At 37.2% G+C, this 288,358-nt stretch overlaps 17 protein-coding genes, 2 long non-coding RNA genes and 1 pseudogene across 35 annotated transcripts in view; 7 read left to right on the plus strand and 13 right to left on the minus strand.

The window, feature by feature from the left end:
* Nucleotides 1–3,843: 3,843 nt before the first annotated feature.
* On the minus strand, nt 3,844–34,289 carry LOC127425601 (cingulin-like). Of its 6 annotated transcripts, XM_051671752.1 has the most exons (22): nt 34,181–34,230; nt 27,503–28,534; nt 26,946–27,046; nt 26,233–26,302; nt 18,319–18,446; nt 18,034–18,166; nt 17,668–17,880; nt 17,207–17,334; nt 16,541–16,567; nt 15,610–15,706; nt 15,259–15,471; nt 15,090–15,179; nt 14,701–14,946; nt 12,337–12,507; nt 12,059–12,220; nt 11,805–11,894; nt 10,948–11,031; nt 8,025–8,143; nt 7,496–7,604; nt 6,592–6,749; nt 4,882–5,053; nt 3,844–4,735 (listed from the first exon to the last, which is right to left on the minus strand). In XM_051671752.1, the coding sequence occupies exons 2-21, from the start codon at nt 28,526–28,528 to the stop codon at nt 4,921–4,923; spliced, it is 3,498 nt and encodes a 1,165-aa protein (XP_051527712.1). In that variant the 5' UTR covers nt 28,529–28,534; nt 34,181–34,230; the 3' UTR covers nt 3,844–4,735; nt 4,882–4,920. The 6 variants fall into 6 exon arrangements, with proteins under 6 accessions (XP_051527712.1, XP_051527711.1, XP_051527713.1 ...); XM_051671751.1 differs by having other exon boundaries at nt 3,844–5,053; nt 27,503–28,537; nt 34,181–34,289; XM_051671753.1 differs by having other exon boundaries at nt 3,844–5,053; nt 18,319–18,443; nt 34,181–34,229.
* Nucleotides 34,290–35,751: 1,462 nt separating this feature from the next.
* Nucleotides 35,752–46,577, minus strand: LOC127425612 (pygopus homolog 2-like). Of its 2 annotated transcripts, none has more exons than XM_051671783.1 (3): nt 46,485–46,577; nt 42,553–42,602; nt 35,752–38,981 (listed from the first exon to the last, which is right to left on the minus strand). In XM_051671783.1, exons 2-3 carry the CDS (start codon nt 42,592–42,594, stop codon nt 37,365–37,367), a joined length of 1,659 nt encoding a protein of 552 aa, XP_051527743.1. In that variant the 5' UTR covers nt 42,595–42,602; nt 46,485–46,577; the 3' UTR covers nt 35,752–37,364. The 2 variants fall into 2 exon arrangements, with proteins under 2 accessions (XP_051527743.1, XP_051527742.1); XM_051671782.1 differs by having other exon boundaries at nt 45,679–46,557.
* Nucleotides 46,578–47,213: 636 nt separating this feature from the next.
* LOC127425658 (uncharacterized) lies at nt 47,214–60,271 on the plus strand. The gene is made up of 4 exons (XR_007894647.1): nt 47,214–47,352; nt 53,268–53,346; nt 59,186–59,353; nt 59,624–60,271. It is a non-coding gene; the product is annotated as an uncharacterized LOC127425658 (long non-coding RNA).
* Nucleotides 56,206–62,665, minus strand: LOC127425646 (protein S100-A1-like). The gene is made up of 4 exons (XM_051671841.1): nt 62,459–62,665; nt 59,581–59,636; nt 59,180–59,333; nt 56,206–57,429 (listed from the first exon to the last, which is right to left on the minus strand). The coding sequence occupies exons 2-4, from the start codon at nt 59,601–59,603 to the stop codon at nt 57,229–57,231; spliced, it is 378 nt and encodes a 125-aa protein (XP_051527801.1). The 5' UTR covers nt 59,604–59,636; nt 62,459–62,665; the 3' UTR covers nt 56,206–57,228.
* A 78-nt stretch (nt 62,666–62,743) lies between these two features.
* Nucleotides 62,744–75,789, minus strand: LOC127425644 (uncharacterized abhydrolase domain-containing protein DDB_G0269086-like). Its single transcript, XM_051671839.1, has 3 exons — nt 75,636–75,789; nt 68,513–68,645; nt 62,744–67,643 (listed from the first exon to the last, which is right to left on the minus strand). Exons 2-3 carry the CDS (start codon nt 68,630–68,632, stop codon nt 67,257–67,259), a joined length of 507 nt encoding a protein of 168 aa, XP_051527799.1. The 5' UTR covers nt 68,633–68,645; nt 75,636–75,789; the 3' UTR covers nt 62,744–67,256.
* Nucleotides 75,790–77,478: 1,689 nt separating this feature from the next.
* On the minus strand, nt 77,479–80,550 carry LOC127425650 (protein S100-A11-like). The gene is made up of 3 exons (XM_051671848.1): nt 80,447–80,550; nt 79,944–80,100; nt 77,479–77,791 (listed from the first exon to the last, which is right to left on the minus strand). Exons 2-3 carry the CDS (start codon nt 80,070–80,072, stop codon nt 77,663–77,665), a joined length of 258 nt encoding a protein of 85 aa, XP_051527808.1. The 5' UTR covers nt 80,073–80,100; nt 80,447–80,550; the 3' UTR covers nt 77,479–77,662.
* A 2,172-nt stretch (nt 80,551–82,722) lies between these two features.
* On the minus strand, nt 82,723–100,684 carry LOC127425605 (pre-B-cell leukemia transcription factor-interacting protein 1-like). 3 transcript variants are annotated; one of them, XM_051671767.1, is made up of 11 exons: nt 99,876–100,684; nt 99,078–99,171; nt 98,192–98,276; nt 96,652–96,728; nt 92,284–92,896; nt 90,904–91,131; nt 90,669–90,692; nt 89,932–89,963; nt 89,757–89,819; nt 88,527–88,704; nt 82,723–84,154 (listed from the first exon to the last, which is right to left on the minus strand). In XM_051671767.1, exons 2-11 carry the CDS (start codon nt 99,141–99,143, stop codon nt 83,232–83,234), a joined length of 2,289 nt encoding a protein of 762 aa, XP_051527727.1. In that variant the 5' UTR covers nt 99,144–99,171; nt 99,876–100,684; the 3' UTR covers nt 82,723–83,231. The 3 variants fall into 3 exon arrangements, with proteins under 3 accessions (XP_051527727.1, XP_051527726.1, XP_051527728.1); XM_051671766.1 differs by having other exon boundaries at nt 96,634–96,728; nt 99,876–100,682; XM_051671768.1 differs by lacking the exon at nt 90,669–90,692 and having other exon boundaries at nt 96,634–96,728; nt 99,876–100,681.
* LOC127425654 (uncharacterized) lies at nt 84,168–88,448 on the minus strand. Its single transcript, XR_007894642.1, has 4 exons — nt 86,403–88,448; nt 85,887–86,012; nt 85,733–85,800; nt 84,168–85,647 (listed from the first exon to the last, which is right to left on the minus strand). It is a non-coding gene; the product is annotated as an uncharacterized LOC127425654 (long non-coding RNA).
* A 2,978-nt stretch (nt 100,685–103,662) lies between the features above and the next one.
* LOC127425625 (LIX1-like protein) lies at nt 103,663–114,142 on the plus strand. Its single transcript, XM_051671815.1, has 6 exons — nt 103,663–104,206; nt 108,140–108,303; nt 108,532–108,672; nt 108,851–108,946; nt 109,042–109,119; nt 111,094–114,142. Exons 1-6 carry the CDS (start codon nt 103,864–103,866, stop codon nt 111,346–111,348), a joined length of 1,077 nt encoding a protein of 358 aa, XP_051527775.1. The 5' UTR covers nt 103,663–103,863; the 3' UTR covers nt 111,349–114,142.
* A 910-nt stretch (nt 114,143–115,052) lies between these two features.
* Nucleotides 115,053–120,367, plus strand: LOC127425638 (39S ribosomal protein L9, mitochondrial-like). Its single transcript, XM_051671833.1, has 7 exons — nt 115,053–115,332; nt 115,430–115,592; nt 115,702–115,826; nt 115,907–115,960; nt 116,125–116,226; nt 119,714–119,797; nt 119,978–120,367. The coding sequence occupies exons 1-7, from the start codon at nt 115,225–115,227 to the stop codon at nt 120,089–120,091; spliced, it is 750 nt and encodes a 249-aa protein (XP_051527793.1). The 5' UTR covers nt 115,053–115,224; the 3' UTR covers nt 120,092–120,367.
* A 150-nt stretch (nt 120,368–120,517) lies between these two features.
* Nucleotides 120,518–125,202, minus strand: LOC127425622 (proline-rich protein PRCC-like). The gene is made up of 6 exons (XM_051671811.1): nt 124,572–125,202; nt 124,440–124,487; nt 122,879–123,373; nt 122,682–122,774; nt 122,010–122,156; nt 120,518–121,917 (listed from the first exon to the last, which is right to left on the minus strand). Exons 1-6 carry the CDS (start codon nt 124,818–124,820, stop codon nt 121,765–121,767), a joined length of 1,185 nt encoding a protein of 394 aa, XP_051527771.1. The 5' UTR covers nt 124,821–125,202; the 3' UTR covers nt 120,518–121,764.
* A 936-nt stretch (nt 125,203–126,138) lies between these two features.
* Nucleotides 126,139–128,393, minus strand: LOC127425642 (probable 39S ribosomal protein L24, mitochondrial). The gene is made up of 6 exons (XM_051671836.1): nt 128,257–128,393; nt 127,477–127,679; nt 127,258–127,353; nt 127,073–127,176; nt 126,666–126,796; nt 126,139–126,399 (listed from the first exon to the last, which is right to left on the minus strand). The coding sequence occupies exons 2-6, from the start codon at nt 127,657–127,659 to the stop codon at nt 126,263–126,265; spliced, it is 651 nt and encodes a 216-aa protein (XP_051527796.1). The 5' UTR covers nt 127,660–127,679; nt 128,257–128,393; the 3' UTR covers nt 126,139–126,262.
* Nucleotides 128,394–132,943: 4,550 nt separating this feature from the next.
* On the plus strand, nt 132,944–147,145 carry LOC127425611 (DNA-binding protein RFX5-like). Of its 4 annotated transcripts, none has more exons than XM_051671775.1 (10): nt 132,944–132,987; nt 134,283–134,427; nt 134,653–134,686; nt 135,754–135,836; nt 136,026–136,145; nt 136,338–136,454; nt 137,060–137,138; nt 137,298–137,496; nt 137,587–137,681; nt 142,043–147,145. In XM_051671775.1, the coding sequence occupies exons 2-10, from the start codon at nt 134,336–134,338 to the stop codon at nt 143,042–143,044; spliced, it is 1,821 nt and encodes a 606-aa protein (XP_051527735.1). In that variant the 5' UTR covers nt 132,944–132,987; nt 134,283–134,335; the 3' UTR covers nt 143,045–147,145. The 4 variants fall into 4 exon arrangements, with proteins under 4 accessions (XP_051527735.1, XP_051527740.1, XP_051527741.1 ...); XM_051671780.1 differs by having other exon boundaries at nt 142,046–147,145; XM_051671781.1 differs by having other exon boundaries at nt 136,029–136,145.
* A 1,712-nt stretch (nt 147,146–148,857) lies between these two features.
* Nucleotides 148,858–164,100, minus strand: LOC127425614 (ubiquitin carboxyl-terminal hydrolase MINDY-1-like). 3 transcript variants are annotated; one of them, XM_051671786.1, is made up of 10 exons: nt 163,919–164,100; nt 162,175–163,510; nt 161,581–161,638; nt 159,149–159,213; nt 157,468–157,626; nt 155,366–155,468; nt 153,155–153,297; nt 152,539–152,730; nt 152,020–152,169; nt 148,858–149,473 (listed from the first exon to the last, which is right to left on the minus strand). In XM_051671786.1, exons 2-10 carry the CDS (start codon nt 162,847–162,849, stop codon nt 149,393–149,395), a joined length of 1,626 nt encoding a protein of 541 aa, XP_051527746.1. In that variant the 5' UTR covers nt 162,850–163,510; nt 163,919–164,100; the 3' UTR covers nt 148,858–149,392. The 3 variants fall into 3 exon arrangements, with proteins under 3 accessions (XP_051527746.1, XP_051527745.1, XP_051527748.1); XM_051671785.1 differs by having other exon boundaries at nt 163,894–164,100; XM_051671788.1 differs by having other exon boundaries at nt 163,986–164,096.
* An 8,491-nt stretch (nt 164,101–172,591) lies between these two features.
* Nucleotides 172,592–182,389, plus strand: LOC127425620 (GA-binding protein subunit beta-1-like). The gene is made up of 8 exons (XM_051671805.1): nt 172,592–172,746; nt 176,076–176,183; nt 176,548–176,715; nt 176,840–177,034; nt 178,788–178,929; nt 179,050–179,217; nt 179,323–179,435; nt 180,915–182,389. The coding sequence occupies exons 2-8, from the start codon at nt 176,076–176,078 to the stop codon at nt 181,233–181,235; spliced, it is 1,215 nt and encodes a 404-aa protein (XP_051527765.1). The 5' UTR covers nt 172,592–172,746; the 3' UTR covers nt 181,236–182,389.
* Nucleotides 182,390–182,407: 18 nt separating this feature from the next.
* On the minus strand, nt 182,408–189,515 carry LOC127424987 (splicing factor 3B subunit 4-like; annotated as a pseudogene).
* Nucleotides 189,516–190,386: 871 nt separating this feature from the next.
* LOC127425619 (uncharacterized) lies at nt 190,387–192,198 on the minus strand. Its single transcript, XM_051671804.1, has 2 exons — nt 192,020–192,198; nt 190,387–191,741 (listed from the first exon to the last, which is right to left on the minus strand). Exons 1-2 carry the CDS (start codon nt 192,195–192,197, stop codon nt 190,486–190,488), a joined length of 1,434 nt encoding a protein of 477 aa, XP_051527764.1. The 5' UTR covers nt 192,198; the 3' UTR covers nt 190,387–190,485.
* Nucleotides 192,199–194,165: 1,967 nt separating this feature from the next.
* Nucleotides 194,166–203,536, plus strand: LOC127425643 (ras-related protein Rab-25-like). The gene is made up of 5 exons (XM_051671837.1): nt 194,166–194,344; nt 198,949–199,144; nt 201,526–201,719; nt 202,018–202,098; nt 202,276–203,536. The coding sequence occupies exons 1-5, from the start codon at nt 194,308–194,310 to the stop codon at nt 202,389–202,391; spliced, it is 624 nt and encodes a 207-aa protein (XP_051527797.1). The 5' UTR covers nt 194,166–194,307; the 3' UTR covers nt 202,392–203,536.
* Nucleotides 203,537–203,736: 200 nt separating this feature from the next.
* Nucleotides 203,737–210,037, minus strand: LOC127425635 (NAD(P)H-hydrate epimerase-like). 2 transcript variants are annotated; one of them, XM_051671827.1, is made up of 7 exons: nt 209,858–210,017; nt 208,804–208,981; nt 207,030–207,138; nt 206,820–206,930; nt 206,513–206,623; nt 206,090–206,237; nt 203,737–204,215 (listed from the first exon to the last, which is right to left on the minus strand). In XM_051671827.1, exons 2-7 carry the CDS (start codon nt 208,962–208,964, stop codon nt 204,013–204,015), a joined length of 843 nt encoding a protein of 280 aa, XP_051527787.1. In that variant the 5' UTR covers nt 208,965–208,981; nt 209,858–210,017; the 3' UTR covers nt 203,737–204,012. The 2 variants fall into 2 exon arrangements, with proteins under 2 accessions (XP_051527787.1, XP_051527788.1); XM_051671828.1 differs by having other exon boundaries at nt 203,738–204,215; nt 209,917–210,037.
* Nucleotides 210,038–218,511: 8,474 nt separating this feature from the next.
* LOC127425603 (oxidation resistance protein 1-like) overlaps nt 218,512–288,358 on the plus strand; it is a 71,806-nt gene continuing 1,959 nt past the window's right edge. Inside the window, exons 1-15 of one of the 3 annotated variants that reach the window (XM_051671759.1) lie at nt 218,512–218,590; nt 225,231–225,316; nt 241,354–241,550; nt 254,401–254,486; nt 263,137–263,244; nt 264,060–264,176; nt 271,532–271,678; nt 271,946–272,130; nt 273,967–274,643; nt 275,804–275,966; nt 278,819–278,987; nt 284,946–285,026; nt 287,099–287,218; nt 287,530–287,682; nt 288,032–288,127. In XM_051671759.1, the coding sequence (XP_051527719.1) occupies nt 225,300–225,316; nt 241,354–241,550; nt 254,401–254,486; nt 263,137–263,244; nt 264,060–264,176; nt 271,532–271,678; nt 271,946–272,130; nt 273,967–274,643; nt 275,804–275,966; nt 278,819–278,987; nt 284,946–285,026; nt 287,099–287,218; nt 287,530–287,682; nt 288,032–288,127 (2,316 nt within the window). In that variant the 5' untranslated portion in view covers nt 218,512–218,590; nt 225,231–225,299. Of the gene's footprint in view, nt 218,591–225,230; nt 225,317–241,353; nt 241,551–254,400; nt 254,487–263,136; nt 263,245–264,059; nt 264,177–271,531; nt 271,679–271,945; nt 272,131–273,966; nt 274,644–275,803; nt 275,967–278,818; nt 278,988–279,046; nt 281,893–284,945; nt 285,027–287,098; nt 287,219–287,529; nt 287,683–288,031; nt 288,128–288,358 lie in introns of those variants that run through there. The other 2 variants (XM_051671760.1, XM_051671761.1) reach the window with 2 other exon arrangements.

The raw sequence follows: 288,358 nt of genomic DNA on the forward strand, positions 1-288,358 counted from the left end.
TTGGACAAAGAGGAGAAAGTCATTTTTGATAAGATCCTGCAATATTTTGAAAGTGGGTAGGAACACGTGTACCTTGTCGAAAATCACAGTTAGGACTTTTTTAATTGTGCACGGGGCCTTAGAAGGGAGACAAAGCAGGATATAAAGAAAAAACTGGACAATGCGGTTTTGATACAGAAGGGAATTGCAGAAGTGCAACACATAGGGCAAAAACAGAGGGACACCATGAAAGGAAAAGTGCTCAATTTGGTTGATCTCTGCGGCAGTATTCCTTTAAGCCTCTACCAAGACAAGATTTAGTGAAGGAAACTTATCGACTTTTGCGCAATAACTTGGAAATGAAAGGTGAAGCAGTACGTGAGATGCTCTTAAATAGCATCCAATTAGATCAATGTGGCATAGGACGCTTTTTGACAAAGGCTGAAACCGAGATTAGCCTACTGCAAAAACTTGCACAATATTGTCTGTCTGATTCAGAGGAATAGAAGAAATAAGTTAATACAATTGATATGTGAAGAAATAATAAACAGAAGCAAAGAGTTCATTGCAATTAAAACAAAAGCAAAATCCAACTACAGCAACGCTGACATACACAAGCTCTTGTGTATCATTGACAAGAATCTGGAATTCTATGACAATCTACAGATAAGCCCTGAAAATGAAGCATATGTAAAGATCTATATTTGTGCTGATGAGGCGAGAGCGTTCCAACAAATGCACGATAATTACACAGAGTAATGACCCTTGGAAATCTCTTGAAAGCTACAAGCTGGAATGGCTTGCTGACTTAAAGATCTCTACTACCAACGAGACCAATGTCAGAACAAGGCAGAGATCTGTGTAAAGCAATGCCTCACACCTGCCGTGAAGGAACACATCAAAAAACGTCTTGGGCCTGAAATTGTGGATGAAATGTTGTTAAGCATTGATTTCAGCACACGATAAATTTTCCAGTTTTCACTTTTAAAAGAGCTGTTTTGGGAAGATGATTTCAGTAAAATTTTTGAGAACATTGACAACTATAAGAAGTTTGCGACCCTGTGGATTTCAGAGAGGATCATTGAACATTTCTCAAAGGAAGGTTGCTTTCTGAGCTTAGAGATGAAGCATTTGAAAATAGTCACCAAGAAACTCAAGGAAGCTGTTGAAAGCACACAGAGAGTGGCAAACAGTTGGGAAGGCAATGGAGAGGATGCAAACATCTGCAGTTTTGTGACCAATGTTTTCAAAAATCTTAAGAGAGTGTTGGTCATACCAACTGATGCCCTCAATGCAACTGTTCTGAACAACTCTAACCCTGCTGAGTTTGCAGATTGCCTTAAATCATAAACAGACAAAATATTTGTCAGTTTAGCAGATGAATTATGGAGGTATGGAGATGTGAGGGAGAAGGTAGCGAGTCTTCCAGTGAACATGCCTCAGGTAGAACTCTTCAACAGAGTGTTTGACTGTGGGAAAAGGTGTCCATTCAGCAGTGCACCTTGTGAAGCTGGAGGAATAAGACATAGTGAGCATTTTGCCTCTGTCCATCAACCACAAGATATAGATAGATTGATACTGAAAAGCTCATTCCTGACGTGCTCATCTCTTGTTGCTAGTGAACGGGATTTCCGCTGTAAAGACACAGGATATCAGTTTGATCAGTTTAAGGAAACAGAAACACCATGCTAATCCAGCAAATGTACCTGGTAGTTGGTATAGAATCTCGGCAAGTCAGGCAAAAAACAAAAAAAAGCTTTAAAGATACATTCACACTGAAATCACATTCAAAACATTAATGATCCAATGATGGAGGATGTAAATAAATTACATAAAAAAAGTGTAGAATCCCAAGTAGAGGTGACCTGGAGAAAGACTAGGACCACATTCTTGCAATATCACCATGGAGCCTGTGAGCAAAGAAACTGACCCTGGCCTACTCCATGGGGGATGTAAAATATGGTACAGCATTTACTTTGGATAACTAGTGTTTGCCAAATGGCAATCAATGATAAAATTATTATTTTGTGGTTATTATGGTTTTACTACAAATACCATTTAGTAGAACCATAGTAACCACAAAAATTACAATGGTTAATCTATGGTAAAACCATGGTTTCTATATGGATACAGTATACTGTATTAAAACCATGGTTTCAACCAAAAACTATGGTTACTACCTTCTAAAATATTACTATAGTAAAAACCATAGTATTTGTATAGTAAAACCCAGTATTGGGTGTAATCCAATTACAAACTAATTAGTTACTGTAATCTAATGACCTATTAGTAAAACTTAGGGTTTTCAAGATGACAAAAGTCCCAACACAGAAATTCGTGAAATTTGAAGAGTGGATCCAAAGTCTTTGGAAGGTCGTGAAATTTGAGAACTTTATTTTCAGTTTTCGCAACAGCCTCGTTGCCGAAGCATACTCAAAACTTTGCGCAGAGTTTAACACATGGGAATAGACATTCAAGAAGCACATGATTGCCTGGTACACAAGATCTGAATCTGCATTACATTTTAAAATCTTGTAATCAGATTACAGTTACTGACTTTCAATTAATTTAATTACTTTTAAGTACATTATAGGGTTATGCTTATTTCTAATATATTATTTGTGTAGAATACATGAACTATGGCCCATGTGAGGTGATGAGGGTATGACTTGTGTGTAACAATGAACAAAGAATTAGAATATAGAAATTATTTTGAATTTGTTATATAAAATGTGAAGTGTTTTAGAAAGTAACTTAAATGTAAAGTAATTAGTAATGTGATTACTTTCCCCATCAAGTAATTAGTAATCTGATTACAATTTTTAGAGAAATATTTAGTCATTTGTAGTGGATTACCATTTTTAAGTAATTTAACACTGGTAAAAACATTATATACAACAAAATTATGATTTTTATTACCATAGTTTTAGTTTTCCTGTATTATTGTTTCACTACGAATATCATGGTTAAAATATGGTTTACTGTAGTAAAACCATGGTAAATGTATTGCGAGGGCACACAAATCCATTTCAGAAAAAATCCAGCTCCGTAGTGGTCTTATAAAGCATTCAACCACAACTTCGTTTTTCAGCTTCAGCCAAATATTTTTGAGATGAAAAATGACTTTCTGTAGCATAACAGCTCTAACAAATCTCTTACTCTGTTTATTAGAATGTGAACATATTTAGTATATATTTATCTTATTGTAAAACATTTAATTGATGACAGAACTGGTTGTAAAATTAAAACAACAAAATAAATATGGATGTGGATGGAAATTAAAGACATTTCATGTGTATTTACTAAAGTAAAGACAAGGAAAGGTATTTGTGACACACACACTAAAAATGTTTAAGATTCAGGAGGAAAAAAAATAAGCAGTTTTAATGGAAATAACACAAGTACTTGAGCAGAGGACGAAAGTTTGGACAGACGACCTCAGTTGAATTCAACACACTTTTCATCTTTTCTTTTTCTTAATATTTTGGTTCCTGCAGTCTGATCTTATCCAAAGAGTGCATGTATACCCCCAGTATATGCTTTATTCTCCTGTACTAAAAAAAAAAACTTCAGCAGTATGTTCCCTCCATTTAAGCATAAATTGGAGAAAAAAAAATTATTCCCCCAAAACTGAATTCCAGGTGTAAAAACAAACATGGTTGGCAGACACCCTAAGATTGTAAACCCATGTTTTGTGTACAGTCTCAATACTGATGACTAAATATGTTTGCAGTTCATGGAATCTGCCAGCACTGACAGAAATAAATCAATAAAAAAAAAAGACAAGAAGATATAAATTACTGATACTGAAATAAAGACACTTCTTTATTGTAACATTAAATTACAGTATGATAACATAAAAAAAAAAAAAAACAGAACATGGTGAAGTAACATTGCAAAAGATAAAGTAAATTATAACTTTTACTTTGAAGTAGATGCATAAACTTTAAACATAGGAAAGTATTTACATATCTAATATTGTACAATGTAAAATGAAACAATTCCAAATCAGTTCTATAAAGAGTTGAAAATGATGATCAATAATTCTGATCAATCTGAATATACATACTGTATGTGTCTCAGAAAACTTATCAAAAAGCATTTTACTGCAAAAAGATTGCTATTAACTGTCTGAAAATTGAAGGCAACCATTTTTATTATTTATTTCAAAGCCATTACATCAAAACAACTTGGCACAAAAGTTGTCATTCATATATTGCAAGTTTATTTTTAAATCTTGCATTAAAGCTTAACAAGTAGGAAAGAAGTCATTTCTTAGATCCTTCATTATAGTTTGTATTAGACCATGAAACTGCTGGCAGTGTGTCATATGAAATTAAGTCTTTTATTTTGAGACTTCCAAAAAGCTGTATAAATTTACAGTTAAAGCACAGTTTGTAAATCTGCACTGTTTAAAACTGACCTCGTATGTTCATATGTTCCTTCATGTATAAAAAATTCAATTCAATTCATTCATAATTTTCACTACAAACCACTGGGAAATTTGGTAATACAAAAGAGATTCAAGAATGTAAAAATCCTTAAACTAACTCACATTTTACTTAAGTACAATTTACTTAATATCACACTCAGAGTATTTCAAAACAAAACTTCTTACAGGAAAAACAACATTTCTGAATTGCCCGTTTTGGCACGAACAATATTAAAGGTGCTTTTGGTTGACGAATCTTAGCGTTTAATTCTGGGACCAAGCAGTCAAACGGCTGTCAATGTCAAAAACAATTGACATCACTTCCTGTTGAAAAGACTATTGTGCCATTACAGCGTTTACTGTTCACTTTCAGAATGTGCTGAATTCACTTCAGTTGCATCCTACTTAAATATTCTTAATATTAATGATCAAGGCCAGCAATCATTCAGGTCTCTACTAGATGAGAATACCTTCCAGTATATATGCAAGAAGACCGTCATTTTCTGTTTTTAACAGTTGGTGGTCTGAAGAGGGGTCTCGGTCAGTATGGACGTGATACTTTTAGAATCAGAGTAATCTTCCTCTTCCTCAGAACTCAGGGGGGATCCTAGAGTCGGGCGCCGTGATTGCTTGACCTTTCTCCTAAAAAACAGACGCAACATTTCAGTGTCACTAGAGAACATAAGTTAGTTGAGCAATGCACTAGCAACTTCATTCCCAAGGTTCAATTCCCAGAGAACACACTTGATGATAAAATGCATAACTTAAAATGAACCCATGCACATAAAAATGCTAGAAAAGTCTGCATCTGCCAGAAAGATTAATGGGTCAGAATTGTAAGGGCACCCCCTAATGGCCAAATTGGTATTACAAACCACCTATAAAATCATAATTAATTCAACAAACATTTAAACATAAACATCATTGACAGAGCACTGGTTACAAAAAACAAACAAACCCCAAAAGCACTTAATGGAGCTACACCGATATGCAGTAGTGTTTTTTTTGCATTTTGGGTGAGTAGTTCACCCAAAAATGATTTCTGTCATACTTTACTCACTCTCATGTCGTTCCAAACCCATATGGCTTTCTTTCTTATGTGGAACACAAAAAGAGACATTTTTATGAATATTTTTATCTGCCTTTCCAATACAATGACAGTTAAAAAGAGGCTTAATTCAAAGCTTAAAAATGGACCCAAAAGTATCATGAAAGTAGTCTTTGTGACTCTTTTTAGTGTGTTGTTTAGCACTAAAAACAACTAAAGTTCTTGCGTGAACACGTGAGCCACAGTGAATGAGCTTCTCTCATGTAATCATTTTTTTTTATTTCAGGTTGTTTCTCACCTAAACCTATTGTTTGCCTTCAGAAAACTTGGAATATGATGCACGAGTTGCATTGACTACTTTTATATACTTTTTGGGTCCTTTAAGACTTAATGAGTTACTAATGCCACTAGAGACAGATCAGAATATTCATAAATGTTTTTCCTTTTTGCATAAGAAAGTCATATCGGTTTGGAACGACAGAATTTTCATTTTTGGGTGAACTATCCCTTAAAGAACAACAGGACCCATGTTATATTAGGTGTCTTTAACTACTATGTAATTAAGCATTGAATTACTTATGTACATGTGTTGTAGCATTGTACTTACATTTAAAGTACCTTTATTTAATTACATCTGTAGTTACACTGTTTACCTTAACACCTAATCCTAAATTTACCCCAACCCTAAACCCTACCCCTAAACCTATACCCCTACCTCAGTAGCAGCAAATGTGAATCTTGTGAGAATTTTGAGGAAGAACATATAGTAATACAATAAGTACATTGTATTGTATGTATTTTAAATGTAAGTAAATAGTAGTTAAAAACACCTAATATAAAGTGGGACTGAACATCACAGAAAATGGACCCTTTTTCGTAAATACAGACGAGCAAAAGTTTACTTCCTTCTTCTAAAGCCGGAAATGTGAAAAGGTCATTCCAAGTCACTTACAAATACTATTTGTACCCTTTTAAAAAAAAAAAAAAAAAAGGGATCAGTATGGATAATTGAGGGACGCTTATTTTTACAATATCTGTAAAATTCAAATAAAAATCAGTAAAGGCTTGTGCCTTTAACTACTCAATATCATACAGTAGAACTCTCAGATGACTGTTAGTTGGATGTACAAACTTGTTCTCCAGTGTGTTGACTTTGGCCTGCAGCGCCTCCTGCAGCTCCCTCTGCTCCTCCAGCTCCCGCAGAACCTTCCGTCTGACTCCCTCCAGACGCTCCACCTCCCCCTCGCTCTCATCCAGCTGACGCTTCAGAGCCTTCACACGCAGAGATAGCTGCAGACACACACACACAGCTCAGTTATGCGCATGCAGTCACACAGCTTTACTTGTCCAGCTGTGTCTACACATTGTTTACAGAAAGGACAAACCTAATTAAAAAGTAGCTTTTCATTCTGAAATACCATTAGGCGGATAGTTGATGCATAATGTGTCAATTGCTTTTTTTTTTTTTTTTTAAATCAACAAGATTTTAGGTTTAAATGTATACATTTATAAAAGGAAAGTGTACAACTTAGGTCCTGTAACTGGTATTAAACAGTACTCCTGTGTGACAAATTATGTTTTAAAAGTGCTAATATTCCATGCAGTTTCTCAGTTAATATTTAAAATCAGCATACATAATAATGATAAAATAATTAGAATTTGAAATGGTTTTTAAATGGAGTATAGCACACCTATGGTGGTCGAAGGGTGCACAACAACCAAATTAGCAACTGAATAAGCCACAACACAATGGAAAATGCATGGGCTTCTTTCTACTTCGATTACTGACTTCAGGACAAATAAGTATTTTTCATAAATATTTATTTTCTGATGATTCTGTTGTGTTGTGGCTTAATTTCATTGTGTTTTCAGCTTTTATTTCCTTTGCTAATTTGGTTGTGCTGTGCACCCCTTGGTCAACGTACACATCACAAGACAAGTCAAAGTTCCAAATGTTTTTCCATGTCAACTACTCAAGCAAATTTTTGAAACCCAAAGTACATGAAAAATATTTCATTTCATTTGTGTGCGCTTGCCTGATCTCTTTGTTCAGCGTGCTGGTTTCGCTCCTGGTCCAGGGTGGCCATCACATCTTTCAGCTTCCTGTCCAATCTCCTCTGAGCTGCCAGGATGGTGTTTTTCTCTCTAAATGCACAAACAACAGTAGAGGGTACATAACAGTTAGTTTACAATGTAAAAAATGCAAATAATTAAACCGGTAGTTAACCCAAAAATGAGAATAACTCTCCCTCGTTGCTCAAACGCGTATGACTTTTATTCTATCGAGGAACACAAAAGGAGATGTTAGGCAGAATGTTAGCCTAAGTCGGCATTTACTTTCATTGTATGGAAAAAATGACCGGTGGTGTGGTGACCGAGGCTGTCAGTCCCTAACATTCTGCTTAACATCTCCTTTTTTGTTATACGTAATAAATAAAAATAATTCAGATTTGAACTATCCCTTAAAGGAAAAGGAACTGAATTATGACTGAAAGATTGACTCCCAACAGGAGGTTTTGTTTGTATGCTATGACATGTTATGAGTGTGTTCGTATAGTTGTGTACCTCTCTTCACTGCGTAATCGGTCCTCCAGCTCATGGATTTTGTTTTCTAGCAGTGTAACTCCCGCAGAAGGACGAGTCTGAGTGCCCAGATCAGCTAAACGAGACTTCAACTCCTTGATCTGAAAAAGACAAAGAGAGAAAGCAAAAGATGTATAAATATGGAGTGATAATTCAAAAAGGGTTATGAAAGCATTTGGACAACATTGTATATACAGAGTATCTGCAGGTATCAGCTCATACAATTTAATACTTGCTCCTTACTTCAATCACAAATCGGGGTTGATGCATATATGACCACTACTAGATGCAACATGAAGTCACATATTAAAATGACACGTTGCTAATGCGAGAGTAAAGGGCTGGATTGATTCTGTATGCATACTGTGTGTATTTTTATGCAGACATCTACAGCAGTTATTGAAGTTAATTACTATACACAAGGTACCTTGACTGGATGTCACTCCAAAAATCTTACATAAACATCCGTTTGTTTTTTTCAGTGCACCCACTGAGGCTCTCATAAAACATGAGCACAAATGGCCCTGCATTACTGACACTACCAACAAGCTTCTCGTTGAACTAGACCAAATCAAATGATATATCCTGTCATGCCACATGTGAAGCTTTCTGCTTTATCTGAGCTATATCGGGGAACATTGTTTGAAAAAGCTGGCAAATATCTTCGTTCAACCTGAATGAGTGGTGCTTTACCACTGTTCTGAGACACCACATAACTTCAGCCTGCAATGAATCAGTTGCTGTTTATTTATTTGCATCAATACAGCAATTCGGTTGGCTTACTAAAAAGTAGTATTTACCAACATATATTTTTACTAAAACATTGTGAATTAACAGTATGTGCAAAAATTACTGTACAATTCACTCACATTTTTTGGAACCCATTAATTAAGAATATTATTTTATTGTATAATTAATAATCATTGTGGGTTGGGGGCCTGGGTAGCTCAGTGGTAAAGATGCTGGCTACCACCCCTGGAGTTCGCTAGTTTGAATCCCAGGGCGTGCTCCTAAGCAACCAAATTGGCCCGGTTGCTAGGGAGGGTAGAGTCACATGGGGTAACCTCCTCATGATCGCTATAATGTGGTTAGTTCTCGGTGGGGTGCGTGGCGAGTTGAGCGTGGATGCCGCGGTGGGTGGCGTGAAGCCTCCACACACGCTATGTCTCCGTGGCAATGCGCTCAACAAGTCACGTGATAAGATGCGCAGGTTGACGATCTCAGACGCGGAGGCAACTGGGATTTGTCCTCCGCCACCCGGACTGAGGCGAATCACTACGTGACCACGAGGACTTAAAAAAAAAAAAAAGCACATTGGGAATTGGCCATTCCAAATTGGGAGAAAAAGGGGAAAAAAAAAAAAATCAAAAAACAAACAAAAAAAAAAAGGAACCATTGTGGGTTCCTTTCAAGTTTTTTTTATTATAATATATAAAATTGAATTATTATAATTTTAAGGATTAGATTTGTTTTTATATAATAGTAATATATTTCTGTAGTATTTACTTCACCTTCACGTGGAGCTTTTATTTTGGTGGAAAGGGCCGTGTTTATTTAACAGTTTACATGGTTCCTCATTTTAAATCTGGTTAAACACTGTCATCTCCTTTTCTGTGATACCGTGTCACGTTTTTAGATTTGTATAATAACTTGGCTTTGACTCTGTCCTTCAGGACAGCCGATGGAATAGCACCCTCTTTAATTCATTCCTCCAGGTCTATATCCCCTCTCGCTAATAAGTATAATGCATTTAAAATATGAATTCATATGTACATCTGTTAACGTTTCTGTGACAGCTGAAGGGTGTGCGACAATGAATGAGGAGAAAATATAGACTTTTTAATTTCAGAGGCAAAACCAAAAACTTGAAGGAAATATTTTAGAAAGTAACTTAAAAGTATGAGCGATGGTTGGTGGTTCCATTGCAACGTGTCACAAAGTCGCTCTTCAGATCATTCATATTCGCTGTTTCTCAGTGGTGGAAAGCGCTTCCACCAGCTATCAGATATATTCTCCAGATATCAAAAACATAGCTGTCTTTTGTTCCAAATTACATATAGACTGCGTTTAACATGTACAGTTTTACAATTATTTATGTAACAGATTAATACTCATGTACACTGAACCAGAGAGAATTTAGCAGAGATGGGCCACTTCTTTCAAAATGAATGGGAGAAACTGGAACGCTCAACCAAGGAGCTCCGAGCGCCCAATGGTCAACGGATGTAGAAAGGAAGTCCCGCCTTAGTTAAAAGAGCCAAACACCTTTTAGATACAGATGTCACCCGTAAAACGCACATGCGCATTAGCTAAACAAGCTGGGAAATTAGCGTTTTTAGCGTAATATGGAGGTAAAGAATCACACTTTATGATACCAGTATTGTCAGATTTTTTTGCCGATTTGGAATATGTTCTTTGATCGTAATCTTGACCGACCGCTTTTGAGATTTTGGTCTTTCTCCATTCAAGTGGATGGGAGCTGCACTGTTATGACTGGAAATAGCCTCCCGAGAGTGTTCCAAAGATGGCCGATAGTGGACAGACTTGCTAGAAAGACTTTGGCACTGAACATACACCTGAAAACCGCGCCCACTCTGTTCTCTGCTATCTTCGAGGCGTGAAAGGTTTTCATTCGTAAGGTTTTCACTCAACCTTACGACCCAAAGAGGGAAATGCTCAAACAAACAAAAAAATAAATAAAAATAATAATACCTCGGGTATTGTAATTTAAGACTTTTTAATGGCCTTATTTTTCATCAAATTGATTAAACACCTTTTAATACTTTTTAATGATCTGCAGATACCCTGATATAATATCCTTATATACCAAATAAGTACCTACAATTTCAAAACTCATCCCTCTGCATATTTTTGCCATTTTTAAAGTATATAAGTTTGTGTGTACCTGTCTTTCCAAGGCACTCTTATCCATCTCAAGGTCATGTCTGGCAGAGCGCTCCTGCATCAGTTCAGAGCGAAGTTGATCCACCTGAGAAACAAAACAAAAAGATATTGTTTAAATTTATATATTCCCTTAAAACTTAAATAAATAATTTTAGTCACTCTGACCCAGAAACACATTGAGTTTTATGCACTAAAGTAAAAAACCTGTCTAATATAATCATTCCGTTTCTACTCCCAAATTTTTGCCAAAATATAATAATTTCAAATGTTGACAGACTTTTTTTTACTTAGGGTGCATATAACTCAAATGTATGACATTAAGTAGACATGGTGTGTACTGTGTGTGTATACACTCACTAAGCACTTTATTAGGAACACCTGTACACCTTATTCATGCGATTATCTAATCAGCCAATCGTAATCAATGCAATGCATCAAATCATGCAGATACAGGTCAGGAGCTTCAGTTAATGTTCAAATCAACCAAATGTGATCTCAACGATTTCGACCATGGCATGATTGTTGGTGCCAGACAGGCTAGTTTGAGTATTTCTGTAACTGCTGATCTTCCTAGAGTTTACTCAGAATGGTGTCAAAAACAAAAAACATCCAGTGAGCGGCAGTTGTGGACGGGAACACCTTGTTGATGAGAGAGGTCAATGGAGAATGGCCAGACTGTTTCGAGCTGACAGAAAGGCTACGGTAACCGCTCTGTATAGCATCTCAGAATGCACAACACGCCAAACCTCAAGGTGGATGGGCTACAACAGCAGAAGACAATGTTGGGCACTTTATTAGGAACACTATGATCCTATTAAAGTACTCAGTGAGTGAACATTTGCCTGTGTGTGTGTGTACCTGCTCTCGGCTGCGAGTGATGCGTTCATTCAGTAACTCTGCCCCACTCTTCTCCTCATCCAGCTCGATGTCTAACGTCTTCAGTTTATCCTAAAATTGAGATTAGCTCTTTTACAAAAAAAGTCTCTATAAGCATCTCCCGGTTCTCTCTTCCTGTCATTCTTGTTCACATGAAACCTATAAAGCAATCTTTAGACGGATGGACCTTCTTACTGAGAACACATCCATCTTACATTTTATACACTCATATGCACCTCTAGCTGTCGTATCTCTCTGCCACGGTCCGTCTGTGAGCTTCTCTCTGTCTCCAGCTCACTCTCCAGATGCTTAAGACGGCTGCTCAATAGTTCTTTATCCAGCTGAGCACTGTCCCTCTCCTCTGAACATGATAAAAGATCTTTCTTCAGACGAGATACCTGAGATAAAGGCACCCACAGATATTAGCAATGAGTCATGATGGTAGTCATTATTTTCAATGAATAAATGTATGAAGGAGCTCATTTACAAACTAAAAATTCTGAAAGTGTCTCACCTCCTCTTGTGTGGTCTTGAGGAGGGTCTGTGCTCTCTGTAGCTCAGTTAGTCTGTCTTTACTGAGTCTCTGAGCATCCTGCAGCTCTCTACGAGTGCGATCTTTGAACTCATCTAACTGAGACTGAAGAACCTGCACAGACTGACGTGAATCTCCCATCATAGTCTCCATCTGGCAGAAAGAGAGACAGAGACAAAAAGCAAAATGAAAGAAAAATGTGAGATAAAATTAGCAAAAAGGCTGATCAAGACCTGACATTATAAGGTAACACTGAGCACTGGGAAGGAAAATAACAAAAGGACAACTGTTAATGTATCAAAAAGTAAACAACACATTATGAGGTCTAATTTAATGAAAGCTCATGCAGAATAATAAACATTAGTGATAATATCAGCCAATATATGACATTTTGAGAGAAGCGAGATTGATAAGAAAAACCAAAAAAATGTCTTGGCCAGTTAACAAGATTAGAAAGACTGATTCACAAAATTGACATTTTAACCGGCCAATTGACAAGATTCATTCGCGAAATTTACATTTTGCTTGGCCAATTAGCGAGACTAATGAAATTCATGAAATTAAAAATGTACTTGGCTAATTAACTAGATTAGAGAGACTGATTAGTGCAAATGAAATTTTACTTGGCCAATTAAAAAGATTATCGAGATTGATTAGCAAAACTGAAATTTTGCTTGGCAAATAACGAGATCAGAGAGACTGATCAGTGCAAACTACATTTTAATTGGCCAATTAACGATATAAGCAAGATTGATTAGAGAAACTGACATTTTGCTTGACCAATTATCTAGATAAGAGAGATTAATTAGTGCAATTGAAATTTTACTTGGCCAATTAACAAGATTGATTAGCGAAATTTACATTTTGCTTGGCAAATTAACGAGATTAGAGGGATTGATTCGTTCAACTGACATTTTACTCGTCAATTAATGAGATTAGCCAGACTGATTATCAAAATAGAAATTTTGCTTTGCCAGTTAACAAGTGTTTGCTTCCCCCTTTATGTTGGATCGAAAATCTACCAACAGCTCTGTCAAAAAAAATTTAGTTTATTTTTTCAAATATTTTTCAATGGATCGGAGTAAATATTAAAATAAATGCCATTTCAATTTTATATTTGTATTAGATTACATATATCTGCATTATATCAGACATTTACCACCCTGCTCTCAAGCACATAAGTCATTATGAAAAACACATATAGAGCTGTTAAGGTTATAGTCCAAAAACCCAGAAAATACACCATGGGTTCCCTCTGGATTTTCCTATGGGCTTTTGTAATTTTGTAATTTTTTTTACTTTGAGTAAAATAAGGTCTGTGGTAATAATTACTTGACGATACGTGGACTTTTGTTCTACAATATACAGTTGTGCTCAAAAGTTTGCATACCCTGGCAGAAATTGTGACATTTTGGCATTGATTTTGAAAATATGACTGATCATGCAAAAAAAAAAAAACACACTGTCTTTTATTTAAGGATAGTGATCATATGAAGCCGTTTATCATCACATAGTTGTTTGGCTCCTTTTTAAAATCATAATCATAACAGAAATCACCCAAATGGCCCTGATCAAAAGTTTACATACCCTTGAATGTTTGGCCTTGTTACAGACACACAAGGTGACACACACAGGTTTAAATGGCAATTAAAGGTTAATTTCCCACACCTGTGGCTTTTTAAATTGCAATTAGTGTCTGTGTATAAATAGTCAATGAGTTTGTTAGCTCTCACGTGGATGCACTGAGCAGGCTAGATACTGAGCCATGGGGAGCAGAAAAGAACTGTCAAAAGACCTGCGTAACAAGGTAATGGAACTTTATAAAGATGGAAAAGGATATAAAAAGATATCCAAAGCCTTGAAAATGCCAGTCAGTACTGTTCAATCACTTATTAAGAAGTGGAAAATTCGGGGATCTCTTGGTACCAAGCCAAGGTCAGGTAGACCAAGAAAGATTTCAGCCACAACTGTCAGAAGAATTGTTCAGGATACAAAGAAAAACCCACAGGTAAGCTCAGGAGAAATACAGGCTGCTCTGGAAAAAGATGGTGTGTTTGTTTCAAAGAGCACTCTCATACATCAAACGTGAATTTTAAAAAGTATAGAATTGCAAAATACATGAGACTTTTCAAAAACATGGCTGCTTCAAAATTCACGTTTGAGATATGAAAGTCTGTAATTTGTTACAATGTCCACATATCATGTAATGTTTACCATAGACATTATTTTACTCAAAGTAAAAAAAAAATACAAAAACCCATAGGAAAATCCAGAGGGAACCCATGGCGAATTAGACTTCTAGTTCACTAGTTACACGTGGTAATGGAACCCCCCCTTAACGCACACCTCTTTATTGATCTTCTCCAGCGCTCGGTCCAGCAGTCTCTTCTGCTCCTCCAGTTCACTCTTGCCTTTTCTCAGGTATTCTCTCTCCCTCTCCCTCTCCTCCAGACGTCTGCTGAACTCGTCTTTTTCCTGTCCCAGCCGAGACGCTGTGCGTCGTGACTCCTCCAACTGGTTCCTCAAGCTCCGGTTCTCCTCCTCCAGAACATCTGAGGAGCTGCTGTCTGGAACGCTGGACTGTAGTCGTGTCTTAAGGACAGACAGTGTTGAAACAGTACGAGAATCTATTAATTTACTGTATGTGTTATGCTTCTAATTGCATGTAAAACAATACTGTTGAGCACTATTCTGGATTAATTAATATTTGTGTGTGTACTGCATTTATGTTTTACCATGCGTGCTATTCTCTCTCTCAAGCGAGCGTTCGCCTCTTGAAGTTCCAGGTTGCTCCCAGCATCCTGAGATTGCTCCAACACGGAGGACTACACAAAAAGAAAATGAATAAATTAGAAACAAATTGAGTATGACTGCAAAGTTCGTCCCACCCTTGTTTGATCCTACCTGTTGTGTCTTCTCCAGTGCTTTTGAAAGTTCCACTTTGTCTTTCTTTAATTGGTCTTCAAGTCTGTCAATCTCTACCTTCAGTTCTTTCTCTCGCTTCTCATTGGCTCTCATCACTGATTTAAGCTCCTCCTCCTTTTTAGCTGCCTCTGATTTCTGTTTGTGCAATTCTGATTGTGCTCTCTTTAAATCATCTCGGCAACGCTGCAACTCCTGTAAATGCAAAATAATTTTAAGTCCATTGTCAGGCAATTATCTAGATCCATGCCATAGTACTCTGATCTGATCTATAGAAGTTTTTAACTGTGGAACACAGAGAAATAGATTACAGCTCTTTTTTATGTATATTACCTGTGTTAATGGGTGTGAATCTGTTTCATCTGATTGTTTCTTAATTGTGAACAGCTTCTCTTCAAGCTGCTTCTTTTCCTGCTGAGCCTGAAGCAGTCTATACACAATATTATGGAAGTACATTAATGACAAATGTCTTGGGGAAAAAAAAAACACTGAATTGCACTAACTGAAAAATAAACGCATTGCATTAACAGTGCTTGCACTTTTGGGGATTCAGTTTAATATAGTTGTATATTTTAATTGAGAAGATTTTGCACAAATGATTAAAAATCCAATAATAAATATTCACCTTTCAAAGTTTACATACAAAATATTTCATCTTTTTTTATTCGACAGGTGATATTCAGTTCATTATATTTTTAGTAGTGCACTGTTAATGCAATGCGTTTATTTTTCAATTAGTGCAATTCAGTGTGCTTCCTCCCCCCCAAAGACATTTGTCATTAATATACTTCCATACAATATCACATTTACCAATGTTAGTGCAGATATCTGCATATGAAGAATGACTTCAAAAAACAGATGACAACCTGTAGAAGAATCAACATCCTTTAGAAGACTATGTATTATTTCAGAACTAAAATAGTATTTAAATGATTTACGACATGAGGAAAGACTTAAGCATCCATTTGGATCACCTGCACAAGAAATATTGCCGTATTAGTGAAAATCAAATATTGTTTGGTTAGATTTGATGATCCAGCGTGGACAGTGAAAATGAAGGATTTAATTTTGATTAGTTGTAATCATGTTGAAGTTTTTAAGCCAAATTCTTAAGGTTAATAGACTAGTAAAGTGTGTCAGTGGACCAGATTTTTTGAAAGATTACTGATTTAAATTAAGATACTTTGATCAATCACAGAAAATTAGTTTGGATGATTAATTTATGCCTGTGGCGTCTGTGTATATTCGCCAACAAAACTCTCACTTTTGAAATGCGCTGTGCTGCCCCCGCCTGGCAAACAAGAACCAAAATTGAAGGCATGCATCAGAAAGAGAACAAACAAAAAGACAAAGACAAAGACACATATCTGACGCAAACACAAAGCATAAAGCTCATTTAAAAAAAAAAAAAACACTGAAAATAAAGACAACATATAATACAATAAATACAACAAATGGTGTGGGACAAGAAAATAACATTTCTGGCCAAATCCTACTTTAAAAAGTATAATATCCTTTAAACATCACTTATCTTATTATATATCCTTAAAATAGTGTATTTCTGTAACCTCATGACTAAGTATTGATTAAGGATAATAACAATCTAAAAGAAATGTAGATTGGATGTACTGAAGTCCTTAAGATTACACTGAATGTTAATAATGGGTGTTGGTCACAAGATTGTTTGTATATGGTTACAGTTCAGTCATTAGACTCATTTGACAAATATGGACTTGAACCTTGATGCAACACCTTTGGATCTTACAAGAAACACAATGTTTTGTAACAAATGAGTTTGTACATCTACAAAAATGTCCATGTCAGGGCAATCTTTTTGAGTCAGTGGACCTTTTGAGGGTTCTACACTAGGCCTTCCAGTACCAATGCTAATGAAATGTTTAAGGTTTTTTTATGGAATTTTTGCGCTTACTCTTGGTTGGCAGAGTTAAACTTCTCCTTCCATTGGTCACTTTGATCTTTGTAGCTCTCCAGCTCCTCCTCCAGAGCCAAGATAGAAGCGTTCACTTTCTGACGCTCGTCCTCGATTTCAAGCTGAGACTGCAGAGAAGGTCAGAGACACAGAGTGAGGGCAGGGGGCAACAGTTCTTGAATGGTCTTAAAAGTTCTTACTACTGTCAGGATAGAGCAGAATGGATAGAAATACTGATAGATCTGGCCAAAATAATTGGCAATAAAAATGGTCTCAGCAACCAAATGCTAAAAGTATTAAGGGGTATCCACACTAACAGAGATTTCCAGCAACCAGAAGTCATTCAGATTCAATGAGAGTCAGTGACTTGAGACAACATGGAGTGTGATGACAAGTTTTACATTTTAGGTGAATTACAGTATCCCTTCCTTTAAGAAACAAGTACTCTTCACCCAGTATACCTGTGAGACAGTCTCCATGCTGTGACGCAGGGCCTCCATGTCTTGACTGTACTGCTCTCTCAGGGCATCCATTTCTTTATCATGAGACTCAACCTCGTCCTTCAGGGCCCCTTTGAGAGCGGTAAGCTCTCGCTCTCTCTGCCTTAAAGTGTCCTCCAGCTTCTGCCGCAGCATCAGAGACTCCGACAGATCCGCCTGTACCGTCATCAAGTCCTGGGGAGATAGAAAGACAGACAGATAGACAGATGCAGTGAATAATACATTTATAACACATATATTAAGTATTTTTTTTCAAAAAGCCTGATCAAGAACCATAAATACTAGACACCACAATTATTCAACATTTCCACATGTTTTTGTGCGTACTAGCTGAATGGTGTCAGACTGTGGTGAATTTTCCGACATTCGTCGAAGCTCTTCCTGGAGTTGAGCCAGCTGATCTTCCTGGTGCTGTAAGCGAGACTCCGCCCCCTCTCTATCCATCCGTAACTCCACCATTCTGAAGGCAGAAACAACAAATGTGCCAAAACTAATCAGGACGTCACAAAGCAACATCCAATCAAATGTCTATTCATGACAGGGGCATATACTGTATTCCATTGGAAATGCACACTTGCTTCACGAAGTGCTGATAAGAAAAGGCACACTTACTGGTCCTGGTTTTCCTGCAGTTCTCTCTTGGTCTTGTCCAGGAGTTGCTGCAATTGTGTGTTCTTGTTGAAAGCCTGCTCCAGTTCAGTCTTCAGATTGCTGTCAGTAACTAGGATCTGAGGACTCTGCTGAACACCAAACATCAACGTTACTTCAACGATTAACCAACAATACACTTAAATTACAGAACAAACCAAAAAAAAAAAAATCACTTGCTTGCTTAAATGCTTCTAGTTCACCAATAGAGCTGTTAGAGGCAATTTGAGTAAAATAAAGTCTGTGGTTACCATTAAAGGCCTTTGCTCACCAAACGTGAATTAACATTTTAAATAGAAACAATGGATTCCTATAAAGCCATTCACACATGGAGCGAACTTTCACACTCTGACAAAGAGGTTTTTTTTTTTTTTTTTTTTTTTTTTTTATTAACGGTGAGTGTTGCGGGGTTTTTTTCCGCCAGCTGATGAAATGCGCTGGCCAATAAATTATGAGCTTTGGATCACGTGGATCAGACGTGGTCTTCTGCTGTTGTAGCCCATCCGCCTCAAGGTTCGACGTGTTGTACATTCTGAGATGCTATTCTGCTCACTACAATACTACAGAGTGGTTATCTGAGTTACCGTAGCCTTTCTGTCAGCTTGAACCAGTCTGGCCATTCTCCGTTGACCTCTCTCATCAACAAGGCGTTTCCATCCGCAGAACTGCCGCTCACTGGTTGTTTTTTGTACCATTCTGAATAAACTCGAGACTGTGGTGCGTGAAAATCCCAGTAGATCAGCAGTTACAGAAATACTCAAAACAGCCCATCTGTCTCCAACAATCATGCCACAATCGAAATCACTGAGATCAAATTTCTTTCCCATTCTGATGATTGCTGTGAACATAAACTGAAGTTCCTGACCCATATCTGCATGATTTTATGCATTGCACTGCTGCTACATGGGTCGGACTGAACATGGGTTTTGTGTTGTAGACACGTTTAATCAGTATGCTCATGCTGTTTCAAAAGTACAAAACAAGACGTAATCATTCTACTGGTTTACATGAATTAAGTGTGATAAAAATCAGGGATTTACCGGCATTACAGCGTTTACCAGATTACAGGGTTTTCCGGCGTCATGTCAACAGAGTTATAATACTGGATATTACTTTACCCAGATAAGGTTAGCAAGTGATTTTATCACAATAAAATCATGCTAACATGTATAATGTTTACGTCTTGTTTTGTACTTTTGAAACAATGTGTATTTGAATTTTTATGTACCGGTCCCATTCACTTTCATTGTAAGTGCTTTATTGTAACCACAATTTTTGCTGTTTTTAAATGAATGATGGATGAGTGGAAATAATTTGTGATTATCAACATTATGCCACAAATGCTTTTGATTGAGTTTCTTGTATTGAATCCAGAACATTACTTTAACCACATACCTTATTGTGCTAATAAATTGAAAACCTACCGGTTATTGTCAAAATGCTAATTCTCAATTTGATTAGGAGGAAAAATCCATCCTCTGCACCATACAAGGATTTGTTTCCCTATTTTTTTTTTTTTTTTTTTTTTTTTTAAGGATGAATATTAAACAAAAGGATTTTCTGTTTGCTTCCAATGGCCCTTATCCAAGCTGAACACATTTTGCTTTGTGCATAAACACAAAAACATACACATTTCTAAAATAACATGAACTGACTATTACAAGTGTCCTCTTGCTTGTGTGGGTGTCCTGAATTTACCCTCAGGAATCAATAAATCATGACTATCTACACTATACCCGTTAAGTCAATCATCTTGTCCTTAGTAATTTTTCACAAACATGCATGGAGATTCTGAGCAACTCCTGATGATACATGCTTTAACCTAATCAACTTTCAACAAATATCATGTGACTGCAATGTAGATCTTGGTGTGTCTCCACCTTCAGATCCCAAAGACAAGGCAGGAACCAAAAACACAAATTATTCTGTCCTGATACTAAAATATTATTTTACAAACATATGACACACACAGCAAGCAGCCAGCTGTCTCCTCATTGCATCTCACTCCTCTAGTATCTCTCTTTATTCAGAATGAGGAACCCCACACCAGAGCTTCATTTAACTGCTGTTGCCATCATTATAATGACCACACATGGCTACTACGTGGTCATTTGAACTGACCTCTTGGGTTGTGGTTTCTCAAGTTACTGCTTGAATATAATAAATCATTAAATACCCATCGTAGTCTTTCTCTTTTAACTGATTACAAAAACTGCAGGGCAGTATTCTCTGAAGAAACATTTGAGCATCTTCTAGCTATGTAAATTAAAAACAATTAGGCATTATCATGGTATTTTAATAAAGCACTCAATTAAGACAATTACAATCAATTATCTTAAGCCCAAGCAGTTGCAAATGTATCACCACATCAACTCAGCTCATATAGCATTATACAGGTGCATCTCAATAAATTAGAATGTCGTGGAAAAGTTCATTTATTTCAGTAATTCAACTCAAATTGTGAAACTCGTGTATTAAATAAATTCAATGCACACAGACTGAAGTAGTTTAAGTCTTTGGTTCTTTTAATTGTGATGATTTTGGCTCACATTTAACAAAAACCCACCAATTCACTATCTCAAAAAATTAGAATACATCATAAGACCAATAAAAAAAACATTTTTAGTGAATTGTTGGCCTTCTGGAAAGTATGTTCATTTACTGTATATGTACTCAATACTTGGTAGGGGCTCCTTTTGCTTTAATTACTGCCTCAATTCGGCGTGGCATGGAGGTGATCAGTTTGTGGCACTGCTGAGGTGGTATGGAAGCCCAGGTTTCTTTGACAGTGGCCTTCAGCTCATCTGCATTTTTTGGTCTCTTGTTTCTCATTTTCCTCTTGACAATACCCCATAGATTCTCTATGGGGTTCAGGTCTGGTGAGTTTGCTGGCCATTCAAGCACACCAACACCATGGTCATTTAACCAACTTTTGGTGCTTTTGGCAGTGTGGGCAGGTGCCAAATCCTGCTGGAAAATGAAATCAGCATCTTTAAAAAGCTGGTCAGCAGAAGGAAGCCTTCTTGGTAAATGGGTGCAGTGACTTTTGTGTTTTCTGAAAACCATGGACCAACACCAGCAGATGACATTGCACCCCAAATCATCACAGACTGTGGAAACTTAACACTGGACTTCAAGCAACTTGGGCTATGAGCTTCTCCACCCTTCCTCCAGACTCTAGGACCTTGGTTTCCAAATGAAATACAAAACTGCTCTCATCTGAAAAGAGGACTTTGGACCACTGGGCAACAGTCCAGTTCTTCTTCTCCTTAGCCCAGGTAAGACGCCTCTGACGTTGTCTGTGGTTCAGGAGTGGCTTAACAAGAGGAATACGACAACTGTAGCCAAATTCCTTGACATGTCTGTGTGTGGTGGCTCTTGATGCCTTGACCCCAGCCTCAGTCCATTCCTTGTGAAGTTCACCCAAATTCTTGAATCGATTTTGCTTGACAATCATAAGGCTGCGGTTCTCTCGGTTGGTTGTGCATCTTTTTCTTCCACACTTTTTCCTTCCACTCAACTTTCTGTTAGCATGCTTGGATACAGCACTCTGTGAACAGCCAGCTTCTTTGGCAATGAATGTTTGTGGCTTACCCTGCTTGTGAAGGGTGTCAATGATTGTCTTCTGGACAACTGTCAGATCAGCAGTCTTCCCCATGATTGTGTAGCCTAGTGAACCAAACTGAGAGACCATTTTGAAGGCTCAGGAATCCTTTGCAGGTGTTTTGAGTTGATTAGCTGATTGGCATGTCACCATATTCTAATTTTTTGAGATAGTGAATTGGTGGGTTTTTGTTAAATGTGAGCCAAAATCATCACAATTAAAAGAACCAAAGACTTAAACTACTTCAGTCTGTGTGCACTGAATTTATTTAATACACGAGTTTCACAATTTGAGTTGAATTACTGAAATAAATGAACTTTTCCACAACATTCTAATTTATTGAGATGCACCTGTAGTTATTGCAACAAGATCACACAGGAAATCGACATGTTGCTAGCAAATGTTCCGATACCATGAAATTGACCTCATTCTGCTGAATTAGTGACAAGCGCCATCTCCCATCAGACATCTTTGCATCAATTCAAATGTGTTTACCGTTAATGTGTTAACGAGGAAGTAATTGTTTTCCCATAATGATGAGTGCGATTCGGAGCTTGCGTTTTCCCTCCACTGATGGTTAGGTTTAGGGTTGGGGTGTGGGTTGGTGGGGGATGATGTAATACTGTCAAATTCCTTTCAATGGGCCACTGGGAGAATTTTAGTAAGAACAGACCGTTTATGATCGTGTCTAGAAGGGATGCCTCTTTCGTCAACTTCTCACACATGCGCAGTCTGTTATGTAAATAAGTATGAGTAACTACATTCATCAGTTAACTATGTTTATCAAAAGAATGACTGTGGTGATGGGGGCATGGCTGAGAGAGAGACGGAATGGTAAGGATCTCTAACAGCGGTTTTGTGTTTGGAGTGAGAGTGGAGAGGGATAAAAGGGCAATCCAGAACGCCAGGAGAGGGAGAGAGAGATGCACGAAGCCGTGTGTGTGTGTGTGTGTGTGTGTGCGTGTGTGTGTTTGTGTGCGCGCAGTCATAAAAAGTACTAAAAAGTGTGATAAAACTTACGTTGGACTGTTCACCTGGCCCCCGCTTCCTCCTTCAAAGAGAGTTAAAGAACCTTGTCACAACGACATATAAAGTTAAAGATCAGTTCAAGATGGCAAGCAAAATAACAACGACATGCTCATGAACTGCTTTTAATTTTAAACATCATATGCGTTAATACAGTATTAAGAAGACAGCAATATATGTGCAGCAGTGATGTACTTGAGGAATCAAGAATGGGTGGCGAGTGCTCCTCATTGCTGCGAGTTCCGCAGCTCGCGCTCTTTTCCAGTGGAATGCCATAGAAAAATGCAAACAAATGTGTCCCCACTCAAGATATACATCCACTGAGGTGCGGATGCAATCTTTGTGTGACGAGGAGGGTGGCGTGGCCAGGCCGTGAGGGTGCACGCCAGGTGCCGAGTTGCCCCAATCAGCGGGAGAGAGAGATAAGGAGGAGACGGGGACGCCAGAGAGAGAGAGAGAGAGAGACACACACACGGAGCGGTGTTTGTGTGCGTGTCAGTGTTCTAATGAAAAGCAAAGTTTTTGTTGCATTTAAGATGAACATTAAAGTCTATGTGTATTGTTCAAGCCAATCCTAGCTTCCTCCTTTCCACCTAACAACGAACCTTGTTACACTTTGTTAATTCAAATATAAAAGTTAGATATGGCCGGATTAGAACCATAAGCTTGATTAATATCAGCTGCGTTTAAACGCGCAACCTTGTAAAGTGTCGCAGGTAATGAGTCATAAGTGCCCCAATGTTCATTGGATCAACACCCTTGCCAGTGCCCGAATTTATGTTCACAATATAGTGACCACGTTCACATTCACTTAAGAAAACGGTTTATTCAAGGGTTTTTGCAGTAAGTGGCATTCTGAAACGTCATGTAAACAAGAACACAGATTTCCTGACACCATTTAAGGGATTAAGATAAAGCGGTTTCACACACCTAGGTTTCTCCTGGAGAACGCGGCTTAATGTGGTCATGTTAACGCATAAGCGCGTTGTCACAGGTTTTTGAAGAATGTGCATGCGCATGTACAGACCAGATAACAAACGTCATAGGATGGAGCCAACACAGCGGAAAGATTTCAACATTTCTGGGAGTATAGTGGGAAAAGCTCATACACTATAAACTATTCTCATTTATAGACACCAATGTAAAATATCGACTGTCTCTCACGTTCGCGAATATGCGCTCGTACATTCGTTTTATGTAAGAGGGAAACCATTACTGCAGCGCAAAACTGCTGCAGGTCGCGATAGAAAGTTAAGGAAACAAGTACAGCAAAACAAGAAGTCTTCCTTGGATACTATGTTTGCCATTTACACAACTGTTGCGGGGAAATTACGTTTATGTGGAGAAAACTGCTTTCTGGCCGAGCCACATGTATATGTGAGTAAGGAGCACTGATTCACGACATCGGGAGTTAAGGAGTGAGTTGAGACGCACCCAGTGTTATTAATCTCTAAAATCACCTGACCATTCAGGTTCCATTTACTCAAAGTCATGATGTCTTAGAGGCTGCATGCATAAAACTTAATGATATATAGGATGAAGTTGGATCTGCTCTATTTTAACCAATTGGTCTCATTCAAAAATATTGGAAAGCTGATAACTGAACAATACTTAGATTAGTTAATTTATTCTAAAACTTTTTACACATCTGATGACTGATGAGGGTGTTCTGGGTGGTTACTAGGGCGTTGCTAGGGTGCACTAGGTGGTTGCTTGCTGGTGCAAATCAAAAAAGTCTCTATAAATTTCAAGTCCATCCTTCAAAGTAAGTCTATGCATTTTTTAGCCCTTAGTAACCACATTAGTATTAGAATAGCAATAAAAATATGATGTCACAGCCATGGTTTTTCATTTAGCGCACACACTCGTAGCACACATTGAGGGCGCAAGTTTTCATTAAAAAGATAAATGTTGTTCATTCTTTATTTCTCATTATTTACTAATGAAAACACTGTAACATGATCACTAATATCCCTCACACATAATCCATCAAACAATCAGCAACATTTCTTTGTCTTCTAGTTAAAGGAATATTTCGGGTTCAATACAAGTAAAGCTCAATTGACAGCATTTGTGGCATAATGTTGATTACCATTATTTAAAATAATTGACTCGTCCATCCTTTTCTTTAAAAAAAATAAATAAAAAATGAGGCACTTACAATGGAAGTTAATGGGGCCAATTTTTAGAGGGTTTAAAAGGCAGAAATGTGAAGCTTATAAAAGCACACATTAATTCTTCTGTTAGAACATGTCTATTATTTGAGCTGTAAAGTTGTTAAAAATCACCATTTTTACAGCCGATGAATAAAAAAAACAAAACAAGTGTTACTACACAGCCATTGTGAAACATTAAAAATCTCCAAGCGTTGGGTGAACGAGGTTTACCCCATACTCATGAGCTTAATTAAGAACTGTCACAACGTCTCCCAGCGATACTGCCCACAACAGCGGAGTTTATCATGCTTGGACGAGCGCTCAGTGGTATATGACGGCGAGAGAGGTCATTCAACGATTGTCCGTTAATACAGAAACCTAAATAGACACATCATCAAGGGCTCTCCGACTGAGGGGAAACCCCCCCTCACAGGTATCCATTTCCAGTGTAACTTAATTATTGATGGATCACAAAGAGCGAGCTCTCGACCATGTGCCCTAATCAGCTTTCCTTGTTGAGGCTTCGGTTGCCAAGAGACCAGAGGAGGATATTTCACACACAGGGAAGCTTATGCAAACACGTAGGCTAACAATATTATACACACAAAAGCCCACACATGCATTTATATACAAGACAAGAAGAATAAATATTTGGTCATTCACTGACTTTCAGACAGTTAATAAAAATGTCAAAATATTAATTGTCTTTTTAATGGCATACCTATAATGCAAAACCTTGTGAAGTATGTCTATAAAAGGGTATACCAGACTTTTAGAAATTTCCACTAATCAAGCTCAGGAACTTAATTTTCTTGCTATAGTGTACATAATGAAGTTAGAATGAACATAATTTTGAACAGATGATATAGGCATTTGCTTCTGTTATCTTCCTCTTTTATGCTCGCTCTCTCTCAAGACATGCAAAACAAGGACCGATACGCAAACTATGGGTTCACACACACACACACACACACACACACACACACACACACACACCCTATGTGGATGTAACTTCCTCATTTAACAAATACCACAAAGCATCATTCGGTGCTGGGAAACACAAACTGATTTATTGAACCTGAGCAATCTTACCTTCACCCCACCGAACCTCTCATGAATGAGACTCGCTTTACGTTTGATGGCCATCTCGCTCTCAATAGACCTAGTGTTTGAAAAAAAAAAAGGAAGAATATTGAATGAACAAAGAAAGAATTTATTTTTTTCTTTTCATGAAGAGAATGGGAGTGTTAAATACCCGATGTTATGGTTGCTTTGGGGCATTACTAGGGCATTGTTTTGCAGTTGCTAGGGTGTTCAGACTGGTTGCTTACTTGCCTAAGTCAAAAGAGCACAGCCCTATATCTCTATGATATTTTGGTCCCTAAATAGTAGTATGGGATTTGTTCGCCCATTTTATCATCTGCCAGGTGAAAACCATAAGTCTGATCACTAGCACACCTCTCCTCAACAACCTGCATGATTTGAAGTACAATTCACATCTCTAACACAAATAACAAGTAATGTACCAAACTTGTTTAAACTTTGTTCAAACCCCTAAATCCAAGTACTGTATAAACAATAGTAATCACCATAGCAAACTTAAATATTTCCTCAAGTAATTAACAATTTTACAGCTCTTTTCAGTAATATTGTTGCATTTATCAGTAATACATGCTGTTGTATGTGTAATTAGGAGAGACTCAACTGATATCCTGAGGTCTGTCTTTATGCATTTACTGATATGACTGTATTTATAGGGAAGTACATTCATTGTATGTATATATATATTTAAAGCATTATTGTACCCTTCTTTAAGAATGTTGTAAATGGCTTGTTTGGCCTGGGCATCCTCTCCGTTTTCAAATTCTCTACTCGGGGTCTGGCTCTTTATGAGGTCAGGGGTCACCTGGAAATAAGACATTTTTAAAGGTCTAAGATTATAACGTAAAAACGTTGCAGAGCATTGTTAAAGCTATTGTAAGAAAGCGAATTGATTAAGTTGTTTCTTCCTTAAACACAAAGGATAAGTTTAGCAGGTCTTTTCCATCCACTGAAAGTGAATGGGGACTGGAGGCTTTCAAGCTCTAAAACTGACAAGAGTAACAACATAAAAGTACCAGCCCATATAACTCATTCACTGTATTCCAAATCTTCTAAAGCCATAAGATAGCTTTGTGTGAGGAACAGACCTTGACAGCCCAAGTCCACGTTCACTTTTATTGTATGGAAAAGCGCTGTTATAGTTTGAAACTTCTCTTTTTGTATTCCACAGAAGAAAGAAAGTCATTTGGTTTGAGAACAATATGAGGTTGACAAAATTACAGAATTTTCATTTTGGAAGAACAAGAGCTTAAGGACTCACTGGTTTCTTTGGTACAAAAGGCGGTGCCTCCTTGGGAGCAAACAGCTTTGGTGATTGGTTGAAAGTGAGGGGTTTAGAATTGGGGACCGTGGCAACTTTAGTAACAAAGGTGGAGTCCCGTCCTAGACTGCCAGTTGATGGTTTAGGTGAGCTGAGTTTGGGCACTGTGGCTGGTGTAACAGAAGCATAAGGGTTAATAGTTGGCGAAGTCGGAGGGGGCTCATCGTTAGGTTTGTTCAGGGCATCAACGCTTTGGGATCGTACTTTGTTATCAAAGTGAGGCCGAGTTCGGGGTTCTAAATTGGGAACATCACTACCGCCAAACCGGCTGATAAGTTTATTAATGGGAGCCAATGACTTGGTATCTATTGCTGGGGCTTGCTCTTCATCCAATGAGCCTGTGGAAGGAGGAGGGAAAGATCCATTTACTCCTGTTCCATTCATACTACCACCAATTCCATTCTGCCTGACCTTCCTAAGCCCTGCTTCGTTAAAATCATCATTGTCCTTGTTGTCCACCCTGGGAGCCAGATTAGAAGGGGTAAGGCATTCTGTAGGCCTGCCCTCGTCCTCTCCTTGGCTTCCCGCTTGTCCGTCACCAGGTGGCCTCTTTAAATGGCTCCCATATTCCTCCTCTGGAGTGCTAGGTTGACCAACTGGGGTATAAGAGTCCTGGGGAGTCCGAGCCCCTTCCCTTTGTACCGGCAGAAGACTTCTGTAAGGGGAAGACCGAGAGATACCTGGGGCTGAGCTTTGGGTTTGTGGTTGAGTCTTCAGCTGTACCCCATAAGAGTCTCCTTTTTCTCCATCTTTGAGCACCACATATGGTTGTCCTGAAATTCCTTGCACCCGCACAGCTACTCCATATTTAGAGGGTGAAGGACTTCCATTGCTAACACCACCAACTCCGCCGGCCAGTCGAGTCCTGTCTGGGAACCCTCCGCCGGTGTCATCCAGATCTTTGATGAAGCGGATCTGGACACCATAGTCCAGAGGGGGCTTCCTTTCTGCTGAGAGGGAACTCATTGTGGCCTGCTGTGGAACCAAGACAAAGAATATAATAAATCTGTGAACCCATAAAGAGACAAAAATAAAAAGGTGTTGTCCACACTAATATATTTTCGTTTGAAAATACATCGATTTACATTGTCATTTAGCAGATGCCTTTATCCAAATCGACTTACAAATGAGGAACATAAGCAGTTTGTTATACAAAAGTCAACAATATCTTCAGTATCACACTGCAAAGTTCTCACAGTGACTGGAGGTGGTTACAGCAATGACAACAAGTCAAAATTTTTAGTATGAAAAACAATGTCATCTAAAAGAAATTTTACTGCAATGATCCCTTGTGTTTTACTAGCAGGCCATGTTCGGAAGCAGGACAATTAATTTAGCTAATGTATCTGACAATTTTGCAAAGAATGGTAAAAATTCAGCATCTGACTTGGTAAATGGTTTTGGCTTGCAAATATTTAATATTTTCATGCTATTTAGCTTCACTGGACATTATTTGGGCAGGCTTTTTACTGTTTTTACCCAAGCCGGCTTTGCTACTGCCATTTTGGATCATGTTAAAATTTACATGTAAATATTATTAACACTTTTAAACAAATATCTCTATTTATACTTAAAATTCTCAATACAGCTTCACACTTAGAGAAATATAAGGCAATTTTGTGCATAACACAGTTATCATATATCAGCACAGGCATTGAGAGTGCTCTACATTTCATAGAAAAGAGAGAGATATTGTTTGTGTGTGACAAACAGGTGTGCCTGCTGGTAAGAGCAGGTTCTAGCACATTCCACTCTACTTCCTGTCTTCCCATTTTCCTGCAACACAGTTCCAGAATGCAGGAGGACAACATCAAATCAAACATAGCTTTTTACTGTAAAGGCAACATTCCTCAGTTATATCAAAGTGCTAGTATGCAGCACACATAACATACACTTGAGTGTTGGATTAAAGTTACTAAGAGTTTAATCTAGACCAAGGGTTTTCAACCTTTAGAGACTCAGAGACCGCCCAACCCGGTCTCATGACAAGTCGTAGATGGTGATATTGCAAGAAATCGTCCGAGTTAGCATTTACTCCCACTACTTACTAGGTTCTCGTGGTGGCGTGGTTACTCACCTCAATCCGGGTGGCGGAGGACAAGTCTCAGTTGCTTCCGCTTCCGAGACAGGCAATCCGCGTATCTTAGCACATGGCTTGCGGTGCGTGACACCGCGGAGACTCACAGCATGTGGAGGCTCATGCAATTCTCCGCGATCTATGCACAACTTACCAAGCGCCCCATTGAGAGCAAGAACCACTAATCGCGACCACAAGGAGGTTACCCCATGTGACTCTACCCTCCCTAGCAACCGGGCCAATTTGGTTGCTTAGGAGACCTGGTTGGAGTCACTCAGCACACCCTGGATTCGAACTCACGACTCCAGGGGTGGTAGTCAGCATCAATACTCGCTGAGCTACCCAGGCCCAACAACAAACGATGTTATTATGATTTTTCCAAAATTACAGTTTTTCCAAACCCCTAAACCTAACAAAGTCTTCTAATAGAAGAAAGAAAACATTGGGGTTTGGAATAAGACGAGGGAAGCATATCATAGGTCACTTACATTTGTCAGTCAAGTTTTGCATAAATAAATATACATTCACTTAGCACTTTATTCGGAACACAAGACATTAGTGAATATCTAGAAATGTCATGAAAAGGACAGAAAATTCTAATTGTTTTAAATATTTTATAAGCATGCCTGCTAATGCCTTCTGCACAAAACATCTGCAGCTCTGGAAGGCATCTTCTTAAGCTCTCTTTTTCCCCCACTCACTTAGACTGTGTGAGTGTAAGTGTGTGCTGCTTAAGGCCTTGAAGCCATTTTTATCTGCAATCTCTGTACAAATGAAGAATCATACAAGCACTGTTGGGCATGTTATTAGTATGTTGTTTCCTGTGTTAAACACCACCTTAAAATGCTCTAGTATAGCTCTAGGGGACAAATCCTGAAAACATTGAAAACTAAAACAACAGTCCATAAACTCTGGGCTATCAATGAATAACTTAATGTAATGGGGTGCTCTAGTTACATTACAACTGTCGGCGCTCCTGTTGAAGCATTAGGTGTGATTAGCTACATAAAGTCAGCCATTGTCTACCTCACATAAGTGGGATTCCAAGCATTCCTACAAAACAGAACCCACCGTGTAATTTCTCATTGGTTAAAGAAATGGAACAAAGTATGGGGAAACTGTACAATTTTTCATTTAAGATGGGTAAGTCAAGTGTACTTATGGGTTGGTTTGAGTTTCTTGGTAAGAAAGTGCAAGGCATTGCCAAGATGTTTCTCAAATAGACCAACTAAAGATCAGCTAGCCGATGCTTTTCACTCATGTTTGCCATTTAATCAAGGCTGCAGATTTTATGGGGTCCAGTTTTTGGTCAGAATTGATCTGTGTACATCTGCCAATCATTAGGAGCTACAAACCCATGCAAACAGGTCTGGACAGTTTGTGTGGCTGTGAATCTCACCTTTCGCTGAGCACTGGGTCTGACCTGGCATCAGAAAAGACTGTCTGTTCTGAGAGGAATGTTACTAGACAGGATCGATACACTCTGTGCCATCTCTCTCTCTTGTTGTGCACATGAACTTGTATTATTGGGAGTTCAAAGTTGCAAGACAAAGCTGCATTGCACATACTCTTAATTAGCTATAGAAAAGCATGTGACATTTGATTTCTTTGTATTTTCTAAGCTATTTACTGCCACATTTACCACACTGCCAAGCCTGGTTTATCCCACTGCTTTTTTCTCAACTAACATCTTATGGAGTTTTGTTCCTTGCAACAGTCACCTTTGACTTACTTGGGGCCTAAAGACAAAAAACACTAAGGCATGATTTTCAAGTTTTTCAGTGATGATGCTCACTGGGGACTTTAAGACATTTAAGGCATAACAGACATTACACTGATTTTCTGTAAAGCTGCTTTGAAATTATGTGTGTTGTGAAAAGCACTATATAAAAATAAAAATGGCTTGACATTTAACCTAATTAATGCCATTTGAATTAAATACATTTTATCTGATGGACACTACATATTCATTATTATCTATATACATAATCATCCATTAGTCTACAAATCAAGTCTTTGATTTATTTCTTATAACAGAACTCCTTAACACAAACCCCACTGCTTGTTAATTTGTTTAGTATTTCATAAGTTAATTCTGACACAAAATAAAACCTTTGTACTGATTAGCATATTTTTTCTGCATTTTTCTAAGTGTAATTATTATTTTATTTTACATTTTCAATTCAGCAGTGCTGTGTAAATATTGTTTAACATTGTTTACCATGTTACTTAATTCTATAATGTGTCAACTTCATATTCATATTTTTCATGTTTAAATTATTGTTTTTTAAATCCCCTTTTCTCCCAGATTGGAATGCCCAATTCCCACTACTTAGTAGGTCCTCGTGGTGGCGCGGTTACTCACCTCAATCCGGGGTGGCAGAGGACAAGTCTCAGTTGCCTCCACTTCTGAGACAGTCAATCTGCGCATCTTATCTCATGGCTTGCTGTACATGACACCATGGAGACTCCCAGCATGTGGAGGCTCGTGCTACTCTCCGCGATCCACGCAAAACTTACAACGCGCCCCATTGAGAGCAAGAACCACTAATCGCGACCGCGAGGAGGTTACCCCATGTGACTCTACCCTCCCTAGCAACCGGGCCGATTTGGTTGCTTAGGAGACCTGGCTGGAGTCACTCAGCACGCCCTGGATTCAAACTCGCGACTCCATGGGTGGTAGTCAGCGTCAGTTTAAATCGTTTTTTTAAAACATTTTAGTACTGATAGAAATTTCTGTAGACTCCACTAATGCCTATAGTTATATAGCCTACAGACTACATACATTTTTAATGTATTACCCTTTATGACTCTGAACATGTAAACAAGCATGTCAACCACACAGATACAGTGGTCACACCATCACAGATTAATGATTATTACAGCAGATCCTGTAAGATTATAAAATATACACTAACATGACTCACCTCAGCTGCATGTTTGATATGGAAATAAGAAGTGACAACTGACACTAAATATATATAAAAAAATTATTAAAAAGAAATAGCCAAATGTTCCATGAGTACTTAAGTACTTGTGACAGAAGTCTTATAACTTATCAATACAATACAGTACAGTACAGTACAGGCCTATAACATATTTCATAGTTTGTGTTTTTATACGGGTTGACAGCTTTTTGTTACAAAAAAATAAAAAAAATTCATCTGGCTTATGTTTCACTCTTCTTGAATATATTGATACCCTTAGGGTACTAGTGTTTTTAAATTACTCCCTTTAATCCTGTTGTTGTCTTGGCTGATGCTAGTATGGTGAAAACAGTTTTCCCAGAATATTCCTTTAATTCAGAATTCAACCCTAATATTGACTAATTAAATACTATTAACTAAAAATACCAAAAACGTACCATGGTACTACCATGTTTAAGTTGTACCATCACAATTTCATGCTTCATGTGGTCTTGTATCATGGCAATAACATGTCTTTAGGAGTTGTATTATAGTAGTTCCAGGGTATTCTTTGCAGTACCATGTAAATACCACAGTCAATTAATATGATTATCATTCAGTAGTACCATAATAGTTTTACCATCTGATAACCATTACTGCACATGATGCTATCACAGTACTTTTTGTGTAAGGCTACTGTGCAAATTACACTGCACAAAGATGACATTTTGCTATGGTAGTTCAGAAATGGAAAAGCATATTTTACTGTAAATAAGCAATACTCTCTGGATATTCTATTCATGAATGCTCGAGTTGATGTCCAAGATGTTCTAGTTACAGTGTTGGAAATAACCAAGAGCTAAATATTAAGTTACACGTTCAACTGAGACACAAGCTTTTTTAGAGGAGCTCTCATTGTCCTTTAGTTTCCCTATATACACATGATGTTGGTGTCTTGTGGAAGCAGATGTAGAATGAAACGTTTTCTCCCAGACAAGCCATGAGATTCCATGTTTAATTTGCGTCACACCCACCCAGCAAGTTAGTCAGTATCGACGGGTTCGAAACCAAATGAGTGTTTATATTAATACACGAGATAAAGATACATTTACGTTCAAATGAAGACTGTTTGAACTACTTTTTCATCAGGGGTGTTCGACTGGCTTCATTGAAAATATCTATAGGAGACCGAAACCATGTTTCAGTCATGTGGGATATTTAAAAAAAGCAACTTTGCATACGTTATATAGGAGAAATATGTTTATAATATCACAACTTGCCACATGCTGATTGCGCCTATTTTTTATTTTTAAAGAGAAGGTCAGATATTTTTTTCCAAGCGGCGAGATCAAACAGATTCTCGAGCCATAATGACTTTATTATATTACAGATGAGGAGAGATGTCAGCTTGGATCAGCTCATCTTCTCTACTGTAATCCAGCCATCGGACACAAAGCAACTGGTTTTTCCTCTTCTTCGCCCAGAACACTGGTGTAAATGTGAAGCCATATGATTATGGATTATACGAACCCAAAGGTTAGACACAAACAGTGACATAAAAAACAAAAAAAACAAAAAAGAAAGCCCAAAGCAAATATACACCGCCGAGTAAACTATTGGATTCCTTTTGCCTACCTGTTTTCCCGGGAGCTTCACGAGGCACAGTCAATGAAGGTCTCTCTAGGTTTGGTATAATTAAGAAACTCCGTGTTGACCTTGTTGAAGATGGACGGTCCAAGTCCATGCAAAACTGTCAGTGCATTTATTCTGAAACAACCTGTTGCCTATACGTCATCGTCCCGCCCCTCCCGAGCGCTGATTGGCCCGAGAGTTGTTCCAAGGCAGTCTGATGGGACTAAATCATTGGCTGAAATCCAACGTCAATCTCATCCGAATAATTCAGGACGCCGTTTAAAGAAAATCAGACGAGTGCGAAATGGCATACTATCCATACTACTTCTGCCATATGTGTCTATGGCAGAAATAGTATGAGTAGTATACATTTTCGACCTCAGCCCTCGATTTAAACTGTTCAGGTTGTAGTCCAAAAACATGGAACAAAATAAGCATTTTAGAATCCCTCAGGATTTTCCTACAAGTTTTTATAATGTAATGTTTGGATTTATGAGTAAAATACGTTCAGTGGTAAACATTTATTTGAGATACCTGGACGTTTTGTTCTACGACATAAATTACAGTCATACCCCAAACGTGAAAAAGCATGTTGCTAATGTTCACTCACATGCTTGTGTTTGTAGTCCTTATTTAGCAACTAATTAGCAACATACTTTTTTTTAATTGTTATTCACGTTTGATATATGACTGTGTGTACTATATGTTGTAGAACAAAACCAAGTATCTTCAAGTAATGTTTATCACATAACTTATTTTGCTCATAAAAAAAAAAAAAAAAAGATAACCTGTGGCAAATGGTGCGTTCAAGTCATGTCGGACTGATCGTATTTATGAGTTGAATACACATTAATGCCACAACTAAGTTGTAATTACAAGTGGGAAAGTCTGGATTTTCTTAGATCCCGACTTTCCGAGTTGGGTGTGTGTCGATTTAACGTTCAAGCCAGAAGCAAATTGTTATTGGTAATATTTCAGTTTTTCTTGTGGATTTTGACTGTGCAGAAAATAAGACTCATTTAGCTGGTTAATGCACAAGCGGTTGCAACAAAACTACATTTCCCAGCATTAAATGTGGCCGCAAAAGAATGATAGACAGATGAAGCATCAATTACACCCCAATGCATGGCTTTGCTCTTCATTTTGTTGCATTGTTGCTTAAAAAAAGGTTCCTGCCTTCGCCAGTATGTGAAAAAGAGAGAAAGAAATTTTTAATTGCAAAACGGGTCCGTTCTTTCCGACTAAAGTCACTTGAACGCACATCACGTGTTTATAATTTCCAGCCTCGCAAGTACGAACTTCCCAGGAGGACTTGAACGAACTATACTATAGTTTTGCATTTCGTCAAGCATGTTCACTTTTTCACGTGGTATTTGTAGTCCTTATTTAGCAACTCGTTAGAAAAAAAAAAAGGATGTTGCTTTCTTTTTTACGGGGACTTCAAAATTTACATTTGAGGAATGACTGTGTCCTATATGTTGTAGAACAAAATGACCAAGTATCTTCAAGTAATTTTTACCACAGACCTTATTTTACTCATAAATTAAAAAAAAAATCATAGAGAGAACCCTATTCTTTATTGCTAATACCCCCCACCCCCAAAACACAAATTTTTCATTTGTGAATGTCCACTTTAATTATAAACATTTTATATGCCACTAAAGTGATAACATATAGCATGGTTTAAGGTAGGACAATTATAACCTAATGTTTGTAAGCTAAAAATAAGTTTTAATGTTCTCAATAAAACATTTTATAGAGGGATTAGTTAGCTTAATTATCAGTTTATCAAAAAAAAAATGTTTTTCTTTTTTTTTTAAATACAGATGTCTAAGATTTCATGGCCTGGTTTAAAGGGTTGTCAAAGACAAATTTAATAGAATAAAAAGGTCACAAAGACAGGCACTCGTTAAAAAAAAAAAAAAAAAAAAAAACAACTATTCAGTTTACTTCTTTCAGTAGAGCCTGAGCACCAAACACCCCCATATTACTGCACAATGCTGGCCAATGGAGGGTACCAGAACAAGCACACAGAACAGCATACACACAGGTACATACAAAATAAAATAAGAAAAGGCAACTTGGACAGAAATGTAGAAATCAGAAAAAGAAATAAATTGCAAACATCTTACTCTGCGACAACATCTGATTTTGTCTGTTATTTGGTCTACTTCATAGCCCAGGATGAGGCCTAATCAGAACAGTAAAGATTCAAAACAGATCTGACAAAGTACTGCATTGGCTCACATGCAATCCAAAGACTACATACATACACTGATAAAGTTATGGATTACCACTATTCGCTATGCCATCAGCCACCAATGTCCACTTTTGTATGGAAAAAACAGTGAGAAGCTGTACATAAAGAAAAACAATCAAGAGTTTTATTGACAGAGAATTGCAGGACCCTTATTTCTCTCTTTTGAAGATCTCACCTTTATTCCACAATGGACATAGTGAATGTTCATTATCTACATGTCTTTATATGCCTTTTGTCATAGTCAAAGGTGCAGAATGCTGCCAGTTCCCTTTGGATACACTGAAACAGAGTTACTGAGAGAGAGGAGAGGTTGAGTGGTGACTATAGGCTCCTGCCTTAACATTAGTTAATGCCAAAGCGTTCTTTGCCAGACTTTTGTCAAATTGAGGTAGCAGTTGGCATCAGTGCTTTTGCAGATCAACAAAATTGATTTTTGAAACAGAAAAAACAAGGCTGGACAGCTTTTTGGAGGCTGATTTAGGGTCACACAAAAGCATTAATTCCTGTACATGAATATTAAATATGAACATTATAGACTTTTCATTGTGGCCAGAATGAAAATGCTAATCCAATCCTCCACATTTTTGTGACAAATGAAGACCAATGAGTGCAATCTCAAAACTAAAGGAACCTGGAATTTTGAAAGTGTGTCATGGTATGCTATATATAAAGCTTTCAAAGTTCTGGTTTTAGGGCTTTATTTAGAAACAGGGACCCCAAAAGTGCATATGAGGTCTGTGAAGAAAACTTATTGTTAGTACAATGAGATTAAGAGACTGTTCAAATTCAGTTCAATCAGTATCCCCCTCTCCTCTGGTTCTCAGTCTAACTCTTCAGTTTCAATTAACCTTTGCCATTTCTTACCGTGAAACAACACTTGAAGCACCAAGAAATACATTTTCCCCTTCTGCTCTTTACAGCAGTCCCTCAGCCATCATTGGCAGCCACAAGCTGTCCCAGTCCCTGGCGCACATAAACTGCTTGAATTTCCTTTGTCTTGAGGCAGAAGTCGCAGGCCCACACAGCAGCACTTTCTCTTGTTAGCAGGCCATATGCTGGCTCAGTTAGGCCTGTGCAGTCTCTATGAAACCAGCGTTGGCATGATGCCTCACATAAGATGGCCTCTTGGTCGTCATGAACTTCTGACATGCAAAGGCCACAAGGGAAAACCATACCTCCACCTAGCTTTGGGGGACCGGAGCCTGGGCCAGCAGTTGGTGGAGCAGGCCCACTGGGAAGTGGGGACTGGGTGTTGGGTGTGGAGTTGGAATTGGATGGAGGATTGGGGTTACTACCTGGAGTGTTGCCACCACTGCTGTTAAGGTTGTTCTGGTTGGAGTTGGGTTGGTTCGGCATTGGCCCACCTGGAGTGTTGTTCTGCTGGCTGTATGGTCCAGACCCTGGGGTAGAGTTTGGTGGTGTTGGTTGCTGTTGATTTGATGGGGTGTTGGGGCCAGGGCCACCACTGGAGTTGGGAGGAGGATGCTGATTGGTTGGCGTTTGTTGTGGCTGTGGACCATTAAGTGGGCCCGTAGGGGAAGAGTTGGGATTTGGGGGTGGAGGAGCCGACTGGGGTTGCCCTGGTGTGTTGGGGTTTGGTTGTGGGACGTCTGGATGACCTGGGAAACCTCCTCCAGTCTGTGGAGGTCCAGGGGCTGGGGATGGACCAGGGGTGGCATTGTTGGATGGCGGACCGGAGGGATTAAGGTTGGGTGGTTGCTGTTGAGAAGGGACTGTTGAACCACCACCTGGACCACCAAAGTTCTTGCCCTCTTCACCTACAGGGGGACTTGATCCAGGGTATGGGCTGTCTTGCGCAGGAGGGAACTGTCCTTGTGGAGGCATACCTGGGTGTCCACCCACCATATTACCCCCTCCACCTGGACCACCCATGCCCATCAAGTTCATTCCTCCTCCTATTCCTCCCATAGGGTTCATGGGGCCATGCGGGGGCCCACGAGGGCCAGGGCCCCCGGGTAAAGGTGGGCTATTGAAGGGATGCCCCCCCTGTCCATGGGGAGGCTGTTGTTGAGGCATCCCAAACCGCGGGTGAGGCGGACCTCCTCCGCCTCCTGGACCACCACCCATTCCTCCAGGTGACAGCATCGGGTTGAAGCCCTGCCCGGGGTGCATGGGAGGGCTAAAATTGGGTGGCATGTTAAACTGCGATGGCCCTCCAGGTGGAAAACCTCCTCCACCACCTCCTCCACCTCCAAAGCCAGGCATGCCTCCAAATCCAAGAGGGTGGTGTGGTCCAGCGTTTGGTGTCGGGGGACCAAAAGTTGGTCTTCGGCCGGGTTGGCCACCTCCAGGTCCTCCAGGTCCACCCATGAATCCCATTCCTCCTCCCATTCGACCGGGCCCACCGTAGCCTCCTCCGCCTGCCCCTGGGCTGGGCATGAATGAGGCACCACCTGGACCACCTCCTCCACCAGAGCGTGATGGCGGACCAAAGTCATCATCAAAAGGGTTAGAAGCCACCAGGTGATCCACCATTGGAGTGGGAGGGGGAGCAAACTCAGAGAGATGGGAGAACGCTGCCCCCTTAAAGGAAACACAATGGGTGAGAGAAAAGGTGATGACTCTGACACTGAATGCATTTGTTTAAGCAGACATTTAGCATGAGAAGAGAGGCTATTCCACTATAAGACTTTGCAACTGTTACAACAAAAGAAAACTACAATGTCTATTGAGAAGCATTAAGAAATTGTGATGTTCATCACAAAAATTCTGTCATTACTTGAAAAACATTCTTCAAAATTCTCCTTTTGTTTTCTATAGGGAAAAATAACAGCATATGGGCTTGGAACGAGAGTAAATTATGACTTTTTTCTCTCCATGGAATTCAAAAGGAGATGTAAGGCAGTATGTCTCAGTCATCATTCACTTTCATTCCATCCTTTTTTCCTATAATAAATGTGAATTGTGAATGATGCTAAAATTCTGCCTTACATCTCCTTTTGTGTTCCACAGAAGAAATAAAGTCATATGGGTTTAAAATAAGCCTGGGCAACGGCAGCCACCTCGCAATACCATACGATATGTACCACGATACATGATTCAATATATTGTAATATATTACAATTTAATAAATGGATTTCGACTTAAACTATGCCAAACGAGTGAGAGGCCCAGCATGTCCGTGAGAGAAACAGAAAATCACGCGGGCTTAGTTTTAATCTCTCTCGTGCCTCATAGAAGCTGTTCTGGCCACTTTCACAGCCGGTGAAACGCCATTTTCACATGTTTGCACTTATTTAGATGACCTGCTTCATAGTGATTCAACTATTGGGACCTGATGTGAATACACACACACACACACACACACACACACACACACACACACACACACACACACACACACACACACACTATATATATATATATATATATCTGGAAATATTAAGAGACCACTGCAAAATTATCAGTTTCTCTGGATTTACCATTTATACACTGGTGGCCAAAAGTTTGGAATAATGTAAAGATTTTGCTGTTTTGGAAGGAAATCGGTACTTTAATTCACCAAAGTGGCATTCAACTGATCAAAGTATATTCAGAACATTACTGATGTAAAAAAACAGCACCATCACTATTTGAAAAAAAGTCATTTTTGATCAAATCTAGACAGGCCCCATTTCCAGCAGCCATCACTCCAACACCTTATCCTTGAGTAATCATGCTAAATTGCTAATTTGGTACTAGAAAATCACTTGCCACTATATCAAACACAGTTGAAAGCTATTTGGTTCGTTAAATGAAGTTTAACATTGTGTTTGTTTTTGAGTTGCCACAGTATGCAATAGACTAGCATGTCTTAAGGTCAATATTAGGTCAAAAATGGCAAAAAAGAAAAAGAATTGCAAGGAAAAAGCCATTTTTGAAACAGAAAAACAAAAAGAAAAGGTTAGAGTGGGCAAAGAAACACAGACATTGGACAACAGATAATTGGAAAAGAGTGTTATGGATCTTAACCCCATTGAGCTTTTGTGGGATCAGCTAGATTGTAAGGTGTGTGAGAAGTGCCCGACAAGACAGCCACATCTATGGCAAGTGCTACAGGAAGCATGGGGTGAAATGTCACCTGAGTATCTGGACAAACTGACAGAATGCCAAGGATCTGCAAAGCTGTCATTGCTGCATGTGGAAACTTTTTTGATGAGAACTCTTTGAAGTAGTTTAAGAAGTTCTGAAAAATTTTTTCAAATTGTAATAGTAATTTTTCACATTATTAATGTCCTGACTATACTTTGTGATCAGTTGAATGACACTTTGGTGAATAAAAGTACCAATTTCTTTCCATAAGAGCAAAATCTGTAAATTATTCCAAACTTTTGGCAACCAGTGTAGGTATGTGTTTGAGTAAAATGAACATTTTTGTTATATTCTATAAAAGGTAAGGACAACATTTCTCCCAAATTACAAATAAAAATATTGTCATTTAGAGCATTTATTTGCAGAAAATGACAACTGGTCAAAATAACAAAAAAGATGCCGTGTTTTCAGACCTCGAATAATGCAAAGAAAACAAGTTCATATTCATTTTTAAAAAACACAAAACTAATGTTATAACTTAGGAAGAGTTTAGAAATCACTATTTGGTGGAATAACCTTAATTTTCAATCACAGCTTTCATGCGTCTTGGCATGCTCCCTACCAGTCTTTCACATTGCTGTTGGGTGAATTTATGCCACTCCTGGCACAAAAATTCAAGCAGCTCGGCTTTATTTGATGGCTTGTGGTCATCCATCTTCCTCTTGATCACATTCCAGAGGTTTTCAATGGGGTTCAGGTCTGGAGATTGGGCTGGCCATGACAGGGTCTTGATCCGGCAGTCCTCCATCCACATCTTGATTGACCTGGTTGTGTGGCATGGAGCATTGTCCTGCTGGAAAAACCAATCCTCAGGGTTGGGGAACATTGTCAGAGTAGAAGGAAGCTAGTTTTCTTCCAGGATAACCTTGTACATGGCTTGATTCATGCATCCTTCACAATGACAAATCTGCCCGACTCCAGCCTTGCTGAAGCACCCCCAGACCATCACCGATCCTGCACTTGGTCGTCTAATGGTTAGACAGAGACCTGGGAGACCTACAAGCCACAGTGTCTCACAACCCACTGTGAAATTTGGTGGAGGATCGGTGATGATCTGAGGGTGCAAGGCTGGAATTCGGCAGATTTATCTTTGTGAAGAACGCGTGAATCGAGCCACTTACAAGGTTATCCTGGAAGAAAACTTGCTTCCTTCTGCTCTGACAATGTTCCCCAACTCTGAGGATTTATTTTTCCAGCAAGACAACGCTCCATGCCACACAGCCAGGTCAATCAAGGTGTGGATGGAGGACCACCGGATCAAGACCTTGTCATGTCCAGCCCAATATCCAGACCTGAACCCCATTGAAAACCTCTGGAATGTGATCAAGAGGAAGATGGATGGACACAAGCCATCAAACAAAGCCGAGCTGCTTAATTTTTAGCACCAGGAGTGGCATAAAGTCACCCAGCAGCAATGTGAAAGACTGGTAGAGAGCATGCCAAGACGCATGAAAGCTGAGATTGAAAATCAGGGTTATTCCACCAGATATTGATTTCTGAACTCTTCCGAAGTTAAAACATTAGTATTATGTTGTTTAAAAATGAATATGAACTTGTTTTCTTTGCATTATTTGAGGTCTGAAAACACAGCATCTTTATTTGTTATTTTGACCAGTTGTCATTTTCTGCAAATAAATGCTCTAAATGACAATGTTTTTTTTTTTTTTTTTTTGTAATTTGGGAGAAATGTTGTCAGAACTTTATAAAATAAAACAAAAATGTTAATTTTACTCAAACACATACCTATAAATAGCAAATCCAGAGAAACTGATAATTTTGCAGTGGTCTATTAATTTTTTCCAGAGCTGTGTGTGTGTGTGTGTGTGTGTGTGTGTGTGTATATATATATATATATATATATAAATAATATATTGGTACAGGAATCTAAAGTATCGATACAATATCACGTGAAAAATTATCATGATATATGATTTTATCGGCATTAGAGTGAGTACATAATGACCGAATATGACAGTTCATATTTGGATGAAATACTCATTTAAGACCATTCAGTTAAATTTACCTGAGAGTTGGATTTCCTCTTCTTTTTCTCTGGGCTCTTCATCTGGGAACCTATAAAGGGGGAAACATGGAATGGCAGGAAAATGACGCGAGAGGACATTTTATTATAAACTTCTGAGCCGTATTAAAACCACATTAAAACATAACTTTCACTACTAGTCTTAGCGTTGTAGTGCTGGTTGTGTGGCATCTAAACAGACTGAAATTTACAATTTTCTTTACCTTTACTTACAGGCCCATTCTGTCAAAAACAATCCCTGATTTTAACTTTTAAACTATATGTTACCATCTGTAAATCACTAGAGGATTTGAGCCAATTATATTGCCAAATACATTATATTATTAGTGCATCTATGCAAATAGACTTTATTTCCAAACCAACTATTCTAGATCCAGTATTAATTTCTCATGATCTTTCTAATTAGTTCACAACCCCAAATCTCAGTATCCTTAGTGGGTATAAACTGTTAATACCCAACCAAATCAAACCCTTGTTAAAGGTATAGTTCACCCAAAAATGAAAATTCTGTCATCATTTACTCCATCTCATTCCGTTCCAAACCTGTTTTACTCTCTTTGTACTGTGATACACAAGAGGAGATGTTAGGCATCATGACAGTCTCAGTCACTGTTCACTTTCTTAGTATACACTTACCGGTCAAAACTTTTGAAACACTTGACTGAAATGTTTCTCATGATCTTAAAAATCTTTTGATCTGAAGGCGTATGCTTAAATGTTTGAAATTAGTTTTGTAGACAAAAATACAATTGTGCCAACATATTAATTTATTTCATTATAAAACTACAATTTAATAAATAAATTTAAAAAGAAAGGTTTTACATAGATGGGAACTCCTTCAATACTGTTTAAAAATCATCCCAGGGTGATACCTCAAGAAGTTGGTTGAGAAAATGTCAAGAGTTCATGTCTGCAAATTCTAGGCAAAGGGTGACTACTTTGAAGATGCTAAAATATAACACAGTTTTGATTTATTTTGTTTAGTCACAACATAATTCCCATAGTTCCATTTATGTTATTCCATAGTTTTGATGACTTTACTATTATTCTAAAATGTGAAGAAAAAAAATTATAATAAAGAATGAGTGTGTTTCAAAACTTTTGACCAGTAGTGTGTGTGTGTATATATATATATATATATATATATATATATACACTGCGTGCCCAATTATTATGCAAGTGAGTATTCTGATCTTATCATTATTTCCATGCACGTTTTCCAACTCCAAACCATATAAACTTGAATGCTTATTGGATTCAATCATTTTCAGGTGATATGTATGTGTAGTGAGGGAGGGTGTGGTGAAAGTGACTAACACCTTATATCACGGTGTGCATAATTATTAGGCAGCTTCATTACCTCAGGTAAAATGGGCCAAAAAAGAGATTTAACTGACACTGAAAAGTCAAATATTGTAAAATGCCTTTCAGATGGATGCAACAGCTAATAGCTAAGCTATTGATGCGTGACCACCGGACAATCAAACATTTTGTTTGCGAATAGTCAACTGAGGCGCAAAAACACATGGAGAAGAAAAGGCACAAATTAACTACAAAAGACTAGAGAATTATTAAATGTGAAGCTACCAGGAACCCATTATCCTCCAATGCCACCATATTCCAGAACTGCAACCTACCTGGAATGTCCAGAAGTACAAGGTGTCAAGTGCTCAGAGACATGGCCACGGTCAAGAAGGCTGAAACACGACCACCACTGAATAAGATTCACAAGCTGAAGCGTCAAGATTGGGCAAAGAAGTACCTGAAGACAGATTTTTCAAAGGTTTTATGGACAGATGAAATGAGAGTGACTCTTGATTGGACCAGATGGATGGGCCCATGGTTGGATCACTAATGGACACAGGGCACCACTTCGAGTCAGATGCCAGCAAGATGGAGGAGGGGTACTGGTATGGACTGCTATCATTAAGGATGAGGTAGATGGACCTTTTCGAGTTGAAGATGGACTGAAACTCAACTCCCAAATCTACTGCCAGTTTCTGGAAAGTACTTTCTTCAAGCAGCGGTACAGGAAGAAGTCCTCAGCATTCAAGAAGGCCATGATTTTTATGCAGGAGAATGCTCCATCACATGCATCCAAGTACTCCACTGCTTGGCTAGCCAGCAAGGGTCTCAATGATGCCCAAATAATGACTTGGCCCCCTTCCTCACCTGACTTAAATCCTATTGAAAACTTGTGGGTCCTTCTCAAACGTGAGATTTACAGTGAGGGAAGACAATACACCACTTTGAACAGCATTTGGGAGGCTGTGGTTGCTGCTTCAGCGAAAGTTGATCGTGAACAGATCAAGAAACTGACAGACTCCATGGATGGAAGGCTCATGGCAGTTATTGAAAAGAAGGGTGGCTATATAGGTCACTGAATCTTTTTGAAAGGCCAAAAATGTTATTTAATTGTCATTTTGTGTTACTTATTTGTTGCACCTACTCTAAATCTTCCTTTTGTAATTTAGTTGCCTAATAATTGTGCACACTTATATATTCCCCTGAGAAAGACAAAACTCTTAACTCTTTGTTAAACATTCAGGTTTGAGGTTCAATAACATTTTGGATAGACTGAGAGCATTGTGTTTGTTCAACAATAAAATTAATCCTGAGGAATACAATTTGCCTAATAATTGGGCATGCAGTGTGTGTGTGTGTATATATATATATATAAAAATGCTGGTTTGGAACAGCATAGAGGTGGTTAAATGATGACAGAATTTTATTTTCTGTTTTAACTATTCCTTTAATTATAGTTGGTATCTAGATTCACAATATTAATCCCATAGTAAAATAGAAATATGGCAAGAAACTGGAGATGCAATCCTTTAGAGATCCCAAGCCCTAAATCCCAAGAGTGATGCTTGCGTTAGGGTAAATCACAAGTTGGAAAAGTTGCAGTGTATAATAAACAAACCAACACTAAAGTGAATAGACAAGTGATGCGAGGTTGACATAAAGCTACCCAAAAGACAGATCCCCACGAAAAACAAGGCCACCGTACATTCAGCCATGTGCGGACAGGGAAAAGGAAGATTTTGCAGCCAGAGATGTGTGGAATCCCGCTCGGACACAGAGATGCGCCAATTGACAGTTTCCTACCTTTGCCTCGTTTTCCTTGACTCTGTCCCGCCTGCTGTCCCGCCATTAAAATGACTGTCGGTGCGGTGCCATGTCACCGTTCATTAACAGAAATTAGTGTATTTGACGTATACCTCCTCGGGTCCAACGAGTATCAACCCCGCTGCCCCAGGTATGAATTGCACGTGGAAATGCTTAAATATAGCTGTACCAGTTCCACAGGGCCATTGAGGTCAGATATCTACTATTCAGCAACATGTCTAAAAGATGCATTAATGTTTTGAGTCAGATTTGGCATCCATTAGATGCATGTGATCCCAAATAATAATGTGATCTGGCAAAGCATCACATATAAATCTGAAAACATTGAGTTACAATACGAGAGATCTTTGCAAGCACGCAAACCAGCCGCTGAAATAGCAGGGAAGGCGATATTAAAGTAATTATAAATTATTATGAAGGACTGGATGTGGATGCACATCTGCCTGCCTGCAATGTGTTCACAAACAGATGTGTATATACCTGGATGACTGTCTAAATGACATTTAAAGGCAAATACTTCAAGCAAGTGTCCCCATTTTAAAACGCGATCGTTCCGAATATGTAATGTGGTTGTAACTCACGCGTTACGCGCGAATTCATCGCGAATTTAATTCAAACGTGATTAGAATTCGCGAGCAGGCTACCGTTAGCCGTTTAGCCCTCATCAAACAAGGTACATAGTGTGCAACGTTGCTCACACAGCTCATTAATATACACCTGACTGTTGCTTCAAGACATGGATGTCAACCCTCATATGTAAAACAATCAATGTCAAATAGACTTACGATTTAATATTTATCCCCGAACGCGAAATTGGCCATGTTAATTACGGCCTACTCGTTGCCGGACAAAGACGGACAGCCGGAGTAGACTCCCGCAGGGCATGTGTGGAAAATAGGGGAGGTCTGGTTAATAGCATCATGTCATTATCGCTATATTTTTACATTTCCAGAGATATTTGCAATGCTTTCCTAATCAATAAGTATTGTAGAATATGTAAGAAACGCAAACATGTTTAATGTCTGTCAGTGTTTATGTAATTGTTCGAAATATGTTTTTAACACCCCCCTTGTTTTGCGCTTGTGGACCCTTCGAGATTAGACCACTATTGGTTTCAAGGAAGGGGGAAATTCCCTCTCGCTATTTTGCTGTTTGTTTAATTGTAATTGATTACTGATACTATAAATGTAAATAATGGGACATTGTTGTAAAAGTTTGATTTTTTTGTACGTGTTTTTAGAAAAAAAAAACTACTCTTAAAGTTCTCAAAAAAAAAAAAAATGTATGATCCCCAAACCCGGCTATGGACGCGTCCAAATGCCTGTAATGAGTTGCATTATTGGAGTTGTGGATTTAAATCTGTTTCGTGATTTTGGCAAGTACGAGCATTTTTCCCCCCTTAATTTTCAAACGTTTCGTTCTGAGAAAAATCCATTTTTTGTTGGACTTTTCATGCCGTTAGTTTAAGCTGCTTTTTGAAGGCCTTTGCTAATTGGGTTATTCCTCTGCAGAAAGTGAACACTAATTATTATGTGAAGTATAATTTATGACATGTAAGGACAGACTGTTTGCACTCGTGTAATTAAAATATATGCTGTTGAATACTCAGATGTGCGACCAGATGTGAAGAAGCCTGAAGTATCACCTTCTTTAGTGAGTACAACCTAAATCACTGCATCAAAGGTAGAAGTTTTCACATTATACTCTTCCAGGATCCTCTCCTAACTCAAACCCCAAACTAAACAGTTGTAATGATATGTTTTGCCCCAAATGGTAAAACTGTATTAAGAATAGCATAAGAACATACCTTGTCTGTATCCCAGAAAACGGGTAAAATTAAATTGTAACGTTATATCTGCTGACCTCTTGTGGATGAGTTTACACACTACACACACACTGACCCCCTATGTGCTTGTTAGCCTTTGAAAAAATATGCTCGACAAATAAAACAGAAGAAAAGATTTCATCACAGAGCTCAAAATGTTTAATGAAAGTAGGCTGAAGGGAAATACATTTGTGTAAGTCAGGATTTATTGTGCGTTTGTTTTCCACACTCAGGCATGCTTCTTTTTTAAAGGGATAGTTCACCCAAAAATTAAAATTCTCTCATCATTTACTCACCCTCATACCATCCCAGATGTGTATGACTTTAGTTTTTCTGCAGAACACAAACGAAGATTTTTAGAAAAATATATCAGCTCTGTAGGTCCATACAGTGCAAGTGAATGGTGACCAACATTTTGAAGCTCCAAAAGCACATAAAGGCAGCATAAAAGTAATCCATTAGACTCCAGTGGTTAAATCAATGTCTTTTGAAGCAATAAACCCAAATGTAACAAATGTTTCACTATAAATCTTGACATCAGCAGTCAAGTGTAATCGAGCTTGAAATCATGATCGTGCCAAAACTGCAATGGCGAGAATTACAGTTAAAAAGGAGTTATATTTTGGTCTGTTCTCACCCAAAATCGATTGGATCACTTCTAAAGATATTGACTGAACCACTGTAGTGTAGTGAAAAAAATCATGGACATAGATTGAATCTTGACTTTGCATTGTGTGAGTCAGGATGGCTCTCATGATTTAAAGAAATGACAATGAAATTATGGTGCGAGGAAGTGTCTTTTGGCGACCTCTTGTGGTTATAAAAAGAACTACAACTGAAAATGCCATTTTGGAGTATCAGCTTTAAAATGAAATGAACAATCATACTAATTGTTCAGTATTTGTGTTCAGTTGATGTACTGTGAATATCTTAAACCACCTGCCTTGACTGATTGGGGGATACTTTCACAATGTTCTAAAATTATCACTTTTATTAGGTACACCGCTTGTAATTAAACCTTAGTTGTGCATTACCTATGAACCTAGAATGTCTGGTAAACTAAAAGTAACTTGACTTAGTGATAAACTCATACAAGTTGCATAATTTCACAATGGTTCAATTGAAATTGTATTTATGTATTTATTTATTTTGTTTGAATTTCTTTTTTATGTTGTTTGAGACTGCTAAGAATTTTACGTGATTCTAAAATGACAATTTTAGGCCTGTTGTCTGTAATTGAATCCAATTAATGTGTAATATATTATTACACATTAATGTGTAATAATATATTATGTTCATAGGTAATGCACAACTAAGATTGCATTACAAGCGGTGTACCTAATTAAAGTGCTAATTTTAGAACATTGTGAAAGTAGCACCCAATCAGTCAAGGCAGGTGTTTTAAGACATTCACAGTACATCAATTGAACAAAAAGACGGAACAATTAGTATGATTGTTCAGTTCATTTTAAAGCTGATACTCCTAATGTGGCATTTTCAGTTGTAGTTCTTTTTATAACCATTAGAGGTCGCCAGAAGGGGCGTCGCACCATAATTTCATTGTCAATTCTTTCAATCATGAGAGCACCCTGACTCACACAATGCAAAGTCAAGATCCAATCTATGTCCACAGGTGTACGATGACACTGTCATTCGCTGGCATACTACCCATACTACTCTTACTACTTCTGCCATATCTGTCTGTGGCAGAAATAGTAGTAGTATGGTATTATGCCATTCCAAACACAGCCACTGACTGACCTTAACCCTCCACACTTGATCATTAGTTATGAATCATTTCCTTGACATCATCCCGGTGCGTCTTTCCCCGGTACTCATCATTTCTGTGTTCTCAGGCCCTCTTTGATACCCATTAGTGTTAATTATAGCCGCAGGTTTGAGTTACCGTCTGCATTGCCTTAAATCCAGATTAATTGTTAATCTAGGCATGCTGTCATAGGCAGGTTAAGATCACAGTTAAGGTTAGGTGAAGAGGTGATGCAGGCGACTGGTTTAATGACTGTTTGCAGATCGGATGTACACGAGCCTATACGGCCCCCAAGGTTAAGGGTAGAATAGCAGCAATACATGATAGCCAAAGGGAATCACGCTGCAAAACGTCCAAGTGTTGCTTTGGTATCATTTCACTGGTATTAGAAACACTTAACATGCAGGGAAAAAGGGGTGAATTGACACCAGCCCCACCCCGTTTCTTTCAGTCTGCAAGCTAAGATCCCTCTCTTTTTACCTTTCTTACTTCATCATTGTGATAGTGAAGTCTGATAAGCGGTCTCTTGTGACGCATGCCATGATCCAATTTAAGACCAGAGCCATCCTCCACCAGCACTGAGAGAGAGAGAGGTCAACCATGAAGAGTAAACACATGAAAACTGTAGTTGAATAGGCATACAGTAACTCAAACTTCCCTTTCCATCAAACTATTGTGCTAAACTGCTAGCAAATGAATGTTCTAAAAACATTGTCTGGACATTCCATTTTGTTTGTAGGAATGTTAAAATCTTAAAGTTCTTAATGTAAGATGTTATTTAAACGTATTACACGGCTCTCTGGAATATTTTATTCTAGTTGGTCAATCATGGCATTCTGCGGTTAAATATTAAATGATTTTTATGCGGTTCATGTCGTACATATCGTGGCACTTTCCTGGTGAAATGAACACTAGAGGAACTAAAACAACAATGACTTTTATTCCATTTCACACAAATCATGAGTAAAACAGCAGATTATCAGTTCATAAACATGTACTTTTCACCCTGTTTCTCAAACAATGCTATCTTATGATATCAAAACTCTTTTACTTTAGTGCATAATTTGTAAGGTGATACATTTTAACTTCTGCATTACATAACCAACTACATTTACAAGGGCATACATTTACTAGCTTGTTCAAGGGCGATCAAATTGCGCGGTGCCTCAATTGATAGAGCGTTGCACTTACTGGAGTCCTGAAAAGCATGTGAGTGGAAAGTGTCATAGAAGCACCACAAAATGATATGTTTGCTTCCGCAATTGTGTCTTTCATGTCAGATTTGCTTTCTATCGAACTCTATCGGTAAGGTTTAGATTAAAGGTTTAGGGTTAAGAGGTACATTTTGTTGATTTAAAACTCGATCAAGTATTTACCTAAAAACCATATCTGTTTGGGAGGAAATAAAACTTGCTTTTAGCGCCACGCAGTGGACATTGCACCTCAGAACTGCTGCAATATGTTTAAGGGACCACATATTATTATTTTGCAAAAATGTTGCCACAGTCACTGAATATTTTAATATAATGACTGCTAAACTGTATTATTGACTGTTGACCCAGGCAACCGTTTTCCTACATTGTTCTAGTTTCATGTCTCTCATATCTTTCTCATGTAGTATATTTCTTCTCAAATAATAAAACAATTTCTCTACAAAAAAATATTTCATGCCCACTTTTATGTCGTCATTGCAAAGTAAACACCTTCAGGGTGATACAAGACCTCTCAGCTTCACGTTGGGGTCCGGTTTAACCTGTCACCGGTTTTAGTTTGCGATAACAAATGACTGACTATACATGATACCTTACATAATGTTCCTGAAAGTATTCTCTCAAATTCATCAACATTCTAGGAATATGGATTTGTAATGTTCCCGAATGTAAGTCGTGTTGTTGAATGAATAATAAAAAATCTAATGTGTTAAATACTGCTCCATTCAGAAAATACCATCTACACTGTTTGAACATTAGGGCCAATTTTCTTTTTTTAACTGTTAATTGTTCCCGCTTTCTCATGTTAAAGGTGCTGTAAGCGATATTTTTTTATGGAAAGGAATTCAAAAATGTTTCCTACTTCCTGAAAGATAGTGATGAAATAAGTGTTGTGAGATATCTCACTGGTCTCTGTGTGAGCACTAGGCTGTGTAAACAACAAACAAAAATGCGTCCGCAGGTTGCGGTCTCTGACGCTTTCTGCCTGTCAATCATTTTGCGCGTTCTTATAGTATTTTAGTTGCAGCAAATTATTGAGGCTTAATGCCTTTTTATGCCATGCTGTTCACAACAGGTGTCACTTGAGGGCGCTATTTTGCTGCTGTTGTTTTTGACAACCGCTTCTGCTCAGTGTCAGTCTCAATAAAGCTCATTTGGTATCTTTAGAGTGCAAAGAGGGGGCGTGGCTTATCCAACTGCTCAGCTTGTGGAAATTCCAGAATGGCTAAAATTGCTTACTAATTTTTAATTTGTAAAAGATCTCAAAACAATGTTGCACTTATGTGTTCTCTTAACACAGTGAGTACATTACACTCTGAACAATGGCAGACGGAGGGAGTGTTTGAAAAATAGGTGATACTAGTGGCATAAAATTTGCACACTTAAATTTTGCTTTTGAGGGTTTTTTTTTTTTTTTAAATGGCTGTCTCAATTTTCAAACATAGTGGCTTTTCAAACAGTCTACTACTATCCATTATCAAAAAAGTATTAGGAACTAGAACTATTGGCTACAGTCCAAGGCATTTGCTTGACTGGGACATTTCCTGAGATGCTACTAGTCCTTATAATCTGTCATTCTCACCTGTGGCACCCTGTACCTGCTCAGACACACTCACGTTTGCCTCTGTACACAGTGACATTTGCGTAGGATTTAACATTTGCCCTAAAATGTTGAACATAGTTTTCACAGAGAGCTTTGCATAGCACTCCCATGTTCGTATACATACAGTGGGCCTTAAAAGTATTTGGACACTTTTAGACACTTAAGCCACACTTAAAATGTGTACATTTCATTGCATTAGATTAAAAAATATCAAACCAAGTGGCATCTGAAAATATTTGACCTTTTTTTAGACTTTTTTTTAGGCATTTTAAAGGAATAGTTCACCCAAAAATGTCAATTCTCTCATAATTTACCAGATGTGTATGACTTTCTTTTTTCTGCAGAACACAAATGAAGATTATTATAGAAGAATATTTCACCTCTGTAGGTCCATATAATGCAAGTGAATGAGACCAAAACGTTGAAGCTCCAAAAAGCACATAAAGGCAGCATAAAATTAATCCATATGACTCCAGTGGTTTAATCTATGTCTTCTGAAGCGATCCAGTTGGTTTTGGGTCAGAACAGAACTAAATGTAACTCATTCTACTCTACATCGTCTCTAGGCACGATTATGATATTAAGCTTGATTACACTTACTTGTGCATGCATGCATAGAGCGCTAGATGGTGCTTGGAAGTGTTATTGAAATCATGATCACCAAGGAGACTGCAGATGTCAAGATTTATAGTGAAAAATTATTTACATTTTGGTCTGTTCTTAACAAAACTGATTGGATCACTTCAGAAGACATGGATTAAACCACTAGAGTCTTATGGATTACTTTTTATGCTGCCTTTATCTGCTTTTTGGAGTATCAAAGTTTTGTCACTATTAACTTGCATCGTATGGACCTACAGAGCTGAGATATTCTTCTAAAAATCTTTGTTTGTGTTCTGCAGAAGAAAGAAAGTCATACGCATCTTGGATGGCATGAAGGGTGAGTAAATGATGAGTGAATTTTCATTTTTGGATGAACTATTCCTTTAATACATTTTTAAGTGTGGATAAAGTTTCTGAATACTTTTTGGGACCACTGTATGGGTGTAACTTTGCATGTGTGCAGTGTGATTGCCTCCACTGATGTTCTCAGGAGGTATGTGTTTTTCTGCATGTATGAAAACTGATATTGACACTGTTGATGCATTATCCTGAATACAGCTCATCAGTGGGTGAATGTCTGTTGTGGGAGAGGAAGAAGCAGAGATGGAGACTGCGGTGGAGACGTTCAGAATGTGAGGTAAGCTGAGGTGTCTGTCAGGACTGGTCCAGACTGCCTGGCAAGATAACAGTGACATGAAGCACTACAATTACCAGCTAGGCCCAGTTAGGCAACACCACTACATCAAAGCTGCCACAACAGCCTCAGCCATGGCCAAAAGACTGACACAGTACTGGCCACTGTTTGTTGTGGGGAGGAAAACAAGATATATAAACAAAACCATACGGGCATTATGTATGTCTAATGATTAAGTTATTGGTAGAATATTATCTCTGCACTTCACATCTATTAATGCTAAGACCCCTTGCACACCGCTTTCAAAAGCCAACATATTTGGTGCAAGTCTTGTGCAACTTACATTTTTATTTATAAATTGATGCTTTTCAAGACATTTGGAAGTGTTTTGTGGCTATACTGGAATTTAGTCTTGGGCAAAAAAGAAAAATGCCTTGCATAATTTGCTGACACATAGACCACAAAGTCCTGTGTGTCTTTGATATGTTGCAGATGGGTCATTTGAAAAGACCAATATATTCCACATTCATGCAAAGAGAGCTACTTCGTAGATATTTCCAAGGACTTTCAGAATGTGGTCACCACTGGCGTTTAGGAGAACAGCTTACACAGGCTCCTCAGTTTTTGGTAATGCTGCAGAATAAAAGTATATAAAATATGTGTTTAAGGATGCAAAATTAGTTCAGAAAATAAGTAAAGTCAGCAGCAAAACAAATAGCTCTACATAAAAACATGGCAACAATGGAAAAAATGTCAGACATCTAAATCTTTCTATACATGGGCTTTCTATCATGCACAACATGCTTGAACTTGTTCAGTCCTTATGATACAACCACAGATAGGTTTGTGACAACTGTCCTGCGGATAATGTCTTTGCCATTTGAGATGCATTGCATGTAATTGTCCTCTAGATCTTAGTGAATGATATAAGTCTAACTCTGTTTGTCTTAATAAGTCATTCGAGTTGAAAGCCCCCTAAAAACTTGATACAAGAACATTTGTTTTGCCAAAGTAAAATAAGACACCATACAACCAGCTGCTATGTAATATGACCCAGTATATGCTTATATCACTGGAATTAAAGATATCATCCATAATTGATTAAACTTCACTGTCTTGACCTAAGTAATTAGCTCTGAGCTTAAAAAAAAAAAAAAAAACAGAGTAAGTAAAGGAACAGTTCCCCCAAAACTTGAAATTCTGTAATGACTTACTCTTTTATGCAGAATACAAAAGGAAAAACGCAATTTTCCATAGACATACGATTTGAAATTTCTGTAATTTTTATGTGAAAATCTTGCAACTTCATGAGCGCTATGAGAGAAGCTCGGTCACAGTGCCTTACATGTTCGTGCAAGAACCTGCATTGTTTAAAATTAAAAACACTACTTCGGGTGCTTTTTTAAGCTTTACCAACTGCCATTGTATTGGGAAGATGGACCGGGATATTCATTACATTTTTGTATTCCGTATAAGCAATGTTGGGGGTAATTGGATTACAAAGCAATCTTTTAGGCACAAAAAGTAGTGTAACTAATTTTAATTACAATACTTGGGTTACAAATATTTCTAAAAAAATTATTCATGTGTTATAACAATAAAATGTGAATTCATATGTTCATATGTATGTCTGTTAGCATTTCTGTGACGGCTGATGGGTTTACGACAATGAACAAGGAGAAAATAGACATTATTTTGAATTTGTTGAGCAGAAAACCAAAACATTTTTGTGACAAGTGTTTAAGAAAGTAACTTAAAAGTAGAGTAATTAGTAATGTGACTACATTTTCAATGTAATCAGTAAAGTAATCTTATTATTATTTTAGAGAAAGTACGTTTAGTTAGTAATTTGTAGTGGATTACTTTTTTAAGTAACTTACCCAGCACTGCATATAAGAAAGAAAGTCATACAGGTTTGGAACTATATGAGAGTGAGTAAATGATTACAGAATTCTCAATTTTTGGTAAAATATTCCTTTAAATATTGTAGTAACACAAACACTTCCAGTAATACCATGTATTTTTTAAAGCCCTCTGTCCTAACACCTCTGTTTGTGATAGATCATTGTTTGTCCTTGACAGGTAGTAAAGTAAACATGGCTAGTTGTAGATCAGGTCAAACAGGCTGAGCCGGAAGTGAGCAACTAGTCCAGGATGTGCCCTAACTAGCACCTTTGCAATATTTACACACACATATGCTAATACCTATTCCATGGTTTACAGTAAATAGCTCAGTCAATGGCTACTATTGAGCAATCAATGTTGTAACTGTTTTAAGTACGTTCTGCTTTACTGGGAAAAAAATTATTTTGCCAAATGGAAGCCCAAAGATTCAATCTGTACATGCAAAAGTATGTGTATTGTTTCCAGATAAGATAAGATTGTGCTGTTTGACAGAAACATGTATGTTTGCTGGTCAAGATGACTTTAGTTTTTTAACACTGAAAGGTGTTTTAAGCAATAAAATTACAGATATCACTGAAATAGGTGTCCTGAGAAATCAAACCAGTCTTTGAATCCGCCCTAGGCTCTTTAAACAACAAAAAAGTATTAGGGGGGTGGCAGGCCCCTTTTTAGCCAATCAGAAATGCTCTCTGTCTGGCAATAATGTTTTGTATGTTCATGATTGCTGACATTGGGTTGGCTGATATGTCTTCGGATGTGGTTGATGTTAGCAAAAAGGTGGAATTTAGCAAAACAGCTGAAATCAAAAACTTTTGTATGTTAATCAGAGTGATAGCTAATGCTATGTGTCATAATAAAAGCATTTTATTCACAGATGTGTCTTCAAAATGATCAATGGTTGTGCATGCAGAATTGCTGTTGAAATTAGCATGTAATCACAGCAGGCTACAAACATGTCAGGCAAATGTACAGAGGTCAGTTGCTCGTTTATTATAATTAAGAAGATACACGTTGATTATTAAATAAAAATAGGCTTAAAAAATAGATGCAAAGAAAGAGACAAACCAAGTAATGCTTTCTCTCAACTGTTTAGGGTATTTAAAATTTCTACATAATATAGGAACTTCATGAATGCATTATGTAAGTATAAATACTTCAACATCTTTTCATCAGGTCATTGTTCAAAATGTGGATTCATAACTGTATTGCACAGCTCTCTGGATTTTTTTCTTTCTTTTTGGTTATATGCGGCATTCTGCGGTCAAATGTTTTTGTATAATGACCGCTAAACTGTAAAACCGATGAAGTCCCAGACAAGATTTTAATATGTCCATTAATTAATTAATTTGGTAAGTCATGTAATAAGCAGGATAATGTAAAGTTAGCCATTCATTATTGCAAAATAAAGCCCTTCAGGGTGATGATACCCTAAAGAGTGAAGTCCTGATCACCCTGTTGGTGTTTATTTTGTGAAAATGACCGACTGACTGTACATAAACCCATTTCGTTAAACACAATTATTGTTCTCTTTTCCTCTATGCATCCATTGCTTATACTCATAACAAAGTTTGATGCCAAACAACAGCTCTTGCGTAGCTGTGTATAATGTTACCAGTCGAGTACCCTTATTTGAAAAAGAAGGCAGCCGTCCAAGTACCTGAAAGATTTCTGAACACCTTAAAGTCAAGAACTTCTCATTAACTTAAAAATAATTCAGCATTAGATAAACCAGCTCCTGGCACTACGCTGGTACTGTATGTTTTTCTGTCAAACCCGCAAGTCTTTGGGATTTGACAGTTTTTGCATTGAAAGTAATAAACAGCTTTGGTTGAATTATAAAAGCGGAGAAACCTCCTCTAGGAGCTAGGTTTGTCAGTCCTGATAAAAGAAATGGATGAAACTATGATCTCACTCCATTGTGCTCAACCCACTAATACTTTTCTTCCCTTAGCCTTCTTTCTCTTTTTTAGTCTTCTCTCTTTACTCTTTCTTTTCCTCTGTGGCTCCATCACTCTTGCTGTCGCCCTTGTTTTTGGGCGCCGGGCTGTCGAGAAAGAAGTCGTTACAGGCTACGGTCAGCGCGCCCATGAGGATGATGAACTCGGTGAAGTCCACCTCGCCGTCGTTATTGGAATCCAGATCGTTCATCACTCGTTCCACCGCATCTTTATCTTGAGCATTCTGTGTGGGAACAAAAGTTGACAAACTTTAATGAAAAGTTTAATTTCTACCCAAAATGTTTCAGTAAAATCAAATTGGTGCCACATTTGCACTTTGTCTACCACTTAAAAAGTTAGTTGTAAAAAAAATTAGTTGCAACTCTGAAAACTCAATAAGAAATAAAAATAAAACAAAATAAGAAATGATTGTGAATTAAGTTAAATGGATGGAAACAAAGATATTGTACATGATGAATTGAATGAATTGCGACATAATGATGAATACATTTCTTAAGAAGGAACTTTGTAAATTAATGTCAGAGGAAATTGCCTGGAGCTGGATTCATATCCAAAGCCAGTGTATGTACATAAATGCAGGCTCACTATGAATCTGTAAACCATTATCAAGTGGGCATTTGTGTAACTTAAATGCAAATCTGAGCTTGTGATACATGTTGTGTCACATTCGTTTTGGCTGAGAGGTATTTCTATAAACTCTTTGTATGCAAAAGTGCTGAGGCATTCAGAAATGCTTTGTCAAGCACACTGAGAATTTAGGCATGTTTGCATATGTCCCAAAGCAAATTGTGGAACCATTGCACTGTTTAAAAGTATGCATTAGGAAATGCACAAAATAAATCTTTTTCTATGAGTATGTGTACCAACAATCAAAATGAGGCTTTGTCTCTTAATTAAAGGGATAGTTCACCTAAAAATTAAAATTCTCTCAACATTTACTCACCCTCATGCCATCCCAGATGTGTATGACTTTCTTTCTTCTGCTGAACACAAAGAAAGATAGAAGAATATTTTAGCTTTGTAGGTCCATACAGTGCAAGTGAATGGTGGCCAGAACTGAAGCTCCAAAAAGCACATAAAGGCAGCAGAAAAGTAATCCATAAAGACTTCAGTGGTTTAATCCATGTTTTCAGAAGCAATATGATAGGTGTGGGTGAAAAAACAGATCAAAATTGATGTCCTATTTTACTATAAATTCTGCTCCCTGCCCAGTAGGTGGCGATATGCATGAAGAAAGATCTGTTCTCACCCACACCTATCATATCGCTTCTGAACAAATGGATTTAACCACTGGAGTCGTAAGGATTCTTTTATGCTGCCTTTATGTGCTTTTTGGAGCTTCAGAAGCCACCATTTATTTGCATTTAATGGACATACAGAGCTGAAATATTCTTCTAAAAATCTTTGTGTTCTGCTGAAGAAAGAAAGTCACACATCTGGGATGTCATGAGGGTAAGTAAATGATGAGAGAATTTTCATTTTTAGTTGAACTATCCCTTTAAATTCAACATGAAATGGAATTTTTCAGCCCGGTTTACTTCCGTAATGTGTTGTATTTCCGACTGAAAGAGAGTATTTTTTAGAGAAAACAAATTGGTTGGATCATGAAAAGTGGTTGGAGGAAAGGGGTTGAAAAATAAGAGGGCTTGATGAAAATTAATGAAAGAGTTTTTGGAGGCAGAGCAGGATAAAAGATTACGAAGACAAAACATTTTTTTCTTTGGAATGACATCCACCAATGAAACATTCACATCAAGACCAGGAACAAGAATTAAGAAAGTAGATAGAGTCATGTTGACTTCACAGTACAGGAGCTTAGCTGAAAACATAAAAATTGCAAATTCGAATCTGATCAATTTCACCTGCAGGTTGTTCCGATAAGATAGTTACTACAAGTTGTAGTCTACAACTAGTGCATTACAAGTTGATGTGGAATAATGATAGTTTTAAATATGTGTATGCTCTTTTCTCACCCCTAGATAATTTCCCAGCTCCTCCGTCAGCAGTTCCCTCAGTTCCCCTCGGCTGAGTGTGTACTTGTCTCCTTCCTTCCCGGAATACTTGTGGAAGGTCTTGATGAGCATCTGCATCGCGCTTTCCAAATTGGAGCTTGGTTCTTTGGACATGCTGTGAAGTGGTCAACAAAGGTATAAGGTTAGATACAACGATATGATGCGCCCCTCTCTAGACCCAGCTATATGTATAGTCACATGACTAGCATGGGCAGAGCTTTTGGCTCAATTAATTGTGGCACAAACAACATGATTTTGTTTATGGGTGAAAAGAATTGCTTAAAATGTAGAACCAGTTTGTTTAAGATTAAGATTAGAAGGTTCTCATTAGGGGTTTGTCACTCAAAAAGCAACATTCTTACATATCACACTTTGAGCGTGGCATCTTGGATCTTCTCTCTCCAGGTTCAGCAAGCTACTGCATATGTATGGAAACAAACACTGTGATTGATAATGTGCAACACAAGAAGAGAAATACTTTTGAACAGATTTGGCAAATAAGTAGTCAGCACAAACCGCTGGAGGCCTAATCAATGCAAGGGTGAGGTTTTCCTTTGTGCAAAGCCTTTTTGACTTTCTGGACACCAGTTTTACACATTTAGTCAAAACATAATTTTATGTCAAAGATATTAAAAACGTATCTTTTCTTTTGCAAATCTTTTCTTACTCTTACTTTGCTTTTCCTGGACACCAGTTTTATAGTCAATTATTATGTCAAACACACAGGGTGGTTACTTTATATAGGTTACTTTAAATTTGGCACTTAATCACCCTGATCCAACTGATGATTATATACATTTTTAGTGTTATACAACTCTAGTTTTCTGGCTTTCAATGATTCAGACAGCTGATTAGTTGCTTGTGAAATTTTCCCTGCTCACAACCAAATCATCTACTACATGTTACTCATGTAACAGGGATCTCATGAGCAACAGCCGCATCTCTCAAATTGAAACCGCAAGTGAAACATAAAACTGTCAAAATGAAGATAAACTATGGGCAAGTTCCCCAGGGAAACTTTGGCAAAGTAATCCGAAGCTTCCTTGAAGACACACAAACGTATACACATACACATACCTGAAAATATCAATTTAAGAACAACCGTTTGTTAACTTTCAGGATAGAGGCCAAAATTAAGTGGACAAATGGAAAATGTAGTGTAAATTTCTTTCTTTCTGTAAGTATAAATGTAACATATTAATATTAATATCAATACAGAATTAAAGCAAAATTCTAACAGTTGTTAGACAAGCAGATAGGTAATGCTTTATAATAAGGTTGTACTTGTTTTCACCAGTTAACGCAATAGTTAACATTAACTAACAATGAACTATACTTTTACTGCATTAAAAATGAAAACATAATAATAATAATAATAATAATAATAATAATTAACATTAGTTAATGCATTATGAACTAACATTAAAAAACAATGAACAGTAGGGTTTTGATCAATAAAAATAAATTCTGTGAAATATCATTGTTTATTGTTAATTAAGGATAATGCATTAACTAATGTTAACCAATAGAACCTTATTGTAAAGTTTTACCAAGAGCTAATTTATTTAACAAATAATTGCCATTATCTTTTACACATAAAAATTACAGCTGTTGGAAAAGATGGAATTAGATGATTAGTTTAATTACTTTTTGATCTGTTCTAAAGTAAAAAAACAATGTAATACAATCAAGTACATGTTAAAATGCAAAAAATAAATAAAAATACAATACATGTTAAAATGTAAATAATTTGATGGCACACTTTTTTCTATTTATTTACTGCAACATAACTGAATTAAGGAATTCTATCAATAATTTAACTCAGGTCCTTATTTGAAGTACTACACCATCTAATTTAACTAATTAATTAACCTAAGAGAGGACCTAATTAGGAAGCTCAAATGGTGACATGCAGATTTGGAACAAAAACCAGTGAATGCTGGGGGCCCCAAGTACTAAAACCATTTACCACTATTCATGAAGTAGAAACTTAACTATAAAGTACAAAATTGTTTGATATAGTGAAGTCATGAAGTTCCAAAGGAGACATTATTGGAAATAGAGACAATTTTTGAGGAATTTAAGGTTATTTAGAAAAGCACACAAAGCAATAATCTTTATAAACATGAGACAAACATGAAAAAACTAAGGTGAAAAATACTTAGGTGAAATTATGGCACAATTTAGAAGGACATAGAAGGAAACAGAAGGACATCTTAATTAGCAGTATCAGAATAGAATTGACACTATATGATGCTATGGCAACCGAGATGAGAACAGTAATGAAACTGACCACTCTTTGACTTGTAATGAGGATGCATTTGTTTACGTGATAAAAATGCCTTTTTATTGTAAATCTAACCAACTGGGTGATGTAGACCCAATAAGGATGTTAATATAATCTGGAAAACCCTTTTTACATTAGTCAGAGTCAAGGGTTTAACCACTTATTCAGGCTAGTTGGGTACCAAATATAGTAAGGTGAATACATGTGAAGTGGGACACTTAAGTTTTTAATATTCAAATTTATTTCCTCTATATAATGTAGTATAGATATATTTAGCTATTTTAAATGGTATTGTGTGAGGGGGCTAAGCAATTTGGACCAAATTTTAAAATTACAACATCAAAATGTGTCCCATTTTACTGTATTCACTCTAACTTAAGAAGAAACCACTGAAAACCCCATTTCAGTGGTCGACCACTGATCGGAATATTTAAAGATTACAACATAGAAGGCTAAAAACATGATTATGTCCTTAAACAGCTAATAAAATTCAGGTTGTAGAATCTTTAACTTTATAAAAGCAGCATTTAAATTTTACATTTAGCAGACTCTTTTATCCAAAGCGACTTACAAATGAGGAAAACTAGGCCTAGAACAAAAGCGACAAAAGCAAGAGGTACAGTAACATGAGAAGTTACGCAATACCAACTTCCAGAATTTCTCAGAAAATACAAAAGTTTAAGCTATAGTACAGAGATATAGGTGTCACATTGTGAGACAAAAGAAACTAGGTATTCAACTATGGAGGTATTCACCTAAACAATAAAGTCTAGATGTTCAAGGTTATAACTAGCTTTTGAGAAGAAGTAATAGTAGCATTAATCTACGGACAGATATCTGAATAAGACTTGAAAAAAGAGATATCAATGTATACTCCAATTCAGAAGAGCATTCATAACTTTATGCCCAGAGAGAAAGTTAGTCCTTTCTCTCGTCTGAGATATCCGTCTTACCTGAATGCCTATGGAGAGCTTCCTTTGTCTGTAATGAAGCACAAGAGACAGTGACAGACAGCCAGTGAGCTAAGAAAAAGATGAGGAGAGAGAAAGAACCTTAGGGGTTTAAATATCACTCACTCCCCCCTCCTTCCCCGAGAACATCTCCCTCATCTTCAGTTTCTTCAGCTCTCCTCCATCACCCCTCCTGTACTTGCCTCCTTTAGTTCACCAATATAATATATAAGGGCCATTTGACCCCGTTATGCCAGTTGAATTGATACAAGAAGACCCTACAGCCCATTGGAGTTTGCATTACAGTTTTTTATTGTTGAGTAGTTGCAGATGGTCAATCGTACAGCATAGGAAATAAAGGCAGCGTATGTGGTCAGTTGGTTACATTGAGTGGCCGTTTTAGATATGTACACTTAATGAAATGGTCATGCATTCGTTTAACAGACAGAGCAGGTATTATGTTACCCAGTGCTGTTCAATGGACAAAACCTTGTGTTTCTGTTTTTAATCGAACTGTGAACTGAATTATAACATTGTGCGCCCAAATTCCCAACTCGGAGGTCAAAGTTATTAATATGGGTAGCTGGCATTAAATGGCATATTTTTGCGAAGTTGACATGTCCTGTGAGGTAACTTCCCTGGGAACACACAAACTGATAAAAATGTATACCTTGAATGCACTGTAAGTCACTTTGGATAAAAGCGTCTGTAAAATGCATAAATGTAAATGTAATGTAAACTTGCTCTACTGCATCTAAAACTATTTTAAACATAAAAATAGCTTTAAAGATGCTGTAAGCGATTTTCTTCATGGAAAAGTATGCAAAAAAGTTTCCTACTCCCTGAAAGATATTAATGAAATAAGTGTCCTGAGATATCTCACTGCTCTCTGTGACAGCTGTAGACTCTGTAAACAGCAAACAAAAATGTGTCTGCGGGCCGTAGTCTTTGACGCTTTCGACCTGTCAATCATTTTGTGTGTTCTCATAGTATAGTTACAGCGAATTATTGAGGCTTAAAGCCATTTTTATGCCATGTTGCTCATAACAGTTGTCAGTTGAGGGCGCTATTTTGCTGTTGTTGTTTTTAATAACCGTTTCTGCATGATGTTGGTCTCAGTAAAGCTAATTTGGTATCTTTGGGTTTTGGAAAGAGGGGTGTGGGTAATTCAACCGCTCAGTCTCATGGAAGTAGAATGGCTAAAATCACTTACAGCAACTTTAAATTATTTTAAAATGCATGCGGTTTAAAAAAGACTAAAATCTTTTTTTTTTAAAGGTGAAAAACTTCAAATAAATGGTGACCAGTTACAGGATCTGATAAACACTTTTCCTTATTCATTGATATAACTTTTAAACTAAAGTGTTGCTAAAATAAAAACATATGGACATTTTAGGCTACATCAATTACCCAAATGTGCATACTAGCAGTGTGCATGTTAGCATGTTTTTCCTGATTGATAGCAATAGCATTTTCTACAGTATATAAACAACGTCTATGCTAGTCAGGAGAATGTTCAGGGATGTTGGCAGTATGCTAAGTTCATAAGGTGGGATTGCAGCTAATATCATGTTTCACAGAGTGAATGACGTTATAAAGCTAATAAAGTGTGAGCAAGCTCCATGACTTTTGTAGACTCAGACACACCAAAACAAACGAGGCGGTAACAATGGTGGTTATAGATAGCATGAGCTAAACGAGAGCTCATTAGCATGATCTGAATGAGCGCATTTTACGCAGCGTTAGATTCCACACTGATGTGGGCTATACATACAGTATATGTATAATGCATAATGTACTGTGTATAATGTATTAGGTAAACTGCTAGTCCCAAGAGAGATAATGGCTAAATGGTGAAAGTACAAGGAGTGTTTGATAAGGGGCACAGAAGTGTGTTATTTGGTCTTAGAGAATGCATTTTATGGCTTTTATACACTTTTCATGACACATATGAAAATGTCATGTCTTTTACCACATTGCTATATCAAAATTCATTGAATCATTGATAATTAGTGAAAAATTCAGGGAACACAAAGGCTCCTCATTAGGCCTTTGTTACATGGTTGTGTAGCACAAGTATTACAGAATAGTCGATACATGAAGGAATACAACATCAATAACTGTAATATCACCAATATGCTTGATATAAATCTGTGGCTACATAAAAATGATATATAAATTATATTAGTGGTCTTTGAGATGCTCTTTTCTCAGTATTCTCCATTTCATTCATTACTAATGAAATCCTTGTCTAAGGTCGAAATATGCTTACACACCGTTTGGAAATGATTGCATAGCGCATTGATATAAAATGTGTTTAAAAGCACAAAATATATACGAAACTACATGAATTCTCTTTGAATTTAGTCCCCGGGAGATTTAGGAAAGGTTCACTGAGCTACATAAATACATCAATTGTTTAATAAGTGCCAAAATAAAAGTCTAGACTTTAAAGACCAAGACAAGAAAGAACTGACCAAAGAAATTAAAAACACCTAAATATATTAAGGCAAACATCATGCAGGAAAAGGTTGTGTTGACAATATCTGTTTGAATGTGTGATTATTGAAGTGTCCCACATATTAAAAGTTTTCAGAGGATATTCAGCATTAGTGAAATGATACTTTGGGACTACTTAGGGCTGCCACGGGGTCCCTGGTGTGCATTCCATCCTAAAGACTTTTAATAATTGACTATCGGTCATCATAGGGACACTAACCACCTGATATTTCAGCTCTGAAACCAAGCAGTAAGAAGACCATATTAACCAGTAAGATGGACAGCATGAAAAAGATTGAAATAAAGAAAGGAAAGCTAATGGAGAGTTAGATACAAATGCATAGCTAGAATGTAAAAGCATGCCATAAAACTACATTATTTAAAACAAAATGTGTTTATTCTTGCTCAAATTTGGCAGAAATGTGAACAACAAAGGACGTGGTCTTAAGTCAGTGTTGCCATGCGTGCCACAACGCAAGTCTGACAATTAGTGAGATGTGTTAAAATCTTGCAGAATGCCATTTTATAAAACAATCAGAGGCTTATAGCAATTTTTAAGTTCTGTGATACTAGAAAGTAGGCTATATTCTACAATTAAGACTAGCACCGGAGTCAGATGATTAAGTCTGCCATTAGGAAGTCACACAAACAAAAAGTAAACATAGAGGCTGAAAAGCACTTGAAGTTATATTTCACCCAAAAAAAATGCAAATTCTGTTAACATTTACTCTCATGTCATTCCAGACCCGTATGACATTTTTCTTCTACTGTGGAACACAAAAAGAGAAGATTTGCAGCCACATATTATAGCTTCTTGTAAGGAACAGGCTAAAATAAAAGCCATTCTTTAATGCAAATGAAAGACCATTCACATTCATAGTATGAAAAAGAGAAGCCTAGACTCCTTTTGTGTTCCACAGAAGTAAGAAAGTCTTTTAGGTTTCAAACGACACGTGGGTAAGACAGAGTTAAAATATATGGGTTTATTGTTGTTTTTTTATTTAATGTTTTTACATTTATGCCTCAAAAAGTTTCTCTATTCTTCATTTACGGCTGTTTACTGAAATATTGGAGTGGGGACACAGTGGTTGCAGTACCCTTAAAACAACTCAGGCTCAAATAAAGGATATAGACTTTCATTATTGCACCCCTTTGCCCATTGGTCACATTTTCATCACAATACATTGGCAAAATTCTATCACTCACGATCATTAGAAAATTAATCACAGACATGAATTGTTGTAAAATCAGCAATTAACAAAAGGGCCTATGCCTTTGTGCCTTAATAAAATGTGTAGTGTATTGGCCGGGTTTCTTAAATGCATTGGCCTCAAAAAGTATTTGGATACTTAAGTCACATTTAAAAATGTATTAATTTTTTTGCTTTATATAAGAAACTATTAAACTCAGCTGGCATTTATTTTAAAGAAATACAGCACAAACACACTATTCAAGCAAAACATTGTTTTAAATTAAGATAAAAATTATTTTTGACACATTAACTTTTCATCGTAAGGGAAAAAAAAGTGAAGATGTGAAAAGTAACTGGTAACTGAGGCTTTCTTTTGTCTTCCGGGGAAGAAAGTCATACAGGTTTAGAACTGCATGAGAGTGAGTAAATGATAACAGACGTTTCAATTTTGGGTGAGCTATCCATTTAAAAGGAATTGCAAAAATGGCTCAGAAAAGTGAAGCTAGTTCTGAGAAAAGGTCGAGCATGTTTGCAAATGGTTTAATATTTTGTTGTCAGTGCAAATAAATTCATGTGTTTCAGCTATGACAACACTCTGAATAAACTGAAGGTGTTATAACGGATATGACAAGTTTTTAGGTTTGGTCTTGGCGGACTAGATCTGTTTACGCTACTGCTGATGCTACTGTGAAGCTGATCTAAAGATGGGGTGGAGGAGGGTTTCAGAGAGAACATTTTTGTAGTGTGCTGCAGTGAAACCAGCTTGCATGCAAACATCTGAGGTATTTAAATGCCAGACAGAGAGAGATTACGCAAGTTGATTATCTTACAGATTGCATGTCAAAGGACCTATCAGCTTGGGCCATAGAGTATGCGAGCCAATTGGCTAACAGGAAACATGTTTTAAGGACCTATCAGCCTGCGCCATGTAGAGTTTCATGACTGAAATTAGAATAATTTTTAAGTGTGACTTAAAAGTCCAAAAGTGTCCAAATACATTTTGGGGCCACTGTATGTATGTATGTATGTATGTATTATAATAGCACAATAATAAAAAAACAACAAAAGTAAAACAAACAGAGATCTGAAAATCTCAACTTTCTCAAGCTCCTATGAAGCTTCCTCCGTTTTATTCTTCTCTTCAACTTTAGCTCCTTCTTGCTCCATGTTTATTTTGTTCTCTTCTTTTGGCTTCTGCTCTTCAGTCACTGCCTTCTCGGCCACCGCCTCTTCAGCCACTGCCTCCTCTTTTTTCTCCTCATCCTTTGCTGGCTCTGCCTGTTGTGGTTCTGCCTTCACAGCCGCTGCAGCTGCTTCAGCTTGTGCCTCCTGAGATGAACTTGCTGCTTGTTCTTCCTGATCCGAACAACGCTGGTCGCTGACAGCCTGTGCCAGATAGCCAATCAGCTTCATATATTCCTGGAAGCTGACCTTCCCATCCTGGTTGTTGTCAAGTTCTTGACGCATGCCTTTTATTGCGTCATTGTTCTCTGTGCCCTAAACAAACAAGTTGCTCAGATGTTAATAGCTCAAACAATGACAGTTTTTCACTCATCACTTAACTTGAGGATTTATTGATAGATTATTTCAAATTTGAATGGAATGAACTGCTCATGGTGACACAATGTCAATTCTTGCATTGTATCAGGGTGTTGTGGGTGTTTGTTAGGGTGTTGTTATTTTTAATTGCATGGATGCCAACCTGCAACCATGTAACAAAATGAAGTGGAGTGTAATATAAAACACAGGATGGTTTTCCAAAGCTACATCGTAACTAAATGGTGAATGAATTACAGGTTTTAAAGGGATAGTTTGCCCAAAAATTTAAATTCTGTCATCATTTATTCACCTTCATGTTATTCCAAACATGTATGACTTTCTTACTTCCATGAAACACAAAAGGAGAATGATGATCTCAGTCACCATTCACTGTCATTATATGGCACAATTATGACTGAAAATAACATTCTGCTTTTGTGTGTTATGGAATAAAGAAGGTCATACTTTTGTTAACATAATATCGTGCCGTCCCTCAGGTACAGCCCTGGATGACGCCTATAGCAGAACGTGTGTCTCGATTGGACTTTCCAAATTTAGACATTTGAATATCTCTGCCACAGTGTTTTAGACAAAAAATATTTTTTACATACAATAATCATTCAATATAATTATCAAAGTAACAAATACTTATTTGCAAGTTAAAATAATTTTGCTCAAAAATCAGATCATTTTGAATGTGCGTGGCGCCCCACAGGGTAAGTAATTGATGACAAAATGTTGTTGTCATTTTTGGGTGGACTATCCCTTTAAGAATCTATAAAATAAAGTTTTGCTTGATTTCAGAAAAAAAGGACACTGCTTCTAACCGTCAGAATGTTTTTTAGGTTGTTCTTCACAAGGTTCTGGAACTCCTTTGCTCCAAGGTTCTCCTTGCCCTTTGCTGACTTCAGGTACACACCCACTACTGTTTTGATTGCTGCCTCCATCTTTGCTCTCGCTCTACACAGAACAGAGCAAAACTTATTAGACAGCTGAAATATGCATGATTTTCACAAACATTAATTCACTGAAATATATGTGTGATGAGTGCACTGAAAATGCTAGCAGCAAAATTAGATTTTTACAGTGCTATGGTGCAGTGTGTGGTTGCCACAGCATTGGTTTTTAGCATGTTGCTATGCAGTTGCTAGGGTGTTCTGGATGGTTGCTAGGTGGTTGCTGACTAGCCAAAGTCAGAAGAACCCACCCCCAAATCTCCATAACATTCTTCTCCTTACATATTGTTTGAGTACCTCCTTAACGGTAAGAATTGTTTGACTGTTTTATCATCCACCAGGTGAAAATCGTATAAATGATCCCTTAGAAAAGTAATAGCACACCTCTCCTCAACAGGCAGAACAACTTGAGTTATCATTCATGTCCACAGCAAAAATGTGCAGGATGAGATACATGCAAGTTTAATGCATAGACATTAGGTCAGGGTTAGGTTAGGGTTTGTTAACCCTAAGTATGAGCAATAGTAATAGTGATGAAGATGGAAGAAGTGGGGTCATTAGATGGTCTGTGACATGCTACGCTCCTCAAAAAGTTGGAGCCAAACTCTGCTGATTCCATTTAGTATGTGTACAGTACAGTCCCTGAAAGTGTACTAGAGTGTGGAGAATGGAAATCTTGGGAGTTAGAACTGACAGTTGATTGTAGATAAGGGAAAAGAGAAGAAGGCAAGTCACCAATGGCTGTCCTGATCTTTGATAGGTCATCTGATCTCCTGATCCCGCACAGTGGCTTCATGTTTCTCAAGGGATTACTGAACGCTCAAACGTCCCATCCTTTATTCTTTCTTCACTCACTCTTTTTATTTCTGCAGTTTGTTACTCTTGCTCTTAACACCTCTGTCAGTGTAAAAAAGCAGTCTTCCCTGCTTTTGCCTTTTTTCATCATCAGTCTCTTTTGCCATGCATAATATTTCCTTTTGTCAAGTAAGTTTTTTTATTGGATATGAAGGATTTCAAGAACATTACAGACTAATTTTTCCTCACATTTTGCCATATTGCTTATTTAATAATAATAGTAAAAAAAAAAAAAAAATACATAAATTAGAATATACTTAATATACAACCCCAATCCCGAACAAGTTGGGACAGTATGAAAAATGTGAATAAAAACAAAAAGGAGTGATTTGTAAATTATATTCACCCTTTGCTATATTGAAAGAACCACATTATGTGATGTTTTACCTTGTGAATTTCATTGTTCTTTGGAAAACGTACAGTAATTTCAAATCAAATGATTGCAACATGCTCCAAAAAAGTTGAGACAGGGGCAGTTTAAGACTAATAACAATTTGATGAGTTAAAATAACAAGGCGATGTTAAACAGGTGAGTTAATTGTGTCATAGTATATAAGGAGCCTCCAAAAACAGCCTAGTCCTTCAAGAGCAAGGATCGTTCAAGACTTGTCAATTTGCCAACAGATGCTTCAGCAAATAATCCAACACTTTGAGATCAATGTTCCCCAAAGACAAATTGGAAGGATTTTGGGCATTTCACCCTCTAAAGTGCACAATATAGATAAAAGATTCAAGGAATCGAAATCCACTTCTGAATGTGCGTGATCTCTGTTCCCTCAGACGTCACTGTTTTAAAAAACGTCATTCATCTGTAATGGATATCATGAACATGGGCTTGGGAATACTTCAGTAAACCTTTGTTTGTCAACACCATTCGCCACTGCATCCACAGATGCAAGTTAAGACTTTACTGTGCAAAGCAGAAGCCCTACATCAACACTGTCCAGAAGTGCTGCCGACTTCTCTGGGCTTGGTCTCATCTTAGATGGAAAATAGAACAGTGGAACTGTGTTTTTTGGCCCGAAGAGTTCACATTTAAAAAAGAAAAAAAAAAAGCTGTCGTGTTATCTGGGCCAAAGAGGAAAAGGACCATCCAAACTGTTATTAGCATCAGGTCCAAAAGCCAGTGTCTGTATGGGCCAGGGGTGTGCCAATGCCCATGGCATAGGTAACTCGCACATCTGTGAGGGCGCATTTAGACACATATGTACAAATTTTGGAGCAACATATACTGCCATCCAGCACCGTCTTTTCTAGGGATGTCCCTGCATTTTCCAGTAGGACAACTTCAAACCACATACTGCCTGGATTACAAGCGCATGGCTGTGTAAGCAGAGAGTGTGGGTGCTGAATTGGTCAGACTGAAGTCCTGACCTGTCTCCAGTTGAGAATGTGTGGTGCATTATGAAGCACACCATACTGCAACGAAGACCCCGTACAATTGTGATTGGGGGAAAATTACATTTCTAAACTTAACAAACTTGTGTCTTCAGTGCTTAAATGCTTAATAAGTGTTTTTAGAAGAAATGTTGATGTTTCACAGTGGTAAACACTCGACTATCCCAACTTTTTTGGAGCGTGAGTATGTTTTTTCATACAATGAAAGTGAATGGTGACTGAGGCTAACATTCTCCCTAACATCTCCGTTTGTGTTCCGCAGAAGAAAGAAAGTCATACAGGTAATCAATATTGTCCATTCACTAAATAAGCGTCCTGTTAAATCTAACAGAATAATAAAGAATACAATTCAGGATGTCGGCTTTGAAATGGAGGATCCACTGTACTCTAGTGTGCTTTTGACAAAAGATACATTTAATTTATGTAATCTTGCACAATAAACCTGAGTGTTTTGCAGAGATGTAGTATAAAACGCAACTCCAGGGGCTTGTCATTAATTCCAATAATTACTCTTAAAGGTATAGTTCACCCAAAAATGAAAATTCTCTCATTTACTCACTGTCATGCCATGACAGATGTGTATGACTTCCTTCTGCTGAACACAAACGAAGATTTTTAGAAGAATATTTTAGCTTTGTAGGTCCTTACAATGCAAGTTAATGGGTACCAAAATTTTGATGCTCCACAAAACCCATAAAGGCAGCATAAAAGTAATCCATAAGACTCCAGTGGTTAAATCCATAGTTTCAGAAGCGATATGATAGGTTTGGGTGAGAAACAGATACATATTTATGTCATTTTTTACTATTAATTTTCCTCCCTGCCCAGTAGGTGGCGATATGCACAATAAATGCAAATTGCCAAAAATAAAAGAAGAAGAAATTGAGGATTTCTGGTAAAAAGGGACTTAAATATTGATCTGTTTCTCACCCACACCTATCATATCCTTCAGAAGACATATATTTAACCACTGGAGTCTTATGGATTACTTTTGCGCTGTCTTTATGTGCATTTTGGAGGTTCAAAATTTTGGTACACATTCACATGCATTGTGAGGACCTAAAGAGCTGAAATATTCTTCTAAAAATCTTTGTTTGTGTTCTTGAGAAGAAAGAAATCCATGCACATCTGGAATGGCATGAAGGTGAGTAAATGATGAGAGAATTAGCATTTTGGGTGAACTATCCCTTTAATGTTAGTCATTCAAACTTGACCAAAAAGTTATGACTCGCTAGTAAGGTCAGGATGGGAACACTTATAGTTTGCACAGCTGTTAAAACAAAGACAAAAAAAAAAAAAAAAAACAGTGACATCCAGCGGTCACCAAAGAAGACTTTGGGTTTTAGTAGGTCAAAATTTGTGTAGGTGTGTTTGTCACATGATACGATTTCTAATGCCACTAAATTAGCTTACGTACATACGCACAGAGTATCCCCTTATCAGCTGCAATAACTACATCGGCAGGTAGTAAGCAATTAAGAAACACGCCCATTAGCCTAATTTAATGAGAGACAGATGACGCAGTAGACGCATATTAAAGTTTCTGGTTTCATAGGCTGTTTGAAAGTGAGCAGGAGCTCTTTACACTACAGTTCTGTGAGCCAGGGATGGAATGATGCAGGAAATAGTTTCTACTTCCTTGGGGTTAACATCCTGCCTATTTGTGTTCCATGGAGGAAAGTCATACAGGATTGAATAAATGATGATAGAATCAGACTTTTTGTGTGAACTATCCCTTTAATTAAAATTTGCAAGCCATGACAGTGTGCAGGACCTTTTTGTTTCATTTGTGATAACATATCATAAAGTACCATATATGCCATACATAAATATTATATTTGAAATTATATTACAGAATATGTTTTGTGTACTTATCAAAATTTTTGTTAATGCATTCTTAAGACTGTATCTAAAGATACAAACTTTAAAAGTTCAGTCAAGCACAAGTCATAAAAACGTAATAGCCTACTGTCTGTCAAATATGCAAGATAAGTGTCTGTCTGGAGACCTGGGATGTGTCTCAAAACCAGGTAGCTCAGCATTTTTGGACAGCACAATCACGTTCTGACATCTCAGCATGCATATGATGCCCATAATGCTGTCTATTATTTCCATATACTGCCTAGGCACCTAGCTACAAAGACAGCATCCTAACCATAATGGAGTTTGGTAGGCAGCACTGTAGGTTTTTAGACACAGCCCCTACAGTACAATCTGGATACTGTAAGGCCTTATCCACAGTATAAACTATGTCTACATTTGCCCCAGACTAAAGGGCCATTGGTCTGTTGAAGTCAATTCTGTGTTGTTGTCACAACTCTTACAATCACACCTTTTCTCCACAATCATATTTCTACTGACTATAGGCACTGTTCACTGATCCTGTTGACTCTTTCAACCCACAGTCTCAACCCTACCCAGTGCCAGTCGTGAAGTCATATACATTATTGACGTTTTTGGCCCCTGACCTGGCAATTCTGCGTGGCTGCTACCCTAGACAGTCTCCAGCTTTAAGCTTTAACTCAAAACTCCCTCAGACAGACAGCATGTGGATGGGCCGCTAAAGTTTGCTAATAATAAGTAATGAAGAGGGATCTTCCATTACTTAAGTGACTCTCCAAAACAGACGGGTCATTCCTGTTATGCAATACCTTTTGAACTCTGTAACTTTTAGAAATGAGAAATGTATGAGCTGTAATTTAAGGTAGTATTTCTATAAAAGAGTATACCAGACTTTCAGAAACAATGTATGTTCTGATCAAGCTCAGGCACTTAAACTATATTAATAATAACTTACCTAACAGAATGGAACTTAACAGGAAAGTTAGCTATTGCTTATAGAGAGATTGAGAGTTGGCTTACATGAAGGTGTTAAAAAAGTTTATTTTAATATTTATTGCCCGCCTTTTGAAATGTTGATTTTATCGTAGCAATTTCTGTAATTATATTCTGTCATTTTCAGAGATGCAAACTTCTCACCTTTCAGCTTGTCAACTTTCCTGAAGCAAATTTGCCCAAATTGTTTGGTAAAATGTTCTACATTTTCCTTAATAAAATGACTTGAAAGTGTTACTTTAAGCCTAAACAAGCTTTAAATACAACAAATGGACATTTGGAACACCTGCTATGACCTTTTTCACCTCTCATGAGTTTGCATCCCTGAATTTTAATAGAATTGAATGTTTCAGGATGATAAAAACGAGCTTATACCACAAAGCTGGTATAAGCTGTATTCAAAGAATACATACAATATATTGTTAAAATTTAACAAGCAGTTGTTTACCCTCTAGAAACTGTCACTTCCTGGAGGATGTCATCATGAAACTGGCTTTTGTTAGTGAAAGGAAAATCTCAAAAGACTAACAGGATGGAAAGTGATATTGAAGGCAAACATATAGACTGATGACCAATTAAAACAATATTCCCACGAAAACATGTTTTGAATGAAACATTTGGATTAGCAAAAGGAAAAAATGAATAAACAACAACAACAACAACAAAAAAGTAATAAATTGCTAGTTCTTAATTTTAAAAGTTAGTCTAATGCATAGCAACATGCATAGCAAACATCTGCTCAAAGTTGTAAAATTATCCACAATACACCACCATATGTTCACCTACTTGTAATATTGTGAAATATTAATTTTATATGGCGTATTACTATTTCCATCTTTAAAAGTGTAATATTTGGTCCATAAGACACACTCAAAAAATATTTTAGCCTATTTTTAAGATTTACACATTTCAATTTCATAACAAATTTCATTTAAATTGAATTGAGTAATATTTTAAAATTTTAAATTAAACAACTTTAATATATATAGGCCTAAAACTTTAGTTTTATTCATTTAAATTTGTTAAAAAGTACTAAATTGCAACTGGATCTTAAGAAAATATGCTAAAATACTTATTGAGTGCATAGCAACATGATGAGGACTTGGAAATGTTGGCTACTGCGTGATAGGAAAGACCCATAAATATATCCGTGCCAACAAACGAAACCAAACAAAGGAAAAGACATACAGTTTAACAAGTGACACCCATGCACTCTTTCGGTCTACCGTTTCTCTTCAATACTCAAAAGATATTGAGAGGTTTGCTTTTCCAAACGGGTGAACGTGATACGCGCGCGCTCTATCGCGGTAACGACAATACCCGCTCGCGTGCGCCATGAAAAATTCACACAGGAACAAGTTTGCCAGTGTACAAAAAAACCAACGGACAACAATCTAGAGGTACATCTTATTTACTTCGTTCTGAAATCATTCGTGGATTAAAAACACCAAACACATCATCTCCTAATCCGCAGGCATCTACCAATAATAATAAATAGAGAGTCTACAATTCATAATAATAACAATAGCCAACATATTCTTGCATGACAAGGGCTATTCTTGTAGGCTATTATATGAAAATAGAAATGCATTCAAGTTTATTCTTTAAACTTAAGATAAACGTAAAACAAACAACTATAGCAGCGGTCGTAAACTTTTCATTAAACGCGTAATAGTTTGCGCGTGAACGCTTAAAAAAGAACGCGTCAATACACAGTAGATTTGTAAAAAGACGCAACATCTGTGCGAGAAAGGCAGATCTGCGATCAGTTGACTGAGGATGGTCGAACTGTGTTCCTAAAACGTGGCGTTAACAGTGTACGAGAACTTCTCCAGATATAAACTGAAACTTTCACGTTGTTCCAGTTAATTCGTAAATACGAAGTAAACGTTTTTGGAGCACTTACCCTAAAATGAGGACTGCACGGATTGACAGTTCGCAGGAGTTTCAGTAAAGTCTTTTTTTTTTCCTTTTCCCTTTTCTTCCCTACGTCAAAAAAAAAAAAAAAAAAAACTTGTCAGACTCGAACCGCTGCCCGAATCTCTTCCGTGATTTTTTTTTTCTTTTTTTTTTTCCTCTAAAGTTTTTTTCGACCCTGACTCAGACAAATCAAAGGGCGTGTACCTGGAGCAGGAAAACTATGGGACGAACTTTTCTGTTCCACTTCTAAAAAGAACTTTGAGTTTGATATTTTAGATTAGAATTCATAAATGTGATTCCATGCATGCATGTTCTCAAACATCAGCAGTGTGTGGATGTAGTTTCATGCCAGAAATCAAACTAAGAATCATGGCAAATGACAGTCTGAAGTTTTAGTGGGAAGTACAAAATGTTAACCCTTACCTGAACAATGCATACACCATATTGACACAGTAGCATGCAATATTTACATGCAATAACACCACATGACTCATTGTTGTCTGAATCACCATAGTGCATTGTGATTTAACGAAGCTTCAGACAATTTACCAGCCTTGAAATAGACTGAAATAGGACAGACAGACTAATGAATCATAGCCAAGTGCCCACGCTTTACTACCTTTATTATCTTTATATGCTTTTGATTGTGTGTTTAAAAGAGGCGCTACCTGTTAAGTCTGTACGACTGATGTCAGTTTATGTGGACTATGCTCATGCCTTAGTCACACCTCTTTGATTATGCTACAAAGTTCACTCTTGGTCAACTATCAAATTTTACATTTAGAGTTTTGCATTAAAAGCTCTGGGTTTGCAGAATTTCATTTGCATGCACCGTATATCAGGAATTGTGGTGCAATAGTTAAATTAATCAAATTTTAATTGGTGCAAACTGTGATGTTCACCTATACTGGAAGATCAGCAAAATCTAAACTCTCTGCCCCCACTTTGACACTTTGCCTCTTTGTTTGATTGCTCATATCTTAAAAATGCATAAAGGCGTTTGCACGATTTTTGGCATACTTCTATGAATTTTTGTATACAACAAAATGACGTGTGACGTCATCGTGAGCAACAACTTGCTATAAGTAAATTGTTTAGCTAAGTTTTCAACAGGAGCAAACTTAGATGCTTCTCTTTCGCCATATGGCCAAACGATTTACTTATTTATTTATTTGTAGCAAGTCGTTGCTCACGATGACATCACAGCCACACGTCATTTCATTGTTTACAAAAAGTCGTTAAAGTATGACAAAAATCGTGCAAAAGCCTTTATGCATTTTTAAGATATGAGCAATCAAACATAGTGGCCCTGTTTTTTGGGGGGGTCATGGGCCACCCTTGTATATGATTGTAAATTAAAATTTTCTTAATGCATCACATAAGGCAATTTGTACTGACTTGGCAAAAGGCATTTGAGTTTTTAAAAAACTTTTATTGACATATTTCAGGCAGGTGCATCCTTCTGCATCCTTCTTTTAACCTTGCAAACAAGATTTAAATCTCCCTTATTATCCATAAGAAAGCAGCACCCTCACTCAAGGCAAAACTGTGAGCAAAGCACTACCATGGAGCACCAGCTTAGGACAAAAAGAGCATACTGACATTTCTCTCTGAACTTCGAACAGACTGCTTGGCTTGCGCTGTAATTGTGAAGCTGTAAGATTAAGCCGCTGGGCAAAAGGATTGGTGAGGGCCTTTGTGTGGTTTTGGGTTACCATAAATTGATGCTATTAAATCAGGGATGCACCTTATTCTCTACACAAGCGAGAGTTGGAGAAGGGTGTGGAGAGAACCTTATATGACTTGGTCAGTAAAGAGGCATGGCAAGGTTACCTTGGAAATTAAACAATGGTTTCTTTTATTTGGTGTCACCTGCTTTGGACAATCATTAACTACAAACACTGGCACCGCCTGTGTTATAACTACATCAGAAAGTCACATGGTAAAATTTGACACAGTTGTCTCATAGTGGACTAGTAGCATATTTAAAATGTCATCCTGGCTCTTCATTGGCTAGAAACCGCCGTGCTTATTCGCCAGATTGCCAATCAGCTGCCAGAATTCCATGAATGTCAGTTCCCCATCATTATTGGCATCCAATGAGCTCATGAGCTGATCAATCACAGTAGGGTCAGAGGCATTCTGTGGGAGACACAGGATGGACAGGCATTCATTCATTTGCACAATGACAGTGTCTCCATCTAGTGGTTATGACTGATACTGCACATTCTTTTCCGCTGACCTATTAATGTGGGGGAGTTCCTGTCTAGCATGGGCCCAAAAAAAAAAAAAAAAAAAAAAATGCTCTGATGTGGCATTTTTCCTTTGTCTCTTGCTGTACTGATCTAGTTCGGATGCAGACATGCTGAAACCAGACGTTTTTTTAAATAAACTTTAGAAGCCTAGTGTTTATATCTAATCTTAAAGGGTTCTTTTTGGTAAAGGCTTTTGTTATTACCCCTGCTAAATCACTAATGTATGACTTCTTTATAGAGGACTGGAATGTGGTTAACTAATTACAACTCACAGAAGTCTTACTCTTGGAGTCTCTTACTCTCTTACAAAACACATAATATGACAAAAAATATGAATGTAACACTGAGTGCGTTTACATGCACATTCTTACACCGATTATGCTTAATATGCCGACAAATGTGTGTGGTTAGATAAACGCATTAAACGGCTTTCCTTTATTGATGTAAGGTTCTAAACGGTTTAAGAATAAATAGATCGACACAGGTAGATTTTTGCCCATTAATATGATTTCGCATTGCATGTAAACACCTTAACCGGTGTTCTTACCGGTTTATACAATGTACGCAAGAGTTGTGCGCATGTCTCTTTACGGTTTTACGTCAAAAGCAGAGAATAACTCAATTAATCCCAATCTCATGTAAATGCGATTTTCTTGCTTTGTTGTATTTTTTAAATAAGATGATTTTTGGGAGTTACAGCATATTGTTATACATGTACATAAATGGGCTCATTGCATACACCCATTTGAGCTGTTATTTATTTATTTATTTATTTAAATACTGGTTATATTGGTCAGAAAAGTAAAAAAAAAAAAAAATTCTATTAGCACTGTCAGTCGATTAAATCTTGATTAATCGCATCATTTTTCATAGTTAATCGCGATTAATAGCATATTTTGAAAGTGCTGAAATTTGACTCTATATATACTTCTTTTCCTATCAAAATGTATTTACTTCCTTCTTAGGAAAGAAAACAAAACAATATGTAACAATATCATGTTTTATTAATATTTTCTAAACAAAGCCTTCCACAGTATAAAGATAGAAATGTACTAAAATAGCACCAATTCAAGTAACATTAAACATTTCCTAAAGTCTGAGTGGGAGTTTGACTAATTGAAAGAACTTGTCCCCAAATAGGTTGCATTTTCATTGCAATTGGCATTAAATCTCTTAAACTCTCATCCTCCACAATATTAATCACTGGGCAGACTGTGTCTATCCACTTTGTTACAGCGATCTTGAAGCCGCGTTCATGATTTGCATCAGGATGTCAGCGTCAAGCACCAATCTGAACTCCACATGAAAAGCGCTAGAGACAACATGTCATTCTGCATTTTTGTGATAGTTAAGACTTGACCTGGTTCTGTGGTAATTAAATTGCGCATTAAAGAGGCTGCAAAGTACTTGCTTTCTGTCACAAGTCCCATCTGGGCTTGTTTTGTACATACAAATAGCTTTTAGAGGTCCTTTTCCCTTCGCTGTTGTGTGTGGGCGTCAGTGTAATGACCCTGGGCGGACACATCGCAAAGGTTCCACCCTAGTCCACCAGTGTTTTGCTGGTTTATGCTTTATTAATGGTAAATGTGTTAATTGCAACTAATAAACTTTGACGCATTAAACTTTTTTTATGAATCCCATGCGTTAACGCGTTAATTTTGACAGCTCTAATTTCTATACTATAACTCTAAAATTTGTCCACTAAAATTGAGGACATTCTAAGTACATAAACTTATTAAATTCAATGTTGCTGTACACTCTTAAAAATAAAGGTTCTTTAGTGGTTCTTTGCAGCACCTTATGTTCATCAGAGATGACTCTTCTTATCAAGAACCATTTTGAGTTAGTTACATGGCTCTGTGGAGATTAAAAATTTATTGGTGTTACATTAATAGTTTTTTTTTTAGATCAGTAAATTAGTTTCAAGGTTCAGCACCACTAATACCCACAGTAGATTGGGTGATTTATACAGTTCGGAAGAAAAATTGGAGGTATGCTTTAATTACTGAATTAAGAACATGAAGCTCAGGTTAGCTTACCTTCACAAGGTTCGGTAGCTGGGATGTGAGCAAGCTTTGAAACTCTTCTTTGCTCAGAGTGTTTGCGGATCCATCCTTCCCCGCATAAGTCTTGAACTGGGAGATCAACACCTTAATGGCAGATTCCATGATTTTGAAGAGTTGGATGGTTAGATGGCTAGAAAATAAAAGTCATTACAGGTTAGTCCTTTCTAATATGCAAAAACTGCCTGTTTCATACTTGCAATAAACACATCTAATTAGATTAGGAATAGTTAGGTTAAAACTGAATCAAGGGTTACATCTCAGTATATAAATCAAGACTAGTAGAAAATGTATAAAAACATGCTGAGATAAATAAGAATGTACATTTACATTTATTCATTTATCAAACACTTTCATAACTTTTGTTTAGACACATTACGAGCGCCACGATTATATTATGAATAATTATTTTATTTATTAGAATGCAGAGCTAAAAATTGTTAGATCTACTGAAAGGAAGAAAAAGCTTATGTACTTACTTGTCCTCAGGAGTGATGTGCTTGCTCGGAATGATGCGTAAATGACCTCTCAGTCTCACCTTTTATTGCCTTCATCTTACAGTCAAACTCAGTGGAAAACAAAAATCACGCCCACTGCTCTTTTTCACAACTAGTCAGGATGTTATCGCCTGCTTATGTTTCCATAGCAAAGCTTAGACTCTCACTCTTACACACACATAGAATGCATTTATTGTTTTCAAGGCTGAAATAGCACCTGAAATCTTAATAGCATGCTGCACTAATTGTGTTTTTTGTGGTACTACTGATTAAATAAGCTTTTTGTTTTTGGTCATTTCAAAGCACAACATAATACATGTAGGTTGATTACTCTACACCCCCCTATCAGGTTTCCTAAATGTTGCCACTTCAAACATCTGGCATCAGGGAAATTTAATCTGATCACTCCATCAAAACTGACTCGGCATCAACCGACATGCTGGAATAAATACTATGACGTCATTAACTTGCTTTCTAAAGATCAGTTTTAGAGGTCAATACTGACATTTGTGCTTAAGCAGAATATAAAAATATTTAAAGAGGCACTTGATAATTTAATGGTGAGGTCATTGCAATATTAATGACAATGTTGGTGCTTTTTTGCAACCTTAAAAATACAACTGAGATGAAGGAAACTCAAGAAATCTGTATTTCGGTTAGTTTTGTCTGTTGTAAAATAAAAACACTCAAATCCTCAATAAGGAACAATTCTCATGACAATGGCTCATCAGTTTAATAATCATCACAAAAAAAAAATTATACATTGATACATTGTGACATTTGGTCTTTTACCTCTCTTTTGAAATGGTTTTAAACTATTTTTTAATTTTTGTTTCAAATTATCAAATGGCACTGTGCCATATGATTGTTTATGAATTCCATTAAATATATATATTTTTTTATATTTACAAATTGCACAAGAAAAAGCCTAAATTCAATGGTATTCATTCCAAAAGAGTGCAACAAAACAATAACACGCAGCTATAATCAACTGATCTTAATGATTCTTTACAATGACTGTTTTCCTACAATCAAAACAGGAGAAAAATAAATGTCCACATCACCACAGTGCAAACAAGTTCATTATTGAACTTCTCCCCACTTTCATTCAATAAGGTTGTAGTGTCAAGACATGAGCTAACCTTTAATTTCAGTAACAGCATTCTGTGCTCATTAATAAAGGCACAAAAGCAAGCATACCAGATTTCTATTTAGAAAAAATAAAGCAAAACATTTAAAGACTTTTGTAAACAACATTGAAACCCCAAAATGATTATTGTCGTTCCAAACCTGTATTACTTTCTTTCCTATGCAGAACACAAAAGGAAACATTTGATGAATATTTTAGTCCATCTTTTCTATGCAATGGTAGTTAATAGCTTAAAAAAGGCCCCCAAAGTATCATAAAAGTACACCAATCAGCCACAACATTAAAAGCACCTGCCTAATATTGTGTAGGTCCCCCTCATGCCACCAAAACAGCGCTAACCCGCGTCTCAGAATAGCATTCTGAGATGATATTCTTCAACAGAGATCAACAGAGAATGGCCAGACTGGTTTGAACTGACAAAGTCTACGGTAACTCAGATAACCGCTCTGTACAACTGTGGTGAGAAGAATAGCATCTCAGAATGCTACTCTGAGATGCGGGTTGGTGCTGTTTTGGTGGCACGAGGGGGACCTACGCAATATTAGGCAGGTGGTATTAATGTTGTGGCTGATCGGTGTAGTTCATTCCATTCATGCATCAAATTCTGATTCTTTTTAATCGCTAAACTTGCAAATTCTCGCGTGAACACGCAAGCCACTGTCCACAAGTTTCTCTCTTGCAATCATGAACGCGCAACAGATGTGAAAATGTTCACAGAAAACTGACTTAAATTTCATATGCCTCAATGGACAAATTGTATGATACTCTTGGATCCTTTTTAAGTTTTAAAGTGAGTCTCTATCAACTGCCATTGTATGGAAAAGATGGTCTGGAATACTCATTAAAACATCTTTTATGTTCTATAGAAGAAAGTAAGTTACACAGTTTGGAATGACATGAGGATGAGTAAATGACGACCGAATTTTCATTTTTGGGTTAACCATACGTTTAAGTTTTAGTAGAACTTGAGTTGGGGTAGAAACTGAAAGCTTACAATGACCTCTAAAACCTCTGAGGTGCAAACAAAGCTTTAAAAGAAACCAGTCTGACAATAGCATTCCAAGCAAAAACATAGGGTAGGTGCAAAAAAATAAAATCAAATAAAATCTGAGGGCCAAAAAACTTTAATAGCTAAAATAAAAAGCAACTTTCTACATACAATTCTCAGTTCTGACATTCAATATTACATATTTTTGATAGAAAACATTCTACAGTTCTCATTGCACTCACTAGGTCAATCTTGTTTAGAACCCCACACGTATTGATTGATACTTCTGTATGTAAAGCAATTTCATACATGTGGCAACACATAATGCTTAAGATGATTGACACTTTACACAGCAAGCAAGAGCCAAAGAGTCTGGCATTGAAGAACAGGACAAACAGAGGTAGCTTACAACAAAACATTCAACGCCGGGGTGGGACTTCACTAATGACAAGAATCCAAAGAGAGAAACTCCTTACACTAGGCACTGAACTACATCTAAATTCGGGTAAGAAACAGCTGTTTGGAGAGATGATTTCTCAACCATTGTGTTTTGCTTTTTCCATAATTTCCTACACATGGTGAATTTTTCCAATCTTTCCACCCAGTTTCTGTTTTGGGCAGCACTGACATTATGCCACAGTGGTGGAAAACCTCAACAGTGCCTCCTTCTCAAATTCCTCCATCTCTTCTTCATGGGAATCATTGTGCTTCCCGTGCTGCTCACTTTCTAAAGCATCTGCCAGATCTTCCAAGATATCTGCGACATCCTCTGCAAACTTGCTGAAGAGCATTCGGTCATGGGCAAAAACGCCACCATTGAAGAACTGGGCTGTGAGGCGACTAAGAGCTTCCTTGTTTTCTTGAGGAACACCTTCAAGTTTGCTTAGGTAGACCTCAAGAAGGTCCTGAAACTCTGCAAGCTTGACAGGAACAAGTCCCTCTATGTCGGCACAGTTATCCACACCACGACAACCCTCGGCAGGATGTCGGTTCCTCCTGAGTTTCTCCTCCTGGTGTTTCCAAAAGTCTGCCTGCTCATGGTGATGATGTTGGTGCTGATGTTTGGAAGCTTTACCCTGCCAAGGTCTATCCCTCTGTCTCCTTTCTCTCTCCATCCTTCTCTCATCCTTCTTATGGTCCCACTCTTCTTTGTACTTTTTGAGATGCTCTTTGCGTTTGTAGTCAATATTCTTTTTGTCTTTACCATGCTTCCACTCTTTCCCTCTTTCCATCTCCTCTTTCCATCGACTGTCATGTTCCTTCTTTTTTCCCCATTCCTTCTTCTCTTCTTTGTACTCTTGGTGTTTCCTCTTCCATTCTTCCCTCTTACCCAACTGGTCCACCTGTTTTGAGAGCCTCTTCTGCATTTCCACCAAACTCTCCCTCAAACCCTGCTTGTTCCAGTCCTGTTTCTTCATTCCCTGCAGCCTCTTCCCACTTTCCTCCAACAGAACCTTCTGCCTTTTGAGTTCTTCATTTTTATCCAAGTGTTTCTCAGTTCCTGCTGGACTAGACTTGCCGGTAGAAGGTTGTTGTGGGAGTTCTTCTGCAACTAAAGGACAACATAGATAGAATACACAGCAGAAATCAATTTTATGCACACTAATGTAGAAGCCTTTTTGTTAAAATGAATTATGAACAAAGCAAAGCTACTGTTATTCTAGTAATTTGAGTAAGAGTCACAAGTTAATGGGGATTTAGGGCAAAAATGCCCCTGATATTCAAAATGTGGGGGCAGAAATGCCATAATTGTTTGAAATCTCAAAATAAATAAATAAATAAATAAATCTTGATAATAGTATTCTAGGTCTTGTTATATTATCACATAAAACATTCTTGATGTTGATTGTATTCAATAAATTACATCCTGTTTTATTCAGATTGAGAATTAATTTTATGAATTTATCAAATTAAAGTATTTGACATGAAAGGATGACACACAGTGGGCCTTATTAATGAAACTTGAGCAGAACAAAGTTGTGTATTAATGCATTCTTGCGTAAATTGTCCCAATGAACTGAAGACAATTTACGCAAGAATTGCTGTACTAAGGATTTACACAAATCTGTTCTGCTCATGTTTAATGAATAAGGCCCAGTGTGTTTAATATTATTAGAAAAATATGCCACTATAAAAAGGTTAAAAGAAATGCCCCTGAAAATTAAACTTAAAGGGGCAAATATTCCACCAATTATTTAACACTGGTTAGGTTTTTTCCCCCTCCAAAATCCCTATCCCACGACCAGAATGTCTGTCTCTAACGCCGCCATGAGCTTTTAAGCTACTTCAACCAAACTAAACTCTTAGAAGAAAAGGTTACATATACAGGGTTCTATCGCTCGCTTCATATTTGGAACCCCTAAAAGGTTCAATATAGAACCCTTTTTAAGGGTTCTTTGAGCCAGGTGGAAAGGGTCTATATAGAACTTTTTAGGGGTTCCCAAAATGCAACAGTAACATTTGGTTTTTGTTTAGTTTGTTTTATTAGAAGAATGTTTAATGGATATGCAAACTGAATAGTTCATGTACTATATCACAAAGAAAGTGAAATAACCGTATAAAAGACATTAAGTATCATTAAGTAAAGCATTTTTAATAGTTTGTATTTACAACAACACAAGCAATAATTAACACAATTCATAACGCAATAGTTATGAGAACTGACTTGATAAATCTACAGGTTTGAAATAAGCTAAAAGTTAATTAGTAGTAATGATATTTATATAAAAATCATAAACATTAAATCATTTAACAAACTATAAGTTAACATTTTAACTAAAAGTAAGATTAATAAAGTAAAAAACTAAGTAAAAATAAATAAAACAAATGACGTATGAAAAACTGTTAAACAATTTTAGCACTGAGGCAGATACAGAATCATTTTGTTGTCAATGGTCTGACAAAATGAGTGAGGTCTTTTGGATACAACAAATTAAACTTCACGTCAGCCATCTCCATGTCATTAGTTTGATGCCGACTCTCTGCACTCTCCGAGGGGTCTGGACACCGCATGAAAGATCAGGTTGAGGATGGATGTGCTGATCCCTGTACGTACGTGAAACATTACGGTATGCAGAGTAATTAAAAACAAAGAAATTGTTATCTATCTTAATTACATCTTAAAACTTACATGAATAGGAGTGTTGTGTTTTATCTGTATGACGATGGTCAAACTAGTAATGCTGCACTCCACAGCCACTGCAAACAGAAATTAACCATTATTTAGTATCATAAAAACCTTGATGCAATGCAAAATAATGAGGAAATAATAGAAAAATATGTACCTTTTATGACATTATTTATGTCATTGTTTTGAAGTCAAATGTCCCCTTTGACTTCCACTTCTCATGGCTCCGATGATGTTGATGGTCAGAACTTCAGAAGTGCTCTGAATTAGGTGAAGGTCTTTGCTAAAATCCCATGTGGCATCTTCAGTTTAAAAAAACAACAACATAATTATCATATTTTTGTAGGCTACATGACAATAAAACTATAAACACCAAATAATCACAAGTTGAGAAATTGAAACATTTCCATCACTTCCTCTCTTTGATTTAGGACATATGACATATTCACATTCTTGAACAGAGCTTGATTAATCTTTTTATATCTGTGCAGTTGGCTTAATTCAATGCGGTGATGTGCTTTTGAAACTTGTTTAGTTTTTCCCATGTTTTCTAGATGCAAAGAAAATTATTATCTATTATAATTATATATATTCATTATAACATAACCTGGTATCAGGATTACTAGTCAATCCACAACAGAGATTTTAGTGATTCAAGTGTGAAATTACTTACCTCCTGGCGGAGAGTATTGCAGGCCTGGATGAAACAGTTTTGTGGACATTTATTCTTTGTACTTGCTGAAATAAACATGTAAACATAAATAAAGAGTTAGGTCAAAATAAATAAAAACAACAAAATGAATTAACAAATTAGTTTATTTCTCTTACTTACCAGGGTAACGTCGCCCACAAGCTTTCAGCTCAACCGACATTCCATGAGCGTTAAAATTGGAAATACGAGCTTAAATGTGTCTTTGCACTATGCAGATGGGGGGGAACAACGCTACACGCTCAAGTTGTTTGCTGTTTATGATAAACACAATTTTTGCATCTTTTGTTGACTTATGAGTCAAGAACAGACTATACCATAGACTGTATATTAATATTAAGATAAACATGTCATCTAAAAGAGAAAGGACACTGGATCATCTGTCATTTATCCTTTTCTAAACAAACCCAAAGCTGTAGAAGTACATTGTAAAAGTTCGATTTTTCTGCAGTATGAAATGCAAATGCAAATATAAATGTAGTGTAGTGTTCAAAACTATTTATAAACAAAACTTTCAATAATGTAATTTATGCATACACATACATACATAAAGCAATTGTCATCCGAAAGAACTTTTGTGCAAAAAGTGTTATGTTTTCTGTAAATCTTTGTAAATAGAACCTTTTTAGCATAAAGGTTCTTTGGAGCTGAGTAAAGAACCCTATGGTTCTATATAGAACCCCAAATAACCTTTTTTTCTCCTAAGAGTATGGAACTTTAGCTTGACCGGACTTGGGCTGTATCTTTTATTTACTGATCAGATTTACCAATTTCCTGTTGAGACAAATTTCTGTAGATTTTTATTGAAAAACTGACTGTAATTACTCTTAGAACTTCAAGCTACTGTATCCATGTATTCTGTTCTGCACAATTCTAACAAGATTCACATTTGCTGCTACTGAGTTTGAGGTACGAGTAGGTTTAGGGGTAGGGTTAGGGTAAGGTCAAATGCAGGTACTTCAAATGTAAGTACAATGCAACAACACATACGTACATAAGTTCATTGTAGCAAACGCTTAAGTACATAGTAGTTAAAGTCCGAGTTCAATACAAGTTAAGCTCAGTCGACAGCATTTGTGGCATAATATTGATTACCACAAAAATTCATTTTGACTTGCCCCTCCTTTTCTTTAAAAAAATCTAGAAATCTGGGTAACAGTGAGGCACTTACAATGGAAGTTAATGGAGCCAATCCATAAGTGTTAATATACTCAGTATTTCAGAAGTGTAGCCACAAGACATAAAATGCATGTTAACATGATTTTAGTGTGATAAAATCACTTACTATCCTTTTCTCTGTAAAGTTATAGCCAATTTTACAACTTTGTTGCCATGATGATGTCAACAAACCCTAAAACGATAATTTAAACCGTTTTACAGCTCAAATAATGAGCTTTAACAGAAGAATTAATGTAAGTACTTTTATAAAATTATAAGCTTCACATTTCTGCCTTTAACAGTCCAAATATTGGCCCCATTCACTTCCACTGTAGTGCCTCACTGTAACCCAGACTTTTGCTTTTTTAACAAAGAGGAGTTAAGAATGTCTAAGAAAAGTTTAAATGAATTTTTGTGGTAATCAACATTATGCCACAAATGCTGTCAATTGAGCTTAACTTGTATTGAACCCCGAATATTCCTTTAAAGACACCTAATTAAAAGTGGGTCTGTTTTTGTAACTGATTGGTTTCAATGAATGTGCACTATGCATTTTATCCAATTAAAAAAAAGCTTTACAGCTCAATAAATTAATATTAGACAAATTTGTTTAAAATGAAGTACATTCACATGAGATGAGGACACATCTTATTATCCTCGAGAAACCAATGCAATGTCTCGTGGCTGCGATTGTCAAGTGAGTGAGTATAGAGCCCAATTCACAACAGCCACATTTAAATTTTGAGCTTTAAAATTCAAATACTATGCAATTCTCTCTCTCTCTCTCTCTCTCTCTCTCTCTCTCTCTCTCTCTCTCTCTCTCTCTCTCTCTCTCTCTCTCTCTCTCTCTCTCTCTCTCTCTCTCTCTCTCTCTCTCTCTCTCTCTCTCTCTCTCTCTCTCTCTCTCTCTCTCTCTCTCTCTGGCTGTACCTGTAAGTTTGGCGAGTTCAGCAACTCGTGCTCTCAGTGTATGTAGTTCTTCTTTCAGGCCGGGCAGTTCAGACAGTTGTTCTTTTAATTTAGTGTTCTCATTTTCAAGTACACCTTTCTCAGTGCTATGCGCATCTGCAGCCATTTTCAAAGCAATGTCCAGCTCATTTTTCTGCGACTAAACATGGAAATGAAAAAGAACATATCCTAAAGAGTTCAACATCTGATAATACTCAGATTTACATTCAAAGGTCTTTTTAACCATATACCCGTGTGACTTTTTTTCACCATCCGTTGAACACATATGGAGATGTTAGGCAGAAAGTTAGCTTCACTTTAATTTAATTGCTCTGCTATACAATGAAAGCGAATGGTGACTGAGATTGTCATTCTTCTGGTCTTAAACATCTCCTTTTGTGTTCCACAGAAGAAAGAAAAGTCAAATAGGATTAGATTGATGTGAGGGTTAGTAACTTTTTTGCATAACTATCCACTTAAAGGGATAGTTCAACCAAAAATGAAAATTCTCTCATAATTTACTTTTGTGCCATCCCAGGTGTGTATGACTTTTCTTCTGCTGAACACAAACGGAGATATTTAGAAGACTATTTCAGCTCTTTAGGTCCATACAATGCAACTGGATGGTGACCAGACATTTCTAGCTCCAAAAATCACATAAAGGCAGCATGAAAGTAATCCATACGACTCCAGTGGTTTAATACATAATTTAATTAGGCAATGGAATCACTTTGAGTGAAAAACAGATCAATATTTAAATCCTTTTTTACTATAAATATCCACTTTCAGAATGTGAAAGTAAAAGTGGAAGTGGAGACTTAAAGTAAAAAAGGACTTAAATATTGATCTGTTTCTCACCCACACTTATATCGCTTCTGGGGATATGGATTTAACCACTGGAGTCTTATGGATTACTTTTATGCAGACCTATGTGATATTTGGAGCTTCACAATGTTGGCACCCATTCACTTGCATTGTATGGACCAACAGAGCTGAAATATTCTCCTAAAAATCTTCATTTGTGTTCTGCAGAAGAAAGAAAGTCATACACATCTGGGATGCCATAACAGTGAGTAAATGATGAGACATTTCATTTTTGGGTGAACTATCCCTTTAAGTATCAAATTAATAAATAATTTAAAATAAATTATATAATTAAATTCATAGTGACAACTTAATAAATGAAGTTAGAAAACATAATTTTGGGCTAACCTCTATCTGGGCCTCCAATATATTAATTTGTTTATTCTCTTGGGCAAATTTATCCAGGAGTTCCTAGACACAGAGATGCAATTCATCAGACAATGCCACAGATGAATTCAGCATGTACATGCTTGTCAATAATGGACGAATGGTGCAAAGATCAAAAATAAAGCAATGAGCCAACCTGGTCACTTAATTCTGAACCATCAAAATCATCTGTGAGAAAGAAAAAGCATTTATTTGTTTTTTTATTTCATGAACAAGGAGAACTGTTCCAAAATCCCTTGGTTGCATTGTTAAACAAAACCCTTAACCATCTATGAGTCTATTGATTTAGTAAGCCTGGCATTCTAGTTATGACAAAAACGTCACTTCAACACAGTCTCAGTGTTAAGTCATATTAGGGTAAGATAGCCACTACAAACATTAAGAATTACAGGTAAAATGTGTTATTTCTGCACCACTAGTTGCACCAAACTGAATTGCAATCTGTTTGTTTGAGCAGCCCGACTGGTCCAAACAGAAGAACACTGGCTCAACCAATGGAGTAAGTTTGGGGGTGGGACAACCTGTTTGTCCAAGCAATGGCATACTGTTTGAAAAAAATCATTATTTTTGCAATTTTGTTTGGTGCTGATAGTGAAAATACACACTTCCCCTTTATAAAAAAGTGAAGAAGTGACCTGCTGACAAGCCCCTTAGAAAAGTAGTGCACCCTTGGAAACACACAATTAACAAAGCTGATGATAGAGGCTGCCCTCAGCAGCTGTATAGGTAAATTTAGCATTTTTCCACCGATTGGTGGATACAGGTCTGAAATTGGGATGGAAATAGACTCTACCATGAGCACTAAAGGGCAGTCCCTATCCCTAGCTCAAGCACAAGCATACACTACCCCCTAGGCTCAAACTATGTACCTACCGCCAGACTGGTCAACCACAGAACCTGGAGGCATGATAAATTCAATGCAACCACTGAAAATGGGAAATTAATGATTGTACTTTGTCATATACTGTAGCATGTACTCATAACCAAGGGCTTAATATGAATTATGAAAAGGTGTGAATGATGTTATGTGATAAGTATTTTCTATGACTAATTTTAGTATGTGGTTTACCATGATTTATGACTTGCATCAAGGTCGCACAAAACTCACCGGAGAAAAAGAAGGATCCAAGACAGAGCAGCACTAATGCTCCAACTATCAGTTGGTTCAAAGAGAAACCTGGTTTCTCCTCTTTTTTCTCAGGCAGGTTAAACTCCTCTTCTTCGTCGTCCTCCTCATCAGAGCTTCTCTTGAGCACTATGGTGGGCTGCACGTGTCTGAGCCTTAGACCATCATCTTCTACTGAGCTGCCCACTGGAATTTCAGCACCAAGAGATTCTAAATGTGAAACAGAAAAGTACAGCCAGAAACAATAAAAAAAAAAAACTTTAATATTAGCTTTAGGTTTCAGAGTTTTGATTGCGGCACTTAATAGCAAGTTAACGAGATATCTACAAGTACATTTGTATAATTTGCTTTATTTTCTGAGTTACCATATGTCTGAAATGTTCAGTACTTCTTACTTTTGGATGGACAGAAATTACCGATTACAAAGTCTACACACAGTTCTGCCAATTTCGTCTGTTTTCTGTACAGCCATTTGCGCATTATGGGGCCGTTCACTCAGAACACGTTTTCACATCCGTCTTTGAACATTGCACTGCAACTTACTGTTTTTTTTTTTGTTTGTTTTTTCAGCATCTTGCACAGGAGTGCCATGTTTTTTAGATGCTGTTTTAAGTTAAAAAGATCTAAAAACACTTTGATACACCTGGGATCTATTATATTCATTGCGTTATCTATTTTTTTAGCGCAAGGACGTGTTCAGTGTGAATGGCTCCTAACTATTTTGCTAAAACTTTTTTCTACCATTTCAGATAAACCCACCCCTAAATGACATGTAAAAACAAAAACAAACAGTGATTGGTCACTTTTTATGTTGGTCAGACCAAATGGGGGTGGGATCTCCAAGAGAGTGGAGCTATTTCAGAAGGGGGCATGGTTACCCCAAAAGGGAATTGCACCAACTCCAAAAGGGGGCTTCACTTCAACTCACGGTTAGGGTTAGGGAAAGTGTTAGCTAAGAGGCTCCCTATATCTTTGCTGGAGATTTGGAGCTCCTGCCCCTTTTCGGAGCTCTGCCTTCAGCTATATCCTTCTCGAATAACCTGAAAACTGGACCAGACTTTATGCTGATGGACAAAAGTCTAAGTAAGACTAAATATCCCTTGGTTAAAGTATATAGTAGAAGCATGAGATGTGAAAATGTAACTTTGAAACACCCATGACTCAAGAATTAATTCAAGCTGAGTTGCAGAACAACTTTTAACATACACAGTATGTGTGGTTCATTTAATCAAATACATTATGTTGACTTCCCTCCCCTTCGGGGGGAAATGTGACTATTACCTACACAACACAAAGACTAAATATCATAAAATGAAGCAGTGGTTTAATTAATAAACTCTTAAAATTTTTGAAGCACCATACCTGGCTCTCTCAAAACATCAGGAATTTTCTCTGGCAGCTCCATTTCCTCTTTCTCTATGGAAGGCTCCTCCTCAGTTTCAGCCGAGCCAATGGTTTCTGGATAAGGGCTGGCAGGGGCGGGGCTTTCTGCTGTGGAACCAAATCCTGTATCAGCCAGAGGTGGGCTTTCAGGGGAGGCATGTACTTCAGCTTGAATGTCAAGTATGGGGATTGCAGACAAATCAATGATTTCAGGGGTGGGGCTTATGTCTACGGTAGGTTCAGAGACAGGGACATCCTGGGAGGGGCTTAGTTCTCTGAATGGTACTGGAGTGGATGTGATTTTGGGCTCTGGTTCAGGGGTGGGGCCTTCTTGAATGGGAACATGCTGGCTGGGAAAGACATCAGTAATGTCCTCTTCAGTGGGTTCATCATGGGCTGACTCCTCTGAAAATTGGAATGCTGGTTCTGAAGCGATGCTGAAGGGAACAGCACCCAAAAGGTCACTGTCGGGGGGAGAACTGGTGATAGTGTCATGGATGATCGGAGCATGGATGTCAGGATCGAGTTCAAACCCAGCGAGGTCAGTTGCTGCCATCTCTTTGAAGAATTCGGGGGCTGTTTCCTGGCAAATCTGGATTTTGGACAACATACAATTGTTAGTGTTTTGGGAGAGGGCAGTTTGGTGTCTATTGTTCAAAGAGTCTGCTTTAAAAAAAAAAAGAAGAAAACAAAAAGGCTTTATTAAGCACTGGGTTTTGTAAAATCTATAGAGAAATAAGAAGTTCAATATTTAAGAAAATCATGCATCATACATCAAAACAAAATATGTTTAGTTTTTAATTATTGAGAGGGTGAGGGCTTACAGACAATTTTACTATGCAAGGCCAGAAACATATTTTATGAAAGTACGCATACGCAAATGCGAGCACTTCAACGCATGGTCTGGTTGAACATGCATAACATACAGTAGCTCAGTGTAGTAGTTTTGTCTGTGTCATTTTGTATGTGTATAAACACAATAAAATAAAAAAGAAGAAAGAATATGCTTAACATGTGTTCTTGTGTTACTGTGGCAGTAACAAAGCTCAGTCCTCAAGGGGGTGATAGTTACCTTCAAAACTCTGCACCATTAAATTGGATGTGTTATTATTCAGATAAGTGACTATAAATATATTGACTTAAAGGGATAGTTCACCCAAAAATGAAAATTCTCTCATTATTTACACACCCTCATGCCATCCCAAATGTGTATGACTTTCTTTATTCTACAGAACACAAATAAATATTTTTATAAAAATACCTCAGCTCTGTAGGTCCATACAATGCAAATGAATGGGTGCCAAAATTTTGCCACTCCAAACAGCACATAAGGCAGCATCCATATCTTCAGAAGTGATATGATAATTTTGGGTGAGAAACAGATCAATATTTAAGTAAATGTTTGCTAGAAATTCTTCTGCCTGCCCAGTAGGGGGCACATGCATGAAGAATGTGAATCACCAAAAACACAAGAAGAATGTTAAAGTTAAAGTGGATATTGACTGAACAGTGAGAATTTATAGTGAAAAAGGACTTAAATATTGATCTTTTTCTCACCCACACGTATAATATTGCTTCTAAAGACATTGATTTAACCACTGGAGTCTTATGGATTACTTTTATGCAGACCTATGTGATATTTGGAGCTTCACAATGTCGGCACCCATTCACTTGCATTGTATGGACCAAAAGAGCAGAGATATTCTTCTAAAAATAGTCATTCGTGTTCTGCTGAAGAAAGAAAGTCATACACATCCAGGATGGCATAAGGGTGAGTAAATGATGAGAGAATTTTCATTTTTGGGTAAACTATTCCTTTAACTTTACTTACTCACATACATCGATCAGCCACAACATTAAAACCACCTGCCTAATACTGTGTAGGTCCCCCTTGTGCCGCCAAAACAGCACCAACCCGCATTTCAGAATAGCATTCGGAGTAATTTTATTGTGTAGAGTATGTTTCCGCCTTAAGGCAAAAACACAGTAACTACACATTTTGTCAAAACTTCTCTTAAAGGAGTCATGAAATGGAGAATCAAATTGTCCTTGATATTTAGACATATAAGAGGTAACTGTACTATAAAAACATAAATGTGAATTTCAGAATTTAAAACTTCTTCCCCAGTCTAAAAAGAGCATTTATAGTTACCATCCTGCTGAAATGTCTCATTTTGAAATCTGTCTGTTCGTAATGACATGAAACATTGCTCATTTGTATTTACACTTCCCACACAGAAAAGCCTTCTCTGCTGACCTAACATGCCAAATAAATGAATATTTTTCATCCTTTCATTCTCAATCACCTTTTTGCCTATGTATTTTTAATCGCTTTCCACTTTTAATTAATCTACAAACAAATAGAGAAAAATAAAAAGTTTATCCAGTCAGAATTTATTCCTTGACGCTTACAAGCAAAGTGTGATAACTGTTTCACAAATCGCATGCCTGAAGCCAAGCTCGTTAGCAGAAGCAACGCGTGAGTTTGAGCTCCACCCCGTCAGGCCTTCAGAATTTCCACAGAATCCCTCAACAGTGCAAATGAATGAGCAACTACAGGTCAGACTGTCAGATTAATCAGCCAATCAGATTGATTTATTTGTTCTTTGTGGGTGTGATCTTTAGGTTACGTCCCAGTAAAGGCCTTCTAGCTGGCTTTGAGTGACACAATCACGCTTTAAGTGATGTACGTAATTCAAGAGCGAAAAGCGCGAGATCTTGCTGACGAGTCGGCTGTCATCACTGCTGGTATTGCCATTGAGAAAGAGATCCTTATGGATTTAAAAACACGAGATGTTCTGCATGACCGTGTGATTGCTTAATTTATTACACAGGAAAGGAGGACTGATTTTCACTTCAAGCAAATTGGTAAGTGCTTTTTGCATTGTTATAACAACATCAGGAGTTTTCTAAGTGTAAATTAGGCTGCTGGAGCATTCAGTGAAAAGTACTGCTGCGTTCCATTCAACTCGGAAAGTCTCGAAAAAAACGTCCTACTAGGAAAACTGCAACGGAATGCATCTTGAAGTCAGAATTACAATTTGTAGACTCGTGCAGAAATTCTCAACTCTGATTTCGCCGAGATGTAGGGGCATGATGTCGACACTCAAAGTACAAAGTAAGTGATAAACATTCACTTTATTAAGTAATATCGATAAATGAGTTCGTTTCCGCATTACATGATATTTAAGCTTGTTTAACAAATGCCTGCTGCAGAAACAGGTGTATAAAACATTATAATCTCATTTGATAATCGTACACCAGAAGCACAAATACTAGCGCTGCAGCACTGTTTATCAGTTGGGTTGCTAGGAGACATCTCTAATCAAAGTCAAACCCCTGCTAAGATAACGGGAGCGTTGCAGTTCGGAATATCGGGGAATGGAATGCATTTATGGTCGGAGATATCAAGTAGGAATATCCCTCATCCAACTTGAATGGAACGCAGCATAACCGTGTACCCTGACGAAACGAAATTTATTGCAAGCAACATTTAAATCGCAAATATTATTAGATAGATTTTTCCAGGTATTATAGACCTCCTTGGTAGATTCATATGAAAAATTATGATTTTTGAACCCCTGTTCAGACATTCATTTCACAAAACAGTCAGTAAAAACACTTCAAAAACGTAAGTTAACCGTTTCATTCATGAATATTTCAAATGTCATGACTGTTTGATAGTTTATGGTACTGAGTGTTAATAGCTGTGCTCGAGATGAACAGTTTAATATACTCAGACGCAATGTGTTGGATGTGCGTAGTGTAAACCCGGAAATTGTATTTTATAAAGTTGAGGGGCTATTCATTCTCTTCCGATTGAGGTTGCTGAATTTGAGGGACTGCATGATGTTAGCCAATCATAACAGTTTAGGTTGAAGTTTTAAGGAGGCGCTTAGGCCAAAACAGAGCGTTTCAGACAGAGGGCCAAAAAAAGGGTGGAAAATTATCATATATTACTAAATTGTGACTTTTACTGCACCAAAACACTTTATAACATTATATTTAGACCTCAGAGAAGATAGTAAAATTATAAAAAAATAGAACTTCATGACCCCTTTAAAGAATATGATTGGTCCCATTATAAATAGATTTGGCTCAACTATGTTCAGATTAAGAGAAAATGTAGTGTGAAAATTGCAGTAACTCCAAATCTACACTAAAACTAATTAACTTTGAAGACATTTTTCTCAATTTCAGTGTTGGTGCAGTTACTGCGTTCTGCCTTTGTAGGGAAGAATTTGCATTACATTACTAGAGAAGCAAATTTTGTGTAAGGCTGAAGAAACTGAAAGAGAATGGTAACTGAATGTCACACTCTGTACATACCGGCAGTGATGCACTGACCTGTCGACCCTCCTCTGACAATATGGTCTCCGCCAATTGAGTTTGAGGGTCATGCAACCTCACCTCTACAGAGCTTCCTGAAACAAAGACCATTTCACATTACAAAATCAACTAGATTTTTTACATATTCTGAAGATGATGTTATTGCTTCTTTTCATTGCAAAACTTGCCACCATGTTGGAATTGGAATGACAATTTCCCCATGATTTCTCAAATATCTTTGATATTCTGGTGCATAGATATGGCTAAGGCCCACAGGGGTCTCTGGGACCCTACAAAGGGCATTTATTGCCCCAAATCAGAGAGCCCACTTGATTGTTTCTATGATATTTTGGTGCCTAGATATGGCTAGGGCCCCAAGAGTCCTCTACGGCCAGGCAAAACGTTGTCTGATCGCTTAGAAAAGTAATAGTAGGGTTGATCAAAAAAATCACAAAACCTAATGAAAAGCGCACATCAAGTCACATGATTTGAGGTTTCATTCATGTCTATAATATAAACATTTATGTGCCAATGACTCATATTAGGTTTTAAATGCCTTACCCAAAGTATAAGCAATATAGCTCATGATGCTTGTTTTAACAAACACCACTATCAAATGTTACTACTACAAATCTGAGATGACTTACATTAAAGGTGCACTCAGTCATTTGTTTTAACATCATGAACTTACACTCACCCATAGGGGCCTAGATGCATGATTCATTTAATCCATGAGTGAAGTGATCAATAGCAGGGTGGTTTCTGAGATTAAGCGAGTAGTATTTGTCAGGTCATGTGATCATAACATGGCAGCCACCATGAGGGGACCCTCTCCATGTAGAATTAAACAACATTTATGAGGTTTCTGATACGACTGGAGTCTTTATCTCATATGAGAGGCCAAGATTTAACACATATTTCAAAATTAACATTCAGTGCACCTTTAAAAAAAAAAACATTCTGGTGCCTTGTAGCATGCCTTTTATTGAACTGTCCTGTAAAACACTTGGGGAGGTCAAGGTATACTGACTCGTAGAAGGAGTTTTATGGTGGCGTAGTGGGTTAAAGCACAGAACTGATAAGCAGAAGGTTGCCAGTTCAATCCCCACAGCCACCACCACTTTGTCCTTGAGCAAGGCACTAAACTCCAGGTGTCTCCGGGGTGATTGTCCCTGTAATAAATGCACTGTAAGTCACTTTAGATAAAAGCATCTGCCAAATGCATAAATGTAAAATGGCTTGAAACAGAAATCCATTTTCGTGCTTTATTTTTCCTGACCAATGCCAGTACATAATAAATGACTCATATTGGTGCAACAGATTGGTCTATTGACAAGCAAACTTAGCACCAAGTGAGAGTCCCAAAACAGCAAACCAAGAGGAGGAACAAAGGGAGCTGCTGCCATGCTGAAGCAAACACTTTTTAAACGAGCCTCAGCTGCCAATATTGGGAGGGGCTTCAATGAGAGCAGAGTCATGGGGATTTTCTGCATGTCCCTATAAGTAGCATGTTAATATAGACTGAAACATGACAGTGAGAAATAATTTGATAAATAACCTGCTATTTCCTCGGAAATACTGGGTGCATCTCCCAGACTTTCTGTTCCATCGTCCACTGGTGCAGCAGGGTCTTCAGCAACCTCCTGAAATCAGCAAAACACACATGGCTAAATGTGACTAATTCACTAAAATATACTGATACAAGCATTAAAGTAATAGTTCACCCAAAAAATGAAAAATCTCTCATCATCTACTCACCCTCATGCCATCCTCGATATGAATGACTTTCTTCTGCAGAACACAAATAAAGATGTTTAGAAGAACATCTCAGCTCTGTAGGTTATTCAATGCAAGTGAATGGTGACCAAAACTTTGAAGCTCCAAATAGCACATAAAGGCAACATAAAAGACTCCAGTGCTTTAATCCATGTCTTCTCAAGTGATCCAATCGATTTTGGATGAGAACTGTCCAAAATATAACTACAAATTTTCACTACAAATCTTGACAACAACAGTCTTCTTGGTGATCATGATTTCAAGCATGATTACACTTTCTAGCGCCATCTCTGCATATGCGTCAAGCACTAGGAAATGTAATCGAGCTTGAAATCATGATCATGCCTAGAGACTGCAATGGCAAGATGTACAGTAAAAATGGAGTTACATTTAGTTCTGTTCTCTACAAAACCAATTAGATCGCTTCAGAAGACATGGATTAAACCACTGGAGTTGTATGAGTTACTTTTAAGTTGCCTTTATGTGCTTTTTGGAGCTTCAAAGTCACAATTCACTTGCATTGTATGAACCTACAGAGCTAATGTATTCTTCTGTTCTGCAGAAGAAAGTAAGTCATACACACCTGGGATGGCATTAGGGTAGGTAAATGATGAGAGAACTTTTATTTTTGGGTGAACTGTCCCTTTTAAGTAATGTGGTTTGCAAACCTCCGGGGAGAGCAGAGACCAACTGTTACTGGATGACCCAGTGCTGCCGGTGCTGTTATCAGACATTGCAATCCCTTGTGGCTCTGCACAGCACCTACATAATGAACCCAACCACAGGCAGAAAGATTAGTTCACTACCATATAGTGTCCACTATACTATACTAAACAGGCCATCCTTTCTTAGATAGTAAAATGAGTACTACCATACTTCTAAAGTGATATGCACTGATTAGATGATTCTAGGTATGTAGATAAAACAGACAATTCTGTATATATTTTGATGACTGGTTGCAACATATAACACTAAAATGGACGGTTTGAAAAACCTAGGAAATATATTACATAAACCACACTGGAATTATTAAACTAGGGAGGACAGTATACATCATTTATGCTATTAGAGATGTTCAATGCAAGCAACAAGACAACGATTACAGCTATTACATAAGTACATAACAGAAGGCAAACACAAGCCACAAACAACACACAAGAGACTGCTACTGTCTTTAAAGCGACCCTCAATTGTGACCAAAAATGGTCAGACGGCAACATTGCATTCCAGAAGCTTAACGTGGCCTATTGTTTAACGCATTTTAGAATCGTTTGCTTATTGGAAACACACTGCCATAATGTTTATGCACGTCGTGGACTGCATTTACATTGTGCATCCTTGGCTATCCAGTGCTCACGAACACACGCCATACAAAATGAACAACACTCTTCCGCATAAAAAGGGAATCCTTCCAAAACACAACAGGGATTATACACAGCCTGGTCGGTGTTGTACAAAACGCTTACCGTGCTTTAGTCGGCCTCGGTTGAGATGCGCACGCTTTATTACGTCCGTGCTTTTTACGATCCTTTCGGCCTCGGTCTTGCGAACTTCGCAACTTATAGAATTCCGAGTTTCGCGTTTCTGGTTTGGTTGCGCTCTTCTCTCCAATGGGCCACGCGCAACGCTCCGATCCGCTCAAACATTCGGCATCCAATGGGAATAGAGAGTCGTGTCGCCCAGACGGCTCATTTCAGCTTTGACTGACCATCGCAGGTGAGAGTGTCAATCTACACGTGAAGTGTTCCCTCTGAACAGCCTTGACTCATTGACTTGAGGAAAGCGAAGACTTGTATATGGACTATATATAGGGACAGGGCATGTTCTCCTCCAGCAGCTTATTGACACGTCTGCCCAACATAAAGAGCTAAATCTGTTGGGACTTCCCAAAAGCCTGTCTGCTACAGCTGGACTTTCCTAAATAAACATTGCCCTTATGTTGCAACATGTTCTTTTGTTATTAATTCACTATAAAGTCTATATTGGACTGAAGAGAATAGGCACTGATCAATTTTAGGCCCTAGTTGGAAACTTTTGGTGCCTTTCCTGGGCTGCAAGGTCTTGCGGCCCATCAACTTTGAAAAAAATGTTTGTATATGCTTAAATATATGGGCCCCACAGCTTATACAAGGGCTCCTCAACAGGGCCCTGTGACTTTGAGGACCCCCAGCCCTCTTATAAGACCCTTTTGCCTTCCTGATTCCAATTGCATTTTTTGAGCCACTCTTTAATCGTATAACGTGGCCTGGGGAAAGTTGCCATGCTCTTCTGGAAGTAGAAGACCTTGTAAAATAATTTCCAAAATAGCTAGCTTCATGTTTTTATGCACTCATCTTTTTTTATGTGAAATCTTTGCTGATTTTGATAAAGTTAACAATAACGTTTATCTTGTTACTGATATTTCAATATTAGTATTTATTGAATTCAAGCAACATGTTCTTAAAATGTAATAATTTTATAGAAAAATAGGTTTAAACAGGTTTAAAATATATCATTTTCTGACTATTATTTTATATGTTAGACTTTATATGGTTAAGCTTTTTTCTTTGTATAAAAGGGGTGTCGAACAAAAACGTTTATTATACTATTCATTGTTATAACTGCATGTTTGCCCATTACATTACAAAAAATAACTTGACTTGTGGTTCAAAAGCATTGATTAAACTAGATACATAAAGTTTGTTGAGACACACTATAATGTTGGTTAGACAAAACCTTGTCTGAAAATGTAAAACAGTTTAAAATGCTTGAAGTTAGAATTTTTAAAATAATAAGAAAACTGGCCCTGGGGCCCTAGCTAGTCATAATCCGCCCCTGCTCTGTAGGTCCTCACAATGCAAATGAAAGGGTACCAAAATTTTGAAGCTCCACAATGCACATAAATGCAGCATAAAAGTAATTATACTACAGTGGTTAAATCTATATCTTCAGAACCGACATGATAGATGTGGGTGAGAAACAGATCAATATTTAATTACATTTTTACCACAAATTCTCCTCCCTGCCCAGTAGGTGGCGATATGCATTAAGAATGTGAATCGCCAAAAACAAAAGAAGTAGAAAGTAAAAGTAGAGATTGATAGTAAAAAAGGATTAAATATTGATCTGTTTGTAACTGACTTGTTATCATATCACTTCTGAAGACAGATTTAACCACTGGAGTCTAATGGATTACTTTTATGCTGCCTTTATATGCTTCTGGAATTTCAAAGTTTTGGTATCCTGTTGACTTGCATTATATGGACCTACAGAGATGAGATATTCCGCCGAAGAAGAAAGAAAGTCACACACATCTGGGATGGCATGAGGGTGAGTAAATGAGGAGAGAATATTCATTTTTAGGTGAACCTTTTCTTTAAGTGTCAAGTACTTTTTAGGGTCACTGTAAATAGTAGATCACATTTTATATTGTATTTTTGCATTGTATATTGAGTTGTGTCTGAAGCAGTTTTATCGAAACATGTTCCTCATGAGAACTTTGAGAGTCGTACAGTATACTGGTTAGGTGAAAGACTAGTCAGATAAAAAGTCTGACAATCAGAGTAATATGATCAGCAATTTGGGGAATGATAATTAATCACAAGCTCATAGGTTTTCTTAATAGTTTGAGGCATATAGCCAACTTTAGAACAACTCAAAGACAAATGCAACAGAACAATTTTGGATGGAAAGCAAATTAAGGTGTGCTCAAATTCTATCTTAGTGCACAGGTTGCAGCAGAATCATATCGTCAGAGTCAGCAGTTAGTCATTTTTGAGAAGTTTTCTGAACACAAAGGCATGCACTGCTGCAGCACACACTGTAACAAAAGTAAACAATAAAATGCCAGTACTGAATTACTGACCTACATTATAGAAACATTCAGGACCACGGATAGTGGCAGCCAGCCAGGTGGAGGTTAATATATTCTGTTTTCCATTTCCACCTGGGGCCTATAATATATAACAGCAACACTCAATCAGGGCTATTCAGTAGTCCTTAACATGCCCCCATTTGAGCATATGGTGGCCACAAGATGTTCTTCTGCCAATATAGAGGAATGTTTTTCAATGCCTGCAATCATTGAGGAACCACAAAGCAATGAGTGATCACTGCAGCTCAGACATTTCAAAGGCTTTGTGCCATTTTTGTGTAAACTTTCCAGATTTCTTGCCAATTTTATATTTCCATCTTACTCCTTTGACAGCAAAGACTGGCTTCTTATAAACCACGCAGAAAAGGATGGCAGACATTTGATCACCCTTGAGACTTTAGTTCAATATATTATCATCAACAGTGCTCTATGAATTAAAGTAAAATGGAAACACAGGCTTAAACAGAAACAGAAGAATGCAGAATGAATCAACTGATACATTTTTAATTAATGATAGGTTATTTGGTCAGTGCTGGAAATGGAGTCCTAGTATCAAGAACCAGTGCCTGATGAAAAATATGTAGTTTTAAGTGTCCTTTGCAAAAAAAATGATTGCGGCTGTACCTTGGAACAGTAATGGTTTTCGATATATCAATGTACCATGGTACATTGATATATGATCTATCTATATTTATTTACCATGGTATTTATAGTTTTATGTAGGCCTATTTCAAGTCACAGTATGTCAAGGAATACCATGGTACTACTATGGTACATGTAAAAAAATTAAAAAACACGGTATTGCCATAATATATGTCTAAAAACCTTCATATTTCCATGATAACATGACCAAAACAATTAGTGGTCCCACACTACTTTTCTGTAATTTGTTGTTAGACCCAAAAGCTGCTGAATATCAAATGTTTTATTGTCATCATTATACAAGAATTTTACGTTATTGTCTTTATATAAATCACAGTATATAAGCATTCTCAAAGCTATTTTTCTCAAGCATTGATATCTTTAACAATCAACCACGTGTAGTAGCTGCTTCCAGTTACTCTATTTTTTTCTTAATTTTGCATCTTTTATTCAAGCTATCTCAAAAGTAATTTATTTACACAAATGTACATAAACATATATAAAAAACATTTGAAAACGGTATTGTTAATATATATTTGATTCCAGAGATTTGTGCACGTTTTATTATAATTATAATATGTACAATATTTTATGATTGTTTTTATAATATTTTTTATAATTGTTATAGGTATTATTATTATTAATAGCAATAAATTAGCCGATTATTTATTTATTTATTAGATTTGTTCATTTGGGAAGGGCTGGCCAAGGGTGACACGTCACACAGTATGAATCCATACATTGGTCAAACACAAGGATATGCTGCTCTTTTTTTTCCTCTTTATGGTTTAGTTTTACACCCCAAACAGTAAACAATATTTTGACTAATCAGCCTAATAGAGCTTATACCTTCGAGAAACACTTTATACGAGTGTCTTATGCATGTTTAGTCGCCTTTGCGATTGTTTTCACTAGTCTTTTTATTTGCGTTGTTTTCTTTCGCATCACTTTTCGAGACAATGGAGTCACTCCGCCATCAGCGCTTACAGCCCGGTATCGGATACGGAGCGAGCGCGACCGGGACTCTCCGATCCCTGCGGCCCGGTGTAACCGGTACGCTTTCTTCGGCGCAGACTTCCCATATCTCGGTGTCTTCCTCCCCGGGGCCGCCGCCACCACCTCCGCCCCTGCAGCTCCACAGCCTCGGGTCCGGTTTCATGGGCAGCACGGGGTTCGGTTCGGTGGACATGGCGACGGCGGCGGGTCTGGGTCTGTCCAATCCCACAAATCCGGCAGTGCTGCGAGAGGCGGTGGACGCGGTGGTCCGCAGCTTTGCGAAACACACGCAAGGATACGGCAGGGGTATGTGGAGTGAAACATGAAGATGTTTTGTATAATCAGAACATATGCTTGAGTTATTTCATGTAACACATCCAGAAAGGATGCATTTTAAGTAGGCTAAGTGTCCAAAAAAATATAAGGCTCTGGCTGTGTCAAAATTATATTTGTGCATAAATACAATGAAGCCTATTTCAAGACCATTACGATTTTTGCATTGTGACATTATTTTCATAATTATTATCCCATCCCCTATTCTCATTCTTGTCATGCAAATATTAATTGTAGTATCTGCTGTGCTGCCTTGCTGATTCTAAAACAAAATAATTTTGTCTGGACATGACACTTATTACTGTATTATCATTGAGAATAAAGAGAATCTTAAACTCAAATATGATGCATCAGGAACGCATTACATAAATTTAACTTTGGTGAGAAAATATGCTTAAATGTCATGTAAATAATGTCACAATCCGAATAAATAAATAATAATCATAATAGTTCTAAGTTTACTTTATTTTTCTTAATGCAAACTTGTAACACTTTAAAATAAGGTTCCATTTGTTAACATTAGTTAACAACAATAGTTAACATGAACTGAATATGAACAATACATTTACAGCATTTATTAATCTGGGTAAATGTTTATTTCGACATATAGTAAAACATTTTTAAAAATTAAAAGTTGTATATGTTAACATTAATGCATTATGAACTAACAATGAACAATTATATTTTTATTAACAAACATTAACAAAGATGAATAAATAATGTAAAGGAATATATTGTTCATTGTTAGTTAATGATACCCAATGCATTTATTAATGTTTACAAATGTAAACATATCATAAAGTGCTACCATTATTTCATTATTTTTTATTTTCTGTATTATGAGAGCATATTCAAGTTATTTCATGTAAAAACATCAAGAAAGGAATGTTAAGCAGCCTCAATGCATTTAAGCCTATATTATTTAAATGGAAAGTATTTATATACATCATGGTAGTGTCTGCTGTGCTGCCTTTAGTTTATTCTGATTTTAAAAAATACAATAATAATGTGTCTGGACAGAACAATTATCATTACAGGATCAGAATCAGAATGAGCTTTAATGCCAAGTGTTCTCACGTACACAAGGAATTTTTTTTTGGTGATATGAGAAACAAGATCACAGAACATTACAGTGAGACAGAATATAAAACAAGGTAAGAGTATAAATAGACATACAAATAACAGGACATATAACAGAATGACGTATGTACATGTGCAAGTGGTAATGTACAGTATGTGCAAGGTAGGGGTATGCACAGTTATTGAATTAAATATGTGGATTTACAAATGTACATGAGATATGTATTTACATTATTGCACTATGGGAGTCCTGAGGCAGTTTAATTGTTCATGTGGAAAATGGCCTGAGGGTAGAAACTGTTCTTGTGCCTGAATGTCCTGGCGCTCAGTACTCTGTAGTGCTGGCCAGACGGCAACAGTTCAAAGAGGGTGTGGGCAGGGTGTGTGGGGTCCAGAGTGATTCTACCTGCTCGTTTCCTCACTCTGGAGACATACAGGTCTTGGAGTTTGGGCAGGGGGGCACCAATAATCCTCTCAGCAGTCCCGACTGTCCGTTGTAGTTTCCTTCTGTCTGATTTGGTGGCTGAACCAAACCAGACAGTTATAAATGTACACAGGACAGACTCATTGATGGCCAAGTAGAACCGTGTCAGCAGCTCCTGAGGCAGGTTGAACTTCCTCAGCTGGCGAAGGAAGTACAACCTCTGCTGAGCCTTCTTCACAATGGAGTCTATGTGGGTGTCTCACTTCAGGTCCTGTGAGATGGTAGAGCCCAGGAACCTGAATTACTCCACTGCTGCCACAGTGCTGTTCAGTATGGTGGTGGTGGTGGGGGGGGGGGGGGGGGGGGGTTCTCCTGAAGTCCACTATAATCTCCACTGTTTTGAGCATGTTCAGCTCAAGGTTGTTGTGACCAGGCAGCCAGCTGATCAACCTCCCATCTGTATGCAGACTCGTCACCGTCATGGATGAGGCCGATGACCGTGGTGTCATCTGCAAACTTCAGGAGCTTGACAGTGGGGTCTTTTGCAGTGCAGTCATTCATGTACAGGGAGAAGAGCAGTGGAGAGAGAACGTATCCCTGAGGAGCACCAGTGCTAATAGTGAGGGTCCCAGATGTGAGTTTCCCCAGTCTCACTAGCTGCTGCCTATCTGTCAGAAAGCTGGTGGTCCATCGAATGATTGGGGTGGGCACGGAGAGCTGGGTCAGTTTGGTTGAGAGAAGATCAGGCATGATGGTATTGAAGGCTGAACTGAAGTCCACAAATAGGATCCTTGCATAAGTCCCAGGTCTGTCGAGGTGTTGCAGGATATAATGCAGTCCCATGTTGACAGCATCATCCACAGATCTGTTTGCTCGCTAAGCAAACTGAAGGGGGTCAAGCAGGGGTCCAGTGATGTCCTTCAGGTAGGCCAAAACCAGTCTCTCAAATGACTTCATGACCACAGACGTGAGAGCGACAGGTCTGTAGTCATTAAGTCCTGTGATTTGGGGGTTTTTGGGGACCGGAATGATGGTGGAGCATTTGAAGCAGCAGGGAACTTGACACTGCTCCAGTGATCTATTGAAGATCTGTGTGAAGATGGGGGCCAGTTGGTCAGTGCAGGATTTCAGACAGGCAGGTGAAACACCGTCTGGTCCTGATGTTTTCCTAGTCTTTTGTTTCCGAAAGACCCGGCACACATCCTCCTCACAGATCATAAGTGCAGATTGAGTAGCAGGAGGGGGGTTCCAGGAGGTGTTGGTGTGTGTGTGAAGTAAAGATCAGAGCAGGGGGAGAAGTGTGAGACTGGGCTTTTCAAACCTGCAGTAAAACACATTCAGTCAATCAGCCATTAGTTGACTCTCTACAGAGCGAGGGGGGAGATGTCTTGTACTTGGTGATGCTCTTTAGACCTTTCCACACAGATGCAGTATTACTGTATTATTATTAAAGTATCATTATTGATTAATATTGGGGATGCTTAATTACAAACAAACTCAGTGGTCATAAAATTTCTTAATGCAAATTATCATTTCATGTTTTGACTTTGGGTCTAAAATATGAACTGGACATGTTCTTCATGAGAGCAATCCTTGAATTGCCTACCTAGACAGCTTTTTGGGCATTATTGGCTAAATGTAGCAGATTGTGCCCTGCTGACATGCTGACCTAATTACACTTAAGGGATTATTGTCGGATACATTCTGTAGCCAGAGTCCTACAGAGGCGGGTTACGTGTTTTAATCTACTTACTAGACACCACAGACCATCTGAATGTAACACAGTCATGTAGCCCAGCTTTACACCTGTGCGTGAGTGTTATATCTAGCTATAAAAAATTTCAAATTACTTCTACCCAAATATATCACCCTTGTATCTTGTTAGGAACTAGTAACTAAGCAATCAATTCCACAGTCATACACTTCCTTTATATCAGCCATTAAATTCATTGTATACTACCAAGATAGTCATAGTGAAAGGTGATTTAAAGCTGAAGTATGTATCTTTTTCTGTGTTAAAATACTTTCTTCAATCTCAGCTTAATATGCAGAGATAACTATAAGTAAGCCATTTGTAGGTACATTTTCTCAAAAACAGTAAACACTGTGTCACTGTGGCGCTATGAAAATTCCTGTGTTTGTTTTGAAAGATCTGCTTAGACCGCTTAAGGAGCGGGACTATCAATTTGTTTGATCAACGGAACTGTTTTCAAAACATTATTTTTGCCATTCCATTCGGTGGCACTAGTGTCACAGAAATTACATACTTCAGCTTTTTAGCTTGTTTTGCTGAAATCCTCCAAACTTGATATATTAGAGTAGATATAGACTACTTTAATAACATGAACATTTGTTATACCATGTTGTTATGAATTCTGATATGATGTGTTTAAATTTCACAGTGAATGTGGTGGAGGCCTTACAGGAATTCTGGCAGATGAAGCAGTCACGGGGTGCAGATCTGAGGAATGGAGCTCTGGTGGTGTATGAGATGGTCCCATCCAATAACCCCCCATACGTCTGCTATGTCAGTCTTCCTGGGGGAAGTTGCTTCGGGAGTTTTCAGGCAAGCACCTCATGCAACATTCCCTTTACAGTTCCCATGATTCTCATTTCAGGATTCTCAGATCTTCAAGAAATAAATAGTTGTCTTAAGTTGCCATCTGTTTCTAAATAATCTTTTTTTGAAATGATTTCTCTTGGGGATCTCTTGGAAGTGGTCTAAATGAATTCTAAGAGTATCTTCAGGATCGTATTATAGTGTGGTTAAAAAAACCCTCTTTGATCTTCTCAGTTCTGCCCAACCAAAGCTGAAGCAAGACGGAGCGCAGCCAAAATTGCGCTAATGAATTCTGTTTTCAATGAACATCCATCTCGCCGCATCACAGATGAATTCATCGAGAAGAGTGTGTGTGAGGCTCTAGCTTCCTTTAATGTAAGTTTACAGAGCATGAGGTATTATTTATAAACAGACAGAATTCAAATAACAATTTGTTTTGTAAAACATGTAAATATTTGACCCGACAAATAAATAGCTGGTAGCTTTTAAAATTGTTTTACATTTAGTTTAAAAACCATTTACCTTAACTCCTCTTTATTTACTTTATTAACAGGGAAACCGAGAAGAAGCTGATAACCCCAGTACAGGCATTGGTGCATTTCGGTTTATGTTAGAGTCAAACAAGGGGAAATCTATGCTAGAGTTCCAGGTAAGAGAGATCATGATCAGAATACTTCCTGAGACAAAGGTTGTGAGCAAATGTAAAACTGCTTTTAATATCTACATTTTAAAACATTTTCTTAGGAACTGATGACGGTTTTCCAGCTGCTCCACTGGAATGGAAGTCTCAAAGCCATGAGAGAAAGACAGTGCTCCCGTCAGGTGAAAGAAGTATTCTAATTTCAGTTGTACTTAAAGGGATTATATCATCATCAGTTTCAAATTTCCATTTCAAATTTTTGATCTTTTGGAATAAAAAAAGCTAGATGTACTATGACAACGCATTGTAACTCTCAGTACTCAAAACCTCCTCACTGGTCCATAAAGACCACTTGAAACGAATTGGCAAAAAAGGGCTTATTCCAAACTTTTGCAACATGACCACCCATATTTATGTCAATGACACTTATTTGATGTTCAGGCACTTGGCTCGGCCAATCATGGTGGGGTAATGAGGAAATAGGATAGATATTATTTCTATAAACTGCTAAATGTGTAAAAGGTGTAAAGTCCACCAAATCTTGTGCTGTTCCTGACAGAATTAAAGGCCCGTTTCAAGGATAAGACTGGAAAAATGTTTATGAAAAACTAAATTATGACAGTTTTGGAGGAAAAAACCTTCACTATCATTAAAGACTCAATTTTTTTTGTTGTTGTTGTTGTTGTTGTTGTTTTAAGATTGATGCATTTTCATTTCATAACATAATTCCATCAAATTGAATTGAGTAATCTTTAAAGCTGAAGTATGTAACTTTTTCAGTGTTAAAATACTTTATGCAGAGACAGCTATAAGTAAGCCATTCATTGGTTAATTTTCTTGTAAACTGTAAACATTGTGTCTTCCTGTGTTTGTTTTGAGTGACCTGCTTAGACCCATGTTAACTCAACCAATGCCGTGAGTTGGGGGCGGGACTATTTAACTTTTGAACAACAGAAGATGAGGGGCATGTTCAGAAGGCTGTTTTGAAAATAATTGTTTATTTTTGCAGTTCCGTTCGATGGCGCTAGTGTCGCAAAAAATACATACTTCAGCTTTGACTAAATAAAGTTCTATTTTTTTACATTAGTAAATGCATTAGGCATCATGAACTAACAATGAAAATGTTTTTTACAGCATTTATTTATCCTGGTTAATGTTAATTTACAAAATCATAATTGTTAGTATTATTACATATTTGTTCGTGTAGCATTGTGTTTATAATGGTTAATTAAAAAAATGTATTATTTAGTATATAGAGAAATTTACATTAGCCAAGATTAATAATTGTGGTTAAAGTATGGTTCATTGTTAGTTCATGTTAAAGGGTTAGTTCACCCAAAAATGAAAATTCTCTCATCGTTTATTCACCCTCATGCCATCCCAGAAATGTATGACTTTCTATCTTCTGCGCAACACAAATGATTTTTAGGTCCTTAAAATGCAAGTGAATGTTGGCCAGACCTTTGAAACCTTTGAAACCAAAAATCACATAAAGGTAGCATAAAAGTAATACATAATATTCCAGTGTTTTAATCTATGTCTTCAGAAGTGATATGATGGGTGAGAAACAGATTAACATTTAAGTCCTTTTTCACTATAAATTTTCACTTTCAGAGATTTAGTGAAAAAGGACTTAAATAGTGACACCCACACTTATGATATTGCTTCTGAAGACATGGATTAAACCACTGGAATCATATGAATTACTTTTATGCTGCCTTTATATGCTTTTTGGAGTTTCAAAGTCTGGTCACCATTTACTTGCATTGTATGGACCTACAGAGCAGAGATATTCTTCTAAAAATCTTTGTTTGTATTCTACAGAAGAAGGAAAGTCATACACATCTGGGGTGGCATGAGGGGGAGTAAATGATGAGAGAATTTTCTTTTTTGGGTGAACTATCCCTTTAACTATTGTAGTTCACGTCATGTTAACAAATACAACCTTATTATAAAGTTTACAGTATATCTAGTTAATAAAGTGCTGTGTGCCCGATAATTTAAATATATTTATGTTAATAATCTCCTTGTAAATATTTTTTATCCATTGATATGTCCTATGTTTAACTTTCAACAACATGTCTACAGTATTTGTCTGATAAATCTCTTTTAGCTTGATTTATTTATTTATACATTTATGTATTTATTTGACACAGGAAGTGCTTGCTCATTATTCTCACCGTGCTCTCGATGATGACATGCGAACACAAATGGCCGCTGACTGGGTCAACCGAGAACACGCGTTATCTGGTACCATCAATCGGGAGCTTGCCGCTACGGAACGCGAACTGGAAGAGGCCCGTCTGGCTGGACGAGAGCTTCGGTTTTATAAGGAAAAGAAGGACATTCTGCTGATGGCGGTGGGGCAGCTAGGTGGGTCAAACACTACAACTCTGCCCTGCACATGCTGAGAACATGAAGAACATCCAACATGGCATATGATTGTGACAGACCAGCCAACAGAGAAGTCTAAGATAGCACTCCAAATCTCAAAACAGCCTTTTTAAATGTGTGTGTGTTTTTGTGTGAGAAGGAGTCAAAGATTCAGCATTGTGAATAATTCCATTGCCAAAACAATTTCATCTAATCATCCATTTCTGTCAGTGGAGAATGAACATTTGAAAAATCTTTGTGAAGCTTTTTTTTTTTTTTTAAGATCTGTACAAATAACGCATTTTAAACTTGAAACTGAATCAAGCGCTATTTTGCTGCATTATTACTATATCAGTATTATCCTCCAGTATTATCGTCATAGATTGACTGTACTGGCACATGGAGCTACTGTGTCTGAGTTGGAGAATCAGTTTTGTATGAGGCCTTCTTGAAAATATTTGCATTGTAGTTCTCTTGAATTCTGTAATGCATGGGCGCTGCTTTTTTTAGCTAAACACCAAAGCGCTGCCCATTCGCTTATCTTATGAGATACAGATGTGTGGTCACATTGGACTAGTTAATTCAAATATTCTGCAGTTATATTCACAAACTAGGCTTAGTCATTTTTTTGACACATATGCGCTTTAGGTGCATATACAAACGTTGCTTTTAAGCGCATAATGTTTATGTAAACACAATCATATTTATTACCTTTAAGTTAACCAGTCTTGTAGTTATTGCCATGAAAGCCAAAAACCTTGGCGTAGATCTTTGCTTTGGAAGCGACAACGCTATGAGGGTAAGGTTTTCTCAGACTGTCATAGCACCTTTCACACTGACCATTTTCTTCAACCTATTAACAGAAGCTGTGTAATATTCAAACTCCACACAATGCACTATTTTCAGAGTTGTCCCGTTATTAGTTTGCCTTCTGTTATTGTTGTGATTGTAGAGCAGTCATGCTCATTTCTGGGCAACATTTATTTTCTACCTCCTTTCTGAAAGCTTTTTTATATGCATTTGTGAACACTTATTACCACGTATACCCATATGCAGATTTGTGCATGGAAAATGGTTTGGATTGAGATGCTTCTCTCAGAATAACACAGGAAGTAAAAGCAGATATGCCATTTTATAGAAGCTTTGTTGCAAAATCCCAAGGTCCTCTGTATTATGATTTTGAAATGATAACTTGAAATGATAACATAATCTTTCATCAATATTTCATCATCATAATTTTACAAGTTAATGAGTGAAGTAACAATGTAAATTCAATACTGCTACCGAGAAGCAGGACTGTCAGTGTTGTGTTGATCATTTCAAGCATGTAGCTGAACTACAAAACTTTCACCAGTGAAATTGCCAAGTGGCTTTCAAAAACGTTTTTGAAATTAAAGTGTTTACATCGGAAAATTCTGCTTAAACTGACTTTGATATGTCCATCCTGTTTGCTTTTCCTACTTTTATTCTCACCAAATCTTTTGAAATCTGTTGTTGCTTAAATGGGAAGCTGCTGAATCTTCACGCAAACACATCTCAATGTCTTTTCTGTTTCAATAAGAAATGTAATGAAGATCAGTGTAGGATGTGCGTGGTGTGAAACATTATCAGACACTGCTTACTGCTAGCTGGTTTAATAGTTAAAGTTACAGAGTAGCTTTGAGAACAGCTCAAGACAGATGGTGAGTTTATAGACTAGTTATTATACCACTCGAGAAATAAGGATGTTAATTTCACTAAACTATGCATTCACAGATTTTTGTTGAGAACATTTAGGCGCATTCATTTTGTCAAGTATGACATATGAAATATTCACCTCACCTCTTTACCCCTCTATAAAGACTTTCACAATAGGCCTACTTTGTTGGCGATTGTACTGGATCACTGCAAATTGTTTATTCATTTGGGACCATTTGAATTTTTTGATATCACAATGATAAATTTTGGGAAAAACAGGAAATTGCTACTAATAGTAGTATTTGGAGTTACTATGATATTTCAAAGAAATTATCTCATAAATTGTGTCATGTTTATGAAAATAACTGCTTTGTGAATACATCCTTAATGTAAAAAAATTCAATACCTTGCAAAACCCCCCTGTTGTTTGTATTTATGATAGTAACTTGGTACTTTAAATGTTTGATTATTCCATCATATTCCCATAAGTGTACTGACAATCTAAATTTACAGTAACCTTTACAATATGGTTTCATTCGTTACCATTAATTAATGCATTAGGTATCATTAACTAACAAGGAACAATATATATATATTTTTTTTTTACAGTATATATGAATCTTTGTTAATGTTAGTTCATAAAAATACAATTGTTCATTGTTAGTTCATAGTGCATTAACTAATTCTAACAAATACAACTTTTGATTTTAAAAATGTGTTATTACAGTATATGTTGAAATTAACGTTACCCAAGTTTAATAAATGCTGTAAAAATATTGTTCACTGTTAATCCATGTTAACTAATGTTAACAAATGGAACCTTATTGCAAAGGGTTACCAAATTGCATATACATAGCATAATACAATGCATAAAACATGTTGTTATTGCAGATTGTACAATTTTATAAAATTTGTATGGCCTTTCCCCTGCTGTTTTTTTTTCCTTTACACTTTTGTTTACCAAAATTATTTTTCAATTAATGCTTAAGGTAGTGAAATTTAATCAGTGCATGTGAAACATTTTATACATTCTCTATTGGTTTTGTATGAAGTTTAACTGCCATTTGACATGTTTTATAATATTTTGATGCATAACCAATGTAATTTTTTTGTTGATTTATATTCTTTACAAATCAATAAAGAGCATTTCATACACATTTTGTAGTGCAATTTTTTTGTAATCTTAAATGGAGACTTTTGAGGGGGCACTTGTAAAGTTACCTGATTCTCAGGTGTGGAAAACAGAACTGGTGGTCCATTGAGATAAGAAAATAAAGATATGAATGATAAATTAATAAATTCTGTTGTCATAGAATATTATAAAATAACAGGGTGCATTTAACCATTGGTTTGTTCAAATTATTTAATTATTCAATTTCAAAATAATCAGAGCTCCTTAATAATACAAAGTAACTGTATTTTCCTATTATATACCCCTTAAAGGGGGTAGTTCACCCAAAAATGAAAATTCTATTATAATTTACCCACACTCATTTCATGTTGCTCCAAACCTGTATGCATTTCACTCTTCTGTGGAACACAAAAGAAGATATTTTTCTCCAGTCAGTGAAAGTTAATGGGTCCAGTGTTGTTTTGGACTCCATTGACTTTCATTGTATGGACAATAACAGTCACAAAATATCTTTTGTGTTCCGCAGAAGAAAGTCATACAGGTTTGGAATAACATGAGGGTGAGTAAATGTTGACAGAATTTCATTTTTGGGTGAACTGTCCCTTTAACGGATTTTTCTTTTTCTTTATAACATATCATTTGCAAAACCAACCTTGCTAATAAGCTAGGGTGCTGTTTAGCCTTCTAACAAAGCAAATTAGCTCAACAATTCAACAAAAATATGATTAATATAGCACTATTCATTTTTAACCCAAATAATTTACAACAGGAGTGATATTAAAATTTTAAATGAATGAGACTTTTTTTAATTCAGTAAACATCAACATTATACAATTTATCGATATTACAGAGGTAGCAAAAGTAGTACTCAGCGATGCTAACACTTTTCTTTTCGTCAGGCGAAATAAATGACTTCCTAAGCAAGGCTACTTAGGGTCCTTCGTCATCACGGCGCAGTTCATGTGTTTTAGAATGCAATGACAGTTTAGAATAGTTATGAATGATTACTGAGTATTTATGTTATGCTACGCTACGGGTTGTAGCTATGGTCTTAGTTTCCAATAAATAAATCGTTGACATTCAGTCTTAAGGTCCTTTATTAATCATGTTGGCCGCAGTTTCGTCGAGGTTTGTCCTTCAAGGCTGCTGGAATCTTTCAAATCTACAATCGTCTTTGAATCGGATACAGAATCTGTCACAAACAGCATGCAAGGTAAACAATTGCTTATCTTTGATAATGAATTAATAATAACGCTATATTCCACGGGCAATTTACTGTCGTTACATCTGATTTTGTCTTTATATCTCAGAATACAGTTATTGTGGAGCGCTGGTGGAAGGTTCCTTTGTCAAAGGAGGGAAAGCCACCCAGACTCCATCCACGACGACATAAGGTGTACCGCTTGGTTGAAGATACAAAACACAATAATACCCAAGAAAAAATGGAGCTCATCCTCACTCAGACAGTGCCCAGTGAGTACTTTCTTTACAACCCGTTACCATGGTAAACCTAGTTTGTGTTATAAAGATTTGGTTCCAAAGTTCTCAAACTTGGTTGCTTGAAGTTGATTTTGTTTTACAGAGCTTGGTGGACGAGGAGACACAGTTTCTGTGAGGAAATCAGTGGGCCGCAACAGTTTACTACCCCAAGGCCTGGCTGTATACCCCTCACAAGAAAACAAAGATATGTTTGCAGAGGAAAGAAGGGTTAGTTATCTCTACGTGAAAACCAATGCATTTAGAATGCCACATTCCATTATAAAACTGTTACTTTGTTTTTCCTGCAGCTACTGCGTGAAGGAAGACCGGAGGATAGAGTGCAGACACGCACAGGACAGCTAGTGAGTTTACTTGTGTGTTTTAAATTATGCAAACATTAAAACATCTAGCCAAGCCAATTATCCAATCATGTGTTTAAGTGCAAAATTGCTGGTTTCATATTAAATATGAGTGATATTGGTGGCAGCACTGTTAGTCTTCATTTTGTCTCTGTTTTCTTTTGTAGACCGTTGAATTCCTGAAGAAGACACAGCTTGAAGTTGCCATGCACACTTCCATTCAGTACTCACTCACAAAAGAAATTGTTTGCAGACAGTTTGTTAGACGGGTAAGACACTAGAGAGAAAAAAAGGTTCATTGTTATATCTATTGGTGAACACAAATTGTCTCATTAGAATATTAAAAGTATAAAAGTGGCACGTGGTGACATGGCACGTTCTAAAATTCTAGACAACTGTTTTCAGATTAACAATTTTTTATTGATTCACATAAATGAACATAGAAAAACAAAACATATATACACAGAATCAACATTAACCCCCACTATTACCCTTCCCCCTCCCAATCCCACCCTGGCCCCAACAACATCCCAGTAGTCGTAAATGATATTGACACACACAAAATAAATAAATAAACAAATAAAAAATATAATAATAATAATAATCACACATCCATAAATGACATATACCCACCCATTTCTCCACGAACAAGCTATACTTCCCCATTCTTCTAAATGACCCCTCTTCAAAGGCTGCCACCCTTCCCATCTCCGAGCACCACTCCTGAAAAGAGGGTGCTCCAGCCCCTTAACATTATCTGCCTAGCGATCATGACACTGGTTAAGACCCAACTCTTTATGTATCTACTTTCAATATCGATGACCGCCCCATCGCCCAAAATACAGAGTCTGGGGCAAAATGATACCCAAGTGCCCAATATATCGCACACCAAACTCTGAACCTTTAACCAAAACTCCTGGATCTCAACACACCCCCAAAAGACATGGGTTGTGTCTCCATCTTCTGAATGGCATCACCAGCAGGTGGGTGTATCTTTAAGACCAAGCCTATACAATCTAGAGGGGGTCCAATAGAACCGATGTAAAATCTTGAATTGCATAAGGTGCACCTTTGAGTCTCTAGATGCAGACTTGATGTTTTTTAGAATCCTAGCCCACACTCCCTCCTCCAATACCAAGTTAAAATCTTTCTCCCATAATCGCTTGAGAGTTGATGAGACTCCGTCCCCCAGACTCTGAATTAGCAGGGAGTAATGCACTGATGCCTCATGACCTTTTCCAAAAGCAGTAAGCACCACTCTCATAGTATCTGCCGCTTTAGGGGGTGTATGCTATTCCCAAAAATAGTATAGAGCAAGTGGCGCAGCTGTAGATACCTAAAAAACTGAGATCTGGGAATCCCAAAATGTTGAACCAAATTTTCAAAGGATCTCAACACACTATTCTCATATAGGTCACCGAGTGTAGTAACCCCCCTCACAATCCACTCTGACCAACAGAAAGGGGACTTATTAATACGTAATTTGGGGTTCAGCCATAAGCTCGAGGCAACATTTAGATAAATATCCGAATTAAACACTCTGGACACTTTTGTCCATACCGAGTGCAAATGCGAGATAACGGGGTGTAACTTCTCCGGTTAGATTGATAGAAAGGCTTTGCAATGGCAAAATAGGGGCAAGAACTTCCTGTTCAATACAAAACCAGGGAGGGGCTCTCTCAGGTGGAAGCAACCAATGAGCCAAATGTCTGAGACCAAACGCATAATAATAAAACTAAACTTTTGGGTAGGCCTAGCCCACCTTTGTCAATCGGCCTATGTAACTTATTGAAATGTAATCTGGGACGTTTACCATTCCAAATGAAAAACCTTTTTATTAGAGGGTCTAAATTAACTATAACTAAATCGGACAAATTTGCTGGGAATACAATACCCAAATACTTAATTCTCTGTTTGGGCCACTGGAAGGTGCTCGGCTGGAAAGCCGTTATCGGGCAGTACTCTGTCAGAGCCAAAGCTTCGGATTTAGACCAATTGATCTGTATCCCGAGAAATTAGAAAAGGAATTCATAATTTTGTGGAGGCAAGGCATAGATCTAGTAGGGTCAGAGGAGAATAATAAAATATCATCTGCGTAAAGCAAAAGCTTATGCGCCATACCTCCCACCACCACCCCTGGAAAATCATCTTCCCTTCTTATCGCAGCTGCTAATGGTTCCAGGGCCAGACAGAACAATAAGGGGGAAAGAGGGCAAACCTGCCGGGTGCCCCTATCCAGAGTAAAATAATCTGAAATTAATCCATTTGTTTATACCGCCGCTATAGGTTGTCTATAAAGCAACTTAATCCATCCAATATACATACTCCCAAACCTGTACATTTCCAAAATCTTAAAAAGATCCCATTCTACCATATCAAATGCCTTTTCGGCATCAAGTGAGATGGCAGCGACCGGAGTCTGATCATTCGCCACTGACCACATGGCATTAATGAAACGCCTAATGTTATCAGAAGAGCTGCGGCGCCGAATAAACCCCACCTGATCTATCTATAAGAGATGTCATAAATTAATCGATTAGCCAGAATTTTTGACAATATTTTAATGTCTAGCTGGATGAGGGAAATTGGATGGTAACTCTTATACTCGCTTGGATCTTTGTCCTTTTTAAGAATCAGGCTGATCTGGGCTTGTGTCATGGTTGGCGGTAGCTTTCCATTCTTTAATGATTCCATATAAACTTCTACCAAAAGTGGAGCCAGTTCTGTAGCATGAGATCTAAAAAAGTTTAGCGGCAAAGCCGTCTGGCCCCAGAGCCTTGCCTGCATTCAGGGCCTTAACTACCTCGTCAAGCTCCTCCTCATCTCGGAATCAAGAGAATTTTTTTGCTCAGTCATCAATTTAGGGAGTTCTAATGGTTCCACAAAGTTTCTAATATCTTCATCAGTAGACGAAGACGTGGAACTATAGAGATCAAGATAGAACATTTTAAAAGCATTATTAATATCAATGGCTGAGGTAAATATTTCACCACCAGCAGATTTCACTGACAGAATGGTAGAAAAAAAGACTCTCTGCTTTATATATCTAGCCAAAAGCTTTCCTGCTTTGTCCCCCGACTCAAAGAATGACTGTCTTGCCCTGGATAACCAAAACTCCACTTTCCGTGACAAAATAGTATTATATCTGTATTTCAATCGGGTCAATTCTCTGAGGCCATCAGATGATATTCGGCACTTCAACTCTGCCTCTGCACTTTTAATATTCCCTTCCAACTCCATGAGTTCTCGTGCTTTGGATTTTGTAAACAACTGTTTTCAATGAAAGTACGCACACCGCCTCCACCACTCGGCGTCTGTCGGCGGCACCCAGCTACGACTCTGGAGATTTTTTTAGATGCTGTGTCTATTTTTTAAAGGAAATTTTACTTTTAAAACTTGTCTCGAGACAACCGCATTGTTTTGTCGCCCTGCACCTTTTTTAGCCCAAGAATGTAAGTCATTATCAGTGCTTGACACACATCCAAAATTCGAATGCTCATTTTAGCATTTGAATGTGCATTTATTTTAAATTCAACTTATATTCGAATTTCTAGTTTTAATTTGACAGCCTGACTGACTCTTCTGTGACATTAAGTAGCTAGCAAGCTTTCTGTTTGTCTTACTGTCATGTCTGTATAACTGTCAAACTTTTAAAACTATTTTTAACTTTCATAAAAGGCTTTGTCAGGCCAACATCAAAGTTTGTCTTGACCAACTTTATCTATGTAGTTACAGTTACCGTCTGTCTGTCCACAGCTTGGTGTGGTTGTGCCTACACATGCCTTAACTCTTCCAGAAGAACCAATCACAGGACCAGGAGAGTTCTGGTGTAATGTCACAGTAAGTTGGTTGACTTTACAGGCAAGCATTGATATTCTTATAATCTATATAGCTAGAAGTGTACTGTGTAAGCAACAGAGCTTTATGATAATGTAGCTCAAAATTTCTTATATGAAGTTAGTTGACCTGATTTGTTCTGTTAGTTTGAACTTGTTGTCTGAAGAGTATTTCCTCTCTCAGGTAAATGGAGTGGACACAGTCAGAGTTTCCATGTCTGTGGTGCCATTTGTGGGTCCAAGCCAACATTGGCTTATGAAGAAACAGGAAGACACACAGCAATCTGATTCAGAATAGCATTTCCTTGTTAAAGAGGATGTGTTTAAAGAAACAATTTTGGGAATATATCCAAGGAATTTGTACAACAAAAAAAAAAAAAACATTTTTCCTGTCAATTCCTTCTATGAAGTCTGCTTTTCTTTTAGCTTATTGCTCTTGGCTTCTGAAAATTCAAAGACAAAACTCTAAACTTAGGAAAGTGTACTAATGTGTAGTTAGTCAAATTATGAAAATGTGAATTTAAAAGGTTTTAATAAACTGTTTTGCATCTCATAGCAAAAATAATGCGCATCAGATCAACTTTGTCTTGGTTTTCCGATAGATTCCCAATAAGTACTTTGTTAGCTCTTTGTGAAACATGAATATCCACACAATAGGTCCCAAATTACATATTTTAACATGAGCAACTTTGGCAGAGAAATTAGAAGCATATCAAGAATTTCTATATTCATATTGAGGCAATCAATGTCAGTCTACAAATTTTCAATTCACACCGGAAAAAAAGCATTAACATTTAAACATAAATAACATTAAATCAAATGTTTTTACCTTTAATTTGAGGTTTTTCATTGTTGAACATATTTTTAAACGTGTTTTTGTTTTTTTACTCAGATTTCTGGTCGTGATGTAAGAACTTTTCACACATGAAAGTCTAACACAATTTTTTTATATATATATATATATATTTTTTTTTTTTTTCCTTTTTTTCTTGAGATGCAATAAAACACTTTTTTCAAGGTTCTACATTAGGTTTTTGAGAAAGAAGCCATTCAAATAAAAAAAGTCTCTCATTTACTCTTAAACACGATTTTCTTTCTTATGTGGAACACAAATGAAGATATTTTGATGGAGATATTATGTCTTTGCCATTCAATGCAAGTCAATGGGGTCCAACATTTTTCAAGCTCCAAACAGGATGTAAAAGCAGCACAAAGGTAATCCATATGACTCCAGTGGTTTAATCTATGTCTTCCGAAGCGATGCGATTGGTTTTTCGTGAGTAAACCAAATGGAGTCGTATGGATTACCTTTATACTTGAAAGTTTGGACCCCATTGACTTGCATTGTATGGACAAACAGACATCATATCTCCATTAAAATACCTTTGTTTCTGCAGAAGAAAAAAACTCATCCGAGTTTAGACAGCATAAGGGTAAGTAAATTATTTTTGGGTGAATAATTCCTTTAAAAGTATGAGACTAAGATTGGAAGATTTACTCACACTTTTTAAGATTTACATTTCCCCCTCCCCCATTTCAGTTTTCCCACTTCCTTTGTTATGTCCAATATATGTTTTCTACCTGCCAAAGTGTGGAAGACAAGGCTTCCCAGAAAAGTTCTGGTGTAGTAAAACACGCAACCCCAATAACATAAAAAAATTATGTGATTGAACCTAAATGGCTACTATTATGTTACATGTGACTATCTACGACAGAACTAAAACCTTGTAACAAATGAATTGGAGTGCATCATAACAATGGAAAGACAACGTTCATATTTAGTAGACTTTTGGGTGTCATCTTCCTGCTGTAATAGCAGCCATTAGAGTTTTGCATACCTTAGCTCCGTTCTGAAATAATACAAACACGAACATCTCTAAAAAGCTGGTGACAAGATACTACATTTCTGTACTGACTGCAGTCTCAGACAAAATCTGCCCAAATTTATCTCGACATCCAGAGTGACGTCGACTAAAATCCGTACTTGGCTTGTGTTTGTCGTCTACTCAGCTTGTTGTCTGCCCAGTTGTTCTTCAGTTCCAGCTCACGTTCCTTGGCCTGATGAATCAGGTATGTGATTTGGTGCTTGCGTCTTTGTTGACCTGTTGGCTGATCTCCTTTTTTCTGGAAAGGATTTGAAAGAGTCACTCTTTCCTGCATTTCTCTCCTGATACCAGTCTAAATTGGAGTGTTTTGTTTGCACTGCCTGTGCTTACCTTGCTGAAGGACTTGCGTGGCTCCATCTCTGTTGTCATGTTCTTGGTCATCCACTGCTTGTTGCCACTCAGCTGATCATCTCCTTTGATCTCTAGGAACTTGATCTCTTCTCGCCCCCGATTCTGTTTCCCCTGCAGCCGCCGAAACTAGAAACAGATGAACACTGATCAGCCATGGCTCAGTTTCTAATAACAATGTCAACATTAACATGAATGTACAGATAATGATGAAAACAGGGTTTCCACACTATTTGACAGATGAATTTCCATGACTTTTATAGTCATTTGTGCTTATTGTATAAGGATTAAAAAACACATTTTATAGAGATTGCACTCAAGTCATTTGTAGCCAAATAATTACTTTAGAGCTGAATTTAAGTATCATTTATATCTGTACCACAAATGGTGAGGGACGAGTTTAATACATAGGATTAGGGATTTTGAACATTTCGAACCACAGGGAGCCCATCAGGCCGAACACGTTCTGGCGCTAAAAAAGCTAGACACCACGAACAAAAAGTAGGTGTCTCGAGACATGTTTTAAAAGTTTAAAGCACAAGTGCATGTTTATATAGAAAAACAATCGAAAAACCAGGCAGACGGATGCAAAAACGCCTTTGCTGTGAACGTCTTAGTATGAGAAACAGAAATACTGATGCATAAACAACTTACTGCTTCATCATTGAACATTGAAGAGGACCCTGATTCATCTGGCTCAACATCTAAAGGATTAGGGTCTTGATAGTAACCCTCCTCATAGTAATCCTGTGAAATATATGCATAAAACATCAGCTGCTAAAATTACAAGCAATATATTGGTGTATGACACAGTTACACAAGACTTACACACTTGAGTGACGTGTTATTACCTGTGGACAGGCCTCTGGCAGTGGATTCTCCTGGTATTGATCTTGATGTTCTCCCCTCTGATAGTCTTGCATGGCTCCAACTGACTTAGTGTAACTTTCTTTGTTAGGAGAACCAAAGTCCAATGGGGCATCCTCCACACTGGGCGGAGGGTGCAGAGAAGGAACATACACTTGAGAATCAGGGTTTTGTGACATCACAGATTGTGATGAGCTTTCTGGAAGGGAGAAGTAGTTTTCTGGAGCAACTTCATCATCACTTCCGTCTTCGTCAGCTGCTATTTGTCTGGCTAGCTGCATTGCTGCTGATTTGGCTGCAGCTTTGATGGCAGATGGGGATGGGCTGGTTCCAGAGAGGGCCTGGGACTTTGCTGCGGTTCCCTTGGGCGGACCTGATCCAGGGCGTTTTGTTAGGGTGTGGGGCACTAGGGGCCGCTGGATTTCCTTCACAACCAGATTCTTAGGCTGGGGAAGTAGAGAGGACAGACCGCCACCGCCCTGGAAGAAATTATGGAAAAAATGGTGGGACCTAATGTTGAGAGCTAAACTTGACCATCTACATGGATACTAGTGTCATTGTGCCTAAATTTCTATGGGGTTTTACCCAGATCTGCTTAAATGTGAAAGACAGGCAAATATGTATGCCTTAAGGGGATATATAATGGGGAAATAATGATTTTTCTTGCTCTTTTTAAATTAAAAGAGTTTGATGAAATAAAAACATGCTGCTCCAGTCCAAAAATACCATTTCTTTAAACTAAGCCACAAAAACGGCTCATTTTGAAAATGCTGCATTTATGTTGTCAAAGACCTGAATACATTAAAGAGATAGTTCACCCAAAAATGATTTACTCACCCACATGCTATCCCAGATGTGTATGACTTTCTTTCTTCAAGAGAACACAAAGATTTTTAGAAGAATATCTCAGCTCTGTAGGTCCGTACAATGCAAGCGAATACTCTATGCTCTGTGCGTACGTCAAGCACTAGGAAGTGTAATCGAGCTTGAAATCATGATTGTGCCTAAATGTACAGTGAAAAAGGAGTTATATTTTGATCTGTTCTCACCAAAAATCAATTGGATCGCATCAGAAGACATGGAATAAACCCCTTGGTCGTATGGATTACTTTTATGCTGCCTTCATATGCTTTGTGGAGCTTCAAAGTTTTGGACCCTGTTGACTTGCATTGTAAGGACCTACAGAGCTGAGATATTCTTCTAAAAATCTTTATGTTCAGCAGAAGAAAGAAAGTCATAAACATCTGGGATGGCATGAGGGTGAGTAAATGATATTTACTGGAACTATTCCAGTAACATTACATTATAAATCAATACAGATATACACTCTAATGTTCACCGCCTAAAACTCAGTCCCTATTTATATACATAAATCTTAAAGGTACAGTAGTAAAAACAGTTTGTTTATTTTTTTAAAGGTCAGAGAAAAGGTGGAAAACGGTCGTGTAAAACCAAATTATGACTGTTTGAGTTTCAATAAACCTATAATAGAATATAAACGTGTAAAATTAACCTATAAAGACCTAAACAAAATGGTATCCATACCTCAGGAGCTGATTTCTTTCGCACGGGCTCATCGTCGTCAGAATCAGACTAAAACCAGAAAAACAACATCAGTAACATTTTGATAAAACTATCAAGTCCTCTAACTGATATTAATAAACCAATACAATTTACATCTGTTGCTCTTATTTTGGGGACGGTGATTTTAACAGGCTCTGTGCGCTTCTTGGGTTTGGGAAGATCCAGATTCATTCTTTTAGGCTGAGAGTCTGCAGTCTGATCTGTGCTTGTTCGGACATCCGAGCTTTTCGGTGCGGGCAGAGATGCGAAGAGTCCCCCGATCTTCACCGCTGGTCGAGCGGATGAACCTGGCGCGTCATCCCGATCACTGTCGTCGCTGCTGTCGTACGCTACCAGAGACATCTCCACTGATCCGATCAGACGAGTTCATAAGAGAGTGAATCAGTGAATCAGTGAATCACTTTCACTAATGCAGCTCAAATCAATCTCATATCCCCCAGCAGCGCTTCAGGTTTAAATGCACTAGTAGACTGAACAGACAAATAATATTTCTAGAACTGCACGGAATTGTCTGATAAAGGTCTGATCACAACATCAATGCCAAATTCATCCGGATAAATCAACATTGCGCGACTACAGATGAATCAATGCTTGCATTGAAACTCCTTGCAAGAAACTTAAGCAAATGACATATAAAATAACTGTTAACGATGATCTATCGTTTCTCTCCAGCTATTGAGATCCATAACAATTTTATCTTCCCCCATTGTGAAGGATTTCCTCAACTTCCGGTGCGGTTTGATACTGGATTAGGCAATACTGACAGCAACTGGACTGGAGTAGAATGTGATCAATGAAGGCGACCAAGAGAGACATTAAAGGGATAGTTCACCCAAAAATGTAAACTCTCTCATCATTTACTCACCTTCATGCCATTTTAGATGTGTATGACTCACTTTCTTCTGCAGAACCCAAATTAAGATTTTTAGAAGAATATCTCAGCTCTGTAGATCCATACAATGCAAGTGAATGGTGACCAGACCTTTCAAGCTCCAAAAACCACATTAATGCAGCATACAAGTAATCCACATGACTCCAGTAGTTAAATATGTCTTTAGAAGCGAGATGTTAATGTGGGTGAGAAACGGATCAATATTTAAGCCTTTTCTTTTTTTTTTTTTTCTCACTATAAATCTCCACTTTCACTTGGAGAATGTTAATATATTAATCCACTGGAGTCGTGTGATTACTTTTATGCTTCATTTATTTGATTTTTGGAGCTTCAAAGGTCTGGCCACTATTCACTTGCATTGAAATGACCTCCAGAGCTGAGATATTCTTCTAAAAATCTTTGTCAGCAGAAGAAAGTCATACACATCTGGGATGGCACGAGGGTGAGTAAATGATGAAAGAACGTTCAGTTTTGGGTGAACTGTCCCTTTAATGGAACAGTTCAAAAAAGGGATATAGCTACATATAATTGCTTTGAAGAACTTCCATGTGAAAAAGATCATCTTTTTTATATGTGGTAGGGAAAAATAACCTCTATCCCATAATATAACCTTTATTTATTTACAAGCTTTTTTGCCTTAAATTAGTATCGTTAGGATCATATATTAATATGAGACTATAGAGAAAGAGAGAGGGATAATTTATTGTTGAGAAAGGTTTAGACTGGTTAGGAAACATTTCACAATAAGATCAAAGCAAGGAAACTGAGTACAACATTTGGTTGGTTTTATTGACAAAAGGTGTAGAACACACACATTGCTCCTTTCACATCATAAATACTCTTTGAAATCGAAGAACTTTTGAAGAACATAATACACAGTCTATGTGGTATCCTAGTACCAATAACTTTTACGGGGCCTCCTGTGTTCCTGAATGTTCATTTTCTCCATAACTTCTTCCTCAAGGGTTTTCAAAGATGGTGTGTATGTTTTCTCAAGAGTGTCATCTGGTGATGTGTCTTTAGGTCCATCTGTAAAAAAAAAAGAGGGTAAAGCATCTCAAATCAGAGCATAAAGATAAAAAAATAAATATTTCTACATTACGGAGTCACACATAAACATCTAAATGAAAAAAAAGTCAGCAATAAATGGTAAATTATTTATTTTATTATTTTTTACTTTTTTAAATATAGCAACAATAATAATTAAAATAATAATAATAATAATATGAAATACTCTTCATGAGCCATCACTCTTTAGGATTAAAACTCTCACATACTTCTTCCTCAAATCTCACCTTTCCACTGCTGTGGAATGATGCCATCTCTTCTCTGGTAGACTGGTTTGGGAATAATACGTCCGGTCCTGACAGAAACACGCACCTTCTCACCCTCCTCTGTGAACCGCCACTCAATATCTGTGGGCTTCCTAAAACACATTATACGCAAACACATACATTTAGAGCAAAGTGTAACACTTTTTTATGCTGTACATTGCATTGTACTATATGATTCTAGATTGCTCTATTTAATGTCTGATGCTCCAGAAGACTGTTTTAGCAGGATAGTTCACCCAAAAAGGAAACTTCTCTCATCATTTACTCACCCTCATGCCATCCCAGATGTGCATTACTTCATTATGTACTTACAGAACAGTAAATAATGAGATATTGTCTGGGGGGTGAACTATCCTTTTAATGCTCACCTGTCAGTAGGGTCGATAAGTGTAATATCCTTTAGCAGTAGAGGGGCTTCACTGGCGATGTAAGTACCCCTGTAATCTCCAGACTTGCCCACATACCTGTAATGCTGGAGAGCATCATGTTTGAAACAGTTAAATAAGGCTCCTTTTAGTAACTTGAGATAAAACAATCAGATTTAGTTCCCTACCGTGTTCAGGCCTTCGAGTATGACCCAGTTTCGGCGTCGGAACACCTGAGCTACTTTGCCCTGCTTCCCTTTGTCCTTACCAGACAGAATCTCCACCTGGTTGAATACATTTCAAATGTATGTTACATAAACAGGGATTGAGAAATAATAAAAAATAGCATGTAAAAATAAATACTAATATTAAACGCCTTTGAGTGATTAAGAAACAGAGTCCCTTACAGTGTCTCCTCTCAGAACGTGCCAGTCTTCATTCGCAATAGGTTCAACAAAAACCTTTCTTCTTTTTTTGCCAGGTGGGTTGAGCCGGCGGGCTGCTATAGTCCACGGTCTGTTTGTTCCGTAACGATAATCATGGGGGAAAGCAGCTTTCGCAGCCATTGAAAGCAATGCTGTGAGTCTCATGGTTTTGCTGCAGTGGACACCTAAATCAGGGGGAAAATATTATTGTTAAAACTGCAAAAAAAAAAAAATATATATATATATATATATATATATATATATATATATTTTATTTTTAATAATAATAATAATAATAATAATAATTTGATAATTATTGTAAAGATTAATACATACCAGAGAAAAAAAAATTATAAATGCAAAATTATTTAAAAATTCATAACAATATTACACCCTAGTTTAAGATACAAAATAGAACTAAGATTTTTAAGATAATACAATATTACCTGTTCCAACATGATTTTGCAATTTAGTCTGAATCAGGAATAACAGAATGTAGCTTATTATTTACAAAGCATTTGTGTGGAAACGACCATAAACGACCATAATCACGTTCTGTTTAGAAATCTCTGTAATGTACACATAAAGAGGCCGACGGTTTTATGAGTTACAACTGTATAAAAGTAATTTTAGGTTATATATTCTCCACTCTCATTTAGTACATCTTCAGTGCTTCAGACGCGTTTTTTAAAAAGCCTTGTGACTTTAATCTCAGCATTATAATCAAGTTTTTTACAGATCTCCTATATTCATTCTACGTACCTGAATTACAGCTGCTATCAGAGGAACATATAAACAACTAAAATGAATTAATTTGTGGTAATGTTAAATTACACATCCTCAAGGGTCAAACTTGTGCACAACATGCGCTGCTTCCTTTTCCTGTTTAGATTAATTACGTTGATGTCAAAATAAAAGTCTTGACTGGCAGCTTTCCTTGACATTGTGTCCTGCGGTGTGTCATGCTACAATTCATCTAAAATTATTATTATTATTTAAAAAAAAAAAAAAAAACAACCATGCAGTTTTATAATTATGTCATATAAAATGAGAGACTACATGGAATATTTGTACTTTAGAAAATAAATGTTCACCCCACAGGACTAAACTGCAAAAAAGAGATACAATTTAAATAAATAAATAAATAAAAGAAAGATAGAAATGAATTGTGACATGCTACAGAATCTAAAATCAATTTCCCTTATTATATAAATATAGTATATATATATATATATATATATATATATATATATATATATATATATATATATATATATATATATATATATATATATATATTTTCCTGCCCAGTAGGTGGTGATATGCACAAAGAGTGCAAATCGCCAAAAACAAAAGAAAAAACATAACAAGCACAGATCACATTGCCCCTAGATGGATTTGAACCCATGACTTGGCCATACATATTAAAAGAGATAAATTTTGCGGTATTACACTTTTGAAGAAAGAAATAAAATGCTCCCAATTAGCGGACGATACTACCCTTTTTTTTGCAAAATGAAATTGAAATAAAAAAAGCTATTGATTGTCTTCATACTTTCTCATCTGTATCTGGTTTATTTTTAAACATCAAAAAATGTGTTTTGTTTCCTTTGAGAACTTGTAACCTTGATAACATACATGGTATACCAGTGAAGGAGGTGGTAGATTATTTAGGTATCAAGATCTGTAAAGATCAGAAGGAGAGAAATAATTTGAATTTTACACCAATTATTGGGAAAATTAAACAAAAATTAAATTCATGGTTAATGAGAGATCTATCATTGAAAGGTAGAATATTATTATCTAAAACTGAAGGGTTATCGCGCTTAGTTTATACAGCTCTTGCATTAGACGTTCCACAATCAGTTATAAAAGAAGTAGATACTGTTTTGTTTAATTTCATCTGGAAGAACAGACCGCACTATTTAAAAAAGACAATTCTATGCAATCCAATTGAAGAAGGTGGTCTGAATGTACTTAATTTTAATACTGCTAATTGCGTATTTAAGAATAAATGGATAAAGAATTATTTATGCTTTAAAGACAAAATATGGAACATTATACCTGACCTGATTTTTGGAAAGTTGGGAGGTTTGGAATTTTTTTTGAGATGTAATTTTGATGTAAACAAGGTTCCGATAAAGCTATCTGGTTTTCATAGACAGGCTTTTTTGTTATGGATGCTCATTTATAAACATAACTTCTCTCCACACAAATCTGTAATATGGAATAACAAGAATATTGTGTTTAAAAACAAATCTTTATTTTTTAGAAACTGGTATGATAACGGTATTGTACTGGTGAGACAGTTATTTAAGAGTAATGGACAACTTTTTAATTATTGTGAATTCCTTAATTACTATAAGATTCCGGTGACTGCTAAAGAGTTTGCAATAGTTTTTGATGCCATTCCTGGTGGCCTTATTCAACTCTTATCGGGTGATATATCCTCTGAGTGTATTTCTGTATATAATACTCAGATAAGTATTAATGGTGTGGAGATTTTAGATAAAAAATTTAACAACTTATTTATAAAAAAAATATGCAGAAATACATCGTTACCTAAATGCAAACCATTTTGGAATTCATTGTATAATCAGATTGAATGGAAAAAGGTCTGGAAGTTACCTAGTAAATACTGTCTCACCAATAAAGTTAAAGAAGTCACATATAAAATTATTCATTTAATTTACCCAGTGAGACAAGTAGTCTCAAGATTTTTTAAGGACACGAAGACTACATGTGTTTTTTGTGACTTAGAGGAAGAATCCATAAAACACTTATTCTTTGAATGTGTGTTTACCCAACTTTTTTGGATTGATATTGAATATTTAATACTTAAACACACAAAATAAAGATTCGACTAACTGGTAAAGATATATTTTTATTATTTAAGAATAAGAGTTTGGAACAAAATTTGGTGATAAATCTGTTAATTATATATGGAAAATACCATATACACAAACAAAAATGGGCAAACAATAAACCTAACATCATACCATTTAAAACTGAACTGATGCATTATATTGAGACTCTAAAAGATATAAGAAATAAAAAGGCAAAACGAATGTATAGAATACTTGAAACCTTTTCTCTTGTTAATTCATTGATCCCCTGGTTTTATTTGGTTAATTATTATTATTTGTTATTGTTTTTTCTTTCTTTATAATTTTACTTTTTGTTGCTACTATAATTGTATCAGAGTTCATTGTGATCATTGTATGTATATTTTGTTGTAAGTGTTCTTGTTCTGTAATTAAAAAAAAAAAAAAAAAAACCCATGACTTCTCATTCCCTCATTTAGTGTGCTAGTCACAGCACCACAAAGCCACAACATTTCCAAGCATCAAAGACATACCAAGCTTAGATGAATCACAGCTGAGCACAGCCTTTACCATGATCAACTTTATATTTATGTAACTTTTCAACAAAGATGCAAATCAGCATTTGATTGGGGAAAAGCCCAGCCTCCATTCAGTTGCACAATACAAAATCTACAGAACTACACTGGCTGTGGTGGGGATCAAACGTGACAGCCACCAAAAGGAACATACTATGCTAATAAGTTTTTATTTTTTATTTTTATATTATTATATTATACAGCCAAGCACAACAGTCAATATGACTGACTTTGTATTCATGTAACTTTTCAACAGAGATCAAATTCAGAATTTGATTGTGGAACAGTCAGGCAACCATAAATTAACCAATATACAAAAATCACCCAAATTACAGAATGCCTTGTAGAGGTTGGGATGCAAACTCACAACCTTTTGAACTATAAACCAATACACTGAGACACTCAGTTGCCTTGACTAATGAGTGGTAAAGAGACTTCCTGAGGTTGAAGTCAGCACAGTGTAGGTTATCTTTTGAACTATAGGTGGCGCTATCTCCAAACTGCTTAAGTATCAGGAGGACATGATATAAATGATGCATACCAATTTTCTTTGAAATCAGACAATGTATTTAAAAGATATATAATTTTGTAATAAATGTCAATATGGTGGAGAGGCAGTATGGCCAATATGGGAAAAACTGGTATCACTGAAATCTGCATGATCCGAGGAATCAACAGACACCATCACGACTTTAAGGCATACGGTTAAAAAGTTATGGGCAAAAAGTGCAATTTTTCACATCTTTTGACCCATAGGTAGCGCTGTCACGAAACTTTGTAGGTGCCTCAGACCATGGTCCTCATGAAGCATACCAAGTTTAGTTTCAATAGGACAAAGGGTTGCTGAGATACAGCCTCAAATCCGTTTTCACAGCCACCTCGTAAAATATGTGCTTGCGTAACTTTTCAACAAAGTAGAAAATCAATTTTCAGTATGATTCGTTTTGTGCGGCTCATTCTGGAGAATTATTTGAGCCATTGTTTAGGAAAATCGGACAAACTTTGAAGAAACAGTAGGGGAAAAAACTATAAACATCATAATCCAAGATGGCGGCTACTGTAATAGGTGGAGTTTTAATGTAAGGGGTCCATTGGAATCATCAAGAGGAGAGAAATCAGACAAAAAAGAATTATGTCTCTAGGACAAATGGTTAAAAATATACGCACAAAAGAAAAGTGAATTTTTGACATGGTGGTGGCGCTATAGCGTATGTCCTAGAGACCCCAAAATGACCACCCCTATCATTGTGCCAAATTTCATCACTTTCCTATGTATGGTTCTATGGGCTGCCATAGACTCCCATTGGGGAGGATTAATAATAATAATAATAATAATAATAACGAAAACAATAGGTGCCAAAGCAACTTCGGTGCTTGGTCCCTAATAATAAAAAGAAGTTTTAATTGAGAAGTGGCTCTTTTTGTTTCCCTATGGTTGAGTAGAGCTAGTTAGTTATTGATAAAAGGTTGTAGTGATAGACTTACTATTATGAAAAACCCACAGACAAGTTGAAAATATTTATATTAAGTAGATTCTTAATGAAAACTGTCAGTGGAAGTCAGCGAAGTGAAGCAACACATTGCAGTACAAGTGATTTACTACTACTCTTTAAAAACGCGTCAAGAGATTACGCACAGATGACAAAATGTGGCAATTTAAATTAAAAAATAGTCCTAAAATTTGGATTGTTACATTAAGTGCCTTGTAAAAAGCGATATTTAGTATTACTGCTTTATTGTATGACACATATTCAGTGTTAGTACAACCATAGCAACGTTTAATATGCTTTTCGTACGCTATAAGAATACGCCTGTTATTGTGAGGCCAATGACAGGTGTTTTATTTCAAGAAAATATACACAAAAATTATAGTCAGAATATTAAGGGGGTTTCTCTTTTTTTTTTTTTTTTTTTTTTTTTTTTTGCGAACAAAACCCTTAACCAATCAAATCGCGTTTTCATTCTGTTTCCAAGTAGGATGGCTCAGACCAGCCAATCATCGTTGAGCTTTGCTTTGTAGTCAGGCAGACATAAAACAGTCGTCCAATCACAAAATAAGCCGAAAGGGGATTTTTGCTCTATATTTGTCTCAGGTAGTTTCTTATTCGTTTATAAAATTAACGGTACAACTATTTTGTATTTACATGGCATGTGGCACTAGGTAAACATTGTACAATTAATATGGGTATAGATTATGAAACGGTTTCGATATGTTAATTTAATAATCGAAGGTTTTTGAGGCGCACAAGTGAGGCTAGCTAGTTCTATAGCAGCTGTCATTGCTAATGCTATTCACGTTAGTTAGCTCGTGCATATATATATATATATATATATATATATATATTACAGTAATAGTAAATTATGTTTACAAATTATATCGCTAAATTATAAGATATAGTTGTAAAATAACACTTAATTTAGTCTGTTCGTTAAATCGATGTCTATTGGCCTGCTTGGGCTCGTGTTAGCATATTAGATGCTAAGTCATGTTCGATTTACCAGGCTACAATGAGCTAAAGGCACATTACTGGTGATCAGTGAGCAGCTTCTTAAGAATTTGGTTAATTTGGAACAAAATGTGCTTTTATCATTAATAATCTATAAGTTCATGTAGCGGCTGGTTGGTTAATAACACACCCACAAATGGGTCCACGTGGATGTTGATCTCAGAAATACTGGTCATGTTTCAGATAAATCACGCATTAAACAGGTTATAATAATCTTATATTCATGATCTCCATCAATTGAGCGCATGTGTGCTGAATATGAGGATATGTCTAGACTAGGGAATGAAAAAAAAAATCCCTGCAGTATTTGGGCATGGTCGCTAGCCGATTGACCTGACAACAGTTTCATGAGTGGCTGTATTTTCAAAATGTGAAAAATATCTTGTGCGTTTTGAAGTGTCCAAATTAGGCGCTTGCGTGGTGTAATTTTGTGTTTATTGTTGCTGGAAAGAAAAAAAATCAGCAGCATATGAGTAAATATAGCCTAAAATGTTAGTGAGATTGATTACCATTCACTGTCATATGACAAATTGTAAGATTGCCTGTGACTAGGTGTTAAGATAATTTTTTAATATGCATTCTTGCCACATTTTTTGTAATTTTGATGTTCACATTAAACAATTCACTATTTTATACAAATAAAAAGGGAACTGTTTTAAAACTTAATGTGGAACTGATAGCTGAAGTTAAGTTAGCTCTTACCTGCAAGGGAATGGTATAAGACAAGCCATGAAAACTACATCTAGTTGACTTGAACAGTTTTTTGCTTCATGCAGTAAATCACATTACTCAAATAACAATATAGAATTTTATATAATGGAGTTCAGTTAAAAAACTAGTGCAGATACATATGCCATAGTAATGTCTGTGTCATATCCTAGAACAAGTCCAGGAGGGTCCTGAATGCAGTTTACCACTCCTACGTGGTTGAGACATGGCAGAAGATCACTTAAAGGCAGATGCCTCAGCTGGGGAGGGGGAGACGGAGCCCAGCATGCTACTGCAGAAACTCAAAAACAACATTTCGTAAGAAATATTCATTTTTTACGATGTCATGCCTCTCTTAATTCTTTGCTTCCAGTAAAGGTGATACATCACATAGGCTACATTTTAACTTGAGAAAAAAGGTTTAGGGTAACATGGAATAAGAACTTTCAAAGATATTTAATTGTGCATAATGCATAGCATAAATTGTGAAGCCATAAATGTTTAATCTTTTCCCACATTGAAAAGGTCTCTTTTTTTTCACAGTAAAAATGTGCAGGGCAAAGTGGACAAAATTTTGGTAAGTTTCATAGAGGGTAAAACCATAATGACATTTCAGCTCTTTGAAATTATAAAATGCAGCCTATTTAAAAGGATAGTTCACCCAAAATATTCTCTCATCATTTATCAGATGTGTATTTCTTTATTTCTTTTGCAGAACAAAAACAAAGATTTTTGGAAGAATACCTCAGCTCTTTAGGTCCATACAGTGCAAGTGAATGGTGAAAAAAAACTTTGAAGCTCCAAAAAGCACATAAAGGCAGCATAAAAGTAATCCATCAGACTCCAGTGGTTTAATCCATGTCTTCTGAAGCGATCCAATTCATTTTTGGCGAAAACAAATCAAAATATAACTCCTTTTTCACTGTACATATTTTCATTGCAGTGGTTAGGCAGGATCATGATTTCATGCTTGATTAAACTTCCTAGGGCTCAATGCATGCACAGAGCGCTAGATGGTGCTTGGAAGTGTAATCGAGCTTGAAATCATGATCGCCAAGGAGACTGCAGATGTCATGATTTATAGTGAAAAAGGAGTTATATTTTGGTCTGTTCTCACCCAAAACTGATTGGATTGCTTCAGAAGATTTAACAGGATTAAACCACTGGAGGCTTATGGATTACATTTATGCTGCCTTTATGTTCTTTTTTTAGCTTCAGTGTTTTGGCCACCTTACACTTGCATTATGTATATGAACCTAGAGAGCTGAAATATTCTTCTAAAAATCTTTGTTTGTGTACTGCAAAAATCTGGGATGGCAGGAGGGTTTAAATAAGAGAATTTTCCTTTTTGGGTGAACTATACCTTTAAGTTATACAAAAATAAAAACACATTTTTAGTTAGCTATAGTATGAATGCTGTAACAACTCTTTAATATCTTGCTCAAAGGCACAAAGTTGATAGGCATTGTTGAACTTACTGTACAGTATTTATATTAGCAGTCTAATAGAACCTTTCATGTTTATATTTAGTTATAACTGTGGTTACTGAATCTCATTATTGTGTTAAATCTTACTGGTATCATCCTCTCTTATGATATAATATCTCACTTTCATAATGTGCTTGTCTGTGATATCTCTCCTCAGGAAGATGTTCAGCGTTTCTCTGACAATGACAAGCTCTACCTTTATCTACAGTTACCCTCAGGTCCAAGTGCAGGAGAGAAGAGGTACTGTTCATAAAATCACATGTGCTCATGTACTTGGATCAGTAAATTTGCTATCAATTCTGAGTAGCAAATGTAAATGTTTGAGGTTGTTCATTTTATCAAAATAGTTACACTTTATTCACTACTATAAACCTAGCTAACAATAAGGCAAATATAACAAGATTTTTTCTGCTTCCCTGTGTGCATCAGCAGTGACTCAAACTCGGTCAACACAGCAGACCAGCTTCACACCTGCAACTGGATTCGTAGCCACTTGGAAGAACATCCTGACACCTGCCTGCCTAAACAAGATGTTTACGAGACGTACCGGTGAGAATTGGGGTGCAAAACATCCACGCAAGTCATCAAGGCTGATTTGCTTGTGCTAATAGCTACTAGTGCTTACAGCCTGCCTTGTTTTCAAGGGCTTTTAGGTGTCCATTATCTGTTACAGTTTTTCCTATATACGCTTGCAATCCTCTTCAAAATACAATATTTATACACCCTTTTATATCCAAACAGGAAGCACTGTGACAATTTACAACATCGGCCTCTAAGTGCAGCAAACTTTGGCAAAATCATCCGAGACATCTTCCCTAACATTAAAGCACGAAGACTGGGTGGAAGAGGACAGTCCAAATATCCTTTTGCCTCGGATTACTTTTATTTTGACAAAGACAAACACTTAACCCTAAAATAGTTTTAAGAACAATTAATGGCTTTAAAGTGGTGGCAAGTTTGGCACAATTTCATTAAAATGCATGTGAACAACAGTGGAGGTGTTTAAAAGAGGAGTTTGTAAAATGAGTTTCTACACTTCATGTGTCACACATTGTAGCAGGCAACACTCTTGAAACATTTATAGACAGTAATGGTTTAGTCTGGAAGCAGTTTTACAATGTCTTAATGCTTTGTCAAATTAATGCAATGTTGTCCTATGTCTTACATTTTACATTTATGCATTTGGCAGACACTTTTATCCAAAGCGACTTACAGTGCCCTTATTACAGGGACAATCCCCCTGGAGCAACCTGGAGTTTAGTGCCTTGCTCAAGGACACAATGGTGGTGGCTGTGGGGATTGAACCAATAACCTTCTGCTTATCAGTTCAGTGCTTTAATCCACTATGCCACCACCACTCCACACTGTCTTATACTGATACTCATTTAAGTGAAAAGAGGATTGGTGTGAACTTGAGAAAGCACAATGCATTGTGTAGTGCTCCTTGACATACTTGCCGGCACATACTGCTATAGTGGGATACGTAGAAAAACCGTGCTAAACATGCCGTTACTGCCCAACCTGGACCTCAAAAATGACCCGGTATGATTGTTTTTTCATTACTGACTTTTGCTCTTAATTGCCTCCACAGCACTAAATAGTTTTCTGGTATCAATTATAGATAATATGGGTTATTAGTCTGAAGAAAAAAGAAAAACAGATATGTTTGCTTATTTATTTGGTTTATGTGCCCACCTGCAGTCTGAATTGACTGAACTGGTGCAAACCTACAAGCAAGAGGTTACTGAAGCAGCTTGTGAGCTCATCTGTGACTGGGCTCAGAAGATCCTGAAGCGCTCTTTTGACACAGTAGTGGAGATTGCGCGCTTCCTTGTGCAGGAACACATTGTCAACCCACGCTGCAGCCAAGCCGAGCTCGTCACCTCAGCTGCTCTGGCAGGTACTTCAATCATTTCTAAGATGAAAAAAATTTTTTGCTACAGGGAGTGAGAAGATAAAGCTCATTTTATGGATCTTACGGTTCTCATAGGTGGACCTTCCAAACCTCATAAGGTAATCAAAAAGATTCCTGCAGCTTCCCGAGCAGGTGGAACAGAGGAAGATAGTGGCAGTGTGGAAAATAAGGTATTGCAGATCTGAAATCTGTCTTTCTAATTTTAAACAAGATATGCTATGCAGATATGAACCAAAAGAATATTAGACGGCTCTCTGAAATACTTGATTCTGTTTGGTCAATTGCATTCTTTGGTTAAATATTATTGTATAATAACCACTTAACTATAATTTTGCTGTCCCAAGCAACCAATTTCCTACATATCACTCACAGTCTCTTCTCACAGAATAAAATAATTTCAACTTTAATTAATATTTCATTACCATTTAAAGAAATATTCCGGGATCAATACAAGTTAAGCTCAATCAATAATGTTGATTACCACAAAATTTTACTTTGACTTGCCCCTCCTTTTCTTAAAAAAAAAAAAAAAAAGCAAAATTCTTACAATAGAATTGAATGGGGCCAATTTTTTAATGTTAAAATACTTTTTAGGAAGTATAGCCACAAGACATAAACAATATGCGTGTTAACAGATGTGGGTAGTAACACGCTACATTTACTCCGTTACATTTACTTTTTGAAAATAAAAATTACTTTTAGAGTAGGTTTGAAAGTGGGTTACTTTTTACTCCCACTCAAGTAAATTTCTAATGAATTTTTTTTACTTCTTTACAATGGGTGGCGTTCCTGTTGTTACATTACTTGGTTTAATTTTAATTAATGTGTAATATATTGAGAGATTATTGAATGGGACTTTTACGAGAGCGGAAGTTCACACTTTCTTCGCTCCGCACAGTGAAAAAAATAATAGTTTAGTCATGCAATGCCTTCATTTAACACCAAGACAAGCTGATATTTCAAGATTTAAATCACAGCTCCAACTTAAGGCAGCACGCTGAGGTAAGTTTTGGCTCTAATCCTAACGCGGGCTTTTCTGTGTCATGGTGATGGTCGTTTTCAGGGTGATTCTGTAAATATGGGCTCTTATGACATCAGTTTTTAAGTGTACATTTTAAATCAGTGCAGCAATATATCAGTGCACTTTGTCCCACGACCCGCATGTCATGAGCAGTATTTACGCATTTACCCCGCGCCCTTGCGGGGGTACTGGAAACTATCGCAGCTACTTCAGGCGGATTAACTATAAATCCATGTAAACATCCAAGTTAAGTGTAAATAAACACCTTTTGCTCTGCCATTTGCGTGATTGACAACTGGAGCGTGAACAGACAGCATTTCTGCGTGTGCACAGCGTGTGAGAGATGTGCGGGTGCGAGGTGATCATATGGCGAAGAGAGACTGGCTGTGTTCGAAATCGTTCACTCATTCACTATTTCCTATATAGTGAATGGCAGTTAGTGCACTATATCTCAGCAGTAAGTGAACGAAATGAGTGATTTGGGCTCTGACTTATACACCGAGCGTCACATATCAAAATTTAAAATACTTGGGCCTTACTTGTTATTCTTATTAAATAATGTATTAATACAATAAATCTTCATTCTGTTTGTCATTTTTAATATATACTGTGTGTTAATATAAAGAGTAAACATTTAATCAAATAAAGAGTACATTTTAAAATGTATCTGTATGTTTTGCCTCTCTATATGTTATGTTATTTTAATCAAGTAATGATTTGTCAAAAAGTAATTTACTACATTCAGCATGAAATAAAACATTGGAGAAGTGAAGGAAGCAATAACTCCCAGCTCGCATGTCTTCCCCGTGGTGGATTGTGGGCAATTAACCATCGTTGAGTGCACATCAAATGTACACTTGAAATTAGAGTGCATTGTGGGTAATAATGAGTGAATAAAAGTAGGGAACAAGTGGCTCACTCAGAATTCAGACACCCAAAATAGTGCACTATATAGTGGATAGGGGGCGGTTTCAGACACAGCGAGTGTTGCACGACCGGGGTTGGTGCCCTACGCACTAGGCTGCGTACTCTGCATTTAGAGAGCGGCGGTACTGCTGTACAGAACGAATGATCTACATTCTTTTGACACTGAAAACTGTAACTACACTGAAATAAGAATCCACACAGGACTTTAAAAGCTATGAAATAGCAAAAGTAGGCATTAATAAAACATAATCTTGCTTTGGTTTATATTTCAGCATTATATATAATGTCCTTGTGGGACATTTTCATATTTTCACTGTATTACTTACTAGAAATGTTTCCAAACTCCTCTTATTGACAAATTCACCCAGATCTGACAAGAGCCCTTAAAGGGATAGTTCACCCAAAAATTACAGTTCTCATTATTTACTCACCCTCTTGCCACCCCAGATGTGTATGTCTTTCTTTTATCTGCTGAACTCAAATGAAGATTTTTAGAATAATTTTTCAGCTCTTTTGGTCCATACAATGCAAGTGAATGGGTGGCAACATTTTAAAGCTAAAACAAAATCAAATAAGTCAGCATAAAAGTAATCCATAAAACTCCAGTGGTTAAATCAGTATCTTCAGAAGCGATGTGATAGGTGTGGATGAGTCACATTCTTCTTCTTGTGTTTTTGGTGATTCACATTCTTCTCTGCATATCGCCCCCTGCTGTCTAGCAAAAAATGACATTGACCTGTTTCTCACCCACACCTATCATATCACTTCTGAAGATATGGCTTTAACTACTGGAGTCTTATGGATTACTTTTATGCTGCCTTTATGTGCTTTTTGGAGCATCAACCTTTTGGCCTACAGAGCTAAAATATTCTTTTAAAAATCTTAATTTGTGTTCTGCAGAAGAAAGAAAGTCATACACATCTGGGATGTCATGAGGGTGAGTAAATAATGAGAGAATTTTCATTTTTGTGTAAACTATCTTTAAAGTGATAGCTCAGCCATAATTTTATGTTCTATCATAATTTCCCTACCCTCATGTTGTTCCAAACCAGTGTGACACTTTGTATTATGTGGAACACAAAATATGTTAGACAGAATGTTAGGGACTGACAGTCTCGGTCACCATTCACTTTCAAAATCTGGAGAAAAAAAAACATTCACTGAAAGTAAATAGCGACTCAGGCAAAAATTCTGTCTAATATCTCCTTATTGTTTTGCATGGAAGAAAGTCATACGGGTTTAGAACTACACAATGGTGAATGATGACAGAATTTTCATTAATAATAATTCTATAATACATGTTCAATGTGTATTATGTAATGGAATATAGGGGAGTAAACATCCATTATGACATTTGTGAAAGTTACTCACTACTTAAGTACTCTTTTAATTGGATACTTTCTTACTCTTACTCAAGTAATTATTTATGTTAGTATTTTTACATCTACTTGAGTAATTATTTTTTTTTTAAAGTAATTGTACTTTTACTTGAGTACAGTTTTTGGATACTTTACCCACCTCTGCGTGTTAACATGATTTTAGTGTGATGAAATTGTTTACTTACCTTTTCTGTGTAAAGTTAAAGCCATGACGATGTAATGTCAACAAACCGTAAACTGACCATAATGAACCCTAAAATGACTGTTAAATTGAAAATATAAACAACTTTACAGCTCAAATAATACATTAATATAAGTGCTTTTATAAAATTATAAGCTTCACATTTCCGCCTTTTTAAACCCTCCAAAAATTGGCCCCATTGACTTCCATTGTAAGTGCCTCTGTTACATAGATTTTTGCTTTTTTTTAAAGAAAAGGAGAGCAGTCGAAATTCATTTTTGTGTTAAGCAACATTATGCCACAAATGCTTTGAATTGAGCTTAACTTGTATTGACTCCGGAATATTCCTTTAATTACGTTAATTCATCATGTAATAAGTGGCAAAATGTACAGTCAGCCAGTCATTATATCAAAATAAACCCCTTCAACCCCTCCACTTTCCGTTGGGGTCCTGATTAGAGGTAGACCGATATATCGGTTTTACCGATTAATTGGTGCTGATAGCTGGTTTTTAGAACTATCGGTTATCTGCAAAAATCTGTCGATAGATGCTGTTAGTTTTTTCATCATTTAGTCATTTCAAAATCAGAGTCCCCAGTGTGTTTCAGGCTTGTTTATACTTAAAAGTCCCACGTTATGTACCAAATCTTTATTTTTTCTAGTTATTTTTAAGATTTTGGTTGAACAAAAAACTGCATCTGGGGTTTTATTCAATTTGGACTGTTTGTCTTTGCCCGCCATAATAAAGAAAGAATAAAAAAAAAATTCTTACATTCTAAAAATCAGTTTGAAAAACTATTGGACAATTCATCGGTTATCGGCCTTTCCCACCACCTTAGTTATCGGTAGCGGCTAAATCCACTATCAGTCAACCTCTAGTCTGATCTTTCTGTATGGGTTTATTTTGTGTTTTAAAAACTTGTCTGACTGTACGTTTTTCATATATTAGCAATAGTGAATACAATGGATGGTATATATTGTACTTTGGGGGAAAAAAAAGTATTGTTTTGATGTTTTTGGCAGCAGAAGGAGAAAGATGCTGTGGAACAGCTGACATCTAATAAGCAACAGGTTAGTGAAAAAACAACCAACAAGCTGGAGTCTGCTCGGGTAGAGGCCTTCATGAAGAAGTTGCCCCAGCTCCTTCCCAGGGGCACGGTTCCGGAGAAAACCTCCCCACCGTGTCTCACTCCTGCTGATTCGGGCAACGTTCAAGTCACTTTGCCCATCACAGTTGCAACTATACCATCTCAACCAGGTGGCACTGTCCCCGTTATGATTCTGCCATCAGGCATGAGTCTTTCGTACCCAGAACGTGACAAAACATCAGTCACGGTTGCGACTTCCGCTGCTCCGACACCGGTGGTCCAGAGAGCACGAGCACCCGCCCCTAAGAGGGGCCCTGACTCCTCCTCCTCAGTTTCAGCCTCTGGCTCTGCTGGTGTTGCTTTTAAACGCAAAAGAGGACGACCCAGAAAGCAAAGACCAGAAGATGCAGCAGCACAAGTACTGTCAGCCCAAACCACAATTCCAAATCCAGCTTTGCTCTCAAGAGGAGTAATCCAGAAGGCTTCAGCTTCCTGTATGCCAGCCACATCTTCACATATGGTGGAAATCTTGTTCCAGGACCAGCAAAGCCTGGTTCTTGGCCAAATTCCTGCTGTCCAGGAAGTGTCAGACATTGAGCGTAGGGGTGTAGTGGTGCAATGTCAACCTGCACCAGAACCCGAGAAGCAACAGTCTGTCTTGATACTACCAGGGCCCAACCAACCCAGTTACGAGTTGAGTCGGGGTATGGTCATCCAGCGAGCACCACTATGTAGAGAGGGAAGACCTACTCTCCAAGAAGTGCCACAAACCGCCATCTCATACCTCCCTCCACCAACGTTGTTAGAAGACAGAGGAGAAGTTGAAATTACTCTGACTCCTGTGGAGCCACAGGTCGATTCCATGCTGAACTCGGCAGGCATCTCCAGCTCATTTGGCTCCTTGTCTGGAGAAACTCCGAAAACAGATGCCCCATAGCTGCAGCACATCAGCCATTCATGGAGACTTGGAAACACCATGATTAAGATGTGCATTGCCTTCCAGTGCATTGCATACTAGTTTTTGGGTCAAACTGAGGTGTACCATTTTGGCTGAGTTTGATTGGGTATGTCTGCTTTCTGTAGGGTGTCATGAGGCAGTGAGCAAGAACAATCTGTTGTTATTGCAATTGGCAATTGTGCTTTAACAAAACGCCTTCAAACAGTAACTACACGTTCATTTTTAATATTAACATTTTAAAGTTTTGCTGCAGTCACCTCATATTGAAATTACCATAATTAGGAAATTACAACTCCGAGGTTCAACATGGCGATGTCATCCAAGATTCGAAACAGCCGCTGCAACTTTCATAAAACTGTGAGTTTTCATTGTAATTACAGTATGAGTTTCACAACATGATGTGAATGCACCATTAATTCCTGAAGTTTCCAGGAGTGTTGTTTAAGAGATTATTAATTGTACATCTAAGTGGCTTAAAACAAATAGACCTAGAAAAATGTATCACTTTGTTTCCAAGAAGGATGTATATTGGAGTGAATTTTAATGCATTTCAATCAAATTGTAGTCGAAGATTAAATTGGCAGGGAAATGTACAGATATACTCAAAAATAAAAGTCCAATCTGGTCTAGCTCAGTTTTGGTCTCTGATGTAAATGTCAAATGAGGGACATCTAAAAAATGTAATTCATCGTAGTTAGTTACCAAGGAACTGTTTACTATTCGTCAGTGCTGTCTGTCCCCATTTTCAGTGCCATAAGAGTGCAGTTTATTTTCTATTGCTCTATCCGTCTTTGCAAGTTTAAACATGAATCGAGACATTTGAGAGTTTTTATTCTAGATGTTCAGATGACAAAGAGTGGTATTACGGGTTTGTAACTTCAGGGTTCTAAAAGCTTACAACCACCTTAAGTCCTTCCCTTACCCAATGATTGGGTATTATTTACATGTTCAAGTTTTAACTTATTAATGTTGCAAATAACAGATATATATACAATTTCTAAATGACTACATTGAGTTGCTGTTGTGAAGGTCAAGAAAACACTCTCCTGGTTCAGATGGTGCAATGTTTATGTGCATAAAACAAAAATATGCAAATGAGGCTTTGATGTCTGGATTATTCTCAAAACACACTGTATTTATGTCTAACTAGTGGTACTCTTACAGCAAAAAAATAGCACTTAACAGATGTTAAAAGTTTATCCGTAAGCCGGAAAAGATATCTTCATAGGTTAAGCGTACCGGAAATAAGTTAAAATGTTTTATTTTCCAAATGTATAGCCATCACCACTGTATTGCCACTATGAAATATTATTATTATTAGTTATTAGTAAAGTGTGCACTGTCACCCTAAAAACATGTAAAAAATTATTAGCAGTTAAGATGTTAAGATACATTTCTGAAATTTGATTATATTATTATTTTAATTTCTAACTGGAATTTGTGCTAATTATTTATTTATTCAAATTTTACTGAGCTTGAGCCTCAACAACCTCTAGTTGAGTTAGTTGACAGTGTTTTAAAGGATATTTCTGCCTTTTCATTTTGTAGCCTTAAAAATATTTTTTGTATTTGTTACAGATACTTCACTTGATCTTAGCTAAAAGCCCATCGTTTAAAATTACAATTGTGTTATTCTAATTGCAGATTATGCCCAAAACAGACTCGTATACTATTCTTGTATATGAATTAAATTCTTCCCAAAGAATTAAAAAACGCAAATGTGAAAATATTTTGTAGTAATAGTTTTAATTCTAATAATGTATTAAACAGATGAAATATAAATGCTTTTCTGCATATGGTTTGATGTTCTTTGTTAAAATCAGAGGTTTTGAAAGGCTATAAAATGAAAAATATAAATTATTATGAAGACTTCAGCTCAACAGAGGTTGTTGGTAGTCAAAGCCTGTTTCCACCGCATCAAATAAAATAAAAAATCCAGCTCTTATCAGCACTATTTTGAGATAACATGATTATTTTGAGTTAGTATCCCATTATTTTGACATTTGTCATTATTTTGAGATAATTACATTGCGGTAACGGGCATCCATACAAAGGAAATTTAATAGGCACTTAATTTACATAAAAAAATAAAGCCAATCCAATTATTTATAAAGAGTTTCTGAGTCAGATGTTGATATTTATTCAAATGTTGTAGTTATATGCAAGATGGTAGATGAGTAAGTTGGAGGATTTTACTATTGAGTAATGGTGCTTTAAAAAAGCGAAACGGGTTGAACTATCAAAGAAAATGATTGTGAATCACATTGCAGCAATTTCACCCAGTCAGCAGTTTGAATGCACTTAACGTTGGCTGCTTGATGGTGCTTATTCTGGGTAGAATCATCAAGGTACTTATGGTCTCTGTACATAAGTAGCAGAACAACAGCCTGCTACTGTGCATCAGCATAATTATGTGAAGTCTTGTGATGAGGATGTTATGTATGTAGTAGACACAACATTTACAATCCCATAACTTAGAAACACGGCTGCTTAATTTGCTCAAAGTTGTGTCATATGAATCCCTTCTCATAATTAAAGGAGGTTTCATCTGGTACAGTGTGATATTGGCAGGGTGCTGTTATTGTTTTTTTATGAGTGTTTATTTTTTCCATGGCACGATTAACTTTTAATGTTACAAATGGGAAACTTTTACAGTCTTCGCATTTTAATACTAATGTTGCATCTCACCCTTGATTTAAAATCACATATTAAATTACATTAAAGTGATAAAAAAGAAAAAAAGATGGTAGCCAGAATGTTAGGGACTAACAGCCTCAGACACTTTTTTTCTTTGTAACTCTTTTCCATATAATATAAGTGAATGGTAACTGAGGCTGTCAGTTATCGATAAAAATTGATGCCAATTTTTTTTTTTTTTTTTTGGGTTAACTATACCTTTAATAAACTAAAAACAGTTAATGAAGTGATTTGTTTTAGAACATTTTGGTTTGCTGTATCAGCCTTTTAATTGCAACATTTAAATGGCAGAGTGAACAAAATGCATAATAACTTAGGAGCAATGTGTGAATAATCAGATATGAAGCAGCAAAGTTTATGTACAAGAACTTATGAGCAAATTATAATAATAATAATAATATATACACTTATTGATATAATATTCATAGCCTCGTAGTTGTCCATCGATGAATACTGTTGTTTTTTGTTGCAAGTACAATGTCACAGGTATTTCCGTACAACATGGTGCCTCATACAAACCACTGTGCTCTGAATATATCCATTTTCTTTGCATTTTTTATTGTGATTTAGCTCTGGAGCTCTTAAGTAGATTTTGTTTACTTTTTTGGTAAAAGGCTCTAAAAACTGTTGTCCTCAAAAACAAAGGAAAACCAAAATGACACTATGATCCCACAAGTGCATCAAGGTGATGATCGCTTGTTTTTACACATAAGTGATGGTAATTCTTATGTTTCATTGTGACAAAATCAAAAGCAACCAATTGCAGTCGTGTCTAGAACATTACCTTTTCACCGAGTAGTGTAGAATTGTTAACTGGCATACATTTTGCTTTGAGTTGAGATAAGAGTTTTATATCAACCCAGTGGAATTTGCATAAATGTTCATTTGTTGTGAGTGTCAATAATATGCCATAAATTGATCCTGTAATTTTTACTATAATTTGTCTGATTCTGTAATCTGATTACAACCAAATTTGTTTAGCCAGTCCATGCATGGTTTGTGTATTGAATACATTTTTTTTAAGTTGTTACAAAGGTCAGACATGTATGTATGCCTGGCTGGATCTGGAAATTGTTTGAATTTGCGCAGTTTCTTTAAAAAAAATTCGAACCCTGGTGTTTGTCTTGCACTTTAATTTTCTTAACGGAAAGCACACAGGGTAAAAAAAAAAAAAGATGAAATGCAGCACCTTGTATGTTATTTGTTTTTGTACTTAAAATCATAAAGTCTTTTGGAAAAGCTTTTCTTATTTTGTATTTCATGTATTATTTTTTTTCATGTTAAAACTGTAAAATTGGACATCTTCCATATAAAAACAATCTGACTGTGAGCACATTTTCGTAAATCAGCACTAATAAAAGAAATGTATGATGTGTTTCTGAATACTTCACCCTTCTCTACTACTATAAATGCTTAAAATACACTGAAATCTTATATTCTCAGCTGTTTACAGTTATATTTTCTGTTAAAAGTTTTGGCCAGGTTATGGTCAGAATGCTGATCTATAGGATCATGTACCAGGTTTTGAAAATGAAATCTGTGCGGGGTGTTTCTCCCGTCAACTGATATGGCTGCTTCCATTTGGGCCACGGCTTGCGTGGCCTCACCGGTGGCTCGGCAGTGGCAAGTGCTGCTTAGGTAGTTTGTGCACCTGTTTATATTGCAGACACCTTCGTGCCAGAACAGGCGGGTCTTAAACACCATAGCCAATATTAGAATATTGGCGTTATTGTAGAGAGGTTTCAACTAAGTCGTGTAAGACGGCACTCCCCATATGCTTTAATAAACACAATGTCGGGGGTAAAATATGCTGGCTACCACTCCTGGAGTTCGCTAGTTCGAATCTGAGGGCGTGCTGAGTGATTCCAGCCAGGTCTCCTAAGCAACCAAATTGGCCCAGTTGCTAGGGAGGGTAGAGTCACATGGGGTAAACTCCTAACGGTTGCTATAATGTGGTTCGTTCTCGGGGCGCGTGGTGAGTTGAGCGTGGTTGCCACGGTGGTTGGCTTGAAGCCTCCACGGCAACACGCTCAACAAGCCACGTGATAAGATGCGTGGGTTGACGGTCTCAGACGCGGAGGCAACTGGGATTCGTCCTCCACCACCCAGACTGAGGCGAATCACTACACGACCACGAGGACTTAAAAGCACATTGGGAATTGGGCATTCCAAATTGGGAGAAAAAGGGGGAAAATCCAAAAAAAGAAGAAAAATAAAGAAAAAAAATAAATGCAATGTCAGTGAGTGTACCGGGCCATAAGGGAACTATCCGCTCACTGCGGCATCCGGGGTGCGTCACCTCACGATTCACGCTTGGGTATTTTTACAAGAAATTCTAACCAGTGTAGCCTTTAACATCGTATAGAAAACTACAAACAATATATTTTCTGTCTTATTATATGAAAAGAATCCACATACGATCATGAAAGGATGTCGTTGTACACTCTGTGGTTTTGAAGTTTGGAGCAACAAAAATAGTTAACCTTGTGTAAATTGTCATGTGAACATTTAGCTTTATGCTAAGCAAAAATGCTATTTCTTGCCTTGACATGCATCTATTACCAGGCATGATTATATTTTATAATGAATTCTATAACGAAAATGCACGTTGGAGCATAATTGTTTTAGATTTAAAGATAGATTTAAGTGAATTTTCTTACTTAAACTATTTATAAAAAAAAGTGAAAAATAATTTGCCAGTGCTGAAGAAGTAATCCAAAGTATTTAGATTACATTACTAACCTTGAGTAATCTAACAGAATAGGTTACAAATGTAATTTTACAGCATGTATTCTGTAAACTGTAGTGGAATACATTTCAAAAGTAACATTCCCAACCCTGATTATGTAATAAAAATAGAAACTTTTGAAATATTTTTTTTTTGTCCAATTATTTAAGCAAATCTTTACAGCTAATGTGTTACATAATATATTATAATCTTACTGTATTAGATTATTGGTCTGTAATGTGTGCAAGATGGTTTTGATGACTCAAATGTCTGAAACAAAAATGCTGCACTTAAGTTGATTAATATTTTAATTAAAATTTCAACACAGGTTAAGAAACTCTTCATAAATCAAAAGCAACACACTATCTATTGACAGAAGAAGTGGTTTTTATTAGCTCAGCTTAAAAGGACCCCGGAGCCCCATAGTTTACTGAGAAAATCAAAGCACAAATTACTGTGTACTTTCTGTACTGAACATCACTTTGGATGAAAAGCTGATAAGTAACTGTACAGATCAACTTCAAACAGTAGCATTGTAGTATAATATTAAAGTCTTATTACAATCCCTGATTATTTACCATTACAGTCCTTCATTGTCCAATAGAATACTTTAACCTGGTATAGTTAGGAGTTCCTTACTAGCACTCACAAAAATGCTCATTAGTGTTCAGAAACAACTGCTACCTTTATTTGGTCCAGAAGACAATAATGGCAACAGTTCAGACCACGAGGCTAAAGGAAAGGCAAAAACAGGGACAACTGTACTGTAAAGGCAGGCTTGGCACTGGGATGACAGGTCAGCTAGAAATGTCCCTAGTTTCAACAGTAGTACAGAAGAAAGACGTTAACTGAAGCTGAACTGGCTTAAGAGAGTCTGGTTACGGTGGCAAGTGGCCTCTGATTTAAAGAATGCAACAATCAGAGTCTTCCTTCTTTTCTCGACGCCTCTGACCTCCGGGCTGAGATGCGGCCTGACCTCTCATCTGCAGGAAAATAAACACAGGAATGCCTTTTGAGTTCAATTTTAATCACTCAGATTATTACATATTTCTAAATATATCTTGGTTTAATCCAAAAGATATTATATTGATATGCTGAAACTCAAACTACTACAACAAACCCATGATTACTTCCAAGGCAGCATTCACAACACATTTAAATTGTGTAATGTGACAGATTTCCAAGTGACCATATACAGATTCAGAAGTTTACATACACCTTAGCCAAATACATTTAAACTCAGTTTTTCACAATTCCTGACATTTAATCATAGAAAACATTCTCTGTCTTAGGTCAGTTAGGATCACTACTTCATTTTAAGAATGTGAAATGTCTGAATAATAGTAGAGAGAATTATTCTAGCTTTTATTTCTTTCATCATATTCCCAGTGGGTCAGAAGTTTACATACACTTTGTTAGTATTTGGTAGCATTGCCTTTAAATTGTTTAACTTGGGTCAAACGTTTTGGGTAGCCATCCACAAGCTTCTCACAATTTCTTGCTGGAATTTTGGCCCATTCCTCCAGACAGAACTGGTGTAACTGAGTCAAGTTTGTAGGCCTACTTGTTCGCACACGCTTTTTCAGTTCTGCCCACAAATCTTCTATCGGACTGAGGTCAGGACTTTATGATGGCCTCTCCAATACCTTGACGTTGTTGTCCTTAAGCCATTTTGCCACACCTTTGGAGGTATGCTTGGGGTCTTTGCCCATTTGGAAGACCCACTTGCAACCGAGCTTTAACTTCCTGGCTGATGTCTTGAGATTTTGCTTCAATATATCCACATAATTTTCCTTCCTCATGATGCCATCTATTTTGTGAAATGCACCAGTCCCTCCTGCAGCAAAGCACCCCCACAACATGATGCTGCCACCCCCATGCTTCACAGTTGGGATGGTGTTCTTCGGCTTGCAAGCCTCACCCTTTTTCCTCCAAACATAACGATGGCCACTATGTCCAAACAGTTCAATTTTTGTTTCATCAGACCAGAGGACATTTCTCCAAAAAGTAAGATCTTTGTCCCCATGTGCACATGTAAACTGTAGTCTGGCTATTTTATGGTGGTTTTGGAGCATTGGCTTCTTCCTTGCTGAGCAGCCTATCAGGTTATGTCGATATAGGACTCGTTTTACTGTGGATATAGATACTTGTCTACCTGTTTCCACCAGCATCTTCACAAGGTCCTTTGATGTTGTTCTGGGATTGATTTGCACTTTTCGCACCAAAATACGTCCATCTCTAGGAGACAGAATGCGTCTCCTTCCTGAGTGGTATGATGGCTGCGTGGTCCCATGGTGTTTATACTTGCGTACTATTGTTTGTACAGATGAACGTGGTACCTTCAGGCATTTGGAAATTGCTCCCAAGGATGAACCAGGTCTTGGCTGATTTCTTTTGATTTTCCCATGATGTCAAGCAAAGAGGCATTGAGTTTGAAGGTAGGCACTGAGTTTGAAGGTAGTTAAAATAGTTGAAATACATACATTTTCTGATTACTTTGTGAAAAAAGAGATCACATTACAAAAATACTTGATTTTTAAGTTACTTTCTAAGTTTAATACGTTATTTTTTCTTAATCGCAATTAACGCATTTACTGTTAATAAAGCATAAACCAGCGTATACACTGGTCAGAAGGGCGGAACCTTTGCAATATGTCCGCCCAGAATCATTACACTGATACACACCACAAACACACAGAGCAGTGATTCAGTGTCAGTGATAAAATGATGGAGAAAGGAGCTCTTAACGCTATTTGTTCTACAAAACAAGCTCAGATGGGACTTTTGACAAAAATCAAGTAGTTTGCAGCCTCTGTAAGGTGCAATTTAATTACCACAGAAGCACAACATGTCTTAACTATCACAAAAATACAGAGCACTGTGGAATTCAAAACAGCACTTGACGCCAGCATTGACGTCCTGACGCAAATCGCGAATGTGGCTTCACTATTGCTGTCACAAAACGGATAGCCACAGTCTTTGGAGGATGAGAGTTTAGAGATTTAATGCCCACTGCAATGAAAATGCAACCTATGTGGGGACTAGTTATTCCAATTAGTCAACCTCCCACTTAGACTTTTGGAAACATTTAATGTTACTTGAAGTATATATAGAGTCAAATTTCAGCACTATAAAAATCTGCGATTAATCGTGATTAAAAACAAAAGTAGGGTGAATGTTGATTTCACATTGTCTTTTTGCTTTACAAGCAAAATGTGGGTCAATCCCTATTTATTTTTAGTACTCTTTTAAAAAGTATTTTTTTATTTTCCAGTTTTCAATGCTATTATTTTTCCTCTTCCTGGATCCCAGTCTCTGCAATATTTTTTGCCAGTGTAAAGTACTAACCAGCAACCATTAAACAAGCCTGGAGAGACATGTTTATGAATGTTAATTTTCAAGCTGACATAAGCAGGCACAGTTACAGTCATTCATGTAAGAAAAATATTAAATACAGTAGCTAGCCCCTGAAGTTTCAAGTACAATGCCATCAGCTTCTATTGGAGATCCTAAGGTAAGAAGAAAGTACCTGTCCTGCTGTGGGTTGCTGTTGTTGTTGTTGCTGTTGCTGTGGTTGCTGGTATTCCTCCTGCTGCAGTTGTCTGGCCAGCTCCAGATCACTCAAGGGTCCAGGAGCTTCACCCTGCTCCTGCTGCAGGGACATCGCCACCAGATAGTCCTGAAATTACAGACGACACAATGAACAATGAAAGGACAACAAGATTGAGGTCAAAAAAATTATTTTTAGACATATACTCAAGCTATGTTCTAACCATGAAGGTTCTTGATCAGAGCTAAATAAAAAACACATTACTACGAATTAAAAGTGGGCCTAAAATGATCTAATTTAAGTATTGATATTTATTTATTGTCTTTGCTATTATTGCTGCCTTTAAGAAAACAAAAAAGTAATAAGGTGCAGAAATGTATGTTCTTCAGGCTTTCAGACCCCTTTTGGCTGCTTTCAAGTCAAATATTTCCAAATCAGTCTATTGAGAAATGTTGCAAAAGAGAGAGCAAAAAGAAAAAAGTCAACATCTCAAGTCACCTGGTCGATCTGCATTTGCTGCTGTTGCTGAGCAGTGGGTTGGCTGGCTGCTGAGGGTTTCTGGGATGGGTGACACAATCTGAAGTCTGAGTCACAGAAGTTTCCATCCCCTTCCACATTGTGAAGACTCTCCCACACCACATTCTCCTCCTGCAGGAAACCCTGATCTGTGACCAGTATGTAGAGGTGACCCTGCAATTTCCCACAATTAACATAAAGACCACTGATCAGCAGGTCAAATGTATGAATATGAGCTAGAAAGTCACTCAGATTTGAAGTGCACTTGTCACTATTTCCAATAAATTGTCCTGGTAAAGGAAAAACTTTAACCTTGCAGAACTGTAAAATATTTATTATAAACTCAAGAAACACATTATAATGCTCCTTGCTTTTTCCTTGCAATTCACACAAACCCTTCCAAAATGCAATTATTGCAAAATAATATTCAACCTGAGGGCAAAAAACACTAAATAATAATTAGCTTGTTCTTTTGGTATAACTGTGTCTATACATGTTCTGCATTTTTGGGGTGGTTTTAAAGCTGCTTGACGGCACAGGGACTGTTATAATCAGCTTAAGACAATAGAGAGTGTTGGTGTGGGAGGCTGATAAACACCTTGTGCTTTATCATGGTGCTGAAGTGGTTGTTTCTGAAAAACACAGACAGCTCGCCCTCTTTGGCTGTTGTGTTGAGCTCACACAGGCCGTGATATGACAGCTGGGTTGCCGTGGACTCCAAAAACTGCTCTGCTATCAAACCTGTCAACACAAAGAGATTATGAGAGATAATGGCTTACAATCAGGCATTAATACAACACAGAAGTTCACACACTATAATTTCAAACACTAATATGCAGTGGCAAGGAAAAGTATGTGAACCCTTTGGAATTAGCTGGTTTTCTGCATTAATTGGTCATAAAATGTGATGTCACCTTCATCAAAGGCATAGATAAACACAATGTGCTTAAGCTAACAACACACAAACAATTATAATCTTTCATGTTTTTCTTGAACACATCCCCTTAAACATGCACAGTGCTGTGGAAAAAGTAAGTGAACCCTTGGATTTAATAATTGACCGATCCTCCTTTGGCAGCAATAACCTCAACCAAGCGTCTTCGGTAGCTGCGGATTTTGGACCATTCTTCCTTACAGAACTGCTTCAGCTCAGTCATATTCTTAAGATGTCTGGTGTGAACGGCTCTCTTGAGGTCATTCCACAGCATCTCTGTTGGGTTAAGGTCTGGGCTCTGACTGCGCAACTCCAAAAGGTGGATTTTATTTTTTTGAAGCAATTCTGTAGTGAATTTACTTTGATGTCAAGGGTTATTGTTCTGCTGCATCACCCAACTTCTACTGAGCTTCAGCTGGCGCACAGCCACTCTGACATTATCCTGTAGGATACCTTGATAAAATTGGGAATCCATTTTTCTGCAAATCAGTCCACAAAAATGTCCCCAGTAGTGTTGTGGAGTGTCAAGGTGGTCTTTGGCAAACAACAGGCACGAAGCAATGTTTTTGTTGGAAAGCAGCAGCTTCTTTCGTGGTGTCATGCCATGGACACCATGCCTGTTTAATGTTTTCCGTAGAGTAGACTAATGAATAGAGATGTTAACCAGTTCCAATGATTCCTTCAAGTCTTTAGCTGTCACTCTTGGGTTCTTTTTTTACCTCTTTGAGCATTCCGTGGTGTGCCCCTTGAGTCATCTTGGCTGGATGGCCACTTCTAGAGAGAGTAGCTACAGTACTAAATCATCTCCATTTATAGGCAATTTGTCTAACTGTGGACAGATTTAATTTAAGCTCTTTGAAAACTTTGTAACCCTTTCCAGCTTTATGCAAATCAACAATTCTTGATCGTAGGTCTTCTGAGAACTCTTTTTTGCAAGGCATGGTCCATGTCAGCAGATGGTTCTTGTGAACAGCAAACTCAAAATGTTTGAGTGCTTTTTATTAGTCAAAGTGGCTCTAACCCTCACCTCCAATCACGTTTTATTAACTGGATGCCAGGCTTGCCAACTCCTTACTCTAATTAGCTTTTGTTGATGTCATTAGCCAAGGGGTTTACACATATTTTTTTTTTCAACCTACACCATGAATTTTTGAATGATATACTCAATATAAACAAGAACAATACAATAATTTGTGTGTTATTAGTTAAAACAGATTGTATTTGTTCATTATTGTAACTTAGATGAAGCTCAAACCAGATTTCAAGACAAATTTATACATAAATGAAGGTAATTCCAAAAGGTTCACATAATTTTTCTTGCCACTGTATATGAGAACTGGATTACACAGCTCTCTGGAATAGTTTTGCGACATTTTCCAGTCTAATTGCTTTGTATCTTGACCGCTTAACTGTATAAGTGACTGTTGTCCCAGGCAACCGATTTTCTACTTAGCTGTGCTAGTTTCTTCTAACATGATAAAATAATTTCAACTCCACTTTGCATCAGGATCCTGGTCACCCTGTCCATATTTATTTTGCAATACTTTCTGTCTGACTTCTGTGCATTATCCCTTATACAGTATATACCAGAATCTACAGACAGCTCAACTGCTCTTATATTAATTTCTATTAATTAAAACCGTTCATTTCAGGGGGGAAAAAACAGAAATTGAAAAATAAAGACTAAGTTAGATAATAATTGATGGAAATGCTCTGTCTGATTATGAATTAGTGAGTTCTTCATATACTGTTAGTTTGATATTTCTTGAAGCCATTTACTGCTTACTGCAACACCATGAAAAATCATGTGAGGACAGTAGGAGGCATATTTGACACTTTCAGGGATCCTGTTTGTAGAAACAACATTACACATACCTTCACTGACTTGACTGCTATCTGTCGAGTGCTTGAAGTCTATAATCTTCTCCACCAGTTGGTTGTAGCTTAGCTTTCCAACTGCAGACACCATTTCAGGACTCTGTCAGGACAAACATTCAATTATCTTAAGCTTTTTGAAATATTTGTAACAGTTATAATATGTGTAATGTGTAGTGTTAGTATGTTTACTAACTTGGTGAGTAACTAAGAGTAGCAACGCTACTAACTTAACTACATTTTTCAGTAGCTTGATCATAGCTCAGCTTCAGACAGTTCATGTAAATTAACCAGTTAAAATAAACGATTTACTTATATTTTAGTTGAGAACTTTATTGAGTTGGTTAATTTGGACAGCTCACGTATGTAACTAGTTCACTTAAATTACTCACTGATTCACTTGAGCCCCTGCGCAGCCTTAAAGGGACTTTGCCATAAGTCACACAGTCTACATTTTTAAGCAAAATATTCAGATAATTGCTGCTGTTTATCAATATATTTTGGCGCAGTTATATAAAATTGGGTGTTTTCTAGTTTTATTGCACACAATAAAATATTTAAGCCTATTTTTAAGATTTTCGCATTTCAATTTAATAACAAAATTCCATCATACTGAATTGTGTAAACTAACAAAATGTAATTAATAAAAATAAAAATATTTAATTTCTATTTTGTTTTGTTAAAGTCGCCCTGAAGTGCCTTGACTAGCGTGGTTGGAGTTACTGTTTTGACATATTTCCTACTGAAACAGGAAGTGGGGATGGGACATGTCAAACGACTTGCCCCATTTTTAGGATTTGGTTTGTAGTCACACACTGACACACACCCATTTCCATCATGCTGATCAAACTAGAGCACTCTTACAGGGAAAACTTAAGAAGTAATCTCAATATCGGCCAGCTTTTCCAAATATTTGAAAACCGAACAATGATCTAACTGTGTCAGCATTACTACATAACCTGCCCACAAATGCACACAGTAAATCGCGGTCTTTGTTTACGACGAGGCGGGAGACGCTGTGCAATACAGATGAATGAAAAACAAAGGAATAAAAGATAATATATCCATGTTATGAATCACAATACACCAAGCATTATAATTAGTGAACACACTAGAACTGTACATCTCAGGAAACCTCCGGCTGCACACAAAAAAATAAAACTCCAGCCACTTGTCCTCACATCTAGCTCCAGTGTTGGCACGTCCTGTTCAGAAATGATCACCCCTATGAATTATTTCCTTTGAAGACAATTACCATGTCGAGCTTCAGAGAGGTGAAAGGTGAAAACCGACAGTCAGAACTCACTTTTTAAGTTCTGTTCGGAACTACCCTATTTCATGGATTTTGCTCCCTTCAAAGTGACCTGCGAAGGCTTGATCAGCACCAGTTAGAACACAGCTAGACGTTGTAAGGGGAGGGTTTCATTCAAAAAAGCATTTGATTGGACAAAAAGTTCAGACTTTCATCAAAGTGTAGAATGAGTCATAAAAAAGTCCATATTGGTGGAAGAGAGAGACTGCAGATTTTAAATGCTTGTATCTTATGAAAACGAATTTTGTCAATGTTTAGAAGTACACTAGCAAACAGATGACCTTAAAGGTAATAGATATAGATGGAAAGCATCAAAACTTTAATTTTGATTTCACAAGATCTTTAAAGATTACTCAATTCAATTTGATGCAGTTTTGTTATGAAATTGATATGCTTAAATCTTAAAATGATTTTTTAATAAATGGTATATATGTTCAATTTAATGTTGGCAGCCTAGTTGTGAAGTGTCACCCTAATTAAATACAGTATATAACTATTAGGACTTCAGAAGTTCTGTCTGCAGAGTGAAACAATATCATCTGATTGTTATAGTAGATTTATAAATATTTCCTACTTTAAACAGCTTCAGTGTAGTTAGATACTTTTTACTAGTAATATGTAGTGTAGCTAACTATTTATTTAGAAGAGTACCTTGCCTGTAGTTTAGTTATAAGTAGCTTGTAAAGCTACAGTTTCAAAGAAGCTTCCCCAACACTGTCAATGTGTTAGATGTTGTAGTGTTGCTGGATGTCAAACATACAAATTTTAACATAATTATCTGTTGACTTACCTGTGGATCTACCAGCCAACCATGGTAGAGTGAAATGTCGAGCAGATCAAAGACGATGCATTCAGGAGTGTACTCAAAATCAGACACACCCGTAAAGCGCACATTAACGTCGAGGCCTGTTGACAATTTTGGCAGCACAGCCATCGCATCGCTCATGTTCTATGAAGAAAGTGAGAAATATAGTAACAAATAAAGTCTTCTGACATAAATTAAATGACCTTGCCATTTAAGTTTAGTCTATCTTGGTCGTGTTACTGAGTCTGACCTCAGTGTGTGCGAGATTTCCGCACATGTTTGGGCTGAGGTTGGTTAGTATGAGCAGCATTTACTACAACTGATCACACAATACGTTGACTTTGCTAACTTTTTAGGCTCTAATCTCATGAAAAAAGTATAAAGAAAAAAATCTAAAAACATAAAATATCAACAATTACTGTATATGACATACAAAAATGAAAAAGAAACTTGGTTATTTCTATTTGACATCTTTACACATTTTAAATGAGTTTTAGAGTTCAATGGACAGTACCAGGAAAATATTTTTATAATATTTAAAAAAAGAAAAGTACCAGTGAAGGGAAGGGAAATGTTCTTAAAAAACTGACACATGGCATGGGCACTTCCTTATTACCTTAATTAATTATCATCTAATCTTCAAAAAATGAATTTTCAGCATAGATTTGGCAAAGTAACTTTATTGTGTAAACAATAGGATGCTTATTTCCAGCCCACACACACACACAAACATTGTAACTGTAGTATTTGAAATGGTAATGAAGGAATGAAATGTGTTAATTCATGGATTGAAGGCCTTCATTCATAATGTCTGTCTATATGTGGACTGTAAAGTTGAAGCTCTGGGTTCCTAGAGCTGTTTGTATTTTTAAAGGAATAGTTTGAAAATGAAAATTCATCATTTTACTCACCCTCATGCCATTCCAGATGTGTATGACTTTCTTTCTTAAGCAGAACACAAACAAAGATTATTAGAAGTATATTTCAGCTCTGTAGGTTCATTCCAATCAAGTCAAGAGGGTCCAAAACTTTGAAGTTCAAAAATCATATAAAGGTAGCATAAAAGTAATCAATAAGACTCCAGTGGTTTAATCCAAATCTTCAGAAGTGATATGATAGGTGTGGGTAAGAAACAGATCAATATTTAAATCTTTTTTACTATAAATTCTCCTCCCTACCTATTAAGTGGCGATATGCATGAAGAATGTGAATCGCCAAAAACAAAAGAAGAACTCTTAAAAGAGAGGAGCGCTTAGAAGGGCTGTTTGAAATTGGAGATTTATAGAAAAAAAGAACTTAAATATTGATTTGTTTCTCACTCACACCTATCATATCACATCTGAAGACATTGTTTAAACCACTGGAGTCATATGGATTACTTTTATGCTGCCTTTATGTTATTTTTGAGCTTCAAAGTTTTAGACCCTGTTGACTTGCATTGTATGGACCTACAGAGCTGGAATATTCTTCTAAAAATCTTTGTTTGTGTTCAGCAAAATAAAGAAAATCATACACATCTGGGATGGCATGAGTGTGAGTAAATGAGAGAATTTTCATTTTTTGGATGAACTATCCCTTTAAAATGTTAATTAAAAGCGCACAACATGTGCTCAAGACCCGTGCCGAGCAGAGCCTGTCACACTTGTTTTCCTATACTACAATTTACCTGCTGAAAATTGAGCTCCATGCCCTCTGCTTTCTCTCGTGGTTTGATGGACAGCACACATTCACCTACAATGAGAATATGATTAGGCTTAAGCAATTTAAAAATACTTATGTTTTTTTAAATGAACTAATTTGAGACCAGTTGATTAAAAGTAAATGTTAAAAAGCACATTCATAGAAAAGCTCTAGCATCATTTGTTTGGATATGCTAGATTGGTTTGATATTCTGTTATCTAATGCAATGACATTTCTACATTTGTAAGTGTGGCCTCCATGTTCAAATACTTTCTGGGGTCACTGTAAAAGAAAATATTGAAACATGAGCTACACCCAGAGTTAAACAGCAGGACGGTATGGTCTAGAGTTTAAACATCCTGACTGGCAAATTACATGTTGTAGCTTCAAACCCAGCAAAGAGCAATCTAACTATTACCACTGTGTCCTTGAGCAAAGTACTTAAGCCCAGATTGCTCCAGAGGGATTGTCCGTACAATAGGCTAAGTGTAATGTAAGTCTCTTTGGATAAAAGCATCACCTACACTAGTCTACTTTTGGGGGCAGGGACATACTTTTAATACATAATTGCTGCTATTGAGGTGCCATTAGTGGTACTGCAAAACAAATGTTTTCTCATAGTGAACCCCCCCCTTCTCATGTCAGTCCAGCCATCTGTTTCCAACCATAAAGTTTATTATGGTGTATCACTAGAGCTCCTTAAGTAATTATGGACCATTAACTGGAAAGACATGCCATGAGTCATGAACTAAAAAATGTTTATTTATTTTTTTAAACGTACCTAAAGCATATAGAGCGCAACAGTGACCTCCCACTTTTTTAGCGTGTTGGTTCCGGAAGTATTTTTCCCATTCATTTTGTTCCATAGGAAATTCATAAAATGTTTCACAAAAGAGATCTAACCCATTTACCAAATCAACCAGCTCTGAGGTGAATCAAAACATAACAAACTTTGATTTCAAGCTAGAAAACATTTGAAAATCAGACAAAAAAGGTTCAAGACTACGTACTTTAACATTTTTTAATGAAGGAATGAACTACAATCCCATAAAGCATTGCGAATGATGTAATTGAATATAAAATTATGGAAAAGTATAAAACTATTGATTCAAAGTTGTTGATTACAGGAATAGAAACAATATATTTGACTAAATATTCAGACATATGCAGAAGTCATTTGAGAGTGTAGGGGAGCAACTCAGTTGCGTCATGGGAGTGGGTGTTTACTGCTAGCCTCTTTTGTCATGCTTTGTTTGCAGCTATTTTATGATTGGTGGATCATTTTCCTTAAGGATCACGGGTTATGTAGTTCTTCACCAGGAATTCCACTATTAAACATGGTTATTTAAAAATTAAGATGAAATTATGTGGGCTGATTGCTTCAACAGAAGCACATACCATCAATTAACAACCTCGAATCTCACGGTAGGTCTGTCTTTAAAGGTTTATAAGTTATTAGAGGTAGACCGATATATCGGTTCAACCGATTAATCGGTGCTGATAGTTGCTTTTTGGAACAATCGGTTATCAGCAAAAACCTAAGCCGATAGTTGCAGATCATTTAAAAAAAAAAATTGTATTCCTCCGTGTCCTTCTGTGGCCGGCACTGGAGGTTTAAAGGTTTCTAAGTGATCAGAGGTAGAACGTTAGATCGGTTTTACAGATTAATCGGTGCCAATAGTTGTTTTTTGGAACTATCGGTTATTGGCAAAAACCTAGGCCTTCTGTGGCCGGCGCTGGAGGATTCTACAGTTAGAACGGCTTGATTCTATGGTATAACAGCGGCCTTTAAATGTGAAATAAAAACAATCACATGGGGATTTGCTGTATCTAAATCTTTTATCACTCACAATATTCTATTCATCCATTTTTCTACTCACTTAAATGCATATTTTGTTATTTTGATTAGATAATCAAGTGTTCAAAACTGAAGCAAGGGCATGCAAAGAAAAATGCGACTCTATGAAAACATGCTCTGTCAACAGAGCCAAGTCTCCATCATTTCAAAACAAGAGTTCCTTGGGGGTTTTGGGCTTGTTTATAGTTAAAAGTCCCATGTTATGCATCAAATCTGAATTTTTTCATGGTTATTATTAGGATTTTGGTTGCACAATAAACTGCTTCTAGGGTTTTATTCATATTGGACTCTTATAGCCTCTGTGTCTGTGCCCATCATAGTAAGGAAAGACTAAGACATATTCTATACATTCTATAAAATCGATTTTAAAAACTATCAGCCGATCAATTGGTTATTGGCCTTTTCTATTACCATAATTATCTACATCTGCAAAATCCACTATCGGTCAACCTCTATGAGTTACATAATAAAATAAATTCCCCTATGGAAAATATACATGGAATTTTTACTTCCAGAACCAGAATGTTACAAATAGATACTGCATGTCCAAACCATCTTACCAAGGTGAGCCATCAGCTCTTCTGTGGTGATCACCTCTGTCTGAGCAGGCAATTTGACCTAAAGAATAAATACAAAATTCCAACATTAATTTCTTAACCTACGTATACTGATCTAAATTAAGTGCGCATGAAACTTATGAACATAGGAACATCTGCTTTTAGTTACAGCACCACCTCATTTCTATTAAGTTTGATTTCATAAGTTCCCTTTTGCTGAATGTGTGTCAATAGAGTTCTACTGTATTAGTACCTCATATTTGCACAGTAACAAAGATAGTAGAGTCATGGGACTATTACTGACCCAAGAGAAGAAGTAAACAGCTATACCTTACATGAACTTTTGGAGTTCAGCTCAATGTAGGAGTATTGCACAGTAATACACTGATAAAATACCTTATTTCAGGGTGTGTTCAAATCCCAATCTGAAGTATCAGCAATAGTAATACTGATGCTTGACTTAGTAAACACCACTACTAATCCATTATAATAAAAAGATGCAAAATGGATCCTATAAAGCTATGCTGTACCTCGGACCCCGCAGATTTCAAATCTCTTTATACCTCATGGAAGAACAGGAAAAAGTGAATGGCTTACCTTCCACCGCAACAACAGAATGTTCATGATGGCTATCAGCGGGCAGGGTCCATTCTCGCTTTGTGTGATGATCGCCGTCTTCTTCTCCTTCCAGGTAATCCACTTGACAAAATAATACGCTGGCATGCTTGGCTCTGATGCCATAACCCTAGCAGCCCCACCAGCACAGGCCCCAGCATCATTCCCCTCCTGAGAGGTTACTTGATCAGGTGACAACTGGTTATCGTCATCCTGAGAAGATTTAGGTGAAATCAAAGGTCCATCAGGAGGTATCCCATTACTCTCCTCTGAGAATTCCACACTGGCCATGGAGAAAGTAGGTGTCTGGCTGGGTGTGTAGGATTGGCTGTTGATGATTTCGGAATCATCAGTTTTGTCTTGGCTCCTACTGGTCACTGAGAGCGACTGAGCTGTTTTACCATCATCTTCAATAGAAGTTGTGGTTGTAGGAGGATCTTTGCATGGTGTGGTGTTATCTTTCATAACATGTGGAATACTCCCAACAGATGATTGCTCAGTGGAACCTACAACATCCGTGACACCCTCTTTTTGGCTGATTTCCTTCTCTTGTGGTCTAGCAGAGTCAAAGTCCTCATTTTTGGTGGCATTTAACTTCTGTCCTTCAGAAATGCCTATAATCTCACCATCAACGGTGTCTGAGCAAGAATCTGCCATGACCTAGCAGGTGGGATACTAAAGTGTGCTTCCAACTAACAAGCCCAATCAAAACTCAGATGGAACAGCAAACACGTTTTTAAAAACACCTTTTCTGATTTAAATGAATCCAGGCAGTGACGGTTTGCTTTATTTCCCCCCAAGAATTATTATAATTTCTTACTTCATTTTCCTGAGTTTTAGCACACTAGAAAGTCCTTTAGAGTTGGCACTCTTTGTATTTAAAAGCAACTGCTTGAAAAAGTTGAAAGGAGTAATACATCAATTCCTTTTTAAATTGAAAACGTGGGACTTCCTTGATAATTATGCTTTCATGCCACATCCATCACAAGAGAATGAAGCAAGCAAAACAGTTCGAGTGGCAGTTTTTGCACACCTTAGTAGTGTTGTTTTTGAGTTGACTAAATCTGTGAACACGTCGTGAACAAACAGCAGGCGAAACCCAATGCAATACTTTATAATTCTGAAGTGAAATATTATTCAGAGAAAATAAATGGCTTGCAAATCTATTTTCGGAATAGTAGCATATGGTAACATAAAGACCCAGAAGCAAAAGCCAGTTGCAGCACTCTTGGTTTCAGCTGACCGTTGAAGGGTGAATCACTGGAGGTCAAGAATATTTTCTGGTATCAGCTTATGAATTTGACAAACCTTTCCAACTCTGAAACAAGCAGAAAGAGGTCAGACAATTAGACATTCAAGTAAAATGATCCAAACAACACTGGCAGCTTTGTTTACACTGTGTTAAACATTTTTCACTAACACTTTTTAAACTGCAGCACTGATAAAAGCTAATTGAAAAGTACAAATAAGTCACTGTTATTATTGATTAAACAATAAACAATGCAAAGGAGCTTTTGATCACAACTGACCTGGCAGAACAATAAATGTCTGATTAGAATAATAAGTAAGGTACTTTGGGCAACATTTTTCAAACTATTTTTACAAACAGCAACTTTTACTTAATTAAGTCTTTGAGTTTATAAACAACAAGCCAGTTTATGCCGACCATTCTCATTTTCAGAGTTACAGTCAGCAGCTCACCTTATATATAACAGCTGCAACTCACCATTGCGACCTTTTGTGCATGTTTTTGGTTCTTTAAAAATGTTCTGCTATATTCTTAAGATATATACCGTGAGATGAAATAAAATAGTGAGTCTGTCAGGCTTAAATCCACAGGTTTAGATCACTGCCCGTCAGGCTGATGCAGGCGCACGTCTTTCTCTCCACTCTCTTTCCGTAATCTTGTTTTTGCCTGTCTCACTTCCGGTGCTACTGTTTGTAAACAGTGACGTCATGCCGGAAATATAATACTCCGCTCATAACTTCAGCAGTATTTTGAGTGTGCTGGCAAAGTGTTTTGCTATGAAAAGATATCACACTGGGTTAAAGGGTAAATAAATAAAAAGATGCTGCAAAATACGTGATATTTCAAGACTGATGAAATAAAATAAAAATAATTATATTCCATCTAGTGCCCTCTGGTGGTTGGAAGATGCATGTGCGAGATTGAAGACGTGACCAGAAAAGAATAATTTAAGATTTCTATCAAATCAGCTCTCCAATGAGCAAGCACATTTGACATTAGTATCCTTTTACCTTATTTAACCTAACAATTGTCCAAATGTTCATCAGACAGTAGCCTACAATCCGTTTTAGATATGGACAGCTCTCTGATGACCCTATGGCCTTTTAAATACCTGCAACACATTTCAACCTGTTTTGATTATTTCAACACAAGCACATCTATAAATACTTTATTAAAGAAAAAAATATAAATTGCAACAACAGCATTATACTGTATACCCTCAGTGTCTTGTATGATTAATTTATTTGGTAACATTTTACAATAAATTTCCATTTGTTAACATTAGTTAACATGAACTAACAATAAACATTTATTAATCTTAGTTAATGTTAATTTCAACATATAGTAATACATTTTTAAAATCAAACGTTTTTGGTAACGTTAGTGAATGCACTATGAACTAACATGAACAAAAAATGAATAATAGTATTTTTATTAACAAAGATTGTATATATATATATATATATATATATATATATATATATATACTGTATATATATATATATATATATATATATATATATATATATATATATATATATATATATAAAACTGGGAATTAACTTGTATGCTGAATTCAGTGAATCTTTTATTTTGTCTTATGTGTAACTATATTTATTAAATTTTGAGGCTTGCTTTGGCATTTACGGTGAAAGATAGTTTTGAGTATGAAAGACCAAATTGCTCAATGCAGCTTAGTCAATGTACATGAAAGGTGTACAACCTCTTATAAAGCTTATTATTTAATAAACACAGTATAAAGGGTAGTTCACGCAAAAACAAAAATTATCTCGTTATGTGCTCCCCCTCATGTCATCCCAGATATGTACAACTTTCTTTCTTCTGCAGAACACAAATTAAGATTTTTAGAAGAATATCTCAGCTCTGTTGGTCCATACAATGCAAAAGAATGGCGGCCAGAAATTTGAAGGTCCAAACAGCACATAAAGGTCGCATGAAAGTAATCCATACTACTCCAGTATTTTAATCCAAGTCTTCTGAAGCAAACCAATCATTTTTGAGTGAGAACAGACCAAAATGTAACTCCTTTTTCACTGTATATCTTGACAGCAGTCTCCTTAGCGATCATGGTCTCATGCTCGATTACACATCCTTGCGCATGCGTCAAGCACTAGGAAGTGTAACCGTGAAATCATGATCCTGCCTAGAGACTTAAGTGGCAAGATATACAGAGAGAACAGAGTAATTTTTTTGGTCTGTTCTCTCTCAAAATTGATTGGATTGCATTAGAAGACATGGATTAAACCACTGGATTCGAATGGATTACTTTTATGATAACTTGATGTGCTTTTTGTAGCTTCAAAGTTTCGGTCACCATACGCTTGCATTGTATGGGCCTACAGAGCTGAAATATTCTTCTAAAAATCTTTGTATTCAGCAAGAAAAAAAAGAAAGTCATACACATTTTAGATGGCATGAGGGTAAGTAAATGATGAGAGAATTTTATTTTGGGGAGAACTATTCCTTTAATAAACATACAAAGTGCAGTTGTAAATACATTGAACATATATCAAGTCTGTTATCTTTCTGAAAAGTATATGCTTGCTTTTAAGAATTTTAATACTTTTTGCTTGATGCTGTTTTCTTCCTATATGAGATGCACTTATATTCTGACTGGGTATAGTTTTCTTTACATGATGAGAATTTATTATAATAATCTGCTCATTTTTAACCAAAAAGCTTTCAGATTTTTAGAGGGATGAAATATATTTTTTAAAGATTATCCATTTAAATATTTACTTGTTCATTGTTTTGATATCATGAGATGCTTAACAAAAATAATAACATGGCAGTTTAGTAATGGGTTCAGTTTGATTGAGGTTGGTCCCAGCCAATCAAAAAGCAAAATTAGCTGCATCCATCTTGAAAAAGGAAGGGGTCGTTAGTAGATAAAAGGGGTAAAAAATAACATGCACCCATTTATATAGTGGTAGATAATCGAAGAAAAAAAAAAGAAAGACGGTCCACGCCCGCTTGACGCTATTTATGCACCTGTCACTAGAGGACCCCTCGAATCAGCCCCTAAAGTGGGCGGGGCCAATGCGAGTCGCCCACACTGTGACCAGTGACGTTGGTTGCGGTTGGTGCATGCTGAGCTGCAGCCGGCGAGAACAGTGGAGACAAGACAGAGCGGCAGCGTCTTTAATTCTTGAAATTTGACTTATTGCACAAAAAAAAAAAAAAAGCTTATCATTTAAAGAGAACGACCAAATACAAAAGGTAGGCGTCCATATATATATATATATTAGTGTTCTTTAATAAATAATCATTTTTCTGTATTATTTCTGTATTATTTCAGTATTTCTGCCCATTTCATTCTATTAAGCATTTAATGGGCTAATGGGAGTGCCATCAAATAGACATGATGTCAAGGATATCAGAATTGTTTGTCAGTGCGATGGTAAAATATATTAAATGAAATAATTTCAGTGTGTTTTCATTTCATGAATGTAAAAGGTTGATTCTGGAAATGCATGCTTACCACTGTCATAATGCATCTGTAAAACGCTTTGTCATGAGATGCGCCATCACTATTTTTAGGTTTGTGCGCGAGCCTCGATTTTAATAGACGTGCATGTGAGATGCTGCAAAAAGATCATACAGGGAATTTATCTAAAAGGGTCCACAGATCCTGACTGAAAATTGGGCGTTTACCGTCGCTGCATTGTCTGGTCAGTGATAAATCACGCCACAGGGTGACAGATACATGAACCCGTTTAATTAGAACAGCTTCATCAGAATCATAAGCGTCTTTAGATTACAGATTATTAATATTAACTCCCAACGGAAAGGATGTCTTCTCTTTGTAACGAGAAGATAATTATTTCCTTGTTCCCAGGGGCGTAGCAGTCATTTTAAATGTGGGGGGACACAGCTGTCAGTAGGTGGCTGGCACAGACCCAACACTTACAGTGCAGTATTAATATATTACAGTATATATTAATATATAAGTATGATATTAATTAATATTTGTAGTATTTTAAAGATTCAAGTATTGCAAAATAATTGCAAAATTAGCTGCACAAATAAAGGGCATATTGTGGAGCACTTGCTTCTGTTTCACACATGACAATAAATGACTGAGCACAAGCTGGTCCTGAATAAATTATTTAATCAATTACAATAACGACAATTGTGCATGTGCACAATTTTATTTTTTATTGTGTGCTTGTGCATTGTGGGAGTTAAATGTATCCAAGTGGCTCGAGTACTTTGACTACGTTCACCAAAATTCGTTCAGATCCATTTAATGATTCATGTATGTCTACTGACCTACAAAGAGAATTTAGTTGAGGTTTTAAGCATTATAAGAACAAAGCAAATCTATCATTTCCCTACAGTTTGTGAGCTGCAGAGCATGACTTTTATCAAAAGACAACAATAATAGTCTTATAATAATTATGAGTTTACGTTTTCATGTATAAAAAAGCATATCTACATGTCTATTGACTTCAGTAAAATGCATGTGTTCTAAGAACACAGCAGATATTTTTTCCTACAGTTTGTCGACTGCACACCAACATAGAGGTAAAAAACAGGAGCTGCTATTAAAAATAGCTTTACCTATTTAACACATCTAATGTAAAAAGCATAAGATTTAGATAAACATAAATGGCGATAAAAAACATGGATAAAAGAGCATTGTTGAAAGCAACTTTGTAGAGATGAACGGAGCCGCGTTGATTAGACTGTCTGACTGACGGCCTATTACGTAACCTGAGTTTCAGTTATGCAACTCACCTGTGATTGGCTGGATTGTTGCTCAATCAGCCCAAAGTAACAAAACGCAAAGAATACTGTATACAAATCCACCATTTGGACTCGGTATGGGTTTAGTTTGGAAAAGTGGGGAGATAAAAATCTCCTTTTTAAAGAGTGCAGGGGATGTGTCCCCCCACACCCTTGCTTGTTCCCAATTGTGTTAGGTCTGAAACGTTTGCATCTAATTATAATATATTAATATAATTAGATCACTTGAGTTCAGACACCATCATATCATTTACCCTATAATTTTTTTTTTTGATAGGTTTTTTTGTTGCTACAATTTGTTACATTTGCTTATTTTATTTATAACATATAGGCCTATAAGTGTGACACAAAGTTGAAGGTTAAGGCCTTTTAAATTGCAGAATTTAACTGTTAATTTGTATGAATGACCTCAACTGATACTATGTTACAAATACCGATTTATGTTACAAATACCGATTTATATGTCAATGAATATTGATTTTGTCCCTTAAGTTATGAGTTAGGGTTAGTTATATAGATTTAATTATATTTTAAATGTTATAATATGTATTAATTTAATATTATTAATACAAATATATGTAGTTAAACCTATTTGCTTGTTATAATAATTATTATTAATAATACTTTTTGTATTTATTGATTGATTTGATTTAATTTAATATTTATATATTATACTATATTTTATTTTTTTTTGTTAACACTTTACAATAAGGTTCCATTTGTTAATATTAGTTAACAACATTAGTTAACATGAACTAACAGTGAACAATACTTTTACAGCATTTATTAATCATGGTTAATTTTAATTTCAACATATTGTAATACAGTTTTTTATCAAAAGTTGTATATGTTAAGATTAGTTAATGCACTATGAACTAACATGAACTAACAATGAACAATTGTATTTTTATTAATTAGCATTAACTAAGATTAATATATGCTGTAAAAAAATATTGTTCATTTTTAGTGATCATGATATCGAATGCATTAACTAATATTAATGAATAGAACCTTACTGTAAAATGTTTTTATTATTATTATTATATTTTTAGTTTTTTGCTTTGACCTGCATTTGAAAGTGGTTTTGCAGATGTAAATAGCTTAAGTTTCTTTAAAAATAGCACTAACTGAAAAAAGCTCATGGAGTTGCCATGTTCACCGAGAGAAAATGTAAACAGGTTTTAAATAGGGAGCAATGCATTCTGTGAGGCAAGTTAGCTGCAATATTGTCTTTTTTATTCAACTGCAACATTGTATGCCACTATTTCACATCTTTACTTGTCAAAAGTGCCCCAGTGATCCTAGAATCCCTTCTTATCATGCAGATCGAAATGTTAGACACAACAAGCCCGTTCAACTCCTTCCTGTTTTGGAGGCAGCCTATCCCATCACTGGACCTGTCAGAGCTGGAAGACCTGGGCATTTCTATCCCCAAGTCCAAGGAAGGGAAGTCGACTAAGAGCTCCCAGAAAGCCCAAACACAGAAGGAGGAAGATGTGGAGTTACTGAAGTACTCCACTTTCAACTACTGGAAAGAGCCCATAGCTCGCATCGATCCCTTGGATTTCAACCTGCTGTTATAAGAGACTGCAACTCAATTATCCGTTCCTGCCTAAATCTGTGTTTAAAGCCACAGTGGTAACACTGATTCTCTGATCTAATTTGATAAATGAAATGATTTCAGGAGTCTTGTATTAAGATAATGCTTTACTTGTTAAGCCATGTCAGTTCAACAGTGAAGACTGGAATCTTATATGTGCTAAAACAACAGGTAAATAAAGGAAAGTAAATAGTTTGTATCACTGCCAAGTGCTAAACTGCTAGGTGACAGCCCATTTGGTCATGCACCAAAAATAAGATTAGTATATCCAGCTCCATGTCCATGTTACTTGTAAATGCATGATGATTCTGATATAGAAGAAAGAAATCTCAAGCTGCTCTGGAAAGTTTGCAGTATAATGTTATTTTCTCCCAAATGAATTGTAATGTCACTGCATACTTTTACTAGTTTTGAGCTGCACTGGCAGGTGTTTTTGTATTAAACAGATGTAAACGTAAAATGCAGGCCTAATGCTTTCCCCCATCATGTTTGATGACCAATTTCAGATGCCAATTATAGTGAGCTTGCTGCCAAATGAATAAAAAAACAGCATCAGTATTACAGTGTTTTCATTTCTGTAGATGTACAACCAAAATATATCAATACATTTGAACACTGACTTCTGAGGAATTTGAGGGACACAAACACAACACAAATAAAACTACAAAGTATGCACATTCATTTTAAACGTCATCAAACTCCCAATTTTGTTACTGGTTGTGCTTTTGACAGGTGCACCCACTTTTTTAATTCTAAATCTACCACTCGAACTTGTAGTAGATGAAATGCTTTCATTAATGTTTATTTTTATTTTTATTTATTTATTTTTGTTGTTGGTTGAAGCACAGGTGTGTTAATGCACAGCTGGGTAGGAGCTCAGGAAATTAAAAGACTGCAGTTGGAGATTGCAACTACAAAAACAGTATAATACTGAGCAATTTATTCCCTGAATGATCACAGTCAGGATCAAGACTTGTTAATTTCTAAAAACATATGCCTATTTTGGTCAAAGCCAATTATTATAATATATTAATGTTCAGAGCAGCAAAAGACAAGTTAATTTAAAATTTCCAAAGCGAAATTTCCAAAGAACAGACACACAACAAAAACCAAAACCAATATTCAAACTAAAAGTCTTAATTGTTCTAGCGACCTCTAGTGGCCACTAGGGAAAATGTCCCAAGTGTTACACTTTGCTGCATATTTTGATGTATTTTTAACAGATATAATGAAAACAACAAACATACACAGACAAACAATTTATACATTTTTTAAAAATAAATCAATAAAAATTTTAACTGAATCTGACAGCCAGTAATTACAGTATAATCCATTGAATTTGCTTGAATGCTTGAATTACTGAGAAAAAAATATGAACTATGTTTTCATACATAGTTAAGAGGCTTTTTAAAATGGACAAACCTATTTAAGTTTGAAAATTGTAAGATTTTGCCAAACAAACACAATTATTACATTTCTGAAGAAATTTCTCATGCTCTCTAAGAGTTTATTTTCATTTATTCTCACCCATTGGTCAATTTGGCATTTGTACTTACTCTCCACAAAAACAAAACAAACAAAAAAACTGTTCTGTTCTGAAAGATCACCTTTTGGCTGTGACATTGGTAGTTATAAACATACGACACTGTCATGTGCATTGCCTTTGAAAAGTAAAGGATGCTGTTATAACAATGTAAATAAAAACACAGATATTCACAGGGGATTTGAACCCAGGTCAATATGCGTGGTTAGTGGACAAGCTACAACTAAACCAACGAAGTGATCTAAACTTAAGAATATAGGCCAATTATTGACATTTTAATTCCACTTGTGATTTACTGCTCTGACAAGTGTAATCGTCAGTTCCCATTCAAACCAATGTCCCACGTTAACATGGGAAACCAGATGTTACCCTGTGAAACCATTAAAATTGCTCTTAAACTGTGTCAAATTCATTAGAACAGACATCAATGAAACAAAACGGGTTAATACTGTTACCTAAAATGTTTTATAATATGCAAAACATCTTTTCTTTGCTCCTTGGCAATTGACATTGAATCAATCTGCTGAAAAGGCAAGTGAAATTATTCAAATGCACGCGCACATCCCCAGTTAACACGATCCACACCGGTGGCATTATTGGTGAGGCATCAACCAAAAAAAACGACTTAATCGACCCCTACCCCGCCGAACACTGGTCTTGCTCTCTCGCACAAGTGCACAAGTGAGTTTTGCTACAGGTTTCTCGCAAAAGTAGTTGCAAAAGTCAAGGCGTGCAGATTTAAAGTTGCTGTGCCAGATTTGAGAAGTTGTAAGTGCCGATTTGTGGTTGTACTGCGAAAATTAATGTACAAAAGTTAATGTGTAATACAAGTTTGTGTCTGTAGTTGTATTTATGTGAATGTCATTTTACACATTTGTGACTACTTGTCTGCAATTGTGAATTCAGTACACAAGCTTTTAAATACTGTCTGTGAGTGCAGATTGCAACATTCAACTTCAAATTGTTATTTTACAAGTTTTCACATCGGTGCTGTAAGCGTAAGTTCTCAAATCCAAATATGCAAGCTCTCGAGTTTTGCTCCTAATTTACCTTCATAGCAGTGCTGTGTCTCATAACTTAGTAAGCTGCCTATCCAAACAGCATTTTTGAACACCATAGTGCCATCAAACGCCTCAATGCGCCCCAAAAATTCTGCTCACTCCTTTGATTCCTTCCTAGTTAGGCAGCTAACTAGGTTTCGAGACACGGCCACGTGTGCTGAAGGGCTGAAGTTTTATTTCCGGGGTTAAAGCAGCCGCCATATCTGAATGCGCTTTAAACCTTTTCAATCCCACAGACATGTTTATGTTAACACAGTTCAGAAATACAGTGCGGATTACTATATAGCGCTTTGATTACAACCTATAGACGTTCAACAGAGAGGTTTCTAAGGTGAGTTTCAAAAGCAAAGATTCGATTAGTTTGGGCTCAGACGGAGGGGTGTTATGTATGTGATCAGCTCACATGAATCTTACTGCACATGGCACACGAGTTTGGAATGTAGCAACATAAGCTGCAACAAATGCAATTTTACTTTTCTATTTATGGGTCCATGTGACTTTTTATATATTTAGTAGTCTCACACTTAACTACGTTGTTTTGATGAAATTCGGGTGCCACTCTCTTATTTCTATTTACCATTTCCGTTACTTTTTTTTTTTCTAATGGCAGAGGCAGAAAGACTGTTGTTTGTTTACTTATTTACTTTTATGAGAGACAATGCAAATTCTCATCATATACTCACACTCATACCACCCCAGATGCGTATGACTTGCTTTCTTCTGTAGAACACAAACAAAGATTTTTAGAAGAATATCTCAGCTCTGTAGATCCATAGAATGCAAGTGAATGGTGACCAAAATTTTGAAGCTCCAAAAAGCACACAAAGGCAGCATAAAAGCAATCTATAAGACTCCAGTAGTTTAATCCATAGCTGTGTCCCAAACAAAACACTATGCACTTACAAAATATAATATGCACTCAGCCATGTAGTGTATGAATTTTCAAAGGGAAGTATCATCCCAAATGGAACACTAAAAGGAATAGTTCACCCAAAAATGAAAATTTGCTGATAATTTACTCACCCTCAGGCCATCCAAGATGTATCTGAGTTTCTTTCTTCATCAAAACAGAATTTAAGACTTTTAGGATTTCATTTCAGGCCTCCTCCTCTAAACAATGCAAGTGAATGTCCTCCATTTTTTGACGGTCCAAAATGCATATTTAGGGTGCATCAAAATAATCCACACGACTCCAGTCGACAAATAAAGGTCTTCTGAACCCAAACGATTGATTAAATTTAGAAACAAAACAATACTTATATACTTTTTAACTACAAATGTTCGCTTCCATACATCTCTGTGACGCGCGCTCATGAGAGGGATGACGTAAGCTCGTTGGTAAGGTCACGCATCACGTGGAGGAGGAGTCAGGAACCGCGTCATTGTTTACAAGAGAAACGTGCTGTTCACAAACCAAAACTATTTCAAAACAATATAAAATGAAATAAAAAATCACTTTCCAATAATAATAATAAAAAAACAACGTAAACAATGTAAACAATGACGCGCTTCATGACTCCTCCACGTGACGTGTGACTTTACCAACGAGCTTACGTCATCCCTCTCATGAGCGCACGTCACAGAGATGTACAGAAGCGAACATTCAGAGAAAATGATACAAACCTTAAGTCACAGCATTCCTCTGGTGTCCGTTTCTTTAAATGTTTGCGGCCTTGGACCTTATCTGTATGTGCTTGATTCCATGCTAATGAGAGCTCTGTGATTCTGGTCCCGCCCTGATAGTAAAATGAAGCGTGATTGGTTGAAGATAGAACATGCTACGATTAGTCCGAGTAATGTGGCCGTTATCTGATTGGCTTGAGTAGACGATGGGTGGAGTCCACCTATTTGTAGATTTGTGTGCACATCTTGACGCTAGATTTGTTTCAAAATCGACAAATGCGTGTAGCGATCCGCAAATGCACAGGAAGCGATCCACAAATAAATGTGCATGATTCATAAATGAATGCTGGACAGAGTTGTGTTTGTGAGTTGAAAAATACATTTGTAAATAATTTTTTTATTTGCAAATCTCATTTTATTTATTTGTGAATTCACTTGGGGTGATGGTAAAGCATTCAGTTCACATTTGTAAGGTGCTGTATCCACTGAAGTTTCGCTAGCTGCTACATCCTTCATTATTTACAATTGTTTGTCAGACCAGCAGCGCAGTCAGGTAACTCTGCCCCTTCCGCTATGTACGGCAAGCCACGTGCACTGAGTGCATGATGTGTCCAACATTTCACACTCTGTTTTGATGGTTGAAAATGTGCATCATCTGGGTACTTAAAGCACACTTTTTATTGTTGTTGCTGCATTTTCAGTGTAAACATACCAATCGCACTACTTACACTACAAATTGGTGTAGAATAGTGCAGAAGTGTGCGGTTTGGGATGCACGCCATGTCTTCTGAAGCAGTCTAATCGGTTTTGGGTGAGAACATACAAATATAACTCCTTTTTCACTTTACATCTTGCCATTGCAGTCTCCAGGCACAGTCATGATTTCAAACTCAATTACAATTCGTTGATGCATGCGCAGAGCGCTAAATGGCACTAGGAAGTGTAATCATGCTTGAAATCATGATTGCCTAGGAGACTGCAAATGTCAAGATATATTGTGAAAATTGAGTTAAATTTTTGTCTGTTCTCACCCAAAACTGATTAGATCGCTTGGATTACACATGGATTAAACCACTGGAGTGTTATGGAATACTTTTATGCTGCCTTTGTGCTTTTTTGGGCTTCAAAGCTTTGATCACCATTCACTTGCAATTTATGGACCTACAGAGCTATTGAGATATTTTTATGAAAAAATTGTTTGTGTTCAGCAGAAAAAAGAAAGTCATACACATCTGGGGATGAGTAAATGATGAAAGAATTTTCATTTTTGGGTGAACTATCCCTTTAATTGTTTAGCATTTTTAATATCCTCTTTAAAATGAGTGCTGATTACATGTCGCTTTGTGAAATCTGTGCACTTACTAAAGTAACTTCTATGGGTTCTAATCAGCTTTCTTTTTTTGTTTTTGGAAAAGGCCTACAAATTAAAGTTTCTCTCTTAGATTTATTCCAATATGAAATCCAGTATTTACATTTTAAAGAAGCATGCATATTTGGGTAAGTACGAAAACTGTGCCACTTCAATAGCTGATGTATGGCACACTTTTCACGCTCAAAGAGAAATTGTCATGAAGCCCTACTACACTTGTGTAAAATAATCAAATAATTTTGCCTTTTGATTTTTGTCATTTTTGAGCCGCAAAAGACATTCCCCAATTCATCATATTTTTGTAATATCCAATATATTTTATTATGTTGCTTGACAAATCCAACATACTGTTATTCTACAGACATGGATTAGGTTTTTTGTGTCAAAATCCCTAAACCAAGACCAAAATTTCTGACTGTAACTCCTAGAGCTATCAAACTACATACACCAAACTTGGCACAGACCTTCAGGCTGTTCTGACTGGTTTTCACACTGCGGGCGATTTATAAAAAAAAAAAAAAAAAAAAAAAATCCCCAAAATTCCCATAGACTTGCATTAACGAGATGTTCAAATGGGCCAGGAATATTCAAACTCCAACCTATCTAGCTACCTAATAAAATGGCACAGTTTTGCGATTCAGCATGGTTTTGTTCCTCTCTTTGGTTAGATGTCATTGGTGGATTTGGGAAAGCGTCTTTTAGAAGCAGCTCGGAATGGTCATGATGATGAAGTCAGGGCACTAATGGCCAATGGAGCTCCATTCACTACTGACTGGGTTGGTTATGTTTTCCCTTATTTTCTGAGAGTTAATAACATTTTTAAAAATGTTGCCTTACAAAAAGCAGTCGATAAGCAAAACAACACTAGCAATGCTTTTTAAAAAATCTTAAGCCTATAAAGATGTGACTTAATCATTGCATCATGTTATGACTCGTCAGATTTTCAATAGAACTGACATCATCTTAGTGCTTGTGCAGAGTGTTACCAATGTGAACTAATTGTCATAAGGCAATACTACAACATTTGAAAATTATTTTGAAAAAATACTGCTGTTTGTGTGTGTGTAGTGTCACATTGGCTGACTCGTGTACTTATTTTTTCCTGTGTTTTTAATATATATATATGTGATCTCCATGCAGCTTGGAACTTCTCCATTACATTTAGCAGCCCAGCATGGCCATTTCTCCACAGCTGAAGTGCTGCTGAGGGCTGGTGTGAGCAGAGATGCCCGAACAAAAGTGGACAGAACCCCACTGCACATGGCGGCCACAGAGGGCCATGAAGTAATTGTGGATTTATTAATCAGGGTAAGACAATCCAGCATGTCTTTTTTAACCTTGCAGTATCCTATGATTTAAGGACTAATTTTCAAATCTTGATTTACACCAAGTAGGTGGATACAAGTCTCTTTGTTTCCTAATTGTGTTTTAGAGTGGAGCAGACATCAATGCCAAAGACATGTTGAAGATGACCGCTCTCCACTGGGCCGCCCAGCATGGTCATCACCATGTTGCAGAACTCTTGGTCAAGCACGGGGCTGATGTACACGCCCTCAGCAAGTTTGACAAGTCAGCTTTTGATATTGCTGTTGACATACAACATGGCGAACTCATGCTCTTATTACAGGTTTGTCTCTGAAGATATTTTTTTCACATTATTTTATGATGCTACATTTGGTTTCCTGTTCAATCCCATTTCTACATTATGGGAACCTGCAATCCCATGATTGTAACTGGATTTTAAAGAAACATATACAGTGCATTCAGAAAATATTCAGACCCCTTCATTCTTTCATATTTTGTTATGTTGCAGCCTTATGCAAAAATGCTTTAAATTATTAATTTGTTTCACATCAATCTATAATCCATACCCCATAATGACAAAGCAAAAAAACAGATTTTTGATAACTTTGCAAATTTATTAAGACATAAGTATTCAGAACCTTAACTTAGTTGAAGCACCTTTAGCAGCGATTACAGCCTCAAGTCTTTTTGGGTATGATGCGACAAGCTTTGCACACCTGGATTTGGGGAATTTCTGCCATTCTTCTCTGCAGATCCTCTCAAGCTCTCATCAGGTTGGATGGGGACCATCGGTGGACAGCCATTTTCAGGTCTCTCCAGAGATGTTTGATTGGGTTCAAGTCCGGGCTCTGGCTGGACCACTTAAGGACATTCACAGAGTTATCCCTAAGCCACTCCTGAGTTGTCTTGGCTGTGTGCTTAGGGTCATTGTCCTGTTGGAAGGTAAACCATCGGCCCAGTCTGAGGTCCTGAGCGCTCTGGACCAGGTTTTCATTAAGGATATCTCTGTAATTTGCTGCGTTCAGCTTTCCTTCAACCCTGACCAGTCCCTGCCACTGAAAAACACCCCCACAGCATGATGCTACCACCACCATGCTTCACTGTTGGGATGGTATTGCACAGGTGATGAGTGGTGCCGGGTTTCCGCTTGGAATTGAGGCCAAACAGTTCAATTTTCGTTTCATCAGACCAGAGAATCTTGTTTCTCACAGTCTGAGAGTGCTTTAGGTGCTTTTTATATGTCTTGCACTGAGGAGAGGCTTCCGTCTGGCCACTCTGCCATAAAGCCCAGATCGGTGGAGTGTTGCATTTATGGTTGTCCTTCTGCAAGTTTCTCCCATTTCCACACATGATCTCTGGAGCTCAACCAGAGTGACCATCAGGTTCTTGGTCACCACTCTTACCAAGGCCCTTCTCCCCCGATTGCTCAGTTTGGCTGGGCGGCCAGCTCTAGGAAGAGTCCTGGTTGTTCCAAACCTCTTCCATTTAAGAATTAGGGGGCCACTGTGCTCTTGGGAACGTTCAATGCAGCCAAAAAAAATGTGTAGCCTTCCCCAGATCTGTGCCTCTACACAATCCTGTCTCTGAGCTCTGCAGGGAGTTCCTTTGACCTCATGGCTTGGTTTTTGCCCTGATATGCATTTTCAGAAGTGAGACCTTTTATAGACAGGTGTGTGCCTTTCCAAATAATGTCCAATCAATTTAATTTGCCACAGGTGGACTCCAATCAAAGTGTAGATACATCTCAAAGATGATCCAGAGAAATGGGATGCACCTGAGCTAAATTTCAGGTGTCAGCAAAAGGTCTGAATACTTATGTCAATGTGATATTTCAGTTTTTTCTTTTTAATAAATTTGCAAAGTTATCAAAAATCTGGTTTTTGCTTTGTGATTATGGGGTAGGGAGTGTAGATTGATGTGAAAAAAATTATTAAAAACATTTTAGCATATGGCTGCAACATAACAAAATGTGAAAAAAAATGAAGGGGTCTGAATACATTCTGAATGCACTGTATATTGACTCAACAAACCTAATCATCATTAGTATGATGTTACATTCTCTATATGTCTTTTAGAAGGGAATGCAGAATCAGGTAAACAGAAATGCTGAAGCATCAATCACAAATGGAAATTCCACCCCACAGTTCATCATCCAGGGTGTCCCCAATATTCAAGGGGGTGTCGTCAACCTCACAGACTTGATCAAAACCAGCTCAGGTACGAGACGACCGTCTGTTGACTGAATGAATATTGAAATCAAATGATAATTTTCATGTCATATTGTAAACATTTGTCATTTTCTGATCTGAAATAATAATTGACATTTTTCCTGTCTAGGTAACACAGAGGAGGCGATTGCTGTCAGCGCCTTAGACTCAAGTATACAGCAAGTGGTGAACGAATCGGGCCAGAGAGTCATAACCATATTAACAGATCAACACGGAAACCTGCAAACAAATGGACTCGGCCAACCATTCTTTGTCACGATGCAGGATGGACGACAAGGTACAACAAAATATTTGGTAATTTCCAGTTGGGATATTGTTACTGCCATGTTATACTTCTTGTACCGTGAATTAAGGATGTTTGATTTCCTGTATTTTCTCTCAGTATTGGCAGTTTCAGCCAATCAAATCACAGAGGAAGTGGTAGATGACTCCGAACCTCCTGCCCGTAAAAGGAAAATTGAAGTCTCATCCAATCACACAGAGACTGGTGAAACGGTGTGTATAATTGTATATATAACATAGTAAGGTTGGCGTATTCCTCTTGTTACTCAATGAAATAAGTCAGATCTTGTTTTTAATGCCCTATTAACTGCTTATAACAGGATGCATTTTTTAAATACAGACAGTTTGAGTTTTTTTGCCGTACAAAGCCAAAACGCAGTAACTATGCCAACACTGAAAGTTTTTTGGTTGTCCAGCCAAATGTGGATTATAAAATAGTCTCATTCTGTTTTCTGTGAATCTGAGCATAGTTGAGCCAAACCCATCTGTCACAGGACAGATCATACTAGTCTAAGGCCCCGTTTCCACCTGGTATTAAGATGTATTTTTGCTTATCCGATCACAAGTGGTCAGTGCTGGAAACTGGGTCCAAAAATTTTGTGATCGGATCACTGAAGTCACATACAAAGGTGGTCAAAAACGGATGTGACCACATCGCATTTGAGATGTGAAACACTTATCCGTCCTCAATGCATCCTGAACAGCAGCGAAGCTGCACCCCTCACCTGTCAGTCAACTGCTGCGCCAAAACAAGAGTTTAAACTTTGCCAGTTAAAAGCTACTTTAAAAGGAAATAAGCGTCTGATCGGAAAATTTGAAAAAGCTACGGAGCCCCTTAGAGGACAGGGTGGGAATTTGTGGGAATTTGTGATGTGCCCTCGCAATAGTTTGCGTTCCCTTGCAATACATTTACCATGATTTTACTATAGTAACCATATTTTAACCTTGATATTCATAGAAAAACCATAGTAATAATACAGAAAAATTAAAACTATGGTAATAAAATAATAATTTTGTGTTTATTATGGTTGTACTACAAATACGATGGATACTACAAATATCATAGTTAAAATATGGTTACTGTAGTAAAACCATGGTAAATTTATTGTGAGGGCACACAAAACTTACTATGAGGGAACGCAAACTTACTATGAAGGAACGCAAACTTACTACGAGGGAACGCGAAACGTATTGCGAGGGAACGCGAAACATATTGCGAGGGAACGCGAAACGTATTGCGAGGGAACGCGAAACGTATTGCGAGGGGACGCTAAACTTATTGCGATGGAATGCGAAACTTATTGCGAGGAACGTGAAACTATTTAAGAAAATAGTCCACCCTGTCCTCTAAGGGGCTTCGTAAAAAGCTAATTTTCCACTCTCTTTGTCTTATGACTTTTTTGCTGTTTATTATCATTCATTAACACACTGACATAGTGATTGATGTATATCACCATAAAATCAGAGACCCTTCCCTAGAAATCAGATTACAAGTGGTCACAGGAGATGCATTTGAGACGCATGGTAATACCAGGTAGAAACAGGAATGCATCTCAGCTGACCACATGTGATCGGATCACCGAAAACGCATCTTAATACCAGGTGAAACGGTCCCTAAGAGACCAGACAATATTGGTCTGGCATAAACCAATACAGGTAGATAATGTTTATCACTCCATTCTTTCTCTCTAGGAGCACCTACATTGGCAGTTACAAGAAGCTAACAGGAAAGCTCAATCATATCGTCAACAGCTGCTCCGCAAAGAGCAGGAAGCCGAGGGGTACCGAATGAAACTGGAGGCAATGTCCAATGGACAGACCAACGGCACCGCCACTCTGGACCAGGAGCAGGTCGTGCTTGTGCAGGAGGAAGTGGGTATAGAGGAAGAGGAAGAGGAAGTTGTCTTCTTTTCAGAAGGTGGTGAAGTTGTCAAAACAGAGGAGATTGATTCTGCAGATGAGCAGATAACTCTAGGGGAAGCCACAGCGGGTCACACAGAGGTAATTTCATAAAAGACGACCCGAGAGCGTGGACTCAATGCTCGAGCAACCAAAGAGTGCATCAGCATGGTTTTGGTTTGGTTCATTTTGATTTTTGCAATTAAGTCATTTTGTAACTTATTAACTTCTTCTGTTTTGGTTACTGTATCATTGTTTAGTCAAAGACCATGAAAGAGAGTTCTTTCTCGGTAGTGTTCTTTAAAGGGGGTTCTTCAAAGACAGCTGGAGAAGACTCACTCTTTACAAATGATGTTACCTTTAAAATCCCCTAGACTGGAACTGTGTTTGCGTTATACAAACAGTTAGTTTCATCACTTTTGAAATTGAACATTGACAAGATGCATTGTGTTAACATGATCTCAGAATCAGGTTTTTTGCCAGTTACGTGTTGTTTGCATTGGAAATAAAATGGTGCACCAATTTTAAGACATTAAAACTGCATAATCCATCTTAAAAATACACCAATCAATGAATTTTATATATTTCTGTTTGGCCACTTACAAGAGTGCTAAACAGTCATTTAAAAAGTGCCTTTGCATTTAGTATTTTTAGTCATTGTTCGTTTTCACGCTTAGGGGATGCTACTAAAATGTATACACATAGTATTTGTTTCATTAATGGGTATACTGCTTAATCCCATTCACTTAACATTCAATTCACATTCCTCTCTGCTTGTGTACAACATGTTTTCAGTTTTATGTTCTGCTGAAGTTTCAAACAGAAGAATTAAGTTGGGAGAGCTCTTGTGCTTAACAAGAGAATAAATAAGTGTTTTCATAAAGTTAAAAGAGGTCTGATTTCAATATCAGGGTATTGTATCAGTTTATCTTGTATAAATCTCACTGTCTTGTTGATGAAAAAGGATGTAGAATGTCAAGGATGTGTAAGAATCTCAATGTAAATGATACAAATTTTTAACCAGTTTAGATTGCCTCTACTATAGGAAGAATGTAATTATTTCCTATTCAAACCATCCATTTAATTGTAAATGTTTTCTATAAGATAGTACTGTCCTTTCACATTGTATGTGTGAACCACAGTGTTATACTGGCGCTACAATTTAAGCACACTGATCCAGGTGCAAAATCCTGATCAGTGTAATCACTGTTATTATGTGCATATAAGTGATGTATAAAGCTTTTGACCTATTTTTGATTTAAAATGTAGCAATTGTTGGCTTCTGATTTGATTTTTTTTTTTTTTTTTTTTTTTGGATTACAAAGAAACCTCACACTATAGGTGAGACTGGGGCTAGTTGTCTAGTAGGTTTAATTTAGAGTCAGTAGCTTTATAACGGCTATGAACGTTTACACATTGTCCAGGAAAAAATAATACAGTTCATCAAATACGTTGAATGTTGTCACAATGGAACGTCTTTTAAAGATGCACTCAGTTATTGTTTTCATTTAAAACGTTTTACTTCTATAGAAATGAATAGTAAATTTGAAACATGAATTAAATAATGACCACTTGTGTGAGATGAAAAATTCAGTCATATCAGTAACCTTTAAAAGCTTTTTTATTCTACATGGGGCAGGGGCGCCTCATGGGGGCAGCTATGTTAGCATCACATGACGAGCTGAAAACTACTGGTTTGATCTCAATACCTGCCCTCTTATTGAACACTTTCATTCATGGATTTAATTAGTCCTGGTTTATTGTGCATAGTGAATTTCTACAATGGCACTGGTAACTGAAAACTACAGTTTGAATTATGCAGCATCCGGGCCACTAGGTGTCAGTGTAAGCCCTACTTCGACATACTTCAAAAAATTACTAAGTGCACCTTTAAAACATGACAACTAGCTCAGACATTTATAAAAGTTACCTTTGAGAATGTAGTTCATAGTTCTCAAACTTTAAGTAAAAATCTACCTTCATTATATAGTATATCCTTGCATGAATGTATGCTAGTGTGGTTTTATTGTGTTCACTTGTGTTCAGCAGCTATAACAAACAAATATTTTAATTTTAGTTTGGAAGATAACATTAAAAAAATTATTCTAATTTAAAATGTCTTGAATAAGATGTTTGAAACCAACATACAAAACCACTGCTAGAAAAACAACAAAAATCAAAAACACAATTTGTGTAATTGGACTTTTGACTCAGAACCTACTGAGATAATATATAGCCCTTGTCACAACTAGCCCCAGTCACCCACACACCCTAACATTTCAAGGAAACTACACACAGTTATATAAAACTGTTTATTCTTTGCTAGTTCTGGATAAGTAAAATGACCAAAAAACTAAGAAATCTGTATACAAAGAAGCAAGAGATCCAGCTATTAAAGCAAAGAATAGAATGTAAATGAAAACAAAAAGGTTCCAAGAAGCTCTTCACATTTAGGTTTAGGGAGGCATTGGAGCTCTCATTGGACCCCTGGGTGGTGCAGGGGTGGTCCTCTCTGAAAGCCAAAGGGTGGAGGTCTGGGTGGGCCGGCACCATAACCTGGAGGCGGCATTGGTGGAGGTCCCCTCATACCAGGATGCATTGGCGGACCTGAGAAAGAGAGGAAATTTTAATGCACAACATTATCATTTTGAAAGATAAAGGTTTTATCTTGTAGCTGGTTGAATGTAATCAAGTGTGATGAGACCTGAATGACTATCAGTTTGGTTTTATTAATAAATACCAGCTCGCGCTGTTTTCCCTTTGCCTTGTCGCGTGTGAAATGCCACATTAACAGTACAGTGCACACATATTTCATATTTGCCATACCTCTCCCACTGCATCGTTCTTAACTGCTGAATCAAGTTTGTTGTCTTACAACACAATGCAGGTATTCCCCACACTCTGTGGTGCCATGACAGTGCTGCTTAAGTCTTATAGGAGCCTTTTGCATCATGAGCGATCCGTATAATTACGGATCACTGATCCAGTCATAGGACGTGAATATCGGCCGATACCGATCGGTGGCCGATCGATCGGAGCATCCCTATTAAAAACACAATAAGCTTCATTTAGAATTTAGAATCAATTGACTTTACTCCAGAATAAAGCAATAAGCCACTCAAGTCTAGGGCTGGAACTAATTATTATTCTGTTTATCGACTAATCTAACAATTATTAGATCAATAATTCAGCTATTCGGGCGATTATTGCAATGATTAATAAACAGCTCTTCAGATTTTCCCTCGTGTTAAGAATACTTTCTATTAAGTTTAATTTAGTAAAAAATTAATAAAAATCACTGCAAAAAAATACTATTTTTATCAAGTGTCTTTGTCTTGCTTTCCATGTAAAAATATACCCAAATTCTTAAAACAAGATACATTTTCTTTTTTTTTTACATTTTCTCCCCAATTTGGAATGCCCAATTCCCAATGCGCTCTAAGTCCTCGTGGTGGCGTAGTGACTCGCTTCAATCCGGGTGGCGGAAGACGAATCTCAGTTGCCTCCGCGTCTGTGACAGTCAATCCGCGCATCTTATCATGTGGCTTGTTTAGCACCTTACCGCCTTACGGAGATGTAGCACATGTGAAGGCCCATGCTATTCTTTGCGGCATCCACACACAACTCACCACGTGCCCCACCGAGAGCGAGAACCACACATTATAGCGACCACAAGGAGGTTACCCCATGTGACTCTACCCTCCCTAGCAACTGGGCCAATTTGGTTGCTTAGGAGACCTGGCTGGAGCCGCCCTGGATTCAAACTCGCGACTCCAGTGGTGGTAGTCAGCGTCAATACTCGCTGAGCTATCCAGGCCCAACAAGATACATTTTCCTGAGAAGCGACATATTAGATATTTAGACTTTGAGTCCATATGTTACAGTAATTTTACTAACGGTAATGGGTGTTATTAGGCATGATGCAATGTGGGGTACAAACAGCAATATTATAAAAGAATCCAATGTTACTGCAGAGTAATATATTTAACTAGCATGATATTGTAGATATATAGACTTTGCATTATATTAGCTACTTTACAACAGCTTTGAACGTGGCTCATCCAATCAGATTTTAGAACCAGAACCATTCATTTTCTAAAGAATGTTTTTTTTTTTAACATATTAAAAAGTATCCAGATACAAAATTGGCAGACATTTTATCAGACACAAACATACCCATTGGTGGGCCAAATCCTCTGGGAGGCACACCCATGGGTAGATGGGGAGGCTTCCCGGGTGGAGGTGGCGCTCGAGGTTGAATGGATCCAGGTGGGCCAGGAGGAGGCACCATTCCTGGAGGTCCCGAGGGAGGCATTGGCATTGGTGACATCCTTAGAAAACATACAATCTCATTACACAATGTTTTGTAATTTCATGTCTGAACACATTGGCAAAATAACACATTAGGTCTCACCAGGTGGGTGCATTCCTGCTGGGGGGAATGGTGGTGGACCATGTGGAGGCCCTGAGCCTGCTGGAGTTCCTGGAGCAGGAGGCATGTGCATGCCAGGGGGCATACCAGGTGGCATGGAGCCAGGAGGAGGAACAGGAGGGAAAGCACCAAGATGTGGCATTCCAGCAAGACCAAAAAGCATTTCTTTGATCACAGATGACCGAAAAAGATTTGAAAGTGTCTAAAATGGTCCAATAAATTGGCTTTTTGTTATTAAATGGATAGTTCACCCAAAAATTAAAAATCTCTCATCATTTACTCATGCCACCCCAGATTTGTATGACTTTTTTTCTTCAGCTGAACACATAATCAAGATTTTTAGAAGAATATCTCAGCTCTGTTAATTCATACAATGCAAGTGAATGGTGACCAAAACTTTGAAGCTCCAAGAATCACATAAATGCAGCATAAAAGTAATCCATAAGACTGATTTCAGACTTAAGAAGCAATATGATCAGTGAGGGTGAGAAGCGGATCAATATTGAAGTCCTTTGTTACGATATATCTCCACTTTCACTTTCAAATACTTTCACAGTTTGAAAGTGAAAGTGAAGATTTATTGGAGAAAAGGACTTAAATATTTTTGTTTCTGATTTCGCTTCTAAAGACATAGATTTAACAACTGGAGTCATATGGATTACTTTTATGCTGCTTTTAAGTGATTTTTGGAGCTTCAAAGATCTGGTCACCATTCACTTGCATTGTAAGGACATACAGAACTGAAATATTCTTCTAAAAATCTGCATTTGTGTTCAGCAGAAGAAAGAAAGTCATACAAATCTGGGATGGCATGAGGGTGAGTAAATGATGAGAGAAATTTCATTTTTTGGGTCATTATTTGGGTCCCTTAAAGGGTCAATTTTAGCCCAGTGGAATTGATGTTCAGGCACATTTTTGACCTTTATTATCAGGGCATATTTATTTCTAACACTATAAAAACACACAGCATTTACCCACATTTATACAAAATACTTGAATTGAATCAATTTATTAAAATAAATAGTAAATTTGAAATTTAATTATAAAATCAAATCAGCACCAAATACAAAGTTAGCTGTAAAAAATGCACAACATTAGGCCTAAAAAGAATATGCTGAAATTTATAAAAAGTTACATGTAAAAAAAAAAAAAAAACCTATTTCAAAATTGGGGATTTTTTGCCCCACCCACATTTTAAATATATGGGGCATTTTAGTCACTTTTAGTGGCATGTTTGCACCAAGCCCTGATTAATTTCTGCACCTGGTTTGAAAAAGGGACAACTATTATTTCCTGAATCATATTTATACCAACTAAACTGGCATTGGAATTCCCGCTCTGAGTGTGGTCATGACAGGTGTGGGCATACTGGGTGGCAGTGGGGCATCTGCGAAAAGCTGGTGGGGACGATCTGCCTGTGACAGTGGATTCTGAGCGGCCAGGAGTTGCTCTTTGGAGTCCTTTTTAAAGGCATATAAACCCATGATAGGCCGATTGCAGAGATTCTGGCCGTTCATGGCCTCAATAGCAGCATCGGATGCGTCAAAGCTGGCATAGTTGATGAAGGCGTAGCCCTTGGAGTTGCCCGTGTCTGGGTCTCTCATGATCTTGGGCGTTTGAAGGGTCACGCTGAAAGCGCTGAAAGTATCGTAGAGGAGTTTCTCATCGATCTCAGGGTCCAAGTTGCCGATGAAGATGTTGGCGCCGACATCGAGGTTCTTGTTGTGCGCCGAAGCCTTGTTGACTCGTATGGGTGTGCCGTAAAGTTTGATCATGTTCATGATCTTTATAGCATAGTCAGTGTCCTCTTCGCTGAGGAACTCTACGAAGCCATAACCTTTGAGAATAGAGAGCAAACTAAGTACAATGGTTTACAGTAACCTCAAGTTACATGCAAGAATGTAGGCCTAACTCTTGATATAGTTTCTAGATACTGAAGTGATCTGATAATATACAGGTGCTGAATTTTGAAAAAGGAATTGCTTGAAAACATAGTTCTATTAATAAAACACTGCTGACAAACCTATTGTCTGGTGCACCACCTTAGATTCAAACTAGCAACTTTCATAATATTTTGCCTGAGAGTCTATTTAAAAAAAAGAAACAGCCTGAAATGAAATAGGACAACTAACCTATACTAGCTATGTTATTGTGTTGTGTGTGAGCTGGACTCACCTTGATGTTGTCCTGTTACCCTCTCTTTGGACATGTGTGTGTTTACAACAGGACCAGCTTGCAAATAGAGCTCCCACAACAGAGACTCAGACACCTTCTCATCAAGACCGCCCACATATACATATATCTGAAAAGAAAAAACATATGCCACAAATTAACACTAAATGGTAAATGGATAGCTTCAACTGTGTTTGATATAATGGCAAGTGATTTTCTAGTACCAAATTAGCAATTTATCATGATTACTCAAGGATAATGTGCTGGAGTGATGGCTGCTGGAAATGTGGCCTGTCTAGATTTGATCAAAAATGACTTTTTTTCAAATAGTGATGGTGTTGTTTTTTTACATCAGTAATGTCCTGACTATACTTTGTGATCAGTTGAATGCCACTTTGGTGAATTAAAGTACCAATTTCCTTCCGAAACAGCAAAATCTGTACATTATTCCAACTTTTGGCCGCCAGTGTATATATTTTTTATTGAATATTGATGTAGCAACATAATTAGTATGAAAAGAAAAAAATAACGGAAGACTGTTTTGATAAATAATAATAATAAAAAAGGGGGTGTGGGAGCCTTTTACCCCACACTTGGTGTTTATTGTGAAAATATAGGGACAATAGATATGGGGCACATTTTTTTTTAAACTTACATTTGACACAGCAAGATGCTTTTTTTGAGTAACAAATTAAGATAATTCTTATTCAAAATAACAACTTCAGGAAAGGGTGCACCATTTTCTATTAGTTTTAATCACATTTGGCATTTAATAACATCAGGTGTTCTATAAACAAATGAATCTCCATTGTGATATGGGTCAGTCAGTGTGAGCCCACACTGAACATTTTTCATAACAAACCTATTCACCCCATTTAAAAAAAGAAAAAAAAAAGTGTTAATAAAATAAAAGAAAGTGTTTTATAACGGCTTTTAGCACCTGCAACAGGGAGGATTTTTACCCCTAATACAATCCTTTCACTTACTGGACAGTTATTATTTTTTTTTAATTATTATTAAATCACCTTGAACAAAACTAAAAATGACAAATAAGTATTTTGTATAAAAATTTTTTTTTTTAAAAACGTGATAGTTTCAGGGATTCTCATTAGCTACATACATTTGCAACATTTAAAAATGATTAAAAATTAGATAAAATTACCTCAAAATCAAACTTTAGACATTGAATGCGATGATCTCATGAATTTTGCAGTGTATAGTGACAAACAGGTGTTTAGGAAAGTGCTGTGGTAGATTTGGTTGCTGTTTATAGTGTTATAGGAGAAAATTTAATTAAAAGTGCCTTTTGGGGCCTGGGTAGCTTAGCGAGTATTGACGCTGACTGCCACCCCTGGAGTCACAGGTTCGAATCCAGGGTGTGCTGAGTGACTCCAGCCAGGTCTCCTAAGCAACCAAATTGGCCCGGTTGCTAGGGAGGGTAGAGTCAGATGGGGTAACCTCCTCGTGGTTGCGATTAGTGGTTCTCGCTCTCAATGGGGCACGTGGTAAGTTGTGCGTGGATCGCGGAGAGTAGCATGAGCCTCCACATGCTGGGAGACTCCGTGGTGTCGTGCACAGCGAGCCACGTGATAAAATGCGTGGATTGACTGTCTCAGAAGCGGAGGCAACTGAGACTTGTCCTCCACCACCCGGATTGAGGTGAGTAACTGCGCCACCACGAGGACCTACTAAATAGTGGGAATTGGGACATTTTTAAATTTTTTTTTAAAGTGCCTTTTACCCCGGGTGACCTTTAGTCCTCGTTGTACCCTAATCTTTTTGTGTCCCATTTGGTTTCATATATTTTTGAAAAACATTTATAGTATTTACTACAAAAAATGTATTTAATGACTTTAAAAAAAATTTAATGTGGTGTAAGTGTAACCATCAAGTACTAAATTGCTTTCCTTGCACCTGGAATACATGAGAGTGCACACAACATAATCAAACTTTAAAAAATGTTTTCAAACACATTTTTCAAGGTAAAATAAATAAATAATGTTTTACAAATATCATGAATTTTTGAGTCAAAAATATCAGGAAGTTTTCTCAAGGTTACACCACATGACCTGAACAAAATGTGCCTTTTCATAAAAATGTCAAAATATTGGATTTTTTTTTTTTTTAAAGTTCACAGTCTTGAGACCTGTTTTATGGTTTTTGTCAACATAAACAACAAAATGGCAATCTACATGTTAGTTACACCACATGCTTTTGATTTGGTGGTCAAAAGTTTTTCAAATATTGATTACATTTTTAAACACATTTGATTTACTGTTGTTGTTTTGAAATACTAATAAAAGATTATTCTGCACTACTCATACCAACATTTCTTTTTTTCAAGAATTTTAGCTTTTAATGAGAATTTGTTTTTTACTGTCTCAGGACGGTTACACCACATGGTATTTCTGACTTCAAGCAACAGCAAAAAAATATATAAAAATGACTTTGAACTCAGAAACTGAAAACATGTTCATCACAGAAGAGGTACATTTAAGTAGGTAATTGTTTTGTGTGAACTGGATTTTTAAATAGTTTAATAGATCTGGACAAAATGATTGTCACGTCATTGAACCCTTTACATTTTTTCATTTCAAAATGTAGCTCAGATGCTGCTACACATTCATATAGCCACATACAAGGGACATATTTGTGGTGGGAACACATTTTTATTTTTTTGTCAAAATTACTACGTCATAATCAATTCAACACTTTAAAATTATTATATATTTTTTTTACAATCAAAAAAGATTGGGTGGTTTAAACTGTAGGAACCACAGAGAGACCAATATTTCTCAAGGCACAACAAACTGTGACAATTTTGTCAAATGTCGTCAGCTGTCCTTCATTTGCCGAGTAACACAGAGAACGCGGGATGGTGTTCTGCAAAATTTTGTATTTTTTCTTGACCTGGCCAATAACTCGCTCTACATGCATTCGGACAGCAGCAGGACTTGTTTCTTCCAACTCAAGTGGATGCAGTAGCTCTTTCACTTTTATGAATGCCGGTATCTTCCGGTGAGCCGAGTCCAAGTCCGCAGTTTCTCTTATATCAAAACCTCTGTTGGCAAGTATCACATCTCCAGGTGATAGCATATCCAAATATCCACATGTATCAGTTAAGTCCTTGTCACTTGTCTGACCACCACAGCCCTTTGATACAAATGATACAACCCCCTGTGGTGTGATGGATATCAAATATTTAACTGTGTTATGATGCTGGGATTGGGAGTATGTCTCAGCACGAGCATTCATATTGTTTGGTTTTTCTATTAATATTTCAAAACAATCAATAATGGATGTGCAATTGCTAAACTTTGTTCTAAAACACATCGGTAGACTCATCTGCAGTTGTTCTTTGCTCGGCCAAACAATGAATCTAGAGAGTCTACAATACATTACATCCAAAGTACTGATAAACACTCTAGTGACAGTAGATTTTGACAGATGAAACATGTTTACAAAAAGACATAATGGTACATTTAATTTAATCCGCATTAGTGTAATTAAAAAGCCGTGGAAGGGAGTCAACCCTGGACTATCCCTTAGAAATCCAGAGAGGAAAGCGAACACGGCCATTAATTTCGTGTAAGATGGCAGGCCAGTGAGTTCTCGCACCATTTTGTCACTGTTCTTGAAAGACTCGAAGAACATGCGGTCTGCTTTTTCTTTGACACGAGTGACCTCTGCTCTCAATGCTGTGCATTCATCAGTTAATGCTTTCACTGTAGCTTGACACGCCGTGTTGGTACAGGTCGTGAAAGTTTGTGGAGAGTGCACAGTAGTGGCATAGCTGTGTTCATCATACCTGTCTGTCTTCTCTAAGTCTGTATCATTATTATTAATGGCTACAGTGGTATGGGATTCATCTACAGCCTGAGTCCTCTTTCTTTTGAGTGCCTGAGTTTGCTCAAACCTCTTCAGTTTGTATACATTTCGTTGTTTCTGTGCAGCTGAAGTGTGTGCAAACACAGATGGCACAAAGTCAGGGCTCATAGGGTTCTCGCTTTTTTCACCTGAGGGGTAAGCATAGGGTGTTGTCAAAACTGGTGGCACATGGTTAGGATAACAAGACAGTACCATACGTGTCCTTGAAGCTGACTCTGTTCATTTATACATTATTCTGCATTTTATGCATTAGATGCTACTGCAATTAGAGACTATTTTATATTCAGGAAATCCACTAGTAAATCAACTAAAAAACGGACTATGCTCATATAATGCTTGGATAATGTGTTTATCGTATCGCCTAACGTTTTCAACGATATCAAATGAAACTAGTCCCCCAATTTACCTGATATAAAGTGCTCATTACACAACACGGAGTGTTTTGTTGGAGTCCAGTGTGCTCTTCTGATTGCAGCTAACCATATTAGACGGCGTTTTGGCTCTTTTGGGATGGAATACAAGCGAATATCTTTATTTTTTCGACGATTGTTGTGGCATCCCACAGCGCAGCACACAGCAGGCATATTTGATTCGGTCACAAAAATGACGGCGCAACGGTGCCGTGACGTCAGAGGAAACCAGCTAAAGACTGATGCTAAAGTCAAAAAAGATATAAAATGTAAACTTTTTCTGCAACAACTACCATAAAACTACTTTGATCTTATTTTGGAATTGCATTGATTCAGTTGTGGTGTAATAAACAGAAATATATTAATGAAAACATTCAGCATTCAAGACCTTTTTTTTTTTTTTTTTTTTTTTTTTGTGCTGTTGTGGGAAATTTAGTTTTTACTTTATGGCTCCATGTATTATCCAAAGGAAGATTAAAAGTATTTGTATTTAGTTAATCTTATTATACTATCATAATACGTCTCCTTAGCGATCATGATCTTGATTACAGTTCCTAGATTTTGACGCATGGGCAGAGCGCTAGATGGCGCTAGGAAGTGTAATCGAGCTTGAAATCATGACCGCCAAGGAGACTCCAGATGTCAAGATTTATAGTGAAAAATAGTTCCATTTTGATCTGCTCTCATCCAAAACCGATAGAATCTCTAAAGAAGACATCATGGATTAAACCACTTGAGTCTTATGGATTACTTCCCAGATAGCACAAGTACATCTGGAAAGCATCACAATCTAATTATCATCTGCTAAACATCTTTAAAAGATTAGATTTACAAACCTTCTAAATCATAAACGTCTCAAAGACATCTTCTGAATGTCTTATTGACATCCGAGACATACTTATTGACATATGTCTTATAGACGTATTGCAGATGAGCAAACAACGTTAAAAATACATCTTACAGATGTAAACACAAAAATTAAACAGACGTCTGGGTGATGTACTTGTGCAATCATAATGTTGCGTTTATGTGGTTTTTGGAGCTTCAAAGTTTTGGTCACCATTCACTTGCATTATATGGACCTACAGAGCTGAGATATTCTTCTAAAAATGTGTGTTCTGCAGAAGAAAGAAAGTCATACATATCTTAGATGGCATGAGTGTGAGTAAATTCTGAGAGAATTTTCATTTTTGGGTGAACTTTCCTTTTAATACATGCACATTTACCAGTAAAAAACCCAAATTTATGGTTTTATTGAGTAAAGCAAGGCTGTGCTATAAATAAAAAAAAAGCTATTAAGACTTCATATCTTAGTGAGTAATCATTTGAATAAAGTATAAATTATTTATTTGAATGTACTTTTTTATCTTTATTTTGTTTTATATAGCTATTATTACCTCCCCCTTGCACTTTGTTTTTGTGTGTCATAAGTAGTTTTATATATATCTTGTATAATGTTTAATATTTATAATTGTACAAAAAAATTAAAATGTTTATGTTTATTGAATAAAAAAAGCTGTTGACTGTTGCACCTTCAAATAAACAGTTGATTCATAACTTTTAGTGCAAAATTATCAAATTAATTTTGACAATCATTTGAAAGACTTATTACTAAATACTTATCTTGAAAAATATTTGAAAAGTTGTGTATTTCAATTTTTATAGTATTATCCAAAATCTGCTGTCTAATTTTTATTTTTGGATTTTGCTCAGAAAGAAAATTGCATGTTCCTAAAGTACTAAATTAGAGATATTCATTTTTATTATAAAGTGTTGTATAGAGAAGGACATCCCTGGTTGTATCAGTCACAAACATACAAAAATGAGTGTGAAAACCTATTGTTGGTTTACGAAACCTGGAGTTGTTCATCACTGTCAAGTTTGTTTATGAAGAACATTTTCTAATTTTTGTTAAATAGATAAACAGAATTGTTGGTCATAAGATGCAACAAGATTTTTATGTCTGGTTTTCATATATGCTGTACGAGATGTGCAGTCTGATGTGGTGAGAAGGAACAGTGATTTAATAGTTTTGTATGAGAATGTGAAGTCACTCCCATAGACTGTGTGTGTCAGTGGTTTTACCTGTTACACCTGCTCCCGCACCCCAACTGTCTCAAAGCGGAGTCTGCAAGTGTGGAATCTGCCTTTAGACCAGCATAAGAATGGATCAGTCTCAGCCCTTTTCAGAAACCCGAGTGTCTGCTTTTCTCTTGCCAGTGAACTTTAAGAGTAACGCATTTACTTTAAAAAACAGACTGACACGTTACAGAAAGAGGGGAACATGGGGACAGATTTAACTTACAACTTTGTCTTCAAAGGTGAGTCTAATTCATATTTTCTATTATATATATATATATATATATATATGTATACCATGCTTCTTTACATACTTCTTTAGTACAATACTTTACATATGTTTCTCTCAATATCTTCTTTAAGAGGATTATATACTTAAAAAAACTTGTTATATCTTATAAAAACACTTTTCCACAGCATTTAATCTTCAAAAAGGACTGCAGATGAGTCACTTCCTCCTATAACACAGCTTTTTATTATACTGTGAAATGTTTTGTCAGGTAATATAAAAAGTAGTTCCCCTTCTGTCACTCACTCGATGTTGTGTCGATGTAGTGACACTAGGGGTCTCCCTTGGGAGCTCCAAACACCTCAGATCTTTGAGAAAAGGCTAATGAGAATTGGCGAGTGGAATTTGCATGCCACTCCCCTGGACATACGGGTATAAAAGGAGCTGGCTCGCAACCACTCATTCAGATTTTTTCTTCGGAGCCGAGCGGTTGTGAGTCAGCAAGTTGTCTTCCACTACCGGTCCATTCACCTCCCAAGAAGCGTTTGCTGTTGGATATATGGCGTATTCCAGCGGCTTTTCTCTCCTTCTGCACAGATCTGTGCAGATTACGCCCCTGGGCGCTTTGACAGCGCTAAGAGAGTTTATATTCCTGCAAAGAGTATATTTTCTCTATTAGAGCAAACACATTGACGTGAACATCTTTTTAAAGATGCGTCTTTATAAAGATGCCTTTTTGTCTTTGTTGATTCCGACGGCCACGGGCGCTGCCTCACGTGTCTGGGTTGTAATCACACTGAGGCAGCGTTCGTGGGTGGTTCATATTATCATTGCAAGAATATGACCATGGCAACGTTGCAGTCGTGGCTTTCCTTCATCTGGGGGAAAGCCTCTCTAGCTGCCCCCCGCGCCGTGTCTTCTACCTCCGGGTACGAGGCTGGCCCGGCTGGTGCTGGAGGCAATTTGGGGGCTTCAATGGGCGCGGCTCCACCGGGTAAATCCCCGCGGACCTCTCATTCCCCAGCACGCTTGTTTGCCCCCGGCGAGTTCCGAGAGGAGACCAGCTCGCCCCAGGGCCAGCTTAGTGTCCCTTTTGGAGCTCCAGAGCGGGATGAGCGCTCGATCGCTGCCTTTGAGAGCGTACTGGTGTTGTCAGATGCCGAGGACTCGACTGGGCTGCCACCTTCGGGTCGGCCCACCCAGTCTGAGGCTGATGGCGAGATGACCACCATGCTTGCCCGGGCCGCTGCGAGTGTCGGGTTGGAGTGGAACCTTCCACCCTCCCCTGAGCCTTCGCGGCTAGATGATTGGCTCCTGGGTTCGGGGCGCTGCTCACAGCCATGCCCCCCCCCCTCCAGTCCCTTTCTTCCCGGAAGTGCACGACGAGCTGACAAAGTCGTGGAGGGCACCTTTTTCTACCCGAAGCCGACCTCCCAGCTCGTCCGCTCTCACTACTCTCGATGGCGGGGTGGCCCATGGGTATACGGAGGTCCCTCAGGTGGATAAGGCAGTTGCGGTGCACCTGTGCCTGCAAAGTGCGGCCACCTGGCGGTATCGCCCGGCACTCCCTTCCAAGGCCTGTAGGACGACGTTGTCTCTGACGGCCAAAGCCTACAGCACCGCTGGTCAGGCCGCCTCTGCCCTGCATGCCATGGCCCTCCTGTAAGTACACCAGCCCAAGGCACTAAAGGAACTGCACATGGGTGGTCCTGATCCCGATGTGATGCAGGAGCTGCGCTCGGTGACCGACCTCGCACTCCGGGCAATGAAGGTCACGGCGCGAGCACTCAGGCAGGCGATGTCCACCCTTGTGGTCCAGGAACGCCACCTGTGGCTGAATCTGGTCGAGATGAGGGACGTGGACAAGGTTCGCTTTCTCAATGCCCCCATCTCCCAGATCGGCCTATTCGGCGACACCGTCGACGACTTCGCCCAGCAGTGCTCAGCGGTGAGGAAGCAGATGGAGGATATACAACACATCTTGCCCCGGCGCAGCAAGTATGCGTCCCCCCAGTGAGCCTAATTGCACAGACCTTGTGCAAGGTCAGGGAGGACGAGGAGCAGGTCACCCTCATGGACCCGTATTGGCCTACCCAGACTTGGTTCTCAGACCTCACGCTCCTCACGACAGCCCCTCCCTGGTGAATTCCCCTGAGGAAGGACCTTCTTTCTCAGGGACGGGGCACCATCTGGCACCCGCGCCCAGACCTCTGGAACCTCCAAGTCTGGCTCTTTGATGGGACGCGGAAGACCTAAGTGGCCTACCACCAGCAGTAGTAGACACGATCACTCAGGCCAGAGCTCCCTCCACGAGGCAGCTTTATACCCTGAAGTGGCGTCGGTTCACGAGTCGGTGTTCTTCCCGAGCTGAAGACCCTCAGAGATGCACAGTCGGGTCAGCGCTTTCCTTCCTGCAGGAGAGGCTGGAGGAACGGCTGTCCCCCTCCACCTTGAAGGTGTATGTGGCCACCATAGCGGCACACCATGATACAGTGGACGTTATGTCCTTAGGGAAGCACGACCTGATCATCAGGTTCCTGAGAGGCATCCAGAGGCTGAATCCTCCTTGGCCATGCCTGTTCCCCTCATGGGATCTCTCCGTGGTCCTCCTGGGCCTTTGTGGAGCCCCTTTTGAGCCGCTAGAGTCAGTCGAGTTGAAAGCCCTCTCCTTGAAGATGGCCCTCCTGATTGCACCCACCTCCATCAAGAGGGACGGGGACCTGCAAGCGTTCTCTGTCAGCGATACCTGCCTGGAGTTCGGTCCGGGTGACTCTCACGTAATCCTGAGACCCCGGCTGGGCTATGTGCCCAAGGTTCCCACAACCCCCTTCAGGGATCAGGTGGTGAACCTGCAAGTGCTGCCCCAGGAGGAGGCAAACCCAGCCCTGTCGTTGCTGTGCCCGGTGCGTACTTTACGCATCTACTTGGATTGCACGCAGAGCTTTAGATGCTCTGAGCAGCTCTTTGTCTGCTTTGGCGGACAGCGGAAAGGGAACGCTGTCTCCAAACAGAAGCTTGCCCACTGGATTGTGGATGCCATCGCTATGGCATACCAGGCCCAGGCCGTGCCCGCCCCTTTGGGAATACGAGCACACTCCACAAGGAGTCTGGCATCCTCGTGGGTACTGGCCCATGGCACCTCTCTAGCAGACATCTGCAGGGCAGCGGGCTGGGCGACACCCAATACCTTTGAGATTTTACAATCTCCGGATTGAGCCGGTTTCGTCCCGTGTTCTGTCAGGTATGAACAGGTAAATTCGGGAATACGGACAGCTGGCCGGGTGTATCGCTTGCGTATAGCGCCTTTCCCCTCCAAAGAGGCGAAGATGTGCGCTTCTCTTCCCATGCGAGTTCACGAACCCATGAACCCTGGATGTCCTTCCTCCCTAGCCCTGTGGCTCGTGAATTCAGCAGAGGAATTCACAGCCGGAACCAGTACATGTGCTAATATGCCCTTACTGAGGTAAGTGCTCCACAGGTGCCGGTTACTCTGGTAACCCCCTGTGATGTATTTTCCACAGTACGTTCTCCCTGTCGGCAGACCTGCGTCTCCCTTCGACAGAGCCCTCTCTGTCCCAGTCACCGTGTTTGTAGAGCTCCTCCCCTTTCAGGCAGGACCTACCACAGTGCCTCTTCCATATGCGGCTCTGAGCCCACATGACGTGCTTGCCACATGTTACCTCCCCTCCAGGCAGGATGTGGTCTCCGCGGGGTCTTCCCTGGTGCATATATTGAGCAATAAAATGGCCCCAGCCGAATAACTGAATACTCTGTGGAAAGAAAACATAGAGAGAAAAGGCCGCGGCTGGCTGCTCCCATACTAGATACATCTCTTCCCCCCCCAGGGATGTGGGGAACTATATGACGTTTTTTTGGGGTGTTGGGGGAGGCTACGTGGAGACCGGTGCACCTACTACGCACGCAGCAGCTTGCTTGCACCTGCACCGGCAGTCCATGTAACACGGTTCAGCTAGCTGTGGCGTTTCGTATCGGGACCCCTAGAGTCACTACATCGACACAACGTCGAGTGAGTGACAGAAGGGGAACGTCTCGGTTACTGTTGTAACCTCCGTTCCCTGATGGAGGGAACGAGACATTGTGTCCCCCTTGCCACAACGCTGTACTACCCGCTGAAATGGCCGGGACCCTGTCTCAGCTCCTCAGCACAAAACCTGAATGAATGGTTGCGAGCCAGCTCCTTTAATACCCATATGTCCGGGGGAGTGGCATGCAAATTCCACTCTCCAATTCTCATTGGCCTTTTCTCAAAGATCTGAGATGTTTGGGGCTCCCAAGGGTGACCCCTCGTGTCACTACATCGACACAACGTCTCATTCCCTCCATTAGGGAACGGAGGTTACGACAGTAACCGATACGTTTATGGAGTAACATCTAAGTCAACTGGTTTTATATAAGTCAGAAATATTATTTAATAAAACTGAATCAACCTGACTTCATAATACATTTTTAATGTTAAACCATGTAGACAAATGTCCATTAAGGTAACAACTGCATATATTCACTTTTTACAGTAATTGTTGTGAATTAGAATATATGAACATCTAAACAAGCTTTTAACCAAAGTAAACTAACATAATTTTGTTGTGTCTCTCTTAGTGGTCTTAATTGGAGAATCAGGGGTTGGAAAGAGCAACCTGCTGTCAAGATTTACTAAAAATGAGTTCAATCATGACAGCCGCACAACCATTGGGGTGGAATTCAGCACTCGGTCCATTCAAGTGGATACTATTACCATCAAGGCCCAGATCTGGGACACGGCTGGTCTAGAGCGCTACAGGGCCATTACCTCAGCGTAAGTGCCTAATTTCATTTTACTAAACTGCTAATAGCTCTGAATCTGAGATGGTTTTCAAACAGGAATCTACATACATTCAAAGTAGGCCTAATCCTTTTTCAAGATTACACAGCCTGGCGAATTCGTCCTCATTGATTTAGCATCACACCCAGAACCGCTTCTTTTTTAAAGGTTGATTACTTGGTCATCATTTTAAAGCATAACCGATGTGTTGTACACACCTGGATGAAGAGAGTATATATATCACTCCATACACTTAAGATGGCATCATATATTCATATGAAACACATAAAGTGAAATAGCAGAATTATGCATCAATCCTCCTTAACAGAATTTAATAATACTTTGAATGAATATCTATGTCACTAAAAGTTCACTGTAAAAAAATTCTGTTAAAATTACAGTAAAATACTGGCAGCTGTGGTTGCCAGAAATTTACTGTAAAAAATACGGTGATCATGTTTCAGGCTTCATAGGATGCCATTTTGATGCCCATATATTTTACGGTTTTACCGTTTATATTATTAAATTATATAAACTTAATATACTAACCTTCTGGAACTATAAAAGCAATAATTAATACCATTGTGCGACTTTGTACAGATGTGTGGACGCTGTATTTTGGCTTCGTTATATGCAACACATAATTGAATTTCATTTAAGCCAACTAATCTCAGTTCAGGAGACTCTGTGCTGTCAGTAAAGGGTTAAACTTTTGACATCTGAGTCATGTGACAAAACAATATGGCGCCAATCACAGCGGAGTTTGTCTTTGGGAGAAACGTCAACAAAACTGGAAAGAAACTTAATTACGTTTTTACATTGAAACAAAAGATTAGAGTCTCTAATTTCATCCGATATGCCTTTTTAAGAATTTGATCGATTTATCGCAAAACGCCATGCTGCTAAACACAACGTACACAAATGTGTACAATGTGGCCATGACTTGTATCAGAATTAATTATGCCAATTTCTGATTGGTAAAATGCTTCAGCACTGGCTATCACTTGTTTGTTTGAAAGTCCAAAGAGAGAACTTTGAGATTTTGTTGTCAAATTATGAGGTCCTCGTGGTGGCGTGGTTACTTACCTCGATTCGGATGGCCGAGGACAAGTCTCAGTTGCCTCTGCTTCGGAGACCATAAATTTGCGCATCTTATCACGTGGCTCGTTGTGCATGACACCGCAGAGACTCACAGCATGTGGAGGCTCATGCTACTCTCCACGATACACGTACAACTTACCACGTGCCCCATTGAGAGCGAGAACCACTAATTGCGACCACGAGGAGGTTACCCCATATGACTCTGCCCTCCCTAGGGTCCGGGCCAATTTGGTTGCTTAGGAGACCTGGCTGGAGTCACTCAGCACGCCCTGGATTCAAACTCGCGACTCCAGGGGTGGTAGTCAGCATTAATACTCGCTGAGCTACCCAGGGCCCCTAGATTTTTGTTTTTTTAAATTCTTATTAGGTGCCACTAGTTATAAATTAAAAAGGGAAATGGAAAATGCACACAGCAGTCACGCTTTGGTCTCTGGAGGATACACGTGTAGAGACAGTGTTACTCAAACAAACAGAAAAGGGTAACACATGTGACACTAAAATAATGCAATAAACAAAAAAGTGTGGCGTAGTGGGCTAAAGCACATAGGTGGTAATCAGACAGTTGCTGGTTCGATCCCCACAGCCACCACCATTGTGTCCTTGATGAAGGCACTTAACTCCAGGTTGCTCCAGGGGGATTGTCCCTGTAATAAGTGCACTGTAAGTCGCTTTGGATAAAAGTGTCAGCTAAATGCATTAATGTAAATGTACATTAACTAAACAACATAAAATATAACACAGAACACCCCAATGTACATAACTGATATTAAAAATAAGAAGAAACAACTTTTCCCATTAAATATGATGGGTCATGCAGGGACCTCTGGGAACACCCAATTATTGTTTTTCACTCTAATTTTTACAATAGTTTACAGTAAAAGTACATGTATTCTTGTTAAACATTATACATTTTTACAGTTAATTATACAGTAAAATTATAAATTTCTACATTAAAAAAAAATTCATTTTTACAAAATTGTACCGTAAAATTACGTGTTGTCTTGTTAAATATATTATATATTTTTTTACCATATATGTTAATGTAACTAACAATTAACCAATTAATGTTTTTTACCGTTAAAATTATGGACAGTTTTTACAGTGTTCACTATACAGTATGTATGCATGGTTATATGCATGGTAAATCAGAAACATGGAATTGATGATGAAAATGGCATTGATGATGAATTATAAGGAAGTAGATTAGATATCAAATGTCTGAACGTCCCCTTACTGTTTATATATATGTAATAAGAAATGGTTCTCTCTTGTAGGTATTATAGGGGAGCAGTTGGTGCCCTGCTTGTTTATGACATCACCAAACAGCTAACGTATGAAAATGTTGAGCGATGGCTGAAAGAACTCTATGACCATGCAGATCCACATATTGTGGTCATGCTTGTGGGAAATAAAAGTGACCTGGAGACTCTACGCACTGTACCAAGAGAGGAGGCCAAGGACTTTGCAGGTGTCGATACATTTCATAACTCGTCAACACAATGTACTGTATGCTGGTCTTACACATATTCAAGCTGACACAGTCAAGTTTTGGGTTCTGTTCTAATTTGTAAAACATTATTTTATTTTTTTACATTTAAAATTCCATCTGAAGCTACAACAGTCTAGTTCTTATGAAATACATAAGTTAAATTGAAGAATTATGCATTTCAAATTAAAAGCATCCGCACATTTAGTTTAGGTAAAGGAGAAAATCCAATTTTTGAATTAATCTGACTGTAGTCCAATTTATTTATTTTCTAAAATAGAGGCCAGAGACTTACTTTTCATTGAGACGTCAGCACTGGAATCAACTAATGTTGAATCTGCCTTCCTTGAAGTTCTAACAGGTAAGTTTAGCTTTTTTATACATTCTCAAGTAGCAGTGGTTTAGTAATCCTAGATCAACATTCCAACAAAGTGAAATATTGTTTTGAAATAGAATGATGTCAAACTAGTTTATACCTTAATTTAACTTACTATGAATACATAATGAAAATTCTCAATCATGTTTTTTTTCCCATCAGCAATCCACAAGAAGGTTGCAAGTCGAGAGGTGACTCGAGGCTCTTTAAGTGCTGTGACTCTGGGTCACAGCGGCCCCACCAGTAAGTTTCAAGAGGAGAAAAAGACCTGCTGTTAGAACTCATGAACGCACGAATGAACATCTATGCGGTCACTAAACCATCAAAAGCAGAACAAAGACATTAACCTTCGAAATGATTCACATCTCATACCTGCACTGATGCATTTCTTCAGACTCAACCCTCATTGGATGTCATATCAGTGAGAGAAAGGGTCAAAGTTTTCAGGGTTATTGTGTTTTGTGGCTTGTTTTTTACTTTTAGAAGATGTAAACAATTGGCACTAATGGTGTGTTTTTTAGACTGTTAATTATGCTTGGACTGTACAATGGTATTTCATTTTTGGAAAGAACTACAAAGGTGTTACGTTTACTGCAAAATAAAATTATTTATTTGGTATTGAAATTAACACAAATCTTTTTGCTCCTATTAAAATTTATTTCTTAAAATCTTTCTTCTGCTGAACACAAACAAAGATTTTTTTTTTTTGGGGGGGATTTTTCCCCTTTTTCTCCCAATTTGGAATGCCCAATTCCCAATGCGCTCTAAGTCCTCGTGGTCGCATAGTGATTCGCTTCAGTCCAGGTGGCGGAGGTCGAATCCCAGCTGCCTCCGTGTCCGAGACAGTCAACCCGCGCATCTTATCACATGGCTTGTTGAGCGCGTTGCCACGGAGACATAGCGCGTGGAGGCTTCACGCCATCCACCGCGGCAACCACACTCAATTCACCATGCGCCCCACCGAGAACAAACCACATTATAGCGACCACGAGGAGGTTACCCCATGTGACTCTACCCTCCCTAGCAACCGGGCCAATTTGGTTGCTTAGGAGACCTGGCTGGAGTCACTCAGCACGCCCTGGGATTCGAACTAGCGAACTCCAGGTGTGGTAGCCAGCGTATTTTACCACTGAGCTACCCAGGCCCCTAACAAACAAAGATTTTTGAAAGAATGTCTCAGCTCTGTAGGTCCATTTTTGATCCATTATTGATCCGTTTATCACCTACGCTTATATCGCTTCATATATAAACCACTGGAGTCTGATGGATTACTTTTATGCTGCCTACATGTGCTTTTTGGACCTTCAAATTTCTGGCCACCATTCTTTTGCATTGTATGGACCTACAGAGCTGATATATTCTTCTAAAAATCTTCATTTGTGTTCAGCAGAAGAAAGAAAGACATACACATCTGGGATGGCGAGTAAATGAGAGAATTTTAATTTTTGGGTCAACTATCCCTTTAAAGCTTTAAGTATAAATGTAAGCAATTTTGTTCTAAATTGATATCTAAGGTATCCTCAAATATGTAACATGGTTTTAAACAGTAAAGAATTTCATTATGTGAGACACCACCTAAAATTAAAAATTCACACAAAACAATGATGCAGTAATTATTCCGGATTGTCCATTAAATAACATAACCATCAACCCATCATTAAATATTTATTTTAAGGAATTAATAATTCAAAGTTGCCTTCGAAACATTCTCAAACGATCCTTAGCAATACAGTTCATTAATTTAATCATGACACTGATCAATAACCATCAATAAGGCCATTTCCACTGAGCCATTATATTTCAAACAAAGCTCAAAACTGTTGATATAGTTATCAAGACATTTTTTCTTGACTTTTTGCTTTGATCAGTGACACGAAATAATGTTTAACTGTTTATTGTTCAGTTTAGTTGATACACACAGTCTGTGCCTGGGTACTTAGGCAGATAGAGCTGGTACTTCTGTTCAAGCGCAGGAGGAACGAATCGGCCTCCCAGGAAGTGGTAGCGTCCTTTAAAGTGATTGGCTGCTTTCTTAGGGGCAGTGAGAGAGATGAGCATGTCTGGCTGAATCCCATCAGGACAGCCGTTCTCCACATCCCAGCCTAGAGACAGAGAAGGTAATGATAATTTGAGTTATGGTTCATCCTTTGTCCATCCATCCATCCATCCATCTAGAAGACATGTATGATAAGCTGGTTGGCTCATCATTATCACATTTCTTAATAATAAAGAAAAAGGTTATCAAAGGGGTCATATCATATATGTTTGCTATTTAATTTGTCCCTAAAGTCCACTTATGCTAGTGCCGTAATATAGTTATTAATTACCATATTAATTCACCCTCTCCTTAGAATAAAACAGGTGGTTGTTTTGCTACTGTACTCCTATGTATAGCATGCTCTTCACTTGTGCAATGAGAAACAGTGCTGTGCTTCACTTATTTGCAAGCTGCTGTATACAGGTACAATATAGTTTTTAACCTGGATTACATTGTGACAATCTGCACTGAAATAAAGTACAAAAAGTGTTAAGATCAGACTGGAATGCTCAAGGACCTTGTTAAAAAATAAACTTCAGCCACTCGTTTCTGATGTTAAGATCATTTCTGAATAATGGACTGGCACTGTTGATATGTTAACACAGGTGGTATTGAGGTATAAGTACTGTGTATGTATTCATAGTACAATGAACACTTTCAGTTCAAAAGATCAAGGACATTTTTATTTCTCATAATACAAACCCTTTGAATGCAGATTGGCTAACTCTATAAACCAACTTTATAAAAGTTTATAAAAAAATTTAATAAACTGAAAAAATATTTAATATTTAAATAATTATTTATACAAAAATACTTTTATATCCGAATTAGAGCTGTTAAAGTTAACGCATGCGATTAATGAAAGTTTAACGCGTAAATTTTTTTAAATCGCAATAAACACATTTACCGTTAATACTGTATAAACCAGAGGCCCCAAACAACCGACAAACCCAGGGCCCCATTTCGAAAATGTTGCTTAAAATATTACATAAAATTGATTTTAAATCATAATTTTTAATTCATCCTATCAGCCATTGTAGCCAAGTACATTCAAAATGTTTAATGAAATAAATTCTAGTTCAAGATTATTAATGCATTTTTTCCAGTTTTTTCGACAATACAGTGATAAAAAAAAGCAATATTTACCTTCATATATTTTTTCACAAAACACTATTTTTTTTTTTTTTTTTTTTTTTTTTTTTTATGAACAAGGTGTGCAAAACCTACTACTTCACTCACTAACATTTTGGAATTCAGTTATTATTTATTATTATTATAACAACAATTATTCATTGTTGTCCAGTTTTTCCATTATAATGATACAGTATTATTATTATTATTACTTTGAGGATTTTTTGTATACCAGGGTTCCCCAATTAGATTTCACCAATTGACGTTCGTCACCCAGACGCAAATAATGAACGCGGTGATGGTGAACTTCATGATTGCTGTAGGAAAGCGGATAGCCACAGTCTGCCAGCAGATTAATAATGTGGAGGATGAGAGTTTATGAGATTTAATGCCCACTGCAATGAATATGCAACCTATGTGGGGACTAGTTCATTCAATTAATCAAACTCCCACTTAGACTTAGGAAAACTTTTAATGTTACTTGAATTGGTGCTATTTTAGTGCATTTCTATCTTTATACTGTGGAAGGCTTTGTTTGGAAAATGTTAATAAAGCATTATTGTTACATATTCTTTTGTTTTCTTTCCTAAGAATGAAATAAATGCATTTTGACAGTAAAATAAGTATATTTAGAGTTAAATCTCAGTACTTTCAAAATCTGTGATTAATCACGATTAACTATGAAAACATATTTGATTAATTGTGATTAAAACTTTTAATCGACTGACAGCACTAATCTGAATACTTGGATTGCAATCAAATCATTGGTTATGTTTTACTCTTATTAAAGTGTTTGTGCATGCTCACCTGAGGGTATGTCGACGCTAGCAATGGGCACAGTAATTTTCTTTAGTTGGGACAGGATCTCTCCGAATGGCTCTCGCACGGCCCCCTTAAAACTGAATCCAAAAATGGCGTCCACCACCAAGTTATAGGCTTCATCAATCAAATCAGCCTAAAGTAAGAGTCATGGGGAAACGGAAAAAACTAGCTGCTAAATACACATCTGGAAACACATACAATCAAATTGTCCTAGAAAAAGAAAAATTATGCTGGGTATGCAAACCTTGCGCAATAGGGATTTTCAAGGTAGTTGGCGCATTATTTTTTATTATTCAGTCGTTAATGAGATGGAGGTAATTTTAGTTGAAACACTAAGGGGGATAAAAAGAAATCTGACCCCCCTTGGTGTAAATGATGAGGCATTGAACACTAGGGTTTCTTATGTACCTCAGGCATCTCTGTCAGTAAGGGTATATCCATCTTCTCACACTGGGTGGTGAGATTCTGGAACAGCTGTTTGTTGGGGCGCTTTGGGTACAATACAGAAGGTTCATACCCCTGGGAATTCCACATAAAATATGAATGCAGTCAATACACCTTCATAAACACAAAAAGAGATGTTAGGCAGTGTGTTAGTCTCAGTCACCATTTACTTTCATTGCATCTTTTTTTCCATACAATGAAAGTGAATGGCAACTGAGGCTGTCATTCTGCAAGTTTTTTCAGCTATTTGTTAAAAGACAAGTGAACTCACAAACAGTTTGAGATGTCTTGCACAAACCAACCCATCTCCTCCATTATTTCCTGGCCCACAGACCACCAGCACTCTGGGTTTGCTCTTCAGCAGCGACTCAAGTGGATAGCCCTATGACAGAAAAGCTGCTTTTAATGGGTTAAAAATGCACTACTTAAGCTGCACCACTTTGATCTGTTCCCATGGAGTACAGATAGAACATGGGTGCACCTTTGATACAGCTGTGGCACAGCTAAGCCCAGCCAGCTCCATTAACTGATCCACACTGAAGCTGTATTCATTAAACAATTCCTCATCAATGCGCTGGGCTTCTTCTTGCCTGTGATGATATAACAGCAATCAGGGTTACGTCAAGATACACAAGGAAAGATACAATAACATTTCCAGTAAAAATGCAGCGGGTGACAGTTCTAGCTTTGCTGATTAGGGTCCATAGAAAATATTAATCTAATTTTGGGATTTTAATGAATGTTTTTTAATTAGTTCCTATTGCAGAATATATGCTTAAATGCTATACACTGTTATTAAAAAAAACATTAAAAAAAGGTACGTTTTGGTCTGCAATTACAATTACAGACCAATAATCAGTTTGACCAATATTTTTTCACACTTTTGTACTTTGAGTTCTTTAATATCAGGTCAACCGATATCATACAGTACATTCAACAGGAAACAACTGTTTACAGACAAAATAATTTACAGTATATAATATATTATTTCCATAATTAACATTTTAAAGCAATTCTTTCTCAAGTGAGAAATGTGTAGCATTTTAAACTTAACAGTTAGACACTGCCCAAAACTAAGAATATAAATAAATGTGACCACTGACCATTTAGATAGCAAAAGTACTTTGCAAAGCCTAAATATAATGGCATAAATAATAATATTAATAACTGTGTCAAAAAGCAGATATAAATAAATAAAAAATCTGTTAATGACATTTAAAATTAATCTGTATTAGAGGTACAGTAGATCGATATATTGGTTTTACAGATTAATCCGTGCCAATAGTTGTTCTTTATCGGTTATTGGCAAAAATCTATGCACATAATTGCCATATATATATATATATATATATACATTTTATTCCTCCAAGTTCCTCTGAGCGCTGGAGGATTCTCCAGTTAAAACGGCTTTGTTATGCAATATACAGTTACAGCAATCTCTAGAGGAGAAATAAAAACAATCACTGATACCTCGTGGGGATTTGCTGTATCTAAACCTTTCATCACTGACAATATTCAATCATTTTCTTTTATCTTTACATCAATGCATATTTTGTTATTTTGATTAGATAATCAAGTGTTTTAAATTGAAGCAAAGTTCTGCAAAAAAAAAAATGAGACAATATAGAAATGTTCCCTGTCAACACATACATTGTGTCTCCATATTTCATAACTAAAAAATAATAAATGTAATTCCTTATTAAACCTCATCTGGTGAATAAATGTATATATACAAAACTCTTCATCTGGTGAATATATAGGATATAAATACAGAGCACTGTAACAGAGCCAAGTCTCTCTCATTTCAAAATAAAAGTCCCCTGTGTGTTTTTCAGGCTTTTTTATAGTAAAAAATTATCCATAATTCACACCAAATCTTCATTTTTTCTGATTATTATTGGGATTTTGGTTGAACAATAAATGACTTCTGGGATTTTATTTATTCTGGACTCACAGTGTGTCATAGTAAGAAAAGCCAAAATTTTTTTAACATTCTATAAATCGATTTTAAAAACTATCAGCCGATTAATCGTTTCCAGCCTTTTCCACCACCTTAGTTATTGGTATCTGCGATATCCACTATCGGTTGACCTCTAATCTGTATAATCTGAAAACAACAATATTGTCAATCTTGAATTTAAATATTTCCTTAAAATACCACAAAAAGCCCTCAGATGTCAGAAGGACATTTAAGCTCACTACATACACTCGATATACAATTATACATATCACAGAGAATGTGCATTTATGCTCACCCTAGATACTTGATTGTATTGGCCATAGTGCAAGCCTGCCTGTGAACGAGCTCTTTACTGTTACTGGAAATACGTGTACATGCTCCTGTGCGAGTCAGGACAGAGCCTCCTCGTGTTGTCACAAGAAGACCGATTCCAAACAGGGCTCGTACACCCAACATTCACCTGGCTAAAATACCTGGACATGAAATACAACAAGGATATTAGAGGTCAAAAAAGGACAAACAGGGGGCTGGGTAGCTCAGCGAGTATTGACGCTTACTACCACCACTGGAGTCGCGAGTTCGAATCCAGGGCGTGCTGAGGGACTCCAGCCAGGTCTCCTAAGCAACCAAATTGGCCCGGTTGCTAGGGAGGGTAGAGTCACATGGGGTAACCTCCTCATGGTCACGATTAGTGGTTCTCGCTCTCAATGGGGCACGTGGTAAGTTGTGGGTGGATCGCGGAGAGTAGCATAAGCCTCCACATGCTGGGAGTCTCCGTGGTGTCATGCACAACGAGCCACGTGATAAAATGCGTGGATTGACGGTCTCAGAAGTGGAGGCAACTGAGACTTGTCCTCCGCTATCCGGATTGAGGGGAGTAACCGTGCCACCACGAGGACCTACTAAGTAGTGGGAATTGGGCATTCCAAATTGGGATAAATTAAATAAAATAAAAAAAAAAGACAAACAGTCCATGGTGGTGATTTCTGCCAGCATAGATTTGGGAAGGACAAATTCTAAATTTGGTTAATGGTTTTTGGACAGTACCTCATCTTAAAGTTATTGAACACTGAATAAGTTATAAATGACCAAAACATTTTGTGCAGAGGAATGCTAAACAGCATAGTTATATAAAAAGATAGCTTTGCATTTCAAGTGCTTGTAACTCATAAAGCATGCAACTCAACAAGTTTGCCAACACATAAAGGTCAGGAAGAACACTTAAATAACAAAAACACTGCCAACCATGTTTTAGGACAGTATTTACGAACTATCGAGTTAAAGTACTGTTCTAGGTGACGCTGATTAAGACCGATTTATATAAGTATAAAAACAGAAGCTTCCAGTACCTCTTTGTTTAAGTTATGGTTAAATGCTCTGCAACATTTGTTAACACCAGCAACGCTACCTGAATAAACGCCGAGCTCAAACCCTTTAAATTGAACATTAAAGAATACAAAGCATGACACTTGCAGCACTCCGCAGCAGAAACTCAGAATCCAAACAATATCCGGGTTGGTGGTGCGCTTGAACCGCTTGTCATAATAAAGGTTTAGGGTTGCCAGCCGTCCCGTAAAATACGGGATCGTCCCGTATTTGTATCGAATCAATACGGGACGCGATATGTCCCGTATTTAAGCTGGTCAGATGGCGTCACGGTGAAATCGTTCCAGATCGCTAATTTAACATTGATATAAATTGGAAAATGTACCTATGGTGGGTAAAGGACCGTCTGAAAAATCCACAAATGATGCTAAAACGGTGGATTTTGTTCTATATAAATGTTCAATTAGATCAAACAATGTATGAATACAATCACAGAGTCATAAAGACAAGTACAGGTGAAGGAAATAATTAAAAAACAACGTATAAACCAACCAAAATAAATAAGATAAAGGAGACAAATAATCGAAAAGATAAAAATAATTTTATTTTTAACATAAAGATGTGTTTTTTTTTATTTTGTTTTTATTTTTTATTTTTTTTATAAGTCAGGGGTTTAAGTGTCCCTTATTTTAAAACTTCAAAAGTGGCAACCCTATTTCACATGAAGGCAAAAAATAAAATACAAAAATACAAGTTTATTTCAACTGACTGTATTTGTGGCGCAATTTTGACTGCAAACTCAAAAATTCATTTTGACCTGTCCATCTTTTTCTTTACAATTATGCAAAAATCTGGGTTCCAGTGAGGCACTTACATTGGAAGTGAATGGGGCCAATCCGTAAACATTAAAATACTCACTGTTTAAAAAGTATAGCCACAATACATAAACATTATGTGCGTTAAGATGATTTTAGTATGATAAAATTGCTTACTAACCTTTTCTGTGTGAAATTATCCAGTTTTACAACTTCATTGCCATTCGAAGTAATGTCAACAAACCCTAAAACGACTATAAAATAACGATTTAAACAACTTTACAGCTCACCGAACATGAGTTTAAACAGAAGAATTAATGTAAGAGCTTTTATAAAGTTATTCACCTTATGCGGCTGAGAAACTAGTGCACAGCCATCTTGAAAATTTTGTCTTTTATCATCTAGCGTATTATATATAGATTTCTATGGTGTTGATGTCTAAGTGTAATTTCTTAGCAAAATAGATTTACAGGTTATAGAGTTTCATCCATAAATACACAAGATCCTACCTTCACACTGTGGACGTACTGATATGCCTTTGTGCTCTTGAAACTCCAAGAGACATTAAAAATATATCGGTATGACACCTGTTGCCATCTTCTCATGTCATTCACCCATCTTGTTATAGTTCAGGTGATCAGATTTTTTGAGTGTTAGTCCGGGACGGGTTGATACTATATTTCTATATACACACACACACACACACACATATATATATATATATATATAATACGTTTTATTTGGTAACACTACTGGTCCTTCATTAATGGGTAACTACACAGGAACAAATAATTAGCACAACAGTAACATTTTAGTTACTACTATTAACTAACAAGAAACTGTGATTAACTAATTAGTACGTAATAGCACACAGATGAATTAAGTAGTTCACTATTAGCTAAACAATAACTACTATGTTTCATGACTCCTGGAGAACTACTAATAACTATACTGTTTTATATGTTACGGCACACCTTCCTTGGTCTAGAGGTATGGGAAGGTGGGTAACAAATGTTTTGGAGAGAACACAAGAGTGATCCTATCTCCAGGTCCCAGAGCAACCACAAATTACATGAACACGTGATATGGCAAAAATATAACGATTTATTAAAGAAACAGTGGGTTAAACAAACATAGATTCACGAGTGGAACCGGCCAAAATAACAATCAAAAAGACAATGTTTCTAGAGGGTTTAGAAAATAGCTTACCTAACAAAAGAAAAAGACAATAAAACACAATCACTTCCCTAACTCCCTCTCTGTAAATAAACAGGAGAAAACAGAATCTTTCAAAGTAAATGGCATCCACCACCCTACTAACGAATCCCACAACATAAACAACTTAAATGGGTTTACACAAAGGTAAAGCTGGTGTAATAAAACTAGTGTAGAAAATACACATACAACTGTTAAGTATTCCAACACAAGTATAAGAAGTACACAACCACAATATAACAAGATTATTGTTATACTACTCACTTTAGCACAACAACTAGCACAATCTGCTCAAAAGCTGGGACCAAGAGACAGAATAACACTGCAGGAGAAAATATTCTCTGTGTGTCTCTCTCCAAGGTGAAGAGAGTTGTGGGCCTCTTGTACTCTCCATTCTGCAGGTGGCTCTCATTATCCTGCTTAATGGACAGAGAAAATGACAAGGAATGCACAGGGAGACACAACACACACAAACCACATTTAAATATCACCATCACAATAATAAAATAATATACATCCCTCGGGACGTAACACCCCCACCATTAAGTTTACAACCATAGGCTGTAAATTCTACTAGTACAACTTACCATAAAGAGAGTAAAAGAAAAGAACACACACACACACACACACACACACACACACACACACACACACACACACACACACACACACACACACATATATATATACACACACACACAATGTAATACCTCAGCCCATGAACAGTTCATCCCTGAGTTTTAGTGGCACTTCCTGTTTGCATTCTCACTTCCTGTTTGTTGAACACATTGCGAAGTATTGCCAGCTAACCCTTGTCTTACCAAGCGTTTTCCACTGCCTGCTGTTTATGTCTCATGTTATGAACATTGTGCCTGTTTATCTGGATATCATCTTTTGGATCACTGTTTTGCTTTGTTTGCCTTGTTGGACTGCTTGCCTTTTATTGAATCACTGCCTGTTATATCGACTACGTCTCTCTGCTCAGCGATTTTGATTTGTTTGCCTGATTTGTTTAATAAACCTCCTGCATATGGATTCTAAAGCTGCCTCCATGTCAAGTTCGTCACACACATATACCACCTTAACTTTCAACATGGTCTACTCTGGAAAGCGCATCAGCAATCACATTCTCTAAGCCTTTAATATGACGGATGTCGAGGTCATACTCCTGAACAATAAGCGGCCAATGCATCAACCGTTGGTTTGAGTTAGACATCTGTGATAGAAATATTAAGGGGTTATGGTCTGTATTGCTCACAATGGGAACAGAGCTACCTCATACATACACATAAAAATGCTGCAATGCCAACAGAAGAGCAAGAGCCTCTTTTTCGATGGTTCTATAGTGCTGTTGACATTTAGTGAACTTCTTAGAGAAGTAGGAGTTAGGATGATCAACACCTTGACTGTCCTCCTGCAACAACACAGCTCCAGCGCCTGTAGAGCTCACATATATTTGCAGTTTAAACGGCAATTCATAATTAGGAGCAGAAAGCACGGGAGTGTTACAAAGCAGATCTTTTGAAGCTTCAAATGCCCTGGTACATTCATTACTCCATGTGAGATTTTGTTGGAACTCAGGAGGTCAGTAAGTGGGGAGACTACCACAGAGCAGTTTTTGCAAAAACCTCTGCAGTATCCAGTCATTCCCAGGAATCGACGTAACTCACGCTTATTACCTGGGGTAGGGAACTTAAGGATAGCTTCTACCTTAGCAGCAACAGGTTTCACACACCCCTGACCAACTTGCTTGCCCAGGTATGTGACTACAGCCTTTCCAAACTCGCACTTGGTGAGATTCAGAGTTAGCGAGGCTTCAGCCAAGCTGCTAAATACCAACCTAAGAGTTTGCACATGCTCTCTCCACTTTTTCAAATAGATGACTACATCATCTAAATAAATGTCAAAATTTTTCACCCCATCCAGGACTTTTTGCATAAGCCTCTGAAACGTTGCGGGTGCGTTACGCATCACGAAAGTGAGTACCTTATACTGCATGAAGTGATCTGGGGTTACAAACGCAGAAATCTCAGAAGCACGGCAAGTAAGAGGCACTTGCCAATATCCTTTAAGAAGGTCAAGCTTGGTAACAAACCTTGAGGATCCTACCCTGTCAATGCAATCCTCCATCCTTGGCAAGGGAAACTAATCTGCCGTAGTTATTTTATTTACCTTATGGTAATCAGTACAAAAACGAAAAGAGGAGCCCAGTTTGGGAATGAGCAGACAGGGGGAACTCCACGGGCTTTGGCTGGGCACTGCAAGGTCGTGACGCAACATGTATTCAGCTTCTTCTTTCATAACTTCTCTTTTTCTGGGATTCACTCTGTAGGAGTGCTGTTTTATTGGAGTACACTCACCTACATCAATATCATGAAACAGCACGGTGGTCCTACATGGCACATCCGAATACAGAGTGGGGTACGTGTGCATTAAACTAATCACCTCCTCTCGCTGACTGTCAGACAAGTGAGAAAGATAGTTAGGCAAGTCACAGAGTTTTTTAAATGTTTGTCAAAATTTTGAGGGTCTTTATCCGTCAACCCATCATCATCTAGACAGTAGCTAACAGAAGAGGGCGTAGCAGCAGAAGCTATAACTACAGGAAGAGATTTTTCAGTACGTACCAGATATCTCTTTAGCATGTTTATGTGACACACTCGTGTTTTTCATTGGTGATCAGGAGTACAGATCACATAGTCAGTGTCACTAAGTTTTCTCTTAATTTTATAAGGCCCAGAAAACTTAGCTTGGAACACTGAGCCAAGAACAGGCAAAAGAACAGCAACAAGATCACCTGGTTTAAATTCTTTCTATCAAAACGAGTCTTCATCTTGGACTGGGCTGTAGCCAAAAGTACTTTAGCAACCTCCCAGGCCTTATGAAGTCATTCTCGGAAGGAACTAACATAGTCCAAAATAGACACGGGTGAGGAGTTTTTAGCCAGCATACGTTCGCTCAACATTTTCAAGGGTCCTAAAACCGTGTGACCAAACACGAGCTTGGCAGGACTAAATCCCACAGCATCCTGCACAGACTCTCGGGCAGCGAACATGAGTAAAGGAAGACCTACATCCCAATCTCCTCCAGTCTCAACACAATAAGCATGAATCATGGATTTTAAGGTTTGGTGGAACTGCTCAACCGATGCGACACCCCCAGTGCCTCCAAAGTCTGTTTGAACTTTTTGGAAGTGAAGTTCGAACCCTGATCTGTTTGGATTTCTCTTGGCAACCCAAACATAGTACAAAACATTACCAGTTCTTTAATTACTGCCGGAGCTTTAATTGTTCGTAACTGATCTGCTTCAGGGAACCTAGCTGCGGTACACATGATCGTTAATATGTACTGATACCCTGATTTAGACTTAGGCAATGGTCCCACGCAGTCTAGAATTAACCTTTCAAATGGCGCATTCATTACCGGTGTAGGTTGTGACGGGGCAACTGGAACATTTTGATTTGGTTTACCTGCTAGTTGACATACCATACAAGTTCTACAGAACTCCAAAACAGATGATTTGAAACCAGGCCAGAAGAAATATCTAGAGACATGTTGAGATTTTTTCCTGACCCCCAAATGACCGGAGAGTACAGGCTCGTGGGCTAATTTTAGGATTGTGAACGGTAACCAGAGGGTAAGACAATTTGTCATATGTCTTGTCCCTCTGAGTCAGAGAGCTGGGGTTTCCATCTACGCATGAGTATGCCATCTTCCCAGAAATAAGCTACTCTAGCCTCAGGCACATATGTAATGTCCACTACTGCATTGATGCACCCGACTAAGGAAGGGTCTGCCTTTTGTGCGGCAGCCAGCTGCTCTCTTCCAACTTTAAGAAATAACTCTGGTTCTACTGATGACTTACCAGAGCCAGTAAGAACTTCAGGTTCTACAGTTAACTTACACTCAAGATGCTTAAATCACGGGATGCTTAAAAATGTGTCAGAGAGGTCAACAACATCTCCAAACTTCAAAGACTGGGCACATGTCACTATGCACGCAGGAAATGCTGAAGGAAACTGATGCAAATGGTTGGAAGGTTCGTTTGCATCAAGCTCACTTATTACTATTGGTTGGGGGAAAACCTTGCCATCTGCAAGATCGTTACCTATTATAAGGCCAACACCATCAATAGGTAACTGTGAACGCACTCCAAGCTTGACTGGACCAGTCACAAGGTCAGACTTTAGATAAACGTTATGAAGTGGTACACTATCACATCCATTTTCAATTCCACGTATCAAAACATTGGTGCCAGTGTATGATTCTATAGAAAAGGGCAGCAATTTCTATAAAATGAAGGACTGAGCTGAACCAGTGTCTCTCAGAATTACGACAGGTCTGTGATCAGTGTCAGAAAAGGAAACTGTTCCAGACAGGACAAAAGGCTGCACTGATGCATCCTCTAACCCACATAAACTAGGCACTGTCTGGACAAGCGCAACTTTCTTAGTTTTCGCATCAGCACTTTTCCGTTTCCAAGCCTGACACTCAGCAATCAGATGATCCGGTTCGAGGCAGTAAAAACAGACACGTCTGTCTCTTCCACATGAGGTAGACTTGCTGTCTGAATGAACATTGTCTTTTGACACACGTGAAAACACATGCGTCGCATCTTGTGTCACCGTGTTTTTATTTGAAAGTGAAGCATTTGATGGCCGGACAGATGGAAATTGTAACCCACTAGTAATGACTCAAGTGTTACTACATCCTTCTAAAGGAGTTATTGGCCATTTGGAACAGTATTCTAAAGTGAACATCATTGTAACCCACTAGTAATGACTCAAGTGTTACTACATCCTTCTAAAGGAGTTATTGGCCATTTGGAACAGTATTCTAAAGTGGACATCATTGTAACCCAACCACTATTAATGACTCAAGTGTTACAACATCCCTCTGAAGGAATTACTAATGATCTTGAACAGTACGCATTATAAACCATTAAAAGTAACTGAGGTGTTATTTGTCAGTTAATATTATAGCCAACTAAATTGAAAGATGAATGTAAATATAAATGTCTTCAGAAAGTGTGCTGATCTCCAAAAGTCACCGGCAACGACGCATCCCAGAGGCCAATTCCATCTGTCTGTGTACTTCCACTAAAATGCTTCTAAAATATATTTTCCATGTGTCCTTTGCCTATTTTTGATCTGAACAAAACGCGCGCGTGTTCGGCGTGAGTTCGGACACAGAAGAACCGCGTTCTTTTCCTCGCTTCAGCCCCGCCCACCTCCTCAGCTCCACCATCCAGTATCACTAATGCTGATTGGATTAGAGGCTTGATGGATGTGTAGTTTTACGATTTTGATTATTCTATTCAACTAGATTTATAAAGTTATTCAAAAATACATAAAACTGCTAAATATAAAAATGACTAGAATAAAATGACTAGAATACACATACTCTATGATAAACATACTCAAACATATTCTATGAATATTGTAAAAATATTTTTTCCCTTAAAAAAATATGTTTGAAACCTTTAAGCTAGATTTTATAAGATGTTTCTATATAACATCTCTGACATCCTTATTTATCGCTGACCCATATACAATTAATAGTTATTTTAATTTAGCCATAGTTAGTTATTAGTTCTCAATGAGGCAAATAAAAGTCAGTATTTATTGATTAGCTCATAGTAAACTATCACAGTCGTCAGTTTGTAATTACTTAATGATTAGCTAACCGTGTTTCCATATTAGTTAATAGTAGTGACTTAAGTATTAATGTACTACTCATTTGTCCTGCATTAATCCTGCATAGTTACTTATTAATGAAGGAACAGTATTCTAAAGTGTTACCATTTATTTTATATTGCATTTACAACTATTTTAATCACATTTAAGGCTCTTAAAAATATGGTCTGAAAAATTAATTTTAAAAAGTACAAATAATTTCCTTTAATGTCATGAACTTGCATGTAAAATAATACGAGCTGTCCTGTTTGAAATTTCATGTCAACTACACATTTTAACACAAATTATTAACAAGTTGAAACCTAAAACTTAAGCAGAATTACACGTATAACAATGTTACACGCTTGCATTCTGAAAAAGTGTAGTGTGTCATAGCTGTTTGAATGTGACCTGCCAGGTCCAATTTACCTCCGTGGGTGTAGGAAAAAACTAACATTTACAGTGACAGAAAAAAAAAAACACCTCACGAGCATTTTCATGTATTAAAGGGTGTAGACTCACACCATCAACTCATCAAAAATACTTTCTGTGCTCCCACACGTAATCCATTTTGATCGACTCTTCTCAGTAAACTCTAATATAAACAGGAAGTTAGATGACAAAATTCGAAAGAGCGTAGCGCGGAAAAGGGGCGGGGCTGAATAAGGTGAATAAGCTTCACATTTTTGCCTTTTAAACCCTTCAGAAATTGGCCCCATTCACTTCCATTGTAAGTGCCTCACTGTAACCTCCATCTTTGCTTTTTTAAAGAAAAGGAGGGAAGAGTCGAAATATTTTTTTTGTGGTAATCAACATTATGCTACAAATGCTGTCTATTGAGCTTCACTTGTATTGAACCCGAAATATTCATTTAATTTGGTTTGGTCCACATCACCCCTTTGTAAACCGCTTGTGATGGTATATTCCTGTTATTTAATAAGAGGCTCAGAGTTCCAGCACGCGTCTGTTGAGGTGAGTGACAGCTATCTAAAACAACGCTGTATGACATTTAGATAGTCCTTGGACATTCTGATGCGTTACCTGGCATAAGGTAATCATTTAATGAATAATTTTATACGATAGATGTAATTGTTATTTGTTTACTTAATTACTTATTTAATTGTAAATATATTTTTTATATATTTAATGAACAAATAAGGAACAACTGAGTCTGCGTGGAGGTAAAAATAAAGAAATACGCACCAGATTCCCTTAGTAAACAGATTAAACTTGAACGTGACTGCTTCAAAGAACAGCACAGAGGACAGAATAGATGTATTGGAAATTATGGACTCTTTCCTGGACTTTTGACTGTCAAACGGGGCATTTGGGGGATTCCCGAAAGCTGCTTGAAACTAAAGTTTCATTTTCATGCATTGCTTACTTATTATAAACAATTATTTTAATTCTATAATTTATGCCTACTTTACGCATCCCGAGAAGGAAGTTTTATCCATTGTTATTGTTTATATTTATGTATATGATTATTATTATTTATATATTCTAGCTGTTCTAGACACGTTAACATTTAAATAAAAGTTCAGTAAATCAGTAAAAAAAAATCAGTAAAGTGAGGTCGAACTGTGCACCATTTCAAAATGCACACTCAGTGTAATAGAAACTGAGATGCTGTATCACTGTTAGTATGTACGAATTGATTTGTCTCAGAGCAGCAGTGATTTCACAGCCAGGCAGACTGCCATGGAAAAACCCAAATTAATTATAATGTCTACTCATCATAGCTGCTATACAAAAATAACCTAAGAGATGCCTGTTTGCTGGCTTACACACATTGATCTAAAGATGCAGACATTGAAACCACTGAAGAGTAGTCTGCAGACAGCAATGGCACTTAAAAGCTACAATGCTCAATCTATTGATGAGTACTGTCTGCATGTTTGGGTGTAAATTAGCCTTGTTATATAAAGAAGCTTTTTGTTCTCCCATGGTCATGGCTGCTGCACTACAATAATTCCATTTTGTTGTTGTGCTACATCAAGAGCTTTTAGTGAATCAGTTTTGTTTCCTAATGTTTGTAGATTTTAATGTACATTTGATACTTGAGATTTGCAAACATTTATGTTAATGCCTTAATGTAAAAGCCTGAAAATCATGTGATTGTAGATGGATATAATTGCTCTCTTGGTAAATGGGTTCTGGCTCTTTACAGTGGATGGGTGTAGATTGTGTGAACTCTCATAGGATGTTGGTCGCTGTCCAGTGCTGAAATCGCTCCCTAGTGTTTTTCATTACAGATTGGAGATAGCCACTTCTGATAGGCCTATCTCCAACAGATTGCAGATATCAGAAATGTCAGAAACTGATTACTTATATATATATATATATATATATATATATATATATATATATATATTGTATTAAAATCTTATCAGAAGACCTGAAGTCATCTTGTAGCAGGGGTCTTCAACAGGGGTGCACCAATTATTGTTTGACCTCAAACTAATTTTGGTGAAAATATGCATAAAAATAAAATTGTATGTTAACCTCTAAAGCTAAAAGGGTTAGTTCACCCAAAAAATACAATTCTCTCATCATTTTCTCACCCTCACACCACCCCCCAGATGTGTATGACTTTCTTTATGAACACAAACAAATATTTTTAGAAGAATATTTCAGCTCTGTAGGTCCATACAATGCAAGTGAATTGTGACCAAAACTTTGAAGCTTCAAAAAGCACATAAAGGCAGCATGAAATTAATCCATATAACTCCAGTGGTTAAATCCATGTTATCAGAAGCGATATGATATGTGTGGGTGAGAAACAGATCAATATTTAAGTCCTTTTTTTTTTACTATCAATCTCTGCTTTCACTTTCACATTCTTCTTCTTTTGTTTTGGGTTATTTGCATTCTTTGTGCATGTCATCACATACTGAGCAGGGAGGAGAATTTATAGTAAAATAAGAAGCTTCTGAAGACATAGATTTAACCACTGTAACCAATGTAGCACTTTATGTGCTTTTTGAAGCTGCAAAGTTTTGGTGACCATTCACTTGCATTTTATGTTTAATGTATGTTTAATAGATTAATATGGTACTTTGCAAGTTATTATAGGCCAGCCTTAAAATGCAACATTCATTTGTATATAATATGTAACAGAAGGTTGCTGCTCTGTCTTCTCTACCCACCCATCCATCCGTTCAAGGGGTCCTTGGCCTGAAAAAGGTTGAAGACTCCTGGTATACAGTGTTTTGGTGCAATGAAAAGGCTTAAAGTCCTCTGATAGAGGTGTTTTATAAACCATTAACTATACACTGAGTTTTGTACAGTAACTCAGGTTTGCAGATGTGTTTATAGTAAGAGGTGAAACTGGGAGCCATGTTATTCCCATAGGTGAAACCACACAAGCATAGTCTTAAATAATTTAAAGGCCAAAGAGACAGAAATTGTATGATTCCACTGCTGTCCAAACTGTGTTATGTTTTTGGAAGAAGGAAAAAGAGTGACCAATCTGTCTTCCAGTGTTCTTGAGAATAGCTGTCATGTTTTTAATATTTCAGATATGCAAACTGCCATTTCTTATGATCTATTTTTTAGTGCTATTGGCTAAACCCAGCATCTCTAAGTAATGGATGTTAGTTCTTAAGTCCCAGGGCCCACGTCCTTTCAATCTATTTTGCGGTACTTTGCTTTTTCCCTGCTGTTATTATTTGATAAATGGAGTGTGTGAGTATTAGTGAGTTTAGTCCCTGTAAAGGTGAGTGAACCACTTTACAGTTAGTGCTTAGTATATTTCGCTTTCAACATGCACAGAAATAAACAATGTTGGACTTGGGTAGAAATTATGTTGACCCAGTTAGCATCAAAATGAAACCCTGTTCGCAACCCATTTTAGTTTTGTAATGTGATGTTTTGTCAGAGAAAACCAGGACATTAAATGAGAAACAAATAACTTCTTTCAATCTGGAATTAATTTGATTGTAAGCAGTGGGCATTCCATACCAGAATGGTGCCAGACCTTAAAGGTGTTGTAAGTGATTTTAGCCATTCTAGAATTTCCAAAAACTGATCTGTTGGATTAACTACACCCCTCTTTCCAAAGCTCCACACTCCAAAGAGAGCAAATGAGCTTTATTGAGACCGACATTGAGCAAAAACAGTTGTCAAACCAACAACAGCAAAATAGCGCCCTCAACTGACAACTGTTATAAGCAACATGGCATAAAAATGGCATTAAGCCTCAATAATTTGCTGCAACTGCAATACTATGAGAACATGCAAAATTATTGACAGGCAGGAAGCATCAGACACCTTTTTGTTTGCTGTTTATACAGAGACCGGTGAGATATCCCAGGACACTTATTTCATTAAAATCTTTCAGAGAGTATGTAATTTTTTGCATACTTTTCCATGAAAAAATTGCTTACAGCACCTTTAATGTGATTTGCAAAAAGTATTTTTGACTATTGGTAAAATTGGTCAAAGAAGTAAGAACAAGTAATTACATTTTGGTTAAAGATTAAGAGACAAAATATTTTATTTGGAATAATGTGCACGGATAAATTATTCACAATAAGAAGATGATTATGCCTTAAGGAAATCAATAGGTTCAATTCTGATTTCACATTGACTAAGACTTTGCCGAAGTGGTATTGTTAACTCCTTTATACAGAAAATATAGGAATCAGCCATGCATATACAAAAACCTTTTCTTTTCATGAGCATCAGTCTGAAATCATCCATGTTTAGTAATGTCTTGGGCAATCGTATTATAGTGCGCTGGTTTGGTTTTCATCACGGAAGGCACAATTACCGCTGTCATTTTGTGCTTTGACTCAGGATAATTAAACCAGATGGCCAAAAGTCATCCTCAATTAAGGAAAATACATTTCCATTCATAAACATAACCATTACTGCAAAGAAGAGAGACTTTTGAAATAGTCTGCAGTTAATATCTCCATTTCTTTTCATCAATATTAGAGGTTAAGACTGGGAGCCAAGCTGTTCCTTTTTTTGTGGTTGCTGCATTCTTATTTTTCCAAGTGTCATGTTTTAGATAGGGAGGTAGATACTGGTAGAATAGCACTAGCTTTAAGCAGTACCAGTGCCTGTGTCTTACATAGGCAGTGGTCATACATTATTGATGCAATCCGCTTGAATTGGCAGCCTTAGTTGACATAAGACTTGTCTCTCCCCTGATCTCATTAACTAACCAAGATTTTGAAAAGCACTTGTGAGTTTTTGGACTCTTGCCTGGCCATGGCTCCACTAATTGCAATGCCAGGTGTCTACAAATGTCGGAATATTTTCATGAATACTTTTTAAAGCAATATTCTGAGTTAAAAGCAAGTTTAACGAATGTTCTGGATTCAATGCAAGTTAAACTCAATTGGCAGCTTTTGTGGCATAATGTTGATTATTATAAAAAATTAATTCGACCTGTCCCGCTTTTATTTAAATAAAAGAAGAAGCAAAAAGTATGGTACTTACAATGGAAGTGAATGGGGCCAGTCCATAATCTCCTGAGACCCCTGCATGACTGCTGTGTGCATTTCCTATTTTCCTTTTTGATTTGTAACTATTAGCACCTCATAAAGATGAAAAAAAAAAAAAAAAAAAATCAAATAGAGCAAATAGTTTTCCTAAAAATGTATGTCCACATATGTGGACCACGAAACTAAGTTTTGACATTTTTTAAATAATACCAAGCTATAGAAAGTCAGATTTTTTTTATCATATTGTTATTTGTGTTGGTTATTCATGTTTTTAAGATGTTGCAGACTTTACAGAAATTAGCATAATTAATTCTGATTCAAAGTAACGACCAGCATCATACAATCACTGCCAACCATGTTTAAATCAAATTATTCATTATAAATTCTGAATCTATGTACTTATTATCATTGTCCCATGTCAGCCAAACATGTTGAGTGGTCCCAGTAGCGGATCCTGACATAGGCAATATAGGCAGCCGCCTAGGGCGGCAACGCTCTGTGGGGTGGCACAACAGGTTACCTGCTACCAGGGTACCGCCCAGCACAGAGCTCGATCACGATGGGAGAAAGATACCCCAAACCATGCCACTTTTCTTTATTTATTGACTCTATAGTTTAATTGTGCAATTTAAGTTAATGTAAATGTTCATATAATTTGCCATAGATATACAGTATATACACGTCGAATCTCACCTAGGCCACCAAGTAAGCCAGAACCGGCACTGAGTGGTCCAAATATCATCTGCAGCCTGCAACTGAACTTTTCGTCAGATTTTAGGAGTGAATTCAGCTTTTGGATGAACCCATTGATTCTCAGTCTGATAATGCACAGTAAATATAGGATTTCTAAGGAAAAATTTGCTAAAGTACACATTAGTGTACATTGTGTTTAGCAGTGTGGCGTTTTGCAATAAATTGCTCCAATTTAAAAATGGCATATTGGATGAAACTAGAGACTCTAATGTTTGACTAAAACAGGTTTCAGTGTAAAAGCGTAATTAGGTTTCTTGCTAGATAGGTCTCTTGTTGGTGTTTCTCCCAAAGACAAACTCCGCTGTGATTGGCGCCATGTTGTTTCTCCATACGTCGAAAGTTTAACCCTTTACTGACAGCCCAGATTCTTCTGAACTGAGATCAGTCAGTTTAAATTAATTTAAATTATTCGTTGGTATAGAGAAGCCAAAATACAACGTCCATGCTAAACGCTAAAATACACACTGTTTCAAAAGTATAACCACAAGACATGAACATTGTATTATTATTAACTTCAAAGTTATATCCAATTTTACAACTTTGTTGTCATGGCAACATATGGCTGGTAAACCCTGTAATCTGGTAAACACCGTTAAGATGGTAAATCACTGATTCACACTAAAATCATGTAAACATGTATTATGTTCAGGTCTTGTGGCTATACTTTTGAAACAGTGTGTATTTGAATGTTTATGGAGTGACCCCATTCACTTCTGTTACTGGACTATAACTGCAGTATTTGTCTTTTTGTTTTTTATAAACAAGGGACGAGTTGAAATAATTTTTCTGGTAATCAACATTATGCCACACATTATGTTGATTGAGCTTAATTATTAATGAACATAGATCATTCCTTTAAGCTCTTTTGGCAGCATATGGAATGCTGTCAGTTACCACAGAAAATAATTTCGACTCCTCAGTTTGTAAAAACAAAAAGTGTGTTGAAGAAATTAACTTACAATTTAAGTCTATTAGACAACTGTTGTGTATGGTTGCCCCATACAAGTTGTATTTACCTCGGACTAGTCTATTAACAGACAAAGAGTAAAAATAGAAGCTAAATGCATGAGCTATTTCAATACCCTTTTAAGTGATTTTTCAGACAGGGTTACAAAAGCTGATCTTTTTGAACACGGATTGCTTTAGTATTTTCTACAAAAGTGCACAATGATTGTATAGATTCCATCTTCTGTGCTTTAGTTAAGTTAGATTACCAAGACATTGGATGGGGATCAAGCTAATTCCTTTAGTAATTACCATCTGGTCGGCAATTAGCCAACAGAATACAAACATTGTCCACTCATGAATGTAACAGGCTTGGTCTGATTCTGCTCAAGGCTGTTGGATTGTAAATGTCAGCTGTAATTTGCTCAGCAGAGGTGAGGTTATTGGTCCTTGGATTTTGTTTTAAACCTGATACCACGAGATGGTGAGTGGACCACTCCCTGTAACCATACTCTTCTCCTCTCATTCCTCCTTAAGGTCCACTCCATACAGCCGGACTATCACTCATTGTGTCACCCATTCAACGCCGGAGAACAAGAATCCAGTATGTTCAGCACAAAGAGGTCAGTACAAACAGGTGTTTTACAGCATTTGTACTATAATTTCTTTTAAAATATATAACTGATCTCAGGTAAGATGATTATACATTGTCTGCCAAATATTGCCATCGAAGGTGAGAATAATATATAGGTAGATGACTTTGAATGCTTGTGGAAAGTTGTCCATTTAAAACTATTTATTCTCTACTAATGGAGAAAATATATGTAATATTTGTCCTTTAAAATGTGCATTTGTCACATTGCAGGACTGCTGAAAATTAACTAGTAAAGGCAAAAACAGGATTAAAAATGTTGGATAAACCAAAATAAATGGTGACAAGTTACATGTTAACATTTTCTTACACATTCTTTTAAACTTTTTCCTAAAATCATGATTTAAAATTTTGGATGTTATGCATCAATTACCAATATATATTCAAATCTATATACATCACTTGCAAATCTGCAGACAATTGTGTTAAAGGTGTTGTTTGGAATCTGCGGTCTTTGCATGCATTTAATTAGTGATTATTTGACTTTGTGTGCAGTTGTTTACATTGACTACAATGGTCAATACAATGGTAATTTTTTTAAATTGACCGGCGGTCTACCTGTCTGATGCATGAATTAAACAACAGTGTTGTGAAAACCTGTTTTCAAAAAATAGTTTTGAATTCTCGGTTGATTTTATTTGATGTGTACGCATTGCTAATCAGTTGATCATAAGTCATTACAACTGGCTTGACTTGATACTTAAAGGGATAGTGGCCCAAAGATTATGTCATTATTTACTCACCCTCATGTTGTTCCAAAAGCATATGGAACACAAAATAAGAAATCTTGAAGAATATTCAAGGGGAGCTGTTGGTTGATAGAGTACCCACCTGCAGAAACATAAATCAGCGCCTGTGGAGGCGATGATAATCCGTGATTTACGACTTTTTGGTCTGTTCCTTATGCAAAGCTATTGTATGACTTCAGAAGACGTGAAATATAGTGCACAAGTCATATGGCACTTCCACTTCTATGTTCTTTTTATAGTGCTTTTGCATCCGTTTAGAAGCCGCTGTTCACATTCATTGTAAGAGTGACCAGTTCAATTGTTTAAATTTCTCCTTTCATGTTCCATGGAAGAAAGAAAGTTTTGGATTTTTTGGGTGAACTACTACTTCAATAGTTCAATGTGAATTCAATGTGAATGCCCAATGCCTGAGGCACAGTTGAAAATGCATTCAAACACATACATAAAGAGATGGTGAAGTTTGAAGCAGAGCAGAACAGAACAGTGAGCTTGCTCGAAGTGACAGTGCACTTTGTGAAGAAGAGGTTCAAGCTCCAAGAGGAGCCGACAAAAGGAGATTAGGTAAAGTTGAGCATTATCATGTAAATGGAACAGGCCCCAGGTGAAGTTAATCCCCATCCTAATAAATGCAGACTGTATGCGAGAAAGCAGTGAAACATAAGTAAGGCTCTTGAAATTTTGCTGTAGCCATGTGATGCATCATTAGGGGGTTCAAGCGTAAAAATCTCAAGAGGATTACATAATCTCCTCTAACCCCTAACACTCTCCACACAGCGCACAGCTGTCATCCCCATTGATGGATGCCTCAATCTGGATGCCTCCATATGCACTTTCCATTCCAGTGTTCTCATGATGAAATATCCTGCTCAAGGCTTCCAGACAGGGTCTACTGGCTGGCCCAGTTGCATTAAAAAAGACAGACTCCATTTCTGTTTTATTGATGATGGCTTGTTGTGGATCTGAAATGTTAAAGGGCCCCTTTCATTTACCGTAGTTGTTGTTATGTGTTTCCTCTTTTGTGCCTGTCAAAATGCATTCAGCATTGTTGTTTGGATGGGAGTCTTTTGAGGTTTAGTGTTATTTTTGTGGTGGTACCAGGCTGTTGTCTCTGTTGGAATCCATGCTGTATTGCCTGGAAAAGGGAGATTCCATCATATGTGTGGCTTTCTATCGATTATATTAAAAACAGTTAATTAATTCAGGCAATTAATATTTTTTTTTTTTTTTTGTGAATAAAGAGTTGAATCTGCCCATTTGATCCTGTAATTAAAATAGTTAACTGGAAAACAGCATATTTAATCATTTTGCCCAACATTTAATTACAGCATGTTCACTGATTTTATGGCACGAAAACATATACTTTCAAAGATTTATACCTGTAAAAATGTGTCTAACTCTATTTGCAAAAAATAAAAAATAAATAAAATAAATTAACATGTATATATTAAAATATTAAAATAATTAAAATAAATTATGATTAACCAATTTCTTGCAAGTTCTTTGAGACAAAGTATAAATGTATTATATTTATGATCATATTTGAATGTTTGTTTTAATGTACCATGATTAATCATGATTAATCACAGAAAATTGTTTTAATGGATTCACAGCCCTAAAAAATATGTATTCACTTTATTTATTAGTTTTTGCAAGCAGACAATCAGTGTCACAGTAAAAAATTACATCAGATACATAATAATTAAAAATAATTAAAAATAGTAATAAAGACATTTCCATTAAATAATTAAGGATTAAAAGAAAAAGGAATAAAAGATGACTTTTTCAGTCTTGGAAATCACAATTTCATTATTCCCTGATATTTCCAGGTTTTCCATGACTGTGGGAATCCTGTTAAAATTCAGTCTCCATAGAAACACAGTGGACTTTTTAAAAGATCCTCCTAATAACAAAATCAAGCTTCATCTCTAGATTTTTCTCTGTTAATGGACTAGCTAAGTAAATTACATAAAACTTGAAAAGAAATAGGTGTTAGATTACACTTTTTTTTTTTTTTTGGTCCTGGTAGATCACAGTTGAGGGTTTAACCAATCACCATCTAAATCAGGCTGAAAGCAATTTTGGATGATAAACTGATGGGATACTGTTTAGAACAGAATTAAATCATGTTTTCCTACTACAATCATTAATGATTATGTGTTGTTAGTCAGAAAAAACAACGAAGCAAGCTAAACATGGAGTATTTAAGTACGAATTCTGCTTCTGGCATTAACCGATTTCCTTTTTACCCTCTGCGCTCACCATTGTCAAACAAGTGCAGTAAAGGCCAAAAATAAAATAAAATAAATAAAAGGTAGGCCTGCCTGCATAGGGTTGAAGCAATGGTGATGTGGTATCGTCAATTGGGTTGTGGAGCTCTTGCAGGGACATTGGTTTGTGACCTTGCTCTTTACTTTGGTATCAAGGTACATATTTGAATTAGATATCTAATAAATATACTTTAACTAGCTAAGTGTTCTGGTCATTTTGACCTGAACAATTATTTATTTATTATTATTATTTGTTTTATTTTTTTTTTTTTAAACGAATTTTACTCAATCCAATTGCAATACAATTCTTTGACTTTTTTCACATATGGTATCTGAAAACACACACACACACACACACACACACAAATATGGACCATTTTCTTTACATTTCATTGTTTTATTTCAGAGGTTTTATTTATAGACATAATGATTTTTATACTGTACAAACTAAATATTCTATCCCCTAACCCTACCCCTACCCTTAAACCTAAACCTAACCCTCAAAGAAACCTTTTGGCAGGTTTTAAAGCCGTTTGAATTAAAGAGACACAAGAAGTGTCCTCATAAATCACATTTATAGCATAATACCATCGTAATTACTAGTGTGGAACCTAAAAAATGTCATGTAAACCACAAAAACCAACTCACACACACATCGTGTGTTGAGCGCCATTTTGTGCATCATCTTTCCATTTAAACTCTTTGAGGAATATTTCAAGAACTACTTATCATATTATGTTGTGTTTGGGCTCGTTTGAATTGGGATAGTGTTCTGTAAGTTATGATACAGTATGTCATAGTCTATGTTATACGTTTCAGGAAGTAATAAGGAAAAACGTGTGATAAAGACACTCCTGCTTATTATATGTACAGGTGCATCTCAATAAATTAGAATGTCGTGGAAAAGTTCATTTATTTCAGTAATTCAACTCAAATTGTGAAACTCGTGTATTAAATAAATTCAATGCACACAGACTGAAGTAGTTTAAGTCTTTGGTTCTTTTAATTGTGATGATTTTGGCTCATATTTAACAAAAACCCACCAATTCACTATCTCAAAAAATTAGAATACATCATAAGACCAATAAAAAAAACATTTTTAGTGAATTGTTGGCCTTCTGGAAATTATGTTCATTTACTGTATATGTACTCAATACTTGGTAGGGGCTCCTATTGCTTTAATTACTGCCTCAATTCGGCGTGGCATGGAGGTGATCAGTTTGTGGCACTGCTGAGGTGGTATGGAAGCCCAGGTTTCTTTGACAGTGGCCTTCAGCTCATCTGCATTTTTTGGTCTCTTGTTTCTCATTTTCCTCTTGACAATACCCCATAGATTCTCTATGGGGTTCAGGTCTGGTGAGTTTGCTGGCCAGTCAAGCACACCAACACCATGGTCATTTAACCAACTTTTGGTGCTTTTGGCAGTGTGGGCAGGTGCCAAATCCTGCTGGAAAATGAAATCAGCATCTTTAAAAAGCTGGTCAGCAGAAGGAAGCATGAAGTGCTCCAAAATTTCTTGGTAAACGGGTGCAGTGACTTTGGTTTTCAAAAAACACAATGGACCAACACCAGCAGATGACATTGCACCCCAAATCATCACAGACTGTGGAAACCTAACACTGGACTTCAAGCAGCTTGGGCTATGAGCTTCTCCACCCTTCCTCCAGACTCTAGGATCTTGGTTTCCAAATGAAATACAAAACTTGCTCTCATCTGAAAAGAGGACTTTGGACCACTGGGCAACAGTCCAGTTCTTCTTCTCCTTAGCCCAGGTAAGACGCCAGGAGTGGCATAACAAGAGGAATACGACAACTGTAGCCAAATTCCTTGACACGTCTGTGAGTGGTGGCTCTTGATGCCTTGACCCCAGCCTCAGTCCATTCCTTGTGAAGTTCACCCAAATTCTTGAATCGATTTTGCTTGACAATCATAAGGCTGCGGTTCTCTCGGTTGGTTGTGCATCTTTTTCTTCCACACTTTTTCCTTCCACTCAACTTTCTGTTAACATGCTTGGATACAGCACTCTGTGAACAGCCAGCTTCTTTGGCAATGAATGTTTGTGGCTTACCCTCCTTGTGAAGGGTGTCAATGATTGTCTTCTGGACAACTGTCAGATCAGCAGTCTTCCCCATGATTGTGTAGCCTAGTGAACCAAACTGAGAGACCATTTTGAAGGCTCAGGAAACCTTTGCAGGTGTTTTGAGTTGATTAGCTGATTGGCATGTCACCATATTCTAATTTTTTGAGATAGTGAATTGGTGGGTTTTTGTTAAATGTGAGCCAAAATCATCACAATTAAAAGAACCAAAGACTTAAACTACTTCAGTCTGTGTGCATTGAATTTATTTAATACACGAGTTTCACAATTTGAGTTGAATTACTGAAATAAATGAACTTTTCCACGACATTCTAATTTATTGAGATGCACCTGTATGTGTGTCAGTGGGAATTTTACTAATACTCTAATACTCACTGCAGTTTGGCCTCTGAGTGAAACAAATTTGCTCATTGCATTTTACTAATTGAGACCTTTCCAACGATATATAACATATGGCTATCTCATCTTTTTTATGTTTTTACCAACTCTGAATATAATTGTTGTGATAACAAATTTGCAAATGATGAGAACGAAACAGTTCTTATTTGTCAGCAAATTAAAAAGCATTATTTAAGAATTGGTAGGATCAGCCATATGCATTGTAAAGTCCAGATTCTAAGCTTTAAAATGACACCTATTGTTGCTTAGATCAAGCAAGTGGTTATTAATTTATTACATAATTATTTTTATTTTACATTTTTTCTGCAGGGAGTGCCCCCCATTGGCCCGATATAAGTTCAGTTCAGTAAATCCTTCTATCAATAATAAATATACACTGGCAGCCAAAAGTTTGAAATAATGTACAGATTTTGCTGTTTCAGAAGGAAATTGGTACTTTAATTCACCAAAGTGGCATTCAACTGATCACAAAGTCAGGACATTACTGATGTAAAAAACAGCACCATCACTATTTGAAAAAAGTCATTTTTGATCAAATCTAGACAGGATCCATTTCCAGCAGCCATCACTCCAACACCTTATCCTTGAGTAATCATGCTAAATTGCTAATTTGGCACTAGGAAATCACTTGCCATTATGTCAAACACAGTTGAAAGCTATTTGGTTTATTAAATTAAGCTTAACAACCTTCTTTGTGTTTGTTTTTGAGTTGCCACAGTATGCAATATACTGGCATGTCTTAAGGTCAATATTAGGTCAAAAATGGCAACAACAAAAAAAAGAAACAGCTTTCTCTAGAAACTCATCAGTCAATCATTGTTTTGAGGAATGAAGGCTATACAATGCTTGAAATTGCCAAAAACTGAAGATTTTATACAAAGGTGTACACTACAGTCTTCAAAGACAAAGGACAACTGACTCTAACAAGGACAGAAAGAGATGTGGAAGGCCAGATGTACAACTAAACAAGAGGATAAGTACATCAGAGTCTCTAGTTTGAGAAATAGACGCCTCACATGTCCTCAGCTGACAGCTTCATTGAATTCTACCCGCTCAACACCAGTTTCATGTACAACAGTAAAGAGAAGAGAAGTGCAGGCCTTATGGGAAGAATTGCAAAGAAAAAGCCACTTTTGAAACAGAAAATCAAAAAGAAAAGGTTAGAGTAGGCAAAGAAACACAGACATTGGACAACAGATAATTGGAAAAGAGTGTTATGGATCTAAACCCCATTGAGCTTTTGTGGGATCAGCTAGACTGTAAGGTGTGTGAGAAGTGCCCGACAAGACAGCCACATCTATGGCAAGTACTACAGGAAGTGTGGGGTGAAATGTCACCTGAGTATCTGCACCTACAAAGTGTCACTGCTGCACGTGGAGGATTTATTGATGAGAACTCTTTGAAGTAGTTTAAGAATTTCTGAAAAAAAATTCATATTGTAATAGTAATTATTTACGTAATTAATGTCCTGACTATACGTTGTGATCAGTTGAATGCCACTTTGGTGAATAAAAGTACCAATTTCTTTCCATAAGAACAAAATCTGTACATTATTCCAAACATACAAATATGTTCAAAAAAGAAGTACAAAACCTGTCATAATTACTAAAAAATAAGTTGATAAAAAGATCTAATGCAATATCTTGGGATATTATATGCAATATAAGATATTTATAAAGAATCTTAGAGGTCCGGTCATTTTTGACCAGGAACACAAAAGGTGTTTGCTCAAACAAGCACAACACAAGGGTTAAACACTGTAAGACCATATTGAAGAAGCAAACGAAGCATGGCACTATTAATATTTTACAGGTTAGACTGTCTCTTGACAAATGATAATTGTTCAAGGAAGGGCTTGATATTAATGCATGAAGGCAATAATGAGGCAATAAGCAACATGTGCAAGATTTACTAGCTAGACTAGCCAATAGAAGCAATGCTATGTGTTTTTCACATTTCTGATCTTTGATATAGTAGCAATTTCTTGTGGGATAAAAGGAACATGCTGTCCCACCTGAATTATGCAAGATGTAAACAAGGCCCTCTGATGTTTAGGAAGTCAATAGTAGGATAACACATCATTCTATAAATACAAACACCCAGGCGCACACAGTTTGTGCAGAACCATCTATCCACTAGTTATACTGCTGCTCAAACAACACTTGGCTAATTTAGAGTGACTGTTCTGTGTGACTGCGTTTAATACACTCACTGCATTTCCAATAGAAAGTTTCTCTGAGAGAAAAAGACTTGCTTTCCAAGAGCAAAAGATTGGCAGAGTGGAAGAAGATCTTTGGCTTCCTAAAATGTCACATTGGATGCACGGGTGAACTGATTCCAGTTTCCTCAATGTCACCACTTGCATATTACAGTATAACCATTGAATATATTTGATTGAGCAATTACCTTCAGGCCCTCCTCAATTTGTAACAAAAATCATTTGATTTTTTAAGTGTAATTCTTACTGTAATGTAATCATTTATAGACTTCTGCCATATCCCACTTTGCTTTCTTATACACTATATAAATGTAACTATTGATAACACTCAAACAATTTGGCTAAGGTTTCTTCGAACCCCCTTACCCTAAGTATTAAACGTATGCAATTAATTTAGCCTCCTTTCAAAACTTTTTTGTAGATCTTTTCAGGCTTAGATGTGCGGTTTACTTTCGGTGTACTTTGGCTTACATTGATAGAATGTTCAGCATTCAAAATTTAATCGCGAGTGATAGAGTCTTCAGAATATTTGCATACGGAATTGTGATTCTTTTGTTGTTTTTCTTTCTTGCATTAGTTTGCCCACTGATTTGTGATTTTGTCATTTCTTTCTTGCATCTATTTATCCATTTACTTTGCAAAATACTATCAGTCGCTCTCTCTCCATTTCTGTATTTAGGGTTTGTGTTTTTGTGTATTTGCTTTTACAACTTTTCTGTCATTTTTACATTATTCTTTTGTTGCCTGGCAATGCAAGGCTAGTTTAGTTCAACTTTTCTGTCTTCTCTTTGCTGAAAGGAAGATTACTTGGCAAAAACTAGAGTGTCTAACTTTGAGAGCACTAAGGAACATGGAGTACTTTTCCTCGAGTGGATGTTGCACTTTTGTACTATAAGTGAAGTGCTTGCATAACAAGCTTGGAGACCTTAGGTGATGTTTCAAGAGTGATGGAGAAAAAACACTGAATGCAACACTGAAATTTAAAGTCCTGTTAAAATTGCCTTGGCATTGCTGTAATTCCTGAGGAATCACTTTAAGCAAATATGTCAGCATATTAAATAATGTAATATCACACCTAAATCTCTAGAGATATCACAGATTCATTTGAAAACTCTCTGAAAAGGGCACCGTTTCAGAACTCAATTGCACATTTGTAATTATCCAAATTCTGTTTGACAGGATACAACCTCTCAGCATAATTTATTCATCCCACATTTCTATCTAACAGAGTATCTCTGCTTGCTTTTAATAGAAATGCTAAATATATTTCAGCTTGCCTTAACTCTGCAGGTCGGCTTTTGTCTACTGATACTTCTTAATATGAACCAAATGAGTGATCAGCTAATTTTATTAGGACTTGATGAGATTTTATTTACTGTTAATGAGCGATTAATGCAGAGTGAGGGCCAAAATAAAGATAAAAGCTGATCAAATCATGTTTTAAGCAACAAATACTATTTCATTAAGTACAGCAGTAGACCTCATTACAAACAAAGAAACAATTGTTAGTGTCATGATGAATATACAACCAAAATTGAAAATTACACTGCCCAAGGCATGCAAATGAGTTTTCTGCATAAACAGTTCTGTTATATTTTTTCGATTTATGGCAGCATTCCAGTGGATGTATCCACAGACATCTTTATTTATATGGAGTGCATTGCCATTTTAGGTTGTGCTGTTTCCATCCTTGTTTTATGAAAACTGAAGTTTCCCCAATGGACCCTTTTCAAAGCCTCATTTAGCAGCATAAATCTAGCAAACTTTTTTATATTTGCAATTTTTGTATTTATTATTTGTGTAAATTTATACATTTATACATATAACTTTATACTTTGTATTATACTGCCTTGGAATAATTTAAAAAGAAATGAGTTACCACAGATTCGATGAGGTTTCTAATACAACTGCTGAGGAATTCGGCCTGTTTCTCTCTTCTGACTGCTGCAGTCCACTGCTCTCTATTTTTTTCTTCTTTTGAAAAGCTGTGAAACTGTAATAGTGGATTTTGTCTTTTGCTGTTGGAGAAAACTGATAAACAAAACTGATATTTGCTGTGATCTTCTAGTCACTGCTATACAAGTTTACCCGTTATCGTTTACTTCCGCATTTCAAACACAGATATGTGAAAAGGGTCGATAATCTAATTCATTTTGTTAGTCTTTGCACTTGTTCAACATATTCAACAATGACACAGTTCCACACTTTGAAGTCAGAAACAGAATGTGACTATTTAATATTTTTCATTTTATTAAGCATGTGGAATAAGGTCTCTGCTGAATTGAAATCCTATTCAACAATTTTTTTTGTTTACGTCTTCTGTTGTTGAAAATTTATTGCATGATTATAATAGATATTTTTCAAACTCTCACTATTTTCTTATTTTATTTTATTTGTCTACTTGCAATGTCCAAACAGTGTATGAACTGTACATACACCACAGGAGATTTATATAATTTTTTCTGAAATAAAAATTTCCACCACAGTGTCTTTCCATCACATATCAAATTCTGTACTCTATTTAATAATATTTGTAAAAATAAATTTTAATAAAATGTCAGACTCTTAAGTTAAAGACTAATTTCAAAACTAACATTTTATGTAACCTAAATACACACAATTAAATATTTTCACACTGTAACACAGTTCAATATAAAGGAGGAGGCGAGAACCGGCTTGACTATATAAATGATAATTTAATGATAAACTTAACCAAAAAGACAAAAACACACACAGGTGTCGGACAGCTCTCCGTAACTCTCTCTCTCTGTTGCACTGCTGTCTCCGGTCGGCCTTATCCCTCTCGGGCTTAATCAGCCTAATTAGTTGCCAGGTGTGCGGAATCACGACCCAGCCCCGCCCTCTGCCCTGCCACACACACTTTTTGCGTAATTTAGCAAATTACAGCATGATTGTAAATGACGGCCAATAAAAATACACAAGTGATATTTACCTTGAATTTCTTATTTTCTTTAAACATCACGTGTCTCATATTCCATCTCAAGCATGCTCTTCACTGACACTTGTTGAGTGGGTAAAAAAGTACAAAAAAATAAATAAAATGTATTAGGGGGAAAATAGTTTAGTATGGTGGAAATGACACCAGAGCAGTTGTAATTTTTGCAAAGAAAAAATTTATAAAAATAATTTTTACACAATAAGTATTAAAATGGTTTCTGCTTATTTCAATCTTTTTTTTTTTAGATTATAATAGTTTTAAACATGTCATTATTTTTATTTTTATAGTGGATTTTCATTGATTAATATTGAAAGGCTAAAACAATAAGAATCTACCAAAAAGGTACCAAAAATAAATGATAAAGGTTTATGAAAAAGTTTCCAATTCAGTTTTAATGAGACCTTCATCTAACAAAAAATAAATAAGAAAAAAGAAAAAAAAAAAAGAAAAGAAAAAAGAAATGTATGTTTTAATAAAAATCAACCCCTGGGACATGAAAGTGCTAGAAGTTGAATTGACACCTATATATTAATGAACTGGTTAATTAATTAATTAATTAAATGAAAAGTTAAATATGTGCTGATTAAATGCTAATTAAGTATCTAATTAAGGAAACATTTGTAAATGCTTTATTCACTTGCCATTAATGTCTAAACACAAGGAAGAACCATTAACTGACACTTACAGTGGTTAGATAAGGAGACATATAGGCAATATAAATCAGAATAAAATGGGTGAGATGAAGGTTAGTTAAAATTGTAATGTCTAATAACATCAGCCTCATATAGTATTGATGTAGCACCTGCTGTTGTTATGTAATATTTAAGGAGTTTTAGTCAGCAGGAGTCTGAGCAGCTTAAAATCTGTCATAATCTCTAGTAATGCTCTCCTGCCCCTCATTAAACATGTTCCATGCTGAGACAGAACTAGGAATCATAACTGGTAGTTCTACATGTTACTTAAGACATTTATCTCTCTTTCACTTAACTGTGTTAGTTCTTATTTGAGTGAAAGTTCTGTATGACATTTCATTATTATTACAATGTTTTTAAATATTGGAAGAAGAAGTTGTCTCTGCACTTTAAGCTCCTACGGTATAGGAAAACGTATTTCAGCATTGAAAATTTCACCTTTAACACGTCTTTAAATGCGTGTTAAACTCTGGTGCATTTTTGGGCTGCCACCCCCAATTTTTCAAACTTAAATATAAAATCTCACCATTCACGCAAAGTGTGGACTAATTGCAAAGACATTGGTCTAATTTTTCAGAGAACTGCCCAAATAAATAAATAAAAAGTCTCCAGTTACTCAGAAATAATATTGTATGTGTTTATAATCTTATTCATATAACTTATGAGTTTGATTTTGGAGAAAACATTTTTTTTGTTGTCCTTACTTTGTAAACATGTAATTCTGGTTCTGGTCACTCAACCACACTTTGAAAAGTCTATTTTCATTCCACTAGATGGCAGAAAGCACAAGAAATTTTTTTTTTCTCTATCACATTCCATCACAATATACAGATCTGAAATGTAGGTGGCGCTCTAATTCATTTTAGCCCTCTGAGTGGACTAGAAGTCAAATCTAGGTTTCATTAGAAAGCTGAGAGCCTCCCCTTTGCGATGATATAAAATATTTTATCATCAATAGTCGAAAACATATTTTCTGATGATTTGTTTTGCATGCTTTTCCTTCTGAATGGCATATTTTGGCATTACATCTAAGATATAACACTGGATTATTCAGCCAAGCAAGCTTACAGACAAGTAAACAATTGCTCATTTTTTAGAGAGGTTCCTAAGGTAAAAGCAGATATAAAGTTTTTAGCTATTTGGGTCTTACAGCAGCAGTTATTGGACCATAAAAGATGCGTTTGTATTTGATGAATTACAAAAATCAAATTTCACTTTGTGATTCTTTTGAAAATCTTTCAAACTTTGGTATTAGAGCAACAAAATTAACTGCGCAGTCACATTCCTGAGAGTGAGAGCTTTCATTTGATGACTTGATTTATGTGCTATGTGAAGGACTTTTATTTTTATTTAAATATTTCTACCCCATTACCTCTGGGGTAGTAATATGATAGAAATCATTCATGCGAATGATTTGATGCCTTATTTTGTTATTTTAAGTAACATAAATGCTGAATTGATGGTTACCTCTGTAAAGTTCAGATTTTAAGCTTTGAAATGATACACTATATTGCCAAAAGTATTCGCTCATCTGCCTTTAGACGCATATGGACTTAAGTGACATCCCATTCTTAATCCATAGGGTTTAATATGACGTCGGCCCACCCTTTGCAGCTATAACAGATTCAACTCTTCTGGGAAGGCTTTCCACAAGGTTTAGGAGTGTGTTTATGGGAATTTTTGACCATTCTTCCAGAAGCGCATTTGTGAGGTCAGACACTGATGTTGGATGAGAAGGCCTGGCTTGCAGTCTTCGCTCTAATTTATCCCAAAGGTGCTCTATCAGGTTGAGGTCAGGACTCTGTGCAGGTCAGTCAAGTTCTTCCACACCAAACTCGCTCATCCATGTCTTTATGGACCTTGCTTTGTGCACTGGTGCGCAGTCATGTTGGAACAGGAAGGGGCCATCCCCAAACTGTTCCCACAAAGTTGGGAGCATGGAATTGTCCAAAATCTCTTGGTATGCTGAAGCATTCAGAGTTCCTTTCACTGGAACTAAGGGGCCAAGCCCAGCTCCTGAAAAACAACCCCACACCATAATCCCCCCTCCACGAAACTTCACAGTTGGCACAATGCAGTCAGACAAGTACCGTTCTCCTGGCAACCGCCAAACCCAGACTCGTCCATCAGATTGCCAGATGGAGAAGCGTGATTCGTCACTCCAGAGAACGCGTCTCCACTGCTCTAGAGTCCAGTGGTGGCGTGCTTTACACCACTGCATCCGATGCTTTGTATTGCACTTGGTGATGTATGGCTTGGATGCAGCTGCTCGGCCATGGAAACCCATTCCATGAAGCTCTCTACGCACTGTTCTTGAGCTAATCTGAAGGCCACATGAACTTTGGAGGTCTGTAGCGATTGACTCTGCAGAAAGTTGGCGACCTCTGCGCACTATGTGCCTCAGCATCCGCTGACCCCGCTCTGTCATTTTACGTGGCCTACCACTTCGTGGCTGAGTTGCTGTCATTCCCAATCGCTTCCACTTTGTTATAATACCACTGACAGTTGACTGTGGAATATTTAGTAGCGAGGAAATTTCACGACTGGACTTGTTGCACAGGTGGCATCCTATCACAGTACCACGCTGGAATTCACTGAGCTCCTGAGAGCAGCCCATTCTTTCACAAATATTTGTAGAAGCAGTCTGCATGCCTATGTGCTTCATTTTATACACCTGTGGCCATGGAAGTGATTGGAACACATGAATTCAATTATTTGGATAGGTGAGCGAATACTTTTGGCAATATAGTGTACCTCATATGCCTGACTTATGTATACAGAGACTTTAACATTTTAAGCGTAAACTTTTTTCGCGATATAGCGTCCCCCTTTGGTCAATAGAGTTTAAGGGGTTAAAGCTGTGATTTTTCTATGATTAAGTCAGTTATGGACTTTAAATACTGTTTTAATGGAGACTTTGCTATCCATCCATCATCATGATAAACTGTAATGACATATAAAAGTCTTCTGGCAAGTTGTTTCACATTTTACGTGACATTTGCATGTTGTAAATGAGAGAAAGTCCATTAACTGATAGGTTCAGCTGCGATGTATGACATCTTTATGTGTCACTGTGGGACAATAAAAGCAGGTGATTTAGCCATGAGGAAAAACAAATGGTCTTATTGCCCTCAGAGTCTTTGCCAGTGTCAACAGTGATATCCTTTTGCAACCTGATTTGATTTCAAAGTTTAATAACATTACCAAATCACTTCTCAACATCTATAATTGGTCATCAGAAATAGTGTTGAAGGTGGAACGGATAACGTTTCTTTACTGGATAGTTCACCCAAAAATGAAAATTCTCTCGTCATTTACTCACCCTCATGCCATCCCAGATGTGTATGACTTTCTTTCTTTTGCTGAACTCAAACAAAGATTTTTAGAAGAATATATCAGCTGTGTTGTTCCATACAATGCAAGTCAAGAGGGTCCAAAACTTTGAAGCTCAAAAAGCATATAAAGACAGCATAAAAGTAATCCATATGACTCCAGTGGTTAAATCCATGTTTTCAGTAGGGATATGATAGGTGTGGGTGAGAAACAGATCAATATTTAAGTCAGTTTTTACAATAAATTCTCCTTCCTGCACAGAAGGTGGCGATATGCAAAAAGAATGTGAATCGTCAAAAACAAAAGAAGAAGAATGTGAAAGTGAAAGTTGAGATTTAAAGTAAAAAGGACTTAAATATTGATCTATCTCTCACCCACACCTATCATATCACTTCTAATACATGGATTTAACCACTGGAGTTGGCCACCATTCACTTGCGTTATATGGACCTACAGAGCTGAGATATTTGACTAAAAATATGTGTTTGTGTTCAGCAGAATAAAGAAAGTCATACACATCAGGGATAGCATGAGGGAATTTTTTATTTTTGGGTGAACTATCTCTTTAACAATCAGACTTGTGATTGTGACAACAAAACAGGAGAAAAAAATCAAATTATAATTCAAGACAAATGTATTTTCCAGTCATTTGTAATTACTGGAGAAGGATCTTTAAAAATAATTTCATAGAGATTGCGTTCAAAAATAATTTTCTTTAGCTGATGAAATATTTTAGATCTGATCATAACATAGTAATAAAAAATATAAATTCTCCATAGAAATTTCCTTACATTTTTCATCACCTTTTGAGGTTTTATAAATATCCATGACTTTATTCCAGGGCTGGAAATCACAATTTAAAAATTCCCTGATATATACATTTTCCTATGAACAGTTGGTTTATTTTTACGAAGTGCCTATGAAATCGTTTGAACAGTATTAGGTTTTCTAATGTCTCTGTGTGTCCCTGCCACTTGTTCTGTCTTTAACTCTTGGTCTTCAGCTTCCTCTATAACTGCAGCATGTCCATCCATTAGTACTCTCAGTTTGATTTAGTTTGAAATGTAAAGTAAAATGGTATGGAGCAAGAACAATGACTAAAGCATTTGAATCTGAAAATTGTTAATTTTAATTCTAGACTTGTGACTTTTAACAAACGGAAGATTTTTATCTCAGAAATTCAGATTGTAAACAAACTAGGACAAAAGTCAAGCAAAGCTGGGTTATTTATTGCACTGTAATTGCATTTGAATTGAATGTATACTCTTATTTATGTATTTATTTATATTTCAGGTTGAAGAAGAAGTCTCAGTCAGTGGACATCCCTGACGAGGGTTACACTGGTTCTCTCGTCAAAGACCCGCTGGCATCACCCATTATACCAAGTGTGGCCAGAACAACCATTACTGAAGAACTGGACATCAACACCACCAACATACAGAAGGCTCGTAATCCTCGCCGTGGAGAACTCAAACGAGGATATACCATAGGTAGATGACTTACTGTTCTGTAACTTTACAGCCCATCTTGAGATTTGTCTCTAAAATATGAACAGGAGATGTGTGTTATTTTTTACGATGTTAAAATGCTTTCTCTTATATTACGTTAATATACAGATACAACTGTAAGTAAATCATTTATAGGTTGATTTCCCCGTAACACTGCGTCTCTATGACATTATCAAACATTGATCTGTTTGTTTGAGAAGGCCGGCATGTCCAATATATTAACATTGGCTCAACCAGTGATGTAAGTTGAGTGGGACTACTTATTTGTCTGACCAATGGCTTTTGCAATACATTTGGTGAAAATAGAGCAACAAAAATTGTCCAAATGTCCAAAAATAACTTTGTCATTATCTTTCGATGGACAGTAATATATGTTCCTATAGTAGTGAAATCAGCAGCATGTTCAGGTCCAGTGAGACTTTTTAGTTATGCTTGATCCTGAGATGGCACAGAAACAAGCTGACTGGCCCTGTGATAAAAAGGTAAATGATACCTTTGAGACTGTAATCAGAGGAGAAAAGAGGATCACACACACACAAACACACACACACACACACACACACACACACACACATGTTGGTGCAGCTATCATTATGAGGACTCTCCATAGACATAATGATTTTTATACTGTACAAACTATAGATTCTATCCCCTAACCCTAACTCTACCCCTAAACTTAACCCTCACAAAAAACTTTCTGCATTTTTACATTTTCAATAAAACATCGTTTAGTATGTTTTTTAAGCGATTTGAATTATGGGGACACTAGAAATGTCCTCATAAACCACATTTATAGCACAATACCCTTGTAATTACCAGTTTGGAACCTAAAAAAAAAGTCCTCGTAAACCACTTAAACCTGCCCACAAACACACACACACACACACACACAGTAATTACTCTTGACTCGCAGAAGGTGCATCACTCTTCAAACTAAATGGAGCACCCTTACTGTAGCCTTAACGGGCACATTATATGCAGCAGACACATATCTTTTTTAAAATAAACTTTTAAGCAATCTCTTGAAACTCTATGATAATAATTAGGCAGATACGTGGTCACTTTTAGCATGATCCAAATATCATATTTAGAACCCGGAACTCCTTGTACTGGAAGCGAAAACTTCACCATGAGACCAATCAGTCATTCTGGCTAAATTTGACTGATTCATGTATTTATCCACTGACTAACACAATCAAAGTACTGACTGTGCCAGACGTATGGATCAAGTTATCAAATTATGTGAAATATTTTTTGTAGCTCTTAAATTGGTCATTAAGACCGACTGTTTATCAAAACAGTAAAACATTAGCTGCACATAACCTAATTAATATTCATGAGTTTGGCCACTTTGTGACGTCAACCATCCAAAAAAGGATGGCAGAGGAATAGTAATTTATATTTATGAGGAAAGTGATACCTGATTGGTCGGAGAAACTATAACCCAACCCTAATCCTACACCTAAACCTAACTCTAACAAATCGTATAACGCTATACTCATAAATATGAATCACTCTTCCCCTGCCATCCTACATTTTGGATCCTTGGCTGGGCCTGACGGTAAATTCCAAATTTAGACACAGCAAAGAGTTGGAAAGATGCAGCCTCATGTCCTGTCTGGCATCCTCACCAAGTCACCATCAACTTCATTGAGGCGTAACTGGGAAACTTTTCGAAAATTGAAAATCCATTGAATCATTTTTGTGAGGTTTGGTGTGAAGATGATGTGAGCCTAATTGTGGTAAATACTGGACAACATTTTTAGGAAAATAAACGAGAAAAATATAATGAAAATGTTTTGTTAAATTTCAAGATGGTGGAAAATCGAGTCAGGCTGAAATCGAAACCACCTTTTTTTTTTTTTTTATCCCACGGTAATGCCAGGTTAAGAGGGAAAAACTAATTGTGTTTTTTTTGATGAAACAGTGGCAAAATTAGAAGCCAAAAAATAATTAGCAAGGTAGTTTACCATAAATTATGCACTGAAATAGCAAGGTCTGCAATATTGAACTTAGAATATCCATAAGTCTTATGGGGATGTTCACTTGGATTTTTTTTTTTTCATCCATCTATGCTGTTTTTAAGTTGTTTAGCTATGTAAACCTTTTCTAGATGGATGCAGTAGACCTCGTCTCGCTAATCTTTAAAGCACTGCTTTTTTAAGACACTGCAAATTTATAAGAACTTTAACTTTTAAAAACACCTGTGTTCTGTTCTATCCGTTGTGCTGAATCTACCTTTTTTAATGCAAGAATACGTTCTTACTATTTCTGCCTTCAGAGGACTGTACAAAACTGACTCTGTTCTCATGAGGATGACCACAAACGGTCAAGATTCATCAAATGCCGTAAAAATTTTTGTTGTGGTGGCACAAATGGTGTGTACTTGTGTGTGCAAATCTGTACATTTATGGGTTATTTTGTGCACAAACGCCCACACAGTCAGTTCAGTTAACCTTGCTAGCATACAGTAATTACCTCAGCAAGATTTTCCCCAAAGGACAGATACTTGAGACATTTTGTGACATCCCAGCTCTGTTTCCGCAACGTCTAATGTTTCCCAGTGTTACCTGCAGGGCAGGCTGATGCTAGCCTTGAACTTCACTTCATTTTTCACAGGACTGATGACCGGGGACAATTAAATGTATGTAGATCAAATATTTTTATCAAAGTAATTTGGTTTAGATCTCTGCTGGTGTAGTGTACTTAATATCATAAGTCAGAGTAATTAGCCTGGTACTCATGATCATTTGTTAGCAGTCTTAAGCAGTATTAATGGAACATCTTAATCTGTATTAAAGGATCACCCAAAAGTGAAAATTCTTTTGGGTGATCCTTGTAAGATGATACATTTTAACGTTTGCATTATAAAACAAACTACATTTACAAGCTTGTTAGAGTGCTATAAAATTGCATGATATCTCAACTGGTAGAGTATTGTATTCGCGCTTGTCAACATGTGCGCCAAAAGTGTCATAGTTTTTCATCTCACATTTGCTTTTTATGACTACTGGATAGGTTTAGGTTTAAGGTTTAGGGTAGGAAGATAGGGTTTGCTTATCTAAAACTCGATAGAGCATTAACCTTAAAAACCTCATCTGTTTGGGAGAACATTTAAAGATGCACTCAGTAACTTTTGTCTTTGTGTCATCTTGGTCTTACACTGACACCTAGTGGCTTGGATGCAGAATAATTTAAAATCAATCGTTTTCAGTTTCAGATGCCATTGTAGAAATTTACTATTCACAGTCAGCCATGATTACTTTAATCAATGAGTGAAAGTGTCAAATAACAGGACGGTTACTGAGATTAAGTGAGTAGTATTTGGCTGGTCATGTGATTCTAACATGGCAGCCCCCATGTGCAGACCCTCTCCATGTAGAATAAAACAGCTTTTATAAGGTTACAGATATGACTGGAGTCTTCATTTTAATGTGAGTGCTCATTATTTCCTACATATATTGCAAAATTACAATTCCTGTCTTTAGGAGTTAAACTTTTTTAATGAGGAAAAAATTACTGAGTGCACCTTTAACTTGCTTTTAGCGCCACACAGTGGAAATTTCACCTGCCTCTATATGTGTTATGATGAACCACAAAATGTGAACTCCTCTAAACAGAGCACAAATCAATATGGCAACACATCGATAACATCGGAGCTCATTAGTTCCTGCACGTCTTGTGAACAAACATCATGACAAATGATGTCATGAAAAAAACCAATAAGATTTGGTGTTTATTGACTATTTTTGCCTCAATTTGTACTCTGTTGATGTCTTAAAGTGTAATTGTGCTTTTGCATTTCTTTCAAAGAAACACTGGTTTGATATTTTTTCATTTTTTTACATGTTCCTGAATGTTGCTCTTGCACCTAATTGGTCTGGATATTCCATGATCATGCAGTCATTTTGTTTGTTGTTTGGTAAATGTGCAGTTCTACCCCTGTCTTCAGAATCTTCAGGGTTTACAATAAAAAGCACAGTGCTCTTGGGTTTTAAAGCCTTTTAAAGCTGTGTGCATATGGAGATTGAACCGTAACACTCTGAATTGCCTCCAGTGTGGTTCCCTCACACACACACACACACACACACACACACACACACACACACACACACACACACACACACTACACTCTCATACTCACAAGAGTAATTTTCTGAAGTGAAGTGCAATGGATGTAGTAGTCCTGTAGAAATGCATTACAATAGAGTGGATGAAAACTGAGAGAGAGTTATTGCCCAGTACAATCTAGTCTATTTTATTTAAAATATTACATATTTATTTCTTGATGATGTTGTGAAAGCTTACTGACTTGAAAAATGCCTGTAAACACAAAAATAATGGGGCAAAAGGGTATTTCTTTGAAACGAGTGCCCTTACCATTTTGAAAATGTGATATTTTTTTTTTAAGTTCCACCCTGTGGAAAGGCCTGTAAAATGCAAATAATAGAAAATGCGATTTCCTATCAGAAACCATAATCTGCTCCTACTGTTTTTTTCCCTGCCTGGCTCTGAATGGAATTTTATGATTACAATGGAGAGCTTTCACTATATTAGTTTTTCCCCAATTTATTTTGCTGCAATACGTTTAGGGTAATTTTGCTTACTCTGAGCAGGTTGTGAACTATGTCAAGACACTACTGAGATGAGCCAGCAGAGGGTACATTAAACTGTCTTAGCTGCTTACAAATAGCGTATTAATGATCTGCAAACAGCAAGTTAATAAATGAGATCAAAACATGGTGTTGTATTTTTCTACGGGAACACATTTCTAGATAAATTCATTCTGTATAATAGCTTTCATTAGTAACAAATATTACACTACATAATATTAATAATATAAACATTAAATAGGTTTATATGTACATGAACTATAATGAACCTTTATTATGTTTATGCCTTATTGACAGTTATATTATGAAGTTACCAAAGTTTGTCCTAAGCACAATTATTAAGTGTACCCTTTATCATTCTTTAATCCACAAAAAGTTTTCAGTTTGTTTAGTCGTATTGAAAGTGATGCTTATAGTTCCCGGTTAAGCAAAAAAGCAATCCAGAAGAACACAGACGGAAGAGATTTTCTGTTTGTGGTGGATTAAATGACTTTTATATTCATTACAAATAAAGATAATCAACCGTTAGTTCACACCTATTCAAGTTGCCATATTTTCTTAATTGATGTTAAAGCTGTGAGATTGAGCAAGACAGGTGTGTATTCGAGCTATTTAAGTGATATATTTTAAACCTTATTTTGCAGCTTAAACAAATTACATTGCATATATCACAGATTTATTACAGCAGCAAAATGAAGCCACTATGCTCCTGCAAGAAAAATTTGACGCAATAAAATAGGCTTTTTCTATTTACTGTAAACTTGTCACTGGACTCGTTTCTCATTTGTAGATTAATTTAAAAGTGATTTATACTGATTCCAGGCAGGCTGGTTTATTGCTGTAACAGATGTACCATCCAATATTAGAACATACAGAATTTTTTTTTAACATCTGTCACATTTGCACAAGCGCTGTTTGAAAGCTGATGTTTATATATATATATATGTAGTTTATTACTTTGCAAAAATAAACCTCAAACCTCAAAATAACATTTTCCCCCTGCAAAACTCAATATACCACTATTCTATGTGGGTGGTTGCCAGGGCGTTGCTTTGTGGTTGCTAGGATGACTAGGTGGTTGCCTATCCACAGTTTTCCTGAGCAACCACTGGACGGAACCATGATGATTCTAATTGCCTGTTTTCTGTTTCTGGTCTTGAGACACAATGTAAAACTAACCAAAACGAGCAATCCAGACGGAGAACAACAACCATTTGTGTTTTCTGGTGTAAAAAATAATTTCACACTCAACTTGTGCATTTGTTGGCTGTCATAACAACTCAAAGTAGTTAATGATATCAATGTAACCTCAGATCATTGCTTCATGTAATCTACTCAGGTAAGGCACTGTAAAAAAAAAAATAAAAAAGGATAATTTCCCACTCTTTAAAGCCCAATTTAAAGCTGTGAAGCCACTCAAATAAGAATAGATTTGAGAACCTTATGGAGAAAGTGACAGGCAGTTGATTGACAGTGGTTTATAAATCCATGTAATAATTCTGGAGGCTTATCCATTTGTCGCTTATATGACAGATGATGGCAAAAGACAGCAGACTGCTGAGCTTGTGTTTCTCTCTGCTGACCTCAACACTTTTCAACCCTCCACGCTTTTGTCTCCAGTGATTCTCAATGTAAGAGAACACATGCTGCAACTCACAGCTTATATACAGTCAGAAATCTGTGACATACTGACATTATTTACTCTGCATTCTTGTGTAAGAATCTTAATTTTGATGGCCATATCCTCTAGACTAGAGGAAGATCTGTCATCCTGAAATGTGATACATATTGGTATGATGGAAGCCATCTGTTTACTCATTTTAGTGATACCAGTTTGCATTCCTTAACCAGTTGCTGTATTGAATAGCCACACTGAAAAAAGGAAAAGCAGCTCTATTAAAAATACTAAACCAGTACATTTGAAATCAACTAAATACATTTATGATTGAGAACATAATTTTATTGCGTAAAGTGGTATTCACACTGTCATCAAAAAGTGATATGATCACATTGCTATGAAATGTTCAAATAGAATCAGAATTTTAAAGACTGTTGTTCAATCAACATGATTTTTTCTGCTTGCTCGTTTCACTTATTTAAAGGTGCTGTAAGCGATTTCATCCATTCTACTTTCACATTTAAAACAACAGCAGCAAAATAGCGCCCTCAACTGACAACTGTTATGAACAACATGGCTTAAAAATGGCATTAAGCCTCAATAATTCGCTGCAACTACAATACTAAGAGAAAGCGCAAAATGATTGACAGGTTGAAAGTGTCATTGTCCGCTGCCCCCAGACAGATTTTTATTTGCTGTTTACAGAGTCTAGAGCTGTCACAGAGACAGGTGAGATATCTTACGACACTTATTTAATTAATATATTTCAGGGAGTAGGAACATGTTTTTGCACACCTTTCCATGAAAAAATTGCTAACAGCACCTTCAAAATTAGCTAATGAAACACAATTCTTTGACAATTGTTCTCCACTTAATTTAATTGTGTACAATCCATCAGTGTTCACCTAATCCAGTTGTGTTGGGACAATGTGAATAACACTTGTTGCATCAACGTATTGCTGAAACTGGGCAGGGGATTTCCAGTTCCCAACATGCTTTGCATGTGACAAGATTGGGAGAGTAAATTTAAAAATTAAATTTATTTTAATGTATTTCTACACAAAATGAAACAAGTAGGAGATTTTTTAGTGTTTAATGTTCTGTTATGTTGGGTTTTAGAGGAGTTTCTGTTATGTTTAATTTTTTTGGAGGTTACCATTGTGGAGAAGAGTGGAGCTAATGTAGGTCGAGGTTAGGCACATTACTACTGAAAAATCAATGTGTATTGCTTTTCTCAGGAAGCAAATACTGAGGGATCATCAGTATAATGAGTGATATACTGTATATAAAATGCTAATGTATTTAATGCTAGCTAGTAACAAGCTCTATGATTTAATGGAGGAATTTAAACAAATCAAATTTAAGTTAGGTTAACTCAATTTTTGCTACACAATGTATTTGTGTAGAGCCTACATTTTAATTTAATATCAAAGAAACTAATTTTAATTTTGTGGAAGCAATGTCCACAAAAGTTAAACCAAAAAATTTTTTCAGTGCATATTAATTGTCAAATATATTTAATTAAGCTTTTTATGCCTTTAGCTAGATTTTCCAATCTCTTTGATGCTTAGAATTAAAGGAATAGTTCAGCCAAGAACGAAGATTCTGTCATCATTTACTCACCCTCATCTCGATCCAAACCCGTATGACTTTGTCTTCTGTGGAACACAAAAGGAGGTAGAATGTAAGGGTTTAAACCTAAATCAAGCAAATAAGTGATAAAAAAAAAATGCAGTTGCTACAGCAACCACATCATTTTGTGGTGCTTCTTTGCCACTTTTGGCTCATGTGTCGACTCACGTGCTCTTCAGGATTTTCTTCAGGATTCGTAAGTGCAACACTATCAGTTGAGCTACTGCGTAATTTGATCGCATTCGAACAAGCTTGTAAATGTAGTTGGTTATGTAATGCAAACCTTAAAATATATCATCTTGCAAGTCATGCACAATAGTAAAAGTGTTTTGATGTCAGATAGCACTTGAACAGGCTGAAAATTAAGTGTTTATGAACTGATGATCTGCCCTTTAACTCTTGATTTGTGTGAAAGTGAATGCTATTAGATCGCTAAAGTAAGGAGCAAGGAAAATCCTGTTTTCCATAATGTGGCCTTTTTAATGCTTAGCTTGAACTGCTGACTCTTGCAAGTTCTTTATGATTGGACAATTATGGGACAAATGGGAGACTGTAGTGTATATTATTCTCCATGTGTCCTGTTTAATGGGTATGCTGTATACTCAGCACCTCCCAGCTCTGAGCTCAGGTAGTTTGACGGAGGAGTCCCTGGTGTCTCATTTATGTTGAAGTGGGCAGCTGGCATTTCAAACAGTCCTGCTATGCTGTCTTTAGATCAGACTTACATTGATCGAAAATGTATTCCTTTTGTCTGGATAACGAAGACAATTTTAAAAAGAGGCCGGTCAGCCCAAAGGTACATCATCTTATGGGTTTTCTTATAATGAGCATAACTTTGTTATGCATAACCTAGATTCTGTCTTAAGTGTATATATAGCTATTGCAGAATCACACTAACTATTGTGATAGCAGTCGATGGTTTCCTTTTGAAGAACTTGTCTTTTCTTTGACAAATGTATATGAGGTCAAGCATTTATGTTATTGGATATTTTCCTCAAATATATTTTAAAAAGCATTGAAAGTTCAGCCAAAACCTTTTTATAGATTAGGAATGCTTAGTCCTGCTCTGAAAGATCTTTCTACAAAGTTTAGTTCCAACCTTTCCAACTAAAACCAGCCACTCTTGTCTGTACTTTTCAAGTGCATCCCATTACTTTGACTTGCTGGTCCTGGTGCATTTGATTAAAATTGAAACCAAACTCTGTAGGTAGGAAGCCTGTGTGCCACAGTGGACACCCCTGTTGGTGAGCGTCTGTGAAAGGCATCTGCTCCTGGGCATCATAGAGGGATATTTCCGCCCACCGGTAAGAGCCTGATGCTAAAAATACCCTGTAATGGCCAAAGGTATCAAGACAATATGAGACTCAGACCAGTGATTTGTTGTCCTAAGCAGATAGAAGGGGATGCCTGCACTAATTCCCCATCAATTTGACCCAATATTCATAAACTGCTTGTGTCAGCAGCTAATTCAGTCCATGTTTTGGTACTGTGCTGCTCATTCACAGGAAGCTGATTTCTCCTGTGCCTCTAGTCTCTAATGAACTATTTTTAAATGGGAGTCATAATCATTTCGCAATTGATAAGCGTCACTCAAAAGTTAGTTATGGATTCTAAAAACAAAGATAATTGGAACAGTCACAATAAAAGTCTATTGTTTGCATTGAAAAGCATTTGTAGAATCACTAAAAGCTTGCTGGTGTTATCTGTAATGACTTTTAATAACAAAAAAGCCTATGGTTTTATTGAGAGGCCCTAAATATGCCATTTTGGGTCCCGCACACAGAGGTTGCGCTAGAAAAAATCTTTATCCATCACTGTGATGGACTGAGCTGTAAATTTCTGCTATGGTCTGTTTTTATCCATCATACAGTAGTTGTTTTCATTTAATAAGTACTAGTGCTAAGGGTATCTATTATAATGGTATATACATGACAGTGGATATATAATAGATTTTTGACCCTCCAAGTGCGAGTCTGGCAAGCCACATAATTCTAGGGTGAAAGTTCTACCTGTCAATCAACCGCTGCGTTAGCGGGCGCTAACGAGGAGGTTAAAGGCTCCAGCCTCTAGTGTCAGTCGCTAGTGCACCTCTTGAGGCCAGGGGAATGAGGTTTACACACTGCACAGCCATTACACAACCCCTGCTCGATATATTTTGTCCCTCCTGGAAGCCCGACTTCTCTAGTATATGATGATTGGTTGAGCTCTCAAATTGGTGGGACTTTGCTACAAACGGCCATTAATTGAAACGCTGATGTACAGGATCGACAGCATATGAGATGTAAAAGCACTGTTGTCAGGCGCCGAGTGGTCAGCTGCTCATGCACAGTTGTTTACAATCTGACTTAACATTTCTTTCAGCTTTCATAATCAGATATTTAGTTTCAACAGCTTCAGGAGCAACCTTGCATACACCAAAAACAAAGTCTGTGCTCCCCCACTTTTTAAAAGCACCAGCCACCACTGACAAACAGGGAAATTGCAAAGCTTTGGGGTCTTACCAGTAACATTAAAAAAGGTAATAATTACTAGATTTGAAGTCATAATTTTATGATAAGTCATAATTAAGAGATAAAAATAAAACAAATTATGAGATAGTAAGTCAAAATTATGAGATAGTAAGTCAAAATTATGAGATAATAAGCCATTTCTCAGAGTTTATCACTCATAAATATGGCTTTTTATATCATAAATATGACTTTTAATCTAATTTACTTTTTATCTCATAATTTTAATTTACATATCATAATTTTGACTTTGTTTCATAATCATGATTTTTTTAAACTACATTTAATCTAATAATTATGACTTTTTATCTCATAAATCTGACTTAATATATCATGTATGACTTACCAGAGCACTATTAAAGTGGTCATGTCATGAGGAATCAAATTTTCCTTGATATTTTGACATATAAGAGGTAATTCTACTGTAAAAACATACTGTAAAGTTCAGAACTCAAAACTTAATTCCCAATGCAATAAAAGCATTTTTTGAAATCAAGCTGCAAAAACGCCTTGTTCTCTACTTCTGTGACATCCCTACATCACTAGGGGGCCCATTAATGCATGACCGCCTCTACAGCAACAACATCAATGACTACTTTACATCATCGCACCCTTGGCCTCGCCCACTGGCTGTTCGTACAGACAGACAGAAAGAGCAGAAAAAACAGGCCCACTGTGGCCTACTAACTACTAACTAAATAGTCCTGAACACCAAAAGGGACCCATCTGGACTATTTTGAATAATTTTTGTATATAAACATGCACTAGACAGACGTCTTTGACCATTGTCATGTATATTGTGCCACTTTAAAAAGACGTGGAGTCAAGTTACATCTGAAATTAGACCCCATTCATCAGCTACGCTTCCTCTTGCTGTTTTGAGCACAAACACTTCCTGGATGTGTTCTTTCGCCCATCTGCACTATTTTTAATTGTTGGTGTATGTAAACATGCACTAGATGGACGTCTTTGAGCATTTGTTATGCGTTTCCAGCAATGTGCGCCTCAGTGCAGGATAATATTGTATGTGTGTGCGTCTTGTTCATCGTGCTTTGGACTATGTAAAATTTTTTCAGCTCATATCAGTGTAGATTGCTTGTGAACCAGTCATAATATGATTCAAGCTTTGCAAAGGAACTGTTATTGAAGGATAGGGCAGTTAAAAACACTGTTGGACCCCATTGTAAAACCGGACGTAGAAAGTTTCATTCATGAATATTTCAAATGTCATGACTGTTTAATAGGTTACGGTGCTGCTGTGCTTGGGTGAAATGTGTTGCAACCTGTAAAATCTAAAAATAAAAAATAAATAGATTTATAATGTTTGCTTGAAAAGCTTGTTCATGTTCTTCTACTCGACTGAGTTTCAAATATGGCTGTATTTGAGGGGCCACACAATGTTAGCCAATCATAACAGTGGCCATTTACGTTGAAGTTTTAAGGAGGCACTGAGGCCAAAACCGAACATTTCAGACAGGGCCAGAGACAGGGTGGAAAATGATCATATATTACTAAATTATGACTGTTTTGGTACAAAAAATCTTTACCAACATTATCAGTGGACCTCGGGGACAATAATAAAATTAGAAAAAAAGAGAGTATGTCATGACGCCTTTAAACTAACTAGAAGAATAACAATGAGCTATCTAAAGATACATTTTCATTGTGATCTTTCAGAATAAGAACTCAGCACTCCATTACAGGTCAGCAACCTGCTAATATGTGCCCAAGTAGTTAAGAACTTGAAGGGATAGTTCACCCAAAAATGAAAATTCTGTCATCTTTAACTGATGTTTTTATAAAATCCCCTTCCTTTGGTGGAACACAAAAGTATATTGTGCATGACGGCCTCAGTCACCATTCACTTGCATTGTATATGGACAAAAAAATGCATTGAAAATGAATGGTGACTGAGGCTGCCTAACATCTTTTATATTTCACAGAAGACAGAAAATCATATGGATTTGAAACAACACGAAGGTATACATTATTTTTTTTTTCAACCCTAACTTACATCTTCATATGCAGTATCAGTGGTCACAGTACTCTGATCCCCACATACAATGCATGCTAAAAGAGACATTTATGCATAAAAATGACATTTATAACCATTCACTAAATGGTTTCATGGCATTTTTTAATTGCTGTGGGCACTTAGACACACAAGCCAATTCTGATGTCCCAGCTGACTGAGCTGGTAAGCACACAGTGACCTGTGTGGAAGTGACCGCGGTAGCAAGAGCAAAGAGCCACTCCCCAGTGTGCTGGCAGGCCGACTAACAAGCCGAACAGGCTGCAGCTTCACTCTCTCTCCCTCTCTTGCTCTCTCGCTCCGCGGCTGGTGCTAACAGACAAACGCAAGGGGTGGGGGGGACAACAGACTGTGTGGAGCGCAGAGGAGATGCAAAGAGAGAGGAGGACCATGACTAGCATAACACACTCTCTCCCTCGTTTACTTTCAGACACCGGGCAGAAAAAGAGCGTGTTGGAGAGGAAAGATGTGCGCCGGATATCCTTCCAAAGGCCCAAAGGCACCATGGAGTATGTGGTGAGAACGATATTTTGTCTGTCTTGTCCAGGTGGCTCTGTTTACATAATGCACTGGTGTGTGTGTCTGTTTGTGTGTGTGCTTGACTAAGGATGAATATGTGTAAACACGAACCACATGTATGTAATTATGACTGGAATGGAAATTTGAGTGTGTGTGTGTGTGTGTGTGTGTGTGTGTGTGTGTGTGTCCCCGGTATTAATAATTTGGCTGATTTGTGCACATAGTTTGATTAGGCATAGTTTATCCAAATATATATTTGCCATTTTATCACCTTATGTCGTTCTACACATGTATGACATTCTTTCTTCCATGGAAGAGATGTTTGGCAGAATGTGAGGGACTGACAGCCTGAGTCACCATTCACTTTCACTCTAAAGATAAAAGATGCAATGAAAGTGAATGCTGACTAAGGCTGTCAATCTCCCTAACATCTCTTTTTGTGTTCCATGGAAAAAAGGAAGTCATGAATTATCCCTTTAATTACTGTATTTCGTGGTATTTTACCTGCAGTTTTTTTTTTTACATGAAAATATGCAGATGTTCTCATACAATATCAGTTGGCAAAATACATTGATTAATGATGAATGTGTGTAAACACAAGCGCATGTATGTAATTGTGTTTGGGCTGGAAATTTGAATATGTGTGTAGTATGATTCATTTTCTGATTTGAACACAGTGTGTGCATACTGTGATGTAGTCATGCTAGAATGACTTTAATTGCTGTTTTTCATGGTAGTTTACATGCTGGCTTTAGACAGCAATGAAGTGAGATATTTTAAAACGAGGATATGCAGCATGAATAATACAATGGCTCTCCTGCAGGGTATAGTTTGAACGCTTAAGGTCTAATCTCAAAATTTCCCTTTGTTTCGCATTTAACATCTTAATCAATTTGAGAGAGAGGGAACTACAGTAGAGATCCTCTTGCAGTGCTTTTCCATGTGCTCTTGAGATGACCTCAAATCAGGTGGAGACTTTCTCCATGGTAACAGTGGCATTGCCGGAGATGCTGGGAGCAGGAGAGAGATGGAGGAGGGACGAGGTGGCAACTGACTTGTGATTCAGTCTAGCTGAATCTTACAGACTGATCTCACAGTGAACTCGGAAACAGCAGGTTGACTTTTCTTTGGCTAAAATCGGTCTGTGCTTACCAAAATGTGAAACACTGCCCCCAGTGGCCAAAGCGCTAAGTGTTTTTAGGCTTATGGGCACATGTGAGCTCCGTTTTCCAGGTGAAATGTCCACATAGGAGGTCTGAAATCAAGTTGTGTAGCGAGTTGTTTTCAGCTGTACAGGCTGTAATACAGTGAAGAGGAATGCATATTTTATAAACTTTACCCCCAAACCCCTAAACCTAACCATCAGTGGAGTAAAAATGTAATGGTAGAGGGAAAAATTAAACTTCCAAATCGCACTTGTCACTGATTATGCGAACGCGATTACTTCCTGGTTTCAACGCAGGTTCTAAACCCAGGTCTCTCACACTGTTGATGCAAAGCATTTCGCGCAACAGGGGAAGGTAAACACGCTGGAGCCAATGCAAAAATGTCTGATAGGAGATGCTGCTTGTCCGTGAGTCGGCATAATGTGGCCAATCCTAGGGTACCGGAACTCTCGTAAACAACATGCCGACTTCCCGTCTGATCATGTTGACCTTTATAGCTGAACCAGAACCTTTGTCCTACCAATGAAAGACAGGGGATTGTTTGGGAAACCTGTTTAAAAACATTAATTCTCGAAATCACTATTTTTCCCGTTTCAATTCCGTTTAGTAATGCTAGTGCCACAGAAATGAGCCTACTTTGGCATAAATGTAAAAACAAAGTCCAGAATAGACAAAGACCTTCTTTGTAATAATATGCTGTTATAATAGCTATGATACTAACAGTATTCATAAGTAGATTGTAAATTTACCATGTTACAGGTAGGGGTGGGTAAAAAATACAGATTTTCTGATGTATTGTGATCTTCATTTGAATGATCTCGATATCGATTCTTAAATCCTAAGATTGACTTTTTACTCATGCGCAACCCTCTGCAACAATGAGAGGAAATCACTTGTATATGCAACAAAATTTCACGCTATGAGACTAAAATTTATATATTTGGCAACTGGCTCTTAAATGTTTAAATTTCACTCACCTGAAATTGTGTGGTATAATGATGGAGCATTCAGCAGCGAGATCCTTTCACTGCTTGTTGAGAGTAAAAGTTGTGTCCAAAGACTAGATTCACGTGACCCATTTGTCATTGAATAATGTCTCTTCTAATACCCTTTCTGTTGTTCACAGTCAGTAGTTGATCAAAAACAATAAAAAAAGAAACATTTAATTCTAATCACACATGATGAGATAAAGCCGTTCCAGACGCTCTTTCCTATAAATACCTAAATTTATGTAAATACTTGTAAATAGTACAAATTATGTAATTAAACAACAGACATGTAACAAAAAATTATATATGCAATATACACTATATTGCCAAAAGTATTCGCTCACCCATCCAAATAATTGAATTCAGGTTTTCCAATCACTTCCATGGCCACAGGTGTATAAAATGAAGCACCTAGGCATGCAGACTGCTTCTACAAACATTCGTGAAAGAATGGGCCGCTCTCAGGAGCTCAGTGAATTCCAGCGTGGTACTGTGATAGGATGCCACCTGTGCAACAAGTCCAGTCATGAAATTTCCTCGCTACTAAATATTCCACAGTCAACTGTCAGTGGTATTATAACAAAGTGGAAGCGATTGGGAATGACAGCCACGTAAAATGACAGAGCGGGGTCAGCGGATGCTGAGGCGCATAGTGCGCAGAGGTCGCCAACTTTCTGCAGAGTCAATCGCTACAGACCTCCAAAGTTCATGTGGCCTTCAGATTAGCACAAGAACAGTGTGTAGAGAGCTTCGTGGAATGGGTTTCCATGGCCGAGCAGCTGCATCCAAGCCATACATGACCAAGTGCAATGCAAAGCGTCGGATGCAGTGGTGTAAAGCACGCCGCCACTGGACTCTAGAGCAGTGGAGACGCGTTCTCTGGAGTGACGAATCACGCTTCTCCATCTAGCAATCTGATGGACAAGTCTGGGTTTGGCGGTTGCCAGGAGAATGGTACTTATCTGACTGCATTGTGCCAACTGTGAAGTTTGGTGGAGGGGGGATTATGGTGTGGGGTTGTTTTTCAGGAGCTGGGCTTGGCCCCTTAGTTCCAGTGAAAGGAACTCTGAATGCTTCAGCATACCAAGAGATTTTGGACAATTCCATGCTCCCAACTTTGTGGGAACAGTTTGGGGATGGCCCCTTCCTGTTCCAACATGACTGTGCACCAGTGCACAAAGCAAGGTCCATAAAGACATGGATGAGCGAGTTTGGTGTGGAAGAACTTGACTGGCATGCACAGAGTCCTGACCTCAACCCGATAGAGCACCTTTGGGATGAATTAGATCAAAGACTGCGAGCCAGGCCTTCTCGTCCAACATCAGTGTCTGACCTCACAAATGCGCTTCTGGAAGAATGGTCAAAAATTCCCATAAACACACTCCTAAACCTTGTGGAAAGCCTTCCCAGAAGAGTTGAAGCTGTTATAGCTGCAAAGGGTGGGCCGACGTCATATTAAACCCTATGGATTAAGAATGGGATGTCACTTAAGTTCATATGCGTCTAAAGGCAGATGAGCGAATACTTTTGGCAATATAGTGTATCATCATATTTATTGATTGAATACACTGATTTGTTCATTTTTAAAAAGCTCAAATGTGACCAAAAGGATAAAAAATATAATAAGTCAAATTAATATTTTTGTAATATACCTAGTAAAAAGTTCCCCTATATAATTAACAACATTAGCTGGAAGATCATTTCTTTCATATGTAACCAAAAGGGACAGTATAACTGAAATATACCCATATGAAACAAATAGAATTGAGATCAGTATCAATATCAAAATTACGGAGATGTTTTAGTATTCCAGCAACCAAAGCATTAAAAATTGTGATCAGATCTTGAACATTTGAAAATGTTCTCCTTGTACTGGAATAGACATTAACTGCCAATAATATAAATTATAATTTTATTATTTATTATAGAAAATATCTGATTTGGCTGATATTGGAATCCAAAACTATCTGGGCTTTTATTCCAGTTTAACTCTTTTCTATGGCAGGTTTCAAAAGTATCAAACCTTTATTGATCTTTTCTACTGTACATTAAAAAATATTAATGCCTGATTATCTATGGTGATCTATGGCTGGGTATATCCAGCTGCCTCACGATATGATACATATTGCGATACACGTCACGATTCGATATATATCATGATACATCACAATATCATTATTAGATTTTGCTTTTAATTTAAATACATTTGTAATTGAATAAATCAATAAATTCAATAAAAAAATTACAATATAGCCCATGTATTAATCAATAAATATGATGTATTGAAATTGCATATATTATATTGCATATATACAGTATATTGTTACATGTTTGTTGTTTACATGCCTAATTTGTACTATTTACAAGTATTTACTTAGATATGTTGAACAAGTGCTAAAACGGTACTGTCTCTTTAAGACCTGTGGCAGGGACTTTGACAGTACTGTTTGTTTGGTCGAATGGCTTATTTACAGCATTCATGCTATGTGTAATTAGGATTAAATATTTCTTTAGTTGTTTTTGATAAATAACTGACTGTAGAGAACAGAAAGGATATCAAAGACATTTTTTTTTGTAGCATATGGGAAGTATTTACGTACATATGATTGTAGGGATTGCAGATAGAAAGAAATTTTTTTTAATGACATTCTGCATCAAACAGACATTTCCATCTGATGTCCAGTATTTCAGTGTATGTATATATACCATATATTCATATTTACTGTACATCTCAAAATAGTACTTATCAAAAATATGCACATATAATAGGAAAGAACAAAATAAAGGCGGGAAAAAAAGAACTATATACAGGTGATCTTTTCTTTACATCATAATCATTGACTTGTGAAAATAAAATCAGGTCTTTGGGGTGTTACATAGTTAACCTATTTTTCCCAGTGTGAAGCATGATCTTGGCATTTTAAGAATTGACATTGGGATCGTACAAATTAAGATTAAGTAAAAAATGTTTACCAGTGAGAGGGGTCCAGCGTGAGAGAGGTCCAGCATGTCCGTGAGAGAAACCGTGAATCCTGCAGGATCAGTTTCAGTCTCTTTTGTGCCTCATAGAAGCATCTCTGAAAATATCATGATATATCACGATACACGGATGTAAGTATCAACACAATATCGTGAGAAAAAGTATCGCGATATATCGATATTTGATTGTATCATCACAGCCCTACTGATTTCACTGGTATAAATCTGAATCTATGCTTTAATGTGAACAGTATGGATTTTTATATGGGACATCAAATAAGTTATCAGTCACAACATCTTCTAAATGAGAGTGGTGCTTGCGGGCAGAGTTACATGCCAAAATAATAATAGGTACACCTGCCTTGGCTAACACCACTAATTATCAGCTATAATTTTCGGGACAAAATTTCTATATTCCCTAGTTACCGAAAATGTTTCTCTGGTATGTAACTGGTTTGAAAGCATATAGCAGAGTTTCCATAAGGTTGTTTGATAGCTGGTACTGTTGTTTTTTTGTTACCAAGTCCCCCTTTCTCTTTCCTATTGTCAGTGCTGTGAAACCGTACACTTTCCCTCTGTAATTGCACACCTTAATATCCACACCAACAAATCATAGTGATTTGTGGCCTTGTGACAACAGAGATTGACACTTAATCAATAAATGCTCTTAGAGGGTCTTATTTTATTCCCAAAGCTCTGATTGGAATCCATGTCCTTCAAATTAGTTATTTTATTTGTCAGCAGATATTGGAACTAGGGATTGCATGTGTGTTTGTGTATGTAGGAGAGCAGATATGATGGAAAACTTTAAGAAATACACATGGCTAGTTTATCAGATCCAAACTGAAAAAAATATTCTGGACTTTCTTATTGGCATGTGATGTTTTAATTTATACATATTATGAGTCATACATGTTTTCGATCTTGTGTTGTCATTTGCTTCGGTTTTATGTAGTGTATCTATACGTATGAATGTATAATGTATATACATATATTTGTGTGTGTGTGTGTGTGTGTGTGTGTGTGTCTAACTGATTGGTTGACACCAGTTCTCAATAAAGTGTCCCTCTGAAGGATAAATTGAATGCAGGCAGTGAGATGGCCCTCAATTATTTATGTTGGGCTGTTGGGCTGTAAGCGATACCCAATGAGAGTCAATGATTTGGATCCGGTGACAGAGTGATCCGGTGATCTGCGATCCTGCCACCTGGGGATTTATCAAAATGTACATGTCACATTTCGTAACTAAAACTAGCCACCATTAGATGATTTCCTCACTCTCGCCATTGAAGTAAACACTCTTCTGAATGTACATTGTTTTAATGCGTATCTCTAGATAAGGAGTGAATATAATTTTTTTTTTTTACATTGTTTTTACAATAGTAGTTGCAAAAGCCAATTAGTTATTACGTTTGTCCGACCAGAATAATGCCATACTTTTTTGCACGAGATTAGGCTGCTTTTTAATAATTTGAAAGTTATAATTACTTCCAACTAAGATATTTCTGTTGCTGCAGAAGCTTGATAATGTTTAATCAAATAATTTCTAAAAATGTGTTTTATGATGCTTATGATGCTTATATTGTCTATAAAAGGTGTACGTAGTGTGAACTTAAATGTTAATTTGCTCTCATTGGGTGTGATATATTTTTTAAAGCTTGGTGGTCATCATGCGGCCGGCTCAATACATCCCTGTGTGCTGTTTTTGTGTATTCAACCTGACATTTGGAGATTAGAGTGCTATTGAATGCTATTTGCAAAGCAAACAATAATCTCCCTTTGGAATTGAAGGGCAGATATTGTAGGTTAAATCATGGTTCGTGCTCCGGCTACAGCCACAGTCAAACCATGATGTGGACTTAACAAAATGAATACAGTTTGAAAGACATTGGCTTAAACGCTTTCATTCTCCTTATGTGCTTTTCTGCATTTAAACATAATGGTTGTGTCCCAAACCTGGTGAGATTTATAAAAGCATCTCTAGGTTTTGAGCAGAGGTTGCGTGATTCGTTATCCGTCACTCTGGATTTGAAAAATTATACATTTTAACGTTTTAACCGCAGTTCAAAACCAGACATGAACTCAAGCTGACACGTGACATGACAGAAACATAGAAGCGACATGATTTGACGTGGTTGCTTCCGAAAATGTGTTTTTCATTTCGCTTCTGCATTTTAAAATACTATCGGTTAAGGTTAGGTGTTGGAACTTAAGGGTAAGGATGTCTGTTTTGTAAAACTCTCATTTCTCTTATCGGACACTATTGGTTAAGTTTAGAGTAAAGTTTTAGTTTAGATAGGTATGTTTTATTAAAACCTCCATCTAAAACTCACCTTTAAAACCTCGTCTGATTACAGCCTCATTTTGCTCGGTTTTGGCGCCCCCTGCTGGACATTTCACTCAAAGTGCAGCCAAACGTGTTATGAAGCACGTAATTTCAGTTTTGCAAAAACATTGCAATGCTCACATAAATTTCATGAGACCAGGCTGTGGGTTTTGATACACACAGGGCCGCCGATAAGGGGGGACAACTGGACCTTTTGTCCCGGGCCCGGGCTTGAGGGGGGTCCACAGGACCTTTCCATATTCCATACTGTGGAGCGCAAATACACGCGTTCAGCGGGAGACGCGGATATAAACACGGAGACAGCACGCAACCATGAATACCTCTGCGCTGCACGCAAAGGCCGCAAACATCATTTTTATGTGCTGACACAAAAACAAGAGCAGCAGAAAATGAGAGTTGATCAAGTGAGTACTGTATCTAGATGCTTGACTTACAGAGAATGAGCTTAAAGATGGTGAGCTTTGATTGAGAAACACTGAATTCAGCATGTTTCTTAGAGAACAGTAATGTGTTCCTAATAGGCTATTCATACTTTATTTGTGGTTGACAGATAAGGGGTTTTCAGTGGTCTTACACCAATAAAATTAATGTTAATAAAAACATTTATTAAAATGGTTATATTTATTATATTAGTGTTTATTACAAAGTAGGGAATAAGAAAATGCAAATTCGTTTGTGTGTTGCAGCTTTAGAAATGGCTATAAATAATCTTAACATTAATATTAATAGTAATGAAAGTAAAACACTAAACAATTTAGACAAAGAAGTTTCAAGGATATTTAAATTTGATCAATGCTAAAGGTAAGTCTCAGTCTCAGACAGCATGGAATATCCACAGACCATTGACAGCAAGCAAGATGTATATTACAACAAAAATGGCAAAAGCTGGCAGAAAATCCATTCCGATTGGCTTGCTGCTATAGGCAACTCTTATTAGACAGGGGTGCACTGATTTTTAATACTAAAAACATTTCGACCACCCAGGGGGCCTCCAACATAAAATTAGCCTAAGGCATCTTAATGCCTAGAACCGGCCTGACCACCCCCCACACCCCCACTGGAGGTGGGCCCGCTGATAACATTTTGGCCCAAGAATAAGATTTTGTTTTTAAACCAATGAAATGTCCAGAACATCTAAAGTTTGTTTTTGTGTGTCTCATCTCTAGGTGGAGTCACGAGACACACTCAACAGCATTGCATTGAAGTTTGACACCACCCCTAATGAGCTTGTACAACTCAACAAACTCTTCTCACGAGCGGTGGTCCCCGGAAAGGTAAAGCCTTTTAATTTTTAGCACAGTAAGTGTCTCAAACACTCATTCATTAATTTAAAATTCATTTATTTGTACTCAGCATATAATGTTAAAGGAATAGTTCACCAAAAAATGAAAATTCTCTCATCGTTTACTCACCCTCATGCCATCCCAGATGTGTATGTCTTTCTTTCTTCTGCTGAACACAAACAATGATTTTTTAGAAATATCTTAGCTTTGTAGGTCCATACAATGTAAGTGAATGGTGACCAAAATTTTAAAGCTCCAAAGAGCACATTAAGGCAGCATAAAAGTAATCCATAAGAGTTCAGTGGTTCGATGCATGTCTTCTGAAGTGATCCAGTCAGTTTGTGGTGAGAACAGATCAAAATATAACTCCTTTTTTATTGTACATCCTGACAGATGTCTCCTTGGCGATCATGATTTCAAGCTCAGTTACACTTCCTATAGTGCCATCTAGTGCTCTGCACATGCGTCAAGCACTAGGAAGTGTGGTCGAGTTTGAAATCATGATCGTACTAGAGACTGCAAAACCAAGATGTACAGTGAGAAAGGAGTTATATATTGGTCTGTTCTAACTGAAAACCAACTGGATCTCTTCAGAAGACATGGATTAAACCACTGGAGTCTGGTGGATTACTTTTATGTTGACTTTATCTCATTTTTTGGAGGTCTGGTCACCATTCACTTGCATTGTATGGACCTACAGTGCTGAAATATTCTTCTAAAACACTTGAGAGAAATACATTTTTTGGGTGAACTATCCCTTTAAGTATGTACAACATATTATACATTCTGTGTGTGTTGCCCTATAGGTGCTTTATGTCCCTGACCCGGGATACACCTCCAGTGCGGACAGCTCCCCCTCTCTCAGTCCCATCAGCCCCCTCTCGCCCACCTCCTCTGAGGCTGATCTGGAGAAGGCCACCACAGTAAGTGCAATGACGATCTTCATTCACAAGTTTAATGGGGATCCTACAGGGAGGAGACAGGCTTACACTTATGAAGTGGAAAACATTAATTTTTTGTAGAACGTACAAGCATGTGATTAAAATGTGGAATTTAGATGCCAAGGACTATTCATTTGTCACATTGCACATTTTGGGGTTATGGTATACAGTAGTGGCCAAAAATATTAGCACCCATGGTAAATATGAGCAAAGAAGACTGTGAAGAAAAAACTGCATTGTTTATCCTTTTGATCTTTCATTAAAAATAATGTACAAAAATCTAACTTTAATTGAAGTAGAAAAATTTCAAGAGGGGAAATATCTCGTTATTAAATAAATATTTTTCTCCAAAACAGGTTGGTCACAATTATTGGCACCCCTAAAAATTCTTACGAATAAAACATATCTGAAGTATATTCCCATTCATATTTTATATTTTTTAGTACACCTGGGTGACTAGGAACATGAAATTGTTCTGCCATGACTTTCTGTTTCACAGGGGTATAAATATGAGGTAACACACAGGCCAAATTCCCTTAATCATCAATCACAGTGGGTTACACTAAAGAATATAGTTCTGATGTGCAGCAAAAGGTTGCTGAGCTTCACAAAATGGGAAGTGGCTATAAGAAAATAGCCAAAGCACTGAAAATGCCCATTTCCACCATCAGCGCAATAATTAATAAGTTCCAATCAACTGGAAATCTTACGAATCGGCCTCGAAAAGGACGTGTGTCTATATTGTCTCCACGCACATTGAGGAGGATGGTTCAAGTGGCCAAAGAATCTCCAAGGAACACAGCTGGAGAATTGCAGAAATTAGTTGGGTCTTGGGGTCAGAAAGTCAAAAATATCAGACATCACCTACGTCATCACAAGTTGTTTGGGAGGGTTTCAAGAAAAAAAAGCCTCTGCTCTCATCCAACAACAAACTCAAGCATCTTCAGTTTGCCAGACATTACTGGAACTTCAAATGCGACAAGGTTCTATGGTCAGATGAAAAAAAAAAAAAAAAAAAAAAGAGCTTTTTGGCAGCAAACACCAGAGATGGGTTTGGCGCACACAGAGATGAAGTACCCAGTGCCCACGGTTAAATGTGGTGCTGGATCTTTAATGTTGTGGGGCTGTTTATCTGCCAGAGGTCCTGGACATCTGGTTCGGATACATGGCATCATGGACTATCAAATACCAACAGATAAAACAAAATTAAAATCTGGCTGCCTGTAACAAGGACTCAGAAGAACTGGGATTAAGATCCATGTGCAGTTTATTAAACAGCAGAATAATCAGAGTACAAACAGGCGTGGGTCGAAATACCAGGAACAACAACAGTAATGAAGACAGGGCAATAATTGTGGTCAGTAACAGGCAGATGGTCAAGGCAGACAGATAACAGCAATGGTAAACATTGTCAGTAACAGGCAAATGGTCAGGGCAGGCAGCAGATGGATAACAGCAATGGTAAATGTTGTCAGTAACAGGCAAATGGTCAGGTCAGGTCAGGCAGCAGACAGGTAACAACAATATCCAGATAGACAAACCAGGGTCAGAAGGCAGGCAATCGACAGTAAAGAAACGCTCAGTAATGTAGCCATGGCAAAACAAGACTTCACATTGATTCTAGTTTGTTCAGCGCTTAAGTAGTCCTTGAAATGGGGAACAGGTGTATGAGCAATCAGACCAGGTATGTGGGTTCTGGGATTTGTAGTCCAATTGTTAGTACTCAGGTGAGAGAGACCTCTGGTGGCAGACGAGAAAATTTTCAGAAGTAGCCTTCATGACACTGCCTCTGCCAGAAAGCTTACAATGGGCCCTGGTTGGATCTTCCAGCAGGACAATGATCCAAAACAAACAACAAAATCAACACAAAAATGGTTCACTGACAATAAAATCAAGGTTCTGCCATGGCCATCCCAGTCCCCTGACCTGAACACCATAGAAAACCATCTGTAGAGATTATGTATGGAGGAATGGTCTCAGATCCCTTGCCAGGTGTTCTCCAACCTCATTAGGCATTATAAGAAAAGACTCAGAACTGTTATCTTGGCAAAGGGAGGCTGCAAAAAGTATTGAATAAAAGGGTGCCAATAATTATGGCAAATGCATTTTGGAGAAAAATGTTTATTTAATAATGAGATGTTTCCCCTGTTTCAATTGCTTTACTTCAATTAAAGATTAGATTTCTGTAAATTTTTTGAATGAAAGATCAAAAGGATATACAATGCAGATTTTTTTTCACAGCCTTCTTTGCTCATTTTTACTATGGTGCCAATATTTTTGGCCACTACTGTATATGGTAGATGGTGTATATGAACTATGGTAAATTATATTATAGCAAACACTGTTTTTCAACATTGTTCCATTTTAAAGCACTGTAATCCCCCAAAAAATATTTTTAGCAACCACATCATTTGGAACAAGGAAAGGAAAATGCAATATTCAGTGTAATATGTAAAAAAATATTAAGGTCCATTGAGTATAATATGAAGTCACATCTTATTTAACTTGAAACCAGCAAATTAATAAGTGAAACGGCTGGATCATGATTTTATGCAATAGACCATCTAAGTGAAATACCAGTGCCTTGGAGGAACACTTTCCACAGTTTGCACTTTTACATGGATTTAATTCTTTTACTTTGGCCAGCTTTTTAATTTGTAGTCGCTGAACTGAATCGGTCCAATCAAATTCAGCCGGAGATCCAAATTAGTGTCCAAACTGAGAGTTGCATATTATTCCTTTACTTTTTTGTAGACATGGCTGTTTGTAATGAATAAATGCTAATTTACACCTATAAATGGATGTGAGGTGCGCCCCAGGTCTTGGTTCTGTGCTCCATAATGATCAACTGTACGAGTTGCACAGAAAGAAGAAAAAGTCTGTGATACTTTTGGCTTGTCCTCAAGTCTCCTCATGAACATGTGTCAGACTTTATTACATTTCTGAGATCATCTGAAATCCTTTTTAATTGCTCCGAACATCATGGCAAAATTATGTTTGCTTTTAAATTTTTCAGGTAATTTCCTAGACTACAAAACAGCCATGAATATGTTTACAATAAAAAATGAAATAAAAGACATCTGTTCTACTTCAGTTTTATATACACAACTCATTGTCTTTTTGAATTGTGTTTAATTATAAGCATATTGGAATGCAACCTCTACTGAATGTGCAAATATTCATGAATTGATAGAAATAATAAATGTTTGTACTATGAATGAGCTGCATAGATGTGGTTTTGCTTTTCTACGGGCACCTGATTATCAATCTCTCTCAAAGCATACAGTACATGTGCACACACTGAATGTAGGCCAGACATGACGATATGTATTAATAGAGGGGTCACACTTGTTGGTCATGTATCAGAATTTCCTGGTAAGTGAAGGCCACACTCTCACTGCTAAATGACATTTTCTTTAGACTGTGGAACAAATGGAAACATTGGAAAGGGGGGAACAAGAGGAAGTGTAACTCTTGGTCACACATAGGGCTGGCTTTGAAATCAACATAAATGCATGAATATTTTCTAGTATTATTTTTTGGTTTGGTTTGGTTTTTGCTTTGCTTTGCTTTTGTTTTGTTATTTTATTTTGTTTTTTGCTTTGCTTTGTTTTTGCTTTGTTTTGCTTTGCTTTGGTTTTGCTTTGGTTTTGCTTTTGCTTCACTTTGTTTAGCTTTTTGTTTTGTTTTGTTTTTTGCTTTGCTTTACTTTTGCTGTGCTTTGTTTTGTTTTGTTTTGTTTTGCTTTTCGTTTTATTTTATTTAGTATTTTCCGCAGGTGTTAACCCCATAAAACAGACAATGGCCGAGTTCTCAATGGCATACTATGCATACTACACTTACTACTACTGCCTTATGGCAGAAATAGGAAGAGCACTTTGGTAGTATGCCATTGAGAACTCGGCCAAAGTCATAGTTATACAAGGCCGTCTGAATACGTGCCAGATGCACTCTTAAATGAATGTGAACTTTTCTAAATCTAAATAAAAATGTAAAGTGAAGAATTGTATAGGTTTAATGCATAGTCAATGTTATCATCTCAGCAATCCCTTTACTTGATCAAAAGTAAGATGATTTCACTGCATGCTATATTACTATTAGCTCTTTGAAAAATGAGCGTGGTTTCATGCAGCAAAATTAACAGTCCAGGGTTCTAGATAAGAACCTTGAATTCATGCCTCAACACTAACAACTGAGAAATGAACACTTCACAAATGTACACAAAAGGCCTCCTGTAGTAATGATTACAAGCTTAATAAATGCACTTTTAAGAAAGGCTGTTTGTTAAAGTGTCTGTTAAGAATGTATGTAAAGGCATTCAGGTGGCTTTATGCCACAAAACTAACCTTATTCTTACTTATTCTTATTTTTGTTTCTATACGAATTCCCACAAGGGGGTGGCTTCCCAGTCATCCTTTTTTTAATGGCTGTTTTTGCACTGTGAAGCCCATGATTCCAATAGCTGGTGAATTCAGTCAAATTGCATTTATTTTGGCTGTGTGTTCATCTCTAGCTGGTTATTTTATATGACAAATAAGAAGGAAGATCCCTTTGAAATCTAACAGTAGTTCCTCTTCTGTACTTATGTCTTGTGAGTGCCTTATTTGTGTCTTGGATTGTGATTTTCAATTGGTCTCCAAATGGTTTGTGTCACCTCTGTTGGAGTAGTGAGTGTGTCCATGTGTGGTTCCAGCTCCATATGGTCATGGATTTAACAGCCCTGCTGTCTGTGCCAGAAATTTAGAGGTACACGGTTACATTTCCTTATGAGTCATCAATGGGCAGAGCATGCAAATGTACAAATGCACACACTAGTAGTACTTTCAAATGTTTTCAGGTGTAAACATGTATGTCACACATAATAATGCACACACACACGTTCCTGTACCTATTCATAGCCTTGAGTAATATATGTTACTATACTGTCATAAAACATGCACAGTCACACAAACATTCATGTACATATGTATGCAATATTCATGTAACCCATTTCTGGCTTAGCATTTTAGAGTACTTATTAATCTATGTGAGTGTGGTGCAGTCACACATAGAAACCATACATTTACATACTCTTTCACATGTAATATTCATGCATTGGGAAAAATGTACCGTGCATGCAAGCACAGCGTGAATTCACTAGTTTTGCTACATGTATTCACATGCGCCTATAACAAACTAGTTCACAAAATGTAAACTGTGTAAAGTGCTTTGAGTATAGTGTCACGAAAAGCGCTATATAAATGTAACATTCATTCTTAAAAGGAGATATTTAATAGAATTTTGAAGTGACGGTGATCAATCTTCCCTTCCACCGAAGCTCTCAAATCTTTTTTGAAATGCGTCACAACAGGTTTGAAAATAGTGACATCCAACATCATCGGTTCTTACATGTCTCATGACTGCGCCAGGTTTGAATATGTGCATGCATTAACAAGACGTGAGAGCACTATTTCATAGCTTCAGGAGACTCTAAATATAGTGCACAAATTGAACTTTTATGGTGCTTTTTTGTACTTTTTGGAGCTTGACAGCCACTGGTCACTCATTGTATTGAACATGCGTTGTGTTACATACAAGCATGATTATCCCCAGATCATGCATGCAACTATTATAGGCCACTTACAGTATATGAAATATATGATTTGCTGTTTTCATCATCTGTCCGATAAAAAACAACTCCAGTAAGTAACTGATCCTGTTTTAAGAGCACTATGCCTTAAGTGCAGCATGCGATATGTCATATGCGCAAAGTCAGTGGACATGAAGTTTTGATATTTTTATCAAAGTATGTGCTAAGTCTAGGTGCAAGCTGGTTGGCGAAACCGCACGTGCAAAGTGCTAATTGGCTGGGTCAAGTTCAGTTTAATTCTGAGGTTCTTTTTCAGTTATTTCACCATTTGTGTCCTATTATATTCCATTTCATGCCAAGCAACTTCAATATAAATTAAGACAGCCCATTCATAAGAATTTGGTAGTGTAAATGGGCTGTATGCAATGCATCCCCTACTCTGTTTGTCGCCTGTGCTGCTCCGGACCGTATTTGATTATGTTCATTATCAGCCTCTCTGGGACTGATGGCTCTTGTCCTGCTCGCCAGTGTCTCACCTGCTTGAAATTATCCTTTGATTCTCTTCCATTGTTAGTGGTTTTGTAATGTATATTTGTTATATGTTTCTTTGTTTAATGCTTTATGTTTAATTTCTGTACAGCGTCTTTAAGCCTTGAAAAGGCCCTATATAAATAAACAGATTATTAGTATTATTATTAATCCATCATCTGCTGGTGGAATCCCAAATCTGCAAATGCAGAAATAGATTTTAGACTTTGCGCCGAGATAGACGTGATTCTCAAGCACTATGCGTCACTTCATTAAAATACAGTACGCCCACAGTTTGCATGCATACACCCACAGACAGTACAAACACTCCCACCCACGCTCAGTTGTGCCTAGCATGGTCACGAAAATAGAGCCCCCGTTGTTGTTTGTCAGGAGAGGTAGCAGTGTATAACTTGTTTCAAAGAGCTCTTTGTGTAAACTGAATGTTGAAATATACCGTGAATTTTCCTTAACCTGTTCACTGAGTGAGGAGTTGACCATGTGTTCAGCTTTTTACAATTACAATTTTTTTGTTTTGTATTTGTTTGTTTTTTTGTTTGGGGGTTTATTTCCTGTTGGTTTATGGAAAAATGTCAAGTTTTTTTTTTTTCGTTTGGGTTTATGACAAGGGTTTCGTTGGGTTTTTTTTTTACTTTTGGTTCGTGTTTTGTTTTTTGATTTGATTTGTTTTGTGCTTGAACCTGATCTAAACCTGACTGAGGGAGTTTACAATGTGTTTGGCCTTTTACAGTTTGACTTTAGTTAAGCAATTTAAGAACATTTTTTGGCTTAGTATTGCTGCAGTCTACACTGAAAGATGACAAATTTTGTAAAACTGGAATTAACCTTTTCAAATCACTGGATGTGTATTGCTGTGTCAGCACCAGCTTGCAGCAAGCAGTGACTTTCCTTTTTCTTGTCCTATAATGAGCTCTCTCACATAGAACACAAAAATGCTGACAGTAACTCAGCCCGTGCAGCATCATGCTAGGAATCCTGCCTTGGTCTCCTGGGTTTCCGGCTGTCAGCTTTCTTACACTAAAGAGCCCTCTAGGGATCTCTACTATATGCTTTAATTGGCTGTTATTTTCAAGCCTCCTTGTTATGCTGACTGTGTTTGTGTGTGTATGTGTGGGTGTTGAAGTGTTTATCATGAACTCTGGGTTGGGCCTCATTCAGTGTGATGTGGCGAGGGCTACCGTTAATCGAGCTCTTTCTCACTCCAACTTCATCCCATCAGGATTCAGAAGATGTCCATCGAAGACAACCCAGCATGGGTCACGGGGCCCCCCGACCAGCCCGAGTGGTATCGTCCACCTCCGAGGAGGAAGAAGTGCTTACGGAAAAGTTTCTTAAAATGAACTGCAAATACATTACGGATGGCAAGGTGAGTTCAACGAAAAGAGATTTCACTTGGGAATAGTGATGTGATTTACATTCTCTTCTATTTTTCTATCAATCACTCTTCATTCCGTCCTTATACTTCATTTTGTTTACTGACTATCTAATGCATATTACACATTAAAAAATGACAAGATCTGGCTGAAATTGCAGTTCTGTAATGTGTACCAGACCAAAAGTCTTTGGTCAACTTTTCTGTTTCATAATGTTTCCCTTGCTCACTGATTTTTGTCTTCATCCTCTGTTCTTTAAGGGAATAGTTAGTGGTATACTGCTGGTCACCCCAAACAACATCATGTTTGACCCTCATAAGTCGGACCAATTGGTGCAGGAGAGAGGATGTGAGGAGTACGGGATCATGTGCCCCCTAGAGGATGTGCAGTCTGCAGCCCTATGCAGGGAGATCACCGACATCAGGGTCAGAGAGCTCGTGCCACCGTAAGTTGCTTCATGGTCTTTAGCATCACTACTACTGATACTTGTGGTTAGGGGTTTTTCATTTGTGCTATAGACATGAATTATACCTCAAATCTTGTGGCTTATTGAGGATTGGTGTGCTAATCATTTTCTAAATAACCAGACTTAGACTTAGCTCTTTTGACTTGGGCCACTAAATAACCACCAAGCGACCACCCAGAACATGCTAACAATTAAAACACCTTAACAAACATATAGCAATGCCTTGGGAACCGACCAGAACACCCTAGCAATCACATACACTGCAGGCAAGCACCAAGATCCAAATGCAAAGCAATGTACTAACAACCACAATAGCAATGCCCTAGCAACCACTCAGAAGACCTTAACAAACATATAGCAATGCTCTGGCAACAACCGAGAAAACCCTAGCAACCACATAGCAATGTTCTGGCAACCACTTAGAGCACCCTAGCAACCTTATAGCATCACCAGTCAACCATCCAGATCATCCTAATATCTGCAACGCACTATCAACCACCTAGCAATCCCCTAGCAACTATCCAGTACATCACTCTAAAGCAACGTACTAACAACCACCTAGCAATGCCTTAGCAACCACCCAAAACACCCTAGCAACCACCCAGAACACCACTGCAAAGCAACGCACTAACAACCACCTAGCAATGACCTAGCAACCACCAGAACACCACAGCAAAGCAACATACTAACAACCACCAAGAAATGCCCTAGAAACCACCAAGCAATGCCCTAGCAACCACCCAGAACACCTTAGCAACCACTCAGAACACCTTAACAAACACATAGAAATGCCCTGGCAACCACACTGAACACCCTAGCAACCACATAGCAGCAACAGGCAACCACTGCAATGCACTAACAGCTACCTAGCAATGCTCTAGCAACCACACAAAACACCCTTGCATCCACCCAGAACACCCAAGCAACCACTTAGAACACCTTTGCAAATGCATAGCAACACCCCGACAGCCAATCAAAACACCCTAGTAACTGCAAAGCAACATCCAACAACCACAAAGAAATGCCCTAGAAACCACCAAGCAATGCCCTAGTAACCACACAGAACACCCAAGTAACCACTCAGAATAACTTTGTAAATGCATAGCAATACCCTGACAACCACCCAGATCACCCTAGCAACTGTAAAGTAATGCACTAGCAACCACCTAGCAATGCCCTAGCAACATTCCAGAACACCACTGCAAAGCAACATATTAACAACCACCAAGAAATGCTTTAGAAACCACCCAGAACACCTTAGCAACCACTCAGAATGTCTTAGCAACCACCAACCAATGCCCTAGTAACCACCCAGAACACCCAAACAACCACTCAGAGCACCTTTGCATACGCATAGCAATACCTTGACAACCACCCAGATCACCCTAACAACTGCAAAGCATCGCACTAGCAACCACCTAGCAATGCCCTAGCAACTTTCCAGAACACCACTGTAAAACAATGCCCTAAAAACCACCAAGCAATACCCTAGCAACCACCCAAAACACCCTAGCAACCACCAGAACACCACTGCAAAGCAACATACTAACAACCACCAAGAAATAGCCTAGAATCCACCAAGCAATGCTCTAGCAACCACCCAGAACACCTTTGAAAATGCATAGCAACAACCTGACAACCACCCAGAATACTCTAGCAACTGCTAAGCAATGCAATAGCAACCACCTATCAATACCGTAGCAACTAACCACCCAGAACACCCTAGCAACCACTAAGCAATGCCCTAGCAACCACCAAGAACACTTTATAAAGGACATTCATTTATATATTTATTCATATTTTTGGTCATCCCAGAGATCTGATGCTAGATCCTTCTGAGACGGAGGTAAGTCACCTCAAGAGGGCGCCACGTCTAAATACCACCGATGCGGCACACCGAATCCACGAAATGGGCAACGACAGCGCCAGTACAGCCCCTCGTAGCACAGAAGCTTCACTGTCCGAAGACATTTTTACCGAGTCTGAACTTTCACCAGTACGTGATGACGGTGTTGCGACATCTTCCGACGAACTGCAGCTGATAAAATCCTCAGGGGTATCTTCTGAATCAATGCAGACCATCAACCAGGCTGCCATAGCCTTGGAAGAACCTTCAACGGCTGACAAAAAGGATGTAAAAGGAGTGATACAAAATACAGACACTGAGGAAACAGGGTTGAGGGGTAGTGGCATTAAGAAGAGCCTGAATCCTGCAGATTTAATCAATGAGGTGCTGTCAGGAAATGATCTGGAAAACGCAAAAAAGGACCAACCTGTGGACGAAGCCAAATCACGAGCCAACTATGAGTCACTTTGTTCGTACACTGTAGCAGCCGAGGATTCAGCGAAAGGCCAGGAGACTCAGAAAAACCAGGGGGAACATACTATGCAATCAACCAATAATACGATGAGGGAAGGGGAACAAGGAATGTCCAGTGAGGTTACAATAGCCAATGAGGTTGTAGCAGAGGAGGGGCAGAGTTCAGAGGAAGGTAACCGACTGTTAGCGCACTATTTACAGTCAACACAATATTGGAATAACCCTATTTTCTTTATTAATACATGTTCCTTAACATATTGTGCATACTTAATTCATTATCGCAGTTTATTCCAAAAAAAAAAAAAAAGAAGTTTGTCTTCATAATCTTTTATCAAAGTATAATAACTTGCTCCACCTCTAAAATGACTTTACATTTTGGCTGACGTCACCAAAGCCTTGTGGGCAAGTGGTTAATATTTACTAGAGGTAGACTGATAGATCGGTTTTACAGATTAATCAGTGCCGATAGTTGCCTGTAGTTTTTTTTTTATTCCTCCAGTCTCCTCTGATAATTATGATTTTTAAAATTGAAGTGAGGGTATGCAAAGAAAAATGTGACTATATGAAAATGTTTCCACTGCCTTATTTATCATATTTGCAAAATCCACTATCGGATGACCTCTAAAGTTTATCAATAGCCAAATAGCTATTTAGGCATTGTTTTAGGCTATCGCTATAGATTAAGTAAGATATAGATTAAATTAAGTACAGATAGTATTTGTATAATATTCTGGTATGGAGCTCCCACTTTTCACAATCCAAATAATTTACAAAGGACAAAATCAAGTCTTGCACTACTTTCCTTTTTCTTGTTGAATATCCAGTTTCACTTGGAGATCCATCACATTCTGGAAGTAAAATGGGTTGCACCAGCCATTTCATATTGAATTCGAGCATATTTCACCTTTTAGCTCTCTGTCGTTCCCCTCAATCTCAAGGGGTATGCTAATATAAATGATATTCAATACTTGATGATATAATAGAACTTGTAGATATATTAAAGTGTCAGCCTTCATATAATCCTGCTATATCACTGCTGTAGTCTGGCTGCCCTAATGAGAATGTTGCCCTTAAAATAAACCAAAAGATTAATTTTCAGTTAGTCTTGCTTGATCGGACGTAGATCCACAGAATTAATTTGTGCCATTATTAATCTCTCAAGCACTCTCAAGCACTCACACATCAGCTCACTCAAATCTTTTTAGCATATGTTGTATCTAGTATAAATTAATGGTGTATTCTAAATCTCATTTGATTAAATAGAATGCAAGATTCATATTTAAATTTTACCTCCTGATATAACTGTGAATAACCAGTTATTTCCTTGCCCAGTTGTGTCGGGGCCCAAAAACAAGCAGAAGTCCCATAAGTTCCTGTGTCTGCGAGTTGGCAGGGCCATGCGGAAGACCTTTGTGTCCCATGCCAGTGCCTCCATGCAGCAGTACGCCCAAAGAGACAGGAAGCACGAGTACTGGTTCGCCGTTCCATCTGAGAGGTTAGTACTATTTCCAGTTTGGCCTCCCATCACTTAAAATATCACCTTCTTTTACTGCTTAAATGTGAAACATGTTTACTGGTATACTGCTCCAGACTAAGGTGGAGTACATTTATTAACTGGCTAAATGCAGGGGAGTTTACTTTATTAGTGGCAAACATGGCAATTGCTTTTGCTTATACTTAGGGTTAGGGATTTGAACAAATCCCTAACCGTAAGTATTAACTTAAGTACATAATTTGCAATGTTTGTGCTGCAGACATGAATAGTACCTTAAATTGGGCGGCTTATTGAGGAGGGGTGTGGTATTATTTTTCTTAGCAACAAACTAATGATTTTTGTGCTATACAATGGGCAAAATAAAAATCCATAGACTTGCATTGAAAGAGTGATCCAAGGCATATCTTGCCACTTGAATATCAAAGAGACTTAGGCCATTAAGCGACCACCTAGCAATTCTCCAGCAACCACCCAGACACCCTAGAAAACACATAGCAATTTTGTTTCATTTTAAAGAAGCATATACTAGATGTTTTATATAATTGTATCCTTTTATGACCTGTGTTTTTATGACCTCTTTGCATGTGACTTCACAACCATGAAGATTTCTGAACAAGCCATTAGTGCAGCTGAATTTCAATAAATTGTCTTTTTGGACTATTGTCAAACTCTTCAAATCAAAAGTTGATATTTAGATTTTTCATGATCTAAACCTTTTAAGAGTGGGTATCCTCATCTAAGGAATAGTTTGGGTGCATGAATTTTGTCGTAAGTTTTACTACATAAATCTGCAAGGTCAGTTTCTTATGTCAATACTTAGTCTCTTTTGGAATCTACTGTAGATCAATCTAAAAGCACTGTGTAGAAATGTCTAAGACTAATTACTTGACCTACTAATCTGAATGGTCAAACATAAAGCCTTATGCAATCCATCACAAAATCTGTTACTTCTATATAAAACACCTATTCAGCAACAGTCAGACAGATTAAGAGAGATTTGCATGCTCCATATGTGTTTTTCATCTCTCAACTGAATTATGCATGGATCAAGATTTGTTTCCCCTGGGGCAATAAATCCATGTAAATAAAATAAAAAAAATGATGTCATCCCTAATAGAAGCAGTGTTGGGTGTAATGCATTACTAAGTTTGTTTGATATATATATATATATATATATATATATATATATATATATATATATATATATATATATATATATATATATATATATATATATATATATATATAAGGCTGTTTGTCTATGGGATGAACAGCAGAGATAACTTTCCTACTGCTGTCTGACCCAATTAGGTGGCCAGCCGCATGATCCATGATGGTGATCCATTTCTCAGTTCTACACTGAATAAGCAGTGGTTCTCAACTAAAAGTGGGTCATAGGTCTGTCCTGATAGGGTTGTGGACAGGAGGGATACAAATATTGTTAAATGCAAAAAAATAACATGCAACTTAGCATAAAATCGCACATAATTAGGAAATAGCTAAATAAAAAGGCTGATCAACTTTTAAAATAGTTTGTGTTTGCAGTGTATTATTGGCTGCTGAGAGCATTCTTATTTTACTTTTTATATTGTAAACAATTTTAGTGCTGTGTTGGATCTACACTTGATGTCCATTGTAAAATCTTGATTCTGAAGCAAAAACAGTTTAGAATCACTGGCATATAGAACATTCTGAGTGTATGTTAGCTGGTGCATGTGTATGTGTATATTTGCACAAATCTTCCCATGATCAGGCCAGTGTATGTGTGTGTGTGTGTGTGTCTGAACTTGTGCATATGTGATCTTTGAAAGGGGTCTCTCAACATAATTTGCCTTTTGCCACCAACAATAATTATATTAATGCAATGACATTTGTATATTTTAAAATGTGACTTAAAGAAATTGTTCTCTTATCATTTACTCACCGTCATGCCATCCCAGATTGAATGACTTTCTTCAGTAGAACATAAACAAAGATTTTATAAGAATACTTCAGCAGGTACCATAATTTTGAAGCTGCTAAATGCACATAAAGGCAGAAGACTCCAGTGGTTAAATCCATGTTTTCAGAAGTGATATGATAGGTGTGGGTGAAAAACAGATCAATATTTAAGTCCAATTTTTACTATAAATTCTCCTCCCTGCCCAGTAGTTGGTGATATGCACGAAGAATGCAAATCACTTTCACATTATTGTTCTTTTGTTTTTGGCAAAAGTTGAGATTGATTGTAAAAATTTACTTAAATATTGATCTGTTTCTCACCCACACCTATCATATAACCTATCATGTAACTTTAGAAGACATTGATTAAACCACTGGAGTCTTATGGATTACTTTTATGCTGCCTTTATTTCCTTTTGGAGCTTCAAATTTTTGGTACTCATTCACTTACATTGTAAGGACCTGCAAAAATCTTTGTGTTCAGCAGAAGAAAGAAAGTCATACACATCTAGGATTGAATTAGGGTAAGTAAATGATGAGAGGATTTTTATTTTGGGTGAACTATCCATTTAAGGATCAAAATACATTTTGAAGCCACTGTATTACCCTAAATCTGTTTTTAACCATACAACATTTTTTTTTTTTTTTTTTTTTACTAAACTTTCCTTTTACAGCACATGCAACAAACCAAACCTTAAGGAGATTGCAGTTGGTACAAAAAATAAATGCAGTCTTTAAAATGCCCATTTGACATTTTACTATGGAGATACAACTAAAAAGAGCTTGATGAAAAGTAGTGGGAGCATGAATGAAGAGGTCCAGACTGGACTGATCTTTTGCATTTTCAAGGTAGCATCAAGATGCCATTCTCCAAATGAACTCTGGCCATGTTATGTGTGTGTTCTCTATAGGTCAGGCCACCTATTTGCGTTCTTTGTCCAGTGGACCCCAGATGTGTATGGGGAAGGGTTGGGGGGAGTGACACGGGAGCCTAGGTTTGTAGTGGTTAAAAAGAACCAGGATGCTGAAAGTGGGGAGCACGACAAACCAGTGCCTGATATCACACTCAAGGACTGGGAGGTAGGAACAGCGATTTCTGTAAGAAACATGCCTTAACCTTCTTTGCCAAAAGTAAAAATATGATCAATCAGACTTGTCTTTTAAATGTCAGTTGGTTTACTAATTTAATAATAATTGTGCTAGTGTACTAGTAAGATAAAATTACAAATCTATAGAAGCTTTTTCAGATTTTATAGTATTACTGTATGTATACATTACTAGTCAAAAATAAAATAAAATTAAGAATGAGTAGGCTTGTCCAAACTTTTTTTTTTTATTGGATTTTCTCCCCTTTTCTCCCCAATTTGGCATGCCCTATTCCCAATACGCTCTAAGTCCTCATGGTGGCATAGTGACGCGCCTCAATCCGGGTGGTGGAGGACGAATCTCAGTTGCCTCCGCGTCTGAGACCGTCAATCCGTGCATCTTATCACGTGGCTTGTTGAGCGCATTACCGTGGAGACGTAGCGCGTGTGGAGGCTTCACGCTATTCTCCGCGGCATCCACGCACAACTCACCACACACCCCACAGAGAGCGAGAACCACACATTATGGTGACCACGAGGAGTTTATCCCATGTAACTCTACCCTCCCTAGCAACCGGGCCAATTTGGTTGCCTAGGAGACCTGGCTGGAGTCAATCAGCATGCCCTGGATTCGAGCTTGCGACTCCAGGGGTGATAGTCAGCGTAAATACTCGCTGCGCTACCCAGGCCCCCTTGTCCAAACTTTTAACTGGTAGTGTACATGCAATAATATCTAAATATAATGTATTTATTTAAAATAAATACATTTTTCATTTTTCATTTAAATTAAATTAAAATATAAAATATAATTCATGCATGTGTGTATTGTGTGTCTTGAGTTAAACTGTATTGATTTGATAATTATGCTGTTTTTGTTGCCGAGATATGTTGTTTGTGATCATGAATATGCTTACGTGATGTTTATGTTCTCTCCTGAACACATGAGCTTGTTGTTAACAGCAACACTGGAGCATTTGTGTGTGTATGCATGAGTTCAGCCTCAGATGAACCATGTTGTTTATGTACTTACTAACATTTAGTATGGATGCATGCATGATCCTGTTGCCAATCATTGTCAATATTGATTTAATGGCCTGTTGTAGTGTTTTATAACAACATCTTTTCCCTTCAAAGGATTTGTTGAACTGGTATGTAACATAATCTTTTATTGTAATGTGTTTGGTTTTGCTGTATGGATTGTTAGCCTTCATATGAACATATTTATAATATCATCAACCCTTTTTAAACCACTTCTAGACTTCATTTAGGAAGACGATCTGACTTTTAAATACGGATCATACTTTTTATTGTTTTATGGTTAAAGATAATTAGTGTGAATAATCAATGAAGGAAATGGAAGCGTAATTACTAATAGATAATGTAAATAGTATTGTTTATATCCTCACGAGATCCATATTTTTGTTAATATCACAGAGTCCATACACACCACTGTTTTACAGTAAGTCCTGTTGTATCTTAAATAGGACATTCTGGGCTTTGATATGACATTAAATGTTCGAGGTTGTGGCCAATATGATAATATTATTAATAATGTTAATGTTATTTGACATTATGAAGAGATACTGTAATAATAACAGGGTGAATACAGGTAAAGAGGGATTCATCGTCAGTTCCTGTATTCTCCCTAGTGATATGGTAGAATATGTTTTTTATTTCTTTTAAATTTTACTATTTTTATTATTTTTATTTTTTGCTGGGTCTCAGGAGGATATATACTACTTATAAAAATATACTTATATACTTATTTTGTATACAATACACTGTAAAATCTAATTTGTTGACCTTATTTAGATTTTTTAAGGCAATCGGTTTGCATTCATTTTTTACGTAAACATACTTATTTGGCAATGTGAACTAAATTATTTATCTGTGATTTAATGTATTGTTGTATTTATTTAATTATTTAAATTGAGTTATAGGACATCTTATACAGTATAAGGGAAATTATGACTGGACTCTAGGTTAGCTATATAGCACATTAGATTCTCCTCAGTACCTCTTGGTGCACATAAAACTGCACTTTGGTAAAGTACAGTTGAGTAAAGAAGAATGACTCAAATTTAACAGGCTCTAAGTTCACCAGAGGTAACACTAATAACAACAACAAAAGTCATTTGAATTTAAACCATATTAATTTTTTAATAACAATTATTGTATTTCTCCCTAAGTTCCCTTGTCCTGACCAAAACAAACATAATTTATTCAAGCATAAGGGCTTATGGGTATCCCACACAGCCGCAATTTTGTACTTGCTAATTTTGAGATAGTATTACTCGAAGCCAAAGTTTAAAGAACGTGTATATTTGAGTTATGATTCCAAAATGTGACATTTCAAGTTCTGCTTAATTAGTTTTAATTAGTTTAATTGATTGTTTTTATTAATGACAACTTTAGGGTTTAGAGTGTAATGGTAACTTAATTAAAACTAGTAAGAATAGTTAAAAGGAAAGCTTAAGTTGAGTCAACTATTTTTATTTTTTATTTTAGATAACTAGTTATTAGTTACTGTAGGCTCTATATACTGTATATTCTGTTGGATGTCAGAAGGATAGGTATTAGGCTATAACATTTTTTGTTTATGTTATCTTACAGATAGCTATTTGTCTTTTTATAAAGTATGACTCAAGCCCTGCTGCCTCTTATCTGGGCCGTCCAGAGGGAAGGCCACATGAGTTCACGCTTTTCTGTCATATTGGTCCGGGTCGTATATAAACAGCGCGCAAAGCCTCTAGGTCACTTCTAAGAGCGTCTGTAGCTCCTTGAGTTCATGTGGATACTTTATATTGGATGAACGCACATATCTCTCTGCAGAAGTGATGTTTTTCTCCAGAAGAATTAAGGAAGGATGTCAGCTGATGCCCAAATACAGCTTCGGCCTGGTAATAAAAAAACATGTGCCCTGTGATTCTAATGTTTGTGTGACTTAAGTGTAACTTAATTGTAAGTGCACTTGACTTAGTGCACATTAAATAGTATGAATGTGAGCTGTTTTTTTAGTTACTTATTGTTTGTAATGATGCAGTTTGACACTTGTTTTTAGCAGTAATACTAATCTTAGGAATGCAATAGCATACTGTACAATGCAGTATGTTAGTATTCCAAACATACCATATGAATTACGCAAAGTTGTTTTTGCATAAATTGATGAGAAACAACACCTGCAGCATTTGCATGTTTCCACTTTTTTTGGTTGTTATATTTCCTAAAAAAAGGACTTTTAAAAGTTTTGCTATACGAATTATGGGTCCTACATACAGGACGCGTGTCCGGTGTGAACAGATCCAAAACATGACACAGCGGCCAAAGACATCCGTCTGATGCATGTGTAGGTCAGCAATTAAAAATAACCTATAGCGAACACAATAACGTGTCATGAGGGAACGCCCCCTTACCAGAGCATTGCTGAATGTTTGCATTCATCTTCGTTCATCTTCGCGCAGCACCGCTATTTTCTGCTGTTTCACAGTTATTTATAGAAATGACATATCAACATAACTTACTGCCTTTACTATTGAAGCTGTATATGCATAAAATTACTTAACAAAGTGCAGGTTGCAAAATGCACGAATATTAACCATATATGGACATTACCGTTTGTTGTAATTAAGCTCTATAGTCAGGGCTACAGTTGTCAAAGGACAGGGTAGGAATGTGTGTTGTAGTGTCATGGTTCTGACTACTAAAGTTTTGTATGTTTAGTAATAAATTGCATATTCCTCAAATTAAGCACTGTTAAGTTTAATAGAACACGGAATACATTGCATTTATAAAGCAGGCTTTCTATTTTTAGGAGTTACACTAAACTCTGGCTCCATTACAAGAGCAGGTTTAAATTTTGGAAGCACTATTTTTATGTTGCTTTGAGTAGGGTGATCAGATTCCTGCTTGTGGAAAACAGGACAGCTCCTCGCAGCAAAAATGAAATTGACATATCCTTACCCAGGCGCAGATCAATGTGAAGTAGAGGGTGCATCAGCATCTGTAACTGTTGTTACTTCGTACTTTTAGCTAGCAGCAATTTTTCTCAGTGTGCACTTGTCTTTCAAGGGTTTATAGTAAAGTGCAGAGCAGTCCTGTCCAAAATTAAGACAAAAAGTATTGCCTTCATGACTGTTACACTGAGTCGAGAACACACGCTCCACAGATGCAGATGTCCCAGGCAGGCATAAAACAAACTCCACGACCTTGGCTAAGACTCCGAAGTTGATGATCTTGCTCTTCAGCTCACGAAAAACATCTGTCCATCTCTCAGACACGGCCGTCTTGTTCATGTTCCACTCAGTGATGCGATGAGTGACAATGTTTTTCGCACAAGACCACTCATCAAAAAGCATTGTTTCGTCAATCAAACTGATAGTGGGGATTCTATAGGAGAAATGTTTGAGGCTGCTCTGAATGTCTTTCCACTCTGGGATGTCTCTCAGTAGGGTACACTCAAGTTTTTCTGTGTTCTCCAATGAGCGGCTCAAATTTTGGAGGTAATCCACCAATGCTGAATAAAAGTTTATCACTGCACAAAAGAAATCATCCGCTTGCATGTCACCAGCTTCAACCAGGGCATCAAACTGCTTTTTAATGTCAGAGGGTATGAATGATTCCTCCAGCCTGGCCTGCAAGACTTTTCTCAGGTCATGAATGTCCAAAACTATGGCCGTGCACAACAGAATGATAAGCAAAAAGTCCTTCACTTGCATGCATCTTGTCAGATTCAGAACTTTGCTTCACAAAAAAAAATAAAAAATAGCTAACACTTGGCGTCGCACATTTACTTTCAGCAGCATCCACATGCTTTTTTATATGAACATGCTGCGTGATGTCGGTGCGGCCTTGGAAAAGGTGATGGAAAAGTGAGCTCCACAAATCTCACACCTCACTTTACTAGGCTCTGTCTGACTCCTTTTTTAGAAATGTAAACTCTTTTTGAAGATCCTCATTAAATGTACATGCACGCTTCCTTGACATTTTCCAGGCCCAATTTCAACTGTGTGCTCTTTCAAACTGACTCTTCAATCAGTTCACTAACTGGACATCTATTGACAGGGGATTGTGATTAGATACTGTAGTTTAATCTAATCATGTACTTCAAATAACATGGTGTGATTTTATTGGTTTTACAAGCCGTATCCTTGGCTATCTTTGATTAGAATTCTCACATGACTGAGAAAGCCTCATAGGCGATAGAGAAATTTTAGGAGAGGGGAAATACGGTATAAAACAAGATTTTTTTCAGAATAAGTCTTGACACTACAAAAAATGCTTAAATACGGGACTGTCCCGGGAAAAACGGACATCTGGCCACCCTAGCTTTGAGACACAACAAACTGCAAAGCAGTTTGGCTGGAGAAGTTGTTGCAGATGTCTTCTCTGACGTTTGAGCTCTCTTTTAGACAGTGCTGTTTGACCTCATCAAGTGAATCCTGTTAGATTAAGCTTATTTGCTGACATGAGATCTGGACCGACTACAGTCTTGTCGATATGTCTGTCTCAACACATGGGTCAATGGGGATATGAAGTGCTTTGCAACACTATCAATGCACTACCCAGATACAAGTAATTCATATTTATTAATGATGCTTGTTTGCTATTTTGGACTTGTCGTTTATGTTGCGTGCACATCCCCTCTTATCAAAATTAAAGGGATTGTTCACACAAAAATGAAAATCCTTGCATTATTTACTCACCTTCATGTTGTTGTAATTAAACTTGCACTGAAGATTGTTTCACAGTGATGACATGTATACAAACCTTCTTCCATGCAGCTGGAGACTGCACACTTTTTAAATCAATTTAAGCAGAAAATGAATGTAGTAACCAAAAACCTTCTTCCATACCCTCAGCTGCATTTTGGATGCCCAACTTTCCTCTCATATACTTAAGTTATTTTATGTTTGCTTGACTTTCTTGGGTCACTACTGTTCTGTTTGTGCATTAGGTAGTTTCTGTGACAGAGTACTACCGGCGGATAGATGCGCTAAACAGTGAGGACCTGCGCTCACTATGCAAACGCCTGCAGGTGCTACATACTTGGATCCACACTCAAAATGTCATTAGGGGCCGTTTGTTGTCTGTTGATTAAGGGACATAAATGAGAGTTGGGTTTGTAAAGGTTTGAGTAACTAGAAGGAAAACAACTTGTTACTATGCATGAATTGTGGAACCATCTACAATGTGTAGAGCTTGTTTGCCTAAAAACTACAATATCAGATATAAATCAGCCCATATTGGGTTTTTCAGAGATTGATTATCTCTATGGATTAAATGAAAAAGAAACCAATTTACGGGGTTAAAATGTGTGTGTTATTGACTGAAGATGTATGCTGAATCTTAGAATTTGTTCCCCGTGGACAACAGACTGCACTGGTCTTTATGTTGAGTGTGGAATTATAAAACTAGCCCTGAAATTAGATACAGCAGTTTTTGCAAAAAAATAAAATAAATAAAAGTGCACTGTATTTAGAGGCTAATGGAATTTCTGCAGCAGCACTGAAGTTGAATACCTTTCACCTGTAATTTCCATCTCGATGACAGGAAGGGTTTTAGATGGCTTGAATATGAAGTGATAACTGAAGCAAATATGTTATAGTTATTAGTTACAAGCTGTCCCCCAGAGCCCCTTACTGAAGGGTTTGATTATGTACATAGTTTTTAAACATGAAGTTGCTGCATTTGACTGAAGTGTTTGGTATGACTTACTCTTCAGACTGCATTCATCACACTCAACATGAAATCAAAGTTGACCCAGTTTACTTCCTTAATACTTGCTCCTGGTCATATTGTATATTCACCAGTGCACATTATTACAATTAAATAAAACATAATTCATAAACGTTCATAAAAATGTAATGTCTTGCACTGAATCCTCTCTAAAACAACTTTTCTGTCAGCATCGACATTTTAACCAATAGCCAAATAGCTATTTAGGAATTGTTTTAGGCTTTCTCTTGACTAATGCAGCCTTTCTAAAATATTTTAAGTAGTTAACTACAAAAATTACTTCCAAGAGCAATTTGATGCCAGTTAATGTAATATAGATTACAGCAATTATAGCAAATAACAATAGCTTTGAAAAAGAACTGTTTTACCATTGGGTTACATTGTGACGCTATCGAGGGTGAACTTGACATTCAGCCTCCATATTAATTCTCATTGAATTTTGGAAATTGGTTGAATATTGAAAATGGTTTCACAATACAAAAGTGAAATGGGTTGCCATGCAATTTCATGTTGACTCTAATGAAAAAAAAAACCTTCCTGAAAGAGTGTTGATGAAGTCATACTAACCCTATACGCTGCAAACATGGAAACGGTGCAAACATCCAAGAGTTTTTACTGAACATAATGCTGTAAAGATCAAGCAAACAAATAGTAGCTTAATAGGTCTTCAAATCTTAAGTTTGAGATGTTAAATTCTTGTCCTTGATTTGCCTTGTTTTGCAATGCTGTCGGTGAACTACCCTTTTTCCCTAATAATCTAACCTTTACTCCCATACTGACATACAATTTATGCTTCATTCTTTAACCTGAGAGCTAAGCCTTCCCAAAGTAAGACTCTTTAGAATATTTTCCTGTCAGTAAAAACATGCTGGTCTCCATTATTCCATCCATCATTCACTTTCTACATCAGTTGGGTTGGAGAAGTTACTGATGTAGATGCACACATTACCAAATTTAAAGCCTGATGCTTTATATGTGTGCAGCAGTAAGCTTTACTCCTCACTTCCGGCTCTTATATCCTGTAGTGTGACGTCCTCCTTTATTGAAATGTTCTGCTTATGATGCCCTCAGTAGAGGAGCACGATACAATTTCAAAATTTTGGGGAATGTTCTCTTACTTTGAGAGTTCTGTTTATATGGCATGTTTTAGTAGGCTCAGGTAATGTTAATGGATATAAGTTACCTGGAGTCCAGTCCTGTCCAGTCCAAGACACTTTGATTGGATAACTCATGACAATGAATTCAAGTCTTAGGTGTTCCAAAGAAAAATGGCTTTAAATATACAGGAGCATACTCTCAAAGTAAGACAATGTTCATGAAATTATGAGGGAAAGCAAATGTTGAGACTGCTAATCTTTTTTATTTTATCAGATCACAACCAAGGAAGAGGTGAACTCCAAACTTATAGTGAAGAATGAACCAGAACCAGAGTCATTCAGGCCCAATCTGAATGAGCCCAGTGACCTCCTGCGACCAGATCAGATCGAGAAGGCAAGCATAAATGGTTTCCATTAATTCACCTTGGATGTCTTTCAGTCCATATCTATATCTGTTGACCTCACCTGTTTTTAACTCTCCAATGCACTGGTATCTCCTCAATCTATTCAACTCTACTATTGAACAATGACCCACCCTTTTATCTTTAGGCGAACTCTAGAGGTTCTCATGGGTTTCCTGTGAACTTTTAATTGTCTAATTGGCTCCCGAAGGCCCTTATTTTATTGTCCTTTTACTAACCTGAACCCTCCTGATCTTTTTAGGGGTTTCTTTACTTATTTTTTCCCTTTTATCCCAATCCTCAGCTGGCCAAGCACCTGCCCCCCAGGACTATCGGCTATCCCTGGTCCCTGGCATTCAGCACGTCCAAACACGGCATGAGCATCAAGAGCCTGTATCGTGCCATGCAGGGCCAGGAATCGCCGGTTCTCATGGTGATCAAGGACAGTGATGGGCAGGTATGTTCATAGCCTTTGTATTTCTGGTTAGTGTACTGTTATAAAGATTGGTCTAGTTTAGAATGGCAAGTGATCCACTATGGTATGGAGGAAGGACTTGTAGATCTTGCAGTTTTATATGCATGTATTGGCCCTGACCCAAATGGGGTCCCTAGCCCTTGCAGTTTTCTTGAGAGTCCACACAAATTAAGACCAAGAGGCCGCAAGTTTACATCAAGTGCGCCATTTGGGACAGTTTCAATTTGTATATTTAGGTTGTGTGCATATTTGGATTCCAAGGTCCTTGTAAGTCCTTGTATGTAGATCCTCCTGTGTTCTGCTTCATTCAAGCTTTGGATTCTTTCTGCAGCTGTTTGGAGCCTTCGCTTCAGAACCTTTTAAAGTCAGTGATGGCTTCTATGGCACAGGAGAGACCTTCCTCTTCACCTTCTGTCCAGACTTTAAGGTGAGAATATATCAATGGGGTCATTTAAGTTTTAGATGGACCGGTTCAGATGCATGAAGGTTTTAAATAAATACATTATCGATGGTTTTATTATGTATTTAGAGTTTATTATCAATTTCAGTTTGAAAACAGACAAAATGTCCATCAGTAATTGACAACACTTTCGATAGATTTTAAAACATACGGGCATGGTTATAGCCCAATGATGATAATGTCCAAATACTGACCAAT

The sequence above is a fragment of the Myxocyprinus asiaticus genome, chromosome 34 (assembly GCF_019703515.2).
Source record: "Myxocyprinus asiaticus isolate MX2 ecotype Aquarium Trade chromosome 34, UBuf_Myxa_2, whole genome shotgun sequence".
NCBI classification, from domain to species: Eukaryota; Metazoa; Chordata; class Actinopteri; order Cypriniformes; family Catostomidae; genus Myxocyprinus; species Myxocyprinus asiaticus.

Coding starts and splice junctions, on each gene's coding strand:
- LOC127425650 (XM_051671848.1), bottom strand. CDS start 80,072: ATGGAATCTGCCATTAAGGTGTTGATCTCCCAGTTCAAGACTTATGCG. Junction 77,792..79,943: donor AGCTACCGAACCTTGTGAAG/GTAAGCTAACCT, acceptor TGTCTCCCACAG/AATGCCTCTGACCCTACTGT.
- LOC127425646 (XM_051671841.1), bottom strand. CDS start 59,603: ATGCCACGCTCAAAGTGTGATAT. Junction 59,334..59,580: donor CCACGCTCAAAGTGTGATAT/GTAAGAATGTTG, acceptor ACCACTTCACAG/CATGTCCAAAGAACCAAGCT. Junction 57,430..59,179: donor AGCTGGGAAATTATCTAGGG/GTGAGAAAAGAG, acceptor GTTCCCACACAG/AATGCTCAAGATAAAGATGC.
- LOC127425635 (XM_051671827.1), bottom strand. CDS start 208,964: ATGTTGGGTGTACGAGCCCTGTTTGGAATCGGTCTTCTTGTGACAACA. Junction 206,624..206,819: donor CAAGACATCTCAAACTGTTT/GTGAGTTCACTT, acceptor TGGAATTCCCAG/GGGTATGAACCTTCTGTATT. Junction 206,238..206,512: donor TACTGACAGAGATGCCTGAG/GTACATAAGAAA, acceptor CTCTTACTTTAG/GCTGATTTGATTGATGAAGC.
- LOC127425642 (XM_051671836.1), bottom strand. CDS start 127,659: ATGAGACTCACAGCATTGCTTTCAATGGCTGCGAAAGCTGCTTTCCCC. Junction 127,177..127,257: donor TACTCGAAGGCCTGAACACG/GTAGGGAACTAA, acceptor GATGCTCTCCAG/CATTACAGGTATGTGGGCAA. Junction 126,797..127,072: donor CTTATCGACCCTACTGACAG/GTGAGCATTAAA, acceptor AATGTGTTTTAG/GAAGCCCACAGATATTGAGT.
- LOC127425622 (XM_051671811.1), bottom strand. CDS start 124,820: ATGTCTCTGGTAGCGTACGACAGCAGCGACGACAGTGATCGGGATGAC. Junction 124,488..124,571: donor CCAAAATAAGAGCAACAGAT/GTAAATTGTATT, acceptor TTCTGGTTTTAG/TCTGATTCTGACGACGATGA. Junction 123,374..124,439: donor GAAAGAAATCAGCTCCTGAG/GTATGGATACCA, acceptor AATTTCTTCCAG/GGCGGTGGCGGTCTGTCCTC.
- LOC127425638 (XM_051671833.1), top strand. CDS start 115,225: ATGTTGGCCGCAGTTTCGTCGAGGTTTGTCCTTCAAGGCTGCTGGAAT. Junction 115,593..115,701: donor CCTCACTCAGACAGTGCCCA/GTGAGTACTTTC, acceptor TTTGTTTTACAG/AGCTTGGTGGACGAGGAGAC. Junction 119,798..119,977: donor AGTTCTGGTGTAATGTCACA/GTAAGTTGGTTG, acceptor TTCCTCTCTCAG/GTAAATGGAGTGGACACAGT.
- LOC127425605 (XM_051671766.1), bottom strand. CDS start 99,143: ATGTCTGATAACAGCACCGGCAGCACTGGGTCATCCAGTAACAGTTGG. Junction 89,820..89,931: donor GTTCAGAATTAAGTGACCAG/GTTGGCTCATTG, acceptor CTCTGTGTCTAG/GAACTCCTGGATAAATTTGC. Junction 84,155..88,526: donor TGAACTCGCCAAACTTACAG/GTACAGCCAGAG, acceptor GTTGTCCTTTAG/TTGCAGAAGAACTCCCACAA.
- LOC127425611 (XM_051671775.1), top strand. CDS start 134,336: ATGGCAGAAGATCACTTAAAGGCAGATGCCTCAGCTGGGGAGGGGGAG. Junction 137,139..137,297: donor TGGACCTCAAAAATGACCCG/GTATGATTGTTT, acceptor GCCCACCTGCAG/TCTGAATTGACTGAACTGGT. Junction 137,497..137,586: donor CACCTCAGCTGCTCTGGCAG/GTACTTCAATCA, acceptor CGGTTCTCATAG/GTGGACCTTCCAAACCTCAT.
- LOC127425625 (XM_051671815.1), top strand. CDS start 103,864: ATGGAGTCACTCCGCCATCAGCGCTTACAGCCCGGTATCGGATACGGA. Junction 104,207..108,139: donor CACGCAAGGATACGGCAGGG/GTATGTGGAGTG, acceptor TAAATTTCACAG/TGAATGTGGTGGAGGCCTTA. Junction 109,120..111,093: donor AAAGACAGTGCTCCCGTCAG/GTGAAAGAAGTA, acceptor TATTTGACACAG/GAAGTGCTTGCTCATTATTC.
- LOC127425614 (XM_051671786.1), bottom strand. CDS start 162,849: ATGGCAGATTCTTGCTCAGACACCGTTGATGGTGAGATTATAGGCATT. Junction 159,214..161,580: donor AGAGCTGATGGCTCACCTTG/GTAAGATGGTTT, acceptor TTCTCATTGTAG/GTGAATGTGTGCTGTCCATC. Junction 155,469..157,467: donor GTTGGCTGGTAGATCCACAG/GTAAGTCAACAG, acceptor TTGTCCTGACAG/AGTCCTGAAATGGTGTCTGC.
- LOC127425619 (XM_051671804.1), bottom strand. CDS start 192,197: ATGCCTGCTGTGTGCTGCGCTGTGGGATGCCACAACAATCGTCGAAAA. Junction 191,742..192,019: donor TAATGAGCACTTTATATCAG/GTAAATTGGGGG, acceptor CTTACCCCTCAG/GTGAAAAAAGCGAGAACCCT.
- LOC127425601 (XM_051671751.1), bottom strand. CDS start 28,528: ATGAGTTCCCTCTCAGCAGAAAGGAAGCCCCCTCTGGACTATGGTGTC. Junction 17,335..17,667: donor GCATGGAGACTGTCTCACAG/GTATACTGGGTG, acceptor CCTTCTCTGCAG/TCTCAGCTTGAAATCGAGGA. Junction 12,508..14,700: donor TGGAGAAGATCAATAAAGAG/GTGTGCGTTAAG, acceptor TCTTTCTGCCAG/ATGGAGACTATGATGGGAGA.
- LOC127425643 (XM_051671837.1), top strand. CDS start 194,308: ATGGGGACAGATTTAACTTACAACTTTGTCTTCAAAG. Junction 194,345..198,948: donor TTACAACTTTGTCTTCAAAG/GTGAGTCTAATT, acceptor TGTCTCTCTTAG/TGGTCTTAATTGGAGAATCA. Junction 202,099..202,275: donor CTTCCTTGAAGTTCTAACAG/GTAAGTTTAGCT, acceptor TTTTCCCATCAG/CAATCCACAAGAAGGTTGCA.
- LOC127425620 (XM_051671805.1), top strand. CDS start 176,076: ATGTCATTGGTGGATTTGGGAAAGCGTCTTTTAGAAGCAGCTCGGAAT. Junction 178,930..179,049: donor CTTGATCAAAACCAGCTCAG/GTACGAGACGAC, acceptor TTTCCTGTCTAG/GTAACACAGAGGAGGCGATT. Junction 179,436..180,914: donor ACACAGAGACTGGTGAAACG/GTGTGTATAATT, acceptor CTTTCTCTCTAG/GAGCACCTACATTGGCAGTT.
- LOC127425644 (XM_051671839.1), bottom strand. CDS start 68,632: ATGGAGGCAGCAATCAAAACAGTAGTGGGTGTGTACCTGAAGTCAGCA. Junction 67,644..68,512: donor ACCTAAAAAACATTCTGACG/GTTAGAAGCAGT, acceptor TTGTTTGTTTAG/GGCACAGAGAACAATGACGC.
- LOC127425612 (XM_051671782.1), bottom strand. CDS start 45,724: ATGGCGGGACAGCAGGCGGGACAGAGTCAAGGAAAACGAGGCAAAG. Junction 42,603..45,678: donor TCAAGGAAAACGAGGCAAAG/GTAGGAAACTGT, acceptor CCCCCTTTATAG/GTTCCCAGATGAAGAGCCCA. Junction 38,982..42,552: donor AGAGGAAATCCAACTCTCAG/GTAAATTTAACT, acceptor GTTTCCTTTAAG/GGGGCAGCGTTCTCCCATCT.